Below are 236,962 nucleotides of genomic sequence, written 5' to 3'. Positions count from 1 at the left end.
ATAATGAGTTACCCATCACAATCCCAGTACAGCTCTTTCTGCCCACGGGTCCTGTCCCCGTGCTTTAATAAAATCACCTTTTTTGCACCAAAGATGTCTTCAAGAATTCTTTCTTGGCTGTCAGCTCCGAACTCCCCGTCACCCCAAAACCCCATCATCCAAGCCCCTGATCTCCAAGTAAGACTGAGAATGTCCAGGCGAGAGCTGACGGAAACTATTGAATGGGGCCAACAGAGACTTCTCCAAGCCTTACCCTCTAATGAGCCTCCCCTCATAGGCCTTGACCGTTCAGCTCCCTGTATGTCCCCCATCACTGCCGGATCCCCTGCACCGTACTCCCGGCCTGGAAACTGCTGGATCCCTGGCGTGTCCCCAGCCCAGGCACCAATGCACAGTAGGCACTTCATAAGTGACCGATGTAGCCACAGGGAGACAGGGCTCCAGCGGTAAGGAGCCGGTGGTGTGAAGGTCTGGGCTAGAGAAGGAAGCTGGGCTAGAGAAGGAAGCTGGGCTAGAGAAGGAAGCTGGCCTTCCGGGGCTTGTCTTCCGCTCCCTGGAGACTCCGGCGCCTCCTTGCGCCCCCTGCTGGCCTGGAGATAGAACACTGAGCATTCACCCCTTTCCCACCTCCCCCTGTAGTTTACTGCACACCTATTAAACGCCTGGAGCTGTGCTGGGTGCAGAGGACACTTCCTCTGAGGGTGCAAAGTCCCTGTGTCCTCAGGGACTTCAAGGAGGTGCCCCCTCCCCCGGGACCAACATCCCCCAAGACAAGTCCTTTTGGTTTCAAAAATCTATTCTTTGAGGGAGCCTGGGTGGCTCAGTTGGTCGGTTAAGCATCCAACTTCGGCTCAGGTCATGATTTCGCAGTTCGTGGGTTCGAGCCCTGCGTCAGGTTCTGTGCTGACAGCTCAGAGCCTGGAGCCTGCCTCGGATTCTGTGTCTCCCTCTCTCTCTGCCCCTCCCCAGCTGGTGCTCTGTCTCTGTCTCTCAAAAATAAATAAAAAACACATTAGGAAAAAAATTTTTTTTAATCTATTCTTTGAAAGCCCCTGACCCTGGAGTGGCTTCATTCCTTCCGAGGACAGACAGAGGGGAATGACCAAGCCCTGTCTCTGGTTCAAACTACTCAGTGCCAGAGAAGCTGGCCTGGGTTCACTTTCCTGCCTCTCCTCTCCCTGGCCATGACAAGAGGCTTCACCTGTCAGAGCCTCAGTTTCCCCATCTGTGAAAGGTCGTAATGGCACCCCCACCACAGAGTTGTGAGTGGGAATATTGCACACGCCGGGAATCTAAACGATCATGACTCAAACCCCAGCACCACCACACCCCCTTGCTGTGGGACAGTAGGCAAGTTACTTGATCTCTCTGTGCATCAGAACAGAGGCATTGGGTTGTGAGGAGGGAGACCATTCTGTACAGAAACCCCCTCATCAATGATGATCCACTCAGCACACTCACAACAGCCGCCACAAAGTGGGCACCAGGGACAGAAATCCCAGTGAGTCAGAGCCCCCTGTGCCCACTGATACCCTCAGGCTGGGGATGACCCCGGTGGCTGCTAACGTCTCACAAAGACACACAAGAAATCACACATTTCAACTGTTTTATTTGCTTTCTGGGGTGTCAAGATTGGGGTGTCCCAGAGCCCAGCCCCCAGCAAAGTCCGACAGACCCCTCCCCAGCCAGGGGTCCCAGCCAGGAGGGTTTCGGACAAGGCACTCACAGGAACTCTGGGGGTCAGGGAGAAGCCACCCTGAGGGTGCAGGGGCCAGGCCCACCTCGGGGGACAGAAAACGCAGTTACCTTCGGTGGGAAAGGTTTTTCCGAAAGAGAGATACAGGATGAGATAGAAACCTGAGATGTTAACGGAGCCCCAGAAACATGCCAGGTACCCCTAGGGCAGGCAAAAGCCAAGTCTGCTTCCCAAGATCCCGATGTAGCTTCCTTGGCATCTGGGGATGCCACACGCCCGGGAAGCACAGAGCCCAATTCCAAACTGGCTTTCTCTGTGATTTCCTGGAGACAAAGTGTGTCAGTCACAAAAGTCACTCGCTCCAGACCCCACCTCTGCAAATGGCTCCGGTGACCCTGGCCTGGGCCCTGGGGTCCAGAGCCCGGGGTTACTTCTCTCTTTCTCATCTCGTCCCCTTTCTCTGTGCCCCGTGTTCATTAGAGAGGCAGGCACTTCTGTGGGTCTCCAGGCAGCTGAAAGGAAGGCTTGGTGAGGAGAGAGAAGGGGAGAAATGGGTTTGGCAGGAGGAGCAGCTCAGGGCTGGAACAGGTCCCCCAGAGACCTGGGAGCCCGCGACACTCAGCTTGTGACAACCGCCCATGAACCGGAGGACATCCACACGAGATGTGGATGGCAGCAAATGGCCTCCCAGCCCAAAGAGCCATGCTGCCATGGGTGTGAGGGGGTCCGTGGCCTTTAACGTGCCCCCTCACCACAAAAATAGAGATGTTCTCCCTCCCAGCCAGCAGGCCCAGGCCCTTTTGAGGCACTTGTGCCTGGAGAAGGGAAATGCACTCTGGGATATAAAAACAAAAGCCCTTTTCGGCTTCCCGGAGTCAATGGATACAGTGGGGGATCCGTGGCCACGAGGAGCCACCTGGCAACGCGGTGGCCTGCCTCCGCCTGTATGACCACCAACGTCCCCACACCCGCTGCAGGCTCACGCGTGCGCTTTCGAGGGTCTCGGGGTGGAGGCTGGGGCCATGGAGAAGAATGGGGCTTTGTCCCACTCTCCCCAGAGGGGACTTTTGGGTTTAAACACTCCAAGGGGTGGAGAGGTCAAAGGTCAACAGTCTAGACAGTGGCAGCAGAAAAGAGGCTGGTGGGGTGGGCGGATTTCCAGGAGCAGCTCCCCTCCCTGGCCCAGTCGCCCTCGGGGGACACAGGCATGCGGGTGCGCGCGCGCGCACACACACACACACACACACACACACCCCAGCGGGCCTGGCTTCCTGGCAGAAACTTCTAAGGCAACAAAAAGGCATCCTGAATCTACTCTTCCAGCCATCCCCCTGAGCAGGCCCTTTCTGTTCCAGAAGTCACTGTGCCAGCAAAGGGCAAGGCAGCTGAAAACTCTTTGCCTTGCTGAAACTATTGCAATCTGACATTTCCCCCAAAGACCTGGCACCACCTGGGAAGCCATGACCTCCGTCCCCCCCACCTGGCCCTGACCTCTGTCCCCCACCTGGCCCTGTCTCTCCCAGCGGCCAAGGGACCTTTGGCTGTTCCTTGACCAGACCAGGCGGGCCAGGTGGTGCAAACCCAGGCCACCGACTCAAATTCCTGCTTCTTGCCACCTTTCCTTCTCTCCAACCACGCCTTCTTGTTTCTTTTTCAAGCTACACCCTCAAGTACATACCACTGACCTTCTTTTTGGTGAGGAAGGGGGAGCCAAAGGGGCTGAGAGAAGAAGAAAGGTATGAGGTGCAGAGGCTCTGGCACCTTAAAGGACATGCCGTCACCAGACACCCAGATGACTGTTGCTGTCCCCATCCCCCACCTCGGCACCCCGCCATGGGGGCCCAGGGAGAGGCGCCTCCCCACTGACCCTACAAGATTCCCCCAACAGCCTTCCCACCACATCCTTCTGCCCATCTTTCTGCCACTAACACCTGCTGCACCCACCTCTCAGCATCTCCCCTCCACACGCGGCTAAGCCACTTCACAGAGCCATCCCCCTGCCCCATTCTGCGTGCCCCCCCTCCCCCTGAGCCTCCGCAAATGATGAGGGAGGAAGAACGGGGCTTGGTCCTCCCTTCTCACACAAGGACATTTTAGTCCAAGGCCCGATAAATGCGGACAGACACGCCACGGAGGGAACAGGTGAGTCTGCCCCAAACTGGACGATCAAAGAGCTGGCAGCAAGTGGGTGAAATGTCCAATGGCTGTCTGATTAAATAAGAATGAGCGAAATGCTCTGCATCGTGGACAAGGAGAGGATTCCAGCTGGACTGGATGAGAAAATCTAAAACCATTGCCGGAACACAAAAATGACATACGTACACTCAACAATGATCGGACAATAAGTTACACCTCTAACTTTCTGAATCACGTGGTGCTTCACACAGAGAGGCAAAATGAAGACAAAAGAAGGATGGAAATGCGGAGTTTGGGGATGGTGCGTCTGGGTTCCAGTGGGTATCCAGCTAAGCACAGACGTGGCTCATCTCCAGGAATGCCCCACCCCTTCCCTCCCCATCTTGCCTGGATTCATTTCCTCCTCCGACACCTGCAGATCGGACCTTTGGGGAACCGAGCTAACCCATGAGCCTCGAGCTCCCCATATTCAGAAGCGCCGCAATTTCTGCTCACAGAATCCCACGCTGCAGATTTCTCGGGACACTACAAACTCAGACTGGGGACGCGAAAGGGACATTTCTGGTAGAAGGCAGGCGGGCATGGAGAAAGAGTCCCAATCATTTCAACCTGCCAGCCATAGTCCACACCCATGGCCAAGTGCCGGCCCCAAGTCACCCACTTCTCTCCACTCCCCCATCCAGAGGAAACCCAGGACTCCGAACATGCATTTAACTCGGAAACCCATCAACCCGGTTTCCCAGCGACACAGCAGCTCAGCAGAGGCAGGACCTCCCCTGGCCATCGGAACAAGAGGGGAAGAAGGTGAAGGTTGAAGAAAACAAAACAAAACAAAACAAAGCAACACCCTCATCTGTTTTCAAAAGAACTGCATGCTGGGAAACACCGACACGATCCAACACGGCATCAGATTCCAGCACACCTCACACTTAGGGGCATGATAAAACCACACGGTCCCCCAAAGTAGTAGATCCCTTCCCGAATGGGTGTTTTCCTCAGTTGGCTTCCTGACTGCTGTGGTCGTTCTCTCCCTCTGACCGGTAATCAAGGTCCAGCTGGGTGGCGTTACTCTCATCCCCGGCTGGCAAGTTCAAAGCTGCCAGGGAGTGAGATCAAAATTTACTCCTGAGTCCTGGGCGCGGCTCCAAATCCATCTACACAAAAGCCCCCTGGCTGCTTCGCCACCCTCGTGCTCAAACACGCCAGCACACATGGAGTTCGGCAAACTCCGGCCCCCAGGCCCCATTCTGCCCCCACCGCCACGAGGAGAGCAGTAAGCTGGTCCCCAGCACCAAGTCCACAAAAATCCAGGCCAGATGTGGGGTGGGTTTGCAGCTGCTATAAATTTTTACACATTAAAAAAAAAAAAAAAAAAACAGTCATGTGCATGTCAAAATGACAAGGTCTGCTTTCCACCGGCAGCCCCGCTCCAGAGTAAGAGAGACAGAGAGAGAGAGAGAGAGAGAGAGAGAGAGGAGAAAGAAAAAAAAAAAGCCCCTGCCATATCCCAAGGCAGCCCTTTCCAGGGCTGTCCAGGCTGTTGGGACATGAATCAGGGCAAAGACATTTCAAGGAGTTTTTAAGTTTGGGAAAAACCAGTCATGGACGGGGGGAACACCGGAATCCCTTCACCGGAGACTTAGGCAGGTGAACAGGGGGCCCCAGCTGCGGGATCAAAGAGCAGAGATCCACTCGGCCAGGATTCCCCGTGGAGATCGGGACCCACGGGCTTCCCGGCCATTGTGGCGGTGTCCCCTAAAGCAAAAGGCGATAGAGGAAAAATCTTCAGCCACCCCTTGCCAATCGACCAGCCCTTTTGCGGAGAAAAAGGAAGAGGTGTGGAAGTCGGAATATTGATCCAAATCAGATCCCCAGCTGTCAGGCGTATCCTCCTTGGCCGGGCCCCAGAAGGCAGATGTCCCTCCCAGGGTCCCTAGTGGGACGAGGTCTTGGGAGGCCTAAGAGGCTCTCAGTGTTTGTGGCGACAGTTGATTTTGCCTTCTGTCTGCTCCAGGACGTCCAGCATCTCCTCGATGATGGCCCGCAGCGCCCTGCCCAGCTGGTCTGCGTTGTACGGCTTGCCCAGCGGGGGCACATGAACGAAGGCTGAGCGGCCATGACTCTGGTACAGAGAGGTGTAGTAGGTGAAATCGCAGAGGTACCTACGTTGCAGGGCATGGCGGTGGGGGGGTGGCAGAAGGGAGACCAAAACAGGGTCAGAGAGTCAGTACACAGACTAACAGGACAGCCTCCGTCCAGATCTACCGTAAGACCCCCAACCTCGCCAGAAAGCCACAGGATGGAACACCGACTGCTTCACCCTCCCCAGGCTGGCAAAAACGAAAAACCCCGATCACCTCGTGTGCTGGTGTGTATGTGAGGAAGGAGGCAGTATGAGATGCTACCAGTGGCGATGCAAATTGCTCCAGGGGGAAAATTGGGCAGGCTAGTATATCACAAATGCCCAGACTTCGTGACATATTATTTCCGGTTTTTGGAATCTAGCTCCAGAAGCCATTGGCATGAGGGCACAGGAAAGACCAACAAGGCATTTGCTGCATTGTTAAGTAGAAAAGTCGAAAAATGGGAAGTAACCTGCCCCGGTCTGAATATCCAGCCTCAAATTCACTATTGAAGCCCCTAACTCCCGATGTGATAGTCTTAAGAGGTGGGGCCTTTGGGATGTGAAAGCCCCTCGTGAATGGGGTTAGGGCCCTTATAAAAGAGACCCCAGAGAGCTAGCTCCCTCCTCCTGCCGCAGCACGAAGGGGGCTGCAGCCCAGAGGGAGGTCTTCATTAGAACAGGACCGGACCGGTGCCTTCATCTTCAACTTCCCAGCCTCCAAAAGTGTAAGCAATTACTTTCTGTTGTTTATAAGCCGCCCAGTATGTGGTATTTGGTTGTAGCAGCCCAAACAAGCCAGGGCGCGATCTAAACGTCCGCTGACTGAAGAGCGGCTTAATGAATCGGCTCATCCACACAAGGGAATACTATGCAGCCATCTACAAGGCACACGGTGGATCCAGAGGGAAACGGAGAATCCACCAAGACCCGCGCCGCGTGCCCACAAGTGAAACCGACGAAGGGACATCTCAAGAACATACACATCACGTAACCCCAGCCGCATAAAAGCAAAACAAAATAGGACAAAAGCCTAAACTGGAGGACCAAGTGTTCACGTACCCTCACGTACCCTGAACAACATGGCTTTGAACTGCAAGGGTCCCCTTACACAAGGGTTTTTTTTCCAGTAAGCCCAGTGCCGTAAATGCATTTTCTTTTCCTTATGGTTTTCTTTTGTGGTTGTTGTTTGTTTTCACTTTAATTCCGGTTAGTTAACGTACAGTGTGATACTAGTTTTAGGTGTACGATATAGTGATTCAACAGTTGCAGACAACCCCTGGTGCTCGTCGTGACAAGTGCCCTCGCTGCTCCCCATCACCGACCTCACCCACCCCCACCCCTCCCCTCTGGGCACCACTGGGGTGTTCTCTGTAGTTAAGAGTCTGTTTCTCGGTTTGCCTCTCTCTCTCTCTGTTTTTTTCCCCTTTGCTCATTTGTTTCTTAAATTCCACATATGAGTGCAATCACACGGGATTTGTCTTTCTCTGACTGGTTTATCTTGCTGAGCATTATACTCTCTAGCTCCATCCGTGGAGTTGCAAAGGGCAACATTTCATTCTTTTATGGCTGAATAATATCCCAGTGTGTGTGTGTGTGTGTGTGTGTGTGTGTGTGTGTGTGTCATATCTTCTTTCTCCACTCATCAATCAGTGGACACTTGGGTTAGCTCCCATTTCCTTATGATTAAAAAAAAATTTTTTTTTAACATTTACTTATTTTTGAGAGACAGAAAGAGGCATAGCACGACCGGGGGAGGGGGAGAGAGAGAAAGATACAGAATCGGAAGCAGGCTCCAGGCTCTGAGCTGTTTGTTGGCACAGAGCCCGATGCGGGGCTCAAACTCACGAACTGCAAGACCGTGACCTGAGTTGAAGTTGGATGCTCAACCGACTGAGCCACCCAGGCGCCCCTGATTTTTTTTTTTTTTAATGTAAGCTCTATACCCAACGTGGGGGCCTAATCCCACTACCCCGAGATCAAGAGTCACACAGTCTACTGACTGAGCCAGCCTGGAGCCCCTCCTTATGAATTTCTTAATAACATTTTCTTTTCTCTAACTTACTTTATTGTAAGAAAACAGCACACACACACACACACACACACACACACACACACACACACACATAACATACAAAACGTGTGTTAATCAACTGTTTATGTTATCAGTAAGGCTTCTGGTCAACAGTGATCTAACAGTAGTAAAGTTTGGCAGAGGTGAGGGGAGTCAAATGTTATGCAAATTTTGTATGCAGGGGGGTGATCAGCAGCCCTACCCCCATGTTGTTCAAGGGTTACCCGTCTACGGAAAGGTGTCGGTGCATAGGAAGTTTTACAATTTAAGTCTCAGCTTTAACAGAGGGATCGCTAGGGAGAAGGAGAGAGGGCAAGAGAATTTTTCCCAGTGGGAACACATGAGAATATAGTCTGGAATTATCTGTGCCATTTGGAATTAGTTTTAAAAACAGAATGATGGGGGCGTCTGGGTGGCTCAGGCAGTTAAGCGTCTGACTCTTGGTTTTGGCTCGGATCGTGATCTCAAGCAAGGTTCGTGAGTTCGAGCCCCGCATCGGGCTCTGCGCTGACAGCATGGAGCCTGCTCTGGATTCTCTGTGTCCCTCTCCTTCTGCCCCTCCCCTGCTCGCTCTCTATCTCTCTCTCAAAATAAATAAATCGATAAACATTAAAAAAAATAAAAACAGAACGATGGTGAATTCGGTTACTCCATTCAGTCTGCTGAATCTGCCACCTGCTGCCTTTGGGCTGGAGAAGTGTACAGAGTGTTGAGAAATGGAGACACCTGGTGCTGAGAGGGCATTGCACAGAGGGGACATAATTTGGTCCAGGAGATTGCAGAGGCCACCCCCCCCCCCAAGGAGGCAACGTGCTGGAGCTAAAACCTGAAAGACACCTTATCAGAGGGAGGTGAGATCTGCACATGAGGGCAGAGGCCATATCATGTGCAAAGGCCCTGAGGCTAGAGTGAGCGTGCTGTGTTTGAGGAACTGGAGGAGGCTGGCTTGTGTGGCTGGCATGCAGTGGGGGACAGAAGAATGAAGGCAGATGAAAGTGGAGAGGTGGGCAGGGGCCAGACCACACAGAACCTATGGACGGTGGTGGAGACAGCTTGGATTTTATTCTAGGTGCCGTGAGAGCTGCAGGAGGGATTAAGCAAGGAAGGGAACACCATCAGACTTAAGTTTATAAAAGAGCTTGTAAGAGGCTGAAGAGTTTCTTCCCAGATTGTATGTTCACCCAGAACCTCATACGGATATAGGGGTTTTGCAGATATAATTAGCTAATATGAAATCATACTGGCCTCAGTAGGTCCTATATCCCATGACTGATGTCCTCATGAAAAGGTCATGTAAATACACACACAGGGAAGAAGGCCATGTAGAGACGGAGGCAAAGATCGGGGCGATGTGGCCACAAGCCAAGGAACCCCAAGGGTTACCTGCAGACCAAAAACCGGGAGAGAGGCAGGGAACAGATTCCCCTTCAGGGCCTCCAGAAGGAGCAAACGTTGCCAACACCTTGATTTTGGACTTCTAGCCTCCAGAACTGGGAGACAATACATTTTTGTTGTCCTAAGCTACCAAGGTGATGGTTTTTGTTACAACAGCCACAGAAAACACAAACAGAAACCAACCGCTTGGAGGAAGAGGACCCTCAGGGCCGGGGCAGAGGTGGAGGGAGGGACACCAGGGAGGCGGCCGGGGCAGCAGCGTCCAGGTGGCAGATGCTAGCACCCAGAGCAGGGGAGAGGTGGGCAGATCCACACATAATGAGTCCCAGAAGCAGAATCCGTGGCACCTGTTATGTGCACGTACTTAGCTCTGAGCCTCGTGAACGGCGAGTGCTCAGCCCACAGAGGCCAAAGTCAACGCACTTGGCTTGTTCAACGCCAGCCTGGGCCGGTGGAGGAGGGAAACCACTGCTCGCAATCACCCCAAGGTGCCCTACCTGCCGGCATCTTGGGAGATGGTCACTGACACATCCAGGCCCAGCGTGGTGACCCTCTTACACACAGCATCCATGTCGATGATGGAGTCAATGCTTTCGGGCCCGTCCTCCACGCAGCAGTGGGAGCCGGGGCAGAAGCGGCAGTTGTCCAGCCCCTTGTAGCCCTTGTTATGCCCGCACTTCTCCAGTGTGACCGCGGTCGCCATGCCCGACACCCCCACATGCACCACGAGCTGCAGACAGATGGGCAGGGCCATGAGACTGGGGGTCCCCCCCACCCCAGGTGCAGGAGAGGACAGCATCCTCTCGGGGCTCTGCCTGGAGTTACGTCGTTTCTGGCCTCTTGCTGCTGGAATAGACCACACAGTCGGCCCCACACAAAGGTATAGGCCAAGCGAAACACGCAAGGCTGTAAAACATGCAAGGGTGTTCATTGCAACTGTGTTAATACAATCAAATACCAGAAACAACCTCCTTAGCCGTTAGTAGGGGGTTGGCTGGATACGTTACGGAGTTAACATGCCAAAAGCAGTTCTATACAGGATGACCTTCAAGACATATTGCCAAATGCAAAAAACATGGTGTAACTTTCAGGGATCGAAGCGAAAGAGGTAATAACCTGTCAACGATCACGTCAGGGTTTTGCATAAAAATGAGAAAAAAGTATGAAAGCACTAGCATAATAATAGGAGGGCAGTCATGTCAATTACTAAAATCTACCCAGCCGTTGACGTGATATAAGGGAGGATTTTTAATGACCTACATAATAAAATGCTCACAACAAAATATTTATAACAAGCAGGACACCAGATTAAGTACAGTCGAATTTCAACTATTACTTATTATTTGTGTATATGCTTACACCCAGAGAGGGCACTGTAAGAAAATATATAAACATTTATTATTTTTTTATTTTTTAAACTTTTAAAGTGTTTATTCCTGAAAGAGAGAGAGAAAGGGCATGAGCAGGGGAGGGGCAGAGAGAGAGGGAGAGACACAGAATCTGAAGCAGGCTCCAGGCTCTGAGCCGTCAGCACAGAGCCCGACGCGGGGCTCGGACCCATGAACCACGAGATCATGACCTGAGCCCACTTAAAATATAGGCTGATGATGGTGAGCTCGAGCCCTGCTTCAGGTAAAACAGAAGACTTGCTTCGGGTGAGTCTCACTTCTCTGTCTCTCTCCAATCCCCTCCCGTCTCCTTCTCTCTGCCCTCTCAAAAAATAAAATAATAAAATAATAAAATAAAAATAAAATATAGGCTGATGCACAGCTGTCCCATACAGCAGCCAGGGCTAGTGAGCACAAAATGTGGCTCCTACAAATTTGAGATGTTTAATCGGTGCAGAACACACACCAGATTTCGGAGACTGGGCACAAACAAGAATGTAAAATGCCTCATTAATAACTTTTAGTTGGGGCTCCTGGGTGGCTCAGTCCGTTAAGCGTCTGACTTCTGCACAGGTCATGATCTCACAGTTTGTAAGTTTGAGCCCCGCGTCGGGGTCTGTGCTGACAGCTCAGAGCCTGGAGCCTGTTTTAGATTCTGTGTCTCCCTCTCTCTCTGCCTCTTCCCCCCTCATGTTCTGTCTTTCAAAAATGAATAAACAAAAAAATTTAATTAAAAAAATTATAACTTTCTAAAAGTTGATTACAGGTTGAGAGGATAATATTTTAGACACAAGGGGTTACGCTGAAGAAATGATTAAAATTAATTTCACCTATTTCTTTTTATATCTTTTTTAAAATTTTTAAAAATGTTTTTCTTTATTTTTGAGACACAGAGAGACAGAGCATGAGCAGGGGAGGGGCAGAGAGAGAGGGAGACACAGAATCCGAAGCAGGCTCCAGGCTCTGAGCCATCAGCTCAGAGCCCAACGTGGGGCTCGAACTCACGGACCGCAAGATCGTGACCTGAGCCGAAGTCGGACGCTCAACTGACTGAGCCACCCAGGCGCCCCTGTTCTTATATCTTTTAAGTGTGGCTAGTGGAAGATGTAAAGTGTCCAGCAGAAGGGAGTGATGATGTCTAATGGGCCATAATGCTGGAGAATCTAACTCTTTGGAGTCACAAGGTTAGTTGATTCACTACCGGACGCCCCACATCTGGCACTGTCCTATCTGGAGTTCTATAAATTGAATATTGGTGAATGTGAAAACAAAGCAGCAGCTGTTGTATAATGAGCTGCAAGGTGATACCCCCCGCATGCAAAAAAAAAAAAAAAGAAAAGAAAAAAAAAAACCCCGTCCTAATTGCCTGGAAATCGCGACTGTGACCTCATTTGGAAAAAGGGTCTTTATCGATGTAAGTGAGTAAAGGGTCTCTTGACGAGATCTTCCTGGATTATCCGGGTGGGCCGCAAATCCGATGACAAATGTCCGTAAAAGAGACACGTGAAGAAAAGCCAGAGACAGAGAGGAGGAGAAGCCCACGTGACCACAGAGGGAGAAGCTGGAAGAGACCCCAAATGACCCTCCCCTGAGAGAGAGTATAGCTGCTGAGGCCTTGACTTTGGATTTCTGTGCCTCCAGAAACGTGAGACTACATTTCTGTGGTCCGAAGTTTACGGCCAATTCTTACAGCAGCCGCAGGAGCCCAGTCCACGCAGGTTGTTGAAACAGCACATGCGTGAGCACAGTAACATACATGCACACGCGTGTGTGCAGATACGTGTGTGAGTGATAAAATGGCAATAATCATGGTGCCACTTAACTAGGCAGGGGTGATTCTCTATGGTCGGAAAAATTTTTCAAAACATGTTCATGCTTTAGGGTATTTTTATTTGTTTAACTAGAAAAAGGCAGGACTGCACAGAAAAAGCAGAAGAGGGATGCCCGGGTGGCTCAGTCGGTTAAAGCGTCCAACTTCGGCTCAGGTCACGATCTCGCGGTCCGTGAGTTCGAGCCCCGCGTCGGGCTCTGTGCTGATTCTGTGTCTCCCCCTCTCTCTGCCCCTCCCCCCGCTCATGCTCTGTCTCTCTCTCTCTCTCTCTCAAAAATAAATAAACATTTAAAAAATTTTTTAAAGAAAAAGCAGAAGAAAATGTCCATTGACAGAACCTTTGGTCACGTCTCACTAAGCCTCCAGGTCCCCCTCTCACAAGGGACAAAGTCCACTTGAGACTCGACAGGAGGGCTCATTAGGAAGGAAGTTTCCACTGGTCGGCCCTGGAAAATCTGCAAGGCAGGCTAGTGTGGGAAGCTGGGTGGGGCGCCCACGGGCGACCAGTTACCTCACTTATCAGAGACACCACCCAGGTAACTTCCCAGGCAACTTCCACTCCTGACCCCTTGGAGTCACGTGTGTCTGTGGTGGGAGAGTGTGGCTCCTTCTTGTCTGGCCTCCATTACACCACATCACAGCTCCCTCCCATGCTCATGGTCCCCTTGTGGAACCCCCTTTCAAGAGGTTCGGAGAGAGGTGAGACCACCCACTGGCCACCAGAGGAGGCATGTGACCAGGCTTCACGAATCAGAGCGCTCCTCCCTCCAACCCCCAGCCATAGTGATTGGCTCAGGGACTGGCAGGGGACCCCGGTGGCCAGTGAGAATCAGCCATGGACTCTGGGCAATTATCAAAAGGAAAGATGTTTTCTTTCCGCTGAGGGGCTGAGTCGGTAGGGTATCGGCCAGCAGCCACCTCTCTTTGCCAGAGCAAAAGCGAGGCACAAAGCAAAGCCGAAGGGCCAAGAGGGATGGCTGATAACACTGGGCGAGTGCCTGGATCAAGCTATACCTGAAGCTTATAAGCATTTGTGCTTAAGCTGAGTTAAGGTGTGCTTTGACTGTCACCTGTAACTAAATGGGTCGTGAGTGACACAGAACTCCAGAAGGATGGAGCCAGGCTCTGTGGGGTCGCAGATGTTTGCACTCCTCCCTCGCATCCACGGGTAACCCGGGAAAGTATGGCCCTTTGGGGGACAAGGCCATGGGCATCGGCCATGTGATTGAAGCAGGAACAAAGCCACACAAATCATCCACGTGCGGGGTGCCCACCTGCAGGTCCTGATGAGGAAGCACCTGCCTTCGCTCCACTCACCTGTGGGCTGTGCTTCTCCCACAGGGCAGGGATGAGCCTCTGGACCGTCTTGTACTCGACTGGAATCTCATACACATGTAGGTCCACGCTGTCGCCAAGCCCTAGCTTCTCCAGCTCCTGGAAGGGAGACGAGAGGGAGTGTTGTGGCATTGGGTGAGGGCTGCAGGGTTAATGCGTTCCCAGGGGGTAAACTGATCCGTCTTCAGAAAGCAGGTGGGGCTCCAGACTCAGTGTGCAGAGTAGAAGGAAAGGTGCGCGCGCTGGCCCAGCCCCAAAGCTCCTCCCTCGCTCCCCTCCCCGCTCCCTCTTCTCAAACTCTCTCTGCATCTCCATGGGCAGCAGCATAACGCTGCGGCCTTTGAAGCTGGGCGCCTGGGTTTGAACCCTGTGTGATCTTGGGCAACTTACTTAACCTCTCTGAGCCTGTTTCCTCATCCATAAAATGGGGGTAAAAAAGTAGTTTTTTCACAAGGTAGCTGTAAGAATTAAACGAACGCATACACGCTAATAGTTCCAAGAAATGCTCGGCACATCGTATGTGCTCAGATAATGTCGGCTCCCATTACGACTATTGTCTTTGTTATTTGTTATTATACTTTCCGCTTCATTATACCTGATGAGAATTATTTATAGACTTGACGCATGCCACACATAGCAGGATCTCAGTTCACGTCCACAGGTGGACCCAACCCCTTAGGGACCCTCTAACAATCTCCAGCATGAGGTGGCTTAAAAACATCATGAGGGGCGCCCGGGGGGCCTAGTCGGTTAAGCGTCCAACTCTTGATTTCGACTCAGGTCATGATCTCACGTTCGTGGGTTCGAGCCCCGCATCGGGCTCTGGGCTGACAGCGCAGAGCCTGGAGCCTGCTTCCGATTCTGTCTCCCCCTCTCCGCCCCTCCGCTGCTTGTGCTCTCTCTCTTTCTCTCTCAAAGAACAAAGAAACATTAAAAAAAATTTTTTTTTAACTGATACTCTGAATAATGAATAATGACCACTGCAGGATCGTTTCCTATCATTCTCAGATCGCGTGCAGTGGTTGGAAAACGCTACCACTGGTGGATGTGGGGTCCCAGACAAAGCCTTTTTTGCGTGCACTTGGCTTCGCCGAATTAATTCATTGCGGGCGAGTTCTTGCATCCCCTGACATGGCTTCAAGGCTACTTTATCTGGTTGCCTTGACCTTGCTATCCACGCTGTCCCAACTCCACACTCATTTGACCGCAGTTGCTGGAGAGCATCCAACACCTGGAAAGGCAGGTCCCTTCTCACCGACAGAGAATTCCCAACTGCCCCCCCCCCAGAGGGTGCGTCAAGGTCACCTGGAGACAACGACACCAACGGGGTGGGGGGCATGGTGTACTTGTATGGGAAATCTCATTTAAGTTTATTTTATTCATTTTGAGAGAGAGAGAGAGAGAGAGAGAAGACAGCAGAGGGGCAGAGAGAGAGGGAGAGAGGGAGAGGCAGAGAATCCAAAGCAGGCTCCGCACTAATAGCATGGAAACCGACATGGGGCTCAAACTCACAAACCGTGAGATCACGACCTGAGCTGAAATCAAGAGTCGGACGCTTAACTGACTGAGCCACTTGGGTGCCCCAAATCATTGGGTCTTCTTTTTTTTATTTCTTTTTTTTTTTTTTTAATTTTGAGAGAGAGAGAGAGAGAGAGAGAGAGAGAGAGAGAGCGCGCATGCGCGCGCGCAAGTGGGGGAGGGGCAGAGAGGATCTGGGCACCTGATCCCTCACTGCCCAACGCGGGACTCAAACTCCCAAATGGTGAGATCATGACCTGAACCAAAGTTGGACACTCAACTGACTGAGCCACCCAGGCGCCCCCCCATGTGGGGAGAGTCTTAAACTCCAGCACGGGGGACTGAGACCCCATCCCTGTCACCAAGCCCAGTGATCAGAAAGAACCTCCCCACCCCCACCCCCGAAGAAGTCCCAGGGCCAGACAGAGGGCAGATGTGCTCGCTCAACACTGGTGCACAGGTGGAGGGCAGGCCGCTGCTGGAGCAGGTGGTTGCGAGGTGAGGGGGTGACATTTTGGGTGAAATCCATTTCAAAACATTTCACATATCCTTAAGAGAAACTTGGCAGCATATTTCATTTCTTATTATAATTTTTTTCTCTCGGTCATTAGTATTTTTACTCTCACGTTCCCTTTTCATCTAAGCCTCAACTTCCCGGACTGTGCAATGGGATCAGGGAGACATTCTCTAAAGGGTGTGGGGATTTGGAGACGAAGCAGGCACGGAGCTCGCCAGCGAATTGTCACGCCGTCACGCCCCCCCCCCCCCCCACCAGAAGGCTTTACGTCCTGAGCCCTGTTTCCATTCCCACAATTTCATAAACACTCACCCGCCTGCTACGTGCTACACACCCGGGGGGATTGTTTTGAATGGCCACACAAACACGGACAGACGATCCTTCTCTTGAGCATTTTTCATAGTAAAATGAACGCTCCCAACGATTACTATCGGTAGGGCTCTCTCATATTATTCCCAGATCTCACTCGGGGGTTGAAAAGGCTACCCCGGTGGATGTCAGAGAGTCCCATGGGTGGGATTTATGGGATACGCCAGGTTTTGTTTGGCAGTTTGGAGACTCAAACCCCATGGTCTCCCACCCTACGCTGCCCAACGGCTTGCCTCCCAAGGCGAAATCTAAAATCACATCACACCCTTCCCCTGCTTACTCTGCTGTGTTTCCTGCCACACCCAGAATAAAAATCCTAACTCCCGCCATCATCCATGAGGCCCATAAGCCGGACGCTGCCAATTTCCTTGCCCTTCTCTCCCTTCTCCCTTCACCCCCAACCCTCCCCACCCCCCACCCACCACCCCCATTTGGCTAACTTCACTCCAGCCATGTGGCCTCCCACATACCAGACTCACTCCTGCCTCAGGGCCTTTGCACTGGCTGTTCTCACTACATGGAACATTCTTCCCCTTACTTTCCCGTCAGTCAACTCTCTCCTTAGCCTTCATGTCTCAGCCTCCTGACAAGCACTTGACACTTTTACAAGCACCCCTTTGCACACTCCCTCAGCCCCGCAGAATGGTGTCCTTTCTATAGCACAGGGCACGCACAAGGTAGGTGCTTGCGAATACTGGCTGAGCAACTGAGCAGCTCAAGCATAGACCGAAATATAGACCTAAGTGCCTCACTTTCCTCAACTACAAAATAGAGGTTTGGACTAGCTGCTAGCTGGGACCCTCTCTTTTCTTTCCATCCTTTCCTACATTGAAAAGCAGCTCCTGGGGGGGGCGCCTGGGGGGCTCAGTTGGTTAAGCATCCAACCCTCGATTTCGGCTCAGGTCATGACCTCACAGTTCGTGGGATCAGGCCCCGCGTCGGGCTCTGCGCTGACCGTGCAGAGCCTGCTTGGGATTCTCTCTCCCTCTCTCTCTGCCCCTCCCCTGCTTGCGAGCTCTGTCTCTCAAAATAAATAAATAAATACACTTAAAAAAAAAAAAAAAAAAAGTAGCTCCTGGGACACCTGACTGGCTCAGTTGGAAGAGCATGCAACTCTCGATCTTGGGGTCATGAGTTCAAGTCCCATGTTGGGTGCAGAGATTACTTACACAAGTAAAACTTTGAAAATAAGTAACTAAAAGTACCTCCTCAATAGAAGAGGTAGAGACGGCCCGAGCATCCATCACTGGATAAAAGGATGAAGAAACAAAATGTGGTCTAGCCACACAGTGGAATATTATTCAGCCACGAAAAGGAACAGAGCCCTGACCCGTGCTTCAGCGTGGATGACCATGAAAGCACATGCGGACTGAAAGAAGCCAGACACAAAAGGTCACACGGTATATGGTTTCTGTCTATGAAATGTCCAGAACAGCCAAATCCATAGGCACAGAAAGTGAATTAGTGGTAGTCAGGGGCTGGAGAAGGGCGGATGGGGAGTGGCTGCTGATGGGGACAGGATTTCCTTTAGGGGGGTGGGAATGTTCTGGAACCAGAGACGGGTGGGGGGTGTACAACACTGTGAACATAGTAAATGCCCCTGAACTGTTCATTTTAAAATGGTTAATTTTATGTTATGTAAGTTTCATCTACATAAACAAAAAGAGAAAAAAAGTGGCTCTTGAATGCATGGATGCTGGAGGGTAGGAGTCAGGGGCACAGCCTCCAGAGCCAGAGGCTCTGGCCACGTTTGCTCCTTCTTCTTACCACTTACTGGCTGAGAGACCTTCGGTAAGTCATTCACCCTCTCTGTGCCTCAGTTTTCTCATCTGTAAATGGGATTAACAAGAGTACCCATGTCATAGGGAGGAAAAATACAACAACACACACACATAAGGCAGAGTCTAAAAACTGCTCAAAAGATGTTAACTTAAATTGCATTTTAAAACATGTACGGGCTTCCTTTAAAAAAAAAAAAAAAAAAGCGCCATTTCTTCCTGGCTAAAACGGAGCCTCCAGAATCAGATTCCCCGCCGCTCCCCCCAATCTGGAACAAATGGAAACAAATAGACAAAATGTGTAAAATAACACTTTTCAGACATTGAGGCATCAAAGCTGGGGTTCTAGAAAAGGTAAGAAGGCTACAGTTTGCAGAGCAGAGTCCTAGAAAGAAGATAGCTGGGGGGAGGAGGGAGGAGGGGAAAGGGAGAGCCTGATCAATGCAGACATCTTTTGAGAGTTTGAGAACTTAATGGGCATATAGGTGTGCCAAGATCAGGGACTGAGCCTCGAAAGGAGCAGAGGGTGTGAATCAGCCAGAGTGGAAAAACTTCATAAGGAAGTAGAGAAAAATTAGCCCCAGCATAAAGACTATTCTGGTCCTGCCTAAAAAAAAAACAAAACAAAAACAAAAACAAAAACAAAAACAACTTAACAGCAAGGCTGGAAAGGATCAAACTGTTTCCAGCAACTTAACCGTATCCCAGAGCAAAGCTCAAGAATATTTCGAGGAAATAAAAAGGTATCCAGCGGGCCACAAGGTAAAATTCAGGTCTGGCAGGAAAGTGAAACTTACCAGACAAGCAAAAAAAAAAAAAAAAAAAAAAAGCAGGAAACTAGAACCCTTAATGAAGAGAAAAATCAATCAACAGAAATAGTCCAGGAACAACAGAGATGATAGAATTAATTAGTAGATAAGGACATTAAAGAGCAGTTTTTTTTTATTTTAAGGTTTTTTTTTTTTATTGGGGCGCCTGGGTGGCTCAGTCGCTTAGGCGTCCGACTTCGGCTCAGGTCATGATCTCACGGTCTGTGAGTTCGAGCCCCGCGTCGGGCTCTGTGCTGACCGCTCAGAGCCTGGAGCCTGTTTCAGATTCTGTGTCTCCCTCTCTCTGCCCCTCCCCCTCTCAGGCTGTGTCTCTGCCTCAAAAATAAATAAACGTTAAAAAATAAAAATAAAAAATAAGGTTTTTTTTAAATTTATTTATTTTTGAGACACAGACAGAGCATGAGCAGGGAAGGGGCAGACACAGAATCCAAAGCGGACTCCAGGCTCCGAGCTGTCAGCACAGAGCCCGACGCGGGGCTCGAACTCAGGGACCGAGAGATCATGACCTGAGCCGAAGTCGGAGGCTCAACCGGCTGAGCCACCCAGGCGCCCCAAAGAGCAATTTTTTAAAAATCCATACAGATCAAGTTTGAAGACCGAAATCAAAACCTGCTTTTCTGATCTCTGACCCAGCACATCCTAGAGGCAGGGGAAAAATTTGAGAATTTATAAATGAATCTTCCCCTAGTTCCTACGAAGAGACCCACTGAGCTCTTTTTTTCCTCTGAAAAACAAATTCAACAACACCAAAATCACAGACAATAAAACAAAAACAGAGAAATTCGATTTGATAAAAATGGAAAACTTTTGTGTACCAAAGAACACAATCAACAGAGTGAAACGGCAGCCCATGGAATGAGGGGAAACATTTGCAATCACGTATCTGACAAGGAATCAAAATCTTGAAGATATAAAGAATGCCTACAACTCAATAACAAGAAGAACAACAAAATTAACAACCCAGTTTTAAAACAGGCAAAGGCCGGGGGCACCTTCCTCAGTCGGTTGAGCATCGGACTCTTGATTTGGGCTCAGGTCATAAGATCCCAGGGGCGTGGACTCAAGGCCCATGTCGGACTCTGTGCTGAGCGCGGAGACTGCTTAAGATTCTCTCTCTCCCTCTGCCCCTCTCCCCAGCTTGCACACCCTCTCTAAATTTTTTTTTTTTAATTTAAAATAGGCAAAGGATATGTACAGACATTTCTCCAAAGAAGCCATACGAATTGCCAACGAGTACATGAAAAGATGCGCAACATTATCAGTCGTCAGGGAAATGCAGATCAAAATCCCAACAAGGGATCCCCTCACGCCTGTCGGAATGGCTAATATCAAAAAGACAAGAAATAACAAGGGTTGAGGAGGACGTGGAGAAGTTGGAGCCCTTGTGCACTGCCGGTAAGAATGTAAAATGGTGCAGGGTTGCCTGCCTGGCTCAGTCAGTGGAGCACATGACTCTTGACCTCGAGGTTGTGAGTTCAAGCCCCACCTTGAGTGGAGAGATTACTTAAAAATAAAGTCTTTGAAAAACAAAAACAAAAACAAAAAACGAAAGTGAAATGGTGCAGCTGCTGTGGGAAACAGTGTGTGGTTCCTCAAAAAGTTAAACACAGAATTACCATACGATCCAACAACTCCCCTTCTAGGTCTCTATACAAAATATTGAAAGCGGGGTCCTGAATGCACATTTATACACCCATGTTCATAATAGCATTATACACCATAGCCAAAGGAGGAAATAACCGATATGTCCATCAACTAATGAATGGATTAACAAAATTTGGGCTAGCCATACAATATAAAATAATATTCAGCCTTAAAAAGGAAAGAGGGGTGCCTGGGTGGCTCAGTCGGTTAAGCGTCCGACTTCAGCCAGGTCACGATCTCGCGGTCTGTGAGTTCGAGCCCCGCGTCAGGCTCTGGGCTGATGGCTCGGAGCCTGGAGCCTGTTTCCGATTCTGTGTCTCTCTCTCTCTCTGCCCCTCCCCCGTTCATGCTCTGTCTCTCTCTGTCCCAAAAATAAATAAACGTTGAAAAAAAAAATAAATAAAAGGACAAAGAAAGAACAAGGCAGGAAGCCATGGTCTGTATTAACTGCCTTCCCTTTGGCTAGCTCCCCCCCCCACCCCGCCCCCAGGGCGCAGGCACTAAAGGCATCTGCGATCACGTCCACATCAGGCTGGGGGGTGGGGGTGGGGGTGGCGCTGGTAACAGGAGGGAAAATAGCTGCTCTTCGGCTCCTGTCCCTGAGTCAGGAATCTGAGCACTCTGTTCCCCGTGCCCCGGACTCTCCCCCTTGGAGATTCAGCCTTTGGCTCCTTGCCAACCGTACTTCTTCACTTGTTGAAAGCTGGGAACTATCCCGATTCCAATTTGAAACCCTGCAGAACTTTCTGGAATTCCTCTCTCTGCCTTTTCTCCCCATCCCGATGGGGAATCTAAAATCTACAGGTGCCTGGGGCGCCTGGGTGGCTCAGTCGGTTGAGTGTCTGACCTCGGCTCAGGTCACGATCTCACCGCTCTGTGGGTTCGAGCCCCGCATTGGGCTCTGTGCTGACAGCTTGGAGCCTGCTTCGGATTCTGTGTCTCCCTCTCTCTCTGTCCCTAACCCACTTGCATTCTGTCTCTGTCTCTCTCAAAAATAAATAAATGTTAAAAAAAATTTTTTTTTTAATCTACACGTGCCTGGGTGACTCGGTTGGTTAAGTGTCTGACTTCAGCTCAGCTCATGATCTCACGGTCCGTGAGTTTGAGCCCTGCCTCAGGCTCTGTGCTGACAGCTCAGAGCCTGGAGCCCGCTTCGGATTCTGGGTCTCCCTCTGTCTCTGCCCTTCCGCCACCCGTGCGTGCTCGCTCTCTTTCTCTCTCTTAAAAATATATAAACATTAAAAAAAAATTTTTAAATAAAAAGAAATGGGTGCACGTAAGGGTGGGTGTGCGAGCCGATGCATCGTTGCTTCCCCCCCTGCCCACTGACAGCTCACAAGTAACGACACCCCAGCAGTACTGAGCACACCCAGCCCCCAGCTCCTGGTTTTTAAATTATTATTGAGGACAGAAATGAAGGCTTTTTGTTGAACTTGCTGATTCCAAGGCCGGAGCAGGGAAAGTACATGGGCGAACCTGGAGTTCCCACATGACCCATCAGTCCCCCTCCCAGGTCTATGTATACCTAGGAGAAACGAAAACCTACGTCCTCACAAAAACTTGTATGTGAATGTCCATAGCAGCACGATTCACGACAACTAGAAGGTGGAAAAAACCCAAATAGCTATCAACGATTGAATGGCGAGTCAAACACAGTATGCCCACACAATGGAATATTATTCAGCCATAAAAAGGAATGAAGTGCGGACACACTACAATAGGGAAGGACTGTGAAGACGCGACACTGAGGGGCACCTGGGTGGCTCAGTCAGTTGGGCGTTTGGCTCTTGTTTTCAGCTCAGGTCATGATCTCACAGTGTGTGGGTTCAAGCCCCGTGTCAGGCTCCTTGCTGACAGTGTGGAGCCTGCTTGGGATTCTCTCTCTCTCCCTCTCTCTCTGCTCCTCCCCCACTCTCTCTCTTTCAAAGTAAATAAATAAAAATTTTTAAAAATGCTTTAAAAAATACAAAATAAGTTAAACGGGATGCTGAGTGAAACAAGCCAGACATAAAAGGCCACATGATGTATGACTCCACATAAAATGTCCAGAACAGACACATCCATAGAGATGGAGAGTAAATTAGTAGTTATCAGGCACTAGGAAAAAGGAAGAATGGGAGAGTGACGGTTAATGGCATGGGGTTTCTTTCTGGGGTGATGAAAAAGTTCTGGAATTAGATATTGGTGATGCTTGTACCAGGAGGAACTTTATGGCACGTAATTGTATTTCCGTAAGATTATATCTTGGTTTTTTTATTATTTTTTAATTTTTTTTAAGTTTATTTATTTTTGACAGAGACAGAGAGTGAGCATGAGCTGGCGAGGTGCAGAGAGAGAGAGAGAGGGAGACACAGAATCTGAAGCAGGCTCCAAGCTGTCAGCACAGAGCCCGATGCGGGGCTCGAACTCACAAACCGTGAGATCATGACCTGGGCCGAAGTCAGACGCTTAACCGACTGAGCCACACAGGCGCCCAATCTTGATTTTTTTAAAAAAAAAGGACACGAAGCACTTGACATCCAACACTCAGGTAGAAATCAGAAAAGAAAATAGAAAGAGACGTCCGGTGAAATGCAATGAAGGATCCTGGATGGGATCCTGGTACAGAAAAGGACATGAGTGGGAAAACTCATGAAACCGGAATAAAGTCCAGAGTTTACTAATAGTGGTGGACCAGGGTTGGTTTCTTCATTTCGAGAAATGTAGTAGTTATTTAAGATGTTCACACTAGGGGAAATCAAGCGAGGCATGTGCAGGAACCCTTTGTATTATCTGTGCAATCTTTCTGAATTTGTAAGTTAGGTTCTAAAATTATTCTGAAATAACTCATTTGCAAAAATTGACTCTGGAACCAAAAAACCAACCAAACAAAAAACAACAAAAAGCGACGTGCTCGGAGAATGATGGGGACACACAAAAAGGGCACCGGAGCCAGCCTGAAGGGAATGCCACGAGCCAAATCTGAGACAATCTGAACACCAACAATTTGAACATCAAAATAAAGACTGAGAGTGAGCAATGGTCATATCTTGAGGGCAGTAAGTCCACGTGGATACAAATAAGCTCCTAAAAGCAGGAGGCCAAAAAAAGTGTCAAAGGAGGGGCGCCTGGGTGGCTCAGTCAGTTAAGCGTCTGACTTCGGCTCAGGTCATGATCTCGTGGTCTGTGGGTTCGAGCCCTGCGTCAGCTCGGAGCCTGGAGCCTGCTTTGGATTCTGTGTCTCCCTCTCTCTCCGCCCCTCCCCCCCGCCTCTCTCTAAATAAATAAACATTAAAAAAAGTGTCAAAGGAAAGCTGGAACTAGAAAACTGCCATTTGGTAACCATCAACTAAAATAAAAACTGATTCAGGCAACACTCACCAGGGGATGCTAAAAGTAAGTCTAAACAAGTATTTGTACACTACAAAGTATCTCACGACAGGGTACTTTTTAATGACAAAGGGCAAGACCATATCATAGGAGAGAAGTCCACCAGATCTCATCTTTAGCAAACGATCAAGGTCAACAACACCAGTCACAAGACACTTCAAACTCTGGTGACTCCCAATACAATGCACCAAGAAGGACACAACATCGCTTCTGAGGACCTCCTACCAAAACCTGCAGCCTCCGTGTAATCAAGAGGAAACGTCAAACAAACCACACCGAAGGACGCTCTCCAAAGAACTGAGCAGTTCTCAGCAAGTGTCCTGACGTGAGACACAAAGAAAGACCGAGGAACTTTCCAGATTACAGGGGATTAAAGAGGTAGAACAACTGAACACAATGTGTGATGTGGAATTTCCTTCTGCTGTGAAGGACATGAATGAGGAGGCTGGCAAACTCTGAATAAGGGCTGTAAGTTGTAGCATTGCATCTCTGTTAAAGGAGTCTGACTTTAACCATTGTGCTGAGGTTGTGTTTTAGGAAATGCACGGTGAATTATTTAGGGGTCAAGGGGGTGTCATGTCTGCAATTGACCTCTAAATGACTCAGGGCGGGGGCACGCCTGGGTGGCTCAATCCATTAAGCGTCCAATTTCGGCTCAGGTCGTGATCTCATGGTTTCTGAGTTCGAGCCCCACGTCGGGCTCTGCGCTGACGGTGTGAGTCTGTCTGTGATCCCCTCTCCCTCTCTCTGCCCCTCCCCTACTTGTTCTCTCTCTCTCTCTCTCTCTCTCTCTCTGTCTGCCCCTCCTGGGATTCTCTCTCTGCCCTCGCTCACTTGCCCCCTCCCCCCAAAAAAATCACCTTTACTTGTTTAGTTCCAGTTGGGGAGCTGTCCACAGGCCAGGCCACCCACAAACCCAGACACGTGTACTTGGGGAAACCACCTCTGTGGGCAGGGGGACAAAGGATGCTAACTCTATTGGTGACCAACCCAAGAAACCTTCTCTGGGGCACCATAACCCTCCTGGTGGCCACCATGACATGTGATGTGCCAAGGCTGGATGCCTGGCTCGGAACAGCAGGCCCTCCCTATGGATCCTCTCTGCCCAGCAGGACGGGCACTCTGTTCTGAGCAGTGTCACTTGCCTAGATCAACTCAAGGGCTGTGTCCACTGGGTGATGTTTCTTGAGCATTAGTGGGATGGCCACATGCCCACGTCGGTTCTCGGTGGTAGGAAATGAGTTGGCCTCACCAAGGAGCCATGGAATGACTCACTGCCTTCTTTTTTCAATTTTTGCTTTTTTAAGGAGGCTCCATGCCCAACGTGGGGCTCGAACTCACAACCCTGAGATCAAGAGTCACATGCCCTACTGACCAAGCCAGCCAGGTGCCCTGGGAGTAGCCTTCTTGCCCTGATCTTTGCTCCTCCTGTGCTCTGGGTCATCACCTAGCCCCCGCCCCCTCATCTGGGGGGCAAAAAAAATCTACTAAGAAAGCTGTCACCGAAAATATACCATCACCCCCACCCACCCCTCCACAGTGCCCCTGCCGTTTCATTCTTTGGGAGCAAGCCCTGAAGCCCCTCAATGCCAAGGTCAGTGGGAGGAGGGGGTGAGTCGGGAAAAGAGCCACCAACTCAGGCTAAGCAAAAGCAGCCGGCCCGCGGGGGACACAGAGGCTGTGCCATCTTGTTCAGTCACAGTTTGAGGCTAGCCAAAAACTCATGCAAGGTGACTGAGGTCAGGACGGCAGCTGCCTCGGGGGCAGGGCGGAGGGTGCTGGGGAAGCGATGCGGGGCAGGAGGGAACATTCCAGGTTGCTGGAAATGGGTCACTATGTTGACCGAAATATCCCTGACAAGGGTATAAATACTCTTCACTGAAGTGTTAGGGGCGCTAAAGATCTGTAGTGTCGCTTTATACAAGTTATTCCCCAATTTTAAACAAGGCAGTGGCGGGGGAAGGAGCGGCTATATAAGGCTCATCCGAAGTGATCAGAAGCGGGTGGCCTGTAATCTAGCTGAATTCTTTGCCTCGGGAGGCTTTCTGTCCCAGCAGGGCTGGACAGTCCTCCTGGGGGAGGAGGGGAGCGGCAAGCATACCCCAAGTCCCACGACACCGCGGTGAGCGTGGCTGCTGAGCACACACCCGTGAAACGAACAGGGCTCCCGCGCCCCAGACGGCGCATTGTCTAGACCCCAGTCTACCTGACAAGACCCCGCCGCGAGGCCGCATCTGACCGATTCCCTTGACCCCACGACAAAGACCCCCTTTGTTCCCTGGTTAATATCCTTAGCAGGTCTGTCTAGACTCACTGTGGCAGTAATTGTCCCGTGATGTCACCAGGACCTGTGACCCAGCTCCTCCTCGTGGCGCTTGGGCAGGGAACACTCCAGACTGCCCCAAGCCAAGGGGGTCCCGGCCCTTGACACCCACCTGAGCCTCCTAGGAAGAGAGATCTGCAGCCAGTGTCCCACACCCGCCACCCTAGACCCAGGGGGAGACAGGACACTCCAAAGATCAAGCCCCTTCTGTGAGAGGTGCTGAGGGGCAGCGCCACCCTGGGGAAAGATGAAAAGGGGGTGCCCTCCGTCCCCAGCACTCCCACCTCCTCACTGTGGCTTGTGGGAAACAGTTCACTCTCCACTAGAGCACACGTTCACCCAAGGCATGAAGAAGGAAGGTCAGATGAGACAGACGGACAGAGGAGGTGGGGGGAACAGGGGCGAGAAGAGAGTGAAAGACAGAGACAGAGACAGATGTACAGAGAGACAGATGGAGCCATAAGGGGAAAGAGGGAGAGACCAGAGGGAGTCTGAGAGACACAGAGACAGATAAAGAGAAGGTGAGAGAGACAGAGAGAGAGAGAGAGAGAGAGAGAGAGAGAGAGGGAGGGAGAGAGAGAGAGACAAGAGAAGTTAGCTGGTCCCTGGGAGAGGAAGGGTTCTTTCTACAGATGACAGCTTGGGCTTCTGAAAAGTCAGTAGGGACCGGAAGTTAACTGCTGCTCAGCCCGGGGAACAAAATTCCCATCTTCAGCTTGTGGGGACTGACTCAGAACTCAGGTCTGGATCACAGCAAGAACGTGCCGAGGCACATTTTCTTGAGGGATGGATTCCACCCACCCAACGGGACACCCTCTGCATGGGCAAATCCGTTTTACCCAGGTCAATTAAAACACACCAAGGGGAGCTCCCAGCCACCCCACAGAAGGAACCCGCAGACACTGTGCTGTGCAGAAGGTACCCGACCCGAGTGCAACTGCATTGATGCCTGAGTTCTAGAACAGGTGTCACCCACGACGGCAGCGGGGGCGGGGGAGTTGGGGGGGGAGTCAACAGCGAGGTTTACGCCTGGGGGGAAATAGCTAGGAAGGGGCACAAGGCTCTTCTGCGAAGAGAAGGGGGCTAGGAATGTTCTAGATCTTGATCCAGACGCGGGTGACGCGAAGGTGCACGTGCGGAAAATTTCGTGGAGCTACGCCGACGCGTTCACTCAAAGTATGTACGAGCAACTACAATTTTTTGTTTGTTTGGGTTTTGTTTTAAGGGAAACGCTCAGATCTGGGAAGGTTGGCATCTTTTTATCCAGGGAATGGTGGAGAAGCCTCTCTTCTTGTTTCCTAAGCTTGAGGAAGAAAACTCAAAGTCTTCCAGAGGCCAGGTCTGGCAAGTTGGGCAACCAAAATATCAGGGGGTATTTCCCCTCGGGCAGCGGGATGAAAAGCGGCCGTCCCCCACCATCCACATCCCAAAGCCCGGAGGGATTTCCAAAGATTGTTTAATTGATTTTTCTCCTATTTAGATGCAGATCATAGTGTCTGGGGCCCAGGAATTCAGACACACGGCTTTGTGTCCACTCAGCCCCGTGAAGGCTCCTGTCTGAAACTCGCACAAAGCCAGACACACAACGTCCTCAGAAACACGCTGTTTCCTTTTTGTCTGGGGCTCCAGGGAGCGGGTGCAATGGACAGAGCCCCGGACACGCTTCCATCTGCAGGGTCCCGGGGACCCCGTCCCTCTGTCCCGCTCAGAAGGTGGGGTGCACATTTTTTTAAAAAGGAAAGTCGCCACGATTTTGAGGTCTATATGAGGGGTGGCATAAGAGGTGGGGGGCCCCCCAACTAGGGGTTGATGCGTTGAGGTTTTAACTTGGATTTTTCTCCAAAGTCAGGGCTCTGGAGTGAAAAGCAGGGGATGCTTTAAATCAAGCAGCTAATGGGCTAGGATTAACATGAGTTTGGCTCCGGTCTCTGCAGATCTGATTTATATAAGGAGAAAACGTTTCTCTCTTTCTCTCTCCCCATTGTTCCCGTCTGTCTCTCCAAATGCCCCATCTGACAAAGAAACTGGAAGGCTTGCAGGCTAACAACCTGTTCAGGATAGTGGGAAAGGCACCCCCCCCCAATATGCAGCCTTCTCCTCCCCCAGCTGCTGGGAGGCAACAGTGAAGGTCATTATATCCTCTCAACAAGGTTAATACATCCCCCCAACATCCCTGCCTGGTCACCCCAAACCTGGTTGGGGCATGGGGTACCTTTGAGGCAATGCCATTCTAGTTTCCTCACTGTGTGACCTCAGATAACTCTCTCTGGGCCTCAGTTGCCTCATCAGCAAAGTGGGCACACGAATAAGTGCCCCCAACCGTGCAAGGGGTTGTGGGGGAAATTCAGAGTGCTCGGTGCAGAGCAAGCTGACAGGTGCAAGTGGCAGTGGTTCCCATGTGGAAAGAAGAGTGTATCGGGCATAAATGTTTTGCAGGAAGCTTCAAGGGAGACGTTCTCTTCATAGATTCCTTCCCTTCTTTGGTGCCATATATCTCCAGGGGGACCCCAGCCCCAAGCCTGATTCCTACCCTCCGGATCTGAGTTACCTGGACTGCAATCCAGCTGGCATTCACAGTGTGTTCCCCAAAAGGGCCAAACCCTGCAAAAAAACCAAAACAAAAACAGGAAAGTCAGCGTATCACCACCCAGTGATCTTTTCTAGCCTGCCCAAGGTCAGGCTGCTGCCCCACCTGGGGGAACAGGGATCTTCGAGAACACCTGCCGCGTGGGACAATGTCAGGGGGCCTGGTCCTGTGTTCTTGGGTGCACCCAGGGGCCTTCGGAGCACCCCCTCCTTTCTCTGCTCTTAACGGCTTTTAACCGTCCTTTCTTGTCTTCACCGTCACCTGACTTTTGTGCCCAGCAAGGGGCCAGTGGCCTCCTTTTGCCCCAGAAAGGGCTGGTCTGTTCCCCTCGCGATTTCCTCCACTATCCCCGACCCCCATCTACAATTATTTTCTCGCCGTCTTTGTGCAGAGCCTCTGGGCTCCGTGAACCACCACAAAGTAAGGAACAGCCCTTAAGGGATGCGTGTGGGTGTCTCCCAGGACAGGCTGACGGGACACCACCCTGCCACCCTACTGTCCACTTGCTCAAACTCCAGCCCCACTTACAAACCAAGAGAGTCCACCTGAGGATGTGCTAAGTGCTCTGCACGCACTGTGGCACTCGGCCTCACCGCATCCCCCTTTCAGCCAAGGCTGCTTCCTGGGCCCCTTTTACAGGAGGGAGACTAAGGCACAGAGAGGTGAAAACAGCTGCCTAAGGTCACACAGCCAGAAGGCAGAAGAGCTGGGATTTTAAACCAGATTCATGAGAGTCCACAGCTCTTCTACTCTGATCACCCTGTCACCCTGCCTAAAAATGAACACCCCCAAGAAGACTGAGGGTCCCAGGTGGTGACAAGGCCCCCCCCCCGGAAGGGATGCTGTGTCCTGGAACAGCAGGCTCCCCCCCCCAGTGGGGGCAGGATTTCCCTACCCCCCCTCTTCTCCTTCATAGACTAAGTATGAGTCTCAGCTCAGCCACCTACAAACAGGGTGACCTCTGTGAGCCTGTTTCCCCTTTGCCAAATGGAGATGGTGAACATATCGTGAACTCATGCAAGGAAAAAGTCCACTCCGGTGGCTCCCTGCATAGTGGACACTAGAGGAACAAATAACCAGATACAGGAGGGCTGCGCGGGTGGGGGGGGGGGGCAGTGACCGTCGCCCCAATTACACACATCTGTTGAGTGAGTGCCTTCTTCTATCTTCCTGAGAATTCCAGGCCCAGCCTCACCCTCCCGGGTCCACAAACCACTTGCGTGAACCTTAGCGGGATCTCCTACTCTGACCCCTCCAGACAGAGGGTCAAAATGACCCCCCAGCCAGAGGCCCGGCGGAAGTTGACGCCCACGTGGCCCTGAGGCGGAGTCTCCTCGAGGAGGAACAGTTAGTTTCAGGGACTTGGTGACAGCGGGGAGGGACTCACCCATAAACAGCCCGGGGCGGAAAGATTTTTGACTGAGCCGGTCCTGGCGACAACAGGGAGAGCGGCTACCCGCTCGAAGTCCCCCGACCTCCACCTGCTCTTGCCTCAGGAGAGCAGCCCCCTCTTAGCGCAGGGCTGGGGGAGCACTGGCTGCCAGGAGGTTCATTTGTCACTGGGGCACTTCCTGCCCGCAAATTGGCCTTTGTCCCCTGGGGCCGTGGGTGGGGACAGGCCCGACCTCGGGAGGGGCAGGGATAAGTCCAGTCCTGCCCACCAGCCGGGCAGACAGAAGACAGGTGCCCAGAGAGCCACTGTCCTCACCTGGGGAAGGAAGGACGTCCGAGGGGCCTGGTCCGCGCTGGGCACTTGACCGGACCCCCACGCCCTTGCCTGCCCCGACCCCTGACAGTGGGAACACAGGGGCTCTCCTTCTTCACTTTCTACGTGTTGCGCGAACTGAGCTGGGCGATGACATCTTCCAAACCTAAGACGACTTCTAGCACCTGCCCCGCCCGGCCACCGCGCCCCTCCCGACCCCGCCGGCTCTGGAGCCGCCCGACCCGCCCCTGCCCGCGGCCGCTGTCACCGCGGCCGCCATCAGCGTACCCGTCACCACCACCGCCTTCCTGGGCTGCTCCATGACGGGCTCAGGCTGCGCCTCGGACCCGCTCCCGTCGGGACTGGCGAGTCCCGCAGCCGCCGCTGCCCCCGCGGCCCGGATCCCGCGCCGCCCCGCCCCCGGCCCCGCCCCCGGCCCCGGCCCCGCCCCCGGCCGGGCCGCTCGGCGTGCGCGCCCCCGGGTGCCAGACGCTGCGTGCGCGCCCAGAACCGAACACTCACCCCCGGAGGGCCCAACTCCCCGCCTTCCCCGGCCTCAGTGTCTCCGCCTGAGTGATGGGGACAGTTCGTCCAGTGCGGCGTGGCCGCTTGAACTCACTGAGCGCCGCGGTCTGCTCACTGCTGTGAATTATCTGGCCCCCCTCCCCGCCACCTGCCGGTAAGGCTCCGTTAGTCGCTGCGTTTTACAGAGGAGGAAACTGAAGCATGGATCCTAAGGCCACTCGACTAGAGCCTCCTGGAGTCCCAGAAGCAGCCTGCGGGCCAGGAGGTTGAGAGGGGGACGAAATAAAGCGAAAGCCCAGCACCACAGTGCGGCGACGCCCAGAGGTCCTCTGCAGGCTCCTATGTTGCAAAGAAAGAAGGTGATGTGGCTCCGCAGACCTAGGCTTCCCCTCTCTCCATCTCCCCAACACTTACCCCACTTCTAGCCCTCCAAGGGCCTAGCAGAGGCCCACCCCAGGGCCTTTGCACTTCCTGTTCCTGCTGCCTGGAACATGCCCTGCCGGTATCTGCGAACCTAGTTGCTTCTCTTCCTTCAGGAGTCAGCTCCACTTCACCTCCTCCTGGGTGTTCTCTTTGCCCTCCCTGGCTGAGAATCCCCTACCCGGCCCCTCACCCTCTGTGAGTAGGTCCATCTCCTTTCCTTGCTTGCTCTTCGTCCACAGTCCATGATAGACTCTACTTTTCCGATTTATTTCCCATTTCTTCTGACACAGGGATTAGAACTTCCAGGCCAGGAGCTTGCCTCCATTACAGCCATGTCCCTGCACCCAGTATGTGCCTGGCGTACTGTAGGCGGCCCACTAATGATCATCAGAGACCAGGATTTCTCCAAAAACTGCCAGAGAGAGAAAGCTGAGTTTCTGGCCCCATCATCAGAAAACAGGGCTAGACCTTGGACTCGGGTCGCTGACATCTCATTCCAAGCAGCCTTGGCACCGGATTAGCTTGGGTGCTGACTCAAAGGCCATCTGCCTCTGGCCCCAGCCTCAGAATACCCAGGGCAGAGCTCCTCGGACTGGCCTGGAGCCCTGATTTGCAAGCTCAGACCAGAGGTCACATACTCAGTGGCTATTTTGGTCTCTGGCAGCTTCAGGTAGAATTCAGAAAATCTGAGAGCCGGCTTGCACCAGCTGTGCGAACAAGAGCCAAGCCAAGTGGGAGAAGAGAACAGAACAAAAATCTCCCCACGATCACGTTTCGTAACTCAAACATTGTCAGAAGTGTCTGCACATGTTGCTAGAAGCCAGGGTTGTAAAGGGAAGGAAGCCACATCACTTGCCCTCATCCCAATGTACAAAAGGAAGGACACCTGTATAACATCCAGAGTCAGCGCTGATGGGGAGAAACTGAGTCACACAGTACTGCTGAGAGCAAGTGGAAGAAAGGCCCAGCAACACCAGGGGATAGATGAAGAGGCAGGGAGAAATGGAGGGCTCCTTAAAAAAAAAAAAAAAAAAAAGCCGGGGGGCAAGATAATTACATTGGAAAGCCAAGCCCTAAAGCGCTGCTGTGGAAAAGCTTGGCAATTCCTCAAAAAGTTAAGCCTAGTGATCATAGGACCAGCAATTCCACTCCTAGGTATAAACTCAAAATAATTGAAAATAGGTGTTCAAACAAATACTTGTGCGTGATTGTTCATGACAACGTTATTCAATTGCCCGAAGGTCTGTACAAACAAATGTTCATCAATTCATCAATGGCTGAACAGGGAAACAAAATTGGCCCATCCATGCAATGGAATATTACTCAGCCATAAAAAGGAATGAAGTTCTGATCCAGGCATGGATGAATCTTGAAAACATCGTGCCTGGTGAAGGAAGCCGGTTACAAAAGGCCACGGAGGGTATGATTCCACTTACAAGGAATACCCAGAACAGCTCTGTGCTGATGGTGTGGAGCCTGCTGTCAGAATTCTCTCTCTCTCTCTCTCTCTCTCTCTCTCTCTCTCTCTGTCCCTCCCCTGCTCATGCTCTCTCTGAAAATAAGTGAAAACTTTAAAAGTAAATGAATGAACGAATGTTCAAAAGTAAATGAACGAACGAATGAATGAATGAATGAATAAGAAATGTCCAGAACAGGCAAGTCCATAGACAGCAGAAAGCAAATGAATGGTTGCCAGGGGCTGGGGGAGGGGGGAGGGGAAGTGATTGCTAACAGGGATGGTGTTTCATTTTGGGGTGATGAAATGTTCTAGAAGTAGATGTGTTGGTTGTACAACATGGTGAATGTATTTAGTGCCAATGAATTGTACACTTTAAAATGGTTTAAGGGGTTGGGGCGCCTGGGTGGCGCAGTCGGTTAAGCGTCCGACTTCAGCCAGGTCACGATCTCGCGGTCCCTGAGTTCGAGCCCCGCGTCAGGCGCTGGGCTGATGGCTCAGAGCCTGGAGCCTGTTTCCGATTCTGTGTCTCCCTCTCTCTCTGCCCCTCCCCCGTTCATGCTCTGTCTCTCTCTGTCCCAAAAATAAATAAACGTTGAAAAAAAAAAATTTAAAAAAAAAAAAAAAAAAAAAAAAAAAAAAAAAAAAAAAATGGTTTAAGGGGTTTTATGTTATGTGCATTTTATCACAAAGAGAAAGAAAAGAAAAAAAGAAAAGATGAGGGGCACCTGGCTGGCTCAGTCAGTAAAGCATGAAACTCTTGATCTCTGAGGGTAAGTTTGAGCCCCAAGTCCAGTGTAGAGTCTACTTAAAAATAAACAGGGTCACCTGGGTGGCTCAGTCGGTTAGGCATCTGACTTTGGCTCAGGTCCTGATGTCTCGGTTCATGAGTTCAAGCCCCGCATGGGGCTCTGTGCTGACAGCTCGGAGCCTGGAACCTGCTTTGGACTCTGTGTTTCCCTCTCCCTCTGCCCCTCCCCTGCTCTCACTCTGTCTCTCTCTCTCTCTCTCTCAAAAATAAATAAATAAATAAATAAATAAATAAATAAAGTAAACATTAAAAATTTTTGAAATAAAAAACAAATTAATAAAATATTTAAAAAGAAGAGGAAAGAAATCCAGCGGAGAAGAATCTATGGAATAAAAAGCAAATGTTCAAGAAAGAAAGAGAAACACAAATGTGTTTGCAAATGCAGAAAATATCTCAGGAGGGAAAAACAAGAAATTGATGCTAGGGCCTCTTGGGGAGAGAACCGGGATGGGGGTGGTGTGTGAAAGTGGGAGTAGAGGGGGAACATCGCCAACAGCTCTTGCACCCCCAACACACATCACCTACAGGTTTCTGCTGTTATCTGAAAGTAGAGTGTTTCTGTGAAACCTTTAGTAAGCAGAAATGGCAAAGAAGCATGTAAATTAATATGGAAATTTTTTTTAGCGTTCCCAGACCCCCCAAAATAACCTCTTAGGCTTTTCTGATACCTTAGGACACATCTTGTTTGTGTGTTTAATGTTTATTTAAATTTTGAGAGAGAGAAGTAGAGTGCACAAGGAGGGGAGGGACACCAGAGAAAGAATCCCAAGCAGGCTCCACGCTGTCCGCACGGAGCCCGACGCAGAGCTCGAACCCACAAACTGTGAGATCATGACCTGAGCCGAAGTCGGAGGCTTAACTGTCTGAGCCTCACAGGTGCCCCAGGACGCATCTTGTTAAGGGAATGAATGACTCAGTCGATCGATCGGCCAACCAACCAATCAAAATAAGACACAGACGCTCACAGCCACAGGCGGGTGCTCTGGTGGCTTGACGTTGTGACGCTGAGTGTAGTTCTCGGAGAAGGAGCTTGGGGCTTCCACTCCTGCTGCCCAGGATGCATGCCGCCTCTATAAGGACTCGCTGTGGAACAGTCGCTAAACCTTCCCATTTCTTTCGGTTACGGCAAATGGGTACTAAGGAGTAGGTATTTCATAAAAGCAAGTGGCATAACGTGAACTTTTGAAAAGTTGGGTATACCTGTACTCCAAAATAAATCCAACACGGACACTTTTCCTTTTAAAAAAATGCCACTAGAGTTTTGGGGTTGTGTGTGTGTGTGTGTGTGTGTGTGTGTGTGTGTGTGTGTTTTAATTACACCTAACATAAATTTTACCATTTAAAAAAATTTTTAACATTTATTCACTTTTTGAGAGGCAGAGCGTGAGCAAGGGAGGGACAGAGAGAGAGGGAGACACAGAATCCAAGGAAGGTTCCAGGCCCTGAGCTGTTAGCACAGAGCCCGATGTGGGGCTCGAGCTCACGAACCGTGAGATCACGACCTGAGTCGAAGTTGGACGCTTAATCGACTGAGCCACCCTGGCGCCCCTAAATTTTGCCATTTTTAAGCGTACAGTTCAGTAGTGTTAGAAGTACGTTCAGGGGCGCCAGGGTGGCTCAGTCGGTTAAAAGTTTGACTCTTGAGTTCGGCTCAGGTCATGATCTCACCCACAGTTTGTGGATTTGAGACCCTCATTGGGCTCTGCGCTGACAGAGCAGAGCCTGCTTGGGATTCTCTCTCTCTCCCTCTCTCTCTGACTCCCCCCCCAAAAAAAAAATAATCATTAAAAAAAATAAAAAATTAAAAAGTACATTCACACTTTCTTGCGAGTGGTCCTTAGAACACTTTTTATCTTGCAAAACTGAAATTCTGTCCCTATGAAACACTAACTCTCCATTCTCCTCCCCCAGCCCCTGGCGCTCACCATTCTACCTTCTGTCTCTATGAATATGACTGCTTTAGGGACCTCATATAAATACAATCATACAGCCTTTGTCTTTTTGTGACTGGCTTATTTCAGTTAGCACAGTGCCCTCAAAGTTCCTCCGTGACCGTGGTGTGTGTCAGACTTCCTTCCTGTTTAAGGCTGATAATACCCCATTGTATGAATGCGCCACATTTTGTTTCTCCATTCATCCCTTCGTGAACACTTGGGCTGCTCCCACCTTTTGGCCGTCCGAAGACAGCAGCTATGAACACTGGTATACACGTATCTCTTCGACAGGCTGCTTTCGAGTCTTTTGGTCACTCAGCTTCTATAACTTCTCTTTTTGAAGCAGCTGAAGACTAATATAAAGTTGCAAAAATAGCATTTCCATGGACCCTTCACTCAGCTTGACCCAGTAAAATGGTCCATCTTACTAAACTATTGCCAAACCAGAAATTGACATCGATACGATGTAATGGACTCAGTACCGCACCTAATTTCTCAGAGTTGTTGAAAAACCAAGTTTCGTTTGTAAAGAATTGTTTCCATGCATTAGCGTGGATGACAATGTGGTCACACAGAATAAGGGGGAATCCTTTTTTTTTTTTTTTTCCTTAATAGAATGGGATATGTGTCTTTCCTTGTTGTTCATGACCTGAGCAGTCTTGAGGAAGACTGGCCCGTGTCCTGTGGGGTACCCTCCACCTGGGTCTGTTTGATGTTCTTGTGATTAGAATGGGGCTGTGGGTGTTTGGGGGAGACTGCAGAGGTGAGACGCCCCTTCCGTCTCATCGTAGCAGGGATCCCTAACAGCCACACAATTTCTCATGGTGGTGTCATCTGGGTCTCCTGTGGCTGCCATAACAAATGACCACAAATTCGGTGGCTTAAAACAACGCAAATCTCTTCCTCAAGGTTCAGGAGGCCAGAAGCACAAAATCAAGGTGTCCCTAGGGCCATCTTCCCTCTGGAGACTCTAAGGGAAGATCCTTCATTGAATCTTCCAGCTCCTGGGGATTCCTCGACTTACGGTTGCATCACCCCAAACTGTGCCTCTGTTTTCTCTGTGTCTCAAATCTCCCTCTGCCTTTCTCTTAGAAGGACATCAGTCACTGGGTTTTGGCTCCATCCTAAACCCCTGACAATCTCATCTCAATACCCTTAACTTGATTAAATGTGGGAAGCCTCTTTTTCCAAATAAGGTCACACTCCCAGGTTCTGGAGTCAGGACTTGGACGTGTCTTTAGGGGCCTGCCATTCACCCCACTGTGTGTGGCAACTGTCACATGTCTCCACCGTCAAGTCACTATTTTCCCCTTTCTCTGCTCTGTTCTTTGAAAGTGAGTCACGGAGCTCAGCCCACCCTTGGTGATGATGGTGAGGTTACATATAATTTTTAATGAATGGAAAATATTCCGTCTAGTGGGTGAACCATAGTTTATGCAACCAGTACACTGCTGTTAGACCTTGATGTTCTTTGTGTTATTTTACAATTGGCAACGTTGCTGCAAGGCCTTGGCATAGAGTGGTTCCCTTCCTTTGCAAGATCTCCTTGGTATAAAATTTCAGAAATGGCTTACTGAAGGACGTGACACGTCTGTGGATTTTGAGACCTAATTGGCCAACAATGCCAATGTTTTCCCCACTCGAAAGGAAATACATGTGTACCAGTTTTCACCACCACTTTGACAGCATGGGGTCTTACAATTCTTCACCCCCCCCCCTTTTTTAGTGTAGGGTAGAGTGTTTTTGTTAATTTGACAGGTACCTTGACCTTTACTCTTTAGGTTTCTGCTGTCAGAAACACAACTTATATTTATTTTATTTTTATTTGAGGGGTGGGGTGCAGAGGGAGAGAGAAAGAAAGAGAGAGAGAGAGAGAGAGAGAGGAGAGAGAGAGAGAGAGAGAGAGAGAGAGAGAGAGAGAGAGACGATCCCAAGTAGGCTCCACACTCAGCACAGAGCCCAACTTGGGGCTAGATCCCCACCCTGGGATCATGACCAGAGCTGCAATCAAGAGTCCACCACTCAACAAAGACACCCAGGCGCCCCCAGAAACACAATTTAAAGTAGACTGGAAAAAAAAAATAGCATTATTGGTTCAAGGGATAAGGAAAGAGGAGGATTTATGAAGCATCAGGTACATACAGCTGGATCCAGGATTAAATACGGCCAAGATTCTGAAGTCGAGATGGGGAGGTCTGTACTTGACTCCCGCTCCGGTTCTGCCGGTTCAGAACCATCCCAGGGGTGCCTTCTGATTCGTTGAGCCTGGGTCACGTGTCCTTGATGAACAGCAGGAACTTGGCTGACAGCGGTAAACAGGGGCCTACAAGTCAGAGTTGAGAAAGGCTTAAGTGGGCAAGCAAGCAATGACAATGTGACACAGACCAGGTAGTGATTCAGTGCCAGCTACTGAAGTTCAAAGTGTAAGAGAAGGGACGATTAGATTTGGGGGGCTATCACGGAAATGTTCGCAGAGCACCTATACATTAGTGCACCTTATGCCAACTGCCGGGGACCGAGTCCAAACTCCAAGAGAATTAAGCAATAAAGGACAACATTTTGGGCTCAGTGGAAAGTCACACTTCATGGCTTCAGGTACAGCTGGATCCAGGGGCTCACACCATGCCTCCTTCCCCACATGGTAGCTCTTGTGGAGGTTGGATTCACCATGCAGAGAAAGCATCGTCCAGAAAACCAATCCTAGTCTTAAACTATGTCACTTTCAACAACCTCCATGGAAAGCTCTCTTGGCCAGCCTCAGCGTCCCTCCCAAGGGAGATCCTAATGAACCTTGGCTGGTCACATGCTCCTCCTTTAACCAATCATGATGGGCCAGGGGGATGGAGCCTTCTATTCTGACTGGCCATCCCTATGTTAAAAGGGCCGACAATAACTGCAGTGACTGCAGTCTGCCACACGGGGTCACCCAAGCAGAGTTTTCAAGGATGAACAGGCGTTTGCCAGTTGGGCCAAAGAAGAAACTGCCAAGTACAGAAGTCGAGGAAAATCAGAAAGGAGTGTACCAGCCTGTGATTTTCTTCCTATTTCCACCACCATGCTGATGCCGAGACAGTTCACTGTACCGCAGTTTCTGTTGTTTACCTTAATCAGCCTTTTTAACATTGGCAAACAAGGCTTGGCTTGTCATTCTAATCCCTCTAACCCAGTGGCGTATCACTATTAGTCACCTACCAGTGTCCTGCACACAACCCAGACCCCACCAGCACCCAGGCCTAAGCCAATGCTAGATAAGGCTTGAATATATACCCCAGCTGCCCTGACCCTAGGTGGAATCACTATTAAGACACCAGCTTTTATGCTGTCTCCGTGAGGTCTCCAGCTGGACTGACCCCCAGTTGCTAGACTACTGCATTGACTACTCATTGGTGCCCCCTGCAAGGATCCTACCCTCCCTTTCTCAGCCTCCACCTCCAATAGGGGTTTCCTGGGGTCACCCTGTTGATAGGCTATGTGCCCTGGAGTCTTCAAGGTTGGTTTCCGGGGGTGGAAGGACCCCAAGCTAAGGCTTGAAGGACAACTGTTGATTCAGCACTCCCAGGTGCCTGGCACTTTATGTGGCTTCCATATTTTTTCAAGCCACACAGTAACCCTGGTTGGTAGAGATGATTATTTCGGTTTTTAAAGAGGAGGGGAAAGGGAATAACATGCCTGACTCAGCTCATTTATAGCAGCGCTGGGCACCCAGATCTCCCTCCCTCACCAGGTCCTAGAGGGGAGGTTTTAATGGGAGGTGGCTAGGCCTATGTGTTCCCATCTCTTTCTGCTCAGGTCTCTGAGGCCTGATGCAGGGGAATTTTTATTGAGAACGTGAGCATCAAGGCCTCCCCAAGCAGGCTCCAGGAAATATAGGGCCTTCTTAGCTGGAAGAACTTGGCCCTGGTCTTGGTAAGAAAGGCTCTCATGCCAATGCTGACACTCAGGACACCTGGAAAAGAGTAGTCACTGGAGGAAGGCACCTACTGCTCACTTAGAAGCTTGAAGGTCAAAGCAGAGGAAGGAACCCTTGATGGTCACCCAACTGAGGCTCAGAGAGGCACAGTCGGGATTCCAACCTACCAAAAAACGTGCCTGGGGCGAGGCTCAACTAAAATAACTAAAATCTGAAGTGTAGGAGCCCTAAGGGAGGCATTAGACACAACCCAATAACCACGAAGCCTCAATTTCTTCCTTTGCAAATTGTGGCAATATCCGGCTTTGCCCACAGCGCGGAGCCCAGGAGAGCAAAGAGAGTTTCACCTGCGCATGCGCCTTTACCCACAAGGCCACTGGAGCTGGCGCGCGTGGCTCCGCCCCTTTTTCAGCACTCACGTCGACACTTTACGGCCCTCTCCCGTATTCCTCCAGCGAGAACACAGCCAACCTTGTCCCTCTTGTCTAGCCGACCCCTCCCTACTCCACGTTGATTGGTTGCTCTTCCCTCGAGCCCCGCGCTGACTGGCTCACGTCGCTGCCACTTCATTTCAGCTTAGTGGCGCGCGGCAGGGCGGCTACCGGCAGGAGCGTGAGCGGCGGCGGCGGAAGTGGTCGGCTAGCCGGCTCCCCGCCGACACCATGGTGAGGGCTGCGCGGCTGCGAGGTCTCTCCGGGAGGCGGGGGACGCGGCCGCCGAGCGCCTTCGGGGCGGGCGCTGAGGCAGGGGCGACACGGAGCTAGAGTGCAGCCAGGGCCTCGATTCTGCCCCCCGGCCGCAGACGAGGGCAGGGAGGTCTCCCAGGGCACCCAGCACGTCGCTCTCAGGGAATTTAGGATTGGACGAACGTGTACTCATAATACGTCTGCCTAGCTGCAGTCTTCCCACCTTGCAGATGGGGAAACCGAGGCCTGAGAGAGGGGACCCGGCAAAGGGTCCGGTGAACGCCTTAGAGTGAGTTCGGGCAGGGAGTGGCTCCAAGTGCATCCGACCTAATCTAACTTCATATATTGGAAAGGTGGAGCGACAGGGGGCCGATCTGAGTTCTCAAATTAAGCCAGTTCTGAGACTTTCAAGACCTGCAAGGTTCTTAGAATGTTAGCACAAGTCTTCTGTGCCACTCGTTTTCAGGCTGAAAAAAACAGGCCCATAGAGGAGATTTGCCTTCTCCCTGGATCACACAGGGTGTCGTTTCTGGAGAAAGGGCATTTTGAACCACGAGTGGAATCACTGCACCCTCCCAGTTCACTGAAGGAGAAACTGAGGCCCTGACCGGAAACCTCTCCAGAACCATGCTGCTCTCGGGTCTGGAAGTTCTGGACTTAGGCCAGAGAGTGCCTGTACCTTCAGAGTATAGACAGGGAGGTGCGCCTGGCTGGCTCAGTTGGTAGAGCATGCGACTCTTGATACTGGGGGTGTGAGTTCAGGCCCCGTGTTGGGCGTAGAGCTTACTTTAAAAAAAAAAAAAATGTGTAGGGGTACTTGAGTGGCTCAGTCTGTTGAGCGTCCAACTTTTGATTTTGGCTCAGGTCACGACCCCAGGGTCATGGGATGGAGCCCTGTAGCTGAGGATGGAGCCTGCTTTGGATTCGCTCCCTCTGCCCCTCTTTTTGCATGCTCTCTCTCTCCTCAAAAAAAAAAAAAAATTAAAATGTGTGGACAGGGAAGCAGGACCACACAGAAATTCAGAGCCAGGCCTCCTAAGGAGAGTGCCTAGCCCATCAGCACCAGTCACCCTGAGGGTTAGGGAAGGCTTGCACTAAATACTGCTGGCTGTTGCAGGAATTGAGAGAAGGGAGTGTGTTCCTCTCTGCTGGAGGGCAGAATTGACCTGAGGGCATGGGCGGAACCGGAAGTTTCCTTCCTCGTCAAGCTCCCTGGAGGCAGGATCTTTGACTTTTATCCCTGATAAGTTGTTGCCTGAGCCTAGAACAGTGCTTGTGGAAAGACTTATTTTTTCAGCCTGAAGAATGTTCACGAAGGGACAACGCATGACACGCTGCCAGTTCCCTGTGGTCATGGTGGGGCCGAAAGCAGGAGGTCTGGAGGGTGGATCCATGACAGCTTCCTGAATTGGGAGCCTCGGGAAGCTGTCAGGTCTAGCCTTAGATTGGTTTAGACCTGAGAACCAGACCCCAGACATTCTGAAAAAGCCTAGAGGAAGGGAGGCTCTTTTCTGAAGCTTTTGACTTTCCCAACTCCAGATAGCCTTGTCTCCCCCAATGGTGTCCTGCCCTGTGCCATCTCCCTGGTCACCTTCAAGAACTTCTTCCCCACCGAGTCTTTTAAGTTCTCAGGGATCTTCCCCTTCCTCTAGCCTCTGTCTCCGGCTCAGTTTAGGGATAAAGATCTGGAAGATGGCAAGATGTGGACACTGCTCCCGGCCATTGCAGCCTTGGGGGGACTGTTCCGATGCCACCCCTCCCCATCTGAGCCTCGCCTTTTCTTATCTGTGGGGTGGGGCAGTTATTCCACCCACACCGCTTGCCTCCCTGGATGATGTGTGCATTTTCTTGTGTATTTGTTCAGCAAATATTTACTGAGTCCCTCTCAAGTGCCTGGCTCCAAGCTCGGCACTGGACAAAGTCCACACCCTCTGAGTTTTCCAGTCTAGCCAGGGAGACATAATAAACAAGATAATTAGAGACTGGCTCTGTCCTATAATGGAAGCAGCAGTGGGTGGCCCAGGTGGAAATCTCAATCCCTAGACGAGGTTATTATGAGGGCTTGGCCAACAGCCTTAAGAAGTGATATGGGAGCAGCTACCAGCCTGGGGAAGGACAGCTCAGGCAGAGGGAACTTGGGGAACAAAGGTCGTACAGCACAAATGGGTGTGGCTTGTGAGAAACCGAATGGTCCAGTTTGGCTGGAGCTGGCTTGGCCTTGTGACCTGCCTGGGGCCTGGATGTGCAGGGGAGTGTTGGGAGCAGGTTTTGGTGCCTTCTGTGTCTCAGACGCCTTCTCAGCTGCTTTGTGAATAGGGCACTGCCAGTGACAGCCGAGGAAGCCGTGGCTTCTTCAGGGCTGTGGTGCCAGTAGCCGGGACAAGGGAAAGGCCAGCGCCGGCAGAGAAGCCTATGCCTGGGTGGCTCAGTTGAGTGTCAGGCTCTTGATTTCGGCTCAGGTCCTGATCTCACAGTTCCATGAGTTCGAGCTCTGTGCTGATTGGGATTCTCTCTCCTTTCTGTCTGCCCCTCCCCCGCTCACACTCTCCCTCCCACTCCGTCTCTCTCAAAAATAAATAAATAAACTTAAAAAAAAAAAAAAAAAAGCGGGGCACCTGGGTGGCTCAGTCAGTTGAGCTCAGGTCAGGATCTCACGGTTTGTGAGTTCCAGCCCCACATCTGGCTTGCTGCTGTCAGCCTGTCAGTGCAGAGGCTGCTTCGGACCCTCTGTCCCCCTCTCTCTGACCCTCCCTGGCTTGTGCTTTCCCAAAAATAAAAAGAAGCTGTGTATGCCGTAGGAGGACCCCTGTGGGTCCCCTGCTGACGGACATCAGCTTTCATGGGCTTTACCAGGATCTTGCTGTGTGTCCCTGGAAGGTCCCTCCTGCTCTGGCCGCTGGTCCCTCATCTAGAGGGGCCTTGGCTGCACTTCTCTCTGCCTCTCAGTGCTGAGTCCATCTTCTATGCCTTCCAGGGCCAGCCTGGCCCTGCCCCCTCAGGTAATCTGGGAGGAAGACCCGAGCGTGTCACCCTGGTCCACGTTCCCATTTTGGACACAAGATAACAGGCTTGCCCAGGAAAGCCTGAAGCTTCTCCACTGTAAAAGGCGACCGAGGCTCGCGGCCCCCACGTGGGAGTCGGAGCCTCCTGTTTTTCCATGGCTCTCTGCACCCGGGCACCATCGCACAGATGAGGGCACAGGAGCTGCAGGTTGTCTCTTTGGGGCCCCAGCCTGCTTGCCCGCCCTCCTCTCAGCAGCCACCTCTTCTCCACGTGGCCCCTTCTTCTCTTGCCCTTCCAGGAAGCCAATACAGGAAGTGGGCTTGGGCCTGGCTTCCTGCCGGCGCTGGACCTCCCCTGGGCAGCCCTTCATAGAGAAGGTCTATGGGATGTGGGAATCCCCGCTCAGGTCTTTCCACTGGGGCCCCCCTGTGGGGGTTGAGGGCCATTTCTGGCCTCCAGTCGCCACCACCTGGAGAAGCAGCTGCCTTGCGTTGGGAGGGTGAGGGCAGGCTGAGACTCCCCTGCAGAGAGCTTCTGGGGGGCAGGGTGACTTCGGATTCCAGAACTGCCAGGACAGGGTACAGTGAAGCTCCCGTCCCCCCCGCTGAGGCAGTGTCTCATCCGTGGGACCCTCGGTCCGGAACCTTCATCTGGCCTTGCCGGCTGGCCTGTCATCGAATCCCGGACCCAAGCACTGCCACCCGAGGTCACCCTCCTGGAGACCGAGAGGCAGGCCCTTAGTATGTGGGTCGTGATTTGTACACCCAAAATGAGAAGAGCAGATTTTTTTTTTTTTTTAATATCTTGAAAACTTTGTGTGGGTGATATTTCAAAGAGTGCATCTTTTATTTGCTGTCACTTGTAGTAATGACAGATTTTTTTTCTGGAATGTTTCTTCCTCCTACCTGATGGAGTGCTCTCTGAAAACCTAGCTCAGACGTAGCCACCTTCGATGAAGGCTGCTTGGCTGCCCTTTGAGGCGTGGGCTCAGCATGAACTGCCTTCCAGCAAATGGGGTCAAGCCAGGCTCTATCTCTTACTAGCTCTATAGTGCCCAGCAAGGTCCTCAGTCTCTAAGCCTCAGTATCCCCATCTGTAGAGTGGGTGTGACAATAACCTCACTGAGGATGAAGTTGAAGGAGCTGCATGTATTCACATGGATGCATCTCAGAGACAGCAGTTGAGTAAAGAACGCAACCAGCGGTAGGATCTGTGTGCTGTGATGCTACTGATAAGCACGGAGGACTAAGCCCTTTCCTGTCGAGGGTGTAAATATATGCAACGTGAGTTATAAAGAAATGCCCTTGGTCAGCCCCAAGACCAGGTGACTGCTGCCTCTGATCTTGGGCAGGAGGCAGGCTTTTGAAATTTTACCACACCGGGAGGCAGCGTGTGTCCTGGGGTTGGGCAGAGTTGGGAGCACGTGTCTTCTATCGGGGTGAGGGATGCATGCTCCCGCACCCCCAGCACTGTGATGAGCTGGCAGATTTGTGGGACTGGAGTCCCAGCTGTGCCCAGAGGCCAAGGCTCCTTGGTGCTGATCAGACAGACAAGTCACGTGCCTTTGTTTGCCTTACAGCTTCCCTTGTCACTGCTGAAGACTGCTCAGAATCATCCCATGGTGAGTCCGTGTGGGTCGGGGGCAAGGAGTTTCAGTGGGGGCCGGCCTCAGAATGGGGGTGGGGACACTGGGCAAAGGGTGAGGCAGACCTGCCCTCCTAACCCTCTTCTGCCTGTGTCAGGACTTGGGTTAGTTCTGCTGCTTATAAAAGTAATACATGCTTATTAAAATGTTGAACACTGGGCCACTTGTGTGGCTCAGGCAGTTCAGCATCCGACTGTTGATTTCGACTCAGGTCATGATCTCACAGTTCATGGGATCGAGCCCTGTGTCGGGCTCTGTGCTGACGATGCAGAGCCTGCTTGGGATTCTCTCTCTCTCTTGCTCTCAAAGATAAATAAACGTTTAAAAACTTAGGGGGAAAAAATGTCAAACACCATGGGGCACCTGAGTGGTTCAGTGGGTTAAGTGTCCGACTCTTGATTTCGGCTCAAGTCACGATCTCAAGTTTTGTGGAATCAGGCCCCAGGTCAGGTTCTGCGCTGAGTGCGGACCCTGCTTGGATTCTCTCCCTCTCTTTCTGCCCCTCTTCTGCCCCCTACACTTACACACACACATGCTCTCTCTCTCTCTCTCAAAACAAATAAACTTTTTTTAAAAATGTCAAACACTAGAGATACATAGAAACTAGAAGCTCCAGGGGCACCTGGGTAACTCAATCAGTTAAGCATTCGGCTTCAGCTCAGGTCATGATCTCATGGCCCTTCAGTTCGAGCCCACGTTGGGCTCCATGATGACAGCTCAGAGCCTGGAGCCTGCTTCAGATTCTTGTGTCTCTCTCTCTCTTTGCCCCTCCCCTGCTCATGCTCTGTCTCTCTCTCCTTCAAAACCAAGTGAACATTAAAAAAAACCTAGAAGCTTCTCTTCATTAACCTTCCCAGCAAATTAACTATATCTTTGATATATGCACATCTACACTTTTTTTTTTTTTTTTAAGTAGACTCCTGGCCCAAATGGGGCTCAAACTCACAAACCCAAGGTCAAGAGTCACATGCTACACCTACTGAGCCAGCCAGGTGCCCTGCACATCCAGACTTTTAACATACGTGTATAAACATGAATGTGCTTTTTAAAAATATACGTGGGATCACATAACGCGTGTTTTTTCCCTAAATGACTTTTGCCCATAATCATACAGTGTGTGATATATGTCAGTATATTCTGTTCTCTCTTTTTTACTGAAATATAATTCATAGACAGTTCAATCTTTTTTTTTTTATGTTTATTTACTTTTGAGAGAGAGAGTGTGTGTGTGCATGCACAAGCAAGCAAGTAAGGGTCAGAGAGAGGGAGACAGAAGATCCAAAACAGATTCTGCGCTGACAGCAGAGAGCCTGATGTGAGGCTGGAACCCATGAACTGTGAGATCATGACTCGAGCCGAAACCGGCAGCTTAACTGACTGAGCCACCCAGGTGCCCCTGAACCTTTTTTTTTTTTGAAGTTTTTACTTAATTCATTTATTTATGCAATCTCTACACCCAACAAGGGGCTCAAACTCACAACCCCGAGATTAAGAGTCACATGCTCTTCTGACTGAGCCAGCCAGGCGCCCCTACCATTCAGCCTTTTAACACATACAACTCAGGGGTATTTAGTACATTCACAGTGTTGTAAACAACCAACCACCTCTGTGTAGTTTCAGAACAATTTCATCACCCGGGAAGGAAACCCCATCCCTGTTAACAGTGACTCCCCTTCCCCCAGCCCCTGGCAACCACTAACCTGCCTTCTGTGTCTATGGATCTGCCTCTTCTGGACGTTTCCTAGAAATGGGATCATGCACTGTGTGGCCTTTTGTGTTTGTTTTCTTTTACTCTGCATGATATTTTTCGAGGTTCGTCCACATTTTAACGTGTATCAGGGCTTCGTTCCTTATGGCCATGTGATACTCCTTTGTATAGACATACCACAGTTTGTTTATCCATTTGTCTGCTGATGATGGACATGTGGGTGGTTTCTATTTTTTGTCTTTTTGGGATTGTTTTGGCCACAGTGACATTTGTACACTCGTTCTTGCGTGGATGTTTGTTTTTATTTCTCCTGGGCAGGTACCTGAGTTGATTCTTTTTTTTTTTTCCCCCCAGTTGATTCTTTTTTAAATGTCAGCATATTTTCAGAATGATGTGCTACTACTTGTGTTTTCCCAAAACACATTAAAATAGACGAGTAAGGGGGCGACCGGGTGGCTCAGTCAGTTAAGCGTCCTACTTCAGCTCAGGTCGTGATCTCACAGTTCATGAGTTCGAGCCCCGTGTCGGGCCCTGTGCTGACAGCTCGGAGCCTGGAGCCTGCTTCGGATTCTGTGTCTTCCTCTCTCTCTCTCTGCCCCTCCCCTGCTCATGCTCTGTCTCTCTCTGTCTCTCACTAAATAAATGTTAAAAAAATAAAAAATAAAAAACACAAAATGAATAAAATTTTTTTAAAAAGGCTTTAAAAATAAATAAATAAATAAATAAATAAATAAATAAATAAATAAATAAAATAAAACAAAACAGACGAGTAAGTAAGCGTTGGATGGAAAAAGACTTTCCAGACCACCAAAGCTCACCCATGTGCCATCAAAGAACACCTGCCCCTGGCACACCTGCCCGGACCAGCTGAGGTGTGCCTTCCCAGCTGTCATGAATCAGTGGCCACTGTTACCCAAACCTCGCTGGTTCCTTTAAAGAAAGCTTTGTAGAGGATTTTTTTGTGGGTTTGTTTGGTTTTTGTTTTTTGTTTTTTTGTTTGTTTGCTTTGCACAAAAAAATTGGTTTCGGGGCACCTGGGTGGCCCAGCCGGTTAAGCGTCCGACTTCGGCCCAGGTCATGATCTCACGGTTTGTGGGTTCGAGCCCCGCATCGGGCTCTGTGCTGACGGCTCGGAGCCTGGAGCCTGCTTCGGATTCTGTGTCTCCCTCTCTCTCTCTCTGCACCTCCCCAGCTCATGCTTGCACTCTGTCTCTGTCAAAAATAAATAAACTTTAGGGGCGCCTGGGTGGCGCAGTCGGTTAAGCGTCCGACTTCAGCCAGGTCACGATCTCGCGGTCCGTGAGTTCGAGCCCCGCGTCGGGCTCTGGGCTGATGGCTCAGAGCCTGGAGCCTGTTTCCGATTCTGTGTCTCCCTCTCTCTCTGCCCCTCGCCCGTTCATGCTCTGTCTCTCTCTGTCCCAAAAATAAATAAACGTTGAAAAAAAAAATTAAAAAAAATAAATAAATAAATAAATAAATAAATAAATAAACTTTAAAAAAAAAATTTTTTTTTGGTTTCATCATAGAAGTCTACGATGCCCAGCAAAACATACAGAGGATGTAAAACGTGTCGCCTGTAAGATGGGCCACTGAGGCCGGGGGTCAGGGGGTGGGGATGTGTGTGTGTGGACCATGTTAGGCACCATGTGCTGTAGCTACTGGGTCCCAAGAGGTGCTAGGATGTGTCAGAATGAGGCCCGGGCCATAGTCCCGTAGCTCTTAGAAGTAGGGCTGCGCTTCCCTTGGGACCCATGGCTGACTTGGGGCCGTTTCTTTCCAGCTGGTGGAACTCAAAAATGGAGAGACATACAATGGGCACCTGGTGAGCTGTGATAACTGGATGAACATTAACCTTCGAGAGGTGATCTGCACATCTAGGGTGAGTGCCCTCGTGCCCTGAGTCTGCGCCCACTGCCTGGGGGCCTTCTGGCACAGCTGGTCAGGCAGGGCCAGGCTGGTATAAGATCTGGGGCTTATAGAGCCTCAGCGCCCTCAGGGGAGTGAAGGTCCCTCCCTGCCCTTGTGGGATGACATCTGCCAGGTCATCCCGCCCGGGTAAGGCTATGGAAGAAGTCGGGCTTAGGAAGGGCGGGGCCCGAGTGACTGGTCCAGGTGTGGTGGGGGCAGATGTGCGGGCCTCCAACTCCACCTGGTGCCCCGGACTTTGCACCTATGGGGACGCTGCCCCATCCCCCCACCTCTGGTGCCCATCCTAAACAAGAAGGACTTAGGCCTAGGGGGCACTTCTGGTTTCAGATCCCTAGTGTCCAGGTAGGACGGTGGCCTCCAAGGCAAACCTGACCTTCCTTGTCAGCCTCTGCTGCCTTTGGTCCTGGTTGTGTATATCTCTCGCCAAGCAGGCCAGGGTGATGTGGCCATGGGATGTCCAGGCCACCAGGGGGCGAGGGCAGCCCTGTGGCCCTGTGGACTAGGAAACTTGTTTACCTCCCAAGGCCTCAAACCAGGAAGTACAGGGCCAGGAGGACCCCTGGATGGGCCAGGACTGGAGGTCTAGGGTCACAGGCCTCCCCAGCCCTCAGGATGACCCACAGAGCAATGAGAATGATGATAGTGGTGAAGGCAGGGCTCTCTACTGCTAACCTGTGTTGGGGTTTGCCAGGGCTTTCCTTCTGCCTCGATTCCAGTCTCCATCCCCCTTTTGGCAACAGCCCCCTATGTTACAGGGGAGGAAGGTGCAGGGGGACCATCCAGAATGGGGCTGTCTTGAGCCCGTGGGCAGGTGCCCTGAGGCTTGCCATCCCAGAGTACAGCAGAGCACTAGGCAGCCCGTCTTGCCCCTGGGCCGTCCTCCTGGATGGTTCACACCCCGGCAGGCAAAGTGGTAAGTGTGACCGTCTCCCCTCACCTGTGTGGCTCTGTGCCCTGCTTCTTGTGATGGTACATTGTGGGAGGTGTCCCGCTAGAAACTTTCTCCGGGTTTTCATGCCGCCCTTCTGGCAGCAGGTGTCTGGGCAGTTCCAGTGTGGCTATAGCAGACGCTGTCACAGTGCATAGCCGAGCACGTGGCCAGTAGGTCTGTGTCCACTGCTGGGGCCTGGAAGCAACCGCCAGTTCTCAGGGCGAGGTCAGCCTTGACCTCCACCGCCAGCAGAGACTGGACCTGTGGGTCCTCCTGGGTCGTCCTCCCTTTGTATCTACTGGTTGGAAAGAGAGGCCGGTGTGAGGTTCAGTGTCACTTGGGCTCTCCGGCATCCTCATCTGTAAACATGTGGTAGCAGCACCTCCCTTGGGCAGCAGGCAGCATGGGCAGGATACAGACACCCCAGGGGCCAAGAAAGCACTGGAAAGCTAAGGTTGGTTGGAGGGTGGTTTCAGCTCAGGCTGCTCAGCTCTTGCCAGGGAATGCAGAGTAAGCTCTGGTTCCTGCAGGGAGTGTGCTGGGCCCAGCCCGTCCTTGGCTAAGGGAAAGCTGAGCCCTGAGCAGCCAGTCCCAGCCCTGAGCTTCCATGGAATCATTCTGTTTCTGTCAGGCTGTACTTTGCATCCCTGCGGACTTGGCCCCTGGCCTACCTTTCCTGGGAGAGGAGTGCCGCGAGACCTCATGGGATTCCTGTGCGGGTTGGGGGCTTGCGCACACTCTTGGGAAGAGTTGGCCCCCAGACATTCCTTTTGGCCCTTAGTTTTCCATTTCTCATGTTGAGTACTTCCACTGGGCCAGACCGGCCTGACCCAGGCACTGCTGGGAAGTGTTATGCATGAGGACCGGGGGTTTCAAGGAGGCTGGGAAGCAAGGCCTGTCGGGGGTCAGAGTTAGCCAGACATGGAAAAGTGGGAACAGCATGTGCAAAGTGCTAGAGGCAAGAAGCCCACTGTGTGTTCCAGAAGTTTCCATCTGGAAGGCACGTCATCGAGAGCTGAGAGAGGGCAGCCAGGGTGGGGCTAGATCTCAGGCCCTTGGGAGCCACACTGAGGAGTTTGGACCTTGTCCTTGGGCCAAGGGGGCCCTGATTGGGTTCTGAGAAGGGAAGTGTCTTGGTCTGATTTCTAGGGATGTGCAGGGAGGAGAGGGCTGCCAAGACTTCTGGCTCAGGGTACCAGGGGTGGGGCTGGAGAACTAATCTGAAGGAAGAGGCCCTGGGCTCCTGCCCAAGGGCAACAGGAGGGGGTGTGGAGCAAGGCCTTGTGCTGGTCACAGGGTACGGGGCGGGGGGGGGGGGGAGGCAGTTGACATCCTAGGACCTGCAGCGTTGGCATTGCTCCGGAGTCTGTGACTTTGCAAGCCTTCTAATCTCTCCAGCCTTAATTAGCTCCTCTGAAAACTGGCATCATTGGTTGCCGCCTCTGGCCAGCCTTGCCACCCCCTCCCGCCCTCTTCACCGGTCACACAGAGTCTCTATCCCACTTACTTGTGTCCCACGCCCAGCTCAGAGCCTGTCAGGAGACATGTGGATGAATGAATGAGTCAGGGCAGGAGGAGAGGGTTCCAGAAGGTGGGTTCTAGAAGGCTGAGGGCAGGAGAGTGGAGGGGCTGGGCCATGGCCAGGCTGTGGCAGTGCCTGGTACGTAGGGCCACAGCCTTCTCTGGGCTGTGGGCCGCAGGTAACAAACCCTGTCCCACACTGGAGGACAGGTCGAGAATGAGGAAGCTATCTCATGTGATCCCCTGACTCTTCCTGTATAAAGGGATACCAAGGGTCTGGAGAGATTCCACTGGAAGGCAGCTCCCCCACCCCCCCACATCAAGTCCAGGACTGAGAACTTCGCAGGGGTGATTGCAGGTGCAGGGAGGCTAGGACTGTGGCCCAGGTGGGAATGGGGACATGAGGGACAGATGTGCCCTGGCCATCTGCACCCCCTCTGCAGGGACTCCCCCCATGCTCCCCTGATCTGAGACTCCCCCTTCTCTCACACAGGATGGGGACAAGTTTTGGCGGATGCCCGAGTGCTACATCCGTGGCAGCACGATCAAGTACCTGCGCATACCTGATGAGATCATCGACATGGTCAAGGAGGAGGTGGTGGCCAAGGGCCGTGGCCGCGGTGGCCTGCAACAGCAGAAGCAGCAGAAGGGTCGAGGCATGGGGGGTGCTGGGCGAGGTAGGCCTTTCTCTCCCCTCATTCCCCCCGACCCCTCCAACTGGCTAGGCCACGGGGTCTGCCCGGGCCTTGCCGCTGAAGGGTGGCTGCAGCAGCACGTGTCAGCCATCCCGTCCCAGTGTTGACATTCTTGGGTGGTGCCGTCACGGTGCCACAGGCCTGGCTCTGAGCCCCCTACGTAGAGCTGGGGGTCATGACTCACAGGGCTCTCCTGGTGCTGCTGTTTGCTGCCTGCCCCAGCCCCACAGGCCCAACCCAAGGAGCATCGTGTAGTCCTGGTGGGTGGTGCTGACCCCCCCCTCCTCCCCGACCTGGGCCCTTCTGCCCGGCAGCAGTCATCGGTGCTCCCTTAACTCTGGGTCCAGCTCAGCCTACTGATGCGGTGCCTGTGCTGACCTGGGACTTGAGCCCTCGTCTGATGCCCACCTGTGGGTCCTGGCAGGTGCTCTGGGCATGGCGAGGCACCTCCCCAGCTTCAGGTTCTCCTCTGCAGAGAGTCTGGGGGCCCCTGCCTCACCAGGTTGCTGGTGAGAATCCCAGCTCAGGGCCTGGCGTGAGACCCTTCCCTGCTGTCTCTCCTTTATACAAGGAAGAGTTCATGCCTTTTTGATGGACTCCCCTCACCCTACCCCCAACCCCGGGATTATAAATCTGGCTTAAAATTCAATTTGTTGTGCAGTCAGCTGTGGCCTGAGCCCAGAGGCCATCTGCAGACCCCCCACCCTCCACTCACTCCTCTTGTTGGAGGGCCCTGGCTTTGTCTCTTCCATCTGTAGGGGCCTTCTGTGTGCCAGGCCTAGGCCCCCCCCCCGCCCCCGCCGGGGGCTCACAGGCAGGGCCAGGACGGACAGAGTCAGCCCGGAGCCTCGAGGTTCCCGTGATCGTCAGGAGTGAGCCAGAGGGAGGAGGCAGAGAGGGCACTCCAGATGGAGGGTTACCGAGGCCTGGGGGTGAACTGGGCCTTTTCCATACCTGGGGGCTGGCTCTTCGTGCTGGGGGCCACCACTGTTGAGTGAGCTGCCCAGAGGAGCAGAGACAGGGAGGAGTAATTCCTTGGGCCACTCTGAAAAGAGAGCCCATGGGACCCTCGGCGGCAGCTGGAAATCTCACGGTGTGTGGCAGAGCTGGTCTTGCCCGTGAGAGGTGAGGAGAGGCAGCTTCTGCGGGCATTGGCGTCAGTCCCTGTAGGGCCCGCTGTGGGTTTGTGGCGGAAGGGGGACTGTGGGCACCTTTCTGTGTCCCCATGCTGCCCTGGTCCTTCCGGGTCCTCCCTGGGTGGGGTTGTGTTCTATCCCTGACTACTCAGCCTCCTACACAGCTCCTACCTCGGGCTCCACATAAAATGTCTTAGAAACACAGGCCCATCACTGGCCAGCGGGGGTTAGAGGGCAGAGAACTCCCTTATCCCCGCCCCCAGGCTGGACACACAGAATCTCCCAACGGTTTCTCTCCTGGGCCAGTGGGTGTGGGCGGTGCCGGCAAAGAGAAGCCTGGGTCCTCAGAGCTGGGGGCCTGTGCCCCTCCCCCTGGGCTGAGTGCTGTCCCTGTTCGGGCTCTCGCTCCCCTCCTCCTGGAAGCCATCTGGCTCTGTCCTTTTGATGACTCCCCCCTACCCTGGCCCCAGGCCCTCTCCCAGGAAGCCCGCCCCAAGCCCCCGTGTGACTGGGAGCTGACCTCTGTCCTCCCTGCCATCCCTCGTACCCCTGGGGAGCTGGTCTTGTCCCTCGTCAACACTGAGAACTTTCTGGAGCACCACCCCACATCTCAGCTGGACTTCCAGACCCGGCTCTGCTGCAGCCCCCTCCTCTGTTTTCACAGGTGTGTTTGGTGGCCGGGGCCGAGGTGGGATCCCAGGCACAGGCAGAGGTCAGCCGGAAAAGAAGCCGGGCAGACAGGCGGGCAAACAGTGAGCCGCCCCTCGTCCCCCCGAGACTGAGCTGCCCCTGAGCATCTGTTGCCGCTCCCTGACGCTGCGGTCCTGCTCTCCGATTCGGGAGTGTGTTCAGAGCAAAAAGAAGAGGCAGGTGTTGGGGAAGAGCCCCCGTCCCTCCCCGTCTGTCATTTTGTGATCCTTTTTACGTAAGTCCCACCCCCACCCCCACCCCTTTATTTTTTAAAGCCAGCAGTTCTACAGTTGGATATGTTATTTGGTGTTTTTGGTTCTGTGATGCCGCAGCTGACTCGATTCCTGGAAGATTCTGTGTTTAATATGTCTTTAAAGCCCTCGCTCTTGTTTTGAGGGCGGGCGCTTTCCAAACAGGCTTATTTTGCATTTTGAGTTGGATCCTCCTGTGGTGAACAGACCGGAGGTTTTTATTTTAAGCTGTTTGCACTGAGATTGACAGCCTTGGGAGTTTCCTGAAACACGGACCTCAGAACTGCCTTTTGAAAACAAATACGTAGGAACGTATGCCGCCACAGAAGCTGTTCCTGGGACGTTGCTGCGCCCTGCCCCTTTGCCTCCTCTCTCCCTGTTTGTGTTACAAAAATAAAAACAAATACAACTACCAACTGCAAATTCCTAATTCCTTTTGAGCCATTGGGCACATCTAGAGTGTGGTATCCTCAGGAAATCACAGCCCCATAAAAGAAGTTTCCTTTCGAGGGTTGCTGCCTGTCTCGCCAAGGGGAAGTATTTCAACAGGACACTGGTTCCGTGTCCCATGATGTCCTTTTAAGAAAGAGGTGGCTGTTGTCCGGGCGGTGGGAGTGGCCCTCCAGCACCAGGTCTGCCTGTCATCCCTGGGCCCCTTTGCAGAGAGAGGTGATGCGGGGAAGTGGGGGGAGGGAAGTCCCAGGGAGGAGCCAGCGTGATGCCCACGCAGCCCATCCTTGCCACCAGTGTCCTGCCCTCCGCCCCTGCTTTGTAAGCACCATTCACACCAGGTTCACTGAGAGAAGCTGTGACGAGCGGCTGCCTCCAGCAACGTGCGAGGAACCTTGTCATGAGGCTCTTATCTCCTCTCCCAAGTTGGGGCACAGACGTGATCTGCCTGGGATGTTGAGCCAGCACTTTTGCAAAATGCTTCTGTGCCATTGTCAGCGGACTGATTTTCCTTGTTGTTACAAGTGAGGGGAACCGCGGGACAGCCTGGTGCTGGGAGGCAAGACGGGGCACCAGCCGCTTCCCACCAGAGCGGGTTCTCATCGTCACCGTGTCGAGACCCGTTCTCAGGGGTGATCAGCATCCAAGGTGCTGCCTGAGACAGAACACTGGTTGGAGCTGCCGAGGGCTAGCCAGGCAGTCTCGCAGGTAGCCACATCCGAGACTCCTCAGCCCGTCTCAAGATGTGCTCTTGCCCTGCCCCAGGCCACCACCGTTGCTTTTCCCTCGGGCGCCCCTCGTGGGACCTGCTGCAGCCCGAGTATGTGTCGAGTGTCAAAGCAGCACTCTGGCGCGGACGGGGGACAGGGCATGGAGGCAGAGTGGAACCGGGGGGCGCCTGGCAAAGCCCCAGGCCCAGAGAGATCACATCCCTCAGAGACTGCGGGCTGGGGGTGGGGGGTGGGGGCAGGAGCCAGAAGGACGGGTGGGAAGGGAGATGGCCGGGTTCTCAGCTCCCCTCCCCCATGGCCCCGGACTCACAGGCCCATAAAAGCCTGTGGGGCCCCGTCTGGAGAGGCTTTGATGAAAGCTGGGGTCAGGTGTCCAGCAAGGCTGCGAATGGGAAGCCCTTTGGAGTCCCCGCCCCTTCCTGCTTCTAGCAGTTTGGTTTTTCCTCCCCTAACCTAGCCCCGCCCTGAGAACAACTAGAACGAGAACACGCCTTTCACAGTTCAGGGTCTTGGGCCCAGGCTCTCCCTCCCCCCCACCCCCACCACGGCTCTGCACTGGGGCTCAGCGCCGGCACCGGAGCCAGCCTGCGTAATCGCGGCTTCCCGCGTGTGTCGCCAGACATGCCAGCCGGCCCTGACCTTTCCAGCCAGGCAGCCCGGGCTTGCAGCCCAGTCCCCTCCTCGCCCTCCCGTGACGTGAGCCGCCTCATCAGCCCAGTCCGCTTAGGTGCAGTGGGTTTCCGGAAGGTTCTGTCTTTCTGAGCTGGCTGTCGGGACGGCCCCGTTTTTCAAAGCTTCCCGGTTGGTTTCGAGAAACCAGCCTCGGCCCCCTCAACAAGAAGAGAAACCAAAAGAGCCCGTCTAGATCCTAAGCAGTGGGCCTCGATTTTTCCACCCGCCTGATGGTTGTCGGCTGGGACCTGAGCCCTCGTCAGCTGACCGGTGCGTGACTCGGGGCAAGTAGGACGCCTTCAACGTAGGTTGTTCCCGGTTCCCAAGAACCAAGGACCTCCTACCCCTGGCGTTTGCTCCAGTTCCCATCTGAGCGGAGGTGTGACTCAGCCTGGAGCCCAAGCCCTGCAGGGCCAGCCTTGACGGCCCTGGCCCCTGCTAGCCTGACTTGGGGCCAAGAGTCCATCTGGGGGACACGGATGCGGCCAGCGACCCGAAGCATCCGTCCCACAAGGCGGCAGCGGGTGGGGGGAAGGGGGGGGCCATCTCTCTTGCTTCCTGCGCCACCCCTGTCTGCACACACCCCCCCTCAACACCTTCTCGGTGGGGCCTCATGCTGCTTCAAGAGCTCCGCGGGGAAGCCCTTCCCTGTGCCCGCTGAGTCCACGGGAGCATGATGACAAGTGTCCTCCCCACCCATCCATCTGGACCCTAGGGCCCCCAGCCTGTCCTGGTATCAGCAGTGTGTGTGTGTCCAGTGGCTCAGCGAGTGCCCTGGTGTCTTCCACTGTCCCTCTGAGGACACCTGGCCAGTAAGGGGTATAGGAGTGGGGCTGATGTCCGCTCACAGGACCGCTGGGAGAAGCTGCCCGCCTCAGTGGAGCAGGGGGCTGGCCTGGAGGCGGAGGAACTGGGGCCACCACCCCGTCCCGGTTGCTGGACACTCAGCATGAATGAGGCAAAGAGCCCTGGCCCGGTGGCCCTTACCTTCCACAGAGTGAGTGAGCAACAAACAAGCCGAATGCATCAGCGTGGAGAAAAAAGAAAGCAAGAATGGGAGAAAGGTGGTCAGAGGGTGACATTCAAGAAAAGGAGGAAGCCAAGGGAGCGAGCCATCGAGGGGAAGAGCATTTCAGACAAGGGGAAAGGCCTGTGCCAGTGCAAAGGCCCTGCACAGAGTGGTGACGAGAACAAAGTGAGTGGGTAGGAAGTGGGGCAGGTGCAGGCCCTGAGCAAGATGGGAGGCACAGAGGGTTCTGGAACAGACCGAGACAAGAGCGGAAGCCAGGAGACTAGGAGGAGGTTGGTGCTGGGGGCTCGGCCCACAGTAGAGGTCACAGACGTGGTAAAAGAGGGGGCGGGGGGGGGGGCGCCTGGGTGGCTCAGTCGGTTAAGCGTCCGACTTCGGCTCAGGTCATGATCTCACGGTCCGGGAGTTCGAGCCCCGCGTCGGGCTCTGTGCTGACAGCTCAGAGCCTGGAGCCTGTTTCGGTCTGTGTCTCCCTCTCTCTCTGACCCTCCCCCGTTCATGCTCTGTGTCTCCCTGTCTCAAAAATAAATAAAATGTTAAAAAAAAAAAAAAAAAAAAGAGGGGGCAGGGGTGCCATGAGGGCCCAGGCAGAAGGGTTCGTCTTTCCTTAGGAACGCCAGGATGCTGGGATTGAAGATTTCCAGAGAGGAAGGGGTGGCCTCACCGAGGGAGGCATGTTCAAATCCACTCCCGAAGGTCAAGAAGCCACTGTCCACGGGAAGAGAGGAGGGAACAGGTGGAGGGAACCGCAAGTGAAAAGCCCCCCAAGCTTATGTGGCTTGTCACGGCAGGGCAGAGATGAGGTCAGGAGTTATCAGACCCCGGGCGCCTGGGTGGCTCGGCTGGTTAAATGCCCAACTCTTGATTTCAGCTCAGGTCATGATCTCTCATGGTTTTTGAGTTCGAGCCCCTCGTCAGGCTCTGTGCTGACAGTGCAGAGCCTGCTTGGGATTCTCTGTCCCTCCCTACCCGCCCCCACCCCCACCCCCAGTGCATGTGCTTATGTGTGTGCTCTCTCTCTCTCTCTCTCTCTCTAAATAAAAATTTTGTTTTTGAAAAAGCATTAAAAAAAAAAAAAAGGAGTCATCAGACCCAAGCCGTGATCCTAAAAACAATCCAGTGTGTGCCAGGTAGCTCCCACACTCAGGCACAGAGAGGGTGAGCCACCTGCCCCCAGGTCACACAGCTCCAGAGGCTCCTCCAAGCTCCTCCTTCTGTTGCCTCCTGGAACTTAGAGGATCCGTTTACCTTCTCCTAGTTTAACTGTGTCAGGTATGGAATCAGGAGACAGGAGTCGTTTGGGGTGGGGGCGGGTGAGGTTGGCACCTGCTTTAAAACTTATTCCCCTGACTGTAGCCTCCACTGATGGACTGGGTTCGAGATACACCAAATGTTTGGCAAGGGTTACCCCACTGCGCCTCCACCTCCTTGCTGGTCACAGGGGATCACAGTGGCCTCTACCTCACAGGGGTTGTCAGGACGATCACAAGGGGAAGGAGGCTTGGTATACAGCAAGCGCTCCATACAGACTTGCATGCGGCTCAGAGGGGAGCTTCACTCTTCACCGATCACCTGTAGAGTGTCGGAAACTCCTCCTGGGACCCTCTCCGTCTCTATAAGCCTTGGGCTCAGCCCGAGCAGCTCACTGGGGGGACCCTGGCGATGGTGCCACATGCTTGGCTTGGCTAGGCCACCGTCCTCCTCGCCCTGGAGGCCAGCACTGATTGCCTGGCCCAGGCTGGTGAGTGGTCACCTGGAAGGCCCCCGGTCCTGCCCTAAGAGCCCCCTCCCAGTCTGGGTCCAGCCACCCAGCGGTGACTCACCCTTGTCCGTCCCGCCTCCACTGGAACCAGGCACCGAAATAGTCACCCTGCTCACCCTCGGGGAGTGGCCGTGGAAATATTTCAGGGCTGCATTCAGTGCCTAAAAATACTCAGTGCGTCCTCCTGCGTCTTCCCCTCCCTCATTCCCTTCTCTGTTCCTTTGAAAACCCTCCCTGTAGGCCCCCCCCCCCCAGGGCCTGTCCCTCCACACTGTGCCCCTCTGGCATGTTGAGTATCCCTGGCAAGCAGGGCTCGGGGATGTCCCTAAATGCCCAAGTGCGTGTGGATGATGGTGAGGTGGCCTCCCTCCCTCCCTCCCACTCTCCCTGTCGCCATGGAGAGCCTCGACATGGTTTCCTCAGAAGCTTCTGGAAAGGCTGTCTTTTCCACAAACCCCAGAAGACTCAGTTCCTGGAGAGGGAGCCTGGGGGCACGGCAGTGCTGTCCAGGGAGATCTTCATTACTCAGCAACTTTCCTTAAAAATTCAAAAAATGGTTCCTGCTGTTTGTGTTCATGAGACAGCTGGAAGCAGGAGAGGGCTCCCCAGCTGGATGGAATCCATTGCCTCTCCTGCCCACTTGCTGCGGGACTCCACTAGCTTGGAGGTCCTTCTCCCTCCCCCACACCCCGGAGAGTGCAGCCTGACCCTCCAAAGGCAGGGGAATGTCCTCAACATCATCCCTATCCACCAAGCACTCTGACCTTTCCAGTGATTGGAGGAGGGGGGGGGGAGGGGGCAGAGGGACGGCAAATGGTTAGACTGCAGCTCAGACCCCAGAGTCTGATCCAGCTCCTAGGTTCCCCGGAGCCTCCAGCTTGATGGAACAGCAGGTGTGAAGGCTCAAGGGCAAGTGCATGCTGGGCATCTTGAAGTTGCAGTAAGCTGATCATTATTAAACGTTTTTTTTTTTTTTAACGTTTATTTATTTTTGGGACAGAGAGAGACAGAGCATGAACGGGGGAGGGGCAGAGAGAGAGGGAGACACAGAATCGGAAACAGGCTCCAGGCTCAGAGCCCGACGCGGGGCTCGAACTCACGGACCGCGAGATCGTGACCTGGCTGAAGTCGGACGCTTAACCGACTGCGCCACCCAGGCGCCCCTAAGCTGATCATTATTAACTGAAGTACACACTTCATTCAGATTTCCTTAGTTATCACCCAATGTTCTTTTAAAAATTATTACTGATGTAAGATTCACTCACACAAAATTAACCATTTTATTTTATATTGAATGCTTATTTGTTTTTGAGAGAGCGAGACAGAGACAGAGACCAAGCAGGGGAGGGGCAAAGAGAGGGGGACATGGAATCCCAAGCAGGCTCCAGGCTGACAGCAATGAGCCTGATGTGGGGCTTGAACTCGTGAACTGCGAGATCATGACCTGAGCCGAAGTCGGCCGCTTAACCGACGGAGCCACCCAGGCACCCCTCCTGAACATTTTCATTACCCAAAAAAAGAAACCCTGTCCGGTTACCAGTCACCTCCCACTCCCTCTCCCCTAGACCCTGAACAACCATTAATCTGCTGTCTGGGTCTATGGATTTGCCTGCTCTGGACATTTCATATAAATGAAATCATACAACAGGTGGCCTTTGTGTCTGACTTCTTTCACTGAGCACGACGTTTTCAAAGTTCATCCACGATGTAACTGTGTCAGGGCTTCATTCCTTTTTATGGCTGAGTCGTATTCCATTGTATAGCCGGATCATATATTGTTTATCCTTCAGCAGCTCATGGACATTTGGACTATGTTTTAAAAAATTTTTAAGGTTTATTTTTGAGAGAGAGAGAGAGACAAAGCGTGAGTGGGGGAGGGGCAGACAGAGAGGGAGACACAGAATTCGCAGCAGGCTCCAGGTTCTGAGCTGTCAGCACAGAGCCCGATGCAGGGCTCGAACTCATGGAGTGTGAGATCATGACCTGAGCTGAAGTAGGGAACTTAACCAACTGAGCCACCCAGCGCGCCCCCCCCCCCCCGCCCCGCCCAGACTATTTTTAAGGAAATGTTAATTGAGCACTTACTCTGTGCCAGGCACAGTTCTAAGGACTTAATTCCTACTCCCAACCCCCTCTATAAAGTCTTACTTGTGAACACCATTCCCATCTGTCCATTTCACAGTGGGCAAAATGAAGGCAGAGACAGGCAGACAGGACACCAAAGGAACCAGACTCTCTCTTAAGTCTTTATACTCTGGAGATGGGCGTAGAGACAGATAATAAGGAAGCCAAGAAATAAACAAGATAAATGCCAGGTAAAGACCTTAAGGGTTTTCCAGGCAGGGAGAAAAACATGTGCAAAGGCCCTGAGGTGGGAATAAGCTGGTGTGTTGGAGGAAAAACACAGAGGCTCATGTGGCTGGAGTGAATAAATGAGGGAAAAGAGGAAAGGGGATACATGGTCTGGGGGTGAGGGCCTGGGGGTGGGATTGGGGAAGGGTCTGGGCTGTACTCTGGGATGGGGAGATAGAGTCTGAAACAGATAGTGGTAGAGGAGACAGACTGGGAGCAGGAGGGAGAGAAGGGGCCTCAACTTCTCAAGGCCTTGGCCCAAGAAGCCACGGAGGCCTCATCATCGTCACCTGCATCGCCCCAGCCCAGATCCTTCTCTGATACCTTGAATGCTGGAGCAGAGGATGACTGCCCTGTGCTGAGAACAATGTGGGCGCATAGTAGGGGCTCCATAAATATTGGGTGGATGGGTAAATAGAGGGATGGACAGATGAGTGGGTGGGTGGGTGGGTGGATGAATAGATGGATGGATGGATGGATGGGTGGATGGATGGACATATAAACAGATGGATGGGCAGATGAGTGTCCTGAAGGAGGAAGATGTGGTACCCAGGTTAGTGTGATAAAACAGCGTCTCCTACCTTCCAGCAGGTGATCGGGTAGGGGTGAGTGGAGAACTTCATCCAGCCATGCTGGGGTCTCACCCACCCTTCTTCAGCTTCAAAAGAGGTCCCCCAGAGTGGAGGCTGGAGGGTGGGGGTTGGGCAGGGTGCCATGAGCACAGGGGCGGGCTGGCGGGTACTAGATGCTGCTACCTGCCTCTGCCTCTGAGTCAGCGTCGCCATGGCAACGTGGGCCCTGCCGGATGCTCCTCCTGGCACATCCCCCATCACTGCAGCCACCGTCATGCCTCCTTGAAGGGGGCAGGCGCAGAGGGGGCAGCTATTTTTATGCAGGCTCAAGGACCACACTGTTCACCTTCCCCTGTTTCCCTTAACCCAGTCTCCTGAGCCTCCTCCTTTCTTGCAGAGCTTGTAGCCAAAGGGTGAGAGGGCTGAGGGCGGTTGGAGAGCCAGCCCCAGCCGAGGAAGGGTCTCTTTGCTGTGCCTGGGAGGGGGCCAGGGAATGTCTCCTGAGGCGGGTACTGCAGGTGAAGGAACATTATGGGCATGTGTTGGGAGGCTGGACCACAGGAGGGGCAGAGCTAGGTGGTAACAGGAAGACAAGCCAGAGCAGGGAGCCACAGAGGGTGAGAGGAGGCCAGGGTGGCACCCGCAGAGGACAGAAGACAGGTCCCTGTGGCTCTGGGCAGCGCCTATTCCCCCGAGACTCCTCTGCATCCTCTGAAACATGGGCACTGGTGGGGAGACTGAGGCAGGGAGGGCTGTCACAGGCTCCTCCTGGGCTGGCAAAAACTCCAGTGACCCCCCCCCCCAGCTGCTGGTGACCTGGGTGTCCCTGTGATCCCCCTACCCTGTCTCCCCTCTCCTCACCCTACTCTAGGCCTGCTTCTAGATTCTCCTCCAGCACATCATGCATTCCTACCTCAGGACCTTTGCCTGTGCTATTCCAGCTTTCAGGAGTCCGGCCTTCCCTGGTCCCCCCCTTCCCCTGTGCCCCTTTGGTCCACAGATGTCACTGATCCTCTGCACATCCCCCTGAGATCTCTTCATAGCTCCTGTCACTGCTTGACGTATTACCCATTTTTTCAGTTGCTCGCACCCCAAGAATGTTGGGCCCCTCTCAAATCTCTCGTTTACCCAGCTCCACAGTGGCAGTAGTCATCGTGCGGAGGGACAGGGGTCCCAGGCAGTGGAATGGCTGTGTCTGGGTCCTGTCTACCTGACCCAGAGCTCTAAGGACAGGGTGGGAACGTGAAGTGACCTACAGCTCCCTGGTCAGGGTTGACCCTCAGTTCAGGCAACAAGGCCCTGTCAGAGGTCAGCGAATAGTGGGCAAGCCAGCCCAGGGCCAGGAGCCAGTGAGGGGGGGCTTGCCCTGTGGACCTCCAGCTCCTGAGGTGGCCTAAGAGTCCCCTATCACCACACATACTGATGGTTCTCAGGGCCACTGCGTCCCCCCCAGTCCCAACCGTGCCAGCCTGGGATAGTTACTCTGTTTTCCTTGTAGATATTTAGAGGGCCACCTTTCCTTCCTCACTAGTTAGTTCTAGTCCCCAGCCAAGGACGGAGAATCCCATAGAAAATACTTGAGTGTTTCTCTCTTCCTCTTCCTGCTGTCTCTAGCCTTCTCCAGCTGGTGTCTCTTCTTAACTCATTTGTCTCACTCTCTCTGGGTCTCTGGCTGTTTCTGTCTGGCTCCAACAGACTTTTCCTCCCTCCCTCCCGGCTCTCTCTCCTTCCGTCGTCTCCTTCTGCCTTTCTCCCCCTATCTCCCCTTTCTCTCGGCTATTTCTAGGCCCTGGCCCTCCTATCTGGAGGCCCTGATTAATAATCGGGTCTTGCCTAGAGCTTCGGGGCTGGCCCCTTAGCCTCGATTTACCCGTCCGTCAAATGGGCTTGTCCTGGGGCCTTAAGCCAGGAGCGGAGGGGGGCTGAGCAGCGTTCCCGCTTCCCCTCCTCAGCCAAGGGAAGCCCTCCTGGGCCCGGCAGGAAGGGGTTAACAGCGAGCCGCCCCCTCCCCCCAGTTCTGCATTTAATTAGCGGCCCGGCGGGGCTCGGAGCGGAGCGGGGCCTGTGGGGGGAGGGGAGGGAGATGGGAGGAGAGGGGAGAGGGTTAGAAACTGAGGGAGTGGGACGAGAGTGGGCGGAGGTATAGAGGACAAAAGGGGGACCGGGAGCCAGCCGTGGATTCGAATTCGGCCTCGCTGGTGTCCCCCCACTTGTATCTCTCGCCTCTAGATTGTCTCCCCCGCCCGTCCCGAAGGCAGGAGCTGTGAGCCCGCGGTTAAATGTCAGCTTTCCTCCTTTGTCCGGTTGAGGAAACTGAGGCCCACGTGTCTGCGGTGACGCTTCATTGGGCGGTTTCGTAGGGACCTGTCTACCTGCCGGAAAGCAAACAACACACAAAACCCCAGTTCGTCGCAGCCGAGTGACCCTGGGGGCTGTCGCGGTGCGGGCCAGCGCGAGCGAACGACTGGGAGAGGGTGACGGTGTGGGACACAGGAAGGGCTGGGGCTGCCAGACGGGGCCCTGGAGCCCTGGGGCCCAGCTTCAGTCTCAGCTAGGCCACGCGCCTCGCCGGGCCTCAGTTTCCCCCTCCGGTCCCCAACGTCGGGACAGCTGGAAGGCGAGCCCTGCCTACCACCACACCCACGACTTCCAGCTCTGCGTGGGGCGCGGGCGCCGGGCCCGAGTCTACGCGGCTCCGCCTCGCCTTGACGTCGGCGCTGACGCCACCCGCCCCCCTCGCCACTGGGTCCGCGGCGCGGGGTGAACTGTGCGGCGTCGGCTGGCCGCGCGGAGGCCCTCCAGGTCCCTCCTCCACCCCCGCCAGAGGAGGGGCCGGGCTGTGGGGACCGACGAGGGGCAGGTCCTGGGCAGGCCCAGCCGCCCGGCGAGGCGGGAGGTCCCCACCAGCCTCCAGGCCTTTGCGCCCTTCCCTCCGCCTGGAATGCGCCTCCCGCCCGGGTCCAAGTCCGTGTTTACGGCGACATCTCTCCCTCCGGCCCGGCCCTGACCCCTCCGGGCCTGGGAGTGTCCTTGTCCGGCTCGGTCTCCCCGGGCCTGGGGCGGGGCCTCTCACCCAGCAATCCATTGTTCCAAGGTTGAGTTTCTTCCCCCCATTTTTCAGATGAGAACCATTCAAACCCAGAGAGCTCAGGTCACCCAGCGAGGGGCCGCCCCGCGCTGGCCGAGCCCCAGCTCTTGCGGCTCCCCGCCCCCACCCCTGTGGGCACCCCCCCCCCACCCATCCATCCTCGCAGCGGGGGAGGGGACCCTGACCTGCAGTCCCCGCCCTGCCTCAGGGGAAGTGAGAATGGGGGGCCCTCCCCCGCACCCTCACCACTTCCTCCAGAGGAGAGGCGGTGGCGAAGTAAAGGGGGAGGCGGGCAGGCGAGGGAGTTTACGGTGGCGGCCTCAGGTTCCGATGGGGGGGGGCTGTGCCCCCCACCCTCGGGAGACGCAGGGCTGGCGTTTGTGTGTCTCGCGTGTCGGGGCGCCCCCCAATCCTGCTCCTTCCTTGGGGCCCCTTCCTAAGCGACTGAGACTGCCTGCTCCTCCCCACTCCGGCGGCCCCGCCCCCGCCCCCACCGCTTCCCCGCTCTCTCCCTTCGTCTGGCCTGGCCCCCATTCAATGTACTCCTCCGCTGGGGCCCCGCTCCTTTACTGGGCGACGATCAGGTGCCGGCCCTCTAGGCCCCGCAGGCTTGAGGTCCAGTTCCAACTTTCCTCTGCCCCAGCCAGGCCCCCTGAGCTCCAGCCCCTCTGCCTGCAGCTCGCGGTGAACCAGGCCACCTGTATTCCAATCTGCCCTCCAACATGTGGAGCCATGGTTTGCTCCGAGCCTCAGTTTATCCATCTGAAAAATGTGGACAGGTGGCCCTCCTTGCAGTGCTGGTGGGAAGGTATCACGGAAAAATGTGGGCAGTGGGTATCCCATCTTGGCAGCATGGGTGCATCCGGTCATTCGTTAATTCATTCATCCATTCATTACTTCACCAAACCATCCGTTACATCATCCACTCGCTCACTCATTTACTTATTCGCACTCATTCATTGATTCACACATTGCTTCCCTCCCCAGTCCCTGGGCAGCCTGGGAAGGGGGCCCATAACTCAGCACAGAAGGACGTCAGGGGCCACAGGACTGTGGGTGGGGACAGCCCCAAAGTCTTTAGGCAGAAGCTTCCACTTAACTGAGCCAACCTGAAGTCTCCCCAGAGAGGCCCCAGTGGGGTCCCACCCCCAAAGGGCTGCTACTTGCCATCACCTTCACTTGTACCTGGAAACGGGTCAGTAACCCACAGGCATTGGAAGGCTGCTGTTGGATGCAGGCAACCCCCACATGTAGTAGGTGCTCACTGCCAAGGCTTAGCACATCACTGACCATCTACTGTGTGCTGGGCCGCTAGGGGATAAAACTACCCTTGTGGCCCCTCCTGTACTCTTCTTGGCTTGGCTTGGGGATTCTCTGCCTTTAGTGCTTTCTGGATATTTGGACATTCCCACTCTGGGCCTGGCCCAGAGTGTCCTTGAGGAGGGAATGCCTGGGTTTTGCTCTCATTTCATCGTTTTTCACTTTCCTTCTATTTATGGAAGAGAAACTGGTTTTCCATTCTTGGTGGTGACATGAAGTTTCCCTTTTGAAATATATTTACCCAAGTAAAAACAGAAAAAGGGGTCGACCTGAAGGAGAAAGAGTGACATCAGCCTAAAGCATACTTCTTCATTATGGTGGTTCTGTCCTGTCTTCTATTCGCGGATCAGCTTAGGAGGTGATGAGGGATGATGGAAAACCCTCCCCCAGCACACAGAGCCCGGACACACAGTAGGTGCTCAAGAGTGGGTGGCGGAAGGGGTGATTGAGGCTGATGGTGCTTGAGGCTGGCCAAAAGAAAAACAAAATCAAACAAATCAGCTTCTGAAGTTGCTTTAGTGAAGCCCGACTCACCACCCTCTGACCCCCAAACCTTCTGGTTTCTTAAAGTCTGCCCGTGAAAGGGCCTAACCTGGGCCTGGGTATACAGCAGAGTTCCCTGGATGAGCGCAGGAATCTGGTAGGGAAGGTGTTGTGAGGCGTGGTTTTCTCCTTGAGCCGGCGCCCTTCTGGGCTCACCCAGGACAATCAATGAACACTGGACTTAGACTGAGCCGCTCTTCCCGGCCTGCCTACGAGAGGCTGTCGACACTGCACCCTCGGTGGAGTCAACTGGGCCATGGGTCGTAAAGCAAGCTCTATCAGTCTGGTTCCACCAGTGCTGAAAAGGCGCTGAGGACGCGTCGGTTTCCTCGTCGGTAAAATGGTCTTGTGAGACTGGAGAGCGCCAGTGCCGGCCCAGAGGACAGGGTGTGGATCCCCTCCCTGCGGCTGGCCAAGCACCTGCACAGGACGGGGGAGGTGACTGTGGTTCCTGCCCCTGGCGAGGGCGGAAGCCAGGCTGGAAGGGAGGGGAGGGGCCGCCGCCTTGGCCGGTAACCTGATCCTCAGGAATGCGCCGGGGCCGACGCGCCCCCGGCCCAAGGCCGGCGCCCCTCCCCCGGCCCCCTAGCGGGGTCCCGTCACCCGGGGACTGAGATCGCAAGCCCCGCCCCCAACAGCCGGTGGGTCCTAAGTGTCGGAGGACGTTCCCCATAAACTCTACCCAGCCCCGCGGTGTCCCGACCGCCGCGGGACATTCCCCGCGTACCTCCCCATGGAGAGGTCCCCTCCGCCTCACCCCTTTCTGCTTCCTGATTAACTCCTTCTTTCTCTTTCTTTGGGGCTTTCCGTTTCATCGAGTAGATTTTAGTTCTCTGGGTCTTCAAATAAAGACTAAACATTAAACCGAGTTGCAGGTCGCTTTAAACAAGAAGGGTAAGCTCTTCGCTCTCGAGAAAGAGGCGCCAGAGCGGCAGAGATTAGAGCCGTGGCTGGGAGAGGGGTGGGGGTGAGTTTCAGCTTCCGTTCCAAACGGGGATGGGTGGGTGGGGGTAGGGGTTGGGGATTCTTTCGACCGGGTGGGTCCCGCACCCTCCCTGGACGCTGATCTGGGAAGTGAGATAATGTCCTGAGACTCCTGGAGGGGCTGGGAGAGGAAGGGCGAAAATGCAGAGTCCAGGCCGAGCCCTGTTACCGACTTCTCCCTCAGTCCCATCTTCTACAGCCACTTCCACTACTCTTGGGACAAACACCACCGGGTTCTGTAGAAGTCCTGCACCCTTGCTTTCCTTCTCTCCCTCTGGCTTCCCCTGGCTCGCCCAATCCAGCGCCACCTGCCTCTCTCCATCAATGTGGCCAGCTGGTTTCTGCCCCAGGGCGTTTGCTTTTGCTGTTCCCACAGTCTGGGATGTTGGGCCTTCAAATTAGCTCAAGATTTGCTCCAGCTTCTCCTTCGTTCAGCATCACCTCCCAGGGTGCCCCTCCCAGATCACCCAACTCTAAAACATACCCCCGTCCATGGAGGGGGCACCCTTCAGCCTCCTTGAAGCCGCGTTCGACAGGTTCCTCTTTCAGACCGGGTGCGGGGTGAGGGTGTTTGTGTCACTCGTGTGTGTCCCCATCGCTTGGCTCACAGCAGGTGCTCAGTCAGTATCTGTCGAATGAATGAGAGAATAGGAGTTACCCCTAGTTCACTGCATATGGCTGGTTGATGGATTCAGGCCTCCTATTGAACTGCCTGATGAGGTGGGGATAGGATTGGTCCCAATGGAAGAGCAGTATTAGGGTGTCCCAGAGGGCTTTCTGGCTAGGAGAAAGGAGAGGGTAGGAAAAGGTGTTGGGTCAGAGGGAACAGCAGGTGCACAGCAGAGACTGAAGGAGCCAGTTTTTCAACTCCTTGAAAAGTGGGGCTGGCAGAGTCTGCCCAGGGCAGCTCCCCATACTTAGAGGCCAAGACAGGTCCTGCCTACCCAGCTTACAGGACTCTCCCCTGCCCCATCTGGGGCAGACAGAGCCCAATACAGATGGTGGACGGGCTCAGCCAGACGGTGGGGGGTGGGGGGTGGCTTAGGGGACTCCTTGAGGGTGTGGATAGGGAAGACTTCTTGGAGGAGGAGACAGTGGGTTTTGAAGCAAGAGTAGCAATTTGCCTGTTGGATAGAAGGGCACTTCTGGCCGAAGGAGCTCCAGGCCAAACAACCATACACAGCTAAGGCTAGCCTTATAATAATAACATAAAACAATTATAGAAAGCACTTATGAGCTCTATTCCTTTAAATCCAATAAAAACTACAGTATTTTTTGAGGCACCTGGTTGGCTCAGTCAGTAGAGCATGTGGACTCTTGATCTCAGGGTCGTGAGTTCTAGCCCCATGAAGGGGGTAGAGTTTACTGAATAAAAAAAAAAAAGAAAAAGAAAAAGAAACAAAAATCACAATACTCCACGAGGGAGGTGAGATTACTCACTCCATTTTCATGAGGAGGAAACTGAGACTCAGAGAGGTGAATTGCCTTGGGTTCCCTGTGCCTCCATTTCCCAAGGCCTGTTTGCTGGTCAGTTTTTCAGCTCAGGTAGGTTCTGCCCATATTTCACCAGACCATTCACCCACTTATTAAGGTCAAGGCCCAAGGTCAGGGTGGAGGCTATCTAGGCCACCCACTCATGTCCTGCCTTGGAGAGAAGCATGGCCCCATCTCCTCCAATCTAGCCCCATTGCACAGGCCCAGAGCAGGGTCCCAGGGCAAGGCTAGCAACAGGCTGGGGACAGGATCCCCTCTCATCAAGGGTCCCTTTGCCCAGGCTGGGACCTGAGAGGACAGGTCTGGAGGGCACAGAGACCTACGTGCCTAGAAACACACAAATGGACACATACGTATATACAAGTATACATATATGTGTATACATACAGGCACACAGATCTACGTGCATGAACCCACACTGGCACATAGACACCTGCCCTTGTGTGTGAACACACCTGAGTACACTGACCCATACATGAACACAACACAGGCACAAACAGACATTTGTGTGGATATAGACACACTCACACCCCTGGGCCACTGCCCACCAGGGCAGGCCTCCTGCTCCTGGTGACAGTTTCCTTCATGGCCTTCTTGCTCCAGGGCCCAATCAGGGGCAGGGCCAGATGAGGTAGGGAGGTAGGAGACGAGGGTTGGGGACTGGGAATGTTCATGCCTACAGGTGAGTCAGACAAACTGAGGCCAGAGACTGCCACCGCAACTAGGCCAGGCAGCACTCTCCTTCAACACTGAGCCAGGTGCTGTATTGGATGTTGGTGACCAACAGGTTCGGGATAGATAAAGGTCCTTGCCCTCCGGAAATTTATGGTCCATCCTGTCATTCTGAATGCTTCCAAGGATACAATGGAAATACACTGAGTGGGAGTGGCCTCTCTGAGGACATTAGGATTTGCAGTGGGGAAGGGAGCACGGGCAAAGGGCATAGTACATGCAAAGGCCCTGAGGCAGCTACGAGCTGAGAGGCCAAGGCTCAGAGAAGGTGAAAGTGAAAGGTCAGAGGGAGTCCTTGGAAGAAGGGTCCTTGGAGCCTTCACAGTCTACCTGAGGGGTTGTGTGCAGGAGCTGTCAGCCAGACCTAGATGTCCCAACAATCCCTAGGGAGTGTTGGAGAGGTTGCCCTCTCCCTACACCCTCATATCCCATCCCCAGCCAGTCTTTTAGGAGGCCCGTTGAGCACTGACAATAACAAAATAATAATAAGCAGGTAACAATGACCAGATGGGCTCCTGCCTTAACATTCCGGAAGGGAGAGCCGCTGAGGAAACGGGGCGAGGGGGGAGGGGCTATAGTCCATCACCCTCACCTCGGGACCCACAGCAGGCCCTGGCAGTTGCAGGGTAAAATTGTAGGCGGCTGCCCAGGAGCAGGAGGCCCAGGAGGCCCGGGTTCTACCAGGTGAATAAGAGGTCAGGCCTGGTCACAATTTAGTAAGCCCCAGTTTCTCAGTCTGTAAAGTCAGGAAGTTGGACTCCGTACTTTTAGACTTCTCAGTGAAAAGTATCAAGATCAAAGCGCTTTCAGCAGCTTCCAACAGTTCTCCTCTCCCTTCCCTCGTCTTTCTGGGGCAAACACATCACTGGAGATTTGGGGTGGGGGTGAAACAGGCAGATCTGGCCAACACGCCCAGGAAGCCACCGGGTACAGCTCCCTAAGGCCTTCTGCCCCCAGCCCGTACAGAGCCAGAATAGAGGAGCGGTAAGGAAGGCACTAGTAGGCGTAGTGGAGCGGAGGGCGCCAGGGAGTTATTTATCCATCCGGGCCCCATCCCCCCACCGGTCCCCGGAGGCCGGCACCGCCCCCGCTCCCGCCCCCGCCCCCTCCCCCTCCCCGCCGGGGCCCCACGCGCGGATGCGGGGCGGGGCCTTGGGGCGGGCAGGCGGCTGGTGGCCGGGCTCATCACGCCACCCGGGACGTGCCTTGGCGGGAGGCAGCGCTGGGGGCATTGGTTGTACACTGCGCTCCCGGGGCGGGGTAACCGGGTCCGGGCTCGGGGTCCGCCCCCATGACGTCAACCCACAAGGCAGCGCGCTGTTGTGCGGTTTACCGCGCGTCACCGGGGCAACGGCAGCTAGGGGGGCGTCAATGACTTGGCCCCACCCCACCATGCAAATGAGCGACGTCACCCACGCCCAATGGCGAGCGGGGGCAGTGAGCTCATCGCGCTGGGCCGAGGCTATAAGAGGGCGCGCGAACTGCGCGGCGTAGGAGCCGCCGCCAGCGGAGGGCCGGGCGCAGCGGCCTCGGCCGGGGCGGGCGTAGGGCCGAGCGGACGGGGGGGCGTAGGCCCCCCGGGCGGCCGCGGCCACTCCCCCCCCCCGGGCCGGCGCGGCGGGGGAGGCGGAGGATGGAAACACCCTTCTACGGCGATGAGGCGCTGAGCGGCCTGGGCGGCGGCGTCAGTAGCAGTGGTGGCGGTGGTAGCTTCGCGTCCCCGGGTCGCCTGTTCCCCGGGGCGCCCCCGACGGCGGCGACTGGCAGCATGATGAAGAAAGACGCGCTGACGCTGAGCCTGAGCGAGCAGGTGGCGGCGGCGCTCAAGCCTGCCGCCGCGCCGCCCCCGGCCCCCCTGCGCACCGACGGCGCCCCAGGCGCGGCGCCCCCCGACGGCCTGCTTGCCTCGCCCGACCTGGGGCTGCTCAAGCTCGCCTCGCCGGAGCTCGAGCGCCTAATCATCCAGTCCAACGGGCTGGTCACCACCACACCGACGAGCACTCAGTTCCTCTACCCCAAGGTGGCGGCCAGCGAGGAGCAGGAGTTTGCTGAGGGCTTCGTCAAGGCCCTGGAGGACTTGCACAAGCAGAACCAGCTGGGCGCGGGCGCGGCCTCCGCTGCCGCGGCCGCGGGAGGACCCTCGGGCACGGCTGCGGGCGCCGCGCCTCCTGGCGAACTGGCCCCGGCGGCAGCCACGCCCGAGGCGCCCGTCTACGCGAACCTGAGCAGCTATGCGGGCGGCACCGGAGGTTCAGGGGGTGCTGCGACAGTCGCCTTCGCCGCCGAGCCTGTGCCCTTCCCTCCGCCGCCGCCCCCAGGCGCGCTGGGGCCGCCCCGCCTGACGGCGCTCAAGGATGAGCCGCAGACGGTGCCCGACGTGCCAAGCTTCGGCGAGAGCCCGCCGTTGTCGCCCATCGACATGGACACGCAGGAGCGCATTAAGGCGGAGCGCAAGCGGCTGCGCAACCGCATCGCTGCCTCTAAGTGCCGCAAGCGCAAGCTGGAGCGCATCTCGCGCCTCGAGGAGAAAGTCAAGACGCTCAAGAGCCAGAACACGGAGCTGGCGTCCACGGCGAGCCTGCTGCGCGAGCAGGTGGCGCAGCTCAAGCAGAAGGTCCTCAGCCACGTCAACAGCGGCTGCCAGCTGCTGCCCCAGCACCAGGTGTCCGCGTACTGAGCCCGCGCGCGGGGCGCATGCGCGGCCCCCCTCCCCGGGAGGCGGGCTTGCGTGGGGGGGGGGCGTGGGCGCCCCGGACTCCGAGAGGGCGCGGCCCCGGGGACACCCCCCCCACCCCGAGGGTGCCAGGATTCCGAGAGGGCGCGGTCCCTGAGGACCCCCCGAGGGTGCCCAGGACTCGGAGAGGGCGCCTCAGACTCGACAAGCTGGACCCCCTACTCCCGGGGGGCAAGCGCATGACCCCCCCCGCCCTCGCGCTGCCTCTGTTCCCCGAGCGCGGCCACCCAGTGTTGCACAAACCCGCGCGCCCCGGCCGCCCCGTTGTACACACCGCTGCCGAAGGGGGCTCCGAGGGGGCGCAGCCTCAAGCCCTGCCTTTCCTTTTACTTTTTTTTTTTTTTTTTTTTTTGCCTTTGGAAGAGAGAAGAACAGAGTGTTCGATTCTGCCCTATTTATGTTTCTACTCGGGAACAAACGTTGGTTGTGTGTGTGTGTTTTTTCTTGTGTTGGTTTTTTAAAGAAATGGGAAGAAGAAAAAAAAAAAAAACTCCCTTCCCTTTCCTCGCTCTTGCTCCCCCCCCCCTTCCGTCTTTCCGACACCCCTCCTCCCGCCCTTTTTGTTCTGTTGTTTTGTTTTGCTACGAGTCCACATTCCGGTTTGTAATCCTTGGTTCGCCCGGTTTTCTGTTTTCAGTAAAGTCTCGTTACGCCAGCTCGGCTCTCTGCCTCCTTCTTCCCCCGCCGGGGCCTGTCGGGCTGGGCTGGGCCTGGCCCGCACGCTCCCCTTCCCCCTCCTTGCCTCCTTCCCCTCCTCCCTCCGCCCCTACTTCGGAGGAGAGCCGGCGTCCGGGAGGGGCCTTGCACATCTGGCGCGCAGCGAGCGCCATCTAGGCGCGCCTAGGCTTGGGGCCGACTCATGTCCAGGTTAGGTGGGGGACACTGGGATCTCCAACAAGCTTTTGGAACTAATGGGCCCACGGTTGTCTCCTTGGGGGAAGAGACACCAAGATGGAAAGAGGACAGCCCAGTACCGGCAGGCAGGAAAAGGCAGAAACTTGAACCTCTGGGCCTCTGTTAACCGTGTCTGTAAAATGGGCAGAACAGTTGTAACATTGTCCCACAAAGTTGGAGGATGAACACTTTGTTCACAGAGTGGTGCTTGGCTACAGGTGGTGCTCAGTGTAACCTCACCGTTGTCCCGTGGATGGAGATGCTATCTCAGGACCAGAAGAAAAGTGGCCCAGGTGGGGTCTGACGGGCAGTCTGCCTCCAGGACCGGAGTTAGAACTACATTCTGTGCCATCGTCCTTTAAGGGTATTGACTTGGAGTCAGGATTTTCCAAGTACTCCCTGAAGACCTCTCCCTTCCCAACATCCTACTCTCCCATTTTGAGGAAACTAATGTTAAGAGAGATTGAGTAACTTGAGGTCACACAGCCTGAAGTTTTCGGGAGACTGCAGGGACATGCGGACCTCACCTCCAGAGCCTTGACTGCCAGGCCGCCTTCTTCCCCTGCCTGCTCTGGCCCGTGCTGTTGTGTGGGCAAAAGACCCTGGGTTTGGGGCTTCTGCTTCACTTGGGGCCTGGAGGGACCTAGGCACAGGGCAAGTCAAGCTGGTGGTCGTGTGTTGAGCGCCAGCTGTATACCCAGCCCTGCTAAGGAAGGCAGATGAATTGTCCCTGTTTTATAAATGGGGGAACAGGTGCAAAGAAGGAATGGCACATGCCCACAGTCCCTCTGCCATTGGAAGGGTGGGACTCTTCCTTCTGATCACCCCGGCCGCCCACTTTTCAAGGCTTCGGGAGCTGCTTTGGGGGTTGGTTTTTAACCATGTGACTTCCTCTTGAGCACCACCTACCTTCAGGCAGACGTTTCAGGAGGGGGCCCGGGAGCGAGAAAGAGGCTGAAGCTGAGTTGGGGGTGTCTTGACACAGAGGGGGCCAAGAGCCATGTTTTAGGGGCAGAGCTTCACTCTTCAGGAGACGGAGCCCTCACTTGCCAATTTGCCACTGCGTGACCTCAACCAAGTCCTCTCCCCTTCTCCCCTCTACCTTCCGTGCTGTGAAATGGGTACGTTCATGCCCAGGTAACATCTCCCATATCGCTTTGGGGGAAGAATAATAACGATACTCAAGTGTTCCCCGTGCAGCCCCCAATCTACAGAGAAGGGGAGGCCCAGGAGGTTGGGAGATGTGCCCGACACCCCCCTGAACTGTTTCATTCCTAATCCTGACGTCAAATGTGTTGGGGGGTTTTCCCCACACCAACCAATCCGGTTTTCTAGACACCAGGTGCCCTGCAATTCGGTTCTGACATTACCTGGAGTTCGCACAGACTCCACAGGTGAAGGTCCTAGTCCCACAAGACCATCCCCATTTAAGATGCCAGTTACGGGGCACCTGGGTGGCTCAGTCGCTCCGGCTCGGGTCTGGATCTCACGGTTTGTGGGTTCAAGCCCCGCATCGGGCTCTGTGCTGACAGCTCAGAGCCTGGAGCCTGCTTCGGATTCTGTGTCTCCCTCCCTCCTTGCCCCTCCCCAGCTCATGCCCTGTCTCTCAAAAATGAATAACCATAAAAAAAAAAAAAAGATGCCAGGTGCAAGCCCCAAGTTGTCACCTGGGACATCTGAGCAACCAGCTAGAAACCAAGGATTTCCATGACCCCCAGCCCAGTTTTTATAACTTGCCAGAACAGCTCAAAGAGCCTAGGAAAGTGCTTTATTTACTATTACTGGACTATTTTAAAGGATACAACTCGGGAAGAGCCAGGTGGAGATATATAGGGCAAGATACAAGGGGAAGGGGGGTGGAGTTTCCACGCCCTCTGTGTGTGCCGCCCTCCTGGTACCTCCGCGTGGTCACCAACTAAAAAGCTCTCTGAACCCCAGTGGTCTTTTTCCATAGGCATGATGGTTAGATCACTGACCTTTGGTGATTAGTTCAATCTCCAGCCCCTCCTCCCTCCCAGGAGGTCTGGCAGGTGGGGCTGAAAGTTCCAACCCTCTAATGCCTTGGTCTTTCTGGGGACCAGCCCCCATCCTGAAGCTATCTGTTAGTCCCCAGCCATCACTCATCTCTTAGTTTACAAAAGACACTTATCACCCTCAGAGATTCCGAGAGTTTCAGGAGAAGAGTGCCAGGGACCAGGGACAAAGGCCAAGTATATCTTACTGTATCCCGCCCCTGCTAGATGGCAGAGCAGGGTCTAGAACCCTAGACTCTTGCCTGGCTCCCAGGAGCCTTGGGTCTAAGAGGAGGCCCTATGTTTTCACCAGCATGTGACATGGGGGCTTTGTTGAAAACCACAGATCTGACCCCATACTTGAAACCTTTCTGGAAAAAAAAAGTCCTTGAGTGCATCTGGCGCTGGAGAGGTCAGTGTCTCTCCAGGCACCACCACCCCCAAACTACTTCTTTCTTTTCTGGCCTCAGGGCCTTTGCACAGCTGGGAGCCTGATAACACTTCTTCCCTCAGCTACCCAGCTGGCCTTGGAAGCTGTTCCCCAGCAACCCCCAGGGAAGCGAGGCAGAGGCTGCCTGGGCCGGGCTGTGTGGCTTTGGCAGGACCCTGCTGAGCCGAGGCCAAGGTGTGTGTCAGCCCCAGCCCCGGCCAGCAGTGTGATTCACACCGGGCATCAGCCCAGCCCCAGGAGGTGAATGGGGACGGTGGCCTCACTTTCCCCTTCAGGACTGTGGCTCAGAGTCAATACCCGGTTTTGCCAGGCCCGTATGGGGACCCCAAGGGACCTTGGGCCTAGCTTCACTCTAAGGAGCCCCTATCCTCAGAGCCAGACACAGACAATTCCTGGCCTTTTACAACAGCAGTGTCTTCTTTGCTCTGGACCCCTCTTACGGCTCCCCAGAACCTTCTTGATAAAACCCAAACTCCGTACTCCTCTCTGACTCCTCCCTATTCAGTTGTCCTCCACCTCCGGCCCTCTTCTCCCTCGCCTCCAACCACATCAGCCTCCACGTTCCCTAACCATGCCTAACTTCTTCCGCCTCAGGGCCTTTGCCCAAGCTGTGTTCTCCACCTGGGATGCCCTTCCCCCAGCTCTCCTGTGACTAACCCCTTCTCCTCTGGGACTCAGCCCATCCACCCCCTCTTTGATTCCTTCCTAGCAGTCTCACACCCCCAAGTTATTTGAGTTGTTTGTGTCCCCAGACCCAGATGAGGTCCCACTACAAACTTAGGTGCTCAACAAATGCCCAAGGTATGTGAGACTGAGTCTGCCTTGAGACACGTGTAGGGGAAGAATTCGGGCCCCCCTCTGTGCTCAGGGCCTTAATTTTCTGTTCAGGACAGGCAGGTAATATGTAGCAACCATCATAACCCTCAGCCCTGATCTAGGTACTGCCCTCACACTGGGTCTGCCTTCTAGAACCCCCTTTCCCCAGGAGGAGCTGGTGGGGATTGGCTGGAACTTGGCTGTGAGTCACAAAGCCATTGTGGCACCAGGGCCCCAAGGCTGGCCATTCGGGCCGGTCGGTTCAGCTTCAGGGGCAGGTGAGTGGGGCTGGTGGAGGGTTTGGGGGGTGGGTACACGGAGACTGGGCTGTTCTCCCCTGGCCTCCAGCATCCTCAGAGTCCCCTTGGACTCTCCAGGCCACTCCAAGAAGTGGGTCAGCTTTTCAGTCCCTCAGACCAGGGGTGCTTGGCGCCCCCAAAAACCTGATGGCGGGTTTGTCTGCCTGGGGTCCCAGCCTGGAGAGCCTATCGTGTTTCTTGGGAGGCCGGGAAAGTGGTCTTAGCTTGTGTGACAGGGAAACTGAGGCTCAGAGGGGTTTACTCAAAATTTCCAAGCCAGCTCAGCTTACATGTCTGGGGGCCCCTTTCCTTTTTCCTGTCCCCTCTCACTCCGTTGTCTGTTCACTCATTTTGATTGAGCTCATTGAAAGGGCTGACCCATGTGGCTGATGAAACCCCAGACTCTGGGATAGGCCGTTTCAGATCCTGAAGCTGCTCTCTCCAAGTTCTGAAGCTTGGGCTGCATCCATCCATCCATCCATCCATCCATCCATGCATCTATCCATAAACATCTATTGAGCACCTATTGTATGTACTATTCTAGGCACTGGGGGTTCAACAGCAAAGAAAATAGGCAGACATCCCTACCCATGGGCAGCTCATAGTTAATTGGCGGGGAGGCAAATCAGAAATAACAAAGAAATAAGAAATATGGTATATTGGCTTCTCCGGGCCTCAGGTTTCTCCTCTGTGAAATGGGGACAATGACTGTGCCCACCTCCAGGAGAACCAGCCTTGGGCCCATTTGCCGTTATGATTCAGTTCACACTGATGCTTGTTCTGAATGGGCCCAGCCTGTCCTGGGGCTGGGGTGAACACCGGGCTGGGACAGGACATTCAAGCCATTACATAGGTGACGCTACAACATTCATTGTGAAAGGAGGCAGCGCGTGGGTCTTTGAAAACAAATCTATTTCGATCATCTCTGTCTTAAGGTGTTTGGTCTATTATATCAATTACTGATATGGTTGAATTTAAGTCTTCTGTTGATGGGCATTTGGACGGTTTCTGGTTTGGGGTGAGTGTAATGAACACGTGGACCTCTTGAGTGTAAATGTCAGGGTGGAATTGATGAATCGCCTTCAAGATACCGACAGTTTCCCCAAGTGGTCATGCTGTGTCCATCTTTTAAATTTTAGCCCTTTTTGTGGATCTGGACACCTTTCTGACGGCTGGATTGCATACCGCTGTATGAATGTTCTGAGTAAATTAAAACAATTTTTTTAATGTTTATTTATTTTTGAGAGAAAGCGAGCGAGCAGGAGAGGGGCAGAGAGAGAGGGAGACACAGCATCCGAAGCGGGCTCCAGGCTCCGAGCTGTCAGCACAGAGCCCGACACGGGGCCTGAACTAACAAACCGCGAGATCATGACCTGAGCTGAAGTCGGACGCTTAATCACCTGAGCCACCCAGGCCCCCTTGTTCTGTGTAATTTAAGCCGCCTCCTGTTGATAAGCATTTGGGTGGTTTTCAGTTTTTACTCTTCTTCAACAATACAGTGATGAACATCCTTGAACATCCTTCTTTATGCACTTGTAACTGACCCCCTAGGAATCACCTTTTTGGCTATCTCTGTTTTGCTTATATGTACAAAATAACATTAGGGGCTCCTGGGTGGCTCAGTCAGTGTCCAACTCTTGATTTCAGCTCAGGTCACGATCTCACAGTCATTAGATTGAGCCCTGGGTCACGCTCTGTGCTGATAGCATGGAGCCTGCTTTGGATTCTCTCTGTCCCCCTCTGCCCCTCCCCTGCTCGCACGCACTCTTTCTCTCTCAAAATAAACAAACATTCAAAAACCCCGAATAACACTAGAATGAACTTCTCTGTACATTCATCTCTGTGGAAGTAAAAGTCTTTGATTTTTGTTTCGAGATGCTGGGGTTCGGGGATTTTGTTTGTCTGCTTTTTAACATTTCTTCTCATGTTGGTCTTGAGGTCAGAGCCAGCCCAGGGCAGCGTTGCTGCACGTTGCATGAGATGAAGGGCTGAATGAAGGCTGCTTCCTCTTACAAGTTGGCTTCTGAGATTGCACCTTCTCCTCCTGCTCCTTCGCCAACTCTGTGGCCCTTCAAGGTATGCAGACGGCTCCCACCAGATGGCAGGGATGTGGGGGGGCTTCTGCCAGACAAGCGTCTTATGCTCCAGCTTACGCATCAGGGCTGCTTGGCAATATCCCAGCTCCCTCTGAACCCCCTCGTCCTTCTACTCATCCTTCCATCTGTCGTTGATCTACCCATCATCTACGAGTCATCCACCATCTATTCTCTGATCCATCCAGCCATCAGTCTACCTCCTGTTCATTGATCTCTTCAATTCCTTCAGTTCTCTTCATTCATACGCCCATTTATCTACTCAGATTTCATCCATCCACTACTCATTCGTCTACCCATCCGTCCATTCCTCCCTCCTTCTCTCTCCCCATCCATCCATCCATCCATCTATTCGTTTATCCATCCATCCATCCATCCATCCATCCATCCATGTGTCCATTTCCTGATTTGTTGATCTGTTGATCAATTCATTCATCAATTTCATTTACCGATTTATTCTTCCACACAACCCTTTATCCATCTTTCCAACCCACTCACCATTCATTTATCCAGATTTATCCCTTCCGCATCTAGTCATTCGTCCACCTATCTGCCCAACTTCCAATCCACTCAACCACTCATTTATTAATGTAGCCACCCACCCAACACTCACCTGCTCGCAGCCTGAAACCAGGCCCTGTGACCGAGATGGGGACTCAGAAATGACTCAGACTTGGTTCTAGCCTTCTAGGAATTCATAGTAAATGGGGAGAGGCGAAAAATAACACACACACACACACACACCCCAGAAATTTTCCAAAATAGTGTGATCAGTGCTATATTCACACTATGTTCCAGATATAAAGGAAGTTCAAAAAGCAAGAAGGTGGTTGGACATTTAACTGAGCGGGTGCACTGTGCCAGCATCGAAGTGGCCACAGGATGATGAGGGAGACATAGGTACCAAAGGCCACCGCGGTAGGTGGCCAGGAGAAAGAGGGCTTGCAGAGGAGAGGAGGAAGATTGTGAGGTGCCAAGAACAGAAAGATGTAGGTCCTGGAGTGCTTGCTGCAGCAAGGAGACCTCTTGCCTGCATGACCCCACTCCCTGACCACCTACCTCCTTGCCACCCTTCACAGGCAGAGCTGACCTGCTCAAGAAGAAAGACAATGCAGCAAGCAACGCAGCCCCAGTTGTCACCCAATGGGCAGAGCTTGTACCAGCCCCAGTCCGACCCCAATCTCCAAGACAAAGCACGGACACTGCGTCCAAAACCTCAGCATGAGCCACTTGGTTCCAAGGAGAGCCTTCCGCAAGATCTGGACAAGGACAAGAAGGCGACTCGTCACATCCCACGCCTCCGGGCTGTGGTTGAGAGCCAGGCCTTCAAGAACATCCTGGTAGATGAGATGGACATGATGCTGTCCCGTGCAGCCACCCTCATCCAAGCCAACTGGAGAGGCTACCGGCTCCGGCAAAAGCTGATCTCCCAGATGATGGCAGCCAGGGCCATCCAGGAGGCCTGGAGACACTTCAACACCAAGCGTCTCCTCCGGTCTGGCAAGTTGGTGGAGAAAAAAGTGAGCGTGGAGGAGGGGGACATCCCTTACCACCCCCCCCAGCAGGTGCGGTTCCAGCATCCAGGAGAGAGCAAGTCCCCTCTGGCTCAGCCCATCATGGTGAGCAAAGAGACCCAGTTCCCTTCCTCCGACAGCCTGGCTGCCTGCACCCACCAGCTGGTCCTCCTGCAGACCCAGAGTACTCCACAGCCGGGCATACGGGTCCCTTGTACCATTGGAGGCCCCAACGTCACCTTCCTACCACACCAGACCGTTGCCATCAGACTTCCATGTCCAGTGAGTCTAGATACAAAGTGCCGCCCATGCCTGCTGACAAGAACCGTCAGAAATTCCTGCCTTGTCCATGTAGAAGGGGACACAGTGAAGACCAGGCAAGGAACTGCCAGAGCCAGCAAGTCAGGAGCCTCCGGGCCGCCACCACCTGTCAGGTCTGCCCCGGCAGTTCACCGATCACTCAAGACCCAGACCCAGGACCACATGGAAGCAGAGGTCTTCAAAGCCCCACCCCAGACAGGCCCAGCACCTGTGATAACCAAGACCCCGCCCCAGCCGTGTGTAGTGCCCACGGGAACAGTAGCCAAGGCCCCACCCCAGATGTACCCAGCGGCCCGGATGACCAAGACCCCAACCGCGATGTACCCAGCAGCCGCGATGCCCAAGACCCCACTCCAGTCTTGCCTGGCAGCCATGATGAACAAGACCCCACCCCAGCCATGCTCGACGCCCACGGCAACAATAACCAAGACCCCACCCCAGATGTACCAGGTAGGCCCGGTGGCCAAGGCCTCACCCCAGACGTGCCCGGTGGCTGCAGTGGCTAAGACTTCACCCCAGACATCCCAGCCAGCCACAGTGACCAAGACCCCATTACAGTCTTGCTTGGCAGCCATGGTGAACAAGACCCCACCCCAGCCATCCCCAGCAGCCCCGGTATCCAAGACCCCAACCCAGATGCGAGCGACAGCCTCGATAACCAACCCTTCACCCCAGACACGACCGGCAGCCATGATGGCCAAGATCTCACCACAGATATGCCTGTTAGCCTCAATGATCAAGCCCCCAACCCAGACACGCCCTGTGGCCGCAATGACCAAGACTCCGCCCCAGACATGCCCAGTGCCGGCGATGGCCAAGACACCTCCCCAGACCCGTCTGGCGGCCATGGTCACCAAAACCCCAGCCCAATTCCGCTCGGTGGCTGCCATCATCAGGACCCTGTGCCTGCCACCTCCAACAGCTGGAAATCTGAAGTCTTCACCTCCAGCAGCAGCGGCAGCCGGAGTTCCCAACACCTCATCCCACACGTATCTGAACGGACCAAAGGCCAAGGCTGTGGTGGATGCAAAGCAGACAACAGGGATGGTCAACATCTCATCCCGCTCATCCTTGCCTGAGGGAAAGGTCAAATACTTTCCCCCACCACATCTGGGGGCTGGGACTCCCAAGGCTCCAGCCAGGCCTCCTTTAGAAGCTGAAAAACTCAAGACCTTCTCCCAGAAACAGGTGAAAACGGAAACAGTATCCAACACCAGTTTGGCCGTTGAAACGCCCAGGGCTTCGCCATGGGCAAAAGTGACTGAGGACAGGAACAAGTCCTCATTACAGACACACCTGAGGACCGATGTCATGAAGGTTCAATCCCAGGTGTATGTGCCTGTAGAAACAGCTGTGGTCCTACCCCGGGGCGAGCCGGCCACATGTCCGGCCAAGGCCGCGGGAACATGTCTGGCCAAAGCTCTGCCCCAGGAACGGCTGGCCACGTGTTCAACCACAGCCTCGTCCCAGGGACAGCTGCTTGCTGAGGTGACCGCGACTCTGCCCCAGGCACATCTGGGCCCATGTCCGTCCAAGGCCCTGTCCCAGGCACGTCCATCTGCCAAGCTGACCAAGACCCCATCCTTTGCACATCTGGGCACATGTCTGACCAAAGCACAGTCCCAGGCACATCTGGCCACAGGAGCAGTAAAGGTCCAATCTCAAGCACATCTGCCTACCGGGCTGACCAAGGTGCACTCCCAGGCCCAGCTGGTCACAGAAGCAGCCGAGTGCCTCTATGGAACCCACCAACCTGCTGAGCTCAGCGGCAAGACCCGGTCGCAGCCGCTCTTGGCTGGGTTCAGGGCCTCCTCCCAGCCTTGTCATCACGTTGGTGCCCTTGGCACTCTGCCCCGAGCCAAGCCAGAGGACAGACTGACCCGGATCCAGCCCCACAGCCATACACAGGGCAAAGCCACCCGGGGCCCATGCCAGGGGTCCTCCGAGACCCAGAGCATGCTGATGCCCCTGTCGGCATCTGCCAGACACCCCACGCGCAACATTGAATCCTGGGGTGACAGTGGAGCTCCCCGGGCCCAGCCGTCGATGGCCGGCCCAGCCACACCCTGCCAGGAAGAGCTGGCAGCCTCCCAGCTCGCCTCCCTGTGTGCCGAGCTGGCCGCCGAGCTGGGCTCCCAGGAGGACCTCCGTGCCCTGCTGGCGAAAGCCCTCTCCCAGGGGCAAGTGAGGGCAGCCCCGAACCAGGCCCTGACAAAGAAAGTCCTGGGTGCCACGATGACCAAGGCCCTGCCCCAGGGCATGCTGGGCACAGCGCTGATGAAAGTGCTGTCCTGGGGTGAGCTGGGCATTGCCCTGTCCCGCACCCTGACCCCCACCGAGCTCCGGGCAAAACTCGCTAAGGCCAAGCAGGGCAAACTGGCGGGCGTGCTCAGCAAGGCGCTGACGGAGGAGGAGTGGGCAGCCCTGAGCCAGGCCCTGTGTCAGGGGGAGCTGGGCGCGGTCCTGAGCCAGTCTTTGTCTCAGGCAGCCCTGAGGACCGGAGTCGTCCTCCCCAAGGCCACCTCGCAAACAGCAGGAAGCAGGATGACTGTGATGCCGACCCCAGTGGAGGTGGGGAGCCCATCAGCTGCGTGGGGGCCCACCCTAGGCCCCGTGAGACCACAGCCCAGCAAGGTCAGGGTTCCCCAGGATGCGGCCTGGGAGGGCTCCTTCACAGGCAGGCCCGCCGGGTTCTTAGCAGCGATGGGGGATGGGGCCATGCTCGGGGGGTCACCCTGCTCGTCGGTGGTCTCCATGGGTGCCTCCCTAATTAGTAGAGTGATCACCACTGTTCATCAGTACCCCCTAATTGCTGCCCTGGACCCCACTTCATCCCGGGAGATGGGGCCCAGCAGGGACTCCTCCTCAAACCTGTATCTGAATCCTGAGGTCAGTGAGGAAACTGTGTGCCTCCCCCCAGCGGCCGGTGAATTGGCATCGGATCTCAACCCCGTGGAGAGCGACACGGGCCCCGATTTGCCCAGGCCACCCCTCCTGCAGCTGCCCCCCAGTCTGTGGCAGCCGCTCATTGCCAACGGTGTGGGCCCAAGCACCAGCCAGCCGTCAGTGGCCGGTGGCACAGCCCAGAGCTCCCATAAGCCACATGTCAGCAGGGTGGCTCCACATCCGTGGGCCTCGTCGAGGGAGGGCAGGGTGGCCCCAGCTATGCCTCCCCGCACTGTGGGTGGCGGGAAGGCCTCCCACTCCCACCGGTGTGTCGCTGCCTATGGGGGATCTGTTTGTTGGTGTCGGCCCTCCGGGGTCAACAAGGTGCCCCCCGGCGTATACCGGTCATCGGCTACCAAAGTTCCACGACAGCCATCTGTGGTCCGTGAGGACGCCGTGCAAAAAACTCAGTCCTCAAATCACAAACGGGCCTCCCCGGACCCTAGGGAGAGAATCGGCAAGGCGACCTCAGGTCCACGGAAGGCTGCCGCTGTGAGGAAAGCACCCCTAGCCCAACCACAGACTCCCAAGGCCTGTGACATAAGCCTAGGTCTCTTGCCTGGCTCCGCAGCTCCCGGTCATCGCTGGGCACTCAAGACTCAGGTAGATCCCAGTGTGTTCCAAGCGTCCCCAGGCAGTAGGTTGGCACACCCCCTGCCTGGTACAGCCATCCCTCAGCAGGAGAGGAAGCGGACCGAGGGTACCATTTCCAGTGGGCACTGCCCATGGGAGCAAGTGACTGGCCGTATACTCAATGAACTGGTGGCCAGTTTGCCACAGGGTCTGGACAATGACCTGTCCGGAAGCCTGTCCCCAGACTCCACAGACTGTGGCCCGAATGTGAGTAATTCCCAGAGCTCATTGCCCAGCTGTAGTTCACTCAGCCTTTCTACCATGTCTGTGACCAGTCTGACTGCTATCGACCTGGCGGAGGAGGAGTCCTTGGAGGCCAGCTTGGATAGGGACATCCGGGTAGATGCCCTCCTCTCTGGAGAGGCCTCAGGGGGGCCTCAGGGGCCTGGAGACAGGGAAGAAACTAGGGAGGTGAGCTGGCCACACACAACTCCAAACCTCCACCACCCTCCCTCTGCGAGTTCAGAGCCGATGCCCATTCTGCACCACAGCTCAGTGTCCGGTCATGTGACCTTGAGTGTCCACTGGGGCTCAGATGATCCGGATGAGAGGGATGTGTCTTCAGGCCAAAGCTCCATGGATCTGAAGAAGAGCTTGTCCCAGAAATCCTATAGAACAGGACTGACCAGAAGCGTGTCTTTGGGTAATGTGGCCCCTACCGTGTATCAGCAGCCCTCTGGGGCCAGTAGATTAACCTCAAGCCTCTCCCTGCCATCAGTAGCAGATAACATGGCTCCAAACCCACAACAGCCATTTATAGTCAGTAGGGTCACCCCCAGCCTATCTGAATCGTCTATGACTACTAAGGTCACCCCCAGCCTAGCCCAGCCATCTGTGACAGGTGGGGTGGCCCCCAACATGGACCAGGCATCTGTGGCCAGTAGGGTGACTCCGAATCTAGCCCAGCCATCTGTGACAGGTGGGGTGGCCCCCAACATAGACCAGGCATCTGTGACCGGTAAGGTGGCCCCCAGCCTAGCCCAGCCATCTGGGACCAGTGGAGTGGCTCCCAATTTAGCCCAGGCGTCTGTGACCAGTAGCGTGGTCCCCAGCCTAGCTCAGCCGTCTGTGACCGGTGGGGTGGCCCCCAACTTAGCCCAGCCATCTATAACCGGTAGGGTGGCCCCCAGCCTAGCCCAGCCATCTATGACCGGTGGGGTGGCCCCCAGCCTATCCGAGGCATCTGTGACCGGTAGGGTGGCCCCCAGCCTAGCCCAGCCATCTGTGACCAGTGGGATGGCCCCCAGCCTAGCCCAGCCATCTATGACTGCTGGGGTGGCCCCCAGCCTAGCCCAGCCATCTGTGACTGGTGGGACAGCTCCCAACTTAGCCCAGGCATCTGTGACCGGTAACGTGGCCCCCAGCCTAGCCCAGCCATCTATTACTAGTGGGGTGGCCCTCAACCTAGCCCAACCATCTGTGACTGGTGCCGTGGCCCCCAAACTAGCCCAGCCATCTGTGACTGGTAGGGTGGCCCCCATACTAGCCCAGCTATCTGTGACTAGTGGGACAGCTCCCAACTTAGCCCAGGCATCAGTGATCAGTGTCGTGGCCCCCAGCCTGGCCCAGGCATCTGTGACTAGTGTGGTGGCCCCCAACCTAGCCTGGCCATCTTTGACTAGTGTGGTGGCCCCCAACCTAGCCCAGGCATCCATGACCGGTGGGGTGGCCCCCAGCCCAGCCCAGCCATCTGTGACCAGTGGGGTGGCCCCCAACCTAGCCTGGCCATCCGTGACTGGTGGGGTGGCCCCCAGCCTAGCCCGGCCACCTGTGACCAGTGGGGTGGCCTCCAACCTAGCCCAGCCATCTATGACTAGTGGGGTGGCTCCCAATCTAGCCCAACCATCTGTGACTGGTGCCATGGCCCCCAACCTAGCCCAGCCATCTATGACTGGTAGGGTGGTCCCCAGACTAGCCCAGCCATCTGTGACCAGTGGAGTGGCCCCAAATCTAGCCCAGGCATCAGTGATCAGTGGGGTGGCCGCCAGCCTAGCCCAGCCATCTATGACTAGTGCCATGGCCCCCAACCTAGCCTGGTCATCTGTGACTAGTATGGTGGCCCCCAACCTAGCCCAGGCATCTTTGACCAGTCGGGTGGCCCCCAGCCTAGCCCGGCCATCCATGACCAGTGGGGTGGCCCCCAGCCTAGCCCAGCCACCTGTGACCAGTGTGGTGACCTACAGCCTAGCCCAGCCATCTGTGACTGGTAGGGTGGCTTCCAACCTAGCCCAGCCATCTATGACTAGTATGATGGCCCCCAGCCTAGCCCAGCCATCTGTGACCAGTGTGGTGACCTCCAGCCTAGCCCAGCCATCTGTGACTGGTGGGGTGGCTTCCAACCTAGCCCAGCCATCTATGACTAGTGTGATGGCCCCCAGCCTAGCCCAGCCATCTGTGACCAGTGGAGTGGCCCCCAACCTAGCCCAGCCACCTGTGACCAGTGTGGTGACCTCCAGCCTAGCCCAGCCATCTGTGACCAGTGGGATGGCCCCCAACCTAATGCAGGCATCTGTGACCAGTAGGGTGGTCCCCAACCTAACACAGCTACCTGTGACTGGTGGGATGGCCCCCAGCCTAGCCTGGCCATCTGTGACCAGTGGGATGGCCCCCAACCTAATGCGGGCATCTGTGACCGGTAGAATGGCCCCCAGCCTAACACCGCTACCTATGACTGGTGGGGTGGCCCCCAGCCTAGCCCGGCCATCTGTGACCAGTGGGGTGGCCCCCAGCCTAGCCCAGCCACCTGTGACCAGTGTGGTGACCTCCAGCCTAGCCCAGCCATCTGTGACTACTGGGATGGCCCCCAACCTAATGCAGGCATCTGTGACCAGTAGGGTGGTCCCCAGCCTAACACAGCTACCTGTGACTGGTGGGGTGGCCCCCAGCCTAGCCCAGCCACCTGTGACCAGTGGGGTGGCCTCCAACCTAGCCCAGCCATCTATGACTAGTGTGGTGGCCCCCAACCTAGCCCAGCCATCTATGACTGGTAGGGTGGCTTCCAACCTAGCCCAGCCATCTATGACTAGTGTGATGGCCCCCAGCCTAGCCCAGCCATCTGTGACCAGTGTGGTGACCTCCAGCCTAGCCCAGCCATCTGTGACCAGTGGGATGGCCCCCAACCTAGCCCAGCCACCTGTGACCAGTGTGGTGACCTCCAGCCTAGCCCAGCCATCTGTGACCAGTGGGATGGCCCCCAACCTAATGCAGGCATCTGTGACCAGTAGGGTGGTCCCCAGCCTAACACAGCTACCTGTGACTGGTGGGGTGGCCCCCAGCCTAGCCTGGCCATCTGTGACCAGTGGGATGGCCCCCAACCTAATGCGGGCATCTGTGACCGGTAGAATGGCCCCCAGCCTAACACCGCTACCTATGACTGGTGGGGTGGCCCCCAGCCTAGCCCGGCCATCTGTGACCAGTGGGGTGGCCCCCAGCCTAGCCCAGGCACCTGTGGCCAGTAGGGAGCCCCTCAGCCTATTCCAACCATCTGTAATGAGTGGTACGAGCTGTGCAGTTCGTCAGTCAAGTCGGCCCCCTAAAGTGGGTTCAAATCTACCATCATCAAGGGTGAATGCCGTGGCCCCGAGTCGGTGTCATCCATCGGTTGTGACTGAAGTCCCCCCGAGTGCATCGTATCCATCTGGGACCAGCAGCATGGGTCAAGGTCTGAGCCAGCCATCTGTGACCCCTGGGGTGGACCCATGTCAAGATCCTGTAATGGTTAGCGGGGTGGCCTCACACCCCCAGGCCCCTGAGTTCAGTGAGGTGTCCCTTGAATGCCATCAGCCATTCAGTGTCAGGGGGAGGTGTCCAAGTAGGACGGCACATTCTGCTGTTGCTGTTTCAGCCCCAGACCTCTACCAGGTGCCTGTGGCTAGTGGAGAGGACTCTTGTCTAGACCAGGGAACCGGTATATCTCCGGGGGCTCTGTTCAGGGGCATGGCTACCAGCATGTCCCCAGGTGCCATGGCTGCCGGCATGTTCCCAAATATGTCTCGGGGGACCCTGGCTGCTGGTATGTTCCTAAGTGTGTGTCCGGGACCTGTGTGTCCAGGCATCGCAGGGAGTGTGTGCCAGAGAAGTGCGGTAACTGGTGTGGGCCCAGACCAGTTTCAGGTGGCCAGTGGGACGACCCCCACTGCATCCCCGGGCTCTGTGGCAGGTGTCCCTTTGGTTCGTGAACAAGCCTCAGAGTCAGGTCCTGGTTTCTCCCGGGCTTCAGTGCCCAACAGACGGGGTAGGAGTCCATTCAAGTTTTCCCAGGCCAGCGTGGCCCCCAATATGTCTCCGGTCAATGTCGATCTCCCAACACCTTTGAACCACCAGCATCCTTCTGTGTCCACAATTGTGGCACCAGGTTACCAACAAGCAAACGCTGTCAGCCAGGAGCCTGTGATGGGCACAGACAGTGGCCTGGTGCCAGGTTCTGTAGCCAATAGGATGGCCACAGCTATGGCCCCAGGTGCTGTGGCCAGTGGTGTGGCCCCCAGCCTTCCTCCTGGGTCTGTGATCAGAGGTGTGGGCCAAAGCCTGCCTCCGGGGCCCGTGATCAGTGACGTGCCTCCTCACCTTCCACCAGGTTATGTGGTCAGTGGTGTAGCTCAAACCCTTCCCCCGGGGTCTGTGATCTATGGTATCAGCCATAGCCTTCCCCCAGGATCCGGTATCAGGGGCATGGGCCAGGGTCTTCCTCCAGATCCCATGGCCAGTGCTGTGGCCCAGAGCTTTCCTCTGGGTTCTGTGGCCAGTGGCATGACCAGGACCCTGTGTCCAGGTTCTGTGGCCCCCAGTCTGATTGCAGCGTCTGGGGCTGGTGGGATGAGGCAAAGCCTCCCTGTAAGACGCGCAGTTAGTTTCACTGCTCCGAGCCTTGTCCCAGGTTCAGTGGCGAGTGAGGTGGCCCCAAATGTCTCCCCTGAGTCTGTGGCCTCTATTATGGTTCCAGCATCTATGGCTGGGGGACTGAATGGGGGCCTGGTTCTGGGGTCCAGGGCTAGCGCAGCTGGCCTGCCCCCCACAGTCGGAAATGTGGCCCAGAGCCTTCCCCAGGGGTCCATGCTGATCGGGATCACTCCCCGTCCTTACTACGGATCCCTGGCTGGGGAAGGGTCTATAGCCCCCTTCCAAGCATCCCGTGCCATTGGCCTGGCTCAACTTCATCCCCGTGCTGGGGAAGCTAGTGGCACAACCTGGAGGGTGCACCAAAGGCCCACGGTTCTACAAAGAGCCTCACAGTTGAGCCACGCTCTTGGGATGATGCCATTTGAGACCACAGATGACCAGGTCATGATGAAGCCAGAGGACCTGGGGAAGGCTCTGTCCCAGGCGTCTGAATTCAGTGGGGAGTCCATAGTCCTCGAGGAAACCCCGTGGATGTCCCATAGCCTCCCGTCAACTGACATCAACCACAACCTCCAGGTCCTTCCCAACGGTCAAAAGCCATTGTTGGAGGAGGTGGTTCCCAGTGAAACCAAGTCGCTGACCAGTGGCATGGCCCCTGTCCCTCCCCAGGCCCTGAGTATTGCCAAGCACTGGAGGGCAGGTGGCGTCACTGCAGCTCTGCAGCAGGGGTCAGCAACCACTTGGGGGGCCCCCAATTCCCACTTTGTGACAACTAGCAGGGTCCCCAGTGTGCACGTGGAGTCTGTCAGAGCTACCGGGGCCCCTTTGGCTCATCAACGGGCAACAGCGGCTCATGGGTCCCAGAGCCCCTCAGTGGCTCTCATTGTGCCTCAGAACCCCTTGGTGGATCACGTGCCCCAGAGCCACGCCCACGAGGCGGGGGCTTCTACCATAGCCGCAGGGTCACCCAAGCTGGCCCATGGCAGCACTATAACATCCAGTTTGCACCCAGGGTCGGTAGCTGGGATGGGGACCCCCAGGACTTCCCAGAGGTCAGGGGCCACCAGGGTGGCCTCACATGTGCCGCTTTATCCGCCCAGGGTGAGTGGGGTGGCATCTGGTGGGTTCCAGACAGAAGCTGTCCCCAGAACACACGAGAAGCCAGCGTCTGGGGATCCGGCTCAGACCAGCCACAAGTTTCTTGGCTCTAGAAAATCCTATAGGTCCATGCCTGGTAGTCTTGTGTCGGAAATGCTAGATGATAAGGTAGCCAGGATCGTGCCCTCACGTGACGTGCGAGAGCAGGCCCACAGGTCCTCACGGCAAAGTCCCGAACACCTCCCGGCTACGCCACCAGCCATAACACCAATCACGCGTACTGAGGCGACACACGACATGGGCATCTCTGGGCTGCACCCAGAGTTTTGGAGGGTGTCTCTGGGCTATGAGTCTTCACCTGGCGGTTCCCGGAGGCCCCTTTCAACCCAGGAGCCAACATGGGGGTCTCGGGATTTCCAGAGCGCTGTGGCTCCTACAGATAGTCCTAGGGCACTCCTGACTCCCACTGTACTCCAGGGCCCCGCGGACGCTGTCAGAGCTGGTGGCCAAGCGCGGAACTCTGCCATCCCCAGTGGAGCCGTCGGGCCCGTGGACGGCGCAGTGACCCCTGGTGGCCCGTGGGAGCCGGCCAGGGCTTCTGTGCCGGGGGACACTGTGGGCAGAGAGGCAGCAGTGAATCCCAGGCAGCCGGGGAAGCTGATGGCATCGATGCAGGCCGTGGAGAAGATAATCATCCGCGCTGTGGTCGTTATCCAGGCGCGCACACGTGGCTACCTGGCACGCCGCGCCATCAAAGCGTGGCACCAGTGGGCCGTCATCATCCAGGCCGCCTGGCGTGGCTACTGTGTGCGGCGGGACCTGGCCCGGCTCTCCAGAGCTGCCACCGTCATCCAGGCCGTGTGGCGGGGCTTCTGTATCCGCCGGGGCCAAACCCCGCCAGCGTTGCTCCAGGGCGTGTGGGCCGAGATGGGCGGCAGGACCGGGTGGACCTCTGACCACCGCTGCTTCCAGTCCTGCCAGCCGCACGTCTGCCCCCTCTGCCAGTCCCTGAGTCCCAGGGCGGGGAGCCCGCCCAGTGTGGTGATGCTCGTGGGTTCCAGCCCCCGCACGTGCCACATGTGTGGCCACACCCTGCCTACTCGGGTGGTGCACGGCATGGGCCGGGGCGCCAGAGTCCAGGCAGGCGTCCCATGGGGCTCTGGCACCCAGACAACCCCCGGGAGCCCCCGGCAGTCCCGTCGCCAGAATGAGGCAGCCGCGACCATCCAGTCGGCGTGGAGGGGCTTCAGCGCACGCCGCCAGCTGAGGCAGAAGCAGGTGGCAGCCAAGACGCTTCAAGCCACCTGGCGCGGCCATCACACTCGGGCCGCCCTCACCACGGATGCGCTCTTGGGACCAGCAGCGTGGGACGATCCGCAGTATATGCAGTGGCCGGGTGTCTAGGACATTGGCTGACTGGTGGGGGGACACCAGGAGAGGGGCAATGTGGCTCTTTGGGTCTAGTGAATAAAGCCCTCCACAGCCTGAGTCTTGGTCCACCTGTGCTCGTGGGGGTGTCTTGGGTGTGGTTGGGGGTGTGGGAGGGAATTGAGAGGCTCTGGAACATCTTGGATGGGAGGGGCCCCAAAGCTTCCAACCGTGCAGTCGGCACCTGGGTTCTGCAGCCGGGAGAGGGACCCTCAATCTTTTCCAGAGGTCAGGGCCGACAGGGTGGCCTCACATACGTCACCGTGTCTATCCGTGGCTAATGGAGGGGAGTCCAGTCAGTTCCAGATGGAAGCGGTCCCCAGCACATTCCAGAAGCCCGTGTCCGGGGACCTGGTCCAGAATGGCCACCACGAGTTCCCTGCCCCTAGAAAATCCTACGGGCGTATGCATGGGTGCCCCCTTCAGGAAATGCTACTTCCCGATTGGGGAAGTGTAGCCTGCCTTTCTCTCTCACCCCCAGTCTTGGTGAGAGAGCGAGCCAGACAGACCCAACCAGCCTGTTGGGGCAGGAACCGGGCAGAGAGAGAGAGTGAGGGGGCTGCCCCAGAGGGGGGCGGCCCGGACAGAGGAGGGGCGGGGCGGGGACAGCATGGATTTAGGGCAGCTACGGAGGGGGCCACAGAGTTGAGGGGATAGGGAGAGTTGGACGGCTTCAGGGTCATGGTCCAGGTGGGGTTTGTAGGAGAGGCGGGGGGTCCAGGTGGACAGGGCGGCAGGAATGGCACCCCCGGGGAACAGTAGCGGGCCCCCAGAGGCCCTGTGTCCTGAGGCCCCACCTCTGCCCCACCTGTGCCCAGCCCCACGCGCCGCAGGCAGGGGGCGCGTGCGTGTGCGCGTGCGCGTGCCACACACCTGTGCCGAGCCCGCCTTTCGCCCTCCCTGCCCTGGAATGGCGGGCTCCCAGCTGCCCTCGCCACTTCTGCCGCTGTCTCTGGTGCTGCTGCTGGGGAATCCCTCCCTTGCCCCTGTCGCCTCTAGAGGTAAGAACAGGTGACAAGGAGGCCTGGCTTTGGGGAAGCTGGAGGTGGGGGGGCGTATGGCTCAGGAACACACTTGGCTTCTGAATCCCTCCTTCAGGCCACCCCCCCCACCCCCAGCCTTCCCCCAACACGTGAAGGGCCGCTCCTCTCAGAAGCAAAGTGGGGCGCTGCCACTCTGCTGCTGATCTGAACCAGCAAGAGGCTGGTGGGGGCCTCCATACCCAGTTTGAGGTTCTGTTTCAAACCTCAGTTTCTTGTAGCCCCCAAGGGGAGAGGAGTGAGGGCCCCAGGGCCATAGTGGGGGGCACGTAAGGGCTCACTTCCTGGTCACTAAGCATTGATGGCTCCCAGGAGAGGTTCTTGGCGCCTGACTTGATTTCCTTCTGCCGCCCTGTAAGACGGTCCCCGGGCTGCAGAAGAGTTGAACCCGCAGCCTTCCCCCCAGCCCTCCTTGTCCCACCGAGTCATGGCTCTCTCTGACCCATGCCCCGGCCTCAGCCCTAGAACGTCAAGAACGGAGGCCACCACGCCCGGGATTCCCACTGCGGGCAAGGGCTTCACTCCGAAGGCACCCCATGTATCCCTCCTGCAGAGCTCAGGAAACTGAGGCTCAGGCGAGGCGAGTCTCCCAGCTGTGCCAGGCCCAGAGTAGAACCAGATGCCTTGGCTCTTGCCAGCCTCCTGGTCTAGGGCACTCCGGGCAAAGCAAACTCCCGGCACAGTGCCTGGATCCAATTTCACTTCACCTTCTGGTCAGCTCTCCGGCAGCTCAGGAGCACCTGTCTACTCTGTCCCCGGCACTCAGCAGAGCTTGTGTCGTCCTCCACCTCCTCTTTCAAGCACTGGCTTTCCTCGGTTGACTTTAAAACGTTCAGCTCCCTTGGGGCACCTGGGTGGCTTAGTCAGTTAAGGGTCCGACTCTTGAAGGGTCACGAGTTCAAGCCCGTCTCTTCCCCCCGCGCCCCCACCCCTTGGGCTCTTTGCTGCATATGAAGCCTACTTAAAAAAAAAAAGTTCAGCTCCCCAGAGTTCTGGCTTGGCTTGGGGTCCACTGTGGCCCTGAGTCATCTTCATTTCAGCAGAAATGCCTCAAAAATAATGATAGGAAGCAGTTTGGGGAGGCTGGCCTCTTCATCCTTGACTCCTTGGTGGTCCTTAAGGGGCCCTCTTCCCACCTTCCCAGTCACCTTGGGCCAGGTTCCCAACCATTCTGAGCCTTAGTCCCCCATCTGTAAAATGGGAATGAAGTCAGGCCAGTGCACCATGCCTCTGCTAGACTTCTCTGGCATCCCACAGAGCCTGGGAGCCTGGACAGAGAATTAGGGGTCTGTGTGTAGACCCAGCCCCCTCCTGGCACCTGAGGTTATTTCCGCATTTTTGCTGCCGGAGGTGAGGTGAGGGAGGAAGCACAAAGATTCGCCCGGGGCAGAGTAGGTAGGGTGGGGCAAGGAGCCGTTGATGAACGAGCTCACAAGCAACTAAGGTGCCTAGCAGCCTGGAACTAGGAAGTCCTTGTGGGACGTGGCCCACAAAATATTCACCCACCCTCATTCTAGCTCCTGGGCTCAGTGCCTGGGATGGGGTAGGAGCCAGAGAGTGGCTGGAACAGAGCAGGGTAATTTCCAGAGCCCCAAACCACGGATTGTTCCCAGAGCCAGAGACCTCAGAACCAACCTCTCATTTAAGACTCTGAGTTTAGCCTTGGGGACCTTCCAGGTACCTGATGAAGAAGATTAAGGCTGATCCTCCCCGGGGGCTTGGAGGTGGATCTGTGCACCTGACCACCCATTATGTGCCAAACCTGTGTGAGCGCTCAGAGGCTCGACTTACACTTTACAGAGGAAGAAACTGAGTCCCAGAAGGTTTAGAAGGGTTCCCCAGGGTCGCCTGGCTGGCTCAGTTGGTGGAGCATGAGACTCCTGGTCTCAGGGTGGTGATTTCAAGCCCCACATTGAGGATAGACTTGAAAGAAAAGAAAGAAAGAAAGAAAGAAAGAAAGAAAGAAAGAAAGAAAGAAAGAAAGAAGAAAGAAAAGGAAGGGAAGAAAGGAAGGAAGAAGAAAAGAAAGAGAAGAAAAAGAAAAAAGAAAGGAAGAAAGGGAGAAAAGAAAGAAAGGAAGGAGGTAAGGAAAGAAGGAGGAAAGAGAAAAGAAAGAAAGAAGAAAAGAAGAAGGAAAAAAGAAGGAAAGAAAGAAGGAAAGAGAAAGAAAAGAAAGAAAAAAGAAGGAAAAGGAAGGAAGGAAAGAAAGGAAGAAAGAAAAGAAAGGAAGAAAAGGAAAGAGGGAAGAAAGAAAGAAACAGAAAAGAAAGGAAGGAAGAAAGAAGAAAGGAAGGAAAGGAAGGAGGGAAAGAAAGAAAAGAAGAGAAAAGAAAAGAAAAAAGAGAAAGAGTTCCCCAGCTGGCTGGGTTGCAGCCATTCCCTATATACCGAGGGCCTTTAGAGTCCCGAAGCAAGAGTGGGGGCGGGGAGGGCCCCACCCGGGCTGTAACTTTGGCTGTAGAACTTCAGACAAGGGCGCCTCCCGCTTCCCACGGAGCACTCACGTGGTTCGCCAAGTCCTCCAGGTCTCCCGAGAGGCAGGTGTTTACCATCTGGGATAACGGGGAGACCTCCGGAGAGGGGCCGGGGCTGAGGCCACACCCCCTTGTCCCTAACCATCCCCTCCCTGCCCCCTCGGTGAGTTTTCCTTCCAGTGTTATTTTTTTCCGTGCTCTTGGCGAGCAGGACGGAGAACCGAGCTTCCCAGCTACGGCTCCTCGAGCTCAGTGGAAACCACCGGCCGCTACTATCCACAGCAGCACGTCGGGTGTAGAGGCAGACTTGTTAAAAGGCAAAATGCGGCAGGAATAAATCCGAAGACCTAAACGGCTTTATTAATGATTCATGAATTGGGCAGCGTCCCATCTTAGCAGATAGAAAGGAGCTCCGGGGAGCTGTACAAAATGGAAGGCTTTTATAGGCAGAAGTGGGGGAAGAGAAAGGCAGTTCCCAGCAAAGAGTGGATTGTTTCAGGCAAGTTTACCTTCCTTTGCGAGAAAGCAGAGGAGGGGCATCTAGGAGGCAGATTATCTCACAAGTGCTGACCAGCTAATTCCAGATTGACGGGGTAAAGGTCCCACTCCTGGGCGGGGCGGAAACTGCGATTAGATTAGGTATTAAGTCTTGGCTTGTTGATATGGGGCTTAGCACAAGTGACTCCATTTTGGGCGTGTTTCTCTTTTTACAGACTCCAACGTCCAGGTCCGCACCCCTATTTCAAACCCCGACTCCTCAAATTCAGGGGCAACCCCCACCAGCTCCACAAATCTAGGGTTGGAGCCCATCTCCTCCCCACAACCAGAAACGGCCACCCACCCCAGTTCTGGCTCCCCGGGTTCAGAGCTTACCCCTACCTCCCACTCGAGCCCCCCAAGCTCCCCCACCTTGACCTTGCATTGGAGCTCCACTTCTCCCAGCTCGAGACCAGAGCCCTCTTCCATGCCCTCAGCCAGCACTGACGGGACCTCTGTGTCCTCTGGCTCGGGTGAGTACTGGAGGTTTGGGGGTTGGGGAAATGGTTGGGGGTGGCAAGCTGCAGTTCTGGGATTAGCCACCAGGGAGAGACACAGACCTGAGAATGTGTGGATCGGGGCTTCTTACTCTACCGGGTATCACCTAAAGCCGCTCAGACCTTCTTTCTTCTATGCACATTTATTAAGCACCTAGTGTGTATCAGGTCCTGTGAGAGACAGCTTTGTTGGGAGACAGGTTATAAGTAAATTATTGATTTGTTTATGAAAGAACAAGATAAGCACGATAAGGGGTCAGAATGTGAATACAAGTGTATTGAAATTTGTTTTAAACTTTTAACTGTTAAGTAATCTCTACCCCCAGTGTGGGGCTCAAACTCACGACCCGGAGATCAAGAGTCCCATACTAGGATTGACATTTTTAGTTTTTAAAAATGTATTTATTTTGAGAAAGAGAGGAGGAGCAGGGAGAGGGGCAGAGAGAGAGAGGGAGAGAGAGAGAATCCTAGCAGGCTCTGTGCTGTCAGCCCAGAGCCCGATGTGGGGCTTGAACTCACAAACCATGAGATCAAGAGTCAGATGCTTAACCGACTGAGCTATCCAGGCACCCCTAGGATTGAATTAAAAAAAATTTTTTTTTTCTTTTTTGACATTTATTTCTTTTTGAGAGACAGAGTGTGAGGCGGGGGAGGGGCAGAGAGAAAGAGAGAGAGAGCGAGACACAGAATCCAAAGCAGGCTCCAGGCTCTGAGCCGTCAGCACAGAGCCCGACGCGGGGCTTGAACTCATGACCTGTGAGATTATCACCTGAGCGGAAGTCGGACCCTCAACTGACTGAGCCACCCAGGCGCCCCTAGGATTGAAATTTTTAAAGAACAGTTAGCAAATGTCTCAGTTTAAAGGAGGTGAAGGAGGCAGTCACACAGGTATCTAGCCGGAGAGCAGCCCGGGTAGCTGGCACGGCCCATGAAAAGGTCCTGAGGTAGGACTGTGCCTGGCGCATCTGAGGGCCAGTGACAGGGTTGGGACCGACCGAGTGAGTGGGGTGGATGAGTGGGGATACTGGTGGCAGCAGGGAGGGTAGGGTAGTTGCAGAGCATGGCCAGACAGGGCCCTGGGGGTTCAGTAGAAGCCAAGCATTTCTAGGGGGTCTAGAAAAAAAAAAAACCCGTCATTTAGAACAGTGTGTTGTCTCAAATGTCCAAAGAACAGCGTGACACAAAGTGTAATGACCTGCCTGAAGTCCTAGGATGGAAACCAGCCTCACAAAGGCTCAAATTTTGCAGGCATCATCAGAACGTCGCTGCATTTGGGAACAGAATCCTAGATTTGCTTTTTCTCAATTGGCAAGAACTCCTGAGAGTCCCCAACGAGGGCAGCAAAAAACACAGAGCACTGAACGAGTTCCTTATAGACAAATGATTTTCAAAAGGGAAAGGAGAAAATCGTGCTTTAAAAAAAGTTACAGGGGCGCCTGCGTGGCTCAGTTGGTTGAGCGTCCAACTTCCGCTCAGGTCACGATCTCATGGTTTGGGAGTTCGAGCCCCGCGTCTGGCTCTGTGCTGACAGTTCAGAGCCCGCGGCCTGTTTCAGATTCTGTGTCTCCCTCTTTCTCTGCCCCTCCCCTGCTCACGCTCTGTCTCTCTCTCTTAAAAATAAATGAGCATTAAAAACATTGTTTAAAAACTATATTAAAAAAAAAAAAAGTTACAGCAGCAGGGCGCCTGGGTGGCTCAGTCGGTTGAGCGTCCGACTCTTGATGTGTGCTCCGGTCATGGGTCTCTCAGTTTGAGAGTTCAAGCCCCGAGTCGGGCTCTGCGCTGACAGTGCAGAGCCTGCTTGGGGTTCTCTTTCTCTCTCTCTCTCTCTCTCTCTGCCCCTCCCATGCGCTCTCTCTCTCTCTCTCTCTCAAAATAAATAAATAAACTTAAAAGAAAGTCGCAGCAGCAACAGGAGAGGGAAGTGAGCACGGCTTCCTGGAAGGGATGTAGAAACACCCGGTGGGTGTTTCAGCCTTGGGAGGGGTGGGGTCCAGGGCTGACTCAGGCCTCCTCCCCTCAGCTCCAGGGGACACTGGGGCCCCCGAGTTGCACAGGAACCCAGGCGTGGTGGTGGCTGTGTGTCTGCTGGTGTCCGTCTTGCTCATCGGGTCTGTGCTAATGGCTGTGAGGCGTGGCCACCGTGGTGTGTCTGAGTTCTAGAAGCTGGATGAGATGTCCACGGTGAGGTGGGGGCTGGGCTGGAGGGATTGCCCTCCCAAGTCCGTGCTGCAGACCCTGCTCGTGCCTGAACGTTCTCTCGTGTGTGTTCCTCCCCCAGGAGACAGCGAGCCAAAGGTCCTCCTTTGCCCATCACCCACCAGAGTGATCTCCGTGGGGCCAAGGGAGAAGGGGGCTTGGACGGGGTAGAGCACCTGCGGAGGGGCTAGGCTTGCCAGAATAAAGCCTTTGTGTTCCTCTGTGGCCTCCCGAGTCATGGACTGCTGTGACAAACGCTTCTGAGTGTCTACTATGTGCTGGGGTCATAGTGGGGACCATTTCTCCACCCTCTTGGGGCCCACAGTCTCAAATATGGGGACAGACAATAGCCAGGGAATCAAATGACATCACTTCAGGTGGCGAAGAGGGTCATGGAGTCACAGACTGGGGTTGTGGCCGAATCACAAGGGCCCTTGCGTCCAGGTTTCCTGAGAGGGCGGTGAGGGGTGGTGGGAAGGAGCCACCCTGGAGAAAGCTGGGAGGGGATCCCAGGAAACAGGCACAGCAAACGCAAATGTCCTGCGGTAGGAAGAACTCGCGACGTTTGGGAAACAACACGGAAGTAAGTGAAGTCGGAGTAGGATAAGGGAGACGTGAGTGGGGGGCCGCGCTGGCTGTGCGAAGGAGTATGTGTCTTAGAATGGAAAGATTTTACCAGCTCAGACCAGCTTTACATCACGGGGGAGTTTCCAGCCAGGAAGTTCTTCCAGTCTTGAGGCGGACAAAGCAGCTCTCCAGGAGGCAGGCACGGCCTGTGCAAAGGCTTGGGGGCAGGAAGGCACCAGAAGCACGCAGACAACATGGAGGCACAATGGCTCCCCCACCTCGGCCCTGCTTCCTGAGCCTGGGCCCCACTCTCTCCTCCCATTGTGCAGGAGGGAAACCGGTCCAGGGAGCGGCAGGCCTGGGGCTGGGACCTTTGGTGGGTCAGTGGGTTCTTCCTGCTTCCACCGACCCCATCCCCAGGACCATCCGGGCTTCTCTAGCCAGAGTGGGATATGGAGGCTCCAGGCTATGCCTCGGCCAGGACTCCGGCCTGGAGCTGCCCCCTCAAGGCTGGGTTTACCCTTCTGTGAAATGGGTGGTGACAGAGGTGGGAGGTCAGAGGTGGGAGGTCAAGGTCACACAGCACGGGGGGGGGGTGAAGCCTGCCCCGGGGACAGGGTCATGCTCTAATGATTTTTGGGGGCAGAGGGACGGCAGGGCCTCCCCGGCAGGCGGCTGTTCTGGTGACACATTAACCTGCAGTAGCTCGAGAGGTGACAGCACCACACAAACCCCTTTCCTCTGGCCACAGCCCCTCCCACCCAACCCCAGGGTGGGGGGGGGGGTGCTGGTTCCACTGAAGCTCCAGTCCCCGCTGTTTGTGAAGAGGGCATTGACCAGAGAGGGTCATCGATCTGCCTAGAGTGGCACAGCATGGTGACCAGCTTTCCTGGAGCCTCCAGGGACCCCCCAGAGGGCCACCCCCAAACTCCTGAGGCCACACCTCATGGGCTATGCTGTGCAACATGTGTCCCAGACCCTGAGCGGGTAAAATCTTTCCATCTTACTCAAATCTGCACCTCTCTCTGTCTCTCCTCTCTGTCTCTCCCTATCTGTCTCTTTTTGTCTCTGTGTGTCTCTCCCTTTCTTTCTCTCTTTCTCTTTCTTTGGCTCTTCATGTTTCCATCTCTCTGTCCCTCTTACAAACACAGGAACAATTAAACCTAACACCCCACCCTCCCTGAGCCTACCCCCCCCCTTCACACACACATACACTTGGTCACACTCCATGTTGGGAACCCCCCCCCACTCTCCCCCGTCACTCTGCCTGCCACCCCCTGGCTCTGTCCTCAGGGTGGTATATGGGTGTGTCCTGTCTGAGCCTGGCACTCAGACAGTTAAGGGGTTCCGCCGGGATGGGGGGGGGGACCCTGAGCCGCCCACTTGGGCAGGTCCAGTCCTCCCTTCCTCCGCTCCCAGGGAGGTCACGGGACTCAGGCAGGACTCAGCGGTGGCAGTGAGTGCCAGGCCTGCCCGGGGCCTAGCAGGGCCTTGTGTGAGTTTGGGGAGTTCTCAGCCAGCGGACTTGGGTCCCTGAATCCATCAGAGCTGGGCTGGGAGCTGAATGGTCCCCCATGGGGCCTGGGGCCAGGGGACTTCTTCCCGAAGGTCCTTATGCTCCAAGGCTGCTGACCCTGGCACGGAGGGAGCAGGAGGCTTGGGGAGTGTGTCCCTGGATAGGGGCCCCCGCAGAGTTCTGGGGGGGGTGTCCCACACTGGCGCCTGTGGTGTGGCCCGGGCTACCTTGATTGAGTATCTGCGGGCTCTGAGAGAGGGTACAGGGTGTGGGATGAGCCCCCTGTCTGGGGGGAGTCTCACAGGGGTACGGCTGGGCTCTCGGGGCCTCAGGGATCTCACCTCTGTCTCCCCGGGCTCAGAGATGCCTGCAGGATGAGGCGCAGCGGGACAGCACTGTCCTTCCTGCTCAGTGAGGTGAGTGGGGGCTGGGGGCTGGGGGGCGGGCTGTCCAGGCCGTCGGGGAGGGGGTCACAGTATGTCCCCTACTGGAAACACCCAGAGTTGCCTGGGGGCCCACTGACAGATAGGGAAACCGAGGCCCAGAGAGGTCACTAGGAGTCTGGGATGCAATCCAGGTGTCCAGCCCAGGGCCACAGCCAGTGCCTTTAGGAGCAGGAGACCAGTAGAGGAGGAGGGAGCAGCAGGGAGCCTTGGGGTCTGGATGCGAGGTTTTGACTGCCCAGGGAAAGGAGGCCTGGGTGCCCTCAGTCCAGGGAGGGTAGGAGGTCACACCTTAGGGACGGGGCCAACGACCTCATTCTGGGAAACTGAGGTAGTACGCAGAGAACCCAGCACGGGCTGACTTTGAATCCCAGACTGATCACCAAGGCCTGAGTGACTGATAAACTGGAACTCCGTTTGCTTATATTAAAAAAAAGGGCGGGGGCTAAAATTGTGTCGTTTGAGAGAGGTCCCCTGTGGTTTGAGCTGGTCCCCTGCAGCAGGCAAGGTCCCGCATGCCGTAACTCATTTATCCACAGCCCAGCTGTCTATGCAAGGAGAATAAGGATGAGGGTAGTCCCAGTTTGCAGATGAGGAAACTGAGGCACAGAGAGGCTATCCCTCCCTCAAAGTGAGTGGCCAACTGAGATTTGAACCTGGGCCTTCGGGACCCTTGTCTGCACCCTGAACCCCACTGCTGAGCCCCCCAATGTTTCTACCACCCAAGATCCTCCTGTTCCTCCTTTTTTTTTTTTTTTAATGTTTTTATTTATTTTTGAGACGGAGAGAGACAGAGAATGAGCAGGGGAGGGGCAGAGAGAGAGGGAGACACAGAATCTGAAGGAGGCTCCAGGCTCTGAGCTGTCAGCGCAGGACTGTGAGATCATGACCTGAGCCGAAGTCGGACGCTTAACCAACTGAGCCACCCAGACACCCCCTCCCGTTCCTCCTTTTTAACGTGGTGTGTGGGAAGGCCCTGGTCAGGCCCCAGCGAGCCCTGGCAGCCAGCTCCTTCTCTGAGCCACACCTTCTTCCTCTGTGCAGAGGGGACCCCCCCCCCGTGTTCCCCCAAAGCACACAATTTACAGCATCAGTCATTCTACCTGCACATGTAACATCTACTATGCTTTGGGCCCAGCTTTGGGCATGGGGGACGTGGAGGCTCACAGGCTGGGGAGTTGGATGTCCAACTAACAAAAAGAATAGGATTTGGGGATGGGTCAGTGGGAATGACACTGCAGGCTGGGCAGGAAGGGCATCTCCCAGGAGGTGACATTTAAGTTGAATAAATGAAAACAAGCAGCCAGCCTTGAGGGAGAGCTGGGGGAAGGACGTTCCCTGCAGAGGGCAGAGCACGTGTAAAGGTCCTGAGGCAGGTTTAGGTGGGGTTGGGGCCAGCTGAGCTACGGGGAGATGGAGGAAGGTGAGAGGCAGCTGTGGGTAGGGCCTGGGGCAGGTGGGGTCCCAGGGGCTTCTGAGAATTTGCTCTAGGGGTGCTGGGAACCACGGGACAGTAGGGAGCAGGCGAGAGACAGATTTAGGGTTTGTCTTAGAGGCAGGACTCGGGGCTTGCAGCCAGGGCTGGCTCATATCGAGATCTTGGGCACAGGCGAGAAAGACAGCTTCTCGGCCTCCCTCCAAGCCCTTCCCCCTCCTCCCCCGAGGCTTTCTGTCCCCTTGCCAGCCTCTCAACAGGGAAAGCAATTAGTCTGGAGTGGCAGTTTGATTCATGCTGCGGCTGAGAGGCCAGGAGGACCGTCCCCTCTCCAGCCTACAGCTCTGAGAGTGCCCCACTCTTGCCCCAGCCCTGGTCCAGACGGGGGAAGGTCAGCCACTCCCCACAGGGCCTGTCTTTCCTGTTTTACCCTAAAACCAGCCTGGCCCCCCACAAGCCCAGACCCAAACATCCAGCCGCCTCCACTGGCTTCCCCTGGGAGGGTCACATGATATTTAAACCAAGCCCTAATTATCATACTCCCCACCCCACCCCCACCCCCGCCAATCTTCCCCATCCAGGTGGCCCCACCCACCCAGGTAACTATGTGGCTATTAGTTATCCGGTAAAGGACTGGTCACCCATCATAATCATGACGTACCTTTGAATCCCCTTGAACATCCATGGCCATGGCCCATCCTTCAGCCTCCAAAACATATCCCAAATCCACCCGTGGGCCCCACCATGATCCTGACCTACTGAGATGCTGCCCCAGCCTTTACCCTGCCCCCGACCGTCCCTTTGCCCTGAGATCAACACAGGAGGCTTCTTAAAATGATAAAGCAACTCACATCCCTCAGAAGTTCTCAGTCCACTCCCATAACCAACTCCCAACTCCTCATCCCACCCCCGAGCCTCTGTATCAACTCCCACCCACTCATCTCCCACACTCCACTCCAGCCCCTCTGCTGTTCCTCAAACCCACCAGCTCAGTCGTACCTCAGGGGCTTTGCACATGCTGTTCCCTGTGCCTGGTATGCTTTTGCTCTAGCTTTCTCCTGGATAGCTCCTTCTTCGTTCAGATCTCAGTTCAAAGTTGCCTCTTCAGAGAGGCCCCTAACTACGCCTGAGCAACATTATCCGTCCCCCTCACCCCACCACTCTCCAGGCTATGACACAGTTTCATTTTCTTTCTAGCACAATGGGAACTTTTCTTTTTTTTTTTTTTTTTTTTGGAATGAATAAATGAGTGAGTATGAATGTGGGCAGGTGGTTTCTCCATCTGGAACTGAGCTTCCCCAAGAAGAAAATGGGCAGGTGACATCCCAGTGGGCTTCCTGTTCTGGGAGGGGCCCAATGCATCCACACACCCCACCCTCTGCTTTCCCTGCACATCCTCCCGGCTACCACAAAACCTCCCAGGGGAGGCCTAGCGCTGAACACTTAGATTTCTACATTAGAATTCAGGTGCTCCTGGGAGAGGGTTATGCTCATATGGGGTTGGAAGTGAGGGGACCAGTTAAGTATCCTGGGTCCTAGAAGGATCATATCTGTGCAAAGAGCTTAGTGGGGCTGGGCGGGGGGGGGGGGAACTGAGCAGCCCCTGGCTCTGTGACTCTCAGCCAGTCATTTCCTCTTCCTCCGTGAAGAAATAAATGCCCTGCAGAAACATGGCTTATAGAGGCGCAACTGATGTGTGTTCCTCGTACCTTCTTTCCTGCTTCCCCTTGCCCTAGCTCTGGCCCTGATGTGCCATATTGTCTTGGACCTCAGTTTTCCTATGTGCATGTCTGATTGTCGAGATAGACTAATTGATGAGGCTTAGTGGCAGAGCAGGAGAAGGCTGGGCTGCCCCTCTGAGCTCCACCTCTCCCACATCCCATTTACTCCTTTGATCCCCCAGCGCGTGAGTGCGTGTGCACACACACACACACACCCAAGGCTGTGAATTCCAAGACCTGGAGTCAGCACCACTGACAGGTCTCAGACTGTGACTGGAACATGTGGGCCTGTCCTTTTATTATCAACACCGCCAAATGATTGGTATCACTTTCATCCCATTTCACAGATGGGAACACTAAGGCATGCTTTCCCCTACACCACGTGGCATGGGGTGAAGCCAGTTCTGTTGGGCTGGAAAGCTCACCCTTGCTGATTCATCAGTTCGTTCTGATTCTGTTTGATTTTCAAATGTCTCAAGTGTTTCCTCAGGACATGCTTGCCAACACCTTCTCATCTAATTTCCCCCTGTTCAGTTCTTCCTTCAGGAAATGAGGCACCACAGCTCCGAATTCAGGATTTATTTGCCAACAGCAAACGTGGGCATTTTCTTCACCTCTGAGCCTCAGTTTCCTTGTTTGTAAAATGAGGATGATGGGGAGGGGGTGCCTGGCTGGCACATGCGATCAGCATGCGATCTCGATCTCCGGGTTGTGAATTTGGGTCTAGAGACCCACATTGGGTCTAGAGATTATTTTAAAAAATAAAATCTCTAAAAAATTTTTTTCAAATAAAATGAGGATAATGGTCTATATACTAGCCCTGTTGTGCCCTTGTGAGCTAACCCGTGAGGGATCCTTAGAACAGCACCTACGTGCAGTGAGTGTGCAAGAAAGGTTAGCTATTGGCATCGTTGTTGTTATTCACTTGTCCATGTGCGGCATGTTTTATTTTTATGTTTTAATAAAAAATATAATATGATAGAAAATCACTAGAGTATTCTTATATTAAATAGCAGTATATATTATAGAATGTTATCAATAATAAATATACTATGTGCTAATTGATTAATAAATAAATATTGCTGCAACGCCCGCTGTGGGCCAGGACCACTCATATTCTGCGGGCCTGAGATCCACACGCCCATTTCATGGATGAGGAAACTGAGACTCAGAGATGTAAATTCACTCAGGGAGAAAGTAGGACTGAGATACGGCTCTCTGGTCTAGTCCAGGAATCTGGGTGAGGGCATCTCAGACTCTCCTCACGGTTCCCTGGGCCCCGGAGAGGCACCTTGCCTGGGAACTTGCTGACGTCTCACCACTGTCTCCCCAGCGGGTCCGAGAGTCGGTGGATTCTGGCTTGGCTCCCATGAGCCCGCTTGGCAGTGGTCTCGTCCGGAGAAGATTCTCAGGGACCCCATTGCTGCCGCCACTGTCGAGCCGCCTTGGAACCCCTGGAGAGGGTGAGCCCAGTGCCCGTGTGGTGTTCACCATCGAGGCTCGAGGAGCAGAGCAAAGCCACAGTCCAGGCCCAAGCAGGTGAGGAGGCAGATGGGGATGAAGGGGGCCAGTCTCAGGAGAGACAGAATGCCTCGTCTAGCTGAACCTTTCTCTAACCTGTTCAGAAAACATTTGTTAAGTACCTACTATGTGTCAGGCCCTGTATCGGTAACACAGCCACGGGCAAACAGGGGCTCACAGGCTGCTGATGGAGAGAGACTCATACCAGTTGGAGAGATCAGAGCGCCACGGGAGTCCAGAGGAGGTTTCTGACCCTGCACTGGGGGGTACGGGGTGAGGAAAGGACCACTTGGAAGAAGTGGCATCTGGGTTTAGCATGAAGGATTCAGCGAAGTCAGCCACAGAAGGGCAGGGAAGCATACGCCAGTTAGAAGGAACAGAATGTGCAAAGCACATCTCAAGAAGACCAGGTGTGCGCCGAGCTGAACGCAGATCAGTGTAATTGGAGGGTGGGAGGGGAGCCTGCGGCTGTTGGCAGGGGCTGGACCACATAAGACCTCATGGTGTGCAACGGGGAGCCATGGGTGGGTTTTCAAGTGAGTGAGTTGATCAGACTGGCACTTAAAAAATTCTCTGTGACTACTGAGTAGAATTGTCAAGGGCAGAGGTAGAAGCAGCAAGAGCCCAATGAAGAGGCCTGGGCAGTTCTGGGCAGGAGATGGTGGTACGTGGACCAAGGTGGAGCCATGGGCTGGAGAGAAGTAGGCAGATACAGAAGTTATTTACGAGGTAGACAAACCAGGCATTGGTGGACACCAGCAGGAGTAAAAGAGTAGGGGGACGGACTGGTGTGGACAGCTCCTAGTCTTTGACCCTTCGCAGGTGACATCCCTTTCCACCCTCCCAACAATGCCAGGATGTAGGACACGAACATTATCCCCACTTTCCAGAATAGAAAACAGGCTGGGGGGGGGGTGGAGTGACAGCCAGCCAGTGGGAGAACCCATGTTCCCTGCCAATGGACCAAGTTATCTCCTACTATCAGCTCTAGAGGGCAGGGGGCTGAGAGGAAGGGCAATGACTGAGCCATGAAAGTAAAGTACATAGAAGAGTTGTTTGTGCTGAACCCAGTCTGTTTGGCTCTCGGACCCAAACGTTTCCCATTTCTCCAACCTGGGGACACAACTAGGGTAGAGGGTGGTCTCCATGAGAAATATCCTTGAAATGGCCTTCTGAGATCATGGCTCTTCCTGCCCCCAAATCTACTGCACCGAGTGGCCCCAAATGCATCCCTGCCCCAGCCCAGAGACTGCACCCACCAGCCCGGCCCTGCTCTTGTCCCTGTCTACTTCTGTTAACCATAATAGAAAATGTTCTCACCCTCCCTCTGCCACTTACCAGGAAATTACTCCTGGGATTAGGATGTCTGGTGGGTAGGGCCTTGAGTTTCTAGAACTGGGGAAGGGAGGGGCAGGCCTGGGATTTGAGGGCAGGAATCATGGCTGTGAGGTGGGGCCCAAGGCATAGTGGGACGAATGAGATCCCACCATTTCCGCCGAGGGTCTAGGCGTTGGTGTGGCTATAAAAGCGTGCCCCTCTCTACCCACCTCCGCTGTTGTCAGCCCCGACTAGACGCAGTTTCTGTGTGCCCACCCCAGGGATGGGAGGGCCCTGTTACAGCCCTCCCCATTTCTCTGCCCTTCCCGGATCCCTGCCCTGTGTGAGTAGGGGCTTCAGGGCTCCCAGGAGACCCCATGTAGGACTGAACTGCTAATCCTACCTTCCTGAGCTTGACAGAGAAACACCATCTGTGCCTACTTCTGAAGACCAGAGCCCTTGACTCTGCTTCCAGACTCCTCCTTGCTACAGTCATTGGGGAGGGTTGAGGACCCGCCGCTGCTCAGCTTTCAGCACCTCCTGGGCGGACGACGCCCTGGTGTGGAGGTGTTCCTGAACCCCTGTCTCTGCGCTTTCCTGCAGCTAGCTCCTCGCATCTCATCCACCCGGAGTCCCCGAACCTACCTTCCCTTTCAGCACCAGGAGAAGGGACAGAGCCTTAGCGCTGGGGATCTCCAGAGCCCCTGTCTCCCAGCTCTCCATTCGGCAGCAACAGGGAGGACAATCTCTGTCTTCACTCCAAGCTCATGTCTTGACCCTTTTTCACTCGGCACTAGAGGGGAGGACGGCAAACCATTTTCTGCTCTCGGGGTATCCCCAGCCCCTGTTTCCAACCCCCACCCCCAAGTTCTTCTTTCCGTGCTGCCCTTCAGCACCATCTGGGCAAGGACAGCTCCTTGGTGTCAGCCCCACCTTGAGTCCCTGTTTCTACCTTCTCCCGCCTCAGCACCTCCGGCGCGGACAGCTGCTCGCTGTCGCCTCCACCCCCGGTCCTGGCCCGACCCGGGCGGGCGCAGATACTCCTCGTTCTCGGGGCTCCCGTGCCCTGCTCTCTCTGCTCCCTGCTCTCCCTGCCGCCTTCTTCTGGCGCATGGAGACCCCAGGGGTCCAAGAAGGGGAGGAGGCATCCAGCGAGCTGAGTCGCGTTCGCAGCCGCCAAGGCATAGCCAGACCCCCGAAGCACTTGTGGCGTCAGCCCCGGCGCCCCATCCGCATCCAGCAGCGCTTCTACTCGGACCCGGACAAGTCCGCGGGCCGCAGTGAGCGGGACCGGAGCCCGCGGCCCGGGCTCGAGAAGTCGCTGCGCTCCTGGCCCACCTCCTTCTACAGGCGGTAGGTGGGCGGGGGCAGGGCACTCCCAAGGCGTGGGGGAGGGGCGCGCGGGGCCTGGCGGGAGTGGGGGAGGGTCCTTGCTTCTCCAGGGGCGGGGGGTCTCTGCTGCTTGGCTTGAGGCCGGTTCTTTGGAGGAAAAAGCTGCTCTTTATGTGGGTTGGAGCTGGAGGGTTTGCTTATGGGTTTGTGACTGGTTGCGTTAAGGTGCAGTTGCATCTGAGTGTGTGTCTGAGTCTGAGCAGTTGCACCCGTGTGTACTCCGACCTGTTGTGCGTGTCCAGAGCCAGCTGTGTCTGTGGCTGACCGGATGCGTTTGGGTGTGCGTACATCGCTGCGTACGTGCCTATGTGTTTCCCCTTGTGGTGCCCATGGGTGTGTGACTGAGGGTGATCTCACTCCGACCCAGCTGGGTGTCCGAGGGTCCTCCAGATCTTGGAATGTCCTGGGACGTTTCTGGGGTTGGTGGTCACCGTGAGTATCTGAGGGCACCTTGGGGAGTGTGTATGAGAGGACCAGGGCAGGCTATCCACAGCGCTGGGGGAAGGAGCTTCTCTATGGTTTGTCTGGCCACCCCTCTCCACCCTGCCCCCTGTGACCCGGGGAGGAGAAGAGCCTCTTGGGGAGACTGAACACAGCATGCTTTTTCCACATCAAAAGGGATGGGGTGGAGATGGGGGGAGGGGTAAAGAGGGAGGGCTGCTGCTCCTTTTTCATATAAACCAAGGGGGGTGGCAGGCAGGGGAATAAGACAGACAGAAAACAAACAGAGAGGTAAAGCAGGGGCCTTAGAGGGACCAGAGATGGGAGTCTCAGGGCTAGAAGTCTGAGGAGGTGGAGGGTTGAGAAGCAGGATCTAGAAACCCCAGGCCTTCCTTGAATGGGAGGGGGAGCCACTTGACTCTAGGCCAGATCTAGAGTCCTGGGTTTGAGGCCAGGCAGGGTGACGTCAGATGAGTTGCTTTCCTCTCTGGATCTTGATTTTCATTTTTCCCACTCTGGCCCATGGACCTCCTGGGGCCACTAACTTCTTACTTGGCCGACAAGCCTGGACTAACACTCCCAGCCTGGTCCTCTAGCAGCCCTGGGAGACATCCGGGGCAGATGGGCCCCATGGCCCAGAGGATTTGGAGCTGTTCCCAGGTGACCCAGCAGGCCCCATGCCCCCACCAGCCCCCGCCCCCCCATCCCTCAGCTCCTCCTGTCCCCCACTCCCAGTGACTCATGATTTTCCATCTTCAAGAAAGAACAAACAGACGGGTTTGGGCCCATCTAGGGGGAGACTCCAAGTGGCTCCGGAAGGCAGGGGACTGTGTTCCCGTGAGTGTGTGTGCATGTGCACGTGCATATATATGCCGGTGTGTGGGGGAGGGTCTCAGCCCTCGGGGAAGCTGGGTTCAAGGCTAACCTGCTGTGTGGTCCCGAAAAAGCGGCAGGGCTTCTTTGAACAACAGTGTTGACAGTGAGATGCAAACACGAATCTGTCCTTTCTACATTTTGTCTTGAACTTTCTGTGTGGGAGCCTCGTCCCCAGCTCTGGCTGTCCTCCCCACTGCCCCAGGCAGATCATGTGGCCTGGGAGGATGCTAGCATCTGGTTCGGCAAGCGTTTATTAAGCGCCTACTATGTGCCAGGCGCCAGTACTATGTACTGGAGACTCAGCCGTGGGTAAACAGGCGCTGACAGGCTGATGGTGGAGATACTCACACCAGGGGGAAATAGCACAGAGTGACCTGTGTTGCCATGGGGAGAGGTCAGGGTGCCAGGGGGGCTCAGAGGAGGCTTCTGATCCAGCACGGGGCAGGCAGGGGGTGAGAAAAGATGGTTTGGAACAGGTGGCATCTAAGCTTAAACTGAAGGATGAGGAGAATTTAGCCAGCGAGAATGAAGGGAAGGATATGCCAAGCAGAATGAAGAGAATGTGCCAAGCCTCAGAGTCAAAGAGGACCAGAACAGCTCCGTGAAGAGCTGAACACAGATCACTGTGGCCGGAGGGTGGGAGGGGAGCCTCTCTTATTCATTTACCTACTGAGTGCCAGACACCGAGGGCACACTGTGAGCAAAGGCATGTCCTTCCTGCCTTTGAGGGTCTAGTGGGCGAGGCAGATCCAGATCAGATAATCATGGCAGGAAATGTGAAACTGTACCTATGAGAGAAGGACGCTCCGAGGATATTTGCCCATCTAGTCAGGGAGGGCTTCCTGGAGGGGGTCGTGCTCCAGTTATGACCTGAAACACGAACAGTCAGCCGGAGAAAAGCATTTGGGCACAGGCATGGGGTGGGAATGAACCTGGTTGGTTCAAGGAAAAGTAAGGAGGGGGGAAGAGGCTGGAGCAGAGGGAGCCAAGAGGAGGGAGGGGGGTGAGGGAGGCTCAGACCTCAAAAGGTTCAGACCATACAAGGCATTCAGAGGGGTGGGGGTTGAGACAGAAGGGCAACGGGGAGCCATGGAGAGGGTCTGGAGCAGAGGAGGGTGAGATCTGCCCCATGTGAGCATCTATAACTGGACTCAGCCCCCACCCTCCTCCCTTTGTCTAGACTCTCCGTGGGGACTTCGGCAAGTCATGGCTCCTCTCCAGGCCTCAGTTTACTTGTCTGTAAAATGGGCACAACAGCACCCATCTCACTGGGGCCACCTGGTGGCAGAGGAAAAAAGTGTCTGCCCAGGGAAGGAATGCTCAAAGCAGGGGGCGGGGGGGGGGGGGGGGCGAGGGGGTGGATTCCAGTGATATGTAAAGGGCACTAGAGTGCTGGGCACTTCCTCAGGTCATGCAGCACACAGGGACAAAGTCAAGGTGGGAGTCCTCACGTCCACCTCTCCTTCAGCCTCGGCTCTTTACCCGGCTGGGTTCGGGGCCTCCCGCAGTCAAGCCGGCCAGGCTTCAGTTTCTCCATCCAAAAAGCTATTAATAGAGCATTACTGTTAAAACTGTTAATAAAATATTTAAAGTTGAATCTATTAATGTTTCAAACCATTAAACTGTTAAATCTTTTGATCAAACATGAATGTCAGAGTAGCCTCTGGGACTCCAGAGGGGCTGGAGCCAGTTAAGCATTAGGTGGGAGAGGGCACAAGCTAGGGAGCCCTCCTGCCTCGGCTTGAATGACCCTGGCCCTACCACTCCCCCAGACAAGTGAACACCGCCTCTCTGTGCCTCAATTTCCCCATCGGCAAAATGAGCACGATAGTCCCCACTTTGTAGAGTTTGCTCTGAAAATCAAATGACTTTTACATGCACAGCCCTTGGCTCAGCTCCAGGCTAGTAGGAAGCAGTTTGTGTCGATGCATTTCGTCTTAGCTCTCCATTTCATGTCTGTGACTTCTGGGGAGGGACTGAGTCTCCCCGTGCCTCAGTTTCTCCTTGGGGACACCAGGCAATTCCAAGCCCGTCCCACGGGGCCGAGGTGATATCAAGGCTCCCCTGACCCTGTCCCCAGTGCCTCCACCAGGCTGATCCTGGCGGCCTCTATCCCCTGGGGACCGGCTATAATTAGGTCCAGCCACAGTAGCTACAGATGGTATTTTTGTCGTTGGGACAGCAAGTCTGGTTCCCACCAGGTGTCCGGTTGCAGGGCCATGGGAGCAGGAGGGGGTTCCCAGCCAGGTCCTTGAGACTCTCTGCACTCCTGAGCCCCAGCGGGACCCTACTTCTCTGAGCCTCCGCGTTTTCTCACCTGTACAATGGGGACAACAGGATGGCTGGGAGTCAGGAGAGAGTCAGAGTTCTCCTGCCTGTAGCACCTCAGGTGTCCCCGCTGAAGCTCTAATCACCCCCATTGTATCTCACATTCCCCTAGGAGTGCCAGAAATGGGGGTGCCGTTTGTCTAAGGACCCCAAAACTCATGAAGTCCCCTGGGGCAAAGCCCAGGCGGGGGAGGGGGTGTCATCCCACAGCAGGGACACAGAGGCCTTCAGAGCTGCCTCTGCCTAAAACATGGGCATTCGAGGTCCTGCCTCCGAGTGCGATACCCTGAGACTTGGTTTCCTTTCCTATGGAATGGGGCAGGGCCATCCCAATGCCAGCATTCAGAGGATAGAGCACCTGCTACAGACCCCTGGAAACCCCCAGACACACACCTCCCTTTCCAGGCCCCCTGGGGTCCCTCCTGGGGCAGAGGAAAGGCAGTTGATGCTTCACAGACGGAAGACCTGGCGAGAGTGGAGTGCGGATGTTTGTCTAGTAGGAACAGCAAAAGAAAGGAAAGGATCCAGAGACGGGGCCTGGGGAATGTCAGAGTGGGTGGGGGTCATGCGGGGCCTAGTGGAGGGGGACTCAGAGAGGGGAGGCTGGGTTTGAACCCCGCTGCCCTGCAGCAAAGCCTTGTGCCTGTTACTACCTCCCTCCAAGCCTCAGTTTCTCCACCTGGCAAAGGGTTAAGGGTCTGTAGTTTCTGGGCAGCGCCGAGTGGCTCCAGGCCTCATTGTCTCCATATGGGAAATGGGCAGAGGGGCACTGGAAGCCCTGTGTGAGACGCGGGCAGCCCCTCGGTAAACTCCGTGCCTCTGTGACCCTCTCACAAAGGGGGACGCTTCCCTTACTGACTTCCGCATTTCACTCTTCTCAGCCAAGTTATCAACCCCAGAAGCTGCTCTAATTAGGGACATTTAGGCAGAGAGAAGTGGCGTAAGATCCGGGTTCTGGGACCCACGGGGCCACCCCCAAAGGGAGGGAGCAGAGAGTCGCGTCCAGCTCAGTGCCTCAGTTTCCCCCATTGGTCCCGGTGGGGGCATCCAGGAGAGGTCCCGCGGCGAGGCGGGGCCAAGTGCGCCCTCTGCCCCCTCCCCGCCGGGCCCCGCCCCCGCGGCTGTCCAGAAAAGGTCCCGCGCAGCCCGCGCTGGGTGCAGCCTCCATGCGGTCTTGGCGATGCAGGGACCCCCCGCGCCCGCCCCGGCCCCCGGGCCCGGCTCTCCCCGGGGCTCCCCTCGCGGCTCCCCCGGGCTCTTCCGGAAGCTCCTGGTGAACCAGAGTATCCGCCTGCAGCGGCGCTTCACTGTGGCCCATCCGCTGTGGTGAGGCGAGAAGGAGGGCCTGGCGGGGGTCGCCAGAACCGCCAGGCTGGAGGTGGGAAGGGCAGAGTCAGGGACAGCTGGAGCCGGGTGGGGAATCCGGGTAGGGATGCTCTGCCCCTCCCTCTCTTTCTCGGGATCTCTCTCCCTCTGCCCGCTCTCGGTCTCTCGTACTTGGAGACTCTTTCTCCATTTCTGTCTCCCTCCACCCGCTGCCTGTCCACATGCCCTGGGGACCAGCGTCTGTCCCTTTCCAGATGTGCAGCCCCGAGCCGGACGGGCTGAGGCTCACGTCTCCTCCTGACCCTCGTCGGCCGGGGCAGGCGGGCTGAACGCCCTGGCGGTGAGGGGAGGAGGAAATGACTCCTCCCCTTGGTCTCGCTCCCCAGTCGGGTCCCGGAGCCAGCGACTAGATGGCCCCCGGGGAGGGTGGGGGGGGGTGCTCACACTAAGCCTTCGGTGTCTACAGATGAAGACCCGATTTGACGGGGCCTTCGAAACAGGGCGTTCGCAGCGTAAGCGGGCGAGTTGTGTGTCCCACGGTGAAAGCGGACCTGCCCTCGCTGAGCGCTGGCTCCGCGCAGCCCCACACGCGTCCTACAAAGACTCGACCCACTGTTCCGGGTTCGAACCCCGACCCCTTCAGGAAGCTGTGACCTCGTGGGGCTCGGGGGCGAGGCTGGGGCGGGAGGTGGGGCTTGTGGGCGCGGACCGCGTTTGGCGCCTTGCGCTGGATTCGTGCCGCGTTAGGACTCACTTGATAATTTGGCACCTGGCGGCTCAGGGACTGGAGGTCCCTTCACCAAGGTCACACGGCCAGCGACAGCTGGCAGGGTGGAGGGAGTCGTGACCGTGGTCCTTGATGGCTCCATTTCAGCCCCGGAGGGGTTGGAGGGGTGTCCCAGATCCCGGAGAGCGTCCCCAGGGCACCAGACGCCCGCGAAGAGGGGTCCCTGCGGAGGGGGAGAGGTCCTCCCCGGAGAGAGCTCAAAGGCGTTGAGGGAGAGCCACCAGTCCCAGAAGGTGAGACTAGCGGAGGGTGGGTTCCTCCGAGGCCCTCTTGCCTCAGTTTACCTAAGACGCGCGATTCTCATAGTCCAGGCGACCTCGCTCCGCGCCGCCCGCGTCATGGAATCGCGGTGTGACCCCGCCGCTCCGGGCTAAGTTTAGAGCAGAAAGAAAAACAGCTTTTCTCGCGGCGCGAAAATCCCGGCCCAGCCCTTAACCCTCTGCACCTATTACTTGGATGCGAATCCAGCACCCTGTTGCCTCTCCTGGCCTCAGTTTCCCTCTTGATCCATAGATTTGCTCTTCCAGAACATTTGAGGAGAGGCAAGGAAGGGGTAGAGGTGCACCACCCCCAGGACTCCCCCCTCCGAGGGCAGGACGCCGCCCTCCGAGGGCCGCTAGCCCTCCAGAGTGTTTCGCTGCCCGCCGCCAAGCCCCGGCCTGGGCAGGGCAGGGTTAAGAAGCCCCGCCCCTAAGGGTGACGTCACGAAGCGGGAGCTCGGAGGTCCCAGCAGCCTGGGGATTCTCAGGGAGGCGGCGAACTCGAAAAGGCCGAGAGCTGCCGACATAGCCGAAAATGCCCGAATTCACCCGAGTGAGGCCGGACGAAGCCGAATACGCCCGACTCGGGTCGAGGGCCACCCGGACTTGCTCGGAAACCTGGCGCTGCCGGATTTAGGCGAGCATGACCGAATGTAGCCGAACCTTCCCGAGCGCGGTCGGACGTATCCGAATCTTACCGAATTCACCCGACCGAACCTATCTGGACCAGGCCCAAACCTGTGTGATCAGACCAAACTCAGGCCAAACCTGGCTGTATTTGACTGACCCAGACCGAATCCGGCCGAACTGGACAGAATCCTGTCGAATCCCCCACCCATACCACGGTCTGAGCCGAATCCCCTGCTCAGAATCTTCAGGCTGGTGCTGATCCTGGCCGGTGGTCTGGGATGGGGTCCCTTCGCAGGGGACGAAGCGGACACCGGCCCTTAGCCAGGGGCCCCATGTTTGGGGCGGTCTCCGGTGTCTTCCAGTCTTCGCTTCTCCTGCCTATCCCCTTCTCAAAAGCCCATGACCCACACACAGACGGCCCCTCCTCTCCCTGGTTGCTAACTGCTCACTGTCCTAACTCCTCTCCCACACGTCTGTTTCCCCGGGCCCCTCCCACTTTTTCTCTGATCTCTAATCCCAAGGGGTAGGGGTGTAGATTCCCCTTACCCAGTCAGAGTGTGGCATGATGGAGACACAAGGGCTGACAGCTGGGAGGGGGTATTGGGGATTATCCGAAACAAGGGGCACCCGAGGGAGGGACGCTGGTGCTCCGGGCAGAGGGCACAGCCTGTGCAAAGGCCCGGAGGTGGAAAAGAACAGGCAGAGCGTTTGGACCTAAAACGAAGCAGGCGAGTGGGGAAACTGAGGACAAGGCCAAGTGAGCTGGGGGCGTGGTCGTGGAGATTGGGGCCGGGCCATAAGGAATGGGCTGGGGCCTGGGAGCTGGGGGTGGGGACAGGTGATGGGAGCATCTCCTAAGCTGGCTGGGGGAGCCTTGGAGCGTGTCAGATCTAGGCAGGACCCTGGTCTCCAGAAAGGAAAACCCAGGAAGTCATTTCCAGTCCCCGTGAACTTACCATAGGACCTCGACCTTAATTTACACAGTTGCCCCTCGTCAGGTCCTCTGTTGTAACTCCCTAAAAGCCTCCTCGGGGAAGGAGTATACCAAGCCCACGTTAGAGACCAAGTGGCTGATGTCCAGAGAAAGGCTGAAACCTACCCATGGTCACACAGTCACTTGGGGACAGATCCGAAACCCATGTCCCAGAGACCAGGTTGCTCCCAGTGGGAAAGGCTCCGGGGTACAGATGTGGAGACAGAGGAATGAGAGGCACGCGGTCCCTGAGTAGGGGTGTGCCTGTGGGGAGGTAGACAAGCCGGAGGCTATTCTGCCCAACCCACCGAGGCCCCCCGGGGAGGATGTGACAGCGGGTGTGGGCCACAGCCAGGCCTCCACGTGCCAGGACCCTCGGCACTGACCATGCCTAATCTGCCTTCAGCTTTGATCTGGAAAATGGACTGTCATGCGGGAGAAGCACCCTGGACCCTCAGGCCGGGCCTGGCCTTGGCCGGGTCACCCAGGCGCCTGCTCAGCACGGCCAGAGGCGAGAGTCCTTCCTGTACCGCTCCGACAGCGACTACGACCTCTCACCCAAGGCCATGTCTCGGAACTCCTCTGTGGCTAGTGATCTGTGAGTCCAAGACTGATGGGATGACACCTCCTTGTTCATCCCTCCTTCCTTAATGTCTCCATTCAGCAAACCTCCTTCAAGTGGTCACTTGAGCTGGGCTTTGACGTTTAAGCAGGTGTTTTCCAGACAGCTCCCTTATTCAGTCGAGCATGCTCAGAATGATACCCAGTAAGGCTCTGTGCTTGACTTTAGCCTGGAGTTCGGTGGCGATCCGGAGATGTTCAATGACAGCAACCGAACAAACACCTTGATTTGAGCTTCGTGGTAGCCACAATGAAAAGAAAAACACGGTGTATGGAAACCAATTTGACAATAAATTTCATATATTGAAAAAAAAATTAAAAAAAATAAAATTAAAAAAAAAAAAGAAAAACACGGTAATTTCCGCCTTGCCTCTCTTAAGACCTCTGCTGCCCATGGTTCACTAGTTGTGAGATGGGGCTTGGTCAGAGGAACTCTGGTGGCTTTCAGACTAGTCAGGTGAGGGGAGCATAGGGACCAAAGGTGGAGTCATGTGGGGAGGTCACACTCAGTAGAGGGCATAGTCTGGGTAAAAGCTGGAAGAAGGCGGTGGGTGTGGGGGGCCCGGGTGGCTCAGTCGGTTAAGCATCGGGACTTCAGCACAGGTCATGATTTCCCAGCAGTGAGTTCAGACCCCACATCAGGCTCGCTGTCAGCGCAGAGCCTGCTTTGGATCCTCTGTCCCCTTCTCTCTCTCTCTACCCCTCCAATGTTCCCTCTCTCTCTCCAAAATAAATAAACATTAAAAAAAAAAAAATATATATATATATATATATACATATATGTATAAAAAGCTGGAAGATGGGAACCAATGTGAGGGCTTCTCTTGGCCGCCCTTCCTGATGTCCCGTCTCCCCCCCCCCGCAGACACGGAGAAGACATGATCGTGACGCCTTTTGCCCAGGTGGGTGCCCACCATTTGCCCCTCCTCCCCTGGGCCAAGCGGGGAGAACCGACCCCCGCTTTCCAGCGCTGATCGCGCCCCTTCCGACAGGTCCTAGCAAGTCTGAGAACGGTTCGGAGCAACGTCGCAGCCCTAGCCCACCTGCAAGGCCGCGGGGCAGCCACGTACGCAGAAGGCGGGGAGGAGGCGGGGTCAGGCCGAGAAAGAGAGGGGGCCAACGAGGGCAGGCATCGGGGCGGGGCCTGCGGGAGGGAAGGGCAGGAGGGGGCGGGACGAGGCCTAGAGGGGCGGGGCCTGAAGACAGGTGGGCAAAGCTGCGGTGGGGCCTGACCCGAAATAAGGTGGCCAGCGACCTGAGGGACGGGGCGAGGCGGGGCAAGGGGTGGGTGGGGGCGGGGCCTGGAGGACTTGGGGGCGGGGCCCATGAGTGAGGGAGGCCATCTGTACCGCAGGCAGGCATCGGTCGAAAACCCCCTATTTGGCAGTCAGCCCCCTCCACTTACAGGTAATGTGCCTGCCCCTTCCCCTTCCTCCCACAGCTGGACGGCTGTGAACTTCCTCTCCATGGCGACCTACTCAGCCCATGAGTCCTTAGGGACTTGCTAACTGTAATCTCCAGAACACCTTTGGGGGTGGGGTCTGCCATACCCATATTACAGATGGGGAGGCTGAGGCCCAGGGAGGGGCAGAGACCTGCCCATCCGTGGTCACACAGCTACTTGGGGACATGTCTACCACTCAGATCCTGAGGTCCTGAGTGGCCTTATTGGGAAGGGCTCTGGGGTCCAGATGCAACAGAAGGTGGCATGAGGGATGCGGGGTCCCCAAGGCGGGGAGGGGGGAGGGTGAGGCAGGCCTCCTGACCAGCTCGGCCCCCAGAGGACACTGGGCAGAAGCTGGCTCTGGAGACACTGGACGAGCTGGACTGGTGTCTGGATCAGCTGGAGACACTGCAGACGCGGCACTCAGTGGGGGAGATGGCCTCCAACAAGGTGAGGAGGGCCAGATAGCCCAGATCGTTTGCCTCTGGCCACGGTGCCCCCATCATCACTGTCCTCACCTTCCCCTGCAGTTCAAGCGGATGCTGAACCGGGAATTAACTCACCTGTCTGAAACCAGCCGCTCTGGGAACCAGGTGTCCGAGTACATCTCCCAAACCTTCCTGGGTGAGCTGTGGTGGGTCACTGCTTGAGCAACACAATAGAGGTAGGAAGAACCAAGAAAAAGGAAAGACTTCTCTTACAGGCCTCCTGGGGAGACAGAGCTGGACATGGGCACTTCCAACCCCATGGGTCAGAGCTGTTCCAGAGAGAGGAACAGAAGGAACTGTTAGGTGGAGGGGCATATTAAAGCTAGGGTTTTGAAGCACGAGTAGAAGTTTTCCAAGGGAGACAGGGAGTGAACGAGACAGCTGGGTCTCCACCTTGGGAGATGGAAAGCACATTCGGCTTTTTGGGGGAAAATGCTGAGCCCTGGTTGCCGACGGGCAATATCAAACAGAAGAGGTCACTGAGATCAGCCATGAACGGAGAAGGGTAGCTACGGGCCCGATAGGGACTTTACTCCAAGCTCACTTTGATCCAGATGAAAAAGAAATGGGTTGATCCTGAGGTTTGGCAAGGTCCGTGACCTGAGGCGAGGCAGGATGACCCCAGCAGGTGAATCAGTTTCCCTGAGCCCCGCCCTGCTCCATCTACAGACCAGCAGACTGAGATGGAGTTGCCCAGGGTGACCCCCACGGAGACCCCAAGGCCCATGTCTCAGATCAGCGGCCTGCGTGGGCTCCCCCACAGTGCCGGCCTCTCTGCAGCCACCGTCCCACGCTTCGGGGTCCAGACTGACCAGGAGGGGCAGCTGGCCAAGGTGGGTCCCCAACTGGAATACCGAGACTTGCCGTTGAGTCCTGGCTCTGTGTGGATGCCCTACCTTGGGCCTCAGTTTGCCCACCTGTAGATTGGGCAGGTGGGGCTCAGCATAGGACCTGAGGCCCGGTGGGGGATGTCAAGGGTCCAGAGTCGGAGCAAGCTGGGCTGGAGTTAAGCTTCAGTTCTTCGCATTTTAGGAACTGGAAGATACCAACAAATGGGGGCTCGACGTGTTCAAGGTGGCAGAGCTAAGTGGGAACCGGCCCCTTACAACCATCATGTTCAACATCTTTCAGGTACCTCCCCGCCCTTGGCTTCCAACGCTACTGGGGCTTCTTTCCTTCACATCTTCCTACCCCAAGGCCTCGGGGGACACTCATTCTTCAAGTCCTCCCTGATCCCCCCCGAATGGCATAATGCGAGCTGCGTATTGAAGGACGAGTAGGAGTTCACTGGGTGGAAACGTGCATGGGCAACAAGCCTCAGCCCGGAGCCTGGCCCTGAAGAGACTCAGGGTTGGAGGGAAGGACTGGACGAAGAGAGCCCCAGGCCTGTGAGGTCAGGGATAGACCAGAGGGGCAGGACAGAGACCAAGGGAGTTCGGAGGGAGAGCAGGGAGGGCGTCCTGGAAGAGGGGGCATTTGAGGGACGGATAGGAGCTCAGAAGGCGAGAAGGCATAGGAACGGTGTATGCTGCTGCCCCAGAGGCCAAGGCCTTGACTGGAGGCCTGTGATGGACCAGGAACGAGACCTGCTCAAGACATTTCAGATCCCAGCAGACACACTCGTCACCTACCTTCTGACGTTGGAAAGTCACTACCATGCCGATGTGGCCTACCACAACAGCCTACACGCCGCCGACGTGGCTCAGTCCACGCACGTGCTGCTGGCCACACCTGCCCTTGAGGTACTACCCTAAGTCTAGAGGCAGCCAGGGTGGGTGCAGGGTGCAGGGAGCCCACCCCCTACTTCTCACGCCTCCTGCCTGCCCAGGCCGTTTTCACAGACCTGGAAGTCCTGGCTGCTATCTTCGCAAGCGCCATCCACGACGTGGACCACCCTGGGGTCTCCAACCAGTTTCTCGTTAACACCAGTGAGTCGGGGGTGGGGCCCCACCTGTCAATCACCTGACCCCAGACCCACCCATTCCTGCTCTGAGCCTAGTTTCCCCGTTTGTGAAATGGCTGGGACAGTCCTTCCCTTTGGTGCTCAGAGCAGTTCCAGGTACACAGTAGGTGCTCAATACGTGAGACAATAACAAACGTGGCAGAGCTGATCCGGGGCCACAAAGGTTTGAAAGTTCGGGGTCCTTTGAGACGTCGGAAAAACTCAGATAATTACTGGGTGCCTCTTGTATACATCCTTGGAGAGCCTGGGATGAGAGTGGAGCCTTCTTAACCACCCCAGAATCCAGTAAGACGGTGACTCAGTTGTTCATTCAACAGGCACTCAGTGCGCACTGCCTCCTGCCACGCCGACGCCTCAAGGGGTCCCCGGTCTCGAGGAGGGAGATCTGAACGCCGATGCCCCCGGACCTGCAGTCAGGGCAGGGCTAGGGGGAAAGACAGAATTCTAGAAGGCTTCGCGGAATGGAGGGCATCAGAGTTGGGGCCTTCGTGCGCGAGTAGGAGTTTGCCTACCAACTCCTTTGGGTGGAGGTGGTGGGTGGACAGGTCTTGAGGCTCTCTGCCTCCCCCACAGACTCAGAGCTTGCGCTCATGTACAACGATGCCTCCGTGCTGGAGAACCACCACCTGGCCGTGGGCTTCAAGCTGCTGCAGGCAGAGAACTGTGACATCTTCCAGAACCTCAGTGCCAAGCAGCGGCTGAGTCTGCGCAGGATGGTCATCGACATGGTGAGGACACGGCTATGAACGGGATGGGGGGTGATCTTGGCCTGGCTGGGGGTTCGGTTGGACCTGGACATGTCTCTGCTCTGAACCTGAGCTTCCTCCTCTGTAAAATGGGGCAGCGACCATCCAAGCCCTGGGTGAGGGTCACCAGACCCTTGGTTGGGGGAATGAAATCCTGGCAGAGTTTCATAAACTGAGTTTCTGGGGTTCCAGGTGCAACTTTGTTCTGAGCCATAAGTCTGTCCATTTGGTATTTTTCAGATCAAAAGACAACAGTAGGCTTTGGGGTCTTGTGTCTCATTCGTTAATTATTTTACTTATTATTATTATTATTATTATTTTAATTAAGTAGGCTCCACGCCCAACGTGGGGTTTGAACTCACGATCCTGAGATCAAGAGTCGCATGCTCTGCAGACTGAACCAGCCAAGCGCCCCTCTTTCATTAATTTAACAAGCGTTTATTGGACACCTCTTGTGTGCTTGCCCTGTGCCAATGACCAGTAGGAGACTCAATGGCCTGTGGAGGAGACTTTAGGAGACTCAATGGCCTGTGAGGGAGAGGGACCCACAGGCAGAGCCACGATGAGAGAACCCAGAGATAGACCCGTGATGGGGGGAGGCAGGGGAGTACTCAAGGTTGGGGAGGGCTTCCCCGGGAGGGAACACTGAAATTGGCAGGACTCGCAGGGTGTGGCGGCCATGAGGTAGGGAGGAGTGTTTCTAGCAGAGGGAACAGCTCAGAGGAAACCAAGAATGAAAAGTTTGGTGAGGTGGTCTTGACTTGGGGCCTTGGCCAATAGGTACCCCCGTTAGGAACATCATTTCGGGCAGGTGGGAGGTTTGGGGAGAACTTTTGAGATTTTTCTTTGATTCTCAGAGGAGCCCACGCACTGCGTGTGGATCACTCCTGGGCTGGCTGTGCTCGGGTCCAGTGAAACTGATTATTATTATTTTTTTCAGTTAAGTTGAAACAGCTGTGCTCTGAGCTGAACTTCCCTCCAAATGTCTGAAAACAGCCCTTCTGGCCGCACGGTGGCCACAGGGGGGTTGGGGAGCGCCAAAGGCAGGTCCTTGCTGGTTTCAGATCCACCTGTGGCTCCCGTGGCCCTCTGAATAAATCCCCCACTCCTCCCTGAGACTCATTGCTCCCCTCAGCTGCCATCGCAACTGCCTCCTCTGTGTTCCTCAGCTCACCCGGCACCAGGGCCTTTGCACAGGCTATGCCCTCTGCTGGGCTTCACCACTGCCCTCGGGCACGCCAGCCCCCGGTTTAATTTCTCTCCCTGTGCCCTGTCCCATGGGTGGGATGTACCCTCACGAACCCAGCAACCTTGGAGAAGGGACCGTTGACTCAGCTCCTCTGGTGAACTGGGTTTGCAGTGAATCTTGTGACATCCCCCCATTTCACAGATGAGGGTCCTGAGGCTCAGAGGGCTAAGGAACGGAGTGGGCGTGGGGTCTGGAAGGTGGGGTGGGCGCAGTCCTCATCCTCGTCATCTTGTCTGCTCCCAGGTGCTGGCCACGGACATGTCCAAACACATGAACCTCCTGGCCGACCTCAAGACCATGGTGGAGACCAAGAAGGTGACAAGCCTTGGAGTCCTGCTGTTGGACAACTATTCTGACCGCATCCAGGTGTGTGTCCAGATGGGCCCTGGAGCCTCGGTCTCCACGGCTCTCACCTAGCTTTGCTTACGAAGCACCAGCTGTGCAGCCAGCTTGAAGAAACGGAGGCACCCAGAGCCACACGCCGATGCCTTGGCCCTTCTTTCCCACCCGGGCCTCAGTTTCCCCACCCGTAAGATGGGGGTGTTCGTGGCGCCAGCCTCTTGCGGAGGCTACCAGGCCTGAGAGTGGCCCGGCCCGAGCCCTCCCGAGCCTTGGTCTCCCCAGGTCTTGCAGAACCTGGTACACTGTGCTGACCTCAGCAACCCCACCAAGCCGCTGGAGCTGTACCGCCGGTGGACCGACCGCATCATGGCCGAGTTCTTCCAGCAGGGCGACCGGGAGCGTGAATCAGGCCTGGATATCAGCCCCATGTGTGACAAGCACACCGCCTCGGTGGAGAAGTCCCAGGTGTGAGGGCCCCTGGGCTGAGCCACCAGCAGGCACCGGGGACAGGGGAGGGAAACGCTGGGTGAGCCGACCCCGGGAGTCCTGGCTTGACCACAGCTGGCCAGGGAGGGGAAGTGGCCTAAGGGTGAGGTCTGCCCTGGGCTCTGTGGAGTCAGTCCCGGGAGGCATTCCCTCTGGACTGCGGGGAGAGGGATCCGTTGCAGGGGGGGAGGGATCCGTACGGGAGGAGTTTGGAAATACCTGTTTGGGTGCCGTGGAGGCGGGGGGAACCTGGAGGGGCTCCCAGTCTGGGGGCCACATACATCCGGCCCTGAGGGGAGGTGACAGGGATGAGGTAGGGAGAAAGACTTAGGGGTTGAGGGAGACCAGAAGGGGCAGGAGCGGTTTCCCAGAGGAGGGGCTGTTTGAAGAGGGTTTTGAAGGATGAGTAGGAGTTGGGAGCTGGCATTCCAGACAGAGGGAACAAGCAGGGCAGAGGCCTGGAGGCCGGACCAGGTCTAGGTTCCACGGTGACTCACGCCACAGCTACCTTCCCCACCTCCCTGCCCTGTATCAACCCACAGGTGGGTTTCATTGATTACATTGCACACCCACTGTGGGAGACGTGGGCTGATCTCGTGCACCCAGACGCACAGGACCTGTTGGATACACTGGAGGACAACCGCGAGTGGTACCAGAGCAAGATCCCCCGCAGTCCTGTGGATCTCACCCGCCCCGAGCAGGGTGGCCCCGACAGGTTCCAGTTTGAGCTGACTCTGGAGGAGGCAGAAGAGGAGGAGGAGGAGGAGGAGGAGGGACCAACATTGGACACGGAGGTGTCGGAGTCACCTGACACTGAGCTGCTGGTCCTTGAGGCCGGCCCAGACCCTGGGGCCCTACCCCTGGACAACCGGAGGCCTGTGGGCAAGCCCTCCGTGGACCATGAGGCCAGTGTGATGGCTGAGCCCTTCGGGACCTAATGGCTCCTGATTGGGTGGGTGGGCCTTCCAGGAAGAGGTCCGAGGTGGCCCCTGCCTTGCCTCTGTCCCCCGTCCCCACCACCCCTACCACTGAGGGAGAAGACCAAGCTTTTAGTTCTAGGCAGGCCTCACGGTCAAAGCGAAGGCAGCTGGCTGGGGGCCAGTCTGAACCTGGATTTGCTGAGAGAGCTCTCCAAGGGGCTGGGCTGGAGGCAGCCTCTCCCAGCACCCTTGGGATCTCTCCCTCCTGGGCTTCCACCCCCCGGTGTGGAAAGAGGGTGTCTTGCCAGGCCCCTTGTCCACCTTCTCCAGCGGCCACTCTTGAGGGACATCCATCACTTGGTTCGTTCACCCTTTATCACATGTTTATTGGGCACCTGCTGTGTGCCGGGCCCGGGCCCGCTGCGTGCTTCTAGGGTAGCCCTGCACGAGGGGGTGGGGAGGCAGCCCCCAGGCGATGCACCCCCACCTCAGGCGCCTCGCCTTCATCTGCCAGGCAGTTCCACGCAAGAGACTGGAAACTCGAACGGGAGAATTTTCAGCACCAAAGCTTTGTCCCAGACCCGATTCTGGCTCAGGAGCTCCGGTCGGGACCAATACGGAGCCGGAAAGAGGGCTCTGTGCCGGGAACTCTGAAGACTGACTTAGCTTATGACCGCCTGTGCACTCGCTGGTTGTTGCTTTAAGTGGCTGTAGTTTCTGTCCTCGGGTCTGTGGGTTCTGTTCTCCCTAGCCCCGGGACCCCTGCGGCCCGCCTTTTCTCCCTCTTACAGAACAGCAACAAAGCACAGAATCCGCCCCCTCCCCCAACGGCAAATCTCTACACCTCCTGTTTCTGAGGATCCCCCAGACTCCCTGTAGGGGGAAGGGGGCCTCTGACCCTTTCTTTCCAGGCACAGCCCCTTCTGGGCCTCAGTTTCCCCTCCATGGCCTGATCCTAGTACTTGGGTAAACTTTGGTTGGAGGGTGGTGTCCGTGACCTCTCCGAAATATCTTAGAAACGTGGGGCACTGAACGTGTCTCCGGGGTTAAATAAACCTATCACCCAAAATGAATGCCGCGCCCATCTCAGGGATGGGGAAACGGGGTTGCAAAGAGGGCCGTCTGGCCTGCTGGGCCGCGCAGTTGGGAGCTGGACAGTAGCCAGCGGCGCCCCCTGGCGGACGGAGGCACGGAAGGGAGGCGGGGCGAATTCGGGGATTCTCCTCGCCTTACCCGCCGTTTCTCGGCTCCCCGCGACGTCGAGCTCATGCTGAAGGGGCCTGCTCTGTGCTCCAGAATCAGGTTCGATTCCCGCCTCCAGAAGCCTCAGTATCTCCCCGCCTGGCCCCTCGTCGCCTGCCTGAAGAATCATACATGACACAAGTCATCAAGCAGCCCCTGGCTTCAAGGACAGCTGGCTTCATTCCTAAATAATTCCCTTGATGATTCCATCCCACTGACATGATTCATCCTCATCACAAGTAATGATCAAATTCCACAGAGGGAGAATTAAAATTCATCTGGGTCACGAACTTGGTGCGTTTCCTTCCAGACTTTTGAAAGGCAGAGATTTAGGGGCGCCTGGGTGGCTCAGTGGGTTAAGTGTCCAACTTCGGCTCAGGTCATGATCTCACGGTTGGTGAGTTCGAGCCCCGCATCGGGCTCTGTGCTGACAGCTCGCAGCCTGGAGCCTGCTTCGGATTCTGTGTCTCCCTCTCTCTCTCTCTCTCTCTCTGCCCCTCTCCTGCTCGTTCTCTGTCTTTCAAAAATGAATACACATTAGAAAAAATTAAAAAAAATAAATAAAAGGCAGAGATTTAGGGGATTTGTATTTATAATTATGTCTCCCTCCCCCCCTTTACTTACAAGTAATATGCGTTTACTGTAGAGAATTTGGAAATAATGGAAACATAAAAAAAAGAGAATAAAATTCTGCTATAACCTTCCTGTAGATCATCTGCCTTCAGCCTCTCACCTTATTTCCCCATTTTTATTTTGTTTTTGTTTTTTTTTCTCTCCACCTATTCATAAGAACAAATGTTCCCCTTCAATTTGGGTCACAGGCATCTCTCTCCCTCCTACTGACCGCACTCCACCCATGCTGGCTTTCCATACCCCAAGTTATGGCCCCACCTCAGGGCCTTTGCACATACCGTGCCAAACCACCTGGATTGCTTCACCCCCACCCTCATTCTCACTGGTTGGGTCTCAGCTCAGCGTCTCCTCCCCTGCACGGTCCTTCCTGGCCCTCCATCCCAGGCTGGCACTCGTGGAAGTTCTCGAGGATTCTTGGATTCATGTCCACCATCGTCTCCACACCCTGATCCCCCTAGGCCTGGGCCAGGCCCACCACACCATCCTCAGTATCCCCTAGAGATGAATATGACAACTTCGAGTCTCTTAACCTCTCTGAGCTTGAGAAGAGTGTGTCCTGAGCCACGCACCGAGCTACCTGCTTGAGGTGCACATTAACTCTGTCTCTTCCTTCTCCCATTTCTCAGATGTAGAAACTGAGGCCTGCAGAGGGGGTGAGCGAAGTTGCTCACATGTTCAAGGTCCCCCACTTTCTCCCGCTTAGGGTCCTTACCAAGGGACACAGTTTCCGCCTCTGTGGCCTACTCTGTACCTGAAGAGGAAGGTTGGAGAAGGGCTTCAGGGCTCCTTGGAACTTTTGGCCCTTGTGACCTCCTAGGGTGACTCTCAGGGCCTCAGTTTGCCCTTTCTCTTAAGGAGACGTTGCCTGGGCCTCTCCTTGGAAAGGAGAGTTGGAAAGAGGCTGTCCCTTGAGCTTGTTTAGTGAACATTTGCTGTTCCCTCTTTCTGGAGGGAACAGCTCGTTCTTCACGTTCCTGCTCAAATGGCACTTCTTCAGAGAGGTTCCCTAGCCTCCGTGGCCAAAGTCAGCCTCTCTCCAATCATTCATTCATACATGTCCTACCATCACAGGGCACTTACTGTGTCCACAGGTCTAGGTGCCGGGGACACCAATCCCTGTCTCTCAGAACTCTCAGATGGCTGATGGATAAACAAGTCAAATAATTATTTCTGATGGGGATGTGTCAGGAGAAGGAGAAATATGGCAACGTGATAGGAAGGTGACCCGAAATGGGAGGTGGGTGTCCATCCGAGATCTGAAGGGGGTGAGAGAGCCAGGCTTGGAAGGAGGTGGGGGAACTGTGCTCCAGGCAGCGGGAACAGCGGATGCAAAGGCCCTGAGGTAGGATTGCACCTGGAACGAGAGGGAGTATCTGACCGGAGGAGAAAGATGAGACGGGAAGGTGGCTGGCGAGAGGCAGCTGGCTGGAGGGCCTGGGCTGTCGAGTGGAGTCTAGACTTTACTCGGAGTAGGGTGGGACTTGGGAGGATTTAAGGCCTCTGTGTCACCAGCTCTGGTCTCCCCTGCTGTCTAGCATTTCCCCCATTCAACCATCCCTAATTCTGGAGTGGAATGCTTTTCCTCAACAATAAATGCCTTGCATTATTTTTACTTTAAAATACAAACTCCCAGGGGCGCCTGGGTGGCGCAGTCGGTTAAGCGTCCGACTTCAGCCAGGTCACGATCTCGCGGTCCGTGAGTTCGAGCCCCGCGTCGGGCTCTGGGCTGATGGCTCAGAGCCTGGAGCCTGTTTCCGATTCCGTGTCTCCCTCTCTCTCTGCCCCTCCCCCGTTCATGCTCTGTCTCTCTCTGTCCCAAAAATAAATAAACGTTGAAAAAAAAAAAATACAAACTCCCAGGGCGCCTGGGTGGCTCAGTCGGTTAAGCGGCCGACTTCGGCTCAGGTCATGATCTCACAGGTCCGTGAGTTTGAGCCCCGCGTCGTTCTCTGTGCTGACAGCTTGGAGCCTGTTTCGGATTCTGTGTTTCCCTCTCTCTGTCCCTCCCCTGCTCACGCTCTGTCCCTCCCTCTCTCAAAAAGAAATAAACATGAAAAAATAAAAATAAATACAAATAAAATAAAATAAAATAAAACACAAATTCCTCTGTGCAGACGCTGGTACACAGTGTTGTGGGCTATTTCTGAGCGCCACCCACGTACAAAGCCCAGAGCAAGCGTTTGGGAGGTCAGGGAGCCAAGAAGCCTCACGCGTCCTTACCTCCGCCAGGGGTGTGGGCCGGTTCCTGTCCCAGCGCGCTTGGGGCCCCACTGACTGCCGGTCTGGGGGTGGGGGAGATTGGGGGTAAATTTATTTTTGTTTATTTTTTTATGCTTTTCTGAATTTCCCAACTCTCCGCAGTAGGTTCGTAATACTTTTATAGTGCGATTGGAGGAGAGGGACAAAAATGTTACCCTTAATAAAAATAAATGCCAGCGGAACGCGAGGGACGCCCCGAACTTCCAGGGGACGGGGGAGGGGGGGGCGGCTCCAGGCGCTAAGTTATTCTGGTCTTTAGGCGCCTCCGCAGCTGGCAAGCTTTTTATAAACAGGACGAAACCCACCCCCTGCCATCCCCTCCATCAGCGCCCGGGGAGGAATCAAAGAATCAGGATTCTCTTGGGGCCACGCTCCTCCTGCCGGGTCTGGGGACCGGAGTTGAGGGGCAGGGATCCAAAACGGGGGAAAGGGTCTTGTTCTCCTGCCCCCCCCCCCTCCAATTCTGACATTTCCCCCTCAAGATTTGGGAGGATAAATGAGCAGCTCAGCCCCCAAAGTCTCCAATCTCTTGAGTCTTCTTTCCCCAGATGGAGGGAGTGGGTCCCCTAAGTCAGTGGCCAGGCACGGGTAAAGCATCTTCCAGCCCCATCTTTATGGCTGGGTCTTTGAACCTCGCTCAGACCCTCCCTGTTTCCTGGTTTCTTGTTTTTTTTGTTTTTTTTTTTTTGTTTTTTAATGCAGGCTTTGGGCATTTAGGAGGTAGGCCGTTTCTCTGCCCCACTTCAGCACGGTCTTCGAATTTTCCCCGGAAAGTGGGGCGCAGGGAGAGGAGGGGTTCCTGTAGTGTCAGCCCCTTCCTTCTTTTCTAGGAAGTGGTTCTCTTGATCCCTATTTCTTCTTTCTTCTTTTTCATCTCAGAAACGGGATCGGGCATCTACCAGCCCGGTCCTCTTTGGGGATCTTACACCTCGGAAATTGGTCTCTCTTGACCCCTATCTCCGCTTTTTCTTCATTTGTACTTATTTTGAACCCCATAAATAGGGGACATGGAGCATCTCTCGGATGTCTGCTCTTTTCTGAAATTGGGAATAGAGTGTTTTTAACAAGAGGTCGCGGTCCGCTGAAGTCTCAGGCCAAAGGCGGGGGGGGGGGGGGGGGGGGGGGGGGGAACGGGAACGCCCCCTGAAGACCCAGGCTTAGCAAAGGAAGACCTCAACCTCTCATCCCTGCAACCATATGGGAACCATTATTGGACAAGAGCAGAAAGGTGATTATCTCTGATCGGCTATTCAGTCCGTCGCTCCGGAGCTTGAGCCAGTGACAGGACGCCACTCGCCCCCGCCTCCATGACGCAAGCAGGGGGCGGGGCAGGTAGGCACCGCCCCCGCGCTCTACTGGCTGAGCACACTGGTCCCCGCCCCGTTCGTGGGTTAATCTGCGTGGGAGCCCCGCCCCCTGGCTCTGTGTGCGTCAGTGGGCTACTTCTCCAAGCGCGGCTCCGCCCCAGGATGGCGTCACGGCTACATCTGCATATGAGGCCCCGCCTCACTCTTTGCAGGACGTCACCGCGGACTGCAGGGGCCTGAGCCGCTGCTGCCGCCGCCGCTGCCCCTGTCGCGCCGCAGCCCCATATCAACTCACGGGGGCCCTGTCACCACAGCTGCCGAAAAGTCGCCATCGCTAGGGTCACCACCGCATCGGTGCAGGGCAAGGTGAGTTCCCGGGCGGCCTGGTTCGCCGCCTCAGCGAACACCTACATAACCTTCATTTGACTGATGGGCTTGCAGGGTAGGGGACGAGGTTGGCTAGGGTCAAATGGGAAGAAGGGTGCGGCGATCACAGCCCTTGTAAGGGTAGGGCCCTGGTTCCCCCTACCTGCCGGAATCTCACCCCCACCCCCCACCCTTGGCCTCTGCGGCGGAGGGGGAGGGGAGGCGAGTGCCTTGCGGGAAGCTTTGCGCGCGGGAGGTTCTGTGCGTGCGCGTGCGCGTGGTGTGAACACACGTGTGCGCGCCCGCCTGTGCCGGCGGGTTTGTGTGCATACCCTTTTGCTTATGTACCAGGGTGTGCTCGTGTGACCCTGTGGGTGTCCCGACTCCCGTGAGTGCGTGCTGCACGCGTGTGGAAGGAGACGCATGGACTGTGATGTACGTGCACGCCGTGTCCATACGTGCACTGGAATGCGTGCCCGCGTGGGTGACGTGTACACGCCTGCATGGGTGGAGGGCGTCCTGCGCACGGGTGGGCTTGTCACATTTGTATATGCGTGTTGGTGTGCAGACAAGTGTCTGCGTCTCTTTCCTGTGCGTCGAGTGTATTCGACTCTCATGTGCACACGCGTGTACGGCTGTGTTCCCTGCTGCGTGCACGTGAACGTGTGCACGCCCCGTGTCTGTCACATGACCAGCTGCTTTAGCCCGATCTCTCCTATCTTGGGAGTCTAGGGGAAGGGGGTGCTGCGACTCGCATCCCCGCGGGATCGTACACGCGTGTGCACGTGCGCCCAGCAGCTCCGTTCTGAGGAACATGAATGATTGATGGGGGGCGGGGCCGGCTGCAGTCACCCCTACCCACCTAGCCTTAGGGTTTAGGATTACAGTCGGACCTGGGACCTGGGCCGAGGGCGTGCTGGAGGGGCTTGCTGGGGTGTCCCTACCCCCACCTCTCTGAGCTCCTCCTCTGACACTTCCGGCCTTTCAAGGTCACCGCCGTCCTTTGCCACGGCCCCACCATTAGCACTGGGGCTTCTAATGAGATAAGGGTAATCTCAAAACACTAGTCCCCCTCAAGAGCTCTCGAGTTCTCTGCACCCTGTGCCTGGGGCTTAGGCAGTTGGTGGTGGAAGAGGACTCCTCAACCTCACCTACACCCCACACACCCAGATGGCGTCCGCCACAGACTCACGCTATGGGCAGAAGGAGTCCTCGGACCAGAACTTCGACTACATGTTCAAGATCCTCATCATTGGCAACAGCAGCGTGGGCAAGACGTCTTTCCTATTCCGCTATGCAGACGATTCCTTCACGCCTGCTTTTGTCAGCACTGTGGGCATAGACTTCAAGGTCAAGACCATCTACCGCAACGACAAGAGGATCAAGCTGCAGATCTGGGTGGGTCCAGCTGGGGAGCTCCTGTCTCTCACTTTCCCTTCCCAGAAAAGCAGCCCCAGCATTGTCTGTTCCCTGTCTGGATTCATTCATTCACACACTGGGCATTTATCAGGTGCCTCCTGTGTATCCGGGGGCCAGAGGCCCAGAAATAGAGTGCTGTTGTTCTCGCATGGGTGCCTAATCACTGCTCTCTGGGTGTGGGGAAGGAGCAAATGCTGGGTCCTTTCCTATGCCTTGCTATTGTCAAGAGCATCACTTGGCTTGGTGCCTCAGTTTCCCCATCTTTAAGCTCTTTCATAGGAGTCTGTATTCGGTTTCAGCTGGATCTTGGCCCCCCAACCTCGTTCCCTGGGACAGGAGCAGGCACCTTCCCCGGGGTCTACTGGTCACCTCCCCTAACCCCATAGAGGCCTGAGGGAACCTGTTAAATCCCAAGTCAGAGCCTTCCCTTCTCTGCTTCTTGCTCTCCCATGGCCCCGACCTCACTCAGGGTAAAACCCATACCTGTCCCCTGGCTTAGGAGTACCCCCCTCTCCCCCGGTCTGGGAGCCCCTGCCTGGTCGGTCTCCTTCCACCTCCGCCTCCTTACCGTTCCTCAGATGTTCCAGGCACAGACCCACTTCAGGGCCGTTGCCTGGGCTGTGCCTTTTGCCTGGATTGTCTCTCCCTTAATCCCCACATGGGTCCCTCCTCCTTTCCTTCAGCTTTTAAAACCATACCCTCGCCTGCACTGCCTGTCCTTCCTTGTCCAACTTTATCTTTCTCCTTGGTCTTTATCACCCTCCAACATAGGATACGTTTTCTTCATTTTTATGTGTTTATCGTCTGTTTCCTATCCCAGGTTGTCAGTTTCACAAGGCAGTGATTTTTGTCCATTTTGTTAACGGCTGTGCCCCGCATAGGGTGTGGCACAGGTCACTGCCCAGGTATGTTGAAGGAGTGATGGACTGATTCTGTAGGTGCCTGCCTCTGGAGGATGATGGAGCACGATGTACGTGGCCAGTCTGCTTTCCCTGAGCCACCTCTGGTCCCCAGGGGGGCTGGGCTGGACAACCTCAGGGCTTATTTCCATTCTGAGGAGCTTATGCGTGGGTCCTCTCTGACCCCTGTCTTTTCTTCCCCAGGACACAGCAGGGCAAGAGCGATACCGGACCATCACCACGGCCTACTACCGGGGTGCCATGGGCTTTATCCTCATGTATGACATTACCAATGAGGAGTCCTTCAACGCCGTGCAGGACTGGTGAGCACACCCCATCCCCTCGCAGACTGTCTTCAGAACTGGGTTTGATGCGAAGCCCCAGCTGCCCTGGCAGAAATGTAAATACAATACTAGATTCTCAGACCTGCCGTCAGTCTGTGATCATTAAAGCTTGGTAGCATTGGCTCGAACTAAGGGGAAAAAAAAGGGTTTTATTTCAGATGGAAGAATGAAATATGAAATATGTAGAGAGAAAAAGTCAGGGCGGGGGCAGAGAATAGGACAGTTCTCATAGGTGAAAGGATATAAATAAACGTTTACATTCCTGCCCAAAGTAATGCTAAATTTTAAGGAAATTTCTGAGTTTGCAGAGGAGGGAGAAATTCTCTCTGGGGGACAGGGATCTGGGAAGGAGGGCTGCTTGAAAGGGGTTTCAAAGGTCTGGGAGCCTCAGAAGCGTGTTCCTGGCAGGACACAGGCTGGAAGGAGAGACCAAGTCTGCCAAGTTCAAGGAATAATCAGGAGGTGGGGGACTAGAGTGGGGTGAGGGAGGGCGGAGACAAAAGGACGCTGGAGGCAGGATCCTCCCAGCCCTGACCCCACCTGTCACCGCCTCCTCCAGGTCGACCCAGATCAAGACCTACTCATGGGACAATGCCCAGGTGCTGCTGGTGGGGAACAAGTGTGACATGGAAGATGAACGGGTGGTGTCGTCGGAACGTGGCCGGCAGTTGGCTGACCACCTTGGTGAGTGCCTCGTGGGGCCGCACACCTCCAGGCTAGGAAAGCGACAGCGAGGCCCTGAAAGGGAGGGGACGCGTCCAAGATCTCACGGCAGAGCCAGGACAGGGCCTGGATTTGAATGCAGACAATTCACGCTTTCTGCAAATGGCCCTGATCCAGGAGCCGTGAGATGGACCTTGATGGATGAGTTCACCAGGCAGGGAGTTACTGATTCATTCGGATCCCCTCGCTGCCCGGCCTCCTGTCGGGTTGCTGGGCCTGAAGGACCTCATTTTACGGGGGGCTGGGCTGGGGGAGTGCCTGGGGAGGGGGGCAAGCTCTGCCTGGAGTAGGGAAGACCTGGAGGAAGGCACTGGATCTGGTGCTTGAGCAAAGGCTGCTCTCTCGGGCAGAGGGAACAACTTAGGCAAAGGCCACAGGTGGGGGAGATCGTGGGTGTTTTGGCGAGTCATTTCACACGGCGGGGCCACGGGGGCCACTTGGAGGAAACGTGGCCGATCATGCAGGGTCCGAACCACACGGATCCTCCGGAGAGGCCGCAGGGGACCAGAGGGTACGTAAGCGGGGGAGGGCACGGGTGGATGGGAATGTCAGATGCTGCCAGGGTCAGTGCACAGGCTGGGTCGGCCGGCAGGAGCAAAGAAGTAGGTCTTGCCAGGGGCCTGGAGACCAGAAGGGACAGTCCGAGGGTGCGGGAAGGAATATGAACAACAGGGCCCACCCGGCCTAGTGTTGCTTCCCTAGAGGGCTTGTTGGTGCCTTTGACAGGTGGTCGGCACTGGGGATCTCCAGATGTTCCCTGCCCTCAGAGAAGGGGCTCTGGGAGGCAGAAGACCAGGGTCCTCACCCCTCCCTTCCCAAACCACAGGCTTTGAGTTCTTTGAGGCAAGCGCCAAGGACAACATTAATGTCAAGCAGACCTTTGAGCGCCTGGTGGACGTCATCTGTGAGAAGATGTCCGAGTCATTGGACACGGCCGACCCTGCAGTCACGGGTGCCAAGCAGGGCCCACAGCTCACGGACCAGCAGGCGCCTCCGCACCAGGACTGCGCCTGCTGAGAGCTGCCCTGCCCCCACCCCCGCCCTCCCCACCCCCCCCCCGGGCCTGATCCAGCCCCCACTTGGCCGAGGGCGCGAGACCTCTGCCCCCACTTGGCCCCTCACCCTTATTTATTATTGTAGTTATTTATTTATTTATTGGAGATGTCCCCCAGGGGCACGGGCTCCCTGCCCATCCCACGTCCCACCCTGTACATACAGCCCTGTCCCCACTCTGCCGTGGCGTGTCGTGGCCCTGTGAACTCACCGCTTCCCCTCCTCTCAAGACCCCACCTTTTTTAAAATTCACCCCCCATCGAGAGTTACTGGTTTTGAAGAGGGGGCCCGATGACACCCCAGGGCAGGCTCATTGGGTGATGGGAGGTAGTCTGGTTGGCCAGCCTCTTGGCTGTGACTCGCTGGGCCAAGGCCACTCTGGGGGGGGGGGGGTCTCAGCATGGACCATGGGGTGGATCAGAGCCAGGCAGTGACCCACCTGGCTCCTCACCCCCAAAGTTTTACCCTTTTTTAGAGGTGAGGGCTGCTGTGGGTACTCGCCACCCTGGGACCCCCCCGAAACACCAGACCTGCTCGGACGTCATGAGTGTCAAACGTGCCCCTCGGATCCCCAGGAGATGTCATGACCACACTACACACACCCAATAAAGTGAATGGATGACGCCATGTCCCTATGAGTGCCGGCCTGCCAACGGTGGCCTTGGTCATCCACAGCAATTTCAATGACAAGATAATTTAATCGAATTTCCACAGCCCGTGACCCGAGCAGGATACTGGAGGCCACTCGGCCCAGCCTAAGGCCCCAGATTCTGGAGGTCAACTCCAGGCTCGGCCCTGCTCTAAGGGCATGGGCTGTGTCCCCACCTTGGGCCCAGGGTCCGTCCGTGCAAGAAGGTCTGGTCACACACCCCTCTGGACTCCTCGTCGCCAAGTGAGCCCTCATCCTCCAGTCTTGTGGCTGGGCTCAATCTTGCGGGAAAGACTCAGCAGGGACCTGGCCAAGGTCACATCAAACAGCAGAGAGGGGCCCGGTCTTTACCCTGCTGGTGATCAGCTCCCCACCCACCTACTGTGGTTTGTGGACTGTCACAGGCACAGGAGGACCTCACCGTGGAGTGCACATGCATTGCCGTTGGGGGTTCACACGTGTGGCCCCTGAGGAGTCCCCTGGGTGCCTGGTGCACCCACCGTGCTCACCCGGTACTTCAGGTAGGAGAGGTACGTGTCCCAGCCCAGCGTCAGGCCATTGATGTAGGTGACTCGGAACTGGCTGGGCACGAAGAGAAAGTTCACCAGCTGCGCGGCTGGCCAAACGCACCAGTCGACCTGAGGGGAGGGGCGGAGTGTGGTCAGGGGCAGGGCCTTGAGGGCGTGGCCGCGAGGGAAGGGCGGGGCCCGAGGGGGTGGGCGTTGCCCACCTTGTAGAATTCCCAGAACTTGTCCCGCAGCTCCTGGCAGCTCTCATCCAGGGTTTGGCCCTCCAGGCAGCCAAGGCCTGGGAAGGAAACCAAAAAATGGGAGTGTCAGAGGCTGGGGAGTACCGGTGATAGAGTAGATGGGGCAGGAGCCCTGAAGGCCAGTGTCCCCAGCAGACAGACCATGTTTTAAAAGCCTTGTGGTGGGAAGGGCCACACACAGCAGAGTGGCTGGGGCGGAGAACAAGTCGGTTTCAGTGAGGGAGAGGTTATAAATAAACACGCACCCCAAAGGATGAAAATGCACCCTTCCTGAGGCTGTTTTATTTCCTGCCTTCCACACAGGAAACAGCCTGGGGGGAAGGGGTGGGGAGGATGGGGGAAACTAATCCTAGAGTCAAGGGCTGGATGACTGCACCCCATCAACATCAACCCCCTGCACCCCATCAACATCAACCCCAGCCCCAGCAACTCTTCCTTCAGCCCCGGGGCCTTTACACGGGCAGTTCTTCATGCCTGCTGGCTCCTTCAGGTCTCAGCTGAGTGTCCTCTCCTTTGGGCAGCCCTCCCAACCATTGCCTTGGGCCCACCTGATCCTGTCCTCATCCCTCCTACACTAAGGATCATTGTCTGATTCTGCCGTTCGTACCTGCCCCCGACGGGTCTGTCCTGTTACCACTGGGACACAGCACCCAGGCCCGAGCCACTCACAGAAGAGCACGTCAGAAAGGCATCTCAGCATCCTTCTTAACACAAAGCTGGCTATGCCCCTCCTGACGTATGGAGGGGCAAAGCCCAAGCTCACAAGGCTCCTTACCTAAGAAGTACCAGACGCCTAGCATGGGAGAGGCCACCAGCTGGTCGATGAGGACCTTCCTGAGGACGTTTGGGAGGCCACGGAGGCCGGACGCTGGGAGCAGGTGGTCCAGCCAGAGGTACCAGTAGTGCAGGAAGGGGCCCATACTGCAGCCCACTGCAAACATGCTAGCTGAGAGCAGTCCAAGAGTCGGGGAGGGTGGGGGGGAGGGCACGTCAGGCAAGCAAATCCCCCCATCCATTCCCTCCCTGGTTAACCTCCCTCCCTGATTAACCTGAAGTTCTCCCTGAGCCCAGCCGTACGATCTTCCATTACAAGCCCCACTGCCAGGCACCGTCCCAGTGGCTCCTCTCCCGTTTTCTCTCATCCCCTTCACCACCCTCTGAGCAGGTTCTACCGCTGCCCTGCTCTCCGGACGAGGAAACAGGCACAGCGGGTTGGGAAGCGTGGGGCCAGGGCACAATCCCAGGCTGACTGGGTCCGGAGGCTGAGCTCTCGACTACCCTGGGTGCGGTTTGGTCTCTGTGCAGAAGGGAGGGAAGCTGACAAGGGGATGAGTGGGGACGAGGCCTGGCGGGTGGAAGCGGACAGAAACTGGATATGGGAGGAGGCAGGGACCAGGAAGTAGGAGGAGATGGGAGACCTGGAGTGGGGACGGGACAGAGACCCCGAGGTGGAGACCCGAGGGTGGGTTTTGAGGGTCTCGGGTGCACGCCAAGGTCAGGGGTCCTGCCGGGAATTAGGGCCATGGGTCAGGGATCTCCAAATCTGAGGTTGGGGCCAAAGATCCTCCGGGGCCAGGGGCCAGTATAGCGCCGGCCTCCTCACCTGAGCGCCGCGGGTCGAATTTCTGGCCAGGCCGGGCGCGGACCTCCCAGGATTGGCGCACGCCGTCCCCGGCCGCCATGAGAGCACCGCAGCCCAGCGTGTTGGTGACGAGCAGCGCACGACCTTGGAACAGGGGCTGCCCCACGGCCCACAGACCGCGCAGCCAGCGCCTGCCGCCGGAAGCCATAGCCCGCTGCTACTCTGGAACCCGCGCCGGGATCGCCGCCCTCCCGGTGCTGGCCAATCGCACTCTGTCTTCGCTATCTGCACGCCCGCCCCAGCCCTCGCCAGTCAATCACTGACCGCAGGTCGCTCAATTTTGCGGGCCTCGAGAGGTATTAGCCAATAAAAGACCGGCATCCCATCCCGGGGCCGATCGCTGAATGAAGTCAGTCGTTGCCTTCCGCACCTAACGGACCAATCGCAAATAGGCGTCTCACTGCAACACGCATATCAAAGGCTGACTGTCCCTCGTTTCCCCGCCCCTTTCTGCGCTGACCAATGGACAGCCGTCGCCACACTCTTACCGACCAGCCCACTACTGCGCTGGCCAATCACAGACCAGCGGTATGCCGGCGACTCACTGCCGGTTGTCCCGCCTCCTGTGTTGAGATGGTCAATTTTGTTCTCATTTTTAGTTGCCCTCCAGGTTCTCAGATTCTCCCGGAATTCCTGAGAAGGAAGGAATGCGACCCGTGACCACGACCGCTCCCGCGGCAGAAGTCTAATCCCGCAGAGACTCACGGAACTGGGGGAGAGATACAGTTCTGATACGCGCGCGGCCCAGTTGGAGGCTGATCCGGACATTGACCTTGGTCCTGACTTTAGCTGGGTATCTGACCTCAGTTCCAGAATAATAACAATGAAAACGTTAGGCACCGTTCTGGGCACATTACATGCATTAATTTATTTCCCAGCAGTTATACAAACAATTATATCCCTATTTTACTTCCCGTGTTCCTGTAGGGGAAAATAGAGGAGTTTCAGTGGAAAGCTGTGGGTTAGAAGGAGCCAGGGTGTCGCAAACTGTGGCCTGTGGGCCAAATCCTATTGCTGTTTTTGTGAGGCTCACGAGCTAAAAATGTTTCTTACATTTTTTTAAGTGTGTGAAATAGTTGAAATAAAATTTCTGGACCCGAGAGAATCCGTTTTGAAGCTCCATTTTACTTTGCAACTAATAAACTCTTGAGCTGGGCTGGACAGCAATCGTTTTACAAGCAGTTGCTCATAAAATTTTTAAGAGTAATTGGCATTCGGATCATATGGAGAAAGTAAATTAATAAATACCAGGGACAGTTTCATTTGATCGCACCAATAAAATAACAGTAATCAGAAGTGACTCAACTGGTCAGCACCAAATTAGCAGGGTTTTTTTTTCCCTCCTTTATCTAAATCATGTAATTACCATTTTCTTCTTTCTCATAAAATCCGTTTGCTTCCCCACATGAGAGGGACACTTTTCTGGTTACTCAGGAATCTGTGCTTCCTGAAGTGTGATTCTGGGACCCCGGATTAAAGCCTTTGTTCCTTTTCAGTTCCTTTTCACCTCCTTTTCTCACTTTACAAATGGTTGGGGAAACAAATCAAAATAAGATTCCGTAACATGAGAATTACACGAAAATCAAATTTCTGGATCCGTAAATAAAATTCTATTGGAACAGAGACATGCTCATTCGTTTCTGTATTGTCTACCCTCACTACAATGAGGAGTCGCAACAAAGACTGTGGTCTGCAACAACTAAACTATTTTGCTATATGCCCCTATACAATAAAAAAATTATTGGGGCGCTGGCTGGCTCAGTTGGTGAAGCGTATGGCTCTCGAACTTCGGGTTGTGAGTTTGAGCCCCACTTTGTGGAGATTACTTAAAAATAAAATCTAAATTTAAAAAAATGTTTTTTAAACCCTTCAGGGGTTTCTGATTTTGATTTCTATGGAAGATTTTTTATAAACTCTGTAGTTACATGATTACAGGGAAAAATAATTTTTGCTTCGAGACATGCAAATGAATTCAGCCAGGTGGAGAGACACTTCCCCTAATCTTTGTTCCATTAATTTGCACATTTATTTTACTATTCCTAATTTGCTTCTTGTTTGGATCCCCTCTGAAATGGTTTTAACATCTGACCGGTTCTCCTCATTAATAATGAGTTAAGATGGGGCGCCTGGGTGGCTCAGTCGGTTGAGTGTCTGACTTCAGCTCAGGTCATGATCGCACAGTCTGTGAGTTCCCGCCCAGAGTCAGGCCCAAGTCAGGCTCTGTGCCGGCAGCTCAGCTCAGAGCCTGGAGCCTGCTTCAGGTTCTGTGTCTTCCTCTCTCTCTCTCTGCCCCTTCCCCACTTGCACTCTGTCTCTCTCTCTCAAAAATAAAATAAAATAAAAACATTAAAAAATGTACAATTTCCCGTGCTTTAAAAAAATAATGAGTTAATAATTTTTAACATGTGCTCATTCATTTTTTTTATCTGTAGGAGAGTTGTGATTTTACCTTTTCTTTTCTTTTTTTTTTTTTTTTTTTTGGAAAATTGTCCTTTGGCACTCCCTATTGCTGTCAAGTGCCATAGCCTGGTATTCCAGGCACTAGATTTTACTGCATCTTGGTGGAAAAACTTCCAAAATGGCCCAAAGGTGGGGAAAACATCACACTGTTCACGGGACAGAGTCAGGTAGGCTTTGTCAATAGACAAGTACATTTCATGGTGGCTACAGTGGTGATGATTCCCAAGGGGTAAGATAATTTCACTGTTTATTGTTCTCGCCTTTGTTCTCCTCTCTATAGATGTGTGCTTTGCTTTTGATGCCTTTATGATGGATATTGTCACCTGCATTGGGGGTGTAAGAGTCTGGGAATCTGGCTTTATGGTCTGACCATTTGATCATTTCTATCGGAAGATTCCTAGTTGCTGGCTGAGAGACAATGGGAGATCAATGAATAATTTCATAGAAAAGGGCATCTGAGCGGCTCATCCCTATATACTTTAGTTGCTTTTCCATCATTGCCTCCCTGTGTTCAACCTAGTAAAGAAGCACTTGGGCCTAATTATTTCTCGAGTCTTCCTTTTTCTCATAAGGGCTCCCACGTGTGTGTAAATAAAATCCACGTGCTTTTAATCTGCTTGGTGTTAGTCTCAGCCGGAGGCTGTCCTGCTTGGTAACCAGGATGGTGTAACATTGGCTGGGACTCCGTTGGCTCTGGGTCTGCAGTTGGGAGGTCCCGGGGCCCGATGAAGCCAGCAGTAGGTAAGATTTCTTACCTCGTTTGCCTTCTGGATCTCTGGCTCTAGTGCCTGGTGGGAAGAGGATGGTAAAAATTTCTCTTTGTTCCCTTCTGGGTTCCGATTGGCGAGAGGAAAGCATTCGGAAGGACTAGTTCTTTGGATTCTGCGTGACTCTTGTAAATTTGGTTTTGAAGGGTGCCTGGCGGGGCCTCAGTCGGTTAAGTATCTCAGTTTTGGCTCTGGTCGTGATCTCCCGGTTCGGGCCCCACGTTCAGTTCAGCTCTGCTCTGATTGCCTGGAGTCCTCTTGCGATCCTCTGTCTCCCTCTCTCTGTCTCTCCTCCGCTTGCTCTGTATCTGTCTGTTTCAAAAAAAATAAATAATAAAAATAAACTTCAAAAATTTTCTGGTTTTGGGTACCCGCTTGTTAATCCCTCCCTCCCAGCTGTTGTTTTCCTGTTTGTCCCCTTTTGTGGGCTGAAAGCTTGGCTTGGCTTTCTGCCTGCCTGTTGTCAGGTCTGGGTGCTGCAGGGGACCAACCATCAGGTTAGGAGCCCTGAGAACATGAAAAGGGCCAGCCAGAAACGTGGGTCGCACCCCATTTGTGGTTAGGGTCGTTGCCAGCTCTCTGGAGAATGTCTGTCCTGTTGGCTGTCTTTGAGAGTGGCTCTGGATCTTGGGAAGAATGAACTTTTGTGCCTTCCTTGGGGACACCTCTTATGTCCCTGGTTAGGTCATAAAAGGCTTTGGTTTGGGTTTTGATTTTTTTTTTTTTGACGTTTATTCATTTTTTGAGGGACAGCGAACGGAGGAGGGGCAGAGAGAGAGACATACACACACAGAATACAAGGCAGGCTCCAGGCTCTGAGCTGTCAGCACAGAGCCCGACACAGGGCTCGAACCCACGAGCTGAGAGATCATGATCTGAGCTGAAGTCAGACGCTTAACCGACTGAACCACCCAGGCACCTCCGGGTTTGGGTTTTGAATCACTTGGAACAGGTATGCTTCTGTTTAAAAAAATAATAATAAGATTTCAATAGCGCCAGAAAAATTTACTGTTTGTCTGAGCTGAAGCCTGATAAGATATTTAAAAGGACTTTTTTTTTTCATTATTATTATTCTTAAAGGAACTCTATGGACAGAAACTGGCCTAAGGAGGCTGATATTCTGAGGCTGTGAGGAACTATTTTCAAAGCCTTCTCTCCTAAGCTAAAATGGGAATATATACTCAGAGGGCCACTTGGGAACAAACCGGCAGGTGAAATCTCTTAAAAATCTTCTTTGCAAATATTAGTAACTCGTTCCATCTGCCAGAAACATAGTTTGGAGTCAACTATTAAAATAATTTTATTTTTAAATCTATTTTTTAATTTAACTTTTTTTTTTTTTTTAAAGTAAGCTCCATGCCTGTGTGGGGTCTGAACTCACAACCCCAAGATCAAGAGTCACACGCTCCACTAACTCAGCCAGCTGGGCATCCCCTGAACCAATTTTTTTCAAACATGTGAGTTTTGTTATTCCTGTACCTGTGTCATGGCTAAAATTTAAAAATAGGAGCTATAAGATCTCTGATTGTATCTGTCTCTATGTTTATGTGGCATTTTTCTACCTCCAGAACTATTGCTAAAAATTGTCAAAGAGCTCTATTTAGTTGACTTTTTATTTTATTTATTTATCTTACTTATTTTAGAGAGAGAACGTGAGTGAGTGAGGGGCAGAGAGAGAGGGAGAGTGAGTGAGGAGCCTGGAGCGGGTCTCGAACTCACGAACCGTTGAAATCACGACCTGAGCAGAAGTCGGATGCTTCACCAACTGAGCCACCCAGATGCCCTTTAACTGACCTTTTAAAAAAATGCTGACATAAGTTAAGATTAGTCAAACGAGGTCGTTATCTCTGCGTTTAAGATTCTAAAATGATAAATTCAACCCTAAGAACAAAACATATGATAAAAGTGAATGGTTTGCTTATATCAAACATGATACTAAATAAAAAAGGAAGAGAGTCAGATGTTTAACTTTGTAGGTTCTTTGAGTCTGTGATTTTTTTTTTTTTTTCTCAGAGAGTGCAAGTGGGGAGGGGTGGGGACGGGAGAGAGAGAGGGGGAGAGGGAGAGAGAATTTTAAGCAGGCTCCATGCTCATAGTGGATCAGAGTTGCACGCTCCACGGGCTGAGCTACCCGGGTGTCCTGTGTCTGTGATTAAAAAAAATTTTTTTAACGTTTATTTATTTTTGAGAGAGAGAGACAGAGCATGAGCAGGGGAGGGGCAGAGAGAAAGAGGGAGACACAGAATCCGAAGCAGGCTCCAGGCTCTGAGCTGTCAGCACAGAGCCGGATGCGCGACTCGAACTCACAGACCGCGAGATCGTGACCCGAGCCGAGGTCAGACGCTTAACCGAGCCACCCAGGCGCACCACTAAATAAACATTTAAAAACAAAACAAAATAAATAAACTTAAACAAAAAAAGGACTTAGTATGAAAAAAAAAAAAGAACAAAGAAGGTCTCATTAAGATTGCTCATATCCCTTACACGTTGAAATGATAATGTATCAGATCCATATCAGGTTAAATAAAACCTCAGGTTAAATAAAATCTATTATTAAAATAAAAAAAAATTTAAGTGATGAATTACTAGGTTTTACTCCTGAAACGAATTCTACACTGTATGTTCATTAAATTGATTTTAAATAAATAATAAATAAAAGTAAAACAAACAAAAAAAAACTGGGAGTAAAAAAAAACGTGTTACTCCCTCCCGCCACTTTATGAGAAAGTGAAAGTCATTTTTGCTTCTATTTGCACAATCATTTCAAGATTTCTCATTTATAAACCTCCCTGTTTTTTGAATGCTTCTTTGAGCATCTAACCAGGTTTCTTCATTAATCATGAATGAAATAAAATTTTTAACATGTAATCATTTTATATCAGTCGAAGAATCCTATTTTTTTTTTTTTGAAAAGTATCTTGGGGCGCCTGGGTGGCTCAGTTGGTTAAGCGTCCAGCTCTTGGTTTGGGCTCAGGTCATGATCTCACGGTTGTGAGATCGAGCCCTGCATCGGGCTCCACACTGAGTGGGGAGTCTGCTTAAGGTTCTCTCTCCCTCTTCTTCTGCTCCTCTCCACCCGGGTCTCTCTCTCTCTCAAAAACAAAAACAAAAACATTTTTTTTTTTAAGGTATCCTATAATATGTCCTGGTGTTCTCAGCCTGGCCTCAACTTGGCATTATAGCTCCAGATTTTTTTTTTTTTTTTTTTTTGAGAGAGGGCGCAAGTGAGCAAGGGACAGAGAGGGGCAGAGAGAAGCGGGACTCACCCGAAGTGGGGCTCAAGCTAACCCGATGCGGGACTCGAACTCACCAACCGTGAGATCATGACCTGAGCCGAAGTCAGATGCTTAACCGACTGAGCCACCCAGGCGCCCACAGCTCCGGATTTTGCTGCTGGCGTGGTCTTTGCAGTCTGTTCCTCTTGCCTGGAATGCGGGGATCCACCCCCCTGCCACTAGTGAACGCCTTCTTCGAAACTCCCTAGACAAGATCCCTGCTCCACCTTCTGGCTCAACTCCTATTAGTGCGGGGTCAGCAAAAGGGAACAGTTAGTGTTGTGGGTTGAATTAATGAATACCTCCTCTGCCCAATGAACTCTTACTCACCCTTCAGAACCCGAGCCCCACTGCCCCTATTCCTACGCAGAGCCTTCACTCTCTCTCTGGGGTCCTCCTGCCCTGGTGCCTCCCTCTGGCCCATCTCTGCTCCCTGTGGGACCAGGAACGTCTGTCCGGCTCTGCATTCCCTAGAAAGGAGGCTTCTCAGGGGTCTCGGCATGGTGTTGGCCGGAAGAGAGAGATTTGCGAACTTATCAAATGAATCACAACATCCAGAAGTGTTTATTAAACTAGTTTCAAGGTAGCACCGTCACCAGTGGGGCAAGAGTCTTGATGTCGGGGCAGGATTCTGAGTCTGGGCTTCGTGGAATGGGTAGAAATTATCCGGATGGTGGGTAGCAGCCGCTGAGAGTCAGGGGTCGGAAAAAACGGGGGCAGTGCTCTGGCTCTTCCTCCATCAGCTCCCTTCGGGGGCGCCAGCGGTCACTTGAAGCAGACTTCCCTGTGGGAGCTGGCCACGGGTTGGCAGACATCTGGCTTCTCACCCTGGAGGGGACAGCCGTGAGCTGGCGGTCCCGGAACGAGTCCCTACCCGCCCCCAGCGGCCCCTCTGTCCCCCTTCCAGCTTACCTGGTACAGGTGGCAGACGAGGCTTAGGAGCTGACTCAGATCTTTCAAGGGTTTCTGCACAAAACACGACAGGAAGTCGTACAGTCTCCCCGGCTCCACTTGCCCCAACTAACCTGAGTCTGGCCCGGAAGGGGCTGCAAATGGCTCCGAGTCTGGCCCCTGCCTCCCAGACCAGTGGGCACATCCATCATCCTGGTCCCTGCCCCGGGGCCACACGCAGGGTTCCGAGAGCTCTTACCCCATTGACGACGACCCACGGCACATACTCGTGGCGCGGCTGCAGGGCATCTGTAAGCTGGGCGTTAATGTGCAAGAGTTGCATGCCGCGGTCCCCCATTGCACACTCCATGATGGTGTCCGGGGACACCTCCGGAGCATAGATCTGCAGGCACTGAGGGTGAAGAAGGGTTGCTGGTGAGCCGGAGCATTGCCTCAGCTTCCTCTGTGTTATCTCCCCAACGGTGCCTCCTCCAGTCCCCCCGAGCCAAGCTTCTGTTTCCTCACTGGCAACAGGAGACGTTTGGGTCCACAGCAATGCAACAAGACCCATAAACAGCAGGTGCTTAATATTTGCCTGAGGGGAGGCCCCCGAGGTGGGAGTCCGACTGCTCCTGCCTCTCATGAGACCAGACCTGCAGCCCCTAGACTGGCCCCTCTAGCGTCTCATTTTCCTCGGAGCTTTCCTATGTGCTGTTCCCTCCACCAGGAACACCCCTCCACTTCCTTCTCCAGAATCTTCTGAGTGCTCCCTCCTCCTCACTCTTCTGGCCCCGCTATGACTCTGCAGGGCTGCGGGGCGTCCCGGGGTGAGGCCTCTTAGGCGGCAGTCCAGATGTTTGATGAGTGAATAAACGATCGGCATTCATGAGTTACTCCATTGGGAATTGTTTTCTCGTAACCCTCCCGAGAAGTAGGCGGGCCTGTCCCGTCATCCTCATACCCCAGATGAGGATCATCATCTGTATGCCTGTACGTTTCTGTTCATCCAAGCCCAGTTCAGAGGCAGCTCCTCCAGGAAGCCCTCCTTGATCTACCCCTGCCTCCAAAAGATCTTTGTTCCCTTGATTCAGAGACGTGAGGCTTCCCGAGGGAAGGTCACTTTCCTGGGGCTACAGAGAGAGCGGTGGTCGGTCGGGCCAAGACTTGAGCCTGGGTCCGTCTGGGTACAGGGAAGCCCAGGGCCTCCCAACCCGGGCCAAGGGGAGGGGTGTGGCTCACCGGCTTCAGGTTTTTCTCCATGTCATCCATTTCCTCCAAGCAGACAATGGTCAGGAAGGCCATATTCCTCTCTAGCTGGTCCCACAGGCAGGCCTGTAGGATAGGGAGGAGACAGGCAAGGGCATGAAGTGGGTCCAGGGCACCCCTACCTACACCACTCTGGGAGTAATCGCGGGTGCTCACTAATAAAGGGGTGAACGAGGATATGACTCAGTGGAGGCACGCAGGCAGAGGATGGGGCCGGTTCCAGTCCCTTCTGAGCCTCGCTTCGGCCTTCCCGACAACGGGCAACGTCCCCAGCCTCTTGCCCCCACCGCTCGGGAATTCTGAGAGCTGCTCACCTCCACCTTGTTAAGCTTGCATTCCTGCTCACCGTGCTGGCATGTGAACTCCCACCTGCCGCTGACATTTTGCTCCTGCAAGGCAGCTAGGTGAGTGCTGGCTGGCCCGCCGGCTGCCCCCTCCCCTGGCGCCTCAGTTTCCCCAGTGCCAACGGACCTGGGCATTTCCATAGGGCACCAGCGTGACGTTGAGGATCTCCAGGACCATCAGCCAGGTCGGGAAGAGTTCTCGGATCAGGAAGGACCGGCAGCCGGGGCACAGTGCCTCGTAGTAGAGGCTCACGTTGACAGGCGGGGATTGTGACTTCCCGAGGGGCCCCTGTGGGCACAGGTCCCCAGCCTGTGTGGGAGGAAGGGGTGTGAAGGGAGTACAGCCCCGCTTGGTTCTCTTGAAGAAAGGTAGCTGCAAACAGTAGGTGCTCCATTTTGCCCTCCTTTCAGACGTTGCCAGGTGGAACCCTGACCCTAAGGCTTTATTGCATCCCTAAGTCTTCCTAGTTTTTCTGCAAAGCAAAGACTTGCAAACAGTAGGCACTTAATTTATGCACAGCTCTTGCTTTCCTTCAGTTGAGGTGAAACCCCTGGCCCAGGGGAACTGTATGCAGTAAGGACCCGAGGCATGTGCATTTCTGGTCACTGCCCTCAATCCTGCCTTCTCAGAGGTGCATACCACAGGAGACTAATTCATGCTCATTTGTTGCCACCTCATCCCCCAGAGCCTTGGCCCCCCCCCCCCCCCCCGGGCTGAGCAGGGCCCTACCCTTGCGCGGACTCCTTATTTATTCTTCCTCTTAAGGGGCCCAGGTGAACCCCTCCCAAACCCCACTGCAGAGGCGGCGCCTAATTTGTGCTGATTTCCGGTTTCGGCTGACGGATGGCAGCAGCCAGTGTCTGTGCAGCAGTGAGCAAGTCGCTCAGCCTCCGGGACAACTGCTTGCTCGGCCCCAGAAGCACGCGAGCTCTTTCTTCCCTGGCCGGAATGCACCCAGTAAGCAGCACCTGCAGGGTCGGTGCCACGGGCCGACTTATCTGGGCTTCCCCTGGCATACAGAAGGAGACTCCCTTCCCGCCCCAGACGTACACAGTAGGTGCTCAATGCACCCCCCGGGCTGGACGGGCGGGGGTGGGTGGACTGCCGGAGAGTCTCAGACGCGAGATGGGAAAGTGAAACGAATCCGAGCGCGGCCACGGTGCCCGCGGGTGGGGTTCGGTACCCGCCGGGACAGCGTCCCCGGGACCCTAGGCTTTCCCGGCAAAGTCCGGGGAGAGGGGAGGAGCCGCCTGTCCCGCGTCGCCCCCTGCCTGGGCGTCGGTCCCCGCCGGCCCACCCGCCGCGTCGCCATCCCTACCCGGCAGGCGGCCGCCCCCTCGGGGAGTCTGTCCAGCGAGGACGCCCGCGCCACCGCGGGGACCCCCAGCAGCAACAGCAGCAGCAGCGGCGGCGGCGGCAGGAACGGCAGGGGTGGCGACGAGGCCATCACAGCCGGGCCAACGTGCGGAGGCGGGAGCAGCGGCCCGGGGAAGGAGCAGCCTTTAACCCCGCGGTGGCCCAGCCCCCAGCCGGACCCGCCTCCCGATGCCCACGCCCCTGGGGGCTGGGGCTGGCGTCTCTAGGTACCTATTGACCTCTCTGGGTCCCTGTCCAGCCTGTCCCCCACCCTCACTCCCGCCAGGTGCTGGGCCCGCCATCCCGAGGCCGTGGGACCGCCTTTCCATCTCTCTCGACCCTCCCAGCCCCCAGGGTCGCCCAATCACGTGAAGCTGGGGCAAGAACTCGGGGAGCAGAGATTAGGTGGAGGCTTCAGAAGATAGACACAGAGAGAGGGAGAGAGAGAGAGACAGAGAGAGAGAGAGAGAGAGAGAGAGAGAGAGAGAGAAGGGTCTCCATGGGCCCACAGACAGCTCTGGGGTTGGCCAGGGTGACCCAGGCCCCCGTTCCTAGCCTGGGAGCCCCCTCTCCCTACCCTGCTCTCTTATGGGGGAGCAGGGAGGGGCTGCACAGCCCGTCCCCGCACCCCAGCCTTGCGCGGGGAGCCCCTCACTCTCGACCATGGGACCTGCCCCTCGCGCCCCCTCCTCCTCTCAGGCTCCCCAGCCCCGACGCCTCAGTGCCACCAAGCGTGGTCCCGCGGCGCTGACTCAGGCTTGGCCACAGCTGGGCCAGAAAGCAGAAGCCAGTGGGGGGAGGGCCCCTCGCTTCTCTGGGTCCTCCCAGCCCTGGCTGGGGTGGGGGTGGCGGGCAAGAGGAAAGCTGGAGCTCCTTCTCTCCTCCATCCAAAGCTTGGGGTGGGGGTGGGGGGGTGAACATCCAGGCCCGCAGGGAGCTCCCATGGGAGGGAGGGGGGTTGACCGTGGGGGACCCAAACGGGGTTTGTCTCCAGACTCCACTGGACACCTCAAGCGATGGACCCTCAGCTTCCCCTTCTGTAACAGGGGGAGAAGAGTGAAGTCTGGGGAAGAAAGCCACGTGGTGGGCTCAGAGGCAGAGGGAGGGTTGGCCCAGGCTAGGGGTGGGGTGGCCCAGCTGGAAAGGTCTTGGGAGGTGCAGGCAGAGACTAGCCTGAGGTGGAGGCTGGGGGTGATGAGGGAATAACCCAGACGTTCAGGCCTTGCAGGGCCTCAAATACCAGGCATGACACAGGACCTGATCCCACGGGAGGAAATGCCCAAACCTGGCCCAGATCACAGCCAAGTCCCCAGCTCCCCAGCTCTGCCTCCTTCCGGTCTGGGAGAAGCCCCAGCCTCCCAGCCTGGTGTCCATGGCAGCAGCTTTGGGCGGGGGCGAGGGGGTTCCCTAAAGTCCCCACGACTGGATGGTCCTGCCAATTCTCTTTGAACCCTTTGCAAAACCCATTTCTGTGATGTCTCTGGAAGAGGAAGCCCTGGCGAAGAAATAATCCCAAATTGCTACAAGTTTTCCAGTGGTTACTAGGCCCCAGCCTGATTGGATGAATTCCCAGAGGTAACCTCATTCCTTTGCTTATCCAAGCCTTAAGAGACTTGCTCTTGGGGGTGGGAGTAGCAACTATTGATCCTACTTGGTGAGAGGAATCTGAGGGTCAGATCCTCTGGGGAGAGGATCAGAAAGGGCGGGGGGGGGGGGGGGAACTGTCCCAAGGAAACAGCAGGTGGCTGAGTGCAGGCACCTGCTGGAGGCCATGTGGGGTGTTACCTCTTGTCTCCAAGCTCAGCCTGCTGGTGTCATGGGACCTAGAAGGTGACCTTTATCCTGTGTTCCCCCACGCAGTGGGTGAAGACCACAGGGGAGACAGCGTCTGGGCTGGAATCACTCACGGGGCACAGCAGGGACAGCCCTGGGGAGAGCCCGGGCGCTCAGGCCAAGGGAGGCAGGTCCTGCCCCTTGGAGCCCAGTGAGAAACGGCTCAGAGGGCAGCTTTGTTCATTTATCCTGGGCTGCTGCAGGCATGCTGGGCCCTGACAGGTGCCAGCCCCGAGGGGAGAGGGCAGAAAGCTTACTCTCTGTAGGGGGAGGGGGGAGGAGAGGGGAGGGCTGAGACCGGGACCTTGGGGAGGGGAGGATGGCGAATGGTCAAGGTCAAAGACACCATGAGGCCCCAGGTCAGTGTCCTCTGGGACCTGGAGGCCTGAAAGTCAGGGGTGGGTGTGGAGGGGGTCAGAGGAGAGTCAGCAGGGAGGGGCTGGCACTGAGGGCATTAAGGACATGGCGGGGGGGGGGGGCTTCTGTGTGTGATGAGAGGGTTGTGCTATCGACCCCACCTGGCAATGACGAAGCTGCCCATCAGAGGGGAGGCGGCTTTCCTGAGGGCCTGGCTGGTGGCTGTGGGCTGGGACTCAAACCTGGGGGACAGCCTGGATGCTGGTGAGAAGCCAGGCTGGAGTCTGGGGTGCCTTGAGGAGGCCGTGGCGCAGGGCAGAGCTCAGGGTTTGAGCCTCTCTGCCCTGTGACCTTGGGCAGGTCTCTCAACTTCTCTGGTCACAAGCAGCTAAACCGGGTGGCGGGGAGGGAGGGAGGACCGTCAGCCTTCACTGGCTGCCGGGTCTGTGTGACCCTGTGAATGCCAGGGTCCCCAGCACACAGGAGCCATAGAGAAGTCCCGTCACCAACAACAGAAGCATCCACACGTTCGATGTTTTATATCCATATCAGTATCAACGTACTTTACAAAACCTGTCTGCCAGCCTAGCTGGGCAGGCAGGAGGTGGGGGGGGGGGGTCCGCGGGTAGTGTAGAAAACCAGGGCTCTCATCCCAAAAGAGGAGAGAAAAAGGGGCTTTACAGTCAAGAGAAAATCAAATCAGAACCCAACATGATCGAGGAGAAGCCTTGAACCTACACTGAGTAGAGGTGCCGTGGGCAGTGATGCGTCTCAGCCGCCCAAGCGGTGCCGGGGGCCTCTATTTCTGGGAGGCCTGGTGCCGGTGGGGCCGGCTTGTGAGTTTATTTTTAACTCTTTTCATTTTGGGGCGTTGCTTCTTGGCCGGTGACCCCTATGGGGGGGATAACCAAGTGGTGGTTTCACTTCAGGGTTTGGAGGGGAAGTTGGGTCTGGGGGCGGGTCCCGCCCGGCCCAGAATGTCCCAGCCGAAGTTCTTGGAAGTGGCCAAGTAAAGTTCCTTCCTGCCGTGACCCCAGGTCTATGGCTTAAAAATCGGGGCACCCAGGCTGGGGCCGCACAGCCCAGGGGCCTCTGTAAACATGGCAGGTGCAGCCAGGTGGGGCTTCGGGGACCCCGGGGGTGGGGGGGCTCTGGTGGGCAGGGCGCACAGGATTAGGGGTGGCCAGAGCCGTGGGGAGGGCAGTGCCCATGGAGGAGGGGGGTATGGGGTTGGGGAGGTAGGACCCCCAACCCGGAGACACAGAGGGACAGAGAGAAGGACCGACAGGTGGGGAGGGAAAGAGACAGGGTGACAGGGAGAGACGGAGGGAGGCTCAGAAAGAGAGATGGAAAGAGAGACAGGAAGAGGCTCCTAAAGGAGACAGACAGACAAGACAGAAAACCCGGAAGAAGGGACAGAGGCAGAAGGATGGGACTGCCCCCCCAGCCTCCGGGCCCGGGGGTGACCGCTCCGGGCCGGTGCTCGGTGGTCAGCGGGTGGCCGGCGGGGGCCCGGGCCCGGGGGCCCGCACGGGGTGGGCGAGCGTGACAGTGAGCGCGTCGTTGTGCTGCACCAGCGAGGCGTGCTGGTAATGCAGCACCAGCTCCTTCAGCGACCCGTACAGGTTGTAGGGCTCCGCGAAGCCGAAGCCGGTGGCCGTGCGGTAGATGACACAGTGCTTGGTGTCGCCGTCCACCCTGCAGGCGCAGGCGAAGGGGGCGCTCAGGTGGGCTCCCCCCCCGGGCTCTCCCCGTTCCCGCTACTCCCACCAGGTGATCTCGGCGCTGGACGCGCATTTCCCCGCGTCCTGGACCCCACCCTGGTCCGGATGCCACCGCCTCCTGCCTTAGCTTCCTCCCTTTCCTGTGGCAGCCATTGTGGGGGGGGGGGCGGCGGGGAGCTTCTTCCTGGCCGTCTTCCCAAGGTCTAGCACACAGTAGGTGCTCAGCGAGAGCTCTCAGGAGGAACGCGCACATCCCCCACCCCTGCGCTCACTCCCGGCTCCCCCCCCCACCAGGCACTCACACCACAGAGCAGGCATAGCAGCCCCGCTGGCTGCTCTCGCGGATGAGGAAGGTGCCATCCCGCTTGCCACTCAGCATTTCCTCAGCCTGCGTGCGGTTGATCTTGCCCACGTACCACGTGCGTTCCTCGTGGTGGGGGAGGTCATCCTCGTCTTCCATCAGCGCATACTGGCTGCGGAGGAAGCAGGGAGGGACCCCGGTCACTCACCCACAAGCCTCTGAGGCTCTCCTGCCGCCTGGACGACTCACCTGCCCTGGTGAACTCCTACTCGTCCTGCAAAACCCACCGAAAACGGCCCCCTCCTCCGGGAAGCCTTCCCGGGCCCCCATCGGGTGTTCACTTACTCCTCGGTCTCATTTTTGATCCCCAACCACTCGTTGATTTTCTTCTGCCGGGCACCTTTCTGGGTAAGCCACCTGGAGGAAGAGGAAAGGTAGGTTCATTCCACCCTGCCGGGAGGGGAACAGAGCAGCACAGGCAGGCCAGCCCACAGTGGGTCAGGGCGGCCCGGCCAGAGGCAAGGACCGGCCTACAGGAGTGCAGGTTCTGGGTGCAATACCGCCGGCTGCCACAAGGGGTCAGCCTTGGCTTGGTCGAGGAAAGCTTGGACCCGGGGACCTTGCAGGGAAGCCCCCACTTACTATGTTTCCTTTAACACTTATCAGACCCCTAGAATGGGCCACCCCAGCAAGGTCTTATCGCTACCAGAAATTTAGGCCTGAGGGCTGCACGGCAGTGTGCCTTCACACGGGGGGGCTCTGTTCCATATCTCAGTTTCCCTCAGCTGTTAAGGGCTAACTTTACAAAGAACTTTGAGAGAACAGAATGAGCTAACGCGCACTCGGTACTCAGCACAGTGCGTGGCACACGGCAGGTACACGTATGCATCTCAGGCGGAGGTGGGAGAGAGAAGCCCTTGAGGAAGCCCTCGGCGGCTCGGGGGGGCAGGGGCACGATTTCAGCTCGGGCTGGGGCTGCTGCGACCCTCCCGTGCGCTAGGCCGCGCGGTTAGCATCCACAGACTGGCTTCTGCTGGAGGCTCCCAGTGACCAAGCTCCGTGGGAACAGTGTTCCCATTTCACAGACCACTGTGAGGCTGAGGCCGACCCGTACCTAGGTAGCCCTTCCCGGGGCGGGGGGGGGGGGGGGGGGGGGCTAGGAGGGGTCTGATGGACAGGGCCGGGGGGGGGCTCGTGGACAGACGAGGGGTCTCAGGGGCAAGGCGGGGCCGCTTGGTGGAGGCAACGCGAGCGAGGCCCCGGCAGAGGTCACCGCGCCAGATGTGCCTGAGCTCACGAGGGACTCTGCATCTGGGGACAGAGCCCGGCACTCACACGAGGTACTGGTCTCGGATCTTGCGGAGCTGCATGAGGTCTGGCTTGAGGCTGTTCATGCGCTTGTCGATCTCCCGGTTGTCGGAGGCCTGTGCCCGCAGCTCCTGCTCCAGCTTCGTGCGGCTCTCGTGGATCTCGGCGATGCGAGACTTGAGCCGCTCTGAGTTCAGCAGGATCCTGTGGGGGGGGCGGCTCTGAGGCCTCAGACGGCGCCCCAGCCTCCACGCCTTTGCACTGCTGCGTCCCTGATTTCTTTCCCGCGAACTCCTATTCATCCTTCAGAGCCCATCTCAAGCGACCCTCCCTCCCCCTGGAACTCGGGGTGTCCCCCCTGTTTCCTTTCTTTCCCCAAGTGCACTGTGCCAGATCAGGGTAGGGTGGGGTAGGGCAGGGCAGAGGAGCCGACTCACCTCTGCATCTCTTTCTCATTGCCCTCACGCCGGAAGCGCTCCAGATACTCCTTGCTACACTTCTCTTGTGTCTGGCCCTGCTCTTCAAAGATCTTGATGGTCTCGTTGAAGGCCTCAATTGCTGTGCGCTTCATCTGCAGTTCCTGAAATGGCGGTGGGGGGGGGGGCACTCTTAGCACCTGCTGGGATTCCTTTCAAGTCCCTCATGAGGGGTGAAGGCAGATCCCCACTCTGATATGGAGACTTTGCTCACGCTGTTCCCTCCATCAGGTGCATCATTCCTCTAGCTCCTCCTGTACTGAATGGACTCCTATTCAGCCTTCAGAACCCCACTCCCCAAACCCACTCTTCCTTTAGATCCTCTTTTGGGTACCCTACAAACACCTGGATCTGTTAGCACTGCTGAGAATTAAAGACAAATCTAGGGGCACCTGGGTGGCTCGGTTGGTTAAGCGTCCAACTCTGGGTACTGGCTCGGGTCACGATCTCACGCCTAAGCTGCCGGAAGCTTAGGTCTGAGAAGCTGCACGATAGTGTGCCTTCAGCGTGCCATGCTGACAGCACAGAGCCTGCTTGGCATTCTCTCTGTCCCTCCTCCGCTCACGTGCACTCTCTCTCTCTCTCAAAATAAATTTAAAAAATTAGAAAAAATGACAAATCTAGTTGCTACGTACAGGGCATGGGGCTCCCTCTCAGGGTACATGCTACACGGAGTACTTTCAATATGTCATCTTGTAGAACCTGCCGAGAGCTTCCTACAAAGCGAGAGCTATTAATGGGGAAACTGAGACTCAGGGGCCCTAAGTCACTCCCAAGATCACGATGTTCACCACCCATCAGGCAGGCGTCTTGTCTACTCAGAGCTTCAGACGACCCATCAGTAAAAAGGGGACAAGGAAGAAATTCCTCGGGGATGGCAGGGGGAACCGAGATATTCTCTGCCTGAAATGGAATGTCCAATCTAAATAAGCTGCGTCTCAACTTACAGAAGTAGATTATTAACAGTCTTTGAGTGATAAAACCTCCCTCCCCCTTCCCCGTTTAAAAAAAAAATTTAATGTTTATTTTTGAGAGCGACACAGACAGAGCACGAGTGGGGGAGGAGCAGAGAGAGAGGGAGACACAGACTCCAAAGCAGGCTCCAGGCTCCGAGCTGTCGGCACAGGGCCCGACGCGGGGCTCAAACTCACAGAGGATCCTGACCTGAGCCGCAAGTCAGATGCTTAACCAACCGAGCCACCCAGGCGCCCCATCCCCCTTCCCTGTTTTATTTTTTTTTTTTTTTTTTTTAAATTTTTTTTTTTTCAATGTTTATTTATTTTTGGGACAGAGAGAGACAGAGCATGAACGGGGGAGGGGCAGAGAGAGAGGGAGACACAGAATCGGAAACAGGCTCCAGGCTCCGAGCCATCAGCCCAGAGCCCGACGCGGGGCTCGAACTCACGGACCGCGAGATCGTGACCTGGCTGAAGTCGGACGCTTAACCGACTGCGCCACCCAGGCGCCCCCCCCCTTCCCTGTTTTAAAAGATGTTGCGCTTTCCCGTGATCGCCTGACCCTTTGTCTCCATCAACTCTTTGTCAGGTTATCATCACTCGGGATAACATCCAGGTTGAGGGGTGACGGAGAAATAAGGAAGACCCGCGGTTCCAGATGGGGAAAGTGAGGCCCCGAGAAACGCAGAGGCTCCACCAAGGCATTTTCTAGGTCCTGACTAAGCTGCTCCCGGGAGGCTGGCTGGTGCCTTCCTTTTTTGAAAACACATGCACTGATTTCTGCCTTTAGGGCAGTTCCGGGTGCTGAGTGACTGCTCTGTGACCTGGAAGCAGACGGCTGTCCCTATGGCCTCGCCGCCGCCCCTCCACGCCTGGGTCTCCCCACGTGTGCAGGCCTGTGGTACCTGGGAGGTGCGTGTGTACTCCTCGTAGAGCTGGTCGTACTCGCGGCTCTTGTCCTGGTACTGCTGGTGATAGACTTTGAGCTGGGCGCCCACCGCCTCCACGCTGTCCTCCTTGACGATCTGGTCCTAGGGACACCCGGGGTGATCAGAGAAGCGGCCTGGGACACTTGTGCCGGAGGCTGGCACTGTCCTCCCACCCTGGCCGCAGACCTGCTGGTACTTGGACACTGGGTAGAGGAGCCGTGTGTCCAGTTTGGCATTGTACTGGGCCAGCGACTCGTGGCGGTAGTGGGTGATGAGGTCCACAACGGAGCAGAAGGTGAGCGGCTCTGAGAAGCCATAGTGCCCGTCACGATGGAAGACCTTAATCAGCTTGTTGTTCCCGCCTTTCCTAGGGGCGGGCGAGAGGGGTGTCAGCAGCCCGTGGGATCCCCAGCCGTCCGGACACCGCACGTGCCCCACTCTCCAGGCAACCCCCTGTCCTTCCGCCCTGGGTGTCCTCCCTCCCACCTCTCACACCCAGTCACCCCGGAAGGGGCAGGCCCCCACCTGAGGGTCAGTGTGTATTCCCCCTGGATCTTGCTGGATGCATCTCGGACCAGAAAGGTGCCGTCGGGTGTGTCCCGGAGTTTCTCATTCACTTCCTCCCTGCGGGGAGACCCAGGATTGGGGCGCCCACCGGGAGACCCTGCCCTTCGGGCTCTGCCCGCCACGTGGCCCCGTCCCACGGCCCTACCTGGAGATGTCACCCCAGTACCACTCGGCATCCTGCAGGGAGGGCGGGCTCCCCCCATTGGCTAGGCCTGCGGGGGCTGGCTTGGCCTTGGGGGGTTTGGGCGGCAGCGCTGGGGGACAGGAAAAGAAATGTACACTGAGCACCAACTGTATACCGTGGCTGGCTCCTACTGCAACAGAGCTTGCTGATGCGGGCAGGACTCCAGGTCAGTATTCGCGATTCCCAACAGTAAGAGCTAATATTGGGGTGGGGGGGGGGAGAGTCACCTGGGGGTGCGACCTCCTGCTCTTCCAGATGTTCCTGAAGCAACTTCTCCACCAGCAACGCCGGGAAGTCAGGGCTGGGCTCAGTCCTAGAGGGAAGGGGAGCGCAGGGGGTAGGTAGGGTCTGAGGTGCACAGGATCCCGCATCGTGCGGCAGACGTACGTGAAAACGCGTGTAGGGAAGAAGACGGGCAGGTGTGGGGGCCCCCCGCCTGTTTACGTGTATGCAGTAAGCACTCGATAAATGTTCACACACCAAACACACGGGAGTCTAGCACCTAGGGTGGGAGGGGGAGCGGAAGCGAAGGTGCACAGCTCCACCCACGAGCCTCTTCTGCGGTCTAGGCCCCATCGCTTCAAGTCTCAAGGCTGCTGGGGTCTTCCTGGAACCACAGATCCCACCCCGGTTATCCTAACTAGTCCCCGGCATCACAACACCTCTGGCCTCTTAACCCCGGGGCCCCCGTTCACACTCCTTTATCACGGCCTAGACCCCACCCTGGGCGGAGGCTCCCCGCCCCTCCTCCCTGAAAGCCCGCCCCTTTCAGCTCCGGCTCAGCCCCGCCCCCTCTGGCGCCTCACCCGTCGGGCGCGCCCCCTGGCGGCGGCGAGGGGGGCGGCGCGCGCAGCAGCAGCGGCCCGAAGGTGGCGCCCAGGGTTCGCACGGCGGGGCCCGGAGCCGGGGCACGTCGGGCCACCCGGCCCAGGTGCTGGAGCAGGAAGCGCAGCGTGAGCGCGCGGTGCAGTGGCAGCGTCGGGGGCTCCAGCGCCGGCCCCACGGGCCCCGCGGCCTCTGTGGACACACGGCCGGGGCAGGGTGAGCCGGGGCCGGCGCCGGTCCGCCCCGGCCCCCTTCCCACCCGGGCTTCCCGCCAGGCTCACCCCGCAGGGCCCGGCGCGCCTCGGCCGCAGCCTCGGGCGTCACGAGGGGGGCGGGCAGCGCCAGCAGGAAGCCCTTGACGCCATCTGCCAGGGCTGTGGCGTCCCACTGCTCCACGTCGCTCAGGGACCAGTCTGCGGGGGCAGGGGTGGGGGGCAGGGTTGGCCAAGGAGGCCCAGGGCCAGCGCTCCCCCAACCCCTGCCCGTCCAAGCTTCCCCTCACCTGTGCGCGGGGCGGGCAGCTCAGGCCTGTAGAGGGATTCGCTGTCTAGCCCTGGAGGGGTAGGGGAAGGGGTGGGTCAGCTCCACCCCAGATGGCAAGACCAGCTCTCACATGCATCCCCGTACCCCTTGTGGGGCCTGGGATGGCTACTCAACCTCCCAGAGATCAGAAGAGCAGGGGGAGGGGAGGCAGGTGGTGCCAGAGGGCACAGCACGCGCAACGGCAGGTCCGGTGACCACCTTCCCATCCAACCCGGTAGGAGTCACTACTGCCCCACCTCCACGTGGAGGCCCAGAGCATCCAAGCTCGGCTTCTTTCCATGCAGAGTGGGTCTGGCGGCCCCGTGAGAGGAGGAGTGGCCCGCCACCAGAGATAAGCAAGCAGCATACATGGGTTGCAGCCGGGCGGAGGCTCACCTGTCCGCTCAATGGCCTCCACGAGCTTCACCAGGAGCGGGGGAGCCACATCAGGTGGGGAGAACTGCTCTGGCAGGTCAGGGAGCGTGAGGCCTGGCAGAAGGGGACAGCGTGTTGGGGGGGTCCCTGGAAGGACTCCGGCCCTTCTTTGCCTGCACCTCCGCTTGCGCGGCTCCCGGTGGGGTCGGGTCTAGGCAGGCGCCTGGCATCTGAACCGCCATCGTTTGGAAGCCAAAAGGCCCGGCTGAAGCGGCTGGGAGGGTTGAGTTGGTGGCAAACGATTTTCTGGGTTGAAGTAGCAGTTTACACACTTTCAGAGACCAGGTAGAAATCCTGACACCTGCGACTACGACCTTATTACGCGGATACAATTAAGGTAAGAATTGTGAGACGAGATGTTAGATTTGGGGCTCTCAATCCAATGACTGGTGTCTTTGTAAGAAGAGAAGGCCAGGTGAAGACAAAGGCAGAGATTGGGGTGATGCGCCCACAAGCCAAGGAACACCTGGAGGTCCTGGAGGCTGGAAAAAACAAAGAACCACCCGTTCCTAGACATTCCAGAGGGTGTACGGCCCTGCCGACACCTGGATTTTGGACTTGTGGCCTCCGGAACAGTGAGAAAATACACTGTTGCTTGAGGCCACCGAGTCCGTGGGCATTCACTACGGCGGTGCTGCCGTCGCTCACTGTGCGACCTTGGGTACAGAACCCGCCCTCTCTGAGCCTCAGTTCCCTCGAGTAAGAAACCGGTTCATGGTGTCATTTCTCCCTTAGTGGGAACAACAAAGCGGTTGAAGACCATAAAAGGACAGTCTCCCCTATCCGGGTCAGAACACCTCACTTCAAGGACCTTTCTCCATTCTCTAAGTCATCTTGCTTTAAAAAAAAAAAAAAAAAAAAAAGTATTTCTCCGGGTTTTAAAAATGCTGAACCCCTTCCCAGCGGGTGTCAGAGGCCTTCCTGGGCCCGCGTTTCTCGCTCCACCGGGCCCTTTGTGTTCAGGCGTGCTCTGCCTGCACGGCCACCATTTGATGCGGCTCCGGCCCTCGGCAGGGACGCCCTGGCATCCAGCAAGGGCAAGCCCAGGCCTGCGGGGCCTCCCTGAGTGATGGGCCAGGTGGTGCCTCAAGCTGGAGAAAGGCCCAGCTACGTCAAAAACACTAAAGAGGAAAAAAAAAGAACAAGGGGAGAGGAGGTGGGTGATGGTGGCAGGGTGGGGGCACAGGTTCGAAAGTTGCCTGCGGCTCCTCTGCAAAGCGGGGGAGGGAAGTCTTGTGAGAACAGGTGTCACCCCCATTTTATTGATGCGGGAACTGAGGCCGAGGGAGGGAGCAACCACCCTCTGGGGGCCCAGGTGCGACACTGAAGTTGCGCACTAGCTCCCTGTGCGGGATGGAACGGAGGGGACACAGGCAGCCACAGCACGTTGCTGGGTGGTCCTAGGGCCCTGGAGAGGCAGGGCCTGCACGTGCAGAGGGCCAGTTCTTCCTGCTGCCAGATGAGGAAACTGAGGCCTGGAGAGGGCTGGCCCCAGTCGCTGTCACCTAGTCCTGGAAGACTTGGAGGGCGGGGCTGGGCAACCACTCGGAGTGGGCATGTGTGTGGTGGCTGGACCGAGGCCAGGCAGAGGAGGGAGGCGGCTGTTACCAGGGGGAGAGGCAGATTTTGGCTGGGAGCCCGGATGGGGCCGCCTCCTGCTCCTCCAGGCTGAGGCGGGACGTAGGCCCCGGCCCTGGAGGCGCCAGATGCTGCAAACCCCTAGCAGCACCACACCACAGCCTCTGTTTCCCGCACCCCCCCCCAACTCGGCCCCATGCTGTGGGGTTCTGCTGTGACCCTCTTGGGGCATCAATGTCCCTCTGGCACAAAACCGGGCAGGCCAAAGGTTGGGGCCATGGCGCCTCCCAGGGCCTTGGTCCTCCCTGGGGGATGTGGCCACGGTGAGTGGTTTGACTCCTTTGCACCTGGGTCTCCCCATCTGTAGGCGGGGCCTCCCTGGGTTGCTGTGGCGGGGGGTGGGGGAGCAGACTACCAGGCACTCAGCACTTACCAGCCTCCTCCCCACAACCTGAGCCTTGGTTTCCCTGGCTGGAACCCATGTGCCCTGCCCAGCAGACAGCGATTTCAGCCTACCCCCAGTGCCCTCATTCTGCACTCCTACCACGTGCCTCGGAAGTGTAGATGGCCAAGGGTCTTTGGGGGAGGCGTGTGGGGTCCTCATACCCCAGTGTGCTACATGGCCTGGAATGATCATCCCATCCTCTTTATTTAGGCTCTGTGGCTCCCTCCATTTTGGAATCCAGGTAAACTTAGGGCAACAGACAGGGGGTTTCTCGAGGGACTCTATCGGTAAACCGAGGGATGAGGCTAAAGTGAACCTCTGAATCCTGCCGAACGCTCCCCACTGTGCTCAGAGTCAATCCCACAAAGTCCCTGAGGCACAGCCCCTGTTGCGTGGCCCTTCCCTTCCCACTCGGCTCCATGGGCTGTTCCCCGAACCCGCCACTCCATCCCTACCTCTCAGCCTCTGCCTTTGCTGTGCTTGCCGCCTGGAGCCCTTCGCCCCCAGCTCTCCCCTTGTGAGGCTCCTTCCTCACAGCCCTTTTCGTTACCTAATCACTTCTCGTCACTTGTCACTTCTTGCACCAGGAGCCCCACAAGGGCGGGGCCGGGCCCGTGTCCACCGCTGTGTCCCCGGCGCCATGAACCGTGCCCAGCCCTCGACAGCAGTGCAGTCAACACTTGCTGACCAACCACATGTCCTTATTCCTCCTCCCCTGGAAGGGGTGCCATTGCTTCACTAGAAAAAAGAGGAAGCTGAGGGTCTGAGGGAACCCCCGCCCCTGCCGGGGCCCCTGCCTGCTGCTCACCTGGCTCAGGGGGCCCGTCCCGGGGCCTGGCGGGCAGTGGGCGGGGGCCACGCGGACGAGGGCCGGGCCGGGCCAGGGCTACAGGACCCAGGAACTCGACGTAGGTGCCGGGGAAGTCACCTCGCTGCCGCGTACGCTCATTGAGGCCCGGCATCCAGCCCACGCTCTGTGGGCAGCGCTCGTTGCCCTCGGCCACGCCCAGCACCTGCAGGGCTGCTCGGCTCACCACCAGCACGTCGCCGGGCAGCAGCTCCAGGTCCTCCGGCCGCTCCCGGCGGAACGGGTACAGCGCGCGGTACTGGAAGCCCTCGGCGCCGGCCATGGCTGGGCAGGGTGGGGTCTGGACGGTCAAGCTGCTGCTCGGGGCCCCGGTGGCCCCATCAGCTGGGGCGACGGCCGGGGAGGGTCCGCTGAGTCGGCCTGGGGCACCGAGACCACTATTTCTACCAAGAAGTTAGTTACAGGTGACCACGGGGGTCACTCATGCCTTGCCTCCCACCATCATTCCACGACCCTGACGTGGGTCGCTCATGGCTCGCTCCACCATCCGTCAACTGGTGGGAGGGGGTCGGCAGCGTGGTCTCAGGTCACTCGGCCGCTGCGTCCCCCCTCGATCCGTAGGGCAGGGCCAGGCTGCTCACTCCCTCACACGGGGGGCCATCGGCGCCCGAGGCTGGCGGCTCTTCCGGCTGCGCCAGACGAGGGGGCCGAGGGCACAGGCTGTCACCATGCTTGGCCAGGACGCCGACCTAGGGGGAGATGGGCAGGGCAGCGTCAGCCGGGTCGGGCTCCTGCCACCCCCACCCCAGAGATGGGCCCAAATCTGAGCTTGGAATCCCCTCGCTGGGTAACCTCGGGCCAGTCCCAGCCCCTCTCTAGTCTTGTTTCCCCAGCTGTGAAATGGGCGTAACAGCAGCCCTTGGGGTTCTGGTGAGCTCTGCCCCAGGCATATCGCACGCTCTTCATCGGCCCGTTAGAGATGGAGAAACTGAGGCTCAGCGCAGGGAGGTCTTTGTCGGACCAGTGGGCCACGAAGCCAGTTAGACCCCCAGTGGGCAGAGCGTGATGGGGAATGCTTAGGGTACTATGGGAGTCCCAAAGAGGGGCCGGGCCAGCTGAACACAGGAGGCAGCAAGGAAGCAAAGAGGTAGGAAAGCAGGTCCAGCTGGAGGCCCCAGCGTGGGCAAAGGACTAACAAGTGAGTCCAAGGTCTCTGCGGGGGGAGAAATGAAGGTGCGCGTGTGCGTGCGTGCGTGCGTGTTCCGGCTTGGCTCAATGAGGGGCCTAGAGTAGGATCTCAAAACGTGAGGGGGGGTGATGGGCGGACAAGGGGACCTCCATGCAGCCAGGAGAGGGTTAATGGCAGGAGGGCATCACAGCTGCCAAGGGGGAGGCTGCTGGATGCATGGCGATCGGTGATCACGCCCCGGGAGCGCCCAGCCTCGGGGAAACAGCCCGCCACGGACAGCATTCCCAGTCTCAGCCCCACAGGTTCGGTCTTCCTGAGACTGGGGAGTGGGGGAGGGCGTGCTTTTCTAGAGGGCGGGTCTTCAGAAAGGATAGGAGAGAGTACTGGCTAGAGGGAATAGTACGTGCAAAGGCTTGACAGTGGGAAGTTGCTTGCCAAGAGTTCAGGGTGGCCCGATGAAAGCCACCCGCCGTCGACCGCGCTGGTCCTCGAGTGCCAGACAGAGGGGTCGGGGCTTTGTGCCCCGACCACGAGAGCCCCAGAAGGGACTCTCTGCAGGGAGGAGAAGCTCCCCGTTCCGGGGTGCCCAAACGTACCCGCTTCCTGGACCCGGTACCACCATTCTACAGGTGGGGAAACTGAGGCCCAGCGAGGGGACGTCCAGGAAACCGCCTGGATCCGCTCGCCTGCCGGCCCCCGCGCCCCAACGTGCACACGTTTGCACACGCCCCGGTGTGTGCGCCCGGGGAATCCAAGAGGCCGGGTGGAGGGGCCAGGCCTGGCCAGGGGCTCGGCGGCTGGACGCAGGGCCCGCGCGCTCACGCGTATTCAGAGGCGTGCCCGGGCCTGCGTGGACCCGGCAGCCCCCAGGGGAACGGAAGCGGAGACGACCCCCGACCCTCCTGCATCTCACCATGTCCCACACAAAGCCTGGGTGCCCCTTATTACTGCTCGACGCCCCACTCCAGGCAGGGCCTCCTTCCATCGGGGGCCGCAGTCCCAGCGCCTTATCTCTGCCTGGGGGCACCGTGTTCCTCTCCCCACCGTCCGGGGCAGGCTGCACCGCTGCCAGGTCGAACCCGAGGCCTCCTGCTCCCGGAGGCCCCCGGTTCCCGCGGGGCGCGATGCGGCTAGGCGCTCGCGTTCCGACTTCCACCTCGGCCCCGCGCTCTGCTTAGGCGCCCCGCACTGGCGCGCACGCCCAGCCTAGCCTGCCACGCCAGCCGGCCTGGACTTACCTGGTCGCGGCCGCCACCGCCGCCGCGGCCGCCGTCACACGGAGCGGAGCCCGACCCGTGGCTCCGCCGCGGCCGCCGTCGCCGCAGCCGCGGGATCCCCGCCTCCGCCACAGCCGCCGCGGTTCCGAACAGCCGGGCCCGCCCCCGGCGGAAATGGCCGAGCGCGTTCGGGCCAGGCGCGTGAAGCGAGGCGGGGGCGGAGCCTCGGGATGGCCGAGCATTTCCGGAAAGAGCCGAACATCCTCCCGCGGGACTGGCGGGCAGAGGGTGCCACGAGATAGCCGAGCATTTCCGGAAACAGCCGAGCGCAATCGCGTCAGCTAAGCGTTTCCCTAAGCTCGGCGGGGCCCGGCTGGGCTTCGAGATGACCGAGTGATTCCGGAAATCGCCGAGCGTCTCCCCCCAGCGGGACTGATGGAACCGAGGCTGAGCCCCGAGACTGCAGTTTCTGCAAAGAACCGCGTGTGCTCGGACCCAGAGGGAGGCCCTGTGAATCGAGAGCCAGGGATGGACCACCAGTTTCCGGAACTGATGGATGGGTCCTAAGGGCGCGAGGCGGCCCGAGCTCAGGGCGCAGGAGGCGGTGGGGTGGGAAGGGAGCTCGCCGCAGAAATCTGAGCTTTTCAGGAAAGATCCAAATAAGCTGGGATTGAAAGCGTTTCCATGGCAGCCCAGAGCGTCCGGAAACAGCTGAACTATTTGCAGCGCAGCGAGCGCGGGAACACGCCCAACGAGGACCCAGAGACGGACGATTGTTTCCGGAATAGCCGAAGACACTCGGAAGCGTGGCCCGGGGCTTCTGGTACTGCCCAGAAGTAACCCCAAAACACGGAGTTGGGGTGGGTTCGCGTGCGGCGTGGGGGACTGTGGGGGGACAGGGCACAGTTCCAGCGAAGACTTGTATAGAAAGGACACAGAGATGGTTTATTTGTTTTATTAACACAGCTCGGGGCCCCAGATCGGTGTCCGGATGAAGCTTTTAAGAGCAGAGCCTATGATGGGTACTCGGGGAGAGGGCAGGAGGAGGCCAGGGACCCGAGAAGACATCAGGGAGAATCTCATTGGCGAACTCCTGCGCCACCTTCAAAACCCCTTCAAAGGAAGTCAGTTTTCACCCCGTCCCCACCACACTCTCTCCCCTTACCCCTTTCTTTGCCCCTCACAAATCCAGACGTTGGGCCTCCTCTTTGTAAACGTGGGCTTTTATTCACGGTCAGCTCCAGGATGGAAGGGGGGTGGGGGGCACAAGTCATGCACAGCCTTGGTCTAGCTCCAGCACCAGCCAGTGCTGGGCGAGGGTCTCTGGGAGGGATGCAGAGTGGGCTACCGTGCCTGGAAAGTGCCCTCATCAGGTGGGGCGCAGGGATCTGGCCGGCCACCTCCACAGAGGAAGTGGCGGTTCTGAGACGCCCAGTGTGTGTCACACAGCAGCCTGGGGAAGAGAGCTGGAGGTGGATCTGCTGTATCCGACACCAGACTCTCCGTTCAAGCTCCCTTGTCGACAGTGCCCACGACGGGGCCTGGCTGCGTTTTTTTTTTACCAGGTGATCGTGCGACACGTCTCCACCCCTCGCCAGGCCTCGGTTACTTGTCCGTAAAATGGGGAGGACACCGCCACCTGCAGCCTTCTCAAGGCTGGCTGGGGGAGAAGCCACGAGTAAAAGCGTCTGGCATAGGGCGGATGCTTAATAAATAGTCATTGGGATTAGTTTTGTAAACACGAGGAAACTGAGGCACAGAGTGGGAAAGCCATTTTCCCAGAGCCACACGAGGAAGCCAAGATTCAAACTTGGGCCCCATTGCCCCCCAGCTGGGTTTCTCACTCGAATTTCATTCTAGGAAGGCTGCGATACGTTGCGGGAACCCTCCGTAGGGTGTTTCAGACACATCATGGTCAAGGGCTCACCCTGGTGGGCACTGAGCACGTGAAATCTTGTCCAGGCTGGACGTTCTTCCCCTGCCCTGGCAGTAGTACCCTTCGAGGCCTGCGCCTCCCCCCCCGCCCAGGGCATCAGTGTCCCCCTGTGGAGTGGGTGACCTCTCTGCTCCTCCATCAAGGTCCCAGGTCCCACACCCCCTCCCCCGGGCTGAAGCCTTCAGGACTAGAAACAAACTCTAGCGAGACTGGCCTAGGGATAGAGGCTATGACAGTGAGACGTAGCTTTCAGCGTCCAGTCCCTCATCGGGATTGCTTTGTTTTGTGGTGGAGGGGAATCATTTACAGACTCTCCAAGTCCTATCCGCATTGGGCCCAGACAGGTAAGCTTGCCTGTATCCCCTCAGGTCAGTGGGTCCTGGGCCAGGATGGGATCAAGGAACACGCACACACAAAACTAAAACATACAGAAAACCTAGAAAACACAAACATACGTAACTTGTCCAAAGTGCTTCCTTCTCAGCCCAGGGGGCAGCGTCTGCAAATGGGGTCCCAGGTGCAAGGGGCAGGACCCGGGCAGCCACCTTCACAGTGGTGGCTCAGTCTAACTATCGCTTATAAAAAGTAATAAATTAGTCGCAGGGATTTGCTGCTATTTACAATGCCACCCTTGTCCCCCATTCCTGCCCCCACGTACGGCCCCTGATCTGCACCGGAACACGAAGGAGGTGCTGTCTCTACTTTCCGGTAAGGACTGAGATGGCTTCTCGCCTTCCGGGTGTCACAGTCTGGTGGCTCAGTCTCCATCCAAGAGTCGCTTGACGGAAAAAACATTGCACACGAAAAAGCCCAACTTCTAGGCCAGGGGGAGGCCGGGTGGGAGGGATCAGTCCTTCCCGGCAGGACCAAGGGCTCCTGGCACAGCCTCGGCGCCCTCCACGGCAATCTGCGGCACAGAGGTGAGCGGCCCGGCGGCCTCCTCGGGTGGCTCATCGAAGCTCACCTCCTGCACGGCCTCCTGCTTCTTGAAGGAGTCACGGCGCTCGGACAGGTGTAGCCGCCGCATGACTACCAGCTCCGAGTCTGGCCCGCGGCCGCGGCGCCCCAGCTCCCCATCCAGCCGTTCACCCGAACCCAGCTTATCAGCCGACTGGCCCCGGCGCAACCGTGGAGACCGGGCGGGTGCAGGTGGGTGCCCGGGGAGGGGCGAGGGTGAGCGGGGTGGGGGCACGGGCACCGGGGGGCAGGCCAGTGGGGAGGGCGGGATGCTGCTGGTGGACTTGCGGCGGCCGGCCTTGGGGCGGGGTGGCCCGAGCTTGGCGGCCAGGCCATGCAGGGAGCTAGGGCGGGTGTGGCCAGCGGCGGCAGGAGAGGCAGGGCTGCTGGAGCTCGGGGACGCACTGGGAGGGGATGCGGTGTCTGTGGGTGATAGATGAGGGTCAGGGCCACCGGCCTGCATGTCCCCAGCCCTGTCGTGGGGCCCTGGGCCTGAGAGCGCCTGCCAAAGCCCACGTCTCTGCCTACGGCCACCCAGTATGCCTGCCTTTCTCGCCTCCTGTAATGTGTGCAAGGTGTTCCCTTGGCTTAGATCTGGTGAACTCCTACTCATCCATCAAAGCCCTAGTTCCTATCCACCCACTTCTCATCTAATGACCTACCCCTCAATGGGCCAAAGGTACGCATCCACCATCTGCCCCGTGACCGCCCCTCCACCCCAAGCCTCAGCTGCCGAGGATACCTGGTCTGAGGAAAGGAAAGATGGCACAGATATCCTCAGCCCCTCGAAGTCAGGGTAGAGAGGGGGCAGAGAGGGCTTCTTGGAGCAGGGGCCTCCTCCAGGAGGCTTTCCCTGCTTCCCCTCAGGGGTGCCCCAGCCTGGTCCTCCCATCACTGGAGGCTGACCCAGTGAGCCTAGGGGTGTCTGCACCTGGCTGTCTCTCACAGACATTGGGCCAAGTCCCCATCCTTTCCTGCCCCGGAATGATCTTTCTAAAACGCAGACCCTTCTAAAACATGCCCTCTCTAGCTCACACACCCTCCATAGCTCCCAGCTGCCCACCAATTTAAGCCCAGCTCCTTGGCCTGACCCATCTCCCAACTTCCTCCCTCCCAGCCTTCTCCCTGCTTTCACAACCCTGCAGCCTAGCCCCCTTGGTCCACGATGCTCCCTCTGCTGGGTACTCTCTTCTCTGCTCTCCCGCCTCTCTCCTCCCACTTCCAGGCTGCCTTTCAGACCCCAAGCGACTGGAAAGGCCCTTCTGGTCCCCTCACTTCCTATGTCATGTCATTCCCTCCTGTAAACCCCACCGGCGTCCTCAATGGGGTCAGGCCCCACAGACCTGAGCAGCCCCAGGGTGGCCCCGGGGCAGGGCGGGGGGAGGGGGCACACCTACCTGCGGGGGCGTCGGGAGCTGGGCTGCAGCAAGGCGTAGTGGGGCTGGGGGAGAGGCTGTGGGTGGGCGAACCCGGGAGGCTCTCGCTGGACGACAGGGAGTGGTGGAGGCCGGAGGAGAAGCTCCGGCTGGTGTGCAGCACAGAGGACTGTTTTGAGATCTTCTTGAAGAGCGACTTCCGCCTGAGGGGGAGAGACCCGATGCTTCAGAACCCCTGTCCCCAGCAGTCTAGGGAGGCTGCTCCTGGTCCTCTGCAGCACTCCGCGCAGGCCCACCCGTCGCTCACCGGTCCTGGGTCTCCCGCCGGCGGCTACGCTTGCTCCTGCGAGCCATGCGGCCCTTGGCCACGTTCTTCCGGGCAGGGCCCACCTTGATGGAGGTGTTCTCCAGGGCTGTGGTCCGCAGGGCGATCTTGTTGCCGCTCTGCGGGAGGGATGGCGAGGGGGTCACCTGTGTGTCTCCCACCTAGCAAGCCCCCCCACGCACTTCTTCATCCGTCAGAGCCCCAGATCCTATCTACCCACTTCTCGCCTACTGACCTACCACTCACTGGGCCAAAGATGCGTGTCCGTCATCTGCCCATCCATGCAATGAGCTGCCCACCTGTCCACCCACCGGTCCTAGGAGCTCTCCAAACAAGGCCCTGCCTCCTGGCCTGGGCCCACCTCCCCACCCCCAGGCCTCAGCCCCCCTGAGGAAGATAAAGATAATATGGACACCCCCAGCCTCATAAGGCCAGGGTGAGCCAGAAGGAGGGCCAAACGTAGGGGCACCCAGGGGGCAAAGGAGGATGTACGTCCTGGGCAGAGGGGAGGGGACATGCAAGGCCTGGAGGTGGGACCAGGTGTGGAAAGGTGTGGTTCCAGAGGGGACAACCTCAGGATCAAAAGCTGAGGGGTCACAGGAGCAAAGCAGTGGGGGCAGACCTGGGCCCCTGAGGATGGACGGGACGTGGGGATTCTGGGAGCCCCAAGGGTAGGCAGAGTGGGGTGGGGGTCTGGAAGTCCCAAGGGTGGGAAGATGGGGGGCTGAACCTTCAGCAGCAGCTCAACGACGTCCATGTGCACCAGACCCAGGACTGACTCCCCGTTGATGTGGGTGATGAGGTCCCCAGCTCGCAGGCCCGCCTCCTGGGCAGGGCTTCCTTCCTCCACGCTCTGGGGGTGGATGGTAGGGTCAGGGGGCTTGGGACCCACAGCTGGAGACCCCGGCCCAGCTGGGTCAGCTGTGGGACCCCAGCAAGCTGCTGCCACTCACGTGGTTTCCTTGACCTTGGGTGCTGGCAGGGAGGGAACGGGCCCTGGGCTGGGGGGAGGCAGGACATCACACCCAGGGTGCATCTGCGGGCGTGGGGCGGGAGCTTCGTGCCCAACTGAGGTCTCTACCCCTCTGTCCATCCCTGTCCGTCTTGCCCCAACCCCTTCCTCCTAAGTAAGAGGGGCTGCAAAGACCCAGGTGGCACCAGCTCCCTGCCCTGGGCTCCAAAACCTTTCGGCCAATGAGCTTGCTTTCCCAAGACTAGAAAATGCGGCTCCCAAAGTGAAGTGCCTTGCCAGGGTGAAGCTAGACTCAAACCAAGTCCCGCTGTTCCTGCCCACCCCGAGGCCAGCTCACCCAGACAACGTGGTGCACGGTATAGACATCGCTGTCGCCCATGTAGACGCGGATGGCCCGCAGGCTGAAGCCGTACTTCTTGCCCGAGCTGTGGATGACAATGGGGGGCCGCAGGCTGCCGCACACGGGGGACGGGTCTCGGCTTGGAGAGGAGTCTCGGGACGACGGGTTCGAGGACAGCGAGCGTGGGGACAGAGGGCTCATGAGGGGGCCGCCGCTGCCATCATCTGCAAGGACACGGGTTGGGGGGGGGTCACCCCCTCGCAGGGACGAGGGTGGGGAGGGCACCTCCCCTTCCCACCAAGCGGACCATTCTGGCTGCTTTGCTGCTGCTCTAGTGTCCCAGGCACGGCCCCCCGATCAGGCCTTTGCACATGCAGTGCCCTCCGCCAGGAATGCCGGCCCCCCCCAGCTCTCCCCGTGTCTCGCTCCTTCCCCCTTCCTGTGGCACAGCCCGAGCCCCGCGGTTACAACAGACGTGGACGGACAAAGCAAAGACGAGGCTGGGCCACGTGCGTTACCGGCCGTGATGATGAGCGACAGGGCGGACACTGAGGCGGACTTGGGCACACGGCCCCCGCTGGGGGAGGCCCGAGACTTCTCGGGAGCTGGGTCTCTTTGGCCCCCAAGGCGGCGGCCTCGGCCAGCATCCAAGGCCCGTGGTGTTGAGTGCCGTGTACCGATGCTGTTGCTCCGTAGGCGTGCGTGGCTGAGGGCGGCTGGGTCAGCTAGGGGTCAGCAGGGTTGGGGGTCAGCCCGGCCGGTCTCACCACTCAGTCCTTCTGCCCTCGGCAGGCAGAGCCCCTTCCTCCCCGGTCAGCGTGGACCCTAGTTTGGCTACCTGGCCTTTCTTTTTTTTAAATTTTTATTTTTTAACGTTTTATTTATTTTTGAGACAGGGAGAGACAGAGCACGAACAGGGGAGGGTCAGAGAGAGAGGGCAACACAGAATCCGAAACAGGCTCCAGGCTCCCAGCCGTCAGCACAGAGCCCGACGCGGGGCTCGAACTCACGGACCGTGAGATCATGACCTGAGCTGAAGTCGGCCGCTCAACCGACTGAGCCACCCAGGCGCCCCTACCTGGCCTTTCTTTAGAGGGTTCTCTCTTCCCACACTTCCTTCCTGCACTGCTCTCCCTGGAAAGCTCCACTCTGCAAGTCCCTTCCTCTAAGCAGCCTTCTCCCACCCGTCAGACCCCCAGCACCCCTCAGAGCTCTGCGGTCTCACCCCCCTCTCCAGTCCCATCCTGACCCAGTGAAGCTGGGGGTATCACCCCTAGACTGAGAGACAAGCTGAGGCTCGAGGATTCTCTGGGAGCCCTGGCCTCTCCTATCTTAAAGCCTTTGTTAGGCGAATGGTCTCTCTGGGGAGCTCCTACTTATCCTTCAAAACCCATCTCAAATAGTCCCTCTGGGAAACTTTCTACAACACTATCCCGCCCACCCTGGACCTCACCTACCAGAAAGGCTTGAGGGCTTGGGCATCACTGGGGTGGCTGCTGGGGGTGGATCGGGCTCCCCCAGAATGAAGATGGGCCTCTTGGGGCCCGCAGAGGCTGCTGGGCTGGCTCCCTCATCCTCTGACGAGAAGGCAAACTTGGGCATCGTGTCCAGGCTAATAGTACTCAAGAGAGACGGGCTGGGGCCCCGCTCGGGCTGGGAAGACGACGGACAGGAAGTACCAGAGGACGTCCAGGACCTCAGGCTGCTGCAGGGAAGGGCCAAAATCACACTTGCCAGGCGCCGTCGCCCCGGGACACCCAGTTACCCCTGGCAGCCAGATTTGAACACTCAGCCCAGAACCAGAGGGAATTCGTAAATACAGGGTGAGTTCCCTCTGCTTGCCCCGTCCTCTGCCCAGAGAATTGGCGTTTTTAAAAACCCAGCTTCCGACACTCATCCTCTAGTAGACATTGATTATTTCTGTTGAGTCTGGTCTTTGAGGAACGGACAGGAGTTTGTTAGCGAAGGGTATGCTGGCAGAGGGAACGGAGCAAGCAGAAGCCTAGCAGTAGGACAGTGCACGGCGGCTTTATGCCTGCTGTGGTAAGGGACGCAAAGCCAGAGGCAGCAATGATAGGGGCCACGCTGGCAGGGGTCTGACAGGCTAGCCAGTGTGTCTGACCCTTTTCTCCTGGGCCACCGGGAAGCTCCTTGCAGTGTTAGATTTTGTGGTTCCACCTCCCAGCAGGCTCGGAAGCTGGATCTGCTCATACTCTCCAGCCCACCTACCGAATATCCATGCTCAGGCGGCGGCCATACTCGCCCTCGCCGCTGCGCTCCCACCCTTCCTCCCGGTCCTCGCTGAAGCTCCGTTCGGCGAAGGTTGGCGTGGGCTGGGCGGCCAGGAACTCGGAGCTGCTGTAGACCTGGAAGAAACAGAAAACATTAGTAACAGTTGGTGTTACTAATCACGAGTCCGACTCACGATCCCAGGGTTGTGGGATCGAGCCCGGCATCGGGTTCCACCCTGGGTGTGGAGACTGCTTGGAATTCTCTCTCCCTCTGCCCCTCTCCCCAACTCACACACACACATGCGCGCTCTCTCTCTCTCTCTCAAAAAAAAAAAAAAAAAAAAAGGAAAAAGAGTGAGCTTAGTTGAGTGCTTCCTATATGCCCCGTGCTTCCCTGTGAGTCACTTCCTTAAATCCAGACTCACCACATCCCTAAAAACAGCAGAGTAAAGACGCCCACTGTACAGACGGAGAAACTAAGGTTCGAAGGGGCCCGGCTACCAAGGGGGCCGCAGCCAGGGTTTCTGCTGCGGATCAGGGTGCTCTGCCTGGGGCCCAGGCCCACAAGCAGCAGGGAAGGTTTTCTTCATCAAATTAGAAACCAAGGAAGGAAACTTAAGCTTGTGAGGCTATAAAATGTGGCACCCAGCACAGCAGCACTGGTCACAGTCGCCCAAAAGTGGAAATGACCCAAATGTCCACCAACGGATGGGTACACAAAACGTGGTCCGTCCACACAGTGGAACACTACTCAGCCACAAAAAGGAACGAAGCCCTGCACACACGATACCGTGGGTGAACTCTGAAAACATCCAACTGAGTGAAAGACACCAGACACAGAAGGCAGACTGTGGGTGGCCCGGGGCTGGGGGAGAGGGGAAGGGGAGTGACTGCCCACGGGATCGGGGTTCCCTTTGGGATGATGGGAACGTTCTGGAACCAGAGGTGATGGGTGTCCCGACCTTATGAATGCGCGGAATGCCACCGAATTGTAGTTTAAAATGGCTACGATGGGGCGCCACCCCTTTGACCTCTGCCGCTGCAGCTGCTGCCCCTTACGCCACCTCCCGGGAAGAGGGGGAGGCAGGAGAGGAGCCCACGTTTGTCCGGTGGCTGCTTTCTTAACTGTGTTCGCCACGTAACTGAAATCACTGCTTGAAGTGTTGGCATTCATGTTAATTATGGATGCAATTCTGCGTATCTTACTGTGACTCCGAAAACTGTGGCGTTGGCGTCGCGGAAAGGTACGTCATTTCCAAGGTCATTTCGTTAAAGGGAAAAACTCTACCCCGCCCCCCCCCAATCGATCAATCAACCAATGAATCGAACGGCTCTGATGGTATATTTCATACGTATTTCAACCACCATCACGACAGAAAGCAGCAGAACCCCGCCCCCAACCTCGAACCAACATTTTGCAACATCCCCAGTGCCGTAGCTAGGTCCCCGGGCCCACCTTGCTGAACCGGTGGGAACATGACGAGAACTGGGGGATCTCCGTGGATGACTCCTCGTCGTTGGTCTCCTCGTCCTCGGAGCCCAGGTGGCGGTAGCGTTCCGAGCGCGCTGCAGGACGGAAAGGCACGTACAGCCCACCCGATGCCCCGAGGCGGCCGCGAGGGCTGTGGGGTGATCTGGGGAGGGCGTCCCGGGGTGGGGAGACACGGTCAGGGCAAAGACACTGAGGTGGGGCTGTGTCTGGTGTATTTAGGGGCCATGGGAGGCTTGAGTTGGCAGAGTGAGGACCTGGCGGAAAAACTCCAGCTGGGTCCCTAAAAACCGTGGGACTGTGGGTGGGGATTCTTGTGTCTGACCCTCGGGAGCCTCGCCCTTGAGATGGGTCACCCAGAATTAGGTGATCGTGTGCATCTTAAACATAAAGGATGCTCCCCACTTTACAGAACAGGAAACAGCTGCTCAGAGAAGACCTCTGACACGCCCAAGATCACACAGCAAATTCTAGAGGAGGTGCTGGAAGCCTAGAGCATTTAACCTGTGTGGCTGGAGCCCCAAGTGGGCAGAGGAAGACTCGTCTGAGCCCGCCCACAATGTCGGAGGGGCTCCCTCCACAAGGCAAAGCGAAGCGCCCCTCCCTCCCGTGTGACAGATGAGGCACCATCCTTGGTCAGGGCTGGACGCTCAGGAGGCTGAACCTGCTAGGGACGCCAGGCAAGGGTCTGCCACACTCAGTGCCTTGGTTTCCCCTCCCACAACCCAAGAGGATGCCGTGGCCTCCGGACCCCAGAGGCACAGGAAATCCCAGCCAGGGAGGGGGCAGCTGCCGGCAGACACGCTCTGATTACTCAGAAAGCTCCGGAAGTCAGAAGCTCCAGGTCCAGGGCGAGGTGCTTGGGTGGAGACCCTGGCAGACATCCCCTCCCCGCCTCAGGGGCTTGTGGGATAGCAGAGCCCACCCCCCTGACCCCCCCCCCCGCCACTTACTGTCAAAGTAGCTGGTGTCATCCTCAGCTTCGAGCTGTGGCACGAACTCAGCTTTGTGTCGCAGAAGCCCTGCCCAGTCCAGTGTTCGGAAGAAGGGGTGCTGTTTTACCTCGTGGGTGCCACCTGCCAACACATGCCTGGCTCGGCCCTGCGTGTCCCTGTCCCCCACTGCCCCCTGGGCCAAATCTGAGCCCCGACTTGGCCAACACAGAGCCGTAAAGATGGCGAGGGGAACAGCTGCTGTTTAAGAGCCTGAAGACAGACAGAATTGGGGCTAGCCCCCAGGCCCTGCTCTTTCCTCTGCTGGATTCCGAGATCCCAAAGCCCTAGGAGGGCTTTCTTTCCAGCCTTCTCTATGCATTTCTACTCCACGGAGCAGAGAGCTGACTGCGTGAAGGGATCCTGTTCCCCAACCTCAGCCCCTGTGGTCCTCTCCAGTGGCTAAGCTTCCTCATGGACATAACCCGTAGCGGCTGCGTGAGTCTCAAATAGTCCTTTCCCCGTTAACTAGGTGGCTGGGGAATCTGAACAGTGGGATCCACTGGGCTGGGCCTTTGAGGACCTTAGGACATACCCCACGGTGACCTTGTAGGCTCTCACTCAGCCTCAGTGCCCCCTTGTCTGCATCCGACCCAGATACCCGCTATTCCTTCAAGGTCTTACGCTAGTTCCCGGTGAACTCCTGTGCGTCCTTCAAAACCCCAGCCCCAAGTCCCCCTTCTCTATGCAGCCTCTCCCCATCCCACGTCCACATACCAGTGCCCAGACGGTCCAGTGGGCTCTGTCGGAGCAGCCTGGTGATGAGGTCCTGGGCATCTGCCGGAAGGGCCTCATCCCCTTCGGGCCACATGATCTCATCTAAAATGAGGAGAGGGAAAAATAAATCAAGTCAAATTAAAAAAATAATAATAAACGTAAAATAAAATAAAAGAGAGTGAGAGGGTGAGGACAACCCTTCATAGCACCTCCAACCACCTCCCCTCACTCACTGTACTCTAAGCCATCAGCCTTTTCTATTCCATCAACACACCAGGCTCGGTCCCACCTCATACACAGCCTTTGCTGTGGCTGCATCCTCTGCCCAGAACACCTTCCCCTCTTCTACTTTTGGGACTCCCTGCTGCTCCTTCAGGTCTTTACTCACACCGTCACCTTGGCGAGGCCTCCATGACCCTCTATTTAATGCAGCGCCCCCCCCAAGCCCCCGCCCCCACCACCTCTGGTACCCTATCCCCTCCCCTCTTCCTGCTTCTTTTCCTGGGCACTTTTTTTTGTATCTGATGTTCCCTAACTTGCGTGTTTATCTCCCTTGCTGTCTCGCCCTTGGCCATGTCCCCAGTGTCCAGCTGGGGCCAGGCACACCGCACGTGCCCAATCCACACACATAGCTGCTCCCTTCGGTAGGGAAACTGCTGCCCAGAGCCCCAGGGCGGCCAAGACTCGAACCGGGGCCACGGTGGGGGAAACGCACCACTGACCACCTGGCCGAAGAGTTCCTCGGGGGTGTCTCCGAAGAAGGGCACACAGCCCACCAGGAATTCATAGAGGACGACACCCATGGCCCACCAGTCCACCGGCTTCCCGTAGCCCTGGCGGAAGATGACCTCGGGCGCGATGTACTCAGGGGTCCCGCACACCTGGGTCAGGCAGAATGGGGAACAGGAGGATGGCCTCCAACTCCAGAGAGACCACGAGGGGGACGGAGAGGCCAAGGCCAGGCTGGGAACGGGGGGTGGAGAGAATTACGGGGCGGGGGGCGGGGGGCGGGGGGGGGGTGCGGTTTATTTTCTCCTTCGTGCTGCGAAGTCTCCCCGCGTCCTGAGGGTCAGGATCCAGATAGAGGGGGGGGGGGGCGGCCCCGCACCCAGGGCCACCTGCCCACCCGCACACCTGCTTGTCCACGAACTCCCGGGTGTCCTTCTCGATGTGGCCCTCATAGAGGTTGGTGGCCATGCTCATGAGCCCAATCTTGGATAGGCCGAAGTCGGTCAGCTTGATGTGGCCAAGTGAGGTGATGAGCAGGCTGCGGGTGGGCGGGTGGTGCGCTCAGGGCTGGGGGGCCCGAGGTGCCTGGCTTCTCACGCCGCCCCGGAACCTGGCGCCACCCCAGGTGGGCTGAGGTCCAGCCAGGGCGGCTTAACTCCCCCGAGGGGGTCGGAAAGCACTTCCCGAGCGCGGGCACGTCATCACGAGGACCGACAGGTCTTGGGCAATACTGCCAATCTGGCAAACGTCTCGGTGCACCCACCGGATGCATCCGGTGTCGCTACTGAGCACCTACTGTATACTCCGCTGTTGGAATTTACATCTCCCGAGAATCATACCGTCTCCCCACTGTGCATGAAAACGTCTGAAACCCACAGTATATTTTTGCACACGTGGCCATTTTTTGTTTTCACTAAATGCTTTCTTTGCAAGCCCTCGTTATTTACGTTTCCTGTCGAAAAACGAACATACCTTGAGCAGCTGCTGTATACAGAAATATTTCTGTGCACCTCCTGAGGGCACCCGTTTTTAAAACCTTGTACACCTCCCATGCGCCCTGCTGTTCTAGTTTTCCCGTCGGCTCAAGGATATAAACGCCTTGCCAGATGACAGAACCATACGCACCACCTTTAGAAAGTCGCCGTTTCGCGCACCTCCTGGTACCTCGGCTGCTTAATTTCTGGAGAGCTGCGTATAGCCAAGTGGTTTGATAAACCGTTTACTTGGCACAGAACTGCATCCACGGACTCTCTAAAGGAACGATTCTGTGCACCCACTGTCTTTAAAAAGTTCTGGGGGTGCCGTGGTGGCTCAGTGGGTTAAGTGTCCAAGTTCGGCTCAGGTCATGATCTCACGGTTTGTGGGTTCGAGCCCCGCGTCGGGCTCTGTGCTGACCGCTTGGAGCCTGGAGCCTGCTTTGGAGTCTGTTTCCTCTCTCTCTGCCCCTCCCCTGCTCGCGCGCTCTCTCTCTCTCTCTCTCTCAAAAATAGGTAAATGTTAAAAAAAAAAAAACAACCTTTCCTTCTTACAAATGAAATGATAATGAAATGATCCGATGCCTGGGATATGCTTCAAATTGCCCGGCATGGGGGGTGGGGGGACCCAGGGATGGGGAGGAAGCAGGATTGGCCAAGCGTTGGAAGCTGTGGAAACGGGTTGAATGTGGGGAGTGGACGGGGGGGCACTGGACCCTTCCTTCTGTTCTGGGCTGAGTTATGTACCTCCAAAGTCACATGTTGACGTCCGGACCTCTAGTGACTACGAACGTGACCTTATTTGGAGACGGGATTGTTGTGTGATTAGTTAAGAGGAGGACGTCCCTGAGTACAGTGACCCCTCATCCAGTATGACTGGTGTCCTTACAGGAACGGCATTTGGACCCAGACATGCAGAGGGAGGACGCCATGTGAAGAGCGGGGCAATGTCGCCACAAGCCAAGAAATCACCAGAAGCTGGGGGAGGGTCCTGGAAGAGATCCTTCCCTGGGGACGTCAGAGGGAGCCCTGCTGCTACCTCGATCTTGGACTTCTGGCTTCCAGAACTGTGAGAATTAACTTCTATTGTTTAAGCCGCCCAGTTCTGTGCTACTTTGCTCTGACAGCCCCAGTGAATGAATGCGCCTTCTCTTGACTTTGGGATGTATTTGGAATTTTCCAAAGTGAAAGGAGAAAGTATCTCTCTCGCGTGTCTATCATGTGCGCCTGTCTCCCTGAACCTTCGGGGGCTGGGCGCCGGCCTGTGCCATTTTGCAGATGGGGGTCCCGAGCCTGGGAGGGGCAGGTGCTGCCTTGGGGTCACTCAGGAGACCCCACCCCACTCTAGGATGATCCACAGACCTGACGGCACAGAGCATATTGACAAGTGTTGCGCACAGAGGCCCAGGTACATGGCAGGTGCCAAATACACACTTTATTTTCTAAGCCGCTGGCAAACTACAAGACGCCTGAAAACGTGCAGGCTCTTAATGCTGATGTTCACACCCCCGTGCAGCAAGAACCTAAGAAACTCGGGGCGCCTGGGTGGCGCAGTCGGTTAAGCGTCCGACTTCAGCCAGGTCACGATCTCGCGGTCCGTGAGTTCGAGCCCCGCGTCAGGCTCTGGGCTGATGGCTCGGAGCCTGGAGCCTGTTTCCGGTTCTGTGTCTCCCTCTCTCTCTGCCCCTCCCCCGTTCATGCTCTGTCTCTCTCTGTCCCAAAAATAAATAAAAACGTTGAAAAAAAAATTAAAAAAAAAAAAAAAAAAAAAACCTAAGAAACTCGAGCTCCTGGCCTGGTATCCAGACGGCACTTGATATCAAGAGCAGCCCCTTGCTCTATAAACAGCAGGTGCTCAATTAATGCAGGGGAGAGTGCCTTGCAAATTATGTAGGGGTTATAAAGCACGATGGATTATTCACACACGCGTCTCACGGTCGCCCACAGAGGACCTGGCATGCAGTAGGTGCTTATCAGGTGCTAGAGCAAAATAAACTTCCCAAGGCTCTCAGTGAACATCTCTTCCTGTCTTCCCTGCACAAACACACAACAGGTGCTCAAGACATGCACAGTCCCTTTCTTCACACAGAAGGTCTTGCAAAGGGCACGTCCCTGTTCCCTGTATACAGCCGGTGCCTCCTAAGTGCACGTTCTCTCCTCTTGTGCGCGGTAACTCTGTGAGTGCACAGTCCCTTCCCCTGTGCGTTGTGTGCACACTAAAGTGCACATTCTCTCTTTGCCTGACCGCATCTCCGTAAATACAACTATCCTCCCCTCGCATACAGCAGGTGCCTCTTAAGGACCTGTCCTCCTCTGTATGCACCAGGTGCCCAAAGTTGCCACTGCTCCCTGTCTTCCTGCTGCCAGGGGCCCACGGGCCAGCAGGACCTGGATAGGCGGGGAGCTCTGAGCAGCCCCAGACCCCAATCAGAGGCCCCGCTCCCAAAGCCCCAGGCTGCTCACTTGTCAGGCTTGAGGTCCCGGTGCACTATGCCGTAGTTGTGCAAGTACTCCAGTGCCAGGACCGTCTCGGCGAAGTACATGCGGGCCATGTCCACGGGCAGTGGGCCCATGTTCTTCAGAAGCGTGGCACAGTCACCACCTGTTGGGCGACAGATGCGTTCAGAGGCCCTGGGCTTACGAGACCCCCCCCCCCACCCTCCTGCAAAGCATCCCTGGTCTATACCAAACCAAGGCGGGGAACCAAGAAGGGCAGGAGGGAGGGCAGATCCAGATTCCTGATTCTCCCTTGGCAGGGCAGCAGCCCTGCGAGGACACGGTTCCTTACCCTGTACACAGCCAGTGCCTCCTAAGTGCTCATTCCCCCTCCTTGCCTAGAAGGACCTTGAACAGTGCACACCCCTGCACCCCCTGAAGGCCCTGCTCATTCTTTAACTGCAAACCTGATCCAACAACTCTTCTCCCTGGCCCCCAATCATCCTGGCCCTTCCGACCCACACGTCCCACCCTCCCTCCGTCCTTGCTCTTACTTCTGGCCCTCAGGCCTCTGCTCACTGGTACCCCCCCCCCCCCTAGGATGTCTGGGTCCCACCCTCACACACCTCTTTGGACTCCCTCAGCCCCAACTGCCCAGGTTGGACCCCCCCCACCACAGACTGAGGAGCTCCCAAGGCAGGCTGGGACCCCAGGGAGGCCGGAGCAGACCCTAGCTTGGTCAAAGGAGGGACTTTCTTCTGGGTAGGTGGTGAGCTCCCCGTCACTGGAGGCATGCAAGCCCTAGTGACCGCACCTTCCACATACTCCATGACCATACACAAGTGGCGACGGGTCTCGAAGGAGCAGAACATGCTGACCACAAACGGGTTCTCGGCAAAGGTGAGGATGTCACGCTCCACAAAGACCTGCTGGATCTGGTTGCGCAGAATCAGGTTCTGCTTGTTGATCTTCTTGATGGCAAAGCGCTGCCGTGTGTCTCGGTGCCGCACCAGGTAGACAGCCCTGGGGGAGCCGGGTTCGCCGAGGCTTGAGACCGAGGCCCGGGCAGGCAACGGGCCCCGACCTGGGCCCAGAACCCAACGTGCCAGGCCTCTGCCCGCGCTGCGCCCTACAGCCGGGACACCCTTTCTCCTTACCTGGCCCCTCTCCAAAAGCAGCCACCCTATGGGTTTAAGCTGCCTTTCTTGGTGTCACATCGATATGACAGAGATGGCCCTTGGCTCATGTCTTCACGGCAGACTGAGACCCCTGCAGTCAAAAGCCCCCTGGCACCAAACTCAAAGTGCTCTAAATAGGGCCCAAATAAGCAGATTTTTGACCGTTGAGAGCTTGCCAGCTTTGCATCCGTAGTGAAACGATACCAAATTTACTAGCCATCCGGAAGACGAGCCCTGGGGCTAAAAAGACCCCAAGCCACTGCTCCCTCTTGGAGCTCCCTGACCCAGACTCCTGGCAGTGCTGCTGAGCCACATCACCCAGACGCACAAGCCCCTTCTGGATAGTCTTATCCTGTGAAGGACTCCCCCTCCCACCCCAGCCCCACGCGGACCTGTCAAAGTAGCACTAAAATAACGCTCACTGCTCACTACCGCCACCACGGGGCCATCTTTTTCCTTGTATACCTAGAACTCCCTACACCTGGGGCAGGTAATGGCCTAGACCGTGGCGGAGCCTGTCTGGGACCCTGGCCTGGCTGTACTGTGTCTCTACTGCCCTCTTCAGGCCTCAGCTTCCCGGACTGCACATTCAGGGGCCGCTGGACCTCAGGCATCCCCGTGGGCGGCTGAGAAATCAGTCCCTGGGGGACCCGAGGACTTACCCGTAGGCCCCGTTGCTAATGAGTTTGATGGTCTCGAAGTCATTCTCACACGGCTTCCTCCGCGATGGGCCGACCAGGGCACGGCTCTAGGGGGCAAAGAAGGGTCAGGGTCCTGCCCCACCTCAGAGCAGGCCGGGCTCTTCCTGCCTTCAAGTCCCAGCCACTGGTCCCGACATCTGATGCTACTTTCTCCTTCCAGACTTCTCAAACTCAGCTTCTGAGTTCCTGAGCTTTGGCTGGAGCCACGTCCTCCTTCCAGAAAACTCCTAGACATCTTCCAAAACGCCCCTTTCCAGTATCCCCTCCAGCCTTGCCCTGTCCAACCGCCAGGGCAGGGCACTCGCCTCTACCTTCTCCCTCAAGTCACAGGCATTTACTAAGCACCTACTACATGCAACACGTCCGCACACCCAGCCCCTCCCACGGCTGCCTGATCTACCTTGAAAAGAACCCGACAGGTGGGGGCGTCAAAGCTCTGTGACTTACCTCCGGGGACTCAGGTGCTGGAGGCTGTCCTCCCTCTTCAAGGTGACTCAGAGGCACCATTTCTGTGAGACAAGGGAGGAGCCTCAAATGATGCCTCCGTGCCTGTGCCTCGATCGCCCAGAGATTTCCCAAGGCCTCCAGGGCTCATCCTGGGGACGTAGTGCCTCCCTGACCGGCTCCCACGATACCATCATCGCATCATCGAGCCCCTACTACGTCCAGACCTTGGCCAAACCCAGGCCAGAGTAAGCAACGCCTGAGGAACTTTCCAGAAGGACCCGTGGGAAGCCCAGCCTCTGAATGGCACAGCCATCATCCTGGCTCCGAGCCTTGGGCCTGTTAACACAGGCTGTGACATGGGCCCTCTGGGTCTTGGCTCCTAACATCCTCCTCAGCTGAGGGTGTGGCCCAGAGGGAGCCCCCCACCCATGCCGTTTTCTGGCCCTAGGGCTTTGGCAGAGGGGCGGCCCCGAGTGAGCGGCTGGTGCACATGAGCCGTGATGATGGCGCTGAATCATGACAGTGTCTCACGGTCACGGAGCAAGGCTGGGATGGGACAATGGGGTCTCACGGGTGAGGGAGGTCTGGGTTTGAATACAGCCTCTTTTACTCAGTAGGTTCCCGGCCGGGGGCACTGGATAGATGACCTGCCCCACAGTCTCAGCTGCCAACTGCCCGGCCACTTTCTGCTTCCTCTGACCCCGGGGCCGCCCACGGCACCACCTGCCTTCATTGGACAGCCAGGCACAGCCGGGGCCACACAGCCAGTCGACAAGCGGTCTGGCCTGGGGCCCGCCGAGGTCTGAATCCCTGCTCGACCTCATCTGCCTGGAGCCTCAGCCTTAAACGGGGACAGTGGCAGCCCAGTCCCAGGGTTAACAGAGCAGCGATGCTGGGCAGACGCCAGCCACTGTGGCAAAGCCCTGCTGACCCCACCACCTTCTCCCAGCTTTGCTTCTTCCTCAGCTCCAGTCGCTTCCCCCCTCACTGTTCTTCCCGCACACCTCAGGGCCTTTGCTTTCACCCTCCCCCCCTGCCCGGCTCACCCCCTCTCTTCCCCAGATCTGTACCTGGTCACCTCTCCATCCGCCAGGACTCGCTTACACATCAACCTTTCCCCAGAGCCTCCCATGGCCGCACCTGGACCAGGTCAGGTCCAAGTTCGACGCTCCCCAGGTCCCACGTCTCAGGTGCACGTCTCCTGACTCTGCTGTCTGGGGGGAGTTCTTGACCAGCTTGGTCAAGCCCACGGGTTGGTTGTCCTGTCCGACTCTAAGTCCGTCTACTGGGCCACGGTCAGATGATGAAATCAGGAAAGTACTTTGGGGACTCGTGGGAGGAGCGGTGGCTCCTCTTGGAGCCACCCCTTGGCAGGTCAGAGGTCCCACTTACAGCTGGCTGACCCAGGAACCCCAGGCACTTTCCCACAGTGGGCCCCACAGGTGGCTGAGGGCAGAGCCACAGAGAGACGAAGGACATCATGGCAGCTGTGGAGTTGACGGCTCTGGGTTCGAATCACAGCTCTGCCCCGGCCTCTCCTTGGTTTTCCCTTTCCACCCTACTCCCGTCAGCTTACCCTCGAGGGGGTCCTTAGCCAGGCCCAGCTGCCCAATGATGTACTGAGGCAGGTCCGTCTTGATGCCCTGGCCCTCTCGGGCCTGGCCCTCGGCAGCCTCCAGCAGGTGGTAAAACTCCTCAGGGTCAAACTCCTGGGGGTGGCAGAGGGGCCGGTAAGGCGGGGCTTGTGCCCACCTCCAGGCCTTGGCCCGTGCCGTTCCCTCCGTCTGAAGCAGCTTCACTATCGGTGGCTCCAACTCTCCCCTCCAGATCTCAGCTCCTGGCACTTCCCTGGGGAAAAGAGCCCAGCCCAGCCGGGAGGCACCCCGTGCTCCTCCCCAAACCCCACCCGATGGGCATGTCTCTTGTATCTCAGCAGGACGGTTCTAGCGGCCTAGTCTCAACCGCTGGGCCCCACACCTGGCTGGGTGCAGAGACTCACCAGGCACTCAAGGAGCCTCGCCGGCCTCGAGATGATGATGAGCAGCTTCCGGACAAGCTGGACAATGAAGCTGACCTCCTCACTGTCCGAGCGCTCGTGGGCCTAGGGAGAGGCGGGTGATGGCGTCGCCTGCAGGCCCTTGGCCCTGCCCTCCCCGGGGACCCCTACACCCACCCCCCTCCCCCCACCACCACGCACATCTTGTAGCAGCCTCTCCAGCTTCTCCTGCATCTCCATGAAGTAGCGGGAGGTGACAAGGGCCTCTCCAGACTTGGCCAGGCAGTCGCGGGCCAGCTCAATGATCTGGTGGTGGATGAAGCCCAGGACGCCATCGGCCAGGGCCAGCCGGGCGCCGGGTGCAAAAGCAGCAAGGAATTCTTCCAGGCGGCCTTCCATCTGTGCCGTGGCCTGGGCAGGGCGGATGGGACAACCTGGTCACTGGACGGGGCCGGTGGGGGGCAATACACACAGGTGGGGGCAAGACAGGCAGTTGTGGGGGAGAATGTGATGATGGGGACGACGGGGCCAGAGAACTGGGTGGGGGGGGGGGGAAGAAGCAATATGCCTGGGTTGGAGGGGGGCGCTTTGAGACAGAGAGATAGGGACAGACAGAAATGGAGAGATGGGGGGGATACAGCCAAGAAGACAGGGTGCCAAGGAGGGACAACAACATGGAGGGGAGTTAGGGCCGGTGCAGCCACCGGGCACTGCCCACCTTGGGGAACCTCTCCCGGTACACATGATTCATCATGACGATTTCATTGTCGAAGTTCCCTGTTGTGCGCCCCGGGCTGAAGGGGAAGGGGCAGGCGGGGGACAGTCAGCTTGTGACGTGGGACCAGAAATCCAGTCCAGGGGAGGGTCGAGGATCAGAGGCCAGGCTCGGACAGGGTCAGGGCCAGAGGTGGAGGAGGGGCCACAATGTGGGCCCCAAAGGCAGCCCGGGGAGGGGCCGAGGTTAGAGGTCGAGGCCCACCTGAGGCTGCGGGAACGGGGACGAAGGTGGGGTGAGCGGTGGCCGCCCTCCTCGTCAGCCACGCTCTCTGAGCTGCGGAAATGCTTGGACAGGAAGCATAGTTCATCCGGTGTCGGCTGGAAAGGAAGCTGGTGGAGGCGCTCCCGGGAGGATGAGCTCGACTGGCAGGAGGGGGTATCAGGGCCACGAGTTCACAGTCAGCGCCAAAGCCAGAACCCTAGCATCACCCCTCAAGGCCTAGGCTGCCTGCTGGTCATTAGATGTTAACACTCTCCTGCGTGACTTCTACGCATCCTTCAAAACCCCAGCTCTGATGCCCCCTCCTCCAACAAGCCTCGCCGCCTGCTCCTTAAGCAACCCTAAGACTCCCTCTGGCCAGGCCCTAACCCCACAGGATGGGGATGTCTGTGTCCTCCAGAACGGGGACTCCTTGGGACCGAGGCTGGGTCCTTTCAGGGAGCCATACGTTGCCCGGAATGGGGCACAGAGGGGGCAGCCAGGATGTTTGTTGACTGGACAACTATCCGACACCTTGATAAAAACCAAAGACGTGTCCCGCCCCACCTCGCACCCGCCTGTCTGCTGGCCAAGGTGGGACTGTGGGTACCGAGACGGTGGAGCTGGGTGTGTTGGTTCCATAGCCAGAAGATGGGAGAGATGCAAGGGACCATCTTCTGCCGTCAGCCCTAGAGGGGAGAACCAGAAGAGTTGGAAAGAAGGCATGGCCCCCGTGGTTTGTGGGGACTAAGGACGGAGACCGTGGCTGGCAGGTGCTGGCCCTGTTGGAGGAAGGATCTTCTGAAAAGGCGGCGAACAGAGGTTCAAGGTGAACAAATCCACTGTGTGTTTTCTCCTTGTCCTTCTGACACCTCCTCCAGGAAGCCCTCCCTGACCCAGCTGCCAGTGCCTCCCACATCGAAGCTCTGACCTCTGTGAGTTGCAGTTGCTGGGATACATGCCAGTCACCCCCTTGAGACTGAGGACTCCTCAAGGGTCGAAGTCCAGCCTCCCCCTTCCTCGGCCCCCGGCACAGGGTACGGCATGTAACGGGTGCTCGATAAATGTTAATGAGTGAACGAGTAACATTTAAATGCTTGGTCCAACGTCAACTCTAAGTAAATTAATGATTTTTAGTGAATTAGTGATTTTAGCCTGGATGGTGTGCCCTCCTCCTCCCCAAGGGCTCCCTGAAATTACCTGTCCATGCGCGGGACGTGGCTGCAGAAGGCCGCGCGTTTGCCGGGGGCAGAAGCCAGGGGGAGAGACCGTCACAGGGCAGGGGACAGGGGAGGGGAAAAGGCGAATGAAGAGGCAGGGCCAACCACCAAGAGCATGCCGCTGCCTGTCCCCTCACCGGTTGTGCTGAGGTCATCCCTCAAAGCCAGTGACCACTCACCTTCGGGCAAAGGGGAAGTTCACGGCCGACGCAGCGGAGAAGTTCCGAGGACTATCCAGGGGGCTGTTGCCTGCTGAGGAAGAAGCAGGCAGGGGAAACTGAGGCAGGGGGGGCAGAGACGGGACACCGCCCCTGCAGGCTTGCTCCCACACTCACCTGTTGGAACTGAGAGCGGAGACAGGGGCCGGGAGAGGGTTGGGGAGGGCGTTCCCACCACCAGGCTTTTGCGGTTCCCACTGCGGCAGCTGTCAGGGAGGTGGGGACAAGGTCAGGCGCTGGCCCAGGCCTCAGGGCTCAGAGGACCACGTGCCCAAGCCAGAGCGCACATGTGGCCAGCTTTGGGGCAGGACGGGAAGCCAGGTGTGACCACTGCCACTCTGCCCCCAGTTGGACTCCTGCATGGCCCTTAGCTCGGCCTTTGAGGTCTGGGGTAGTCATTTTTGACAAATGTTACCTACTGTTAAAACTCTTATTATTATCAGTGGTGGCATGAAACACTTCCAGACTCCTGGGGGACACTGCACATGGCCAGGAGCCCCCCGTGAGCCTTCTCACGCTTCTGTGTTCACCACCCCACCCCCACTCCTTCGCTGACGCCATGCCCCGGCCAGGAGCACTGGCAAATAAGGCAGAGAGTGGAGAGGACCCCGGAGCTCACTGGTGAACTGAGGCAGGTTCCCATTCCATTCCACGCACCCCTTCTCAGGCTCACTGCCCCAATCTCTTGGCGACCTTCCTCCCCACGATCCCCCCAAAATGCCAGTCTGATCCTTATAAAACCCCGAAAATCAGCATCTCGCACCTTAGGTCCTGTCCTTCCTGTTCTACCCAACTTTTGCCCACACGTTCCCCTCCCTCCATCCCCGTTGTCTTCTGGCTTCCAGACCCCCTGGCCCAGGCCACTCCCGCGCTTGCCCAGCCTCTCCCACCTGTGCCCCGGCCCCGGCCCCCGCCCTGGCAGAGGGAAATTGAGAGCGAACCGTTTCCCCACCTTCCCCGGTGCAGTCGCCCAGCAACGGCTCTGCTTGCTCGACAAGTGCAGCAGCCCACATACTCTGAGCCGCCAACGCAGCTCAGTGGCGCAGGGAGGGAGAGAGAAACCTCAGGGCCTTACGGGGCCAGGAATGGTGTCCCAGGCAGAAGGCACAGAGCAGGCTAAGACATGGGACAGCAGGGTCAGCCGCCGACCCAGGCATCAAGACAGGCAGGGAGGAGGGATCCAGCATGTGCACCTGCCCTTCTGAGCTTGTTTCCTCATCTGTACACCCTGCAAGGTGCTGGGAAGATCTGATGCACTACGTACACAGTGTTCAGCTCTGGGCCCAGCACTGGGTCGATGGCCGTGGGCACGTATATTGTCATCTTTCTCCCCACAACTCCTGCAGGGTCTAGTGCGCGCAGTGGGAGGGCAGGCAATGCCTCCCCGGTGAATTAAGTCACCCTTTGCCAATCCCAACAAACCCGGAGGTGAGAGACACCAGCTGCACCCACTTCCCAGCCGAGGAAACTGAGGCCACGGATGTCAACAGCCGCAAGGAACTGTCCTGTAGTCTGATGTACAGAAGCAAAAGTGAAACCCACAGGTTCCTGCAAGACTTCCTGCCAACAACCCCCCCCCCCCACACACACCCATACCCCCGCCAGTCCCACATCCTCTCCCAGCCCTCATCTGGATCCTCAGCTCCATGCTGCACCCCAATGCATCATTTATCACTAACAGCTGCCTTTGGGAAAAACACTTGGCCACCTCCCTCTCGCTCTCAGGCGGGGCCTTCTTGAAAAGAAAACACAGCCATATTTGAGGTCTCAAAGGGGAACCGGGCATCATTTGTGCACTTCCCGAGCAACTGTCTAGTGTCGACTATTTGCTCAGCCCTCTCTGGAGAAGGCCCAGGACGCGGAGAAGCTCTGCCTAGCCATTCAATAAACACCCAAGTGGGACAACACAGAGTGAGAATACGACAGAAAACGCTGGCCTGAGGCCAGCTTCCTGTACCCGATCCCTAAGGTGCCCATAAGCCCTCTGTAGCTCCACAGGATCTGGGAGAAGCGTCTAAGCCCTGAACCTAGCATTCCAGGTCCTTCAGCAGCTGGTCTCGGTGCCTAGCCCTCTAGGAACGCCCCAACCCAGCACCAGTGAAACATCTAAGAACAGAGAGGTTAAGGAACTGCCTAAGGTCACACAGCCAGGCAGTGGCTGGGCAGGAATTTGAACCCAAGTCCTGTAAAGTCCACAGCCCTTACTTGGCCTTTTCTTTTCAGAAGAGGAAACAGACTCCAAGAGAAGCCAGGCTTCGCTGGAGGCTAAACCCAGTATTTTACCCCCGTGACCCCGCTCCTGACGCACCACCTGCATGCCAGCCTCGTGCGGTAAATATCTGCTTCTGAAACATTTCCGCTAACTGAGCCCCAGGGCCAGACTAGCCTCAGTTTTTCCAAGAAGCTCCTCCCCAGGTCTCCCAGGCCTAGAGACCCGGGTTCGAATCCCGCCTCGGTCCCAAGTCCCTTCTGCCTGTGTTACCCCCTTAACTAAGACCCCGGCGGGCAGACACCCCACTCCGGGGTAACGACCGGCGAAACGAGGGTATCTGGGGTCCTAGAGGATACCTCGATCCCAAAGCGTCCCCCCCTGCCCCCTACCGCCGCACACAGTGGCCCACGCCACGCCGCCACGGGATATACTTCTGGCAACTCGTGTTTGCTTGGCCGGCCGCCGCGCCTTTGCCCGCACGGTGCCCCCTACCTCTTGGAGCGCTGCAGCAGCGCGCCTTTGGCAAGGCGGCTCCGGTGGCCTGGCGCAGCCACCGCCGTCCAGTAGCTGGGGTCGGACATGCTGCTTCTCTTTGTGCCGCCGCCGCCGCCCGAGACCCGGGAGGCGCGGGGGCGCAGCGGCGGCGGCGGCGGGGCACGAACCTCCGCGGCGGGATTGGCCCCAGGAGCCCCGCGGAGCGGGGTAGGGGGTGCGCGCCGCGGGGCTGGGGTTAGGGGGCGAGGAGGAAGCGCGCGCCCCGGAACGCGGCCGGGAACCCGCCCAGGCGAGCGCGGGGGCGGGGCCTCGCGGGGGCGGGGCCTCGCGGGGCGGAGCGAGCGACGCGGAAGCGAGGCTGGCGGACCCGCGTGCTGGCTTAGTGGGCTGGGCGTTGCCAGGGCCGCGGGCGGAGGGGCGGGGCGTTGCCAGGGCTGCGGGCGGCGGGGGCGGGGCGTTGGCGCCTGTTAGGTGAGGCGGTGGAACGTAGCCCCCTTCCTTCAAAACGTCAATCTGTTCACGTCTCCTTTTCCCTCTCTCCCCCCCGCGCGAACCCCTTCTGAGTGTGGCACTTGAGACCTATCCCAGGGCCTGGCCTGGCTCATGCTACCGTGCCCCACGGTGGCTCCCCTTCTTGGAATGTCCTTCCTGCCTGGCAAAATCCAGCGTCCCCTCTTCCAGGAAACCTTTTCTCGTCTGTCTGGCTCTGTCTTCTCGGGCTTGGGCTCCCTGAGGCCCCGGCATCTCTCAGCACTGGACTGGCAGAAAGGACGTGTTGAGCAAACCGAAAATCAGGGCATCCGACATGCTTTGCCTGTCTATGGTGACGGAAAGGCCATCAACTTGGCTACCCGACTCAGGGGATACCTGATTTAACTTCTGAGGCCTGTCTTCTCAAGTGTAAAATGGGAGGGAAATTGGGCTGATAGGATGATTACATGAATTAGACGTAAGGTGGCACCCACAACAGTGCCTGATAAATGTGTGATAAATGTTATTAGCATCAGGCTAACTTCCAGCCAGGCCTCTGTTTCTCCCTCTACAGATGTCCCCTCGGGAAAATGGAATGGAATCGGAGGCACAGAAAGGGCTGGGAATGCAGTACCTGTTCACCATAGAAATAGGAACGTCTGACACAGGAGGTAGTGAATTAGTGCTTCTTCCTCTCATGACCGTCCCAGAAGTCAGGGACAGTGTCACCCTGAGGGTGGCCTCTTCACAGATCACATGATGCTTTGGGAACCAACCCAGACGCTGAAGCCCAGACCCCATATCTGAGAAGTCATGGATAGGGGCCCCCGCCTGGTGTGTAACCCTAACTCCCCCCAACCTTCTTGCCGCGAATTTTGCTTCTCAGGTTTCTCAAGAGACTCCCCATCCTGCCTTGGCCATGGCCACGGTCACCCTCAGGAAGCTACTGGGTTTGTCCTCCTGATGCTCTCCAGGTCCCCTGGGCCTGGGTCTCAAACACCCCTCGCTGGTCATTCACTCACACGACATTTATTGAGTAACTACTGTGTTCCTGACCCTGTGCTAAACCCTGAGTACCCTGCCCTCAGAGGCCCCAAGTCTGGTGGGGGAAGCAGACAGTAAACAGCAAACGACTCAATGATCAAGATAATTTCAAATACCATAGTCAAGGAAGGAAAAGAACAGAGGTAACAAATGGCAAAGGGCGACTTTAGCCAGGAGACCTCTCTGAGGAGGTGACACATTGAGAAGAGGGGCCAGCCATGGGAAGTGTTCCCAACAGAGGGCGCAACTTGTGCAGAAGCCCTGAGACCAGACTGAGGGGAAGAGGCCAGCAGGACTTAACATGTAAACGTTGCAGGAAGAGTGCAGTTGTAACGGGAGAAGCAATGGGGAGCCATGGAGGACGTGCGAGCAGGGAAGGGGCATGGTCTGAATTGTTTGTCAATTCCGCCCCTCCCCACCGTCTTCCATGGGGAACAGGAGCTGTCAGGGGCAGGAATGCAGGTGGCAGGAGGCTAGTGAGAGGCTGTAACAGGGTCTGGGAGGACAACACTGGGGCCCGGACCAGGGTGAGGCTGTGGGGAAAAGTGGGTAGATTCCAGACCTGGTTTGAGGCCCAAGTAGAGATGGAATCATGGTCTGGTGTCACCATATGCTGACATACCGTGCCCACAAACCCTCCCCACCATGTGTGCCAGGGATGCTTCTGCGCAGTTCGTAAAGGAATTACCCGTCAATCCCAGCTGTGGTGGCACCCTATAGTGCCTCCGTGCCCCCCATTACTCCCACTGTGCTGGCATCCCCAGCAGCCACTTCTCCCACGCCCATCTGGCCTCAGTTTCCTCCTCTGCAGAACAATGCTGCAGCTGACAATCCACAACGCCTGTGGCCGTGGCAAAGGCCTCCCGTGAAAGGCTGACTAAGCCACCGATGCCTGGCGTCAGCCCCCCGCCCACCAGATCACGTCCCTCCCCAACTCACCCGCCCTCCGTGGCTCCTCGGTGCTTTTACAGCAAAACCACACTTCTGGGTGAATCCCTCTCCTAGGTCTCAGATCCTAACCCTGTCCGTAACTCAGGACCTGCCTCCCTCTGCTTGTGCTAAGTGACTATGTAAATGGCAAAGCCCCAGTGAGCATACAGAACCCTACCCTCAACCCCTCCGTGGTCTGACCATCCCAAGCCCTTCCCACCTGCCCATGCACTGTCCACACCCCTCCCAGCTCTATATGCTGTATGGTTCTTCGCTCCCTGGATAGAAAAATACAAATTCTTCCTGTCCCTGACATTCAAGGCCCCAGAGGGAACATTCTTCTGACGGTGCTTTTTATTGCCCCCTTGTCCATGAGGGCCGAATTCACGACCTTGAGTTCACGACCTTCTTCGATTACCTCCTGCTCACCACCACAGGCAGAGCCCTCCCACCTCCTTCCCATTTGTCCATGCCATAAGCATTAACTGAGCACCTGCTGTATACCAGGCCCCGCCCTAGAATAGAGAGGACAGATCCAGCTCTGGCCCTCAAGGGGCTCCCAAACCTCTGGGTGAGAAAAATAACCTAAGAATCACACAAGAAAACATGGAAATCACACCCGTAATGCAGTCTCAATGAGGGAAATGGACAGGCATAATGGATGTATCTGGGGCTTGGGAGGCCCTGAATGGGGGCTGTGTTCAGAAAAAGCTTCCTATCTGAGGGCTTGATAGAGACGTGGCAAACAAAGAAAGGAGGAAATGGAGCTCTGGGCAGAGGAGTAGCAAATGCAAAGGCCCTGAGGCTGGACCAGCTTATATTCTAGCAGCCCAGGAAGCCTCATGGCTAGAGTATGGTGAGCCAGATGGGGAGATAGATGACAGGGAGATAAGAGGTGGCAGGGGCCAGACTCATGGGGACTTGGAGGCTGAGGGGACAAACGTGGGCTTATTCCTAGGGTACTTGGAGCAGGGGAGGCAGGGACCCATTTCCTTGCCTGGCCCAAGGTGATGGGGCTCTGCTGCCCTCTGGTGGCTGGTGAGGAGGCTTTTCTGCTCAGAGCCCCAAACTCTCTGCCTCCATTTGCTCCTGGTAAACTGGCTCAGCTGTTGTTCACTTGGTGGTTGAGGCCAAGCAGTCGGTGTGAGATTTGGCCCGACACTCTTTCCCAGGGTACCTCTGCACAACATACTCTGATGTCCTGGGTTTCCTCCTCCCCTAAATGGGGGGTACAGCAGTCCCCACTGGATACCCCAACCTGGTCTAGGCCCCACCATTTTCTACCCAGATGTTATCCTGGCCACCTCCCTTCCTATCACTTGTCCTCGGCAGACCTTTCTTCCCCCAAGGCAGCCACAGAAGCTTTTCAATTCTTGGTCCTGCCTCAGGACCTTTGCACGTACAGTTCCCATTGCCTGGTACCTCTCTTCCCCTAGCTCTGCCTCGACCTTGGCTAAAACACCACCTCCCCCAAGGGGTCACCGTCTGAATGGCTCTTGTTTGTCTCCTCACTTGTTCACTGCCCACCTCCAGAGATCTGACTGAGAGGCCCATGAGGGAAGGATTACGTTAATCTTGTTCACAGCTATGCCCTTAGCATCTGGCTCACAGTAGGTACCTACTTAACGAAGGGAACTGTCTGTTGCCCAGCACCCAGTGAGGGCTCCAAATTGTTCTCTCTTCTCCCCACGAAAGGTCTATTGGAAAGAATCTAATCAGTTCGTTCATACTGAGGTATAAATGATTGATGGGCCATTGAATTCTAGACATGACTGACTCACACATCTGTCACCTCCCTGAACTTTTCCCAAGCCGTGCGAAGAGCCCACGACAATCCTGATCTTCCCTCCCATAGAGGGGGCAAGACCCTGAGATGCGCCAGTCACAGAGGCTGCCTCAAACCCTCAACAGACTTTGGTAGCCAAGCTGGCCCTGATGCTCGGTCCTCAGACGTACTGAACCAGGAGAAGTGGCGTCTCCTCTCAGCCTCAGTTTCCTCAGCTGAGAAATGGGGACAGGAAGGGCACCTCCCTCTCGGCTTGTGCAGGAAACAGAAGGTATTTGGTACAGGGCTGGCACTCAGTCAAGCTGGTTCTTTCCTCCTGACGCCACTTTGCTTGGTACAGTGCGTGGGGCTCTAACGGTGAACTCTCAGCTTTGTGTGTGTGTGTGTGTGTGTGTGTGTGTGTGTGTGTGTGTCTACATTCAGAGGGAGGAGCTTTCTGGCCAGCTGAGCTGGGTGTGGGGAGGGTCCTGGAGGTCACAGGCTGGAAGGCAAGGCTGATTCAGCAGGGAGGGCCCAGAGCAGGCTGGGAACCCAGCATCTGTCCCAGGGATGTCCTTGGGCCACAGCTCAAGTTCTAGCCTCACCTTGGCCACCTGTCGGATGGAGGACCTGTTGGCTGTGGTTGAAAATGGAATTTCCCCCATCAAGGCCCTAATGTGGATAGTAGTTTCATTTTATGGAGGGGTAAACTGAGGCCCAGAGAGGTGATGTCACCAGCCCACACAGTACCTTGGTGAGGAAGCTGGGTCTGGGCGGCTTCCAAGGTTCTGGGGTGTCAGGGCAATGTCCGAGCCCCGCCCCCCAAGTGCTGTCACTTACCTCCAGGGATGCAGGCCCAGTGAGGGGCTGCAAGGGCTGCAGGGGCTGCTGGGGCTCAGCAAAGATGGGCTCTGGCTGCTCGGAGACAGACTGTAAAGAAAGAGGCCGGGGACGGTGAACCTGGTGGTGGCCCCTGCGTGTGGCCGAATCCGAATTCGGACCCGGACTTAGGTTCCCTTAGGGAGAAGGAGCCCCCAAGGCCCGGGATTCTGGGTCTCGCCAAGGCCGCGGGGGTGGGGCCTGACCGATGACCCGGGAGGGCTCCCCGGAGGCGGCGGTCTGACTCGGGGCGACTTAAAAAGAGACGCGGGGGGGAAGGGCGGTTGTCTGTCTGCCTCTCTTCCTCCCTCCCCATTTCCCCCCTTCTTCGCCAAGCACTCACTCGAGGGTCAGCGCCGGGATGTGAAGCTTGTCCCTGCGAGACTTCATGCTGAGGCCGGGGTTGCGTCTACGCGGCTGGGTGCCAAAGCCCTCTTTGTGGCCCCCAACCCCTGATGGTGGCGCGATCGGACAGACCCACAGAGGCGGACGTGGGGACAGCACGCCTGGCGGGCGCGACGGACGCGCGGCGGCGGCGCGGAGGCCGGGCCGCCGGGGGCGCGGGGGGCGGGCTCTCTCCGCCTCGGGGCGGGGCTCGGGCCCCGCACCTGCGCGCAGGCCCAGCCCAGCAGGAAAAGTCGGGCTGCGGGAGGCTGGAGTGGCAGGTGCCACCCCCTCCCGGAGAGAGGGACGCCGAGGCTGCCGGGTCTCGAGCCCCAGGGCTCCGCGGCCGAAAAGGAAGGGCGGTCACTGCCTCCTCGATTGGCATTATTGCTCCATCGCCTGGCCCCACCCCTTCCCGGCCGGGTCTCTGCCCTCGCCCCACCCCTCCCCGGGAGGTGCGGAGGTGGGGGGGGGGTGTTGTCTGTCGGACCCCGGATCTGAGCGCGTCCCGCCCCTATTCCCCCACCGCCTGCCGCTCAGCACAGCCCCTCGCGGCGGGTCTCAGCATCCCCACGCACACCAGAGGCCGGTCCACGCCTCCAGGCCTTTGCTTCGCTGGGGTCCCTGTCTGGAGCGTCGTCCCCCTCACCCACATCCCAGTTCGGTCCCATGGGCCCCTCTTGGGCGGAGCCGTCCCTACACAACAACCCATGGCGCCCCGAGTCCCACCCTCCCTTTTGCCCAGCCCAGCTCCCAAGACTCCGGGGTTGTGTCTGGCTATGGCCCCCCCCTCGACACCCCACTTAGACCCGGTCAAGAACGCGGTAGGTAGCAGAAAGTAGACAGCTCTCAGGGAGTCTTTGTCCTCGTTCTGCCCTGTGGCCCAGGACTTTGTCCTCCGTGGTTCTGACTGATTCCGGTCCACCACCCCGCCGCGAGCCTGGGCAAAGGCCAGGGACAGTGCCCGCCTTCCGGTCAATGCCGGAGCCCCGCCCCTACGGGCCCCTCAGGCTCCTCCCCACCAGCTGCACATCCCCAGTCCATCAAGAACATATGGTCAGGGCTTGGGGGCCAGTCTGACCCCATCCCACCATCAGATTTCAAACTCTCATCCAAACCCCAGGACCTCCCTCCTCTCTCCCTTCACCTCCCCTGTGCTCTCTTCACTCCAGCTACTGCCGTCTCCATGATGTTCTTTCAACGCCAAGCTGGTTTGCACCCCAGGACCTTTGCCCATGCTGTTCCCTCTAACTGGAATGCTCTTCCCCTCAGACTTTCCCTCTTGCCTCTTCTTCCTCTTCTAGATCTAGGCTCAAATGTTACCTTCTCCAACAGGGCTAAAGCCGCCCCCCACCCCCAGCTTCTCTATCTGTTTAATTTCTCCCCTGCAGTACATCTCTTCACCATAACTCTCCCCAAGAAGAGTGTGAGCTCCATGGGCAGGGTCCAGCATCGATTTGTCTCTGTGCCCCCCCCCATGCCTGGAAGAGGGCCTGATACACAGTAGGCACCCCAAAAAAGTTTGTTAAGTGGGCAATTTCACTGCCGGGCAAGAGAATTCCCATCCCTCAGGCAAACACAGCCCCCAAAGAGCGGGTGTGCTACACTCACACACCTCCGGACCACTAGCACAAGGCAAAACCCTCCCTGTCCTGGGCTGTGCTTTCCCGTCTGTAAACCAGCAAAGACACGACACACAACGGTCTGTGAGCTCTGGGATCCGAAAATGCCAGCCTACAGAAAAATGCTAATGTGACCCTGAAGGATACAATTTTCTACCTGTGTTCCCTGACAGTGAGCTCCCCGTCATGGGAGACATGCAAGCTGGCTCCAGGATACTTGGCTGGAATCTTCTAGATGCTAGACAAGGGTTCCTTTTCCAGTCTGGATGCCCTTGTGCCAGCTGTGCAACCCTACAGCGCTTCAATCTCCACATTTGCAAACTGGCGTGGGCCCCCAGCTTGTGCAGGCCAAATGAAGCACTTCCAAAGCACTTTGCAAACACCGGGGGAAAGGATCAAGGCGAGCAGCTTTGTTGTGATTATCAAATAAATTCACAGTCTGGAGGCTGCCGCTGAAATATCTGTGCCCAGGACCGTTGGGTCCAGCCCAGCCCACTGGCCTTAGGTGAACTCACCCACGTCCCCGGCGTGGCAGGCTCAGCTCCTTCTGAAATGAGAGGAAACAGGGGTCATTCCCAAGGAGACAGGCCCTTCACATCCCCGGCCCTCCACCCACCTCACCCCGAAGGTGGCCCCTCGCTCACCCAGCTCCAGCCAATGCCTCCTTTCTGCTGCCCCATATTCTGGGTTCTGCCCTGCCTCAGAGCCTTTGCACCAGCTGTGTCTTCTGCCAAGACTGCCTTCCCTCCCCTCTGGTGCTAGTCAATTGCACATCATCCCTCAGCTCAGGCACCCCTTCCTCCTGAAAGCCCTCCAGACTCCCAATCACCTCCCTGCCTAGCTCAAACCCTCCTTGTACTAAAAATAACTTCATTATTTTATTTGATTTTAAAGTTTATTTATTTATTTTGAGAGAGAGAGGGAGCCAGAGTGGGGGAGGGGCAGAGAGACAGAGAGAGAGAGGAGACAGAGAGAGAGGAGAGAGAGAGAATCCCACGCAGGCTCAGCACTGTCAGCACAGAACCCGATGTGGGGCTCGAACTCACGAGAACATGGAGATCATGACCTGAGCTGAAATCAAGAGTCGACCGCTTAACCGACTGAGCCACCCAGGCGCCCCATAACTTCATTATTTTAAATAACAAATTAGTTATATTTGTAAAGAAGTATGTCAGTAGTGGCTAAATAGTAACAATTGTTCGAGGAAAGGGAGATTCTTGACTCGTCCTCACTCTGCCCCCTCCCAGATCTGAGAGTCAGTTCTGCAAAGCTTATGTGGATTTGTGTCTTGGGAACCGATGGGGGGTGGGGGCACTAATCAGTGACTCCCTTTTGAAGACCCTTTTAGAGCTCAGCAAGCTGACTGCACCAACCCTGGGTGCCCTCGCCATATGCAGGGCAAAAAGCCGTGCACTTGGGGTTCATGGTGACCCCGGAGTCCATCCTCAAATGTAGCTCACCCAAGAAGGTTTCTAAATTCTCAAAAGGCCATGTCACGCAAGTTTAGAATCTAGGGATACTCAGACCTGGGTCCAGATCTATTTATCACCTGTTCTTGCCTGGCTGTGGGACCTTGAGCAAGTAACTTGTGCAATTCGTGCTTTGATTTTCCCACCTATAAGGCGGAGGGTAACATCGGGAGGGTCCCAGGGTAGTGATGATCAGCCATTATTATCGTGGCTGCTGTGCGTTGTGTTATTGTTGAGCTCAGCAAGGGCCTAGGTGGACTGTCGTAATACCTGATAAATTTTACTGAGCCACCTAATACATACAGACCAGGAGCAAGGGCCGTTTTTCAGGCTGGGAAACCGAGGCGCAGAGGGAAGCCAGCTGCCCCTGTCTCTTGGCAAGGAGAAGAAAGGGAATCCAGGTCTCTGGACATCCCCACCCCCGCCCCTGCTCCCCCCCCCCCCAAACACACACGCCAGGGCGGTCCTGTGGAGGACAGACACATGACTATTTTTACCTAGGTGGGCTCTCCGGACTGCCCACATCCAGAGCGGGGCGTTCACCATGGCAACCACTGACGTCATCAGCCCCCACAGCCAATTCAAGGGGGCTGGCAGCTGCCCGGTGCAGGACGGGGCTGGGAGAGGTTGGCTGGGTCCCCCAGCAGGGGAAGAGGAGGGTCCAAGAGGAGGGGTGTCACCCCGAGGCCTGACCCCAGCTACCCTGAGCCCACAGAACCGGGCGGTTCAAGGTGGGAAGAGGCTGACCTGCCATCCCGGGGTGTTTCTGTCTGCCTGAATACCTCTGGGAATGGAGAGCTCACTATCGTTCAGGGCAATTGATCACAGTCATAGGAACCACCACCACCATTAAGGCCTCCTGCTGCCCCCTCCGATTGTTATGGGGTCTTATGCCAGCTTACCCCTCTCCTCTAACCCGTGAAACAGCGAGGAGCTGGCATCTGAACCCAGGACTTCCTTGCTCCGGCACCCCCTCCCCCATCCCAACCATTTCCTTCCAAAGCCCTGGCCGTCCTGGGTTCCCAGTCTGGCTCCCCATCATCTGAGCTGTGTGACCCCCGCCAAACAATTTCACATCAGTTTCTTCGTTTGGAAAGCCTCCCGGTTCCACAGGGTCCTGGGAGGAATCGAGAAACAAGCTAAGAGCCCGGCACTGGGGAGGCTTCGATAAATCCGTGCCAAGACAATGATTTTGTGAGGTTAATAATAACCACCAATTTAACCACAAATTTTAATTTGCTTCCAAAATACAAAAAGATGTAAAGTGGCAGAGAGAAGCGAGGGAAGGTCGGCAGCCCCCTGCAAAGGCTCTGTGGAAAGCTGGGACCACATGGAATTCTCCCGGCACCGCCCCCGGACCCTCTGCTCCCAGAGCCATCTGCTTCCGCCTTCAGCCCCCTCTTCGCCGGCTGTTCTCAAGGAGTGACTCCCGCATAGACCAGAGTAGGTGGGGGCCCGATCCCTTGGAACTGCCCTTTAAAGATAATATTTACGGCAACCTCTTCGGTTCTTGGCTGGGCTGGGCAATGCTGCCTCCCAGCCAGAAACCTCAGCTCCATCCTGAGGAACCCCCCCCCGGGGCATGGACACCCCCACAACTGGAGGCACTGGGGAGACCCAGGGGGAGACAAGGGGCTGGAGGTGGGGGGAGCCAAGAGGCTTCCTGGGTGGGGGGTGGTCAGGCTGGTGGGAATCTGTGCGGTGGAGGTAGGACCCAGGCTGGCTGGCACCAAGCCCCACGGGAAGTTGGCAACTGCAGTGAAGGGAGAGAGAAGTCAGCAGGGACCACAGAGCACCAGCCTGAGGGCTTTTTGGAGGAGAAGAGTAAGTTGAACTGGGCCACGAGGATGCAGGATGGACCTTCCAGGGAATGCCTCCAGCAGCAGCAGAGACAAAGTTCAGATAGATACAAGCTCTGGCCACCTTCACTGCCCCTGGATTTGGAGATCTGGTGTTTTAAAAGTCTGTGGTTCGTGGGGCGCCTGGGTGGTTCAGTCGGTTAAGCATCCGGCTCTCGATTTCGGTTCAGGTCATGATCTCACGGTTCATGAGTTCGAGCCCCGAGTCGGGCTCTGTTGCTGACAGTGTGGAACCTGCTTGGGATTCTCTCTCTCTCTAAAGAAATAAATAAAAACTTAAAAATAAAATGAAAAAAAAAAAAAAAAGAAGCATGGCTTGTGAAGCAAAGGCCCAAGTGGGAGATGATAAAAAAATAACGATAGAATAATAAGAATAGTAGTCGTAGCAATAACAATGTGAGGAGTGGAGCTCACGTTAACCGGCACCCATAAGTGCTGCACAGAAGACTGAGCTTAACCCAAAGCGGGAAGCCCCAGTTCCCAGCTCTTCCTCTGACCCGTCGCACACTGGGGGTCCAAGGGCCAGACCAGTTCCTGCTTACCACCTCCCAGCGTACTGCCACGGTCAGATTAGCCAGCCTTCCCACGGATATGGTCTATACTAGCCAGTCAGCAACTGACTTGAGTCCCCTCCACTTCCTCAAGCTTCTATGAATCGACTCTTTGACCTTTGGAAGGGTCAGCCTCCAGAGCACCTGACTGGCTCTGACCAGGAGGCTGCTACCTGCTTGGCTGGGGGTGCTCCTGGGCCCATTAACAAAGCTCCGAGTTAAGGTACCGGATAGCTTATGCCCCAGACCCAGGCCCTCCACGTTTTTGCATCCTCAGAAGCCGGACTGGTTAGCATTCCAAATCTCTCAATTTCCCTCTCTGATCCTCAGTCTCCCTCTCTGAAAAAATGAGGCTAATAATAGCACTGACCTCTTGTGCTGTTAGGAGAATTAAATGCACACACGGTGCTTCGCATTTGTGGGTGCCCGTTACTGTGAGACATTATTTATATTTCTACTATTATTATTTTTTTTAAGTTTTAAAAAATGTTTATTTATTTATTTTCAGGGTGGGGGGAGAGGGGGAGAGAGAGAGGGAGAGAGAGGATCCCAAGCAGGCTCCACACTCCGTGCAGAGCCCAACACTGGGCTCAACCTCATGACTGTGAGTGAGATCATGACCTGAGCCAAAATCGAGAGTCAGATGCTGAACTGACTGAGCCACCCAGGCAGCTCTATACATCTACTATGACTAATTTTTTATTATTTTCACGGTTTCCTATTTGGTTATTTACTCCAGGTAACTTCCTGGCCTCTGGCCCCCTCTGTGGCCCCCACCTGCTCCAGAGGAGTCTTTCAAAGCCTTCAGGTCTGATAGTGTTCCTCCCTTGCACCAGCACTTTCCATAGCTCCCAATCACCTTAGGGAGAAAATCTAACCTCTTCAAAATCGGCACTGGAACGCCCTGAAGCAGAGGGTCCACTCTCACAGTCCTGGCCCTAGCCCGGCTTCTAGTTTCCCCATGCAACATACATAGTTACATGCTTCTGGGCCTTTGCACGTGCTGTGCCCTCCACCCGGAATTCCCTCACTCATCTGGGCAATCTCTACTTGTCCCTCTGCCTCCACAGAGCAAGAGGGCGAGCCAGACCTGCCTGGGTTCGAATCCTGACTCTGTCACCTACGTGCTGTGACACCTGGGCAGGGGCTAGGCTTCTCTGAGCCTCAGTTTCCCCTTTTGTAGCATGGGACTCGTCATCAGGGAGCGGGTGCCTCTTCCCCGTGAAACAGGCCCCCACTTCTTGACGTCAGCAGCGCCCCCATTCGCCTACCCGAAGGCAGTTTCTCTATTTTAAGAGGCCGCGGGCGGGGCTCGCGTCTAACTGGGGCTCGGGGCGGGGCCTGTCCCCCCACAACACCCCACCGCTCACCGCCCCCTCCCCTACGCCCAGGCCCCTCGCTCTTGTCTCTGGCCTCGGACTTTCCCCTTGCGGCCCCCGCCCCCGCCACGCCTGGGGGTGGGGGTGCTTCTGCCTTTCATCTCTGCCCCTGCCCTCCCGGACCCCACCCCTACCCCGTCCTTCCAAGGTTCTAGCTTCCCTCAGACTCTCTTATTTCTCCCCATGCACCACCCCCCCCCCCGCCCCTGCCCTGCCACCCGCGCTGCTTCCTCTGCTCCAAGACCACCCAGCAACGCTTGGGTCAGGCGCCTTCTCCAAGAGTGCCTGAGCGTCCCACACTGCAGCTGACAACTCCCTGGGGTCACTGCTGCTCAGGCGTCCATACCCCCCAACAGGCTAGGAGACCCAGGAGAGCGGTTTCAGAGGGTGAACACCCCGCCGCCTCTCCAGCAGGCACTCAAGAAATGTTTGTTGGGTAAATGAGGAATCCCAGGTTCCCGACAGGCAACCTGGTGGCTTCTTAAGGGTGTGGTCTACGCCTCGGCTAGATCATCTTAATTCCCTTTGCACAGAGATAAGGGAAACTGAGGGCCAGAAAAGTCAAAGGAGTCGCCCATCGGGGTCCCGTGGCCCCTGCGTGGGTTCGAACTCTCTCACGCACAAACTCAGGGCCAGAGGTCAGAAGAGGAGGGCCCCTACAGCCAATGGGGAAACTGAGATCCGGATAAGCAAAAGTGTCTCCTGCCCTCGACACCCCTCCCCCCCGCCCGCCCGGTCCCCCGCAAGCCAGTTTGCAGTGCTTTCTGCAACAGAGAGCCAGTTAAGGCTGCCGGATTGAACCTCTGTCGGGCGACCTCGAGTTTGTGACTTTTCCAGACCCGAGCCTCAGTTTCCCTGTCTGACAAATGGGCGCCCGGACAGCCCCAACCTCCTTGGCTCACCTTAGGGGTGAGCCGAGGCTGGGGCGCGGTGGCGCAGCGAAGGCACGAGGCAGGTAATGATCCACATTAATTAATAAGAATATATCACCAGTAAAAAGATTAACACGACGAGGACCATATGGTGAGCGCTCAAAGGCTGCTGTTGCTCATATTATTAGAGCAGCTGGTGGGAAGGGGCCCAACCCTCAGCCCCCGTCTCCCACGCTAGCGCTTGGAGCCTCAGTTTCTCCATCTGTCAAACCAAACGGAGTCTCTGTCCCCTTCCCATCAGGCGAAAAGCACTTTGAAAAGCGGGCAGAAGGAGCGATCGGAGCGCGCGCCCCGCTCTCCGCCTCAGTTTCTCCGGACGCCGAAACCTCGCCCCTGGCACCCAAGCCAGGTGCACTCGGCCGCGCCCTCCGCCCGCCCACGCAGGGGCCTCACCTGGAGCCCTCGGCGCCGCAGGAGGCTCGGCTCGTCCATGGCCCGCTAGTCCGCGCCGCCTGGCCCGCCCCCGGCCCCGCCCCAGCCTGCCAAGCCCCGCCACCCCGCGCCATTGGTCAAGCCGGTCAGCTGACGTGCCCTGGCCCCGCCCCTCCCTGGGAGCCCTCCTGGAAGGGCCCCGCCTCCATTGGATGGGCCAGACCCGCCCTTCCAGGCCCCACCCTTACCCCCCAGCCAAGGTGAAACCATTTTTCAATGAATCCTCCTGGGAATAAGGGAACGTTAGCATCCCCATTTTGCAGAGAAGGAAACTGAGGCTCAGAGAAGTTAACTGATGTGCCCAGGGCGCACAAGACCAGTTCTAGGGTGAGGTGAACGAGACCCTCAGTTCTGTTCAAAATTTGAAAAGGGCCACAAATACCAGTGATTAAGGTACACAAGATTCGAATACAATAGTGTAAACAATCTAAACTAATGCGAAAAGCGCAGGATGAACGAAACACCAAAAATGCAGGCTCTGCCTCTGCCTTTACATCACGCTGCCTTACTGGTTCCACCTTAATTCTGGCCCTAGCCCCAATAAAACTTTATTTACAAGAACAGGCAGCCACTGTTGCCGGTTTCTGTTTTGAGGAGGACTCCCTTTGCCGAGTCAGCTGGGCACGTGACTAAGCGCCTAATGAGGACCACCTTCCACAGGTATCTGGTGATAATTGATCAGCCCCCCTTTGCAGAAGGGAAACTGAGGCAGGGAGAAGCCCAAGTGCAAGATGGGACCCATATTCTCTCTTCCACTGGGACTGCCACTGTCTCTGCACCTGCAGGTTCCCTTGGCTATCCGTCGGACTTAGACATTACAGTATCTTCTCAGGCTGGAGGAGAGACCCCAGGGAGGGCCCGATTGCCTTTGAGTCCGGATAGGCTCCTACCAAATTACAGTGGCCAGATTGAGCACATAAAAATACAGGGCTTCCTGAAATTTTGTTTTTGTCATACACACTTTAAAACTGAAATATTGGGGTGCCTGGGTGGCTCAGTCGGCTGAGCGTCAAACTTCAGCTCAGATCATGATCTCACGGTTTTGGGAGTTTGAGCCCCGCGTTGGGCTAAGCTGCTGTGAGCCCAGAACCCACTTCTGATCCTCTGTCCCCCTCTCTCTCCACTCTTCACCTGCTGGTGCTCTCTTTCTCTCAAAAATAAAGAAACATTAAATAAAAAATAAAAAAAAAAAAAGGAGGGGCGCCTGGGTGTCTCAGTCGGGTAAGCTCCGACTTCGGCTCAGGTCATGATCTCGCAGTTCGTGGGTTTGAGCCCCGCGTCGGGCTCTGTGCTGACAGCTCGGAGCCTGGAACCTGCTTCGGATTCTGTGTCTCCCTCTCTCTCTGCCCCTCCCCTGCTCACGCTCTGTCTCTCTCTCTCTCTCAAAAATAAGTAAACATTAAAAAAGAATAAAATAAAAAGGGTACTGGTACTCCCCTCACAAATTTATAAAAGATAAATAAAAATAAATAAATAAAATTGACATATAATTCACCCACCATAAAATATACCTTTTAATTTATTTTTATTTTTTAAGTTTATTTATTTTGAGAGAGACAGAGAAAGCACAAGGGGGGTAGGGGCAGAGAGAGAGAGAGAGGAGAGGGAGAATCCCAGGCAGGCTCCACGCCGTCATTGCACAGAGCCCAACTCGGGGCCGAAACCCACAAAACCGTGAGATCATGACCTGAGCCGAAATCGAGAGTCCGACGCTTAACAGACCGAGCCACCCCAGAGCCCCTAAAATAGATCTTTTTAAAGAGTACCATTCCGTGGTTCTTAGCCTATTCTCAGAATTGTGTAATCGTCACCACTATCTAATCGCAGAACATTTTACCAACCCTAGAAGAAAACCTTTACCCGTGAGCACTGACCATCCTCCCTCCGGCAGCCGCCAGTCTGCTTTCTGTCTCCGTGGCTTTGCCTGTTCTAGACATTTCACATAAATGGAATGCTACAACGTGTGGCCCTTTTTGTGTCCGGCTTCTGTCGCTCCACACGATGTTTTCAAGTTGCACCCACGCTGTAGCTTGAATCGGGGCTTCCTTCCTTTTTATGGCTGAATAATATTCCATCGTGTGGATGGACACCATTTTGTTTATCCGTTCACCTGTCGATGGACATTTGAGTTTTTCCACTGTTGGGCTCTTGTGAGTTGCACTGCTGTGAACATTCATGCGCAAGTTATTGTGTGGACATATGCTTTCAATTCTCTTGGGTCTACATCTAGGCGTGAAATTCCTGGGTCATATGGTAACTCTGTATTTCTGCTTTTTCAAAAACGGCCAGACTGTTCTGTGCAGTCAAAAGCACCCACTGCTGTAAGCTGAGTCATGTTTTTCCAAAATCCAGACGTTGAAATCCTCACCGTAGGTCCTTCAGAATGTGACTGTGTCTGGAGAGAGGGACTTTAAAGGGACAATTAAAGTAAAATGAGGTTACCTGGGTGGATCCTAATCCAATATGATTGCTGTCTTTATAAGAAGAGATTAGGGGGCGCCTGGGTGGCTCGGTCGGTTAAGCGTCCGACTTCGGCTCAGGTCATGATCTCACGGTCCGTGAGCTCGAGCCCCGCGTCGGGCTCTGGGCTGACGGCTCAGAGCCTGGAGCCTGTTTCAGATTCTGTGTCTCCCTCTCTCTGTGACCCTCCCCCATTCATGCTCTGTCTCTCTCTGTCTCAAAAATAAATAAACGTTAAAAAAAAATTAAAAAAAAAAGAAGAGATTAGGGCACAGGCACGCACTGAAGGAAGGCCACGTGAACACGCAGGAAAACCCCATCTGCAAGCCGGGGAGAAAGACCCCAGAAGAAGCCAAACCTGCCAGCATCTTGATCTTGGACTTGTAGCCTTCAGAACTGTAAGGAAAGAAATTCCTGTTATTGAAGGCACTCCGTCTGAGCCACCCAGTTAAATGTAATTTCAGACAATGAATAATTGTTCATAATGTTCCACGTGATCCTTGGTAAGTAGATATGCTAAAAACTTATGGGCGTTTAACCTGAAATTCTCATTTATTTTATTTATTTTTTTTTAATTTTTTTTTTCAACGTTTATTTATTTTGGGGACAGAGAGAGACAGAGCATGAACGGGGGAGGGGCAGAGAGAGAGGGAGACACAGAATCGGAAGCAGGCTCCAGGCTCTGAGCCATCAGCCCAGAGCCTGACGCGGGGCTCGAACTCCCGGACCGCGAGATCGTGACCTGGCTGAAGTCGGACGCTTAACCGACTGCGCCACCCAGGCGCCCCCTGAAATTCTCATTTAATAGGGCACGTTTTATCTGGCAACCCTATGCTAAAAGGACCTCAGGCTATAGCTTGTCTACCCCGGGTAATGGGGAGCTCGCACCTTACAGTGACCGACGACAGCCCTGTCTCTGGTCTGTTCTGCCTACAAGTTCTCCTAGAGTCCAAGTTGGGGTGGACATGTGACCTAGAGACTTTTCATTCACTTCAGCCAGGGTGACAGGCTCACGGTGAACATGAAACCCAAGCTCAGCCAATCAGTCTTCCCTGGGACTTTGGCTGCAATCTTGGGGAAAGAGAGGTTCCCTGTACCAGAGGTGGTTGGACCAGGCAAATGGGGGAGCTGCTGGGGGGGGAGCCACCAGAGAGATTTCAAATGCCCTTGCTCCATCTAGAGAACTTCTCCACAGAACTTCCAAAATTACACCTTCCGTGGGCGCTAGGGGACATTTATTGACTGACTCGCTGAATCAATCGAACAATGAGTGCAATTTTCCCCTGGTGAACGCCTATGCATCTTTCAAAACCCACTTCAAATTTAAGAAGCATCAAAGAACATTTTTACCGAAGGAATAAGTGATTTGTTTTCCTGCGAACTTCTATACATCCATCAAAACCCTTCTCAGGTATCTCTAAGGGGCATCAGGGAGTGTGATCGTTGAACGAATAAGTGATGCCTAGAAATGTGTTTGATTAAAAAAACCTAACAGATTTTCTCCTTGCAAAATCCTATTCATCCTTCAACATTCTCAGATGCCCTCCAGGGACGTCAGGGTCTTGTGGCCACGAGAAGGGAAAAGCTCAACCCTCGGCTGACTGAAGGTCACTCTACCCAGGAAGGAGGCGGAAGCTGAGGGGGTGGGGAAATTCTGTGGTTCCTCCTGTCACGATTTCCATTTCCGGCGGCCCCTTTTAACCCAATCCTTCCTGCCTCCCCCTCCCAGCAGTTCGTGAGGTGGCTGAAAGTGGGGCAGCCCTAGGGGCATACCCCAGCTGTGTTTCTAGGGCAGCTGGGAGGGGCCACCGAGGGCACCCCAGGGCTTCCTGGAGTAGGGGCGGCAGGCCAAGGGAGCTGGGTGTGCGGATCGGGCATGGGGGAAGGTGAAGTGCAGATCCTGACTTTGATAAGGATAGAAGCACCACTTCACCTGTGACTGGCGTCCTGCTCACACACCTGCTATGGCTCCCCAGTGCCCTTGGGAAAAAAAGCCCAGCCCTTCAGCCTGACGCTCGAGGTCCCTGTCCGACTTATCACCTTCATCTCTCCTGTGGAGTCCGAGACCTCCTTGCTCATCCTGATGTTCCCCCAAAGCATGTCCCCTGAGCTTTGGTCTCTGCTGTGCCCCTCTGTGGGGAGTGCTGTTGCATTCTATAAACCCCAGTTCAAGATCCCCCTTCTCTGGGCATCCCTCCCTACTCTCCCTTGGAACACCCCCAGCCCCTCCCTGCACCCAGCCCTGACATCAAGGAGCTGGGTGGGGGGGGGCATCTGTGTCCAGCTCTGACCCCTCCTCCACTCTTCTCTCCCTCCTTTGATGTCTTTCCAGTGTCTGCTCTGACTTTGGGGAGATGGGAAGGAGCTGTGACAAGAGCAGAGGCCACTGGAGGCCCGCCAAACAATGATTAATTACGCTGGCTGTCCGGTGGGCACGATCTGCCGGGAGCCCAAATCCTTTATCCTCGCTACAGCCTATTTTGCAGATGGGGTAGCTGAGGCCTGGAAGGGCCGACCTCGGTGATGGGGCAGCCCTGGGGCAAGAGGCTCACTCCCCACTCACCGCTCAGCCCCACTGGGGGGCGGGGAGGGGAGGGGACTCTCTCTGAATCCATCTTTTCACAGGCAGCTGAGGCCTCTGGGCTCAGTGTCTCCATCTGTGAAATGGGGCCCATGATGGTGTCTCCTCGGGTGGGGTCTCAGGCTCCTCGAGGGGAGGTCGTGACTTTGGCCCTCTCTCTAACCGGTCTCTTCCCTCTTTCCTTATGTTTCTCTCAATCTGTCTCTGTCTCTCTCTGTCTCTGCCCCTCCCCCAGGCCTCACACATCAGTCCACTCCACCCCCTGGCCTGGCCTGGCCCTATTGCCAGCGAAGGCTGCTCTGTGCGGGGTCACGGGGTCCCCGTCCCCACTGTGCCAGGCCTGGGACACTGTTTCTTTGTTCCCATGGCTCTGACCTCATGGCCTCCCGGGCGCCTGACCCTGACCGGCCCAGTTGCCCCCCCCCTCCCCGGGGACAGGGCTTCTCCGAGAATGGGCCTCCTCCTGGCCCACCTGGGCCTCAGTTTCCCCAGATGCTCTTCCAAGACAGACCCTCACCGTATGCTCCTCCGTCTCCCACGGTTCCGTGAACATTTTTTTTTTTTTTGTAGGTGAAAAATCACATGACATAAAAGTAACCAGTTTAAATTTTTTTTTTTCAACGTTTATTTATTTTTGGGACAGAGAGAGACAGAGCATGAACGGGGGAGGGGCAGAGAGAGAGGGAGACACAGAATCGGAAACAGGCTCCAGGCTCCGAGCCATCAGCCCAGAGCCTGACGCGGGGCTCGAACTCACGGACCGCGAGATCGTGACCTGGCTGAAGTCGGACGCTTAACCGACTGCGCCACCCAGGCGCCCCAAAAGTAACCAGTTTAAAATACACAGTTCAGTGGCATTTAGAGCATTCACTACGTTTTGCAACCGTCACCTCTGTCGAGTTCCAGAACGTTCTCCCCACCCCAAGGGGAAGCTCGTCCCCATTAGCAGTCACTCCCCAGCCCCCACCCCCCAGCCGCTGGCAAAACCACTAATCTTTCTGTCTCTTCGAATCTGCCTCCTCTGGACGTTTTATTTTTTATTTTTTATGTTTTATTTATTTATTTTTTTGCTCTGGACATTTTATATACATGGAATCATACAACACGTGGGCTGCTGCGTCTGGCTGTTTTCACTCAGCACGATGTGTTTGAGATTCATCCGCTTTGTAGCATGAATCAGTGCTTCTCCATGGACATCCTGGGCCTCTTTTGACAGTGGGGAGAGAGACTCAGAAAGTGAGACCCCCAGATGCCAAAGAAACAGACACGGAGAAGAGAAAACGCTTCGTCTGAAGGAAGCAAAGGGGCTCTTTAGGAGCCGGGACCCAGGGTGCCCTGAGACCAGAGTCTGGGAAACGGGGAGGTGGGCATTTGCTGCGGCGGGGGAGGGGGGGGTGCGGGGGGGGAGGGGTAAGGCACAGCAAACACTTCAGAATGACTTGTTGGGAGAGTGAACTCAGACATCCAAGAACCCTGGGCTCCCATTTGGCACCCGAGTGTCAGAAGTTGGCTAGAGAGGGCCAGAGACCGGGGCAAGGGCACAGAGCTGCCCCCTCATGAGGCTGGCACCCGGTGTCCTGCTTGGGTCTTTCTCGGGTCGGAAGAGACCCTGAGATCTAAGGCCCCGGGTCCGACTGGCCCCACGGGTGGCTTTGTGGCTGGGATGAGGCCACCATCACCGAGCTGACTTCCTGGGTTTCTCTTTCAGTTTGACTTATGCCAGGAGGGGCCATGACACCTAGCTTTTTTTTTTTTTAATCTTTTTAGCATTCTTTCTTGCTCAGCTTCAATGTGTTCCAGGGCGAGGACGGGGTGGCTGGGCCTCGCCAGCAACACAGAAGCTCATCCGGGGCTGCAGGCCTCTGCATGGACTTCATGGGGCAGTTGTTGACCAGGCTGGTCCCCCTCCTCCTGCTGCTACTTCCAGGGCAGGGCGGTGAGTGCTCCACCCTGACAAGGTGGCTCTTTGCTGGGAGACGTGTGCGTGAAAGGCCGCGGATCTGGGTTTCTGGGCTGGGTTCTGCGTCTCTGGGCCTCAGTCTTTCCCTCTCTCAAATGGGAGATCGCTGATCATAGCTTCCGGGGTCCAACTTGGGCATCCTCCCTCCGGTCTTGATTTCGTCTTCCGTGGAATGGGCCGAACCCCTGAATCTTTCCCACTCCCCAGAGTTCTGTGAGAAATGCTAAGAAAAGGATGGGGCGCCTGGGTGGCTCGGGCGGTTAAGCGCCTGACCTCGGCTCATGTCATGGTCTCACGGTTCGTGGGTTCGAGCCCCGTGTGGGCGTCTCTGCTGTCATCCAGAGCTGTCCCCCTCTCTCTCTGCCCTTCCCCCGCTCACGCCTCTGTCTCAAAAATAAATAAAACCTTTTAAATAAGTAAATAAATAAAAAGATGCTAAGAAAAGGGTAAAGAACAAATATGTATATAAGTGATATACAGGGTAACTGATCCTGTTTGTAGTACGTGGTATATTCCTACCTTATACATACTCATAGACTCTCTCCGTCTTGTGGAATCAGATGGGAAGGAGCCCAGACCCCTGCAGATGGCTGGGTTTGGCCTCTAATTCCGGTTCAGCTGTTGCTGCTGTGTGACCTCAGGCCACCCCTCTGCCTCTCTGTGCCTCAGTTTCCCTCTCTGGAAACAGCAGCGGCAGGGTTTCAGGGCCTTCAGGGGTGAGGCAGGGCTGGAGATCAGAGACGGGGAGGGGTCCGGGGGACCCTGGGGAGAGCAGCCTGAGAGGTTGACGCGTGGATGAACGAGCGGGTGGACGGATGGGCAGAAGACTGGACGTGTGGAGGGACGGCAGGGCGGGTGGGCGGATCCGTTTATGGGAACGTGGAGAGGTGGGTGGATGGTGACTTGGCGAGCCCCCGGCCTGAGCCCCTCTCCCACGCAGTTGAACTCTGGGAATGTCATGATCTCTCTGTTGCCTTCGCAGCCGAAGCCTGCGGCACGAGCGGGTGCTGTTTTCAGGACCCACCGTATCCGGATACAGACTCAGGTCTGGAACAGTTCTGCGCTGTGGGGAGAGGGCATGCGGGGCTCTGACTGGCCCATCCCTGGGGGCCGGTCCCTCAGCTCTCTCCTGCCCAGCCAAAGTTTGAGGCCGGCCTCAGGTCTTGGGAGTGACCAGACGGCCTGCTGTCCTATCCTCACCAAGCTCGGGCGTCCTGGATCGGTCGCTTGCCTCTCTGAGCCTCGTCTCCTCCCTCGCAGCGTCGCAGACTTGGTGTCTGTGTCTGTTCAGCGTGGGGGGGCTAAGCAGCCGTGAGACATTTTGGGGCTCCCCGGAGGCAGGCATTGCTGGAACATGTGTGCTTGCGATGCACCCCAGTAAGGGCCTGCCATTGAACAGGCTCTTCATCCGCTCTTTTGCGCGGGACATAGTCACTGAGCACCCACTCTGTGCGGACACAGTTCTAGGCATGAAAGACCCGGCCGTGACCCCGACTGCCAAACACGTACATGGACGGCATCCTAGGCTATGAGAAACCAGAGGAGGTGGGGGATGAAGGAAGGGGCTGTTTCAGGTTGCCTGGTGGTCAAGGAGGTGACCCTGAAGGAGAAACTGGAATGTCGAGATCTGGGGGGAAAGCATGCTAGGCAGCTGGCCCCGCGTGTGCAAAGGCCCTGTGGTGGGAGTAAGCTCGGTGTGTTTGAGGACTGGTGAGGAGTCCACTGGTGTGGCCGGAGGGGGGTGAGCACAGGAGACGGCAGGAGACAGGAGACAAGGGCACAGGGAGGGGGCTGGGAGCGGGTTCCTTAAATGTCACAAAGATTTACCCTGAGGGTGCGTCAGCAAGGAGGGGCCCCCTGCCGATTCTTGGTCCATTCCCAAACCTCTGGTATCTCCTCTAGGCTCGGCTTCAGGCCCCAAGGACCTGACCTGCTACCGGATATTCAGCGCCGGTTATGAATGCTCCTGGCGGTACGAGGGCCCCGCGGCTGGGGTCAGCCACTTCCTGAGGTGCTGGTGAGGACCCTGCCCCAGTTCCCAGACCCTCATTCATCATCCCACCCTGGCTCCCGCTCTCAGATGTGTGACCTTGTCAGGCTCCTTTCGGGAGGCTCAGTTTCTCACGTGAGAAGAGAGGGCTGGGACTCTCTATGTTGTGGCGGGGGTGGGAGGTGGGGGGGGTGCGTCCCTCTAGCCCCTCGTCCCCACCCTCTCACTCACTCGTCCATCCTCCCATCCATTCATTCCCATCTTCTTTCCTCCTGTGGCAGCCCATCTCGCGAGATTCCGGGACACACACACACACACACACACACACACACACACACACACACCCAACCCCTCGGTTCCAGGCTGATCCCCACGGAGTCCCCAGGCCGCGGAGGGGGAGCAAAGGGGGCAGAAGAAGATGCTGGGATGCGACTCACACCTTCTGCCGAGGCACCCTGGGGGTCCCGAGGACCCCCAGACTGAGCACCAGCACTCTCCCTCCCCAGCCTCAGGTCCGGGCGCTGTTGCTACTTTGCCGCGGGCTCGGCCACCAAGGTGCAGTTCTCCGACCAGGACGGCATATCTGTGCTGCAGGCTGTCACCCTCTGGGTCGAATCTCGAGCCGGGAACCGGACAGAGAAGTCACCCAAGGTCACCCTGATGCTTCATAGCTCAGGTCAGTACCCTGTTCTCCTCCTCCTCCTCCTCCTCCTCCCCGCGGCCCCTTCGTCACCCAGAGAAGCCTCCGGTCCCTGAGCCTGGACCTGGGGGGGATTCCGGCCAGCGGCTCGATAACGCCAGCTGTTTTCACATCACACGCTATCGTGAGACATGGCAGTTTTTTATGGCCCCCTCGCCAATCCCCAGCTGCCGGCCACTTAGGTGGCTTCTGGGTGAAAGCTGCTGGGACCCTGTTGGGTCTTCTATGTCTGTTTTCACGACTCAACCACATACACTTTGACATATCATTGCTGAGTTCCCACCGTGTGCTACCGCTGAGTCACAGGGACACGAGCGAGGCCACCAAAGTCTGCAGCTCGGAGCTGGGACTAGGGTGAGGTGAGAAGGGAGCCGCCTGGGGCACAACATTTCCAAGGGGTGCCCCAAACCTCGCTAGTCGATACAAACACTACGGTAATGCAAGATTTTTAAAAATCAAAATTCATGGGAAAAAAAATCCACGGTGAACAAAGTACCGCGTTTTAAAATATGGGGTCGGTTTTAAAATATCGCGTTTTTTTTTTTTTAATTTTTTTTTTCAACGTTTATTTGTTTTTGGGACAGAGAGAGACAGAGCATGAACGGGGGAGGGGCAGAGAGAGAGGGAGACACAGAATCGGAAACAGGCTCCAGGCTCCGAGCCATCAGCCCAGAGCCCGACGTGGGGCTCGAACTCACGGACCGCGAGATCGTGACCTGGCTGAAGTCGGACGCTTAACCGACTGCGCCACCCAGGCGCCCCTAAAATATTGCGTTTTAAAATATGCTCAGTCGGTTAAGCGTCCGACCCTTGATTTTGGCTCAGGTCATGATCTCACAGTCCTGAGATGGAGTCCTACGTCAGGCTCCGCGCTGGGCTGCCTAAGATTCTCTCTCTCCCTCTCTCTGCCCCTCCCCTGCTCATACTCTCTCTCTCAAAAACAAACAAACAAACAAAACCTCTCTAAACTTATAAATTAATTAGTTAATTAAAGACAGGATCCGACCATGTCTTTGTACACCCTTGCCTTTCTTGCTTCACTGTACTCGTGGCCCTGCCTCTCTCTGCCTTCGTGGAGCCCAGAATCAAGTGGGGGTGATGTACGAGGCATGATTATTACATACGAGGAGATACCGCTGGGAGGCCAGGGAGGCTTCGGCTCAAGCTGAGCCCGGAAGGATAAAAAAAAAAAAAGATCCAACAGGAATAAAGCGTAGAAAAGTGTGTTCCAGGTGGAGGACATGAGAGCGACGGCAAGTGCAAAGGCCCTGAGGTAGAATCAGGCATGGTGTGACCAAGGTGCAGAAAGAATGATAGACGTCTCTCTTTGGGTCAGGGTATAAAAAATTAGTAAGATTTCCCTAATCGTCCTCTAGAAAAATAGATTGCCAACGACCCTCCCCGTCACCAGCTTACAAAAGCGCCTGTCTCACTATAGCGTTGCTCTGAGGGGTATTGATATTTCCCTCCCAGGCTTAGACGGAGCATGTAAGGGTTTCCCCGATTCACATACTGGGGGCTTAGTCAGTTACCCTGGGCTGGGTGGGACGGATGTTCTGAAATTTTCAGGACCAGTAACTCACGCATATGCTGGCCCCCTCCCCAAACCCCATCTCTGCTTCCAGTTAAATACGACCCACCGCTGCTGGAAGACATCAAGGTGTCTGGCTCCGCGGGGCGGCTGCTCATGAAGTGGGAGACCCCAGCCCGCCAGGATGGCGCCGAGGTCCAGTTCCGGCACCGGACAGCCGGCAGCCTTTGGAAGCTGGTGAGTTTATTCCCCGGGCGGGGGGAGAACACAGGCCTCTCCCCGGGGCAGCTCCATCCCCCAAATCAGTTTCACCGTCTCTACACCCTTCCCCCCTCCTACCTGGCCTCCACTCTTGCCTTGTTTCTAGCCTCTGGAGTCTCCTTGACACCCAGCTCTCGTCGTGACCTCCCTCGCTCGCACACCTTCCATGGCTCCCTATTACCCTCAGGAGGGCATCCTTTCCTCGGCTGGCCCTAGGTACCCTCACCTGCCTCGTGCTTCCTCTGGTCCCCTCCTGAATGGCTGTTAGTCTCTGCTCATGCCCGGCATTTCCAGACTCTGCCTTTACCCATGCAGTCTTCTCCATCTGTATGCTTTCCTTTCTATCTGAGCACATGAGACTCCAGCCCACCTTCAGGGTCCAGCTCCAGGGCCGCCTCTCCAGGAAGCTGCCCTTCCACTTCCACTCCTCCCTTCCCTCCTCCTCCTCCTCCTCTTCCTCCTTTTCTTCTTCTTCTTTTTCTTCTTCTTCTTCTTCTTCTTCTTCTTCTTCTTCTTCTTCTTCTTCGATATAATTGACATATAACATTGTATTGGTTTCAGGTGTTCAACATACTTATTTGATATTTATATACATATTGTGAGATGATCACACGAAGTTATAAACCTTTTTTCTTGTCCTAAGACCTTTGGAAGATCTACTCTCCCAGGAACTTTCTTTTTTTTTTTTTTTAATTTTTTTTTTCAACATTTATTTATTTTTGGGACAGAGAGAGACAGAGCTTGAACGGGGGAGGGGCAGAGAGAGAGGGAGACACAGAATCGGAAACAGGCTCCGGGCTCTGAGCCATCAGCCCAGAGCCTGACACGGGGCTCGAACTCCCGGACCGCGAGATCGTGACCTGGCTGAAGTCGGACGCTTAACCGACTGCGCCACCCAGGCGCCCCTCCCAGGAGCTTCCAAATACACCACACCGTGTTATTATTGTTATTATTTTTTAAATAATAGTGCCAGCGGGGAGGGGCAGAGGGAGAGGGAGACACAGATGCCCAAGCAGACTCCGGGTTCTGAGCTGGCAGCCCAGAGCCTGACACGGGGCTCGAACTCACGAACTCGGAGATCATGCCTTGAGCCGACGGCGGCGGACGGGTCACCGACTGAGCCACCCAGGCGCCCCCATCAGGCAGTATTATTAGCTACAGTCACCGAGCTGGACATGACATCCCCAGGACTGACTTCTTTCACAAATGAAGTTTGTCCCTTCTGACCACCTTCACCCGTGTCACGCACCGCCCACCCCTGCCTCTGGCAACCACCAATCAGTTCTCTGTATCCACACGTTTCCGGGTGGTTTTGCTCTAGATTCCACGTGGGTGAGAGATCCTTTTACACTTAGCATAATACACTCCCCCATTCATGTCGTCACAGACGGCAAGATTTCCTTCTTGTACGGCTGAGTGATCGTCCATTGTATATATACCACCTGATTTTGTTTTTGTTTTTGTTTTTGTTTTCATTCATCCATCGTCGGACCCTTAGGTTGTTTCTCTGTATGACTTTTTTGGACCTTCATTCATTCTTTGGCTACCCTCTGCCGCCCCTGCTGTTCCCCCCCCCCCCCCCCGGGGCAGAGCCAGCTGGGCCTGCCAGAAATCTCAGCCCTTGCTTAGCGCCCAGGAAGTCTCTAGTCTGGGGGGCACCTGGGTGGCTCCGTCGGTTAAGCGTCCCAACACTTTGATCTCAGCTCAGGTCACGATCTCATCTCACGGTTTGTGGGATCTCCGCTGACAGCATGGAGGCTGTTGGGGATTTTCTCTCTCCCTCTCTCTCTCTGTCCCTGCCCTGCTCGTGCTCTCTCCATCTCTCTCTGTCTTTCTCTCAAAATAAATAAACCTAAAAAAAAGAAGAAGAAGAATCCCCTAGTTTGGGAGAGACAGAGACCTCCAGCCTCTGAATTATGGCGTCTCCTCCTCCCTCAGACTGGGAGCATCTTGAGGTCAGGGAGCCGCCTCAGCGTCAGCCCCGCCATCCCTCCCAATGTTGGGCCCCTCTGAGTCTCTGTTATGCCATCGGGTCCACGGAATCAGTCAGAGGCAGTGGTATGGGGCCTCTGATGGCGAAAGGCGTGTCTCTCTGTTTTATTTCCAGCCCCCTGAGCACCTTAGCAGAGGAGGGAACTGAAGCTTGGGATGTTGGGGGACTCTCAGCATCACACCGGGAAGTGTGGGCCAGGCTGTGTCCTAAAATCTGGCTTTCCTGACCCCCAACACCATAGACATACAGGTTTTGCCACCTAAAGTAATTTTTGTTAAGATTTTTTTTTTCTTTTCTTTTTTTTTTTTTTTTTTTTGAGAGAGAGAGAGAGAGAGAGAGCGCAAGCAGGGGAGGGGCAGAGAGAGAGAGCAAGACACAGAGTCTGAAGGCAGGCTCTAAGCTCTGAGCTGTCAGCAGAGATCCCGATGCGGGGCTCGAACCTACGAACCGCGAGATCGTGAACTGAGCCGAAATTAAGAGTTGGACGCTTAACCAACTGAGCCACCCTGGCGCCCCTGCCTCCTGAAATCTTTTCAGTAAACTTGTAATTCTAGAAGAATCTTAGATTCTCCGTAAAGTTTCCAGGAAGCCGACAACTCCCACAGAAACTCCACCCAGCTTCCCCACATGTTAATATCTCACATTCTTGAGTGTGTTTGTTTGCAACCGAGATGGATGTTGGCATATTGCTATGAATTAAATTGCAGAGGTCACTCGCTTTTCCACGAATGTCCTCTTTTATTTCTGGTTATTTATTTATTTATTTATTTTAACAAACATCCTCTTTCTGTTCCTGGCTCCGACCCAAGCTCCCACATTGCACGTAAAATCATTGTTTAATTAGAAATTTTTTTTTAACGTTTATTTATTTTTGAGACCGAGAGAGACAGAGCATGAACAGGGGAGGGTCAGAGAGAGAGGGAGACACAGAATCGGAAGCAGGTTCCAGGCTCCGAGCTGTCAGCACAGAGCCCGACGCGGGGCTCGAACTCACGGACCGTGAGATCATGACCTGAGCCGAAGTCGGACGCTTAACCGACTGAGCCACTCAGGTGCCCCTAAAATAATTGTTTACAATGAAAAGAGCTAGTATTTCTCAACACCGAAATGGTCACAGGTTCATTCATATGTGTGTGTGTGTGTGTGTGTGTGTATATATGTATATATGTGTATATATATGTATATATTATATATATGTGTATGTGTATATGTATATGTATATATATGTATATATGTATGTGTATATGTATATATACGTATATATACATATATATGTGTATATACGTATATATACATATATATGTATATGTATATATATGTATATATGTGTATATATATATTTATGTATATATATGATCTTGTCCTAGGGCCACTGTGGACGTCAGGATGATGCTGGCTTCGGTGAGAATAATATAACAACAGCTGCAGCAAGCTAGCATTAATTGAGCACCCACTGGGTGCCAGGCCCAGTGCTAAATTCTCTGTGTGCTTCCTGGCCCACCCTGTAGTTCAGTGTTGGATTATTCCCAGTTCACAGGTGAGGAAACAGCCTGGGGGGTGAGAAGCCATTGATCAGGGGCACATCCCCATGGGTGGCCTTGCCCCTGACCTAGGGCAGGGGCAGAATGGGTGATCTTTTTTTTTTAAATTTTTTATTTATTTTATTTTTTTTAACGTTTATTTATTTTTGAGACAGAGAGAGACAAAGCACGAACGGGGGAGGGTCAGAGAGAGGGAGACACAGAATCTGAAACAGGCTCCAGGCTCTGAGCTGTCAGCACAGAGTCAGACGTGGAGCTCGAACTCATGGACCGCGAGATCATGACCTGAGCCCAAGTCGGCCGCTTAACCGACTGAGCCACCCAGGCACCCCAGAAGAATGGGTGATCTTGAAGCTCCAAGGGGACAGGCCCTGGCCTATTCCCGCAGTGTCCCTAGGGCCCAGCACACAGCTGGCACTCAATAAGTGTATGACGACTGGGGCGCCCGGGTGGCTTAGTCGGTTAAGCATCTGACTCCAGCTCAGGTCATGATCTCGCGGTTCGTGGGTTCGAGCCCCGCGTCGGGCTCTGTGCTGACCGCTCAGAGCCTGGGGCCTGCTTCCGGTTCTGTGTCTCCCTCTCTCTCTGCCCCTCCCCCCACACTTGTGCTCTGTCTTAAAAAACAAACGTTAAAAAATTTAAAAAAAAAAAAGCGTATGACGGCTAAGTGCCAAGTGCCAAGCCCCGGGGCACCCCCAGGTGTGGGACAGCCCTTCAGCTTGATGTCTGACCTGTTTCTTGCCAGAGTCATGCCTCTGCCCCCTGCAGATGGACGCAGCCCAGGAATTCCAGCTGCGGAGGCGGCGGCTCAGGCCGGGAGCCCCAGGAGATCCCTGGAGTGGCTGGAGCAGCTCCGTGTGTGTCCCGCCTGGTGAGAGCACCTAGAGTCACAGGAACCAGGGCAGGCAGTAGAAATTCGGCAGCGGAGGGGCGCCTGGGTGGCTCAGTCGGTGGAACGTCCGACTTCGGCTCAGTCACGAGCTCATGGTTCTTGAGTCTGAGCCCCGCGTCGGGCTCTGTGCTGATGGCTCAGAGCCCGGAGCCTGCTTCGGATTCCGGATTCTGTGTCTCCCTCCCTGTCTCTGCCCCTGCTCATGCTCTGTCTCTCTCGCTCTCAAAAATAAATAAACATTTAAAAAAAAAAGAAGAAGAAGAAGAATTCGGCAGTGGGCCTTGGAAATAAGGCGGCGGGTGTCAGTAAACAGGCGACGGGAGAAATCAGTGGAAATGAGTAAAAGGGGGCAGAACGGTGAGCGAGTTTCACGTCGTCAAATGTGGGGAATCCATCATCTGAAAAGAAACATTTCTCAGTCGTTCTCTTCTTCCGAGGTGTTTCGTTGCTTTTCTCTTTTCAAGCCACCCAGGGCGCTGACAGGGGAAAATGGCTGTGTCACAAAGACGTACTTTGCCAAATGACACAGGAAGCTGGAGTTTGGGCAGCTCTAGAGTGGCGACGGGGTCCAAGAGGGAGGGAAGAATGAGGCCACTGGCAACATTTGCTCCTGGCCTTGTGATCTGGGGTCTCCTCCTGCCCAAGTGCATTATCTGCCGGAAAACAACTCCAAGAGTTATTTTCAGACTTTAAAAAGAAAAAAGTGTGGTAAAAAGCCCATCATATATAAAATGTACCATTTTAGCCATTTCAAAGTGTAGTTTTCTAGCGTTAAGTATAGTCACGTTGTTGGAGACTAGATCTCCATGTTTTCAGATTTTGCAAACTAACATCCCATGGGAATCCTGTGTTTCAAGGCGGGGCGGGGGGGGGTCCCCATCGGGGGTCTGTGGGTGGCGGCGGGCAAGGGAACGCCCCCAGCGTCACTGTCTTGCCCGTCCCATTCATTGCAGAACGTCTCCCACAGCCCAGCTGGAGGTTCTCGGTGGGGGCACTCCGCCCCGACGGGAAGAGGCAGGTGACTCTGGATGGGCAGGTAATGGGCCGGTACAGGGCTGTAGGGTGGCCTGGGATGGGCAGAAGGAGACAAGAAAGAGGCTGGAGTCGGGGCACGAGTAGGACATGGGGAGGAGCCATGGAGGTGGCAAGGACCGTGGGTTTAACTCTGCAGGGTAATTGGGAGCAATGGAGGGTATGTGAGCAGAGGAGGGATATGGCGGGGTTCAGGTGTTCGTAGACTTCCCCTGGCTGCCAGGTAGGGGCCAGATTGTGAGGGGCTGGGGTGCAAACGGGCAGGCCAGGGGTCGGCCATGTCCATCTAGATGGGAGATAATAAACAACCCGTTAAGAGCAGTCTAATTAACCCCCATTTTACAGGGAAGGAAACTGAGGCACAGAGGGAAACTCTCCTGGCCAAGTCAGGGTGCAAAACCACCAAATGTTGCGCCGCCTGGCTTCACCATAATTAACGCGGCCAGCTCCCTAACAGGCTGTCACAGTAAAGGCTGCAGTAAAGCTCTTTCACTTCCTGGCTTTCCTCTCATTCGAATTCCTTTTCTTAGGAAAAATTTCCAGGCTTTTCCAAAGATGGAAAAAAAAAAAAAACACCAAAAAAAACCCCCAGAAAACGAAAACATTTTTTTCCCTGGCTCTCTGTGAGTTTCGCCCAATTATTTCCCCCTCAGACCAACATGCACCGGACGTGAATGGCTATTTTCCAGCCGCCCTGGCAGCACGGAGGGTTTCTTTTTGGGGGACAGGGGGCGGGGGCTGGTTGTGTTGTTTTGTTTTAATTTTTGGCACAGGCCCTGGCCCATGGATGAGTCTGCCCGGGGGCCGCACCCTGGGGATGATGACCGGGGTCAGGCCTCCGCAAGCCTCTCACACTCCCCACAGCTGCCCCAGCTTGACCTTCCAGAAGGCTGCCTCAGGTCCAAGTCTGGCGGGGAGGTGACCTACCGTGTCCACCTGCACATGCTGTCCTGCCCGTGTAAGCCCAAGGCCACAAAGACCTTGCAGCTGAGAAGGTTCATCAATATCTCCGGCGCCGCCTATGACCTGGCTGTCGTCTCCCAGAATCGCTTCGGCCCGGGCCCCAACCAGACGTGGCACATTCCTGCCCATGCCCACACCCACCCAGGTGTCTCCTCTGGCCGGGGAGGGCTGCGGGAGGGCCTCTGGGATCTGAGAACCTACTCTGAGCCTCCGCCAGGCAGGGGGGCCGGGGTAGGGGGGGAGCGGGGAGGCAGGTGAGGCACAAAGTGAAGGGGGTGTCAAATTTAAGAACGTGTCAAAATCAACTAATTAGGGCATGTCATGTTACAACGCAGTATTTAAAGCAAACGCGCAAACAACAAAACTCTAGCTGGCAAAGTACAGCCCAGACCAACCACCTGTTTTTGTAAATAAACTTGTACGGGGACCAGGGTGAGATCAGGGTGTGGTGGGCGAGGCGGGCACAGGATTGATCCTATCTTCACTTAAAATCTTGATATCTGGGGCGCCTGGGTGGCTTAGTCATGAAGCATCTGACTTCGGCTCAGGTCATGATCTCACGGGTTCGTGAGTTCGAGTTCCGCAGCAGGGGAGCTCCAGCCCCGCTTCGGGGGAGCCCCGCTTCTCCCTCTGTCTTCCTGTCTCTCCCTCTCTCTCGCTTGCGCCCCCCCCCAGCATAAAATAAAAATCTTGATGTTCATTATGTATACATATACATAATTAAATATGTACATGTATTTATACGTATGATGAAACAAATCAAGATTTATATTTATGTATACGGGCACGTATGCGCACACACATATTTTATTGAGGTGAAATTCGCGTAGCAACACCAGCCACTTTAACAGGTGCGATTCAGTGGCATTTAGGACATTCGCAGTGATGCGCAACCATCACCTCTGTTCGGTTCCAGAACATTTCTATCACCCTCAAAGGGAGACCCCGTGCCCATCAGCCGTCACTCCCCATCCCCCTTCTCCCCAGCCCTCGGCAACCACTAACCCGCTTTCTGTCTCTATAGATTTCACGGAAACGGGGTCACACACCACGTGGCCTCTTGTATCTGGCTTCTTTCACCAGCATAACGTTTTCCAAGTTCATCCACGTTTCCTTTTTATGACCGAGGAACATTCTATCGCGTGGCCGGGACCCCGGCGCATCGACCTGTTCATCCGCGGATGAACACTTGGGCTGTTTCCACCTTTTGGCGATTGTAAACTGTGCCCATCGCATACTTTTCCGTTCATGTTTTGACTTCTTTAGCTTTATTTATATTTTATTTTATTTTTAATGTTTTATTGACTTATTTTTAAGAGAGAGAGAAAGAGAGAGCACGAGTGGGGGAGGGGCAGAGAGAGAGGGAGACACAGAATCTGAAGCAGGTTCCAGGCTTTGAGCTGACAGCACAGAGCCCGATCTGGGGCTCGAACCCACGAACCGTGAGATCATGACCCCAGCCGGACGCTTAAACGACTGAGCCACCCAGGTGCCCCTTGATTTTTTTTTTTTTTTAATATCGCATTTAAAACAACATTTACCTTGACGACTGAGTTCTTCAGCGCCTCACATTTTGTGCCCGATCGTTGCCTCACTCACACCCCGGTCCCGGCCCCACCGAGCCACCCTGCAACCCTGTGAGCACAGGGCTGTTACCATGATGCCCATTTCAGAGATGAGACGACTGAGGCTCAGATGGGTGAAGCCGCTCGCACAGCAGCGAGCCAGTCAGCTCCCGGCCTGGTTTGGGTCATGGCCCCGCTGTGTGACCTTGGGTCAGTGGCTCTCCCTCCCTGAGCCTCCGAGTCTGTGTTAGTGGGGTGATCACGGTCCCCCTTGGTAGCGAAGGATATAGCAAAGCCCTCACACGGGCCCGGCGCATATAGTCGGCGCTCAATACGTGCTAGTTGTGGACCCCGGAATTAGAAGTCGTGCCCACCTCCCCAAGGTTGTTGCAGACGCCCTTGCGGGAGGGAGTGGGAGAGATGAGCCGGGAGCTGAGTGGATGTGTCCTTGTGCCCAGGCCAGGAGGCCCATCCGGCACCACACCCACCCGTCACTGGGTGAGGCAGGAGGTGGGTGGCCAGACATCTGCTGGAACAAGAGATGCTCCCGGGCTGGCGGGGCGGGAAGGGGAGGGGTGCGCATGCGTGTGTGTGTGTGTGCGCGCGCGTACAGGCGTCGCGGACGGTGGGCGTCTTAGCAGGGAACTCATGGTCAGACCTGGAAACGACCGAACTTATTCAAACAGCCCCTGGGCCCGGCTCCCAGCCCGGTGGCCCCCAGTGTGAGGACACAGAGCCAGGCGCAGATACCCGCGGCCCCGAGGGGTTAGGGTTTGGCCAGAGGATGGCACGGGGCTACGGGAGCCTTGGACTGGCGGGAGAAGGGGGCACCTGTTCTCACGTGGCTCTCTCCGCTCCTTCCAAAACCAGGGGTTCTGAATATCAGCGCCGGCGCCAACGGGACCATCATGCGTTGGCCAGCCTGGGCCCCGGACATGACCTACTGCATCGAGTGGCAGCCCCGGGGCCAGGACAGGAGCCTGACCACCTGCACCCTGACTCCACCCCAGGATCGGGACCCTACTGGAATGGGTACCGTAATGCCCCGCCTCTGCCTCTGCCTTAGAGCTCCTGGTCGGGTCAGACCTCTAGGGGCCGTGCGTGTGCGGTGTGTGAGGCCGAGAGAGGCCTGGCTGCTTACCCGACGTCCCCCAGAGGTGGGAGCCAGGCTGAGACTTGGACCCTCCCCCCCATGCAGGTCGGGAGCTCCCTGCCAGGATCCTGGGGCATCAGGGCTTACTTAGCCCTGGGCAGATCGCGCCCCAGTAGGTAATGAGTCTCACATCCCAGGGTGCCTGTTAAACGTTCACCCGTGCCAGAGAAGGTGCAGCTAGCAAGATACTGGTGGCGAATTTAATGAGGCCTCCGGAGGAAAACGGGGAGGGCTCATGGCCCCCGCAACCTCGCGTCTTCCCTCCCGCTCCCTACCCTGGGCCTGGCCTCCGCCAGGAACCTCAGCCTCAGACTGGCCCGTGAGGAGTCCGCAGACTGGGGAGACAGAGCTGGGGACAGGCACACCAGGCCCTGTAGAGGAAGGGCTGGGGCTGGAGGGGGGCGGGGACGGGCTGTGGGGGGATAAGGAAGGGATCCTGGAAGAGGGGACATTGGTGCGAGGGTTTTGAAGCATGAGCAGGAGCGCTCTCTGGGAGTTCCCGGCACGAGGCACAGCCAGCGCCGAGATGTGGAGGGAAATACAACCTGTTTACTGGCCTGGCCGGGGCCAATCCTTCCAGCAACCTACAGCTGGAGCAGGGCATCCGGGGCGCTGGAGCAGAAGATGTGTTACCGCATCACGATCTTCGCGTCCGCACACCCACAGAAGCCCACCTCGTGGTCCACGGTCTTGTCCACCTACCACTTCGGGGGCCACGGTGAGTAGCCCAGACCTACGGGGTGGTCCCTCCGGAGGGCTTGGTAGCGGCCTTGGGCGTGAGGAGGAGGGAAAGAACATTCAGGGGCACTTACTCCGGGCCAGGCCTTGGCCAGAAGCCAGACACGCAGAAGGGGGTTCCTGTAGACGCCCCGAGCGGCCTCGCCCCATTTTATAGATTCAATGAAGTGAGGCGCAGAGAAGAGAAATGGTGGCGCCTGGTCGGGGAGCCAGGACTCGAACCCAGGCCCGCCCGACTCTGCCGCCAAGGTCACCCGCGTGGGTCTCTGCGCGGGGCCAGGCTGGGCACGCGGGAAGGAAGGGTTCAGCCGGTACTCCTGGAACTGACCATGGCCGCGGTTGCAGCCCCGGGGGCCGGAAGCCCACAACACGTGCTGGTGAAAAGGCTTAGCCAGGACTCCGTGACGGTGGAGTGGGCACCCTCCGTGCTGAGCGCTTGCCCTGGCGTCCTGAAGGAGTACGTCGTGCTCTGCCAGGAGAAGGATGGAGGCCAGATGTCCAGTACGTGAGGCAGCGCGGGTCTGGCTGCGGGGAGAAGGGGTCTGGGATTGAGGTCTGCCTGGCTGCGGGACCCCGAGCACCTCGCTGCCCCTCTCTGGGCCTTGGTTTTCCCGCCCATAACCCAGGAGATGGGCTCCGAGTCTCGACGGCCCTTTCCGGGCCCCCAGGGGGCAGCAGCCGTGTGCCCACAACATACCCCGTGTGTGAGTGGCAGCCCCTCCTGTGAATCAGCAGCTGTCCCCATTTCACAGATGGGAACACTGAGGCCTGGAGCGGGATTCCCGCCCAAGGGTTAAGGAAGCCTGGACTTGGGCTCAGTCAGGTGCCCCTTCTCGCCCCTTAGGAGGGGAAGAAGTGAGAACACGCCGGGCAAGTCTCACTAGGGCCCCCCTCTTCCACGCGGGGAACACAGCCTTTCCGATACGGCCTCACACCCCCCACCTCCTGCAGCAACGGGCCGGGCCAGCGAGACCTGCCTCTTCGTGTCTTGCCTTCCCACCAAGCACCTAGCACTCACCGGTCAAGGCACAGATGCCCCGGGGGCAGGGGGGACACCCAGGTATCAAAGACACCTGCCATCAGCCTGGCCACCCATTGCTTAGAGGGGGTAAATGAGGCCGAGTGGGGTTCGGTGGCTTATTCGGGGCGGCGTAGCTGGCAGCGGCCATTACCGAAAACCCATCTGCCAAAAGTCAGGTTGCTGAAGATTAGCGCACGAACCACCCGTTGGCCACATTTACCCGTTCTCCCCAAATTCCGTTTGAAGAATATTCTGTCTTGAATATACACAAAGAATATCGACTGAGGCTTCTAGGAGTTTTTTTCTTCTTGATAACGGCCGACAGCGGTATTCTCATCGTGAGGATTTTTATGGAGGGCTTTATTTTATTTTTTTTAAGATTTTTATTTATTTTGAGAGAGAGAGAGAGCACAAGCTGGGGAGGGGCAGGGAGAGAGAGAGAGACAGACTGGGAAGCAGGCTCCAGGCTCTGAGCTGTCGGCACAGAGCCCGACATGGGGCTCGGACTCACAGACCGCGAGATTCATGACCTGAGCCGAAGTCGGAGGCTCAAACGACTGAGCCCCCCGGGCGCCCCGAAAAAGTGTTTTTAAGGAGGAGAGGGAGGAAACCACGCGGATATCTGGGGAAAGGGTGAACAAAGTAGAGGAGGGGGGGGACTGTCCGTGCAAAGGCCCTGAGGTGTAACAGAACCTGGCGTCTCTAAGGAGCTTGGAGGAAAAGGCAGGTGGGTCTGGTCAGGGGACGGAGCAAGGAGCCTGCAGAGGTCAGGATTTGAGAAAAATAGCACCATTCACTAAATATTTTGGTGACGAAGATTCCTCCCAATAAGCCGAGGTGCGTGGGTGCATTAAGAGTTTTCAGCAAAACGCCTTGAGTCCCCATTGCCACTCCTAGGGTGTCGCTGCCCAGCCAGGCCCCGGGCATCCCATCGCCCGATGGGAGTAAAGGCAGTCTAGGAACCCGCGCCTGCCTCCTTCCCACAGAGCTGTCTGTGAAGCCCACGGAGACCGAGGTCACCCTTGGTGGCCTTCGGGCTGGCACAGCCTACACCGTCCAGGTTCGAGCAGACACAGTGACGCTGCAGGGCGCCTGGAGCCAACCCCAGCCATTCAGCTTCGGTGAGTAGGAGGGCAGGGCCTGGGTATTTACCCAGCATGCACTGCCCCGGCCCAAGCCTCCCCCAGCCGCCCCGCCCTGGGCCTGCCCCTGCCCCCAGTGCATCACCCTCAGGAGGAAGTCCCACCTCACTCTGTTCCCACCTCTTCTTGCGGTTTTTCCCTTCCGGAACCTTCTCTCACACTCCTGTTGCCTTGCCTGTGCAGGCGCCTCTGCCCGGAATGTCTGTGCTTCCCGCTAACTCCTTTCCATCCTCCAAAACTCAGCTCATAAGCTTCCTCCTCCAGGAAGCCTTCCACGCTTTCCTCTGGGTGCCCACCCCGCCCCCTGCCCCCCTAGCTGTTACTGCCCTTCCTTCCTGGCCTGAGATCTTGGGAGTGGGTGAGGGAGGGTGTCTGTGTCCCAGGCTCTGTCCCACCACCCCCCCCCTCCAGCCTGGGGGCTCCAGGGGAGGTAGAGGGGGCAGGGGGCTATTTATGGAGTGAGTGAATGTGAATGAATGAGTGTCTCTCTTATCGCAAAGATAAGGAGGCGGGCTCCGTTGTCCTGGGGTGTGTGGCTGGAAGAGATTTGGAAATCAAATTGATCCCTGTTCCTGCCATAGTCGCTGCCTGTTGTCCTTACGGTGAAATCTGGTCCCAAGAGAACCAGGCAGTCAGTCCTTGCGTGGGGTGGCAGGTCTGGGTCCAGGGGAGCAACCACATGGGCACAACCTGAGGGCACTTGGAGCCACAGTGTCCTGGGCGCGGCGGGCCAGGCCTTTGTCCCGCAGACACAGGGCAAGTGGGTTCCCCGGTCTCTGGCTTCACGTATGAGGAAACTGAGGCACAGAGGCACCCATGGCATGCCATGGTCAGCAGCGAGTTGACGGAGGGTCCAGCCCTCCCACCTCCCTTCCCGGTAAGAGGCGGGAGGTGTCCCTCCCCCAACCCAACCTCTCCCACTCCCAGAAGTCCAGGTTTCCCAGTTCGATTTGTCCGTACTCCTCGCATCTCTGGGGAGCTTCCTGAGCATCCTTCTCCTGGGCGTCCTTGGGTACCTCGGCCTGAACAGGTAACTTACACCATCTCCCCCAGATGGTCCATAATGGCAATAGTACGTATTGGTGCCCAGTTTACAGATGAGGAAACTGAGGCTCAGAGAGTCAGGTCCAAAGGATCCAGCGGTGGGGGCTGAGCTGGGATTTGAAACAAAGTCTGTCAGATGCCCGCCTTCCCCCCCCCCCCCGCCCCAGTCCACATCATTTCTCCCTTTATAACCTAGTGGAGATGAACAAAATAAGACAGAACAATGAAAAAGTAAGAACGGATAGAAACACTGCTCCTCCGACCAGCTCCCTTCCCTCCCCAGGGCTGCGCGGTATCTGTGCCCGCCTCTGCCCACACCCTGTGCCAGCACCGTGGTCGAGTTCCATAGCAGCCAGGGGAAGCAGGTAAGGGCACTCCTTTTCTAATTTAAGGTCTTATTTATTGGGTCTATGCTCTGGGCTGGCGTTCTACAGAGTAATGGCCATGCCTTCACTCATTTTATTCTCCCCTAACCACTGACACAGGGATTCCAAAAACCCGTCCTATTTCGCACACTGACAAGCAGAGGCCCAGAGAGGAACCTCCTGTGGGTCATTTCCTAGCAGCAGAAACAACAACAGAAGAACCCAGTGTGGGTGGGGGTGGGGGTGGGGGTAAGGGGAGGATTCCCTGGATGGTGGTCTTCAGGCATGGCTAGATCTAGGAATCCCGACACTGAACATCCATTTGTCTGGGCTGCTGTTCTGCCCGCAGTCTTCCCTCCCAGCCAGGCTCAGCCTTTCCCCAGTGGAAGCAGGTGCCGTTTTCCCCGTTCGCTTCAGCAAAAGTCTCAGGGCCATCACTGATTGGCCCAGCTTGGGCCACATGCTCATGGAATCAGGGGCTAGAGTGCTCTGATTGGCTGGGCCAGGTCACATGTCCATCACTCAAATTGGGGTGGAGACACTGCCCTGCCTGCCCAATCACATCAACAGTGAGAAGAGGAACAATTTCCCAAAGAGAAATGGGGGGGCCGGGGAGGACTTCCCAAGGGGATGCCGAATGGGGGGGGGAGGTCACTGATTGAGAGCTGATCCTCGCATTGGTCTCAGGAATTTAGAGAATTAAGCCAGCAGGAGCACGATTCACTCCCTGTGTGGATAGGAAATAGGGCGCTGCCCACAGCCTCGGGCCCACCCTTCCTATCTAGGCTTGGCAGTGGACAAGCCCGGCAGACTTCCCAGAGGAGGTGTACCGAAAAGAGGCCCTGGTGGTGAACGCGTCCTGGGAAAAAGGTGAGGGAACGGACCCGGACACGCCCGGGCATCTCAAGGAGAAGACACGGCTGCTTCAGGGCACTCCTGAGCTGGCCTTGGACGCGGAGCTGCCCTCGGAGGACAGGAGACAGGTGCGAGGACACCCTGAGGCTCAGACTCCGGAGCCGGGAAGGCAGGATGGTCTGGAGGGCAGCCCTGCCCAGGCGGCTGGACTCTCGCTGCTCTTGGGAGACCTAATACAGACTCCCGTATTCAGTGGCCCTTCGCACACCGGCCTGGAGGCCTGAGGGACAGAGGAGAAAGTCGTCCTTCAGGCAGGAAGCCTGAAGACAGCCGGTTATTAAGCAAACGTTGCATACCCAGCTTATTCTGTCTAGACACTCCCGCGATGTCCTGAACCCCCACAACCACCTCGAGAGGTGCATGGCTGTTCTATCTTACAGACACGGCCACTGAGGCTCAGAGAGGGCAAGTGGCTAGGCTGAAGCTACAAAGCACTGGTGGGAGTCAGACCTGGGCCAGGTGACCCGGACCCCGTTTCCACCCTCGAGGCTCTGATGCCACCGCCCTCCCCGCCCCCCCCCCCCACTGACTCTGTCTAGCAAGTCTTGCAACATGTCCTCTGGTGGGAACTCTAGAAAGCGCCAGAAAATGGAAGCTGCTCCCCCCCCCAAGACATCCATGGGGGAAGGGACAGAACTTTTCGGTGTTGAATAGGCTGGAGGGGGGTGGGGGGGGGGGCTCATGCTGATCCTAGGACCCGAGGCTGGACGTCTTGTCCCAAGAGCACTTGATGGGGAGTCTGGGCACAGAGTTCCTGCGGGGGCTGCAGGGTGTCCAGGCTCTGAGGAGCTAGTGGTGGGGAAAACAAGGGGGGGGGGGGCTCTAATCATTCTGAAGGAAGTGATGGCCCCTCCTCAGCCTCAGTCTCCTCCCCTGTAGAATGGGGGTGAGGATAATACTGAACTCACAGAGCTGTGGGGTGGGGGAGGGAGCTTATGGCTGAATAAAGGAGCCTTCCGTTTTAATAAATGAGACACAACTGGGTGATCACTCCGAACTCTACCAGATCAGGACTGGGCAAGGGGAGGGACAGCCCGAGGGGAAGCGGGTCCCCTGAAATCAGGAGCCATGGTTCCTTCCCCCAGCTCCACCCCTCTTAGGGGTCGATTCGCCCTCCGCCCAGGGTCAGCGCTTGGGGTTCCTCCTTTCTCTTCGCCCTCAACGCTCCGCAGCCCCCCCCCCCCACCAACGCCCCATTCGGACCCCGAATCTGCCCTCTTTCCGTCCCTCCCCACCCGAGCTCCGCCCGTCGTCTCGGATTCCCCCCGTGGCCACCAGGTGGCAACACCAGCCCGTGTCTCTCAGCCCTCGCGGGCCTCCCCTGCCCCCTCCCCGCCCCTCCCCTGCCACGGAGTTTGCAAAACAGACTTTAACGGTTTTAAGGGAGGGCGGGGAGGGGGAAGGGGAGGAGATTAGAACCCAGAACCCCTGGATTTTGTGGCAAAAGGACAGGAAGCTTCTGGGGCAGAAAGGTCTGGCTCCATAACGCCCCGGGGAGGGGAGAGGCTCAGGCCCCGCCCCCTGGGGGGCGCCCCAGTTTTCCATCTATGCATCTAGACGGGAGAACAGAAGCCTTGCCCCCCCACCCCCACCCCGTGCTCCAGCTGCGAGAGACGGGTCACCGTTGTGCGCATGCTCCCTCCCGTGGATGTGCCACCTCCCATCCAGGCATGCCTTCCCTTGCGAATCCGTGCTCCTCCTTCCTTGGTGGCAAGACCAAGTGGGCAGACAGCAAGGGATGCCGGGTCAGCGGCCTCATAAAAAAGACCAGAGGGACCTGGGCCGCAGCTCAAAGCTACCTTCTCAAGTCCAGAACCCGATACCCACCCCTACCCCTCACAGTGAAGCCTCCAGGTAACTAAACGCCCCCATAGGGGCTGCCCCAGTCCTGGACCCACCCTGTTTGGTGGCCCCAGGAGGTAACAAACCCATACCGAGGCACAGCCTCCCTGGGTCCAAGGAGTAGGAGTTGGACATTTATTGAGCACCATCTGGAATTTTCTTGCTGTAGAATGGGGAGAGTGGACACCCTGCTTCCACAGGGTGGGGGGGTGGGGGATGGGGAAGGCTGAAACTGCCTTGGGAGAGAAGCTTTCAGGGAGGACAGCAGCCCAGTGAGATGGCTCCCTTGTCTCTGGATCCAGCCATGCCTGAAACCCACCACCTTGGGATTTTTTTTTTTTTTTTTTTTTTCCTCCATCAGGTTCCCTTTTTGTTGACTTTGAGTTCCCTTTTTGTACTTTGAGTTGTTTCCGCTGCTAGGAAATGACCTATAGGAGGTGCCTCTCTGGGTTTCTGTTTGCCTGTGTGTATAATAGGAAAGGGTTCAGAGCACTGGTTTGGGGTCCCTACCTCACTGGGTTGGACCACCCTGCTTAGCAGAGCCCCAGCCCGGTGTTTATTGAGCGCCCAGTGTGTACTCGTTATTCCGGGGTCCTCCGAATGTCCAGCCCTCAGCTCCTCCCAGCAGCTCTGGCAGTCGGGACTGTAGTAGACCCCGTTTCACATCTGTATTCATCCGTTGATTTGCGAAGTCCGCGTTGAGCACCTACTGTGTGCCAAGCCCTATCCTGCGCAGGTCAGAATTGGTTCTGTCACCAGGGGCTTCTGGCGCGGTGGGGAAGGCAGATGGTCACGTGATCGTCACGCAGGGACTTATAATAAACCCGACACAGTGAGGGCGACTAGTGAAAGTGTGAACAGTGGGTAAGGGAGGGCTTCCTGGGAGCAGTGATACCAGGGTCAAGTGGTGAAGAGAGGCCAGCCAGCACAACGGAGAGAGCAAAGGCCCTGAGGCAGGCGTGGTTGATGGGGGAGTGGGGGCGTGCGGGGGCCGTGGGGATAGAAGTTACTGCCTCCTGGGGCCTATGGGTTTTACTCTCAGGCTGGGGGATGGTGTCCTGGAGCAGGATGGTTGAGACCTGATGCGTGAGTCCTGCTACTGTTCAGAGGAACAGAAAACTCAGCCTTGCTGGCCTCAGCGTCCTGGTCTGGAAAATGGATAAGGTGGCCTCTCCAGAGCCCTTGGCCCCCTCTTGCTCCCTCTCCTCTGTCTCTGTCTCTCTTGATCTGACTCCCTTTCATCATGGCTTCCGCCTCGAGTCAGGAAGCATGTCTCCATCAGGGAGATAGGCTGCCTCAGTTTACCTCCCCAGATCCCTCCCTCCTCTTTCTCCAGGGGCCTCTGCGCTTGGTCAGGAAGAGATGTTGTCTCTCTGTCTCCTCCCTTGAACCAGGATGGGGCTGAGGTTATCAGCGGCCCCCGAGGACCCTGGGCCGTAGGGATGACGCAGGACAGCCGTGGCCAGGCCGCTGGCGCTTAACCGCCCTCACCCTGCAGACGCCAGGCCCTTGGCCCTTCCCCCAGCTGTGTGCCTTTGTTCCTTCCTCCTTTTTTTGTTTGTCAATGCTTTTTTTTTTTTTTTAAGAGATGTCCACACACCATACAGATCACCCTTGTAAAACGAACAATTAATTCCGTGGTGCTTGGTGCCTTCGCAATACTGCGCGATCGTCACCTTTGTCTAATTCCAGAACATTTCCATCACCTCCAAAGGAAACCTTGTGCCCGTGAGCGGTCACTCCCCCTCCCCTCCCCCGCCCTCCCCCAGCCCCCCGGCTCTCTGTCTTCCCGCCAATCTGCTCTCTGTCTCTCTATGGATCTGTCTCTTTGGACATTTCATATAAACGGGATCATACGACGCGTGGCCTCCCGTGTGTGTTCTTCAGCGAAAGAAACTCAGCATAAATGTCTCAGAGCTTCATCCGTGTTGTAGCGTGTGTCCGAACTCCATTCCTTTACAATGGCTGAGTAATATTCCATCGCTGGACGTTATCCCCGTGTATTTATTCACTCACCTTCCTTCCTTCCGTCCTTCCTTCCTTCCTTCCTTCCATTCCTCTCCCCTTCCTTCCTTCCTTCCTTCCTTCCATTCCTCTCCCCTTCCTTCCTTCCTTCCTTCCTTCCATCCATTCCTCTCCCCTTCCTTCCTTCCTTCCTTCCTTCCTTTCATTCCTCTCCCCTTCCTTCCTTCCTTCCTTCCTTCCTCCCTTTCATTCCTCTCTCCCTCCCTCCTTTCTTTCTTTCATTTGTTCTTTCTTTCTTTCTTTCTTTCTGCGCTTTTTCATGTGCTTATTGGCCATTTATAGACCTTCTTCGGAGAAACATCTATTTGAATGCTTTCCATATTTTTTTTCATAATTGAGTTTTCATTGGTTGTTCTGAGGGTCAGTACACACAATTCAGTTTGTACACAATTCTTAGTATGTACTGAAAATCTAAAAAAATCACGTGGTTGTGGTTCTCTTCGAAAAGTTGTTCCAGTGACCCTCCAGCTTAAAATTCGGAGGCACGTTTTCCTTAACAGGATATCAAGTACCAATATCTTCAAATGTTGACAGGCTGTCACATTAAGTCCCTCCTTTCCTTATTTTTTAATCGGGCTATTTGTTTCCTTTTGAGTTGTAAGAGTGCTTCATATATTCTTGATATCGATCCCTTGTCAGATACAAGATTTGCAGATAATTCTCCTTCCATTCTGTGGGTTGCCTTTTCAACTTTCTTTTTAGAATTTTTTAAAATGTTTATTCAGTTTTGAAAGACAGAGAGAGAGACAGAGCACAAGCGGGGGGGGGGGGGCGGACACAGAACCTGAAGCAAGCTCCAGGCTGTCAACACGGGGCTCGAACTCACAAACCACAAGATCATGACCTGAGCCAAAGTCGCATGCTTAACCGACTGAGCCACCCAGGCGCCCCTGCCTTTTCAACTTCCTTAGGAATGACCTTGGTCAATTTTTGTTGTTTTTCTTTTTAATTTGATGGAGACCAATTTACGTATTCCTTTGGTTGCTTGTGATTAGGTGTCATAGCTAAGAATTCTCCCGGCCTTCCAGGCACTTGTCCCATCCTCCTGCCCCCAGCCTCTCCCTCGGGTCCTGGCCGGAACACCCCCCACCCCACTGGGGTTGGGGCGTCTGCGCCCTGCCCTCGTTCCCTCAACTGGGAGGCCTCTTGGGCCCGCACCCTGCAGCCTCCATCAATGTTTAATAACGAACAGAGCGCACGGAACCTTGGCAAGGACGCGGGAAACCCCGCCCGGAGCCACCTGCCCGCATCCAGCGAGGGGGCCCCCGTGGCCACAGATGGGGGCCGCGACCAGGTTTGGTGGGGGGGGGGGGGGGGCAGGGGGAGAGGAAAACGGAACTGGCTGACCGCCTTGGGGGGGCAAGGGCGGTGATCGCTCCCTGAGTCCTCCCCACCCTGGGCCTGGCTCTGCTCCTGGCTCCCCGCCAGCCCTGGGCTGACCCTGCCGGCGGGAACCGCCTGTTACGCGGCCTGCTGCTCCGGGGGCCGAAGCCAAAACACCCAGGAGGAGGGAACAAAAACACTCCGGGAGGGCTGGTGGGGGAAGGGGGCTGTCGGCGGATGCGCCTTGGGGTTGGGGGCTGGGCGGGGGGGGGGGGTGAGGGGGGGGTCACCCAGGCAACCGACAGACGTCTCACGCACCCGCACCCGGGCTGTCCCGGCTCTGCTCCCAGCCTAGCTGTGCAGCCTGGGGGGGGGGGGGGCTCTCTGAGCCTCAGTTTCTCCATCGGTGAAATGGGGGTAGTTAGTCCTCCCTCGGGGTTGTGAGAGTGGAGAGCGAGCAGAGTGAAGCTGTCGCTAACATCATCCACAACGGTATGTTTTTTTATTTTATTTTATTTTTTTCAATGTTTATTTATTTTTGGGACAGAGAGAGACAGAGCATGAACGGGGGAGGGGCAGAGAGAGAGGGAGACACAGAATCGGAAACAGGCTCCAGGCTCTGAGCCATCAGCCCAGAGCCTGACGCGGGGCTCGAACTCACGGACCGCGAGATCGTGACCTGGCTGAAGTCGGACGCTTAACCGACTGCGCCACCCAGGCGCCCCCGGTATGTTTTTTTAAAGTGTGTTTATTTGTTGAAGTTTATTTATTTATTTACTTTGGGGCGGGAGGGGCAGAGAGAGAAAATCTTAAAAAAAAAAAAACATTTTTTAAGAATGTTTCTTCATTTTTGAAAGAGCGAGACAGAGCACAAGCAGGGGTGGGGCGGAGAGAGAAAGGGGGACACAGAATCTGAAACGGGCCCCAGGCTCTGAGCTGCCAGCACAGGGCCCGGAGCGGGGCTCGAACTCACGAAACCGCGAGATCATGGGCTGAGCCAAAATCAAGAGCTGGACGCTTAACCGACCGAGCCACCCAGATGCCCCTCAAACACCATAATATTAAAGTCATGGTTTGCTCAACAGCACACAGAGATTAAGGAGGCAAACCATGAAAGACTCTTAAACACTGAGAATAAACTGAGGGTTGATGGGGGGTGGGAGGGAAGGGAGGGTGGGTGAGGGGCATTGAGGAGGGCACCTGTCGGGGAGGAGCGCTGGGTGTTGCATGGAAACCAAGTTGACAATAAATTATATTTAATAATAATTTTAAAAAGCACACAGATTAATGCCCCACCCAGGGGCTCCTCTGGCCCAGTGGACAAGGGGGCTGGCCCTGAGCCCCCAGCTTCCCATGGATTTGTAGGGGGGGGTCTGTGCCTCCCTGAGCATACCCCCCCCCCCCCAATCTTTCCCATTTCTCTCCCTTTCATGTTTCATTTCCCTGTCTCACATTCTCCCGATCCGTTCCTGTCTCTCCCTCAAGCCTGCCTGGGGATCTCCCACACTAACCCAGCGCCAGCCCTCAGTCTAAGAGGCTCTCCCGAGCCCAGATCCTAATCTCCCCCCCATCTGTCCTCACTGTGGCCTCGGAGCCCCCGCTCCAGGAAGCCTGGGGCTCTCTCTTGCTGCCCGGGAGACCCAAACCACGTCAGAATCCCTCTCAAACCTAGGAAACCCAGAAGCCCGACATCCACCACTCCCCTCCCCTGACTTTTTTAGATGGGGAAACTGAAGCCTGTATCATGAGGAGTCTCATCCAGGGCCTCCAACCCCCAGTGGCATAACTGGTCATTCTGGTCCAGCCACCAGGCTCTGTGGCTCTCAGGCTGTCCTCCAGCCTGCCCCATAAATAGTCGCTGTAAATGGTCCCCCCACCCCCCCCACCCCGGGCAGGCTGGACAGTGACACCCTCACCTCCCGCAGCTGGTTTCCCAGTGACTGTGGTCTGGTGGGTGGCCCAAGTCGTGTCGCGGTGGCACTGGAGGTGGCCTGGTGCCAGCCAGGAGCTGGGGGGGGGGCAGCTAGAAGCAGGGTCTGAGGTGGAACCTCCACCCAGGAAGTGCCCCCATTGGCCCCGAGCTCCCTGCCTTTCATCGTAACTGTGGGGGGGGCGCAGGAAGGGAGTCTCAGGCTGAGGGTCCCTTCTTCAGGAAGCCCCCCAGGCCCTTGGGGACCCCCAGCTCCGGGTAACTCCTCCCGGCCTAGACTCTATGGAACTAGGAGTATCTGTGTCAGGCCTAGACCTTCCCAAGCTGGGGCCTTGGACTTCACCTGCACAAGGCAGGAACCTGAAGGTGGCTAGGAATGAATGAACAATCCCACAACCACAAAAACCCCATCTGAAGGCGGGTACTAAATAATACGTTCCAGGGTGGGACATTGGATGACGCCACCCCCTCCCCAAGGCAGAGCGCCTTCCCAACAACGGGGTCTGGAGCCTGACGTCCTGGGTTCGAAACCCCTCCTCTGCCACTCATCAACCTGCGTGACGGGTTCATCTGTCTGCGCCTCTGTTTCCCCTTCTGTAAAAGATGGTACCCTGGTCTCGGAGCTGCTGAGGGGAGTAAATGAGCCTGTGGGAAGCTGGGTCGGGCCTATCGTCAACCGGAAGAGGTGAGCCTCTTCCCTCTGACAAGATTGAAATTCTAGAGAAAATCAGAGATGGAAGCATGGTGTCTGTACCAGCCCTGGTGAGTCTGGGGAGGCCCCGAATCTCCGTCCCAGACCCTGGCCACCTCTTAACTCCCCTCTTTCCCTTTCAGCCTCTCCTTTACCTACACCCCTCTGCTCCCAGATCCCCAGTTTACCTCCCTGTGAGATGGGCTCAAACAGGCCCATCCTCTTCTCCATTCTCCCGCAAAACTGCTCCTAAGCCCGACCCTTTCTCCCCAGATTCTGGTCCAACCCCAGCAGAATCTGTCCCTATAACCAGCAAGGCACTGCCTCCCTGGTCTCCGTGCTTCTGCTCTCAGCCCCCATAGAACCTTCCCTCCATGTGGCCAGGGTCAGACTCGCCCTGCCTTTCTCCAGAACCCTCTATGGCTCCCACCTTCCGTGGGGTAAGAGCCAAAGGCCTTCTCATAGCCCCAGGACCCTGCTGGCCTTGCGGTTCCCACTTCCTTCCAACTGTTGGCAGGGAAGCTGGGGAGAACCCCGGGTCCTGCGGCCTCCATCCAGCTGCACCCCGGGATGCTGCCAGAGACTCTTGGTCTCCTTTGCGAGAAAGAATTCGAGGACAGACCAGGCATAACGGCTGAGTGGTTCGAGAAGGAACGTGTAATTCAAGCGAGCGTACACTCTTTTTTTTTTTTTTTTCAACGTTTATTTATTTTTGGGACAGAGAGAGACAGAGCATGAACGGGCGAGGGGCAGAGAGAGAGGGAGACACAGAACCGGAAACAGGCTCCAGGCTCCGAGCCATCAGCCCAGAGCCCGACGCGGGGCTCGAACTCACGGACCGCGAGATCGTGACCTGGCTGAAGTCGGACGCTTAACCGACTGCGCCACCCAGGCGCCCCGCGAGCGTACACTCTTGAGAGGTGAGAGCAGGCAGGCTCAAGGAAGAGCTGCTAGGCCTGGGGTTTGGGTCTCTAGCCTTTATGGACAGTTAACGAGGGGGTGGAATATTTATTTCTTGGGGAGGGGATTTTGGGGGGAGCAGAGCTTTGCACTGTTGTTGTTGTTGTTGTTGTTGTTGTCTTGGGCCTGTCTGGTTTGATCCGGCTTTTTGTGGCTTTGTTTTGCCGGGCTG

At 56.2% G+C, this 236,962-nt stretch overlaps 12 protein-coding genes, 3 long non-coding RNA genes and 1 other non-coding gene across 42 annotated transcripts; 10 read left to right on the top strand and 6 right to left on the bottom strand.

The window, feature by feature from the left end:
* Positions 1-1,589: 1,589 nt before the first annotated feature.
* PGPEP1 (pyroglutamyl-peptidase I) lies at positions 1,590-31,019 on the bottom strand. Of its 4 annotated transcripts, none has more exons than XM_030304622.1 (5): positions 30,906-31,019; positions 28,874-28,926; positions 13,960-14,076; positions 9,921-10,153; positions 1,590-5,994 (listed from the first exon to the last, which is right to left on the bottom strand). In XM_030304622.1, exons 1-5 carry the CDS (start codon positions 30,937-30,939, stop codon positions 5,802-5,804), a joined length of 630 nt encoding a protein of 209 aa, XP_030160482.1. In that variant the 5' UTR covers positions 30,940-31,019; the 3' UTR covers positions 1,590-5,801. The 4 variants fall into 4 exon arrangements, with proteins under 4 accessions (XP_030160482.1, XP_030160489.1, XP_030160498.1 ...); XM_030304629.1 differs by lacking the exon at positions 30,906-31,019 and adding an exon at positions 30,300-30,373; XM_030304638.1 differs by lacking the exon at positions 9,921-10,153.
* A 9,223-nt stretch (positions 31,020-40,242) lies between these two features.
* LSM4 (LSM4 homolog, U6 small nuclear RNA and mRNA degradation associated) lies at positions 40,243-54,287 on the top strand. The gene is made up of 5 exons (XM_030304612.1): positions 40,243-40,341; positions 44,945-44,986; positions 48,499-48,597; positions 51,593-51,776; positions 53,595-54,287. The coding sequence occupies exons 1-5, from the start codon at positions 40,339-40,341 to the stop codon at positions 53,684-53,686; spliced, it is 420 nt and encodes a 139-aa protein (XP_030160472.1). The 5' UTR covers positions 40,243-40,338; the 3' UTR covers positions 53,687-54,287.
* Positions 54,288-65,809: 11,522 nt separating this feature from the next.
* On the bottom strand, positions 65,810-70,187 carry LOC115506634. Of its 3 annotated transcripts, none has more exons than XR_003966471.1 (3): positions 67,149-70,187; positions 66,441-66,811; positions 65,810-66,315 (listed from the first exon to the last, which is right to left on the bottom strand). It is a non-coding gene; the product is annotated as an uncharacterized LOC115506634 (long non-coding RNA). The 3 variants fall into 3 exon arrangements; XR_003966470.1 differs by lacking the exon at positions 65,810-66,315 and having other exon boundaries at positions 66,346-66,811; positions 67,149-67,299; positions 67,860-70,187; XR_003966467.1 differs by lacking the exon at positions 65,810-66,315 and having other exon boundaries at positions 66,346-66,811.
* Positions 70,188-71,133: 946 nt separating this feature from the next.
* Positions 71,134-72,990, top strand: JUND (JunD proto-oncogene, AP-1 transcription factor subunit). Its single transcript, XM_030304595.1, has one exon. It carries the CDS (start codon positions 71,235-71,237, stop codon positions 72,276-72,278), a length of 1,044 nt encoding a protein of 347 aa, XP_030160455.1. The 5' UTR covers positions 71,134-71,234; the 3' UTR covers positions 72,279-72,990.
* Positions 72,991-76,263: 3,273 nt separating this feature from the next.
* IQCN (IQ motif containing N) lies at positions 76,264-91,690 on the top strand. Its single transcript, XM_030335750.1, is given in 5 exon segments — positions 76,264-76,340; positions 76,662-76,786; positions 79,980-80,068; positions 80,070-83,369; positions 90,729-91,690. Coding segments are annotated over 5 exon segments (4,518 nt in total). The 3' UTR covers positions 91,656-91,690.
* An 874-nt stretch (positions 91,691-92,564) lies between these two features.
* LOC115506591 (pectinesterase inhibitor 10-like) lies at positions 92,565-98,678 on the top strand. Of its 2 annotated transcripts, XM_030304593.1 has the most exons (4): positions 92,565-92,680; positions 95,907-96,203; positions 98,251-98,411; positions 98,509-98,678. In XM_030304593.1, the coding sequence occupies exons 1-3, from the start codon at positions 92,590-92,592 to the stop codon at positions 98,388-98,390; spliced, it is 528 nt and encodes a 175-aa protein (XP_030160453.1). In that variant the 5' UTR covers positions 92,565-92,589; the 3' UTR covers positions 98,391-98,411; positions 98,509-98,678. The 2 variants fall into 2 exon arrangements, with proteins under 2 accessions (XP_030160453.1, XP_030160454.1); XM_030304594.1 differs by lacking the exon at positions 98,251-98,411.
* Positions 98,679-113,148: 14,470 nt separating this feature from the next.
* Positions 113,149-125,750, top strand: PDE4C (phosphodiesterase 4C). The gene is made up of 15 exons (XM_032591650.1): positions 113,149-113,309; positions 116,366-116,557; positions 117,446-117,482; positions 117,573-117,673; positions 117,935-117,987; positions 118,362-118,474; positions 118,555-118,648; positions 119,182-119,345; positions 119,545-119,643; positions 120,090-120,254; positions 120,341-120,440; positions 121,049-121,203; positions 122,714-122,836; positions 123,095-123,277; positions 123,841-125,750. The coding sequence occupies exons 1-15, from the start codon at positions 113,164-113,166 to the stop codon at positions 124,234-124,236; spliced, it is 2,121 nt and encodes a 706-aa protein (XP_032447541.1). The 5' UTR covers positions 113,149-113,163; the 3' UTR covers positions 124,237-125,750.
* Positions 125,751-129,882: 4,132 nt separating this feature from the next.
* Positions 129,883-135,090, top strand: RAB3A (RAB3A, member RAS oncogene family). Its single transcript, XM_030304551.1, has 5 exons — positions 129,883-130,025; positions 131,196-131,423; positions 132,548-132,666; positions 133,247-133,371; positions 134,237-135,090. Exons 2-5 carry the CDS (start codon positions 131,196-131,198, stop codon positions 134,425-134,427), a joined length of 663 nt encoding a protein of 220 aa, XP_030160411.1. The 5' UTR covers positions 129,883-130,025; the 3' UTR covers positions 134,428-135,090.
* Positions 135,091-135,141: 51 nt separating this feature from the next.
* MPV17L2 (MPV17 mitochondrial inner membrane protein like 2) lies at positions 135,142-138,037 on the bottom strand. 5 transcript variants are annotated; one of them, XM_030304584.1, is made up of 4 exons: positions 137,485-138,037; positions 136,657-136,827; positions 135,843-135,919; positions 135,142-135,750 (listed from the first exon to the last, which is right to left on the bottom strand). In XM_030304584.1, the coding sequence occupies exons 1-4, from the start codon at positions 137,669-137,671 to the stop codon at positions 135,565-135,567; spliced, it is 621 nt and encodes a 206-aa protein (XP_030160444.1). In that variant the 5' UTR covers positions 137,672-138,037; the 3' UTR covers positions 135,142-135,564. The 5 variants fall into 5 exon arrangements, with proteins under 5 accessions (XP_030160444.1, XP_030160424.1, XP_030160435.1 ...); XM_030304564.1 differs by having other exon boundaries at positions 136,657-137,178; positions 137,485-137,576; XM_030304575.1 differs by lacking the exon at positions 137,485-138,037 and having other exon boundaries at positions 135,142-135,418; positions 135,534-135,750; positions 136,657-137,463.
* A 6,524-nt stretch (positions 138,038-144,561) lies between these two features.
* Positions 144,562-148,030, bottom strand: IFI30 (IFI30 lysosomal thiol reductase). Its single transcript, XM_030304528.1, has 7 exons — positions 147,846-148,030; positions 146,654-146,836; positions 146,497-146,571; positions 146,156-146,248; positions 145,176-145,328; positions 144,938-144,991; positions 144,562-144,853 (listed from the first exon to the last, which is right to left on the bottom strand). Exons 1-7 carry the CDS (start codon positions 147,972-147,974, stop codon positions 144,791-144,793), a joined length of 750 nt encoding a protein of 249 aa, XP_030160388.1. The 5' UTR covers positions 147,975-148,030; the 3' UTR covers positions 144,562-144,790.
* Positions 148,031-148,799: 769 nt separating this feature from the next.
* On the top strand, positions 148,800-156,360 carry LOC115506533. Its single transcript, XR_003966411.2, has 2 exons — positions 148,800-149,458; positions 155,428-156,360. It is a non-coding gene; the product is annotated as an uncharacterized LOC115506533 (long non-coding RNA).
* On the bottom strand, positions 151,437-163,644 carry PIK3R2 (phosphoinositide-3-kinase regulatory subunit 2). 2 transcript variants are annotated; one of them, XM_030304513.1, is made up of 16 exons: positions 163,559-163,644; positions 161,132-161,880; positions 158,262-158,354; positions 157,846-157,896; positions 157,625-157,756; positions 157,325-157,535; positions 156,746-156,831; positions 156,480-156,588; positions 156,293-156,391; positions 155,954-156,134; positions 155,744-155,869; positions 153,844-153,986; positions 153,434-153,610; positions 152,444-152,515; positions 152,100-152,270; positions 151,437-151,771 (listed from the first exon to the last, which is right to left on the bottom strand). In XM_030304513.1, the coding sequence occupies exons 2-16, from the start codon at positions 161,451-161,453 to the stop codon at positions 151,564-151,566; spliced, it is 2,181 nt and encodes a 726-aa protein (XP_030160373.1). In that variant the 5' UTR covers positions 161,454-161,880; positions 163,559-163,644; the 3' UTR covers positions 151,437-151,563. The 2 variants fall into 2 exon arrangements, with proteins under 2 accessions (XP_030160373.1, XP_030160380.1); XM_030304520.1 differs by lacking the exon at positions 163,559-163,644 and having other exon boundaries at positions 161,132-161,922.
* A 54-nt stretch (positions 163,645-163,698) lies between these two features.
* LOC115506529 lies at positions 163,699-165,899 on the top strand. The gene is made up of 2 exons (XR_003966409.1): positions 163,699-164,397; positions 164,504-165,899. It is a non-coding gene; the product is annotated as an uncharacterized LOC115506529 (long non-coding RNA).
* Positions 164,743-202,187, bottom strand: MAST3 (microtubule associated serine/threonine kinase 3). Of its 12 annotated transcripts, none has more exons than XM_030304501.1 (28): positions 202,134-202,187; positions 196,066-196,097; positions 185,866-185,954; positions 185,710-185,782; positions 185,511-185,531; positions 184,885-184,999; positions 184,314-184,474; positions 184,053-184,128; positions 183,536-183,745; positions 183,338-183,439; positions 182,915-183,047; positions 181,339-181,400; positions 180,853-180,938; positions 179,827-180,035; positions 179,040-179,178; positions 176,008-176,140; positions 175,589-175,754; positions 174,874-174,975; positions 174,118-174,240; positions 173,132-173,241; positions 171,674-171,810; positions 170,902-171,149; positions 169,963-170,169; positions 169,442-169,668; positions 168,862-168,984; positions 168,114-168,250; positions 167,828-168,009; positions 164,743-166,853 (listed from the first exon to the last, which is right to left on the bottom strand). In XM_030304501.1, the coding sequence occupies exons 1-28, from the start codon at positions 202,170-202,172 to the stop codon at positions 166,321-166,323; spliced, it is 3,975 nt and encodes a 1,324-aa protein (XP_030160361.1). In that variant the 5' UTR covers positions 202,173-202,187; the 3' UTR covers positions 164,743-166,320. The 12 variants fall into 12 exon arrangements, with proteins under 12 accessions (XP_030160361.1, XP_030160308.1, XP_030160295.1 ...); XM_030304448.1 differs by lacking the exons at positions 196,066-196,097; positions 202,134-202,187 and adding exons at positions 193,506-193,595; positions 193,888-194,069 and having other exon boundaries at positions 170,902-171,146; XM_030304435.1 differs by lacking the exons at positions 196,066-196,097; positions 202,134-202,187 and adding exons at positions 193,506-193,595; positions 193,888-194,068.
* Positions 202,188-208,926: 6,739 nt separating this feature from the next.
* Positions 208,927-229,009, top strand: IL12RB1 (interleukin 12 receptor subunit beta 1). Of its 5 annotated transcripts, none has more exons than XM_030304410.1 (16): positions 208,927-209,149; positions 210,156-210,218; positions 211,076-211,190; positions 211,670-211,839; positions 213,489-213,631; positions 217,016-217,049; positions 217,935-218,060; positions 219,035-219,117; positions 219,978-220,221; positions 222,512-222,673; positions 223,375-223,512; positions 223,878-224,033; positions 225,540-225,674; positions 226,623-226,725; positions 227,023-227,104; positions 227,890-229,009. In XM_030304410.1, the coding sequence occupies exons 1-16, from the start codon at positions 209,080-209,082 to the stop codon at positions 228,241-228,243; spliced, it is 2,178 nt and encodes a 725-aa protein (XP_030160270.1). In that variant the 5' UTR covers positions 208,927-209,079; the 3' UTR covers positions 228,244-229,009. The 5 variants fall into 5 exon arrangements, with proteins under 5 accessions (XP_030160270.1, XP_030160276.1, XP_030160257.1 ...); XM_030304397.1 differs by having other exon boundaries at positions 209,062-209,149; positions 209,710-210,218; XM_030304416.1 differs by lacking the exon at positions 210,156-210,218.
* On the top strand, positions 217,633-217,717 carry TRNAW-CCA. The gene has a single exon. It is a non-coding gene; the product is annotated as a tRNA-Trp (tRNA).
* Positions 229,010-236,962: the final 7,953 nt, after the last annotated feature.

The sequence above is a fragment of the Lynx canadensis genome, chromosome A2 (assembly GCF_007474595.2).
Source record: "Lynx canadensis isolate LIC74 chromosome A2, mLynCan4.pri.v2, whole genome shotgun sequence".
NCBI lineage: Eukaryota > Metazoa > Chordata > Mammalia > Carnivora > Felidae > Lynx > Lynx canadensis.
Note: the sequence above shows the minus strand (reverse complement) of the source record. Positions and strands in the feature narration are given on the sequence as shown.

What these genes read in the sequence shown, in the direction of transcription:
- PGPEP1 (XM_030304622.1), bottom strand. Translation starts at nt 30,939, where the DNA reads ATGGAGCAGCCCAGGAAGGCGGTGGTGGTGACGG. An exon ending in GGGAGAAGCACAGCCCACAG is followed by an intron (nt 10,154 to 13,959) that starts GTGAGTGGAGCG and finishes ATCTGTCTGCAG; the next exon opens with CTCGTGGTGCATGTGGGGGT. An exon ending in ATCTCCCAAGATGCCGGCAG is followed by an intron (nt 5,995 to 9,920) that starts GTAGGGCACCTT and finishes CCTGCAACGTAG; the next exon opens with GTACCTCTGCGATTTCACCT.
- LSM4 (XM_030304612.1), top strand. An exon ending in CTGCTCAGAATCATCCCATG is followed by an intron (nt 44,987 to 48,498) that starts GTGAGTCCGTGT and finishes GTTTCTTTCCAG; the next exon opens with CTGGTGGAACTCAAAAATGG. An exon ending in CATGGGGGGTGCTGGGCGAG is followed by an intron (nt 51,777 to 53,594) that starts GTAGGCCTTTCT and finishes CTGTTTTCACAG; the next exon opens with GTGTGTTTGGTGGCCGGGGC.
- JUND (XM_030304595.1), top strand. Translation starts at nt 71,235, where the DNA reads ATGGAAACACCCTTCTACGGCGATGAGGCGCTGAGCGGCCTGGGCGGC.
- LOC115506591 (XM_030304593.1), top strand. Translation starts at nt 92,590, where the DNA reads ATGGCGGGCTCCCAGCTGCCCTCGCCACTTCTGCCGCTGTCTCTGGTG. An exon ending in TGCCCCTGTCGCCTCTAGAG is followed by an intron (nt 92,681 to 95,906) that starts GTAAGAACAGGT and finishes CTCTTTTTACAG; the next exon opens with ACTCCAACGTCCAGGTCCGC. An exon ending in CTCTGTGTCCTCTGGCTCGG is followed by an intron (nt 96,204 to 98,250) that starts GTGAGTACTGGA and finishes TCCTCCCCTCAG; the next exon opens with CTCCAGGGGACACTGGGGCC.
- PDE4C (XM_032591650.1), top strand. Translation starts at nt 113,164, where the DNA reads ATGCAGGGACCCCCCGCGCCCGCCCCGGCCCCCGGGCCCGGCTCTCCC. An exon ending in GAAGGCGGGGAGGAGGCGGG is followed by an intron (nt 117,674 to 117,934) that starts GTCAGGCCGAGA and finishes TCTGTACCGCAG; the next exon opens with GCAGGCATCGGTCGAAAACC. An exon ending in CATCTCCCAAACCTTCCTGG is followed by an intron (nt 118,649 to 119,181) that starts GTGAGCTGTGGT and finishes CTCCATCTACAG; the next exon opens with ACCAGCAGACTGAGATGGAG.
- RAB3A (XM_030304551.1), top strand. Translation starts at nt 131,196, where the DNA reads ATGGCGTCCGCCACAGACTCACGCTATGGGCAGAAGGAGTCCTCGGAC. An exon ending in GGATCAAGCTGCAGATCTGG is followed by an intron (nt 131,424 to 132,547) that starts GTGGGTCCAGCT and finishes TTTCTTCCCCAG; the next exon opens with GACACAGCAGGGCAAGAGCG. An exon ending in GCAGTTGGCTGACCACCTTG is followed by an intron (nt 133,372 to 134,236) that starts GTGAGTGCCTCG and finishes CCCAAACCACAG; the next exon opens with GCTTTGAGTTCTTTGAGGCA.
- MPV17L2 (XM_030304564.1), bottom strand. Translation starts at nt 137,023, where the DNA reads ATGAGAGAAAACGGGAGAGGAGCCACTGGGACGGTGCCTGGCAGTGGG. An exon ending in AGGCGTCTGGTACTTCTTAG is followed by an intron (nt 135,920 to 136,656) that starts GTAAGGAGCCTT and finishes TTTCCTTCCCAG; the next exon opens with GCCTTGGCTGCCTGGAGGGC. An exon ending in AGTTCTGGGAATTCTACAAG is followed by an intron (nt 135,751 to 135,842) that starts GTGGGCAACGCC and finishes CCCTCCCCTCAG; the next exon opens with GTCGACTGGTGCGTTTGGCC.
- IFI30 (XM_030304528.1), bottom strand. Translation starts at nt 147,974, where the DNA reads ATGGCCTCGTCGCCACCCCTGCCGTTCCTGCCGCCGCCGCCGCTGCTG. An exon ending in AGGGGGCGGCCGCCTGCCGG is followed by an intron (nt 146,837 to 147,845) that starts GTAGGGATGGCG and finishes CCTCCCACACAG; the next exon opens with GCTGGGGACCTGTGCCCACA. An exon ending in CGTGGGTCGTCGTCAATGGG is followed by an intron (nt 144,992 to 145,175) that starts GTAAGAGCTCTC and finishes TGTTTTGTGCAG; the next exon opens with AAACCCTTGAAAGATCTGAG.
- PIK3R2 (XM_030304513.1), bottom strand. Translation starts at nt 161,453, where the DNA reads ATGGCCGGCGCCGAGGGCTTCCAGTACCGCGCGCTGTACCCGTTCCGC. An exon ending in GCTGCCCGCCCCGCGCACAG is followed by an intron (nt 157,757 to 157,845) that starts GTGAGGGGAAGC and finishes CTGCCCCCGCAG; the next exon opens with ACTGGTCCCTGAGCGACGTG. An exon ending in GAATACACACTGACCCTCAG is followed by an intron (nt 156,135 to 156,292) that starts GTGGGGGCCTGC and finishes GCCCGCCCCTAG; the next exon opens with GAAAGGCGGGAACAACAAGC.
- MAST3 (XM_030304435.1), bottom strand. Translation starts at nt 193,934, where the DNA reads ATGAAGTCTCGCAGGGACAAGCTTCACATCCCGGCGCTGACCCTCGA. An exon ending in TGACACCAGCTACTTTGACA is followed by an intron (nt 173,242 to 174,117) that starts GTAAGTGGCGGG and finishes TCCGTCCTGCAG; the next exon opens with CGCGCTCGGAACGCTACCGC. An exon ending in CGGCGGGAGACCCAGGACCG is followed by an intron (nt 168,010 to 168,113) that starts GTGAGCGACGGG and finishes TCTCCCCCTCAG; the next exon opens with GCGGAAGTCGCTCTTCAAGA.
- IL12RB1 (XM_030304397.1), top strand. Translation starts at nt 209,969, where the DNA reads ATGAACGAGCGGGTGGACGGATGGGCAGAAGACTGGACGTGTGGAGGG. An exon ending in CCGGCAGCCTTTGGAAGCTG is followed by an intron (nt 213,632 to 217,015) that starts GTGAGTTTATTC and finishes ATCTTGTCCTAG; the next exon opens with GGCCACTGTGGACGTCAGGA. An exon ending in ATAGCAGCCAGGGGAAGCAG is followed by an intron (nt 227,105 to 227,889) that starts GTAAGGGCACTC and finishes CTTCCTATCTAG; the next exon opens with GCTTGGCAGTGGACAAGCCC.